Source organism: Sturnira hondurensis, unplaced genomic scaffold (assembly GCF_014824575.4).
Source record: "Sturnira hondurensis isolate 20B ecotype Veracruz unplaced genomic scaffold, ASM1482457v3 Scaffold0006413, whole genome shotgun sequence".
Lineage (NCBI taxonomy): Eukaryota > Metazoa > Chordata > Mammalia > Chiroptera > Phyllostomidae > Sturnira > Sturnira hondurensis.
Window position 1 is genome coordinate 5,321,557 of NW_028079044.1, and position 256,573 is coordinate 5,578,129.

General features: G+C 44.9%; 1 protein-coding gene across 3 annotated transcripts; it reads left to right on the forward strand.

Annotated features, from left to right (window-relative positions):
* Positions 1-47,596: 47,596 nt before the first annotated feature.
* On the forward strand, positions 47,597-242,619 carry SPTBN1 (spectrin beta, non-erythrocytic 1). Of its 3 annotated transcripts, XM_037047913.1 has the most exons (36): positions 47,597-47,828; positions 102,960-103,157; positions 172,809-172,960; positions 189,195-189,368; positions 193,040-193,131; positions 193,918-193,998; positions 194,355-194,470; positions 197,629-197,741; positions 198,500-198,687; positions 199,692-199,809; positions 201,019-201,177; positions 201,818-202,120; positions 203,163-203,316; positions 203,988-204,858; positions 204,960-205,097; positions 205,907-206,663; positions 207,434-207,636; positions 212,281-212,371; positions 217,021-217,167; positions 217,925-218,188; positions 219,569-219,793; positions 220,261-220,350; positions 220,527-220,808; positions 221,458-221,588; positions 222,893-223,097; positions 223,485-223,859; positions 226,605-226,849; positions 227,981-228,119; positions 228,879-228,963; positions 230,860-231,056; positions 232,398-232,510; positions 233,174-233,237; positions 237,605-237,843; positions 238,841-239,014; positions 240,480-240,522; positions 241,305-242,619. In XM_037047913.1, the coding sequence occupies exons 2-36, from the start codon at positions 103,010-103,012 to the stop codon at positions 241,521-241,523; spliced, it is 7,095 nt and encodes a 2,364-aa protein (XP_036903808.1). In that variant the 5' UTR covers positions 47,597-47,828; positions 102,960-103,009; the 3' UTR covers positions 241,524-242,619. The 3 variants fall into 3 exon arrangements, with proteins under 3 accessions (XP_036903808.1, XP_036903810.1, XP_036903809.1); XM_037047914.1 differs by lacking the exons at positions 47,597-47,828; positions 102,960-103,157 and adding an exon at positions 133,532-134,102; XM_037047915.1 differs by lacking the exons at positions 47,597-47,828; positions 102,960-103,157; positions 237,605-237,843; ... (1 more) ...; positions 240,480-240,522; positions 241,305-242,619 and adding an exon at positions 133,530-134,102 and having other exon boundaries at positions 233,174-236,087.
* Positions 242,620-256,573: the final 13,954 nt, after the last annotated feature.

A 256,573-nucleotide genomic window follows, 5' to 3' on the forward strand; every position in this document is an offset into this window, starting at 1 on the left:
GATCATCTGGTTCGCAGGCCCGCGCTCAATCCACTGAGCTACACCAGCCAGGGCTCCAAATGTCCATTCTTGAAGTAATTTTGGAGTGGTCTTAATACCTTTATCATTTTTACACTTTAGCTAAATTATGCTGCACTCACTTTGCATAAGTCCAAGCACCTGGATGGCCACATGACACAATTTGGACCAATAACACATAAACAGAAGTCTCTTGAATTTGTCTGCTTTCCAGACTTTAAAAGTATAGATAGTTAGTAGTGGCCTGTGTTCGCACTCCTCTCTTCCTGCCTTGGATTGGAAATGTTGGAGACATAGCCATCTTCGGATCTGGAAGAGCCGAGGGTGGAAACTGGTACATTGAGGGTAGAACAACAGACACACAGAAAGAGAGACCAGGTTCCTGGTGGTGATGTCCATCAGCTGAGCTAATGAAGCATCTGCCTGCTCCCGGGTTTCTTGTTATTTGGGAAAACAAACACAAAATAGAAATACATTTGTAGAAGACACTTTGAAAAGGGTTTGCTGTTACATGCGGATAATTGGCATCTGAACTGAGAGCAAACCCATTTCCCCAAGCAGCTTCAGGAGGGAACTTCATAAAGCAGGAAAGGGTGAAGGAGGCTCCTCAGCCCGTCTCGGCCCCCACCCCCCAGCCAACCCAAGCATCCAGACCAACACCAGTGACCACAGGGATGACACGTGTTGTAGTCATTTCACCCTGGCCTCCCATCATTTAATAGCACGGTGGGGCACAGCCAGTTTCTTCACTCTTACCACTTACATGCTATTTAAAATCCACTCTCACTGCCTATATCAAACCAAGGATTCCTCACCTCATTGACAATGATCGCAGAGTCCATTCTCCTGGCTTTTCTGTTTAAACTAAGACTCAGCTAACTTGCTGTGTCCTTTGCCATTTAGAAAAACTAAGATAAGTGAGAACTGTGTTTCTAATAAAGCGTCCATTTATAACAAGCTGTTTTGTCACCAACTTCTCTAGCTTTTAGGCAATCAGTTCCCTTCTCAGCAAACTCAATTACTCATTATCATCTTCAAAACAAGGTCTGTGCTAAGGAAAGACGGAGAATGAGTTGAAGGGACTCCTGACACCAGATCAGTAAAGGAATCACATTCTCACCCCCCAAACAGCACAGCCTCGAACCCCAGGGAGCCCCACCGTACACAGTGTAGTAGTGTTCCACGTGGATGACAGAAACGAGAGGCTGTCAAGGGGAAGAAAACAATCGCAACATCATGTCTTAATTGGCTGCTTCCTAACACATACACACCAAAAAAGATGTCCAGATTCTTGCCTTGTTTAATCAAAAAAATATTAAATAATAATTTGTCGACCAAGGATATTAACAGATCCAGGGAAACTTACAATAAATAAGTACTTAATGTATTTTTGGTTTTTTACTCCCTTCTGTAAAAGGGTGGCATTCATTTAAACTCTTTTTTATCTATTGATTTTAGAGAGAGACGGAGAGAGAAGCATCAATTTGTTGTTCCATTTACTTACACTTTCATTGCTGTTTCTTGTATGTTTTCTGACTGGACATCAAATGGACAACCTTGGCCTATAGGGAAGATGCTTTAACCAACTGAGCTACCCAGACAGGGCTAAAGTGTAACATTCTTTTAAATTACTGTGTACATTTGTTGTGATGTTTCCTGTCACTGTTTGGTTCCTATACACTTGGATACCTCTGTGTGCCAATGAATCATATTTTTGCCTAGCTGTATCAATTAGAATGTGTATCAGTTAGCTCTGGCGGATGTGGCTCAGTGGATTGAGTGTCCGCCTGTGCACCAAAGGGTCGCCAGTTCAACCCCCAGCCAGGGCACATGCCTAGGTTGAAGGCCAGGTCCTTAGTAGGGGGCACATGAGAGGCAACCAAACATAGATGTTTCTCTTCCTCTCTTTCTTCCATCCTTCCCGTCTGTCTAAAAATAAATACATAAAATCTTTTTTTTAAAGAATGTGTATCAGTTTGAATGCATTGAGCTGCAAATAAAAGAAAACCTAAAAAATCCCTAATTCAAAACAAAAGGACATTTATTGTTTTGTTATCAAGAATTCTTGAGACTGTCCTGGCTGATGTGGCTTAGTGGATAAAGCAATGGCCTGAGAACCAAAAGGTTGCTGGTTCAATTCCCAGTCAGGGAAAATGCCTGGGTTGCAGGTCAGGTCTCCAGCTGGAGATGTGAAAGGCAACCAATTGATGTTTCTCTTGCACATTGATATTTCTCTCCCTCTCTTTCTCCCTCCTTCCTCCCGCTCTAAAAAATATAAATAAATAAATAAAATCTTAAAAAAAAAAGAATTCTTGAGACAGTCTGTCCTTGAGTTTGTTCAGTGACTCAGTGATGTTGTCTAGTAGTAAGGGTCTTTTCTATCATCCCTCCGTGCCCTACTCAGAGTGCTGGTAATATTGCCAGATGGTGGTCACGGCTTCCAGACTCAGTCCTCATAAGTACAAAGTCAGAGCAAAAAGGCAAAGGCAAAAAGGATTTTGTTCGTGGACCTCACTTCTTTATCAGGGAGGGCATGTTTTTGCAGCAGCACCCCAAAGGTTTACTCTTGGACTTCACTGTCTAGGAATGGGTCACATGGCAAGCACTGGCCACAAAGGGGGCTGGAACATCCAGTTCAGCGTTTTCAACCTTTTGTGTGGGAGACTGGCAGAGAGGGAGGGTGCTGGGAATAGTTGTTAGGCACACCATGGCCATCTATCTACCTTTGCCACAGAGAAACCACTGATTACGTATTTTTATTTCCTCTCTGTGTCCTTGTGTAATAAAACAAAGGATGTATGTCAAAACAATGAGAGCAGTAAATATATTCAAATAGTACTTTCTATTTTGGGGGGTATTGTTTTCTACTCACTTTCCATTGTCCATATTCATAAATATTTTTACCTATTTTAAAATCTGATTGTGTTTTTATTTAATATTACATTGTAATCATTTAGTATATATTGTTCATAATTTTAATTTTTAATGGAAAAGTAATTTTCATTAAGATTTGCATACCATAATTTACTTAACTATTTCTCCATTATTGAACTCAGAAATGATTTTCCATATTTTGGCTAAAATAGGCTATCTACAATAATATCTTTTTACATGTAAGTTTTTTCTGCCAGTGGGTTATTTTAAATGTAAAAAAGCTATGAATACTTTCATAGCAAAATATTGTCATAGTGTCATGCAACCAGAATACTGTTGTAGTTTAAAATGTTATTAGTGATATACAGATTAGAAAATCACAACCTCACCAACATGGTACCAGTCATTCTATACATGCTTCTCTTTTTCTTTTTGTTGATTCACCAATTATAACATGCTTCATTGTATATTATTTGTATTATTTTCCTTTATCCTGTCTGGGAGACCAAAGGACTAAACCAGACAAGGGTGCATCTCATATACCATAGTTGGGTCAAGAGAGTTTCTTACTTGGAGCTGAGTTAATCTAAAATGTTAATAGTTGTTTTGAAAGTGAAGAGCTGGAAACACATTTTCCAAGCAAATGGACAGGGAAAAAAAGCCAGGCAGCAATACTCATATCAGACAAAATAGACTTCAAAAAAAGGGCCATAAAGAGAGACCCAGAACATCACTTCATAATCCTCAAAGGAAGAATCCACCAAGAAGACATTAACATGGTAAATATATATGCACCCAACATAGAAGCACCAAATACTTAAAGAAAATCTTGGAGGACTTTAAGGAAGATATTGACAGCAACACAATTATACTAGGGGATTTTAACACCCCACTGTCAAAAATGGACAGATCTTCCAAACAAAATATCAACAAAGATATTGTGACATTGAACAATGCCCTATATGAAATGGACTTAACTGATATATATAGAGCTCTTCATCCCAAAGAAGCTAAATACACATTCTTTTCAAATGCACATGGAACATTTTCAAAGATAGACCACATGATAGGACACAAAACAAGCCTCAACAAATTCAAGAAAATTTAAGTCATATCAAGCATTTTCTCCAATCACAAGGGACTGAAACTAGAAACCATCCCCAAGGAAAAAAACCCAAAACACTCAAAATCATGGAGATTGAATAGCATGCTATTAAACAATGAATGGCTCAAGAATTAGATTAGGGCCCTGACTGCTGTAGCTCAGTGGATTGAGCATGGGCCTGTGAAGCAAGGGTCACCGGTTCGATTCCCAGTCAGGGCACATGCCTGGGTTGCAGGCCAGGTCCCCAGTAGGGGACACATGAGAGGCAACCATGCATTGATGTTTCTCTCCCACTCTTTCTCCTTCCATCCCCCTCTATCTGAAAATAAATAAATAAATAAAATATTTTTTAAAAACTTAGATTAGGAAAGAAATCAAAAAGTTCCTGGAAACAAATGAAAATGAACTTACAACAACCCAAAATTTATGGGACACAGCGAAGGTGGTCCTGAGAGGGAAGTTCATAGTGATACAGGCCTACCTAAAAAAGATAGAAACATTTCAAACAAAAAACCTAACCCGAAGCCTGCAAGAACTGGAGGAACAACAACAAAGACAGCCCAGAGCAAGTAGAAGGAAGGAAATAACCAAGATCAGAGCAGAATTAAATGACATAGAGACTAAAAGCACAATTCTAAGGATCAATGAATCCAGGTGCTGATTCTTTGAAAAGATAAACAAAATCTACAAGCCTTTAAGCAGACTCATCAAGAAAAAAAAGAGACAGGACCCAAATAAATACAATGAGAAATGAAAGAGGGAGATTACAACTGATGCCACAGAAATATAAAAGATTGTAAGAAATTACTATGAAGAACTGTATGCCAAGAAATTTGAAAACCTAGATAAAATGGATGAATTTCTAGAAAAATATAATCTTCCAAAACTGAAAGAAGAAGAAGCAGAAAACCTGAACAGACCAACAACAGCAGACAAAACTGGAGCAGTAATCAAAAAACTCCTAACACACAAAAGCCCTAGACCAGATGGTTTCACAGGAGAATTCTACCAAGCATTTAAGGAAGAGCTAACCCCTATCCTTCACAGACTATTTCAAAAAATACAAAAAGATGGAAGACCCCCAAATTCTTTTTATGAAGCCAGCGTCATCCTAATCCCAAAACCAGATAAAGACACAACAAAGAAAGAAAGCTGCAGGCCAATATCGCTGATGAACATAGACACTAAAATCCTCAACAAAATATTGGCAAACCGCATCCGACAATACATTAAAAAAGATCACTCACCATGACCAAGTGGGATTCATCCCAGGGGTGCAGGGATGGTACAATATTCACAAATCAGTAAATGTAATACATCACGTAAACAAAAGCAAAGACGAAAATCACATGATTGTACCAATAGATGCAAAAAATGTTAATAGTCATTTGGAAGGTCTCTCCGAAGAGTGAGAGAGATTTTTATATTCTCCCTATGTGTTTTCTAACTATAAATGTAAAATGTATGGCTTTAATAATGAGCGTAAAGCAATCTGTTACTTTACTTTTGATGTGCTGATCTTTGATAGTACTGGCACAGGGGTGTGAGTGAAGAAAAGGGCCCCAACAGGGCAACAGAATGTGGAGGGCCTGAGACAGGACTGCAGAGGTGCGTGTGCAGCCACGGCGTGGGGAGTGCAGAGAGACCAGAGTGCGAGGCAGCACGCTGACTGAGCAGACAGGACGCAGAAAACAAGAGCCTGCTGGCCGGTTCCCAGCAGCCCCTGCAGCAAGGCAGAAGGAAGAACAGATTGTTCCTTTGATTGTTATTCCAAGGTGTTTTCTTACTGTTACTGTTTCTTCCTGAGTGGATTATCTATTCGTGTCCTAAAATGTACATTTGTCACTATTGATTTATTCATTCATTGCACAGTTATTGAGCACCTCCTGTGTACCAAGCATTGTTGTAAGCAATGGGTACAGTGTTAAACACAACAGACCAAGTCCTAAACCAGAAAGGAAGGTCACCTGTCATGAAAAAATGAGAGCATGTGTGGAAGAAAGAGCCTCTCTCTCAAATAGCAGGTCAGAGAAGATTTCTCTGGTGAGGTGACATTTGGATGGAACCTGGATGAATTGGGGAAATGAGACATGCAGATATCTGGGGGAATGGTTTTCTGGACTGAGTGAGGAGAAGGTGAAGAGGTGTTAAGGCATGAGCGTGCTGGATGTGCTGAAAAAAGGACAAGTCTGGTGGCTGGAGTGAGGGAGATGAACCTGGAAGCAGGATCCCACAGGCTCTCACAGGCCAAGGTAAGAACTTGGGATTGTGTCCCCAGTAAGAGGGAAGGTAGTTGGGTTCGCAATGACTTACATTTTAAAAGATTCACAAGTTGCTGTTTGGAGATTAGATTGGCTGCGGATGTTGGAGGCAAGCGTGAAAGCTGAGACCAGTTGCAGGTTATTGCCATAGTCTAGGTGAGAGTTGCCAGGGGTTTGGGCTAAGGTAGAGGTGATGGAGCTGGTGAACAGCTGTCAGATTCTGGGTACCTTTTCAGGCTAGAGCTGACAGAATTTGCTGATGGCACGTAAAAAGTGGCATGTGAGGGGGTGGGAAGGAATCTAGTATGACTCCTTGGTTCTTGGGCAAGTGGATCTGAGTGCCTTTTACTGCATTTTGGAACACTGGGGGAGGGGCAGGCTTGGAGATGAAAACCAGAAGTTCAGATTTCTTAAGTCTGAGATTAGTTGTTCAAGTGAAGATGTTGAGTTGGCAGTTGAATATATTAGTCTGGAATTTAGAGCAGAGAGCCGGATTGGAGGTTTAATTTTGGAATCACCAGCATATAGATAGCAGTTGGAGCCACGAGCCTGAATGAGATCACCAAGGGGGCGCAGGTGGAGATGGGGGGACGAGGAGGATCCAGCAAAGGTCATAAGAAGGAGTGGCCAGAGAAGGGGGGTGGAAACCTAGTGGGTCCAGGGTCCTTTGGAAGCCAGATGAGGACACTGCAAAAGCACTGTTTCAGTTAACCAACTCAAACGCTCCCAAAATGTCTAGCAAGATGAACACTAAGAACTGATCTGCAGTTGTGTGCTTAGGAAACTCCCAAATGCCTAAGGTGCATAAAAAGCCACTGAAAACAATCCCAGCAACCATCTCTCCCTGGACTATTTCAAAGTGTGACATCAACAACATTTAGATCTGTCTTTATGCAAGGAAGGACCAGTCGGCTGGTGGCAGGAGCTTTCACAGTTGCTGTAATTCCTTGTCATTACAACACATGGTGTTATTTTTTCTCTCTTTCTCCCCACCCCTCTCTAAAAGTAAATAAATAAATAAACAAACAAAATCTTTAGAAGTAGTTACAACAAAGCTCATGCTTAGAGAACAGGGCCTCCCACATCAGTGGACTCCTTTTAGGTAACTGAAGCTCGTTCCTTTTAAGCAGCAAAACTTAATGACAATCATTATATCATGATCACTCTTTTTTTTTAAGAAAAAAAATGGTTTATTTTAGAGCATATGAAAAAGAGTAAAAGGCAAATGTTCATTATATAACCAAGAATGTTAAATATTTGAAAACTAAATCTTCTAAAATGTGGTAGGCACTTCCAGAGAGCTAAATATGGCAAATTATCTTACCATATGTCTTCTCTAATATGAACAATATTTGGTATGATGAAAAACACCATGAAGACCCAACTAATTTCAGTCAAAGTCACCCAATCAAGGTTCAACTTAAGTGCAAAAGTGAGAGTTTTGTCCAAGATCTGACACAGGAAGCTTCCAGCAGAATTTCAGAAATGTTAACAAAAGTATCTTCCTTTTTTACCAGTGAATGTTTGGGTATTGCTGTATTGTTGGCTTATATCCATTACAGCTACTGATTTTAGGCTAGCCCAAGGGTCTTCAAGCATGAAGGCTTGAATAACTTTCTACCTCATCAGACATTCTTTTTTTTCTCTGCCACGCCCTGATGCAAAAGGTGTAGGTGTCCTTGGAGAACCCAGAGGTTGGTCTGCTGCTGCCCTGGGTAGTAGCCGAACTGCTGCCTGGACCCCACATGGGACCTGGTGTAGGACCTAGAGAAGCAGAGAGCTGGACCAGCCCCCTGAGAAGCTGCCACGTGTCACAGAGAGTGGCTGCTCCCATAGGGTCTGCACTGGCCCATACAGCTCTGTGCGATGTAGGCTCCCTTGCCATTCTAAGAGGAGGACAACTGTGATCCACCTCTGCCCAGGATACCCCAGAAGCTTCTCCAGCTACTACAACCTCCTATACCTGGGCCCCAGTAAGGAGGACTCAGGTAGTCAAAGCTTCTGCAGATACACATCTGGAGATGAAAACGAAGACCTCACTGCTGTGTCCCTGGAACTGTCCCATCATTACTCTTTTTTTTTTTTTTTAAGATTTTATTTGCTTACTCTTAGAGAGAGGGGAGGAGAGGAAAGAGAAAAGGAGAGGGAGAGAAACATCAATATGTAAGAGATACATGAATTGGTTGCCTCTCGCACACCCCTAACCGGGGGCCTGGCCCACAACCCAGGTGTGTGCCCTGACTGGGAATCCAACCAGTGACTCTTTGGTTTGCAGGTCAGTGCTCAGTCCACTGAGCCACACCAGCCAGGGCCCATTAGCACTCTTGATTAAAATCTTCTACTGCTTATGATTAAACCACTTTTCCTGCACAGTGGAGTTATTTTAGTCTAGAGGATTTGAAATCCTTAAAGTCAGCTTTTTGTGTCCTTTTATTTTTTATCAGCTGCTTTAAGGTCTGAGCAGCCCCTTTGACTTGTAAAGCAAGTGACAATATGTCAAATTGATCACTTGTTATTTTCTGAAAAGTCAGAAATCTAAGGAGTTAAGAACAGCAATGAACACACGATTCTGCATCTAAGAGCACCCAGTGTAGCAAGAGTATATCTATTATACATTATATACACACTATATATATATATGTGTGTAGAATTGTAAATGTATAACTATGGAGATTTCAGTGTACAACGCAGATCTGAAACTCACGGAGAAGTCATCTTAAATGGGTGTTGTCTTCCCTTCAACACCTTGGAGTGTACCTGGAGCTCCTATATACTTACTTACTAAAATAATTGGTATTCCTGTAGCATTTTCCCACAGAGAAATTCTGAGCATCACTTCATTAACACCCACACATTCCTTTGAGAAATGAGGAATCAGATAGTATTACTCCTATTCTATAAGTGAGAAAACTAACATCTCAACATGTTAATACAAGGTCTGTCCAGAAGTTGTCCAGCCATATACTATGAAAATTAAGAGACATTTATTGAAGAAGATGCAAGATATAAGAAACATTTTACATAGGACAATGACACCTCAGTCCCCTTCAACGTAGGCACCTTGGGACCTCATGCAGTTCTCCCAGTCATCATTAGCTGCCCTGTCATATTTTCCTGAATCTCATCAATGGTCTGAAAGCTCTTCCCTTTCAAAGGTGATTTTAGTTTTGGGAAAAGCCAGAAGTCACTGGGCACCAAATCTGGGCAATAGGAGAGCCGAGTCACCTGGGTGATTTGATGTTTTGCCAAAAAAACTCTTCATGAGATGTGGTGCATGAGTAGGCACATTGTCATGATAAAGCTGCCAATCACCAGCTGCAGCCTTGAACACTCCTCTGTGGTTTCTGCAGAAGAATGTTCAAGCCTAACCCAAAGTTTGATACAGATTTGTTGCTCTACTCACTCAGTCATTTTGCATCTGATGACCACACAGTACACATGCTAACTCAACAGAATCTACTCCCCCCCTGACTAGTACTGTGAAGTTGTCATTGTTCACGCATGTGCATTCCAGTTCACTCTCCTTGGCTGCCAGGTTACATTCATGTCGTTCAAACCATTCTTGTTATATTAACAATGGCTGGACTTTTTCCAGACATTCCGGAAAAAGGAATATACCAAGAAAACCTATATGAACAGCAACAAGTTCCCTTTTTTTCTCTCCCCCTTTTCACCAGGCAATCTTTTAGACTCATCCAGGAGTCTGAATTTAGCCCTCAGTATTTTCAGCTGTTTCCAGGAATAGAGCCTGCCAGAAAGTAAAGCCCGGTTCCTGAAGCGCATAAATCCACCCTCAACTTTTCTCATCACTAGTGACCACAGGCTTAGACCCTGTCTGCCTTTAAGGTCATGTGGTTTTTGTTGCTACAACAACCATGAATCTGTCACATTTCATTATTGAATGTAAACTGCCAGTCACTTACATTTTACCCAATCTTGTTAGAGCGACTGCGCTGTGCATCTCTAGGGAGTGGAGTAGCAAATGATGGAGCTGCAAAGGAGTCTTTCTGTTCCTATGTAGATTTTGGTGCTGTGAGTGACAGCAGATATTATCGAATGGTGGGCTCGTGGGATGTTCTGGAGGAATAGCTGACATCTGGATAATTACAGGGTGGTTGGGAGGATTCAAATGAAAGGAAGTAACACAAGTGAAGTGCTTACCAAAAGGTCTTGCTTAAAGAAAATGTTCAATAAATGTTAGTTGTTGTCATTATTAGTAGTATTTGTAGGTTAGCCGGTAGATGTGGAAAGAGGTAATAATGGCAATTGTGGTTATTAAATAGACTTACGTCTCACAAAAGGTCACAAGGTCATTATCATTTTCCCCATTCCACTGATGATAAAATGGTATACTTAGGATCTGACAGAGGTTTCTCTGATTTTAGCAAGGTCATTCGTCCATCCATCCATCCATCCACAACTACTTACTAAGCTGCTGTGCACTAGTCACTGAACTAGACAAAGAGGTGAACAAGGAAGAGCTGGCCCTGCCCTCCCGGGACCTGGAGCCCAGGGAGGAGTACAAAGGGGCAAAACTCAAATGTCACGATGTCCCAAAGCCACCCTCATTCTTGCCTTGCCACTTTGAATGCAAACCTTTGCCCTTTCTTCATCCAAAGGTAATTCACTCTCAAAGGAAATTCACTCTCTTAGGCCAGGAAGAAAAGGGTATTTTACTGAAGGATGCCCAGGGGAGGGTTTGTACTTCACAACACACAGACTTCCTCTCCAAAAGTCCCCATTAGCATCTTTGTCCTCTTCACCACCTGTCTCCCAGTCCAGTGACAAGCTCCTGGCCCTGTGTCTGCCCCGTAGGACCCTGTATGGCTCTTCTTTCCTATCAGACAACTTCAACCTTACATCTCAGATGTCAAAGGCCCTCCTATTAATGAGAAATCTCCTCTCTGCCCTGTCTGGTGTAGCTCAGTGGATTGAGCGCGGGCCTGCGAACCACACGACCGCGGTTTGATTCCCAGTCAGGGCACATGCCTGGGTTGCAGGCCAGTTGCCAGTTCCCAGTTCCTGGTTCCCGGCAGGGGATGCATGAGAAGCAACCATACATTGATATTTCTCTCTCTCTCTCTCTCTCTCTCCTTCCCTTCCCCTCTAAGATAAATAAATAAAATCTTTAAAAAAAAAAAAAGAAATCTCCTCTCTGGAAGATGGCCAAGGGACTGTAGATATATTTTTTCCCTTTGGGTCCTATAGGTAAACAGGCAGATCTACTGGGGTGTGATCTCCTATGTTAAAGGAGCACACAAGAGGGACTTGGACCCTGGGCTTAAGGTCGCAGGGCAGATGTCCTGGAAAAAGTGGTGTCTGAGGCTTGGTAGACTGTGTGGTTGCCTCCTCAACGTCCATGGTCCAGTTCTTGGTGACTGCCCTGATGTGGTAGTGGAGGTTGGAGAGGGGGGATACCTAAACCTTCTACACGAAGCTCATGTGTTTTGGGGGAAACAGTACTAACCCCCCAACTCAAGTCTAAGCTAACTAGCACAATTCCATCCCCCACTTACAACCCCGGCCACAGCTACTGGTTCAGAGGTGAAAAGGATGTGAAAAAGAGAGAGGACCGGTAGAGGGGAAGGCCTGGAAAAGAAACACTAACATTTTTTTAAGATTTTATTTATTTACTATTTTTTAGAGAGAGGGGAAGGGAAGGAGAAAGACAGGAAGAGAAACATCAATATGTGAGAGAAAAATTGATCAGTTGCCTCTCACATGCCCCCAATTGGGGACCTGGCCTGCAACCCAGGCATGTGCCCTGACTGGGAATTGAACTGGCGACATTTTGGTTTGCAGGTGGCACTCAATCCACTGAGTAACACCAGCCAGGGCTCACTAACTTTTCTGTAATGAACAGGAGCCACTTTGGAACCATGAGGCGATAAGCATAGGGAAAGGCCAAGAAAATTTCAGAGTTTCCAGCCCCAAGATCACTAAGACACTCAAATGATGCCAGAAGCTACTATATTAATCATTAATCTGTTTTAAAATTTTCTGTACCTAAGCCCTGGCTGGTGTAGCTCAGTGGATTGAGCACAGGCCTGCAAACCAAACAACCACAGTTCAATTCCCAGGCAGGGCACATGCCTGGGTTGCAGGCCAGTTCCCAGCAGGGGACTCACGAGAAGCAACCATACATTGATATTTCCCTTCCTCTCTCCTTCCCTTCCCCTCTAAAGATAAATAAAATCTTTAAAAAATTTTTTTCTGTACCTTATGACATTTTTGATATCTTAAAAATCTTGCTGTCCAGGGAGAAACCACCCTCCCACAGCTAGCCGGCACCAAAAGATGATAAACTACTCACTTGGGAAGTGAACTTCTCACACAAAAGCCAACTACTCCCTTCACCTGTCACACACCAAGGCAATACCTCCCCTGCCCTAAGTCACATCAGGGCCGGGTACCAGACAACTAGGGACCACCCTGCAGCCCAGTGCCCACCAGAACCAGTCGAACTACCCAATCCTCAACTGTTCACTCTGCCCTGCCTTGCCTTTGCCTTTCCCTTGGAAACAGCAATCAGGATGCCGCCCCAGGTTTTCCCTAACTCGGGCTCTGACCACCACCTGACATGTCTCCTGTGGTCCCACGTGGCATGGCTGGCCCTCTTCAGTCAGGACACATAAGTACTAAATTATTTTTTCAGTGGCACTGATCTCTCCACGCTGTCACTGGCACCCTGTAAATTAAAATCCCACAGGTACACCTCAGGACAGCTACCGACCTCTGGACTTCTTGTACAGTGAGAAGAATAAACCCCTGCGTACTTAGTCACTGCGATTTGGAGTCACACAATTGTAACTCATACAAGGCACATTTGATAAGAGATAGCCATTTAAAAAACAGCTAAGTACTCCATATATTCCAAATGGATTAATGAGTTAATTTCTTATTATGAGAAAAGTTACAGAATATTGAATAACAGATTTAGCAGATTTGTGAGGAAGAACGTTTTTTCCTTGACACTTTATAAGGAATCATTAAAAAAGAGATAGGTAAATACATACATACATTTTTCTTCTGTACAATAAAAAACAGTAAAACAGAAAAACAAAACATAGAATATTAAAAATATATATCAAACATGACAGACTATAAGATTATAAATAAAATATAACAGAATTTTATTCGAATTTATTAGCTATATTTCTTTAATATATGAATGGGCCAAGAATATGAACAAACAGTGCCCCCAAGGACAAATAGAAACAGTAAATAAACACCGGAGAAAATGTTCAGCCCTGGGAGCGATCAAAGAATTGCAAATTAAAGCAGCCTTGAAATGTCATTTAACACCTACTAAATTAGCATTTTTTTAAATGATGGGCGGGCAAGGTGGCAGTGATATTGGCACATTCATTCATTTCAGAGGAAGCTACAAATTAGTGCTACCTTTGCGAGAGCACTATGACAAGCACGGGGAAACATCCCTGCCTTTTGACCCAGTAATTCCAGTTTTTGCAATTAGCGCTAAGGAGAATAATTCAACAGAAGCAAAGGGACACACTCAGCACCATCCTTCAGAGTCTTAGCAATTCAATGAAATTCAATTAGCATATATTTCACACCTTCCACCTGCCAAGCAGAGGCAACAGGGAATGAGAAATTAAAAAGACACTGTATCTGACCTCAGGGGCCTCACAGTCTGGCAAAGGAGTCAGGTAGGTAAATAAAAACATCACAAAATAGTGCGGTAAGTCCAGCAATAAAAACACAGATGAAGCCAGACGAGCCAGATTTTGACAATGGGGGTGGGTGAGCAACTAGAAGGCTGGCTGAGGGGACGGGGGCGCCTACAAAGAAAAGGCACAGAGAGTTAAAATAGGGACAGTGTGTATTTGTTTGTGTGTGTATCTTCAGACTGTGGGAATGGAGATTCTGGAAGGAAGTTCGTGGATAACGAAGATTTGTGGCAGAGTGGAAAGAGAGCTCTACAATAGCAAAAAAATGGAACATTCCTAAATCACCAACATTGGAAAGATCACCTCATGAATTGTGATACACAGAGGACCTTTATCCCACCATGAGAATGAAAATTATGGAAAAATATATAAGACACTTTCAAATATTTACGATTTTGCAGGCAGGATACCTGGGGAGGAGCAGCTGGCCTGGACAAACCTAAGCATTGCTCCAAAATTCACATTTGCTTTTTCTTTTCCTCAAAAAAGTTTTTATTGAAATATAAGTCACATGCTATAAAGGACAAAGTATATAAGTTGATGCCTTTGATATATTTACAAAATTGTGCAACAATATTGCTCTCTAATTCCAGAACATTTTCTACCTACTGGCAGTCACGCCCTGTTCCTCCCAGCCTCACTCTCCCTCCTGTGCCTGGAAGACTTGCCTGTCCTCCACCTTGCCCTTTGAGAAGCCTCCCCGACCCCTGCTGTCCTCCCAGGCCTGCATAAGTAAGGGCAACAACTATTCAATGCTCTGGCCCCAGTGCGGATACTGGTCCACCCCAGAGTGCACATAACTGAACACTCATCTGCGCCATCCTACCAAAGGCTCAGAGATAACACAGGGAATTAAACACAGACTCGTGTGAAATATCTATTAAAACAGGTAGCTTGCTCTGTGGGGCTCTCAAGGTCACCATTCTACCTTGAACCCCCTCCCTGAGGTGGGCACTGTCTTGGCTCCCACCTCCCAGCTTCCCTCCTTGACATCTAGAGCCAAGAACAAGGGACCAGTGAAAACTGGCACCACGAGCGCACAAGGGCGGGGCAGGAAGCACACCTTCCCGGACTAACGCACGCAAAGGAAATCTGGGGGTGCGTTTTCATTTTCCACTCTGGCGTTCGCAGGAGGTATGGTTAGTGTGCTGGCTTAATCTCTGGCCGCCTTCACCAAGTTCATTATCTCTCTTCCTCTCCAGCCTTATTTCCTGCAGGACACTGTGTTGTTCCTTTCCCAGGGACATTGAGTGTAAAAGCCGCACGTCTCTGGAAATGAGCACAGAGGAGTTTCCTCAACAATTTGCGTCTGGTGTGATTTCCTGACTAGCTAAGGAGGACACTGCACATTCGCTGGTGAAGTCTGACCTTTTTGTCCCTGGGCCACATCCTCTTTAGCGGTCTCGGTGGTTAGAAGAATTTACCTCACTCTTCCCAAACCACAGCAGTGATTCACCGCCCTGTTTCTCCCAGTCTCCTGATTCACTGTGAAGTGAGAAAGGGAAGAGTTATTATAACACGGTGTTGAAAGCTCAGACACAGAGGCAGCCGGGTGATGTGTTAGGGGAGCACTAAATATGTGGGTATGGGTGTATCCCTTTGTTCTCAGTTCTCTCATTAATAAAGTGAGAGATGAAATAGAAAAAGGCCCCAGAAGTTCCCAAGGGGAGGGGAGGAAAGGCCCAGGATGGGAGGGGTGGGGACAAGAGGAGGGAAGAAAGGGAACAGATGGTGGTAAGAGGCGGAGGGAAAGAAAGGAAGGAGACTGGAGAGGAGGGGGTGCATGGACAGGAAGAGAAAAACGGGGAACGGAGGGAAGGAAACAAATAGGGAGGGACAGGAGGAGAGAAGAATGGCAAATTATTAAGAAAATGGAAATAAGATGGGAAGAATGGAACTAACATTCCCAAGGTCCTACTAGGTAACAATGTTCAAAAACACCTACAAGGTAGGTACCAATATTGCTCTTTCACTAACTAGCACCTGAAATTTCAGATTCTTCAGGACCTTCTCCTGCATGTGGAATAAGCAATACCCCTCTCCCCCAAGGGATTCTGATGCAGTCACACAGGCCTGGAGACAAGCTCGGCTAAGTAACTTACTCAGAGCCTCACTGAGTTAATCCTGGTGCTGAAATTCAGGCTCAGGGCTCTGCAGTTCTGAGACCTGTGTTCTTTCCACTCGACTGGGCCGAGGAGAGCAAACACGGAGGGAGATGAGGAAAGGTACTGGTGTGGATGCCTCTTCTCCACCCACTTAGTAGAAATGGGCTAAGAGACGTCTCAATCCACTGTCAAAAAACAGGAGGAAAGAAAAAGTAAGCTGAGTTAAGTGAACTACTCAGTAAGAGATTTAAGATAAAATTCAGAGGCATTCTTGGTACAACAGACCTTTTCCATAATTCACGTGTCTCCCTCTGCACTGGGCCAGCAAAACTTTTACAGCCTTAGTCATCAGTAAGGATCTAGATTCAACAATTATGCTTTTTATTTTATAGCATACTCATGATCTTTATAGCCATCATTCATCTTTTTGACCCTTAATTATAACAGTTATAATAGGTAGGAGTTAAAACTAAGATTTAGGAATAAAACCCCACTTTGATTGCTTCACTGCCACCTATGGGCTATGTGACTTTAGGCTGGTTAATTAACCATCCTGAGCTTTAATTCTCTGTCCCCTAACATGGGGATTTACAAACCGTGTCTGCCTCATAGGGTTGTGCTGAGCATCTAAAAAGAAAATACATGTCAAGTGTTCCCCAGCACATAGTAAGTGCTCAAGAAATGCTAACCAATATTATTTTCATATATATTGTCAGAAAAATGATCTGTTGTTTGGCAGAAAATAGGCAGAAAAAATTACTGCACCTTCTTCTAGTCCTGTGCCGGCCTTGGTTTTCTACTTCCTTTACAGCTCTACGGGTGCAGAGGCTGACCTGAAAATTTTGCCTGGTGAACAAGCAAGTAATTTCTGTCTAAGAAAGAGTACATAAGTGCAAAGTTTACAATTGTATTGTCCTGCTTAGCATTAATCAGTTTTATTTACCTAACTTGGCAAGCTTATAACTCTCTTTAAATTCAGTAATACACAAACACATAGAGACACAGACACACAATCTGTAGCGCTCTTTGGACCAGTTTTAACATCGTAATGTTCTCCTCAATAAATAAAATCTTTGCTATGTATTCAAATTAAATTCACCTGAGAGATATGATTTTTACCTTTTTGAAAATTATACTTTAACCTATTAGAAGCTAACACATTTACTTGAGGATCTTTGAAATTCAAGGAGATTTTGTTTCGCTCAGAGTTTGGAGCAGAATTCGGTTTTCCCAAATTCCAATCCGATATTTTTGGTTCTGTCTTGTGCCTTTGCTCCAACGATGTACAAAGATAAAACAACAACAGAGACTATAACACAAAAGCACGTGAGTCCGTACCCTGCGGCAGGCCTCCACAGTTTCCAGGCTGTCTCCATAGCCATCACCCCGGAAAAGAGCAATGTAAAAATGTACTGCTTCTCTAAATGTACCGCTTTTCAAACCCATCGAGAAAGAAAGGACACACTTTAGAAACAGCAATGGTCTGAAACAGGGATGGGCAGAATGTTTGACAGTTCACTCATCTAGTTAATGGGAAATCATTTAATTTACTCTACACTGATTAGGTGGAGGGAGACTGGGTTGAATCTATCTTGGAATTTGAGCAGACCCAGCATCTCTTAAAACTTCATGTTCTCTTTTTTCCACCAGACTTTGAATTTCAAAATTTACTTGGGGGTAGTAAATGCCACTGGGATGGTGAGGAGGGCAGAGGATGAGGGTGGTGGGTAGTAGGAGGGAAGTTAGCAAATTCAAAAACATTAGGAAGCAGTCACTTTCCAGATTTGAGATGCCAATAATCCCTAAGTATTCAGAATTTGAGCAAAAAACAGAATCATGTTGTTTTTATTTTGTCAAGTAAAGATATTAGGCGGAAATTTATTATCTACTGTCACCATCACCATCATGTCATAAAATAAAGGACATTTGATTTCCAAAAAGTAAAAAATATATTAATTTCATGGTCTTAAAAAATCAAATTAACTTGGTTTTATGGAAACTTCCTGTGTCAACTTTATTTCTCCCATTGCATGGAGGCCCTTTGGGGACAACACCCGACATTGTGAGGAACCACTGACTTAGGTGACTGGTTCAAGGTCAACAAGCAATTACAGTCAGGTTTCCCAAGTCTGTACTTCTCTAAACATCTATAGCCAAGTAAAGCTCTCCAATAAATATTCCCCAGTAGGTTAATGTAGTTTGTAGGTGAGTAGGTGACCTCAAAAACCTGGCATTAACATGCTACTTGGAATTTTTCCCATACATTAACTAATTATAAGAGTAGGCATATAAAAAAAGGTAAGTTATCTGAAAGAAATAAGCATGTGTTTGTGTACATGGGTGTGTGTGTATACAGTACTAAGGAAGAAACTGGTGAATGAAAAAATTTTAATATGTAAATTGGTACACACTAATGATGACGACATCTAGTGTCATAGTTGTGTTACACAGAATACAAAGTGGAATTTCCCTTTATTTTACCGTGAGTTATTTTGAAAATAAATATTTTCAAGAAATAAGATAAAAGGCACAAATAACAGAGGCAATTGGGAAAAAATGTTCAGTCTACTGGAGAAATCAGAAAACAAAACCAAGGGAAGCAGGTGATACCAAGCATTACTCACTTTCACTGCTGAACCAATTTATTCAGGAATAATACCCACATGAGAAGGTGAATATAATTTGAAAATGGAAATGTGAATAATTTCCTTAGATGACTTACTGCACAGGAAGAGGAAAGTCTGGTTACAGAGAATTGGCAGGATGCAAATGACAGCGATTGGAAGCAAAGCTGTAAAGGGAGAAGGAGAGAGTGAGCCTGGGCCCAGAGGGCAGGAGCCAGCCAGTGTCTGATGAAGGAGGGGAGCGGAGGGGGGCTGGGAAGAGTGTCACAGCCCAGGAGATGCCATTTTAAGAAGTTATTAATTTCGGGCCCGGAGGGAGCATTGGGTGACTGCAGTCATACATGTAAGTGAGTAACAATAAGGACTAAGTGTTCTGCCATTTCACTGACCTGCAGGTTCCTGGAGGGCAGTAAGCGGGGCCTCAGAGTTTGGCTCACCAGATAAACAACAATAATAAGAGGACCCGTCATGGTTCCCATTTGGAACTCTAGCTCTGCAGGGTGCAGCCGCATAATCCACTCAAATCAAAAAATAAGAGAACTCAATTAGCAGTGCCCTCCCCCTACCCTCACTCCCTCTAATGAAGGAAAGGAGTAGAATTTTCTCCCCCTCACTCCCTAAGCCATGGGGTGTCTCTTGAGCTTTTGAACAGCAGTTGGGAAATGAGGCTTGTTCAGTAAGTTGATACTGTGAACCAGAGGTCCCCTGAAGAGCTGAAGTGGAAAATAACACTCGTGGCTAGATTTGACTTCCCAATAAGAGCAAAGTTATTCTTCCTACTTAGTTCTACTCGAAATTACCATGTTTTAAATAAACACTGTATAATATTTGTGATTTAGAACACAGATCCAAAAATCTTATCTTTTGATGCAATAAGCAGCCAGGTTTTTTTTGGTACTCAGGACAAACAAAAAAGTTGGTATTGAGCATCCAGAGGCCGTCCACCCAACATGCTCCTCCTGGACACGTCTTAAAAACAAAAAGGCTCCCAGACCCTCCCACTTCCCTCGGTTACGGCACGCAGAGGAAAGTAAACCCAGTGATCTTAATTTATTTGAATTTTAATAAAAAGGTTGCAAAGAATCCCACCATTTTTGCTACAAGATTCATCTCAGTAGAATACATGTTAGTCTTGGAGCAACGGAACAAGACCATCTGCTGGTGTGTGGGATGGAGTGTTTGCCGGCAGAGAATGTATGTTTCTGCTCTATCATCCTGTGAAGTGATTTCTCTTAGGACAAGGAATGGGAGGCGGAGAATGCTTTGAACTACAGAAAAGATTTAGGACTGCAGACCCACTAAGTCTGCCTCTGAGATGTGGAGAAGCGTAGAGCCGTCCTAGCAGAGAAACTGCTGATACTATGTGGAAACGGTGAATGGCAACACCGAGTTTCGGATTCAGCAGCAACAAGGAGGCTGCAGAGGCAGAACAGGGGCCAGCTTCTCCAGATGCTGGGCTGAGGCAGCAGCTGTGGACCCTGACCAGTCTCGAGAGTGGACAGCCCATTTCAGAGGCTAGAACAGAGATCCACGGGCAGGGGTCACTCGTAAGTCAGCTGAACGGAGTGGGGACCTCACAAGGGCAATGACGGTGGCAATAGCAGCAGCCAAGCAACAAAATTAGCATGCCAGAGGAGAAGAACCCAAGGGACTTTCCTGCAGCTCCAATGAGAGGCGTTCCAAGACACTCTCAGAAATAACTGACGGGACACTCTGACAGGAGCTGGTCCCCAGCAAGGAGTTCCATGCACGCTCTCTGCTGCAGGCGTTCAGGTCTACCAAGGGAGAAGCACTGTGTTGCAGTCACGGCTAGTGGGGCCAGGGTACTCCCTTAGATCACCCTTACTTCCATGTGCGTCAAACCTTCTACCCTAACACCTCAGCCTGAAAATGGGGAGTCATTCTGTGCTCCCTGACCTACCTCGTAAGATCCGTCACAAAGTCACTTAATGAGTCCTTTGATTTATTAATCCCTTGCCCTGAACTGAGCAAAAGAATGGCTTTGAGGACTTACTATTTTCTCCTATACTTTTCCTCAGCTAAATATGGGTGAAGAAAACTGAGAGATATAATCTTGTCATCCTCGGTAAAGCGCATTTTGACATCACTAAGATACTGCCTTTAGAATAGGATACAACCTTTATATGTATTCCACAATTATATGACCTCACAAAGAAAACAGTAGAAAGCAAGCACCCATCAGACTTAAATTTTTTCACTCATGCAAGTATAATAATAAAAAATAGAACATTTTAAGAATAAATAAATCTTAGCCTCTGGTTTTTCGCTCTAATTTTAGTCAAGGCTGAATCAAATATATTTGGTATTTATATTAATTTTTTACAAATAGGTACTTTACATGACCTCATTTAGTAACTCTAGAAGGAAGTTATTATTTTTATTAATTCATTAATTTATAGTTGAGGTTGTGGAAATTTAGTACAGCAAAATGTGTAATGGCTCAAGGTCACACAGCTAGTAAATGATAGGGCCCGGGTTTGAATTTACATAGTCTGACTCCGGGGCCTCTCTTAGACAAAATACTAAATTGGCACTTCCCTCTCCTTTACATTCCCATATTTAATTTATCTGCTAAATCTGCCTTTTTAAAATTTATCCAATAAGAAAACCCCTTCTATCCAACCCAACTGGCCTGAGTTTATTCAGGCTCTCAAACTCTTGCCTAGATTATTTCTTTAGCTTTCTCATCAGTCTCCTTGTTTCTAGTCCTGCAGCTAGAGTGCAAATCCTGTAACTTCCCTCTTGTATTTAAAACACTTTGAGGAGTAATATACAAATTAAAACTACAGTGCAAGTCCACTCTATTAGTCTGCTTTGGGTGTCATTACCAGATATCACAGTCTGGGGGCTGGAACAAGAGACATTTATTTTCTCATAGCCTGGAGGCTGGAAATTCACCATCAAGGTGTCAGTAGGGTTGGTTTCTGGTAAGGAACCTCTTTCTGACCTGCAGATGGCTGTCTTCTCTCTGTGTCTTCACATGGCCATTCCTCTGTCTGTGTGCGGAGTAGGGCGGGGAAGAGAGAGAGTGAGAAGGTGAGGGGAGAGAAATATAGCTCTTCCTCTTATACAGGGTGGAGCAAAAGTAGGTTTACAGTTGTCCAAATGGAAAATGACAAGTTAATAAATAATAGTATAAGAATAAATTCTGTTTCATGTACTCACAGCTGGAAAGCTATCTTTGACCCATCCTGTATGGACACCTAATTCTATCAAATTAGGGCCTCGCTTTTAGGACCTCATTTGAATTTAATTAAACTTCCGTAAAAATTCTAACTCCAAATGCACTCACACGTAGGGTTAGGGCTTCGGCATGTGAATCTGAGGTGGTGGGGCACAATTCAGTCTGCAGCAACCACACACACACCAGAATGCCTAGATCGAAAAAGACAGACAATGCCGATTGCTGGAAATTGGAACAGCTGGAATGTTCTCATGCACCACTGCCGAGACTCCGAAGTAGTCCAACGACTTTGTAAAACTGGCAGGATCCAATAAATTTGAACATATACTTAGCTTTTGGCCCAGAGACTCCACTCCTAGGTATCTTATCCAGTGGACACGCATATGTGCACTCCTCAAAAGACACGTATGCCCACGACCGCACTATTTGTAAGAGCCTCAGACTGGAAAGAGCTCCAGTGTTGATGGAAAGGATAAATAAATTGTGGCAAATTCATGCATAGATTATACAACCACGAGATTGAATAAACCATATCTCCACATGATAGCATGGACGATGCTCAGAAACATAATACTTGTTGATGTAAGCCAGACACAAAAGAGTACATACTTTGAAAATCCACTTAAATAGTGTTTAAAAAAACAACAACAACAGGCAAAACAAAGCCAGGCTGGTGGTCCCCCTTGGAGAGGGGAGTAGCAACTGGAAGGGAACAGGCCTGGGCTTTAGGGGTTCTGGTTACATTCTGGTTTAGTTTCAGGCTATGTGGCTGTGTTCAGTTCATGAAAATTCATTAAGCTGAATATTTATCATATGTGCACATTTCTGCATATATTTTACACTTCAACAAAAGTTTTTCTTAAAAATGAAATATTCTGAAAACTCCATATCACCCCAGAATAAGGTCCCCATACTTCAGCCTGGCCTAAAGTCCTTTGTGACCCGGGGGTGTCCCAGGCCAACCTTTCCAGCCCTATCCATACTACTCCTAGCCTAAACTCCACCCAAAATAAGCCATAGTCAATACCCATAATGCATCATGCTCTTTCACGCTCTCCCTGTGCTTGATCACCCTTCCCATTCCATCCATTTCGTCTACCTGGTTAACTCCTTTTCAAACTTTGAAAGTCAGCTCAGGCTTTATACTCCACCGGGAAGTTTTCCCTCCCCCACCCAACCCAGGCTGAGTCAGGATCCCCTGCTTTGTCACCCCTTAGCGGTCTGTACTGAGCGCCCTCAGCCCACTGCACTGTCGTTTTTGGTTTATGATCCATCTTTGCTGCTGGACTGCGATGTGATGAGGGGAAAGACTGTGTCCTTTATCTCAGGATACACGGCATCTAATGCCGTGCCGTGGACAGAAAATGAATGAAGGGAGGAATTAGTGAAATCGAGTTCGCGTCTTGATCTCGGTACAGAATTTTTCTCTAGTCATTCTAGCAAGAAGAAGTTTAAAGAAAATGAATCTAATCTGGCCGCACAGACCAAGCCAGGACCCAAGTTGAGTTTGCAGTGACTGCTTTGTTCCCCATGAACATAAGTGTTGGGGAAAGAAAATGCACGTTGCTTAAAATACATAATAGCAATATTTCCATTCTCTAAAGACTGTCCAACTGTACAAAACGATTGCATTCCTCTGGAATACGGGCGAAGTGTTAATGTCCTTGCTTGGCTTGAAACTCAAGAAATTCCTCTAACATCTAGATTGGCCATGTTTCTTGGTGGATCTGCCAAAAATTCCTCAGATATCCCAGTCTGGGATTTATGAACTGAGAGGTTTATGATATTTCAGGGTGTAGAATAGGCTATTGTTTTACATATTAGACAAGCCAAGTAAATGCAGTGAGAGCTGTGTTTGGGCTTGGAGCCTAAAAGTGAACTAAGTTGACAATAGTCATTTTCTATGCAAGTTCCAAATAGGCTGAAACCAGGTTTCAGAGAGCTAAGTAGTGATCACACTGGATTCTCCACCATGGTTCTTCCTACTACTGAGTTTTTGGCTGTAGGCATGGCTCCATTACAGAAAGCCAGAAAAGTTATTAATGAGGAGAGGGAGGCTGATAAGGATATTGCCATGATGATGATTTCTGGTAAACGAGGGTGAACTATTTTCAACAGAACAAGCACAGATGTGAAACCTGACCTCAAACCGTTCATCATTCAGAAAAGTTAAGGCAAAGGTAAAGAGGTGATATTCTATTTTAAGTATGAAATATGTGTACAACCTGGGTAGTGACTAGACCTACCTTCAGGGAACTTGCTCACCTCCTGTTGGATAGAACCTCTCAGACACTCCATGCTAAGGATCCAACCTGCAGGCCTTTTTGTACTGTTGCTGACTCCACCCATCCTCTTGAGCCGCAGATGATTGGGCCGGACATAGACACCTGACTTAAGCTGAGCCAATCAGATGCTCTCAGTTTGAAAGCAAACAGTTAAGCCAGGGCTCCAAATGAGAGGAACTGTAGGGCTGCCTGCCCAGACATATGGGGTGGAAGAGAATGGGGATGCAGAGAAGAGTGGATGCGGGGATGAAAAAGAGATGCAATAACTATCATGGCTGGACAGGGGGTTGCTGTTCCTGTGTCTCCTCCTCTACAGAGAGTTGATGCATTCTCTGCCCAGGCCTGGCCTGCTCTTTATAACAAAACATCACGTTTTGTTCATGCTGGTTTGAGTGGGTTTCTGAAGTCCCAGGATTGGGATGCAAGGCCTGTCTTTACTCCCCTGGTGCCTTGGAAAAGTACGGAAGGTGTGACTGAGCCCAGCGCTTACAGCCACTGTCCCTTGCAGTTTTAACTCTGAATGCCAGGTGCTTGTGAGCTGTTGGGTAGGGGGGTGTTACGTGGTTCTTTAAGAAAGGAAGCATGACACCGTGTATGATGACAATACAAAATTAAGCCTGTGGACAATTGTAATTTCGAGAGCTAACACAGGAAATTGCATTTATGTATGGAAACTAAATTTAGAAGCCTGGACAGATTGACAGGATCCCTCCTAAATCCATGTAAATAGCCCATGCCAGGTGCCAGGAAATAAAGGCAGTAGCAAGGACTGGCTAGGCAGGCAGGCCCCTGGGCTGTCCTAGAGTCTGAAGGAAGGAAAGGGCCTTTTCTCTAGGCAAGTTATTTTTCAGAAGTCTTATCTTTTAGGTTAAGAGAGAATTAACAGTTTCTGTAAGAATAATTTTCAAGGTGGTTACTCTTCTCTCCCTGCTTTGTGTCCATAAACAAGGAAAGGGTGTGGCCATCACTTGGATTCGCTCTGGGCAGGGCTCCTCTTTCCCCGGCCTGCGGCCAAGAGGCAGGACCCAGTGGAAAAGGGGAAATGTGAGCGTGGGTGAGGGGAACTCCCACAGGCTCCTTCCCCTCACCCGCTGCGGCCCCCACTCTTAGGGTACCCTCCCTCCTGTGGTGTTCCTCTACCGCCAGAAGTTCCTGTGCCTTGAAAACTGGGGTCAGAGGCAGGGGAACATTAACAGTGGCTCAGTAGGACAAGAACGTCCTGGTAGCGCAGGCATATTAGAACCCTGACTACCAGCAATGCCACTCTCAGACCCAGGCAGGAGGGCCCTCCCCGCTGGGCCGTGAGCCCTAGGGGGTCCTACTCCGGTCCTCCTCAGGCCCTGCTCCACCCCATGGAGTGAAGGGTACATCAGGTCAAAGGAACATGCCTACCTGAGGCCCCTCTTCCCCTCAAGGCCAAGTTTCAGGTACTGAGACAACAGGATTCCCTGTGGTGACCCTGAACCTGCTTCCAGGACCTGCACAGGCCTCTTCATAGATATGTGCTCCCAAGGGTGTGTATTCTGTAGGTCTCAGTGTGGTGTAGGGGCAGCTGTCTGCAGAGATTATGGACAGGAGCTGGACGATGCCCACTGGGGCACAGGTATCTGAGTTTCCGGGGTGGGAAGACAGGGCACAGGGCTGGGACTGGGACGGGACTCTCTCTGTACCACCTCTTTCTAGCTTAGCACAAGGAGTCTGAAAATTCTAAATTCAAATTGACCTTCTAGGATGCGATGAAGGTTTATTTTTTCAAAGCAGGAGCAGAGAACATACCTTACTTACCTGTTAGCATGATGTATAACTTTTGCCATGGAATATGGATCTATATTTGTACCCTTGCTCTAGGGCTCCCAAATGTGAGGGATGAGCCATGCTGCCATTTTAATACTGTGTGGCTTTTGAGAAGTTAATTTAGGTCTCTGAGCCCCAGTTCCTTATTTGAAAAATGAAGGCAATAACAGTAGCAGTTTTGTGAAAATTTTAAATGTGGTTGGTTCTATTGTTGTCATGTGCCCTTTGGCAAATTGCTTCATCTCTGTGCCTCAGTTTTCTCATATGCCCAATGGGACTATACTAGTAGTACCTGTCTTATGGGTTGTTATCAATTAGTATAAGGGTTTTAGAACAGTATCTGGAGCATAGTAAATGCAATGCAAGTGTTAGCTGTTGTTGCTGTTGTTACTGTTATTATCCACTGCCCACTACCACCACCTGGCCATTTGGATTGAAGACAACAGCATATGCAGCGTGTGGATCACAATGAGACACCACTCTGCAACATTTCTGTTACTCTGAGGCTTGCCTCATACTCCAGATTCATCCTGTGATTTCAAAATCCCTACAAGACTTCTTAGGAAGTATGAAGTCTGTCCCTGCCTCCAACTGCGACTGTTGCTTTGGCCAAGTGTAATCTGATGAATACAAACTAAGAGGCCTGTCCTGGGATAACCCTCATTCTTGTCTGTAAAGGGCTTTGAGATCCACTCAGAAAGGTGCAAAGCAAATCTTAAATCTCTGGGCAGAGACGTGGTGGTGGCAGCAAGTGAGGAAGGGGGAGGGATGTTGGCTATTCTCCTGAGATTTACCGATCATCGCCATTCCTCGCTATGGAAGAGTTTCTGCAGCCCTGTGCCTTGGCAGACTCCTAGGGCTGGGCTGGCTTTGGGAATTAGCTTGAAATAGCTCATTTTGTAACTATCTAGTGAGGGCTGACCCTTCATAAGAGGAGACTTGCCCACATGGGAACCTATAAGCACAGAGAGCTATAAAAGGGTTTCCCAACAGCAAGCCCTATTGCTGTCTGCTACACACCAGCACCCCTGTGGATCCACAGCTCTTGCTTCTGCTCAGCACCCAGGCCACTCACTCCCTGTCTGCTTCAGCCTTGTGAAGGATCAGCAGCTTAGATACCAGAGCTCTCCATGGGAGTGCAACTTAAGAAGGGTACCAGGGCCGCCATTAGCAAAGCATCAAGCTCCCAGCTCTTCACCTCGGGAGCATCCTCTCCTCCAGGACCCACTGCAGGCAGGTTCTTCCTACATCCCTGTACTCTGTAGACACATTTATCTTAGGAATGTTTTATTTCTTGTTCATGGTAAGGTATGAATAACTAAGAACAGCATACGCTCTCTCAAATATTTTCATTTTAAGAAGGCTTAAGGATGCTCTATGCCAAAGAAATGGGCAATTTCAGAAAGCAGACAGCAGTGGAGAGGGTTTCTGTCAGGGTGGTGCCCCCAGGCAATGGCAGGCCTATTCCAAAGTCCTTTCCACCTCTGAATCCATTTATTCAGCCTAAATGCTTTTCTACTTGTGCTATTATATTGGGAACTGACTCCGTAAGTGCATTGGCATCACTGTGATTTGGGGTGGGTCATACAGTCATTCCCCAGAGCCGATGAGCAGTGACCACTAAATCCTTGTGGCAACGGTTTCCACCAGGGCCTTTGCTTTGGAGTCCCCTTCTCCTGAGGCCAACGGCTTGGAGCTCAATGGGCCATCAGGGTGTGGTGCCCTGACCACCTTTTTACTTGTGTTTGTGGTTCTGACCATGTACATGCATCGAGACGTCTAGCCATGGGACCATTTTAACATATAGAAAAATGCTGGAGTGAGGAAAAGCAGTACTGTGGTGTTGCTAAGTGAGGGGACCTGCTTTGATGGGCATGAACAGTGCCTCTGTTTTTAGGATCACATTTGAGGCGAGGGGAAAATATGTAAGCTGGTTTGCATGCTATGTTGAACGAGCCCAGCAATAAATTAGAAATATCCTTGTGACATTTTTTAAAGGAAATAGTTCTTATGTGTGACTACTAACCACTGTTTCAGGAGTTAAACATCTGAGCTATTTAAATGCCTCTGCAAAGTATGAAAAGCATATTAAGTAATCACGCCCAATCACTCAAATCAGAAGAAGAATGAGGAATGCAGTAGTGGTTTCTCTTTTCCTCTCTCTCTCTCTTTTTAACTGGTAGGGTGGTAGGGAACTGTGTAATCCGATTGTCAAAATTCAGTCAAAATCTCAAGCCATTAAAACTTTTTAGGAGATCTTTTTGCCTTGCTGAGCCTCATTGTTCTCTTCCCTTAAATGAAGAAACTCGAGTTTGAAGTAGCTTCCAGCGGTACCTCTGACCTGCCTGTCTTCGGGAGATTGCCAACAGGGCCCCTCATTTTAAGTAGCAGATGAGTTTCTGAAAAGGCACTCGTGTGGAAACTGTATTTTAAGCCTGCCACAAAGGTTGCTGAAGGAGATTTTTGGTGACTTGCTTTGAAAAGTTTTCTTTAGCCTCACCGAATTTGATGTATTTTGACAGCCCCACTTAAACACCTATCTGTGGTTTTGTCTATAAAATACAGAGTGAGGCAAAAGTAGGCTTACGGTTCATTGTGTGGAAGGTAATGCAATAATTAATAAATAACCATGCAAGAATAAGCCCTTTTTCATGTACTCATAACTGTAAACCTGCTTTTGGCCCAACCTGTATATACTTGTTTTGCCATGTGCTGGTTAAATGATAAAAACATCAATAAAACCCTTTATCTTAAAAAAAAGTTTTTAGGAGATACATAATACCCCTTACAGATGATTAGCTAGGATGAATATTCTTGTGGTACAATCAAATCAACACGCATTTGATTACCGACTGTTTATGGTGCACTGCACAATGAGTAAGTCCAGGGTGTGGGGAGACCATTGTGTATTATGGGCGTATCCATGAAGCTGCAGAAATATTTTTCTCAGTGTTCTGTTTATGAAGCCTAGTTTGTTGGACAGCTGCTGGGAAGTCAAACCAAAGACTATGACAGCCACTATTTTCATCCGTAAGAGCAATATAAATAAATTTACCAGGGGTACAATAATCCATATTCTATGCCAGCTCCTCTTTGCCTAAAAGAAAACAGAGATATCTCTGTTTATTTCCCATGAAGAAAAGGTTTTGATTTGCCCTGAATATACCTTTGTTTATTTACAGAGCTGTTTCCTGCTTTTTCTTATCAAAATATTTCAGCTGTAGCTTAACAAATTAAGTAGATATAGGAGCTTCTATCCCAACCAAGTCAGATGAGTGTGTTTAATCACGGTCCTGAAGCAGATCCACAATGTTAGCAAATGAGACACTTAAAAAAATAAAAGTGAACATGGTCCACAACTGAGAAGGGTGGAAATGGGAGGAAGGGGGGAAGCATGGGGGGTGGGGTGGGATGGGATGGGAGTAAGAGACAGAAAACTGTACTTGAAAAATAATTAAATAAATTTAAAAAATAAAAAATAAAAAAATAAATTAAAAAAAAGTGAAAACTATTTTCATTCCAGTATCTCCTTTCAGAAAAATGCAAATGGAAAGAATAGCAATGATGAGAAAAATTATATAGCATAACAACCCAAAAGGTGCCACATCACATTTCTGCTTCCCTTCAAATAAAGTGTATGTTGTTTTTTTTCTCTTTAAACATTTGTTAATGCTTGAGCTGGTAGCCTTGAACGCATAGGATATACCATTGATTTCTGTCCCTTTAAGGGGACTACATATCTCTTCACAGTGCCATTGTGTGTTGATTTCATAGTTTAACACTCAGAAAATATGTCTGTTTCCCTATTTCCTATTCCTTGGCTGTGCTGGGGGCTGCGGGTGGATATCCTACATTTACCCTTACAGACCACTCACATGTGCGAAATCAAATTCCAAGGACATGTATCCTAACTTGCTTCAGCAACATATGAAAATGTTTTTTTACTAGAGACTAATGTATCCCAGTTTGCTGACAAATCCACCTTTGTGGTGTCAAAAGTTGCAGACTTCCCCCATTTCTTTCTATAGGGGAGTCAACAGTATTGAACAAGAAAGGGTCATGTTACTTTTTTTTTTCTTAGAGAGAGGGGATAGGAAGGAGAAAGAGTGTGAGAGAAACATCAGTGTGTGGTTGCCTCTCATGTGCCCCCCACTGGGGACCTGGCCTGCAACCCAGGCATGTGCCCTGACTGGGAATTGAACCGGCGACCCTTGTTTCACAGGCCTGCGCTCAGTCCATTGAGCTACACCAGCCAGGTCAGGGTCATGTTACTTTCAGGCCACAGGAGCCGAGGCAGTGCTTGGGGGAGGTAAGAGAGTTAATCATGCATCCTAAATTGAGCTGGTGGTAATGTACCTAGTGCATCAGTTAACTAATCTTTAATTTTTGTACCAGGCACAGAGCCAGCAGATCCAGTTAACTGGGAGAGATGATTAAAGAAAATGTTTTAAAAATGTTGAACATTATTTACTATCATCAAATTAGGCATCTCAGAAACTGACAATTTTGCTCATATGAAATGCAATGACATGACCCAAATTGTGAGAAAAGGGATCCAACTTGGTTGGGATAGGAAAGACAAAACAAAAACAGAGAAACTTTGACCTGTGAGTCATTGTTGTTTGCAAAGATTTCTCAAGATTGAATTTAGGTCCATGGTGCACTTAACAGCACAACGTGCAGGCTGCCAACGAGCAGCCATGGACCTAAACCCAGCAGTTCAAGGTGGAAGAAAAGGAAGTGCACAGTCTGCCTTCCGAAGATACCCTTCTTATCAGAGCTTCCCGAGACCTTCCGGAGTGAGGGGTTCCAAACTATGTGCAGTCATATGGGAGGGAAAAAAAAGATTTGGCTAGCTGTGGACATGAGAGTTAGTCATCTATAGGCTATTTCCAACTTCAAAACAATTGCCCAGAAATTTAAGAATTTTACCTTAAAGTCTGTTAACTGAGTTTACTTTTTGAAACTTTACCTTAAAGTATCTTAACACAGTCTATTTTTTGAAAGAAAATTACAACAGAGAAAACATGTTTTAAAACCACTTTCCAGTTGTACATACAATACACACACATAAGTGGATGAGTACATAGCACATACTTTATTTACACACACATTTAAATCATGTAGGTGCCCTGGCTCTATTCGCTATATGGAAAGTTCAAAAAGAAATCTAAACATATATATTTTTTCTAAGTTAGGTATATTCTTTGGAACATGTTTCGTAGGATGTTACTTAGGTGCTCTAATTAACTGGACAAAATACACATACAGAAAACAAATGGCCAAGTTCTTTGATATAGAACTGAGTCTTACACATTAATAAGAAAAAGGCAATCCTACAGAAAAGTAGCCCTAGGATATATACAGATAGTTCATAAAAATGAAAAAACTGGGAAATACACATATAACAATCTATTAAATTTGCTCATAGTTTAAAAATTCAAATGATGATGAGACAGCAATTTTCACTTCTAATTTCAAAGATTAAAAAGAGCAATAACACCAGGTGAAGATATGAGGAAAAAGTCACTCTCATACACTGTTGGTGAGCATATTTATTGATATAGTGTTTTGTGGTGGTAATTTTACCATATCGAAGTGGACTCAGGGATTTTACTCCAGGTACGTAGCCCACAGGACATTCACACATGAACACAAAGACAACGTACATGGACGGTGGTTCCTAAAGGCTGAAAACTGGATGGAGGGAGACTTGACTTGGGGTGGTGAACACACGGTACAGTGTGTGGATGGTGGGTCATACAACTGTACACCTGAAACCTGTATAATTTTATTAACCAGTGTCACCCCAATAAATTCAATTTTAAAGAATAGCTAAAAACTGGAAGCAAACCACTACAAAGAATGAGGTAGATCTATATATACCCGCATTTTCTATGTGGCTTGGAAGTGACCCAAGTGATTGGGTCACTTTCTGTGTTCCAAGGTATGGCAACAAGTATTAAAAAGAGCAAGTTACAAAAATGATATGGTTTCATTTGTTGTGTGTAAAGGGAAAAAATCTAATGGCACAAATCCTGAAATGTAAATACTGCTTATTTCTCCGGGTGGCATCTTGGAGCACTTTCCCTTATGTGTTTCTGTACTATCTGATCACATATTAAAGGTAAAATGAAAGTGGTTTAAAAAAAGAATCGTATGAACCTCATTGAAGTAGTTTTCTTGCCAAATATGTTAAACCTAAATCTCAAAATGAGGAAACAGCCACATATATCCAGATTTTGTGATATTCTACAAGATAACCAGCTCGGACTCCTTAAACTATTGATATTATTTAAAAAAGAAAAAGAAGAGACTGTTCTAGATTAAAAATAACTAACGCGGTCACGCACCCTCCTTGCCTTACTGCATCCTCACAACGACCCACGTAGGAAGCAGTTAGCTCCATTTTACTGACTTGGAAATGGAGTCCAGCACGGGGTTGGGGGTCCATCTGCCTGACCCCAACCCAAGGGCACCCTGACTGCATCCAGCTGTATCACTCCCCTGCTTCCCTCCATAGGTAGACTTACATCATTGGCATGATTGCCAAAAGTTACGATTTCTTTTTAGATTTGTAGGAAGTAAAACACGCTTATACATTTTATAATCTTTTAAACATGCCTTCTCTCATAATATCCTATTGTTAAACTCATCCATCCTGTTGCACAGGCTGCGTTTGTTCATTTCCCCTGCCACATAGCACTCTGCTGGGTGAGTATTCTGGAGCTGACTCCTCCGCCTTCAGGTAGATGGGTAAACTGGCTCTGCAAGCTCACATCACTAGGCCCTGTGGCTCCCGCTGTGCAGTGCAACTGCTGGGTCAGAGGGGATGCAAACACCCACCCTTGGGAGGCCCTGCCAAGCCTGTTTCCAAAGGGGTGGCAGCGCCAATCTGCTCTCCCTCCTGCTATAGGCCAGCCATCTGATTGGGCCACATCCCTGTCAATGATTGGTCAGTGTCTAGGCACGGGATGCCTACCTGGTCAATGAGAAGGAGAGGGCTGCCCAGGGAATGCTGGGAAATTCACTTAATTCCAGAAATGTCTTACCCTAACCAGAGCCCGGCTCTCCTGTGCAGGTAGACATGATACTCCAGCCACCTTGTGACCACGGAAGGGGTGGGGAAAGCAGAGAGATAGACCTGGGTCCTAGGCGTCCATCACAGAGCCCCTAAATTACTCACCCTATGGCTGCCTTGCCTTTGGACTTGAGCTTATTACAGGAAACTGAATTTCCTTTAGTCATTCTGACTAGCTTTAGTCATTTGGAGTTGGGCTTGCTGTTCCTTTAATGCTTGCTATTACTTTCAGCTGTTGCTTTCAACGGCCTCCCAGCCTAGTTCTCCAGCAATTCCGGGGGTGACTCACTCTCCTCTTTAAAAGATCCTTTTTCTGCTTAAATCTGCCAGAACTGATTTTGGTTATTTGCTGCTTAGAACCCGATGATACAGAGGAGAGTCTGAACTCAGGCCTGTCTGCCACCGAACAGAGATGCCGAGACAGGAACAAGGTAGTCTGTTTGGAGATGGACAGGAGAGAGAGGGTAGAATAGGGGCTGGAGCTTCAAGAGTTACCTGCTCCCTCCTGGTGGGAACACGGAAAGTCACAGCGCAAGGACTGACACACAGGCATCAGATCTTGGAAGGGCTTGAATGTCAAGCAGAAGAATGTTGACTTTATTCTTACAGTCAGGGGATTTTCACCAAAAGAGTCATTGAAATTTATATTTTAGGGAGTATGATATTCACAGACCCTGGAGAGGGGGCTCTGGCATCCTGTGAGCTCCTACCCATCTCATCTAAGCCACACAGCTCCCCTCTGAGAGATTATTTTTTTCCCAGATGAGATTATTCTTTCTCCAGAAAACAGGGAAGGGAGTGCTCTCTGCCCCCGGCTGCTCAGGGGCGTAGGTTACCCATGCGTTAGAAAGGAACAGGCACCCCAGGGCTCGTCCTGCCCAAATGGTCCCCAGGAAGAGAGGAGCCTCTACACTGATCAGCATAAGGTTTCTGTGATTCTTCAAACCCGGAGACCGGGTCACGAGCTTCAAGGCTGTTCCATGTGAGGGCAGCGGAGGCTGATGTGTGACATCTTTCTATGCTACATTAATTTAAATAAAGCCTTTTCCAGATGAGGAAAAATAAATAATAGCTGAAGAGAACCAATAACTGAGTGCAATTGGTGAGCCTGGATTGAAGCCTGAATGAATTTTTAAAAAATCATTATAGAGGATATTTTTTTAGGACATGATTGCCTTGGTAAATCTAGGTGAAAGAAGAGGATTTCTAGAATTATATATTGGGAAACGCGAGTATAGGAAATACCCCCTTTAATGGAAACGTATGGTGTCCCTCCATGCTAGATGTTCCCGTGGATATATTGTCTCATTTAATTTTAGTTATTCATAGAAGAGGATAATGATGTTCTATTGAAGCTAAAACTCTAATCAGTACTATGCTTGCTGAGGGATACCAACATATTCAATTTTAGAATATCTTACCTGGCCTATCAGGCCTGGATGCCAACTAGGTTTCATCACTAAGCTGGGGAATTTCAAAACCAGAGGGCATCTTTGAGGTTGCTTGGGATCTATCCTCATTATTTTTCAGATGAGCAAAAGAGACCTACATGGGTGAGGTGGTGTACCCATGAACATTTAGAAGGAAAACTGCTTTTGGAAATCTTGCCTTCAAATTTAGTGCTCACACAATAAGAGCGTAAAGATTTGTTCAGCACTTGTTAAACATCAACCACAGAGGAGGCAGAATAATGGCCTGCCTGGAGACGTTCCCTTTGCGTGGAAATAGGCTCAGCATTTGAGGAGCAATTGCACGATAATCATCCTCCAGGGCCAAGAGCCTCCAAGTCCTAGCACTTGAATCAAGCAGGCCGTCTGCTGAGTCCAAGCCGAACCAAGACATGCCCTTTGCTTGTCTTTTTATTACATAAGAAAGCACTAGACGTTCAAGCCAACACATTTTTCTACCTAAAAAAAAATAAATAAGTAAATACAAAAAAGAACTGAGTGATTACAGAAGATGAATTACAAAAATCCTAAATCCTCTGCTTATCCTCCTGATAAACATTTCCTTTTTAACACGGCCCTGGCAGGCCTTACCTCATCTGATAGAATGATGGGAAGGAGATTAAATCATTTTTCCTTTATAAAATGTGTGCACCTCCTTCTTGACTGAGACTCCAGACTCACATCCCCTATTTTATATTTCCCTCAGAGGACAATCTCCTGACCTGCACCATGCATTTAAGGAAATCCAAAAGCCCGCTCCCTGAAACAGTTTCCTGGACTGGCTCATGCTCAGTCACCGGGGGCCAGAGGAATGTCCCAAACTGATGACTGTGAGGGTGTGACCGCTCCTTGTTGTGGGGCAAGTACGGGGGCCTAGGGCAGGCCAAGGGCTCTAGAGAGAGACACAAAGCTCCGCGTTTTAGAGGTCAGCACAAGTCTAAATAGCTGGAAGAACCTAAATAGCTAAGTCAGGCTACTGAGGTTGGGGTTGCTCAGTCAAGGGTTTGGGACTGAATGGAAATGTGCTTATAGCACAGAAAGGTCAGGATCAGGGGAGAAGTTCTCTTGGAAAATAGCCCCAGGTTCTAGCTTGCCGGTGTGGCTCATCGTTTATGGTGGGAAGGACCTGGTGTCTTGAACTGGCTGACATGGCCAGATCAGTGGCTCTGGAAGAGCCACTGGTCAGTGAACAACGGCAAAGAGCACTGGGCCTGAGTTAGGGTCTGGAATGAAAACTGGATCCTGACATTCAAGGTCAGCAGGGTGCAAAGTCAGGGACAAACTTATTGTTGGTCCAATATCAAGTCTGACCGGGGAAGAATGAGAAAGCAAGCATGAAACCAGGAAAAACAGGCAGCCATGGTGGCCAGTGTTGGAGGAGCGCCATTCTGCGCTGGGGGGTGGAGTAATGAGCGACCAAGAAGTGGGTGGTACAGCCACTATTCACTCTGTTTCTGCTGCTCTGAATGGACTATATCTTATGCCATTAAAAGTACCACCAGCAGTGTTGTTTACTCGGTTTCCTTGAATTTAACTGAGAGTATCAAGGTGAAAGAAATTTGTTTGTGAGGAAGCGTATATTTGTATCGATTGAAAGTTTGGGTTGATAGGAACACCAGAATTTCAAATATGTAGGCATTCCTGGTGGAATATGCTAGCGCCCAAGGAATGGGGGAATATGTCCCAAAAGACGGCTGGTGACCAGCCACCCTGAGCTCCCCAACTGCCTAGGTGGAGGTCCACGGGTCAGGTCAACATGAGCTCCTCAGAAAAACTCTCTGAGAATTGCACACATTTTGGGAGGTTGGGTAACATTTGCACTCGAGAGACCTGACAGCTGGGCTCAGCTCAGGTACAGTTATGCTTGTGCCCCGAGGGAATAGAATGAGGCAGCCCAGGTATCAGGGGTGGCTAGGTTCCCAGCAAGGAAGCTGAGAATACTGGGTACCAACAGGGCTTGGGCTGGGGTGGGGGAGATGCTGGCGGGGAAGGAGTCCAAGCGCTGCTTCAGAGCCTGCTCAGAGAGGTGGGGGTCCAGCTGACAGGATGCCAATCCACACACCTTTACCCCAACTTCTGCCACAGTAGATCAACTTCTGTTTATTTTCACACTGGGCTTCTATAGTTTTCTTTCATCCGACTTTAGGTCATTTGAAAACCACCACCCCATGCCAATAATCTTGGATACCCTTCATGCTCTCAGCTCTGTTTTGGATCCTCTTGATTTTTCATGTCAGAGTTTGCATTCTCTCTGAAAATCCAGGTTTGTGTTAATGGCAAAAAGGAGAGAACAATATCGGGTAGGATTTATGTTCTGAGTGATGTGGTAGGGGCTACAAGTGATTTGCAATTGCAAGGAAAAAAAGAGAGATTCCTGGGTTTTGGGGTAAGGGTGATGGCAAGATCACGTCAAAAAGTAAAGAAATTTCTACCAAAAAAAAGTGGTATTGGAGCTGAACCTTCAAGGAGGGGAGGATTTGAATAAGGGGGGTGGGTGTATTCCAAGCTGAGAGAACAACAGCATGAACTCGGGTATAGAGATAGGAACTCTCAAGGCCAGTTTGGAAAACAGCAAATAGAGAAAACATATGGATGACTGACAGTGTTTTCCATTTTTCAAATGAGTTGTTCAGATTGTGTCCTGGGCAGGAACAGTTTCCTGTGGTTTATAAATAGGTACCAGTTGTTTTAGGAGACTCTAACGCTGATGATCCTTCATGGAATGTTTCACAGAGACTCCGGTTTTCCAAGGGCCAGGGGAAACATATAAATGTGTAAGAAGTGGCCCAACATTTGAAACACCGTTAATAACAAAACTGAACATGGCCCTGGCCAGTGTGGTTCATGTAGTTGGAGCATTGTTTTGTGAGCCAAAAGGTGCAGGTTCAATCTCCTCCTGGTCAGGGCACATACCTGCCCCAGTCTGGACGCGTATGTTTCTCTCTCACATGAATGTTTCTCTCTCTCCCTTCTTCTCTCCTTTCCTGTCTGTCTAAAAAGAAGCAATGAAAAAATAAATGTCCTCAGGAGAGGATTAAAAAACTATAAAAAACCAGTACAGAGTCTCTGTAGAAGCTTGGTGTCCCCCTCCAGGTACTTGTCTGTCTGTCTCAGCCTCTCTCCCAGATTCGGTCCCGATTTGCCGTACCATTCGAAATGCCTAAGGCTTCAGATGACATGTGCCTCTGGAAATAAAAGAACAAGAATAGAAATTGGGAGGTTAGAAAAAAGCAAAAACAAGCACAAGAGATGAAGTCATTTGTCTGAGCTCACAGGGAGAGTGGTGCCAACGTTAACAATTCAGGACACCCGTCTCAGTTTTCCTTTCACCCAAGGTCTTGAATACCAAATTGTGACCCACCTCTGTGACCAAAAAGCCACCCAAATTGCACAGAAGTGCAGGTCCTGTGATTCCTAAGATGAGAGCCTTTTCACTCTTTTATTGGTTGGGGATCTCAACTGCCTATACTTGAGAAATGTCCCAGTGTTTCTCAAGCCATGGGTACATGTTAATAAGCATAGGTACATGTTATATCGTGTCTAAAAGAAAGAAGGTATTTATACCAACAGCTAATTAAATTAGAGATGGATCTGTATTTTGTTGCAATTAGCATCATCGTCAATTTTCCCCTACGGTTCTATTTTCCAACTTGTTTCACTAGCATTTGCATCACTATATATTGTTCATTTGGGCCTAAGAAAGATTTGAATGAATACATCTTTTTATTTGTATTTTTCTTTTGCGTTCCTCTTACTATGGGCTTATGGCAAAAATAGACAGATAAATATCCTACATATTCTACCTTCCAGTCATAATGTAATTGGTAAAAGAAGGACCCTGGGCTTTACATAAAAATCAAATTTTAATAACAGTAACAGCAGCATCAAACTAATTTATTACCGAAAATTTCTTAGGAAAACATCCAATAGTCAATTGTATCTTGTATCTGAAGATATCACTATCAAACAACTCCAAAACTACTAGATAACTCAGTTACTCGTGATTCTAAAAGTTTTTGCAAGAATCTGGAGCTGTGTCTACTCCAGCTCTCCGAATAAAAATGAGTATTAAGGAGCCCTCTCGTTCTTACAATTCTTCATCGTTTGAAGCAGGGACAGCTCCTGGGGCAGGTTGGGAACCAGGAAACCTGGGCTCTGGTCCCACGCCAACTGCTCTGCAACCTTGGGTAAGTCGCTTCACAGGAGCTTCGGTTTCCTCTTCCCTAAAATAGTGGGTTGGATAAGACCCGCGCTCTAAAGCACCTACCATCTCTACCTTTCTGTAGGTCTCGTGTACGTTTCCTGGGCAGCCACATACATGTGTGTGGAATTTCAAGTGAATAGAAGGAACACAGTTTGAGCCATAAAACCTCTGACCAGAACTCCTTGATTGCACTGTTTCTAAAAGCAAGAGCCTGAAATAAGCCAAATATCGAAAGGGTGGTAAACAATGGAATACTCTGCGGCTGGAACAAAGAAGAAGGAGGCAGAGGAGCAGGAAGCTCACCTTGTCTTGTAAGGAATGATCTCCAGGGTGTGTTGAGTAAAAAAAAAAAAAAAAAANTGCTCTGCAACCTTGGGTAAGTCGCTTCACAGGAGCTTCGGTTTCCTCTTCCCTAAAATAGTGGGTTGGATAAGACCCGCGCTCTAAAGCACCTACCATCTCTACCTTTCTGTAGGTCTCGTGTACGTTTCCTGGGCAGCCTCATACATGTGTGTGGAATTTCAAGTGAATAGAAGGAACACAGTTTGAGCCATAAAACCTCTGACCAGAACTCCTTGATTGCACTGTTTGTAAAAGCAAGAGCCTGAAATAAGCCAAATATAGAAAGGGTGGTAAACAATGGAATACTCTGCGGCTGGAACAAAGAAGAAGGAGGCAGAGGAGGAGGAAGCTCACCTTGTCTTGTAAGGAACGATCTCCAGGGTGTGTTGAGTGAAAAAAAAAGACAAAAACCAAGGCTCAGAACTGTTTGTAGTATGCTACCTGTTGTATAATAAAGGGAGAGGAGTAATCAGAGAATATGTATTTGATTCTGTTTGTAGGTGTCTAAAGAGACATTGGGCAGGTAGAATACATAAGAATTTTTCCTGGAAGAGTATTTCCTGTAAGAATACATAAGAAATTTTAAGAAGTGTTTACCTATAGGGAATGGGGGAGAGGTATGGGTGAATGGCACCGGGTGAGAGTGAGAATTTCAGTGCAAATCTTTTAGTACTGTTTTGACTTTTAAATCAATGTGTAAATATATTTAATGACCTACTCAAAGAAAAATGCTAAAATTAGGAGTGAAACCTCTGATTGTGACAATGAGTATTTTTAACAAGAAAAAAAAAGGTTTATCTTGTTTGTTTTCAGTTTTCAGTGGGCCTAGGAAAGAATGAAGGAATGATTTACTAATTCATTGCTGCAGCTTTGTACTGGGATATAAATTTCTGTAGCAAACTTGCCATTGGAAAGGTGAAACTTGGCAGCTAAGATACTTCAGAAGTTTTCTTCCGAGGCCAGCCACACTGGTTCTCCAGCTCATGCCATCTGACGCGGGCGGCCTGGAAATCAGAGGCCTCCACCCACCAGGGATGTAGCTGGTGACCCTGTGAAAGTTGAAAGGCCACAGTATCAGCACCCCTGTTCTTTCTGGAGAATCTGGGAGAATTTGGTTGAAGAAGAGGGGAGGGTCAGTCTAGCAAATTCTCATATCCTCTTAGAGGGAAATTAACAGAGAAATTACTAGAGAAATCTCTGATCTTCTCTTCAGGATGGTTAAAGATAGTAGTGCCTACATTACCGTAACACACAATTCAGAGAAAGCTTTCAAATGGTTTTCCTACGCTACCCACAGGATCTACTCCTCAGATCCCATAAATCTTCCCATCCAATGGGTGAAATACCAGGTTCTTCTCAAATTCAGTTAGCCCACCACCTTAAGAAACTTAGGTCTATAAATATTTTTTTGTTCCTACCACAGAGTCCCAAAGCAATTAGAAATCCAGTGCATGATTTTCTCAGCTTGCTGTGGTCCAAGGTCCTCTTTGGAGAGAGTCCCGAGAGTGTAAATCACTTGCAGCTGAGACAGGCCCACACTTAATCAGCATGTACTGCACCAAGCCCCAGCACCCCTGCTTGGCCGCTCCTGGGAAAGCCTCAGAAGGGCTTTTCAAAGCAGTCCTCCTAAAAACAAATACCCCACCTCTACCCCCATCTCCTGTCCCCTTCAGAAAACAAATAACAATACGGCTCTGTTCACCAAACACAGGGGGATTTTCTGTTTCAAGTATTTTTTTCTTATTCCATATTGGCAGCACTTATTAAGGAGCGGATGACTTTCAAGTTGGGTGAACTTTGAAACATAAGCACAAAGGAATCCAGGTGTTTAAAGCTTTTAAAAACTTAGCTACATCCTTAAAGCCTTCATCTAAAAAACATCGTTTTAAAGTTTTATTAAAACTATTCATTTTTTTTTAAGTCTGCCTTTGACCACATATCTTGAGTCATTATGCTTTAAAAGCTAGTCCTACTTTCCTTTTCCAACTTTTGGAAACAGCTTTGGTGTCCTGGGTTTAAAATCAGTTTTTAATCCCATATTAGCTGTCAGACCTCAGGCCACTGACGTAGCCTCTGGGTGCCTCAGTTTCCTCACTGGTAAATGGGATTAATGTTAGTAAGCACCACAAAGATTAGTTGTGAGGATTAAATGAGTACAGTAAATCCTCACTTAAGGACATTCTTGGAACAGTGGCAGTAATGACTTGAAATGAAACCAATTTTATCATAGGCTAATTGCTGTAAACAGTAGTTAATGAAATGACATTGAATGAAATGACATTATTCAAGGACCTGGATGGGTAAAGTGTTTAGCAGAGTGCCTAGAGATAGATATAAGTAGCGAAAATAGTGATATTAAAACAATTACAATTATTATACCTCATATCTTGTGTAGTGGAAATTCTCACTAACTGAAATTTAGCAAGTATTTCCTCATTTTTGTGATTCTATAAGGGCTCCAATCTCAGTCTTAAATAAAGGCTTCTGATTAAAATTTAAACCTTGCTGGCTCTAGCCTGTGCATAAAAGAAAGAACTCAAGAGAAGAAACCAGCCTGCCGACCTTGAGAAGCAAGAAAAGAATTTCATTGCCTCTGTGGCACATGTTCAGATAGTGTTGGTATTCTTTGTCACCCTCTGAGAATGAGATGCAACTTTTATGCTGTGACCCTGCATACGGTATCTCAGGGCACAGAAAGGGAAATGATATATTGTGCCAGCATTGGAGGTATGACTAGGGGGCAAGATCTAACCACTCCACCCAGACAGAAGACTTTCTGCTCAAACCAGCTACACGTGAAAGTGGGGAAGTGATTTTTCTTTTCTCATCGTTCCTCACCCATGAGCCTACGAATTTCTGCAATTTCTTGAATGAATTCTAGGCATGACTCTGGCCCACTTCTGGAATCCTTTACATAGATAGGCTGGTGCAGTATGTCCAACTGGGAGGTTGGGGGCGGTGGGTAGTTTATCTTGAGGCAAAGATACTCTGTCATTGCCAAGGTCATCTTTGGACTTCCAAAAGAATGACACTAGTCACGAAAACATTTGCCGTGCCTGCCTTCTGCTCACAGAAATGCACCACGACTTCCTGTCCACAGACACCAGGGCCATTGTGATGGAGGTGCTACAGGGAGCCTGGAAGTCAGAAATGACCTCACGCTGGAGTTCTTGCTCAGTGGCATGTTCCAGACTCTGGTTGCTTTCCTTCATTTTCCTGAATAGTCAGGATTCTAGTTACTGAGGCTCCAGTGGAACAGAGTTGTCCCATAGGAATATGTGAACCACATGTACAGTTTTTAAATTCTGCAACAGTAATATTAGAAAAAATAAAAATATATGGTAAAATTAATTTCAAAAATAGTTTATATTTAATCCATTATATCCAAGATAGTATCATTGCAACATATAAGTGATAGTTTTAAAATTGAGATGTTTTACATTCCTTGTTTTAAACTAAGTCTTTCAACCTGGTATGTATGTAGATTTTATAAAACTCACAGTTAAAACAAGTAGATTAAAAAACCCAAGTTGTTCTAAGCACACCTAAAAGTTTTCTAATAACTGAACTAATAATCAGCTTTTAAATCAAAATTTTAAGTAAAGTTAATCTTCTTCCCTCCCCTTTCCCCCAGCCTCTGGCAATCACCAATCTGTTTTCCATGTCTATGGATTTACCTATTGTGGATATTGTACATAAACAGAATCATATGATGTGTGACCTTTGGTGTCCGGCTTTTAGGATTTTCTCACTGTGCTAAGTGTATATATGCCAAATACACTACACTGAATGTACCATGTGCTAATGCACTGTAATACATATCAGTGCTTGGTTCCTTTTACGGCTGACCAGGATTGCATTCTATGGATATACCACACATTTTGTTGATCAATTTAACCATTGATGAACATTAGAGTTGTTTCCACCCTTTGGCTATTGTGAATAGCGCTACTATGAACATTTGTGTACAAGAGTATTTGCGTACCTGTTTTCAATTCCTTTGGACATACAGCCAGGAGTGGAATTGCTGGATCATGTGATAATTCTATGTTTAACTTTTTAAGGGGCTGCCAAGCTGTTTTCCACAGCAGCTGCACCACTTTACCCTCCCACCAGCAATGTACCACATTCTCACCACACTTGTTATTTTCCAGCCCTACTCCACCCTGTTTATTGAGACATAACTGACAGACAGCTTAAGGTGTACAGCATAATGACTATGAACATCATGAAATGATTAACACAATAAGTTTAGTTACTATCTAGCATCTCATATGGAATAAAATAATTTTTTTCCTTGTGATGAGAACTCTTAGGATTTACTCTTAACAACGTTCATATACGCCCATGGCAGTGTTAACTATTGCCATCACGTTGCACATACACCCCTACTACCACTTACTTACAACTGAGGTCTGTATCTTTTGACCATGTTTACCGAATTGCTTCTCCCCACCACCAACCTGATCTCTTCCATTAAAAAAAATAATAAAACTATCATTATGGGTATGAAGTGGTATCTCATAGTGGTTTTGATTTGCATTTCTCTAATGACTAATGATAGTGAACATATTTTTATGTGCTTGGTGGCCATTTGCATATCTGCTTTAGAGAAAATTTTATTCAACTCTCTTGCTCACTATTGAATTGTTTGTCTTTTTGCTGTTGAGTGTAGGAATTCTTGATTTATTCTGAATACTAGACCCTTATCTGATGTATGATTTGCAAACATTTCCTCTTATTCTGTAGATAGCCTTTTCACTTTCTTGATAATGTCTTTTGAGGAACAAAAGTTTTAAATTTTGATGACATCCAATTTTTCTATCTTTTGTTGTTGTTTCTCATGCTTTGGTGTCATATCTAACAATCCATTGCCTAATCCTCGAAGCACATTTCAAAAGAAAAATGACAGTTTTATACATGGAAGAGAACAGACTTTGAAATTTTACTTTACTTGAAACTTACAAATTTATATTAACCAGTTAATTGGTTGATAAACCAAGTGTTTCTTTGAACTTATTTACTTAGTGAAAGGCCACTTCTTTTTTGCATAAGCCACATCTTTCTGATACATACTTTTTTTTTTAAAGTTGATTAAGAACTTAGAGACACTTGCAAAGCAACCTGGACTCAAAATATTTCAAGGTTTTTATGATTTGCATTCCTTTCTACTTTTTAATAAAAGATTTTATTATTTTTAGAGAGAGAGGGGAAGGGAGGGAGAGCGAAACTTCAATGTGTGGTTATCTTCCGTGCACCACCCCCACCCCACTGGGGACCTGGCCAGTAACCCAGGAATGTGCCCTGACGGGGAATCCAACCGGCAACCCTGCAATTCCCACGTTGGTGCTCAACCCACTGAGCCACACCAGCTAGGGCTGATGGCAATATTTTTAGCATTTAATCAGATATTTCAAAAATATGCAACTTAGTTTTCATGGAAAGAACTCTCTTTTCACACTCATAGTTAATCGGTTTATGTAATGCTTAATTATATTAAGTATACTTATAATAAGTAAAACTGGAATAAACAAATTTGGAAACAAACATACCTGACTTGATAAATATATACCTCAACTAAAGTAAGCCAAAACATACAGGTGTAGCAGAGTCTAGCCTACTAGAGGAGTGTGTTCTGTGTGCCATGGACATCGGTCAATATGCTTATAACACAGAGGGAGTGAACAGTGTGTAACCAACAAGTGGGCTAAGTGAAGAAATATTAAGAGTGCATCTACTCCATTATTCTAGAGGTCTAAACTCCAAATTATTTTAAGAATTTTTTAAAAGTTGTGATAACATATACAAAAAACTTACTGTTTTAACCATTGTAAGTGCACAGTCAATTGCATTAAGTACATTGTTGTGCAACCATCGCCACCACCCATCACCAGAACTTCTTTCATCTTGCATTACTTTTTCATAAGTAAGATGCAATGCCCAGAGACACGGTTCTGGCACGCTAGCTTCTAAGCAAATGTCTCTGGCATTTAGTAGCTATGTAGATAAACTTGGGCAATTCATCTGACCTACCGGCGTGTTTTCTCATCTACTAAATCGGGTTAATATGTATCCCACACAACTGACAGAATAAAAAAATAGTATGATATTTGCTAAAGCACTTTAAAAACTGGGTATCATTTTATAGTTGCTACTTCTGATCATTATTAACAGAAAACTTGAAGGTCCTTTATATCTGCAAATATTCTGTAGTAAAGTACTATTTCTTCGGGAAACAAAGCCACATGTAACTGCGTGCTTTAAAAGATGGAGCAAAGTATGTTAGCAACATGATATCAATGAGTTTAGTTCCTTTAAATCAACCTTGAGTCTACTGTAAGGATAATAAACTTCAGCAAAGCTGTTTCTGAGGCATCGGAGAACAATCCTTTTGAGTCACCATCATTACTGACTAAGGCTTTTAATCTTTTCTAGATTCTTGCCTTCCTCAGAGATATATGTCTTCTCCAATAATCTCTCCAGATTTAGAATGTCTTTTCTTTGACCTGTTACTTTTCTTTCTGTTCCGTGGTACACTGGGCTCTCCTGGGTGATGATGTTATTTTCCACCAAAAGGTAAGAATTTGAAATCGTGGGCAGGTATTTATAGTGAAACTCTGAATCCTTGTCTTTCACATTTTTGGAATACTTAACTGCCACTTTACATGAGTACCTAGCTAAGGCTGTGTGGGGCCTTGCTTGCTGAAGGCAAAATTTTGAAAGTACGTGTGAGTGGAATGGGTAGGAGAGGTGACTCATCCATCGAACGAAGATTTATTCAAGTACTGTTACCTGTGAAAAAGGAAGCACTTAGAAGTCACCATTTCAGAGTACCATCAGAAAAATGTGGACAAAGGCATTGCCCAGTACTGTCATTGTTTTCTTTAGTATTTCACTAACATTGTGGGTGGGGAGGTGCTGGGGGCCATGGCCCCAAAATAAGAGAAAACAACTGTGGTTCCTAGTGGATTTCCAGTGTTACCTAATGAGGGCAGCCACTTACATGCTGGTTCTGTACAAGTCAATTCCACAAAAATTTTTTGAGCGCTTCCTAAGTGCCTGCTCTGCACAGTAAACAAAGAGCCCTGACAGACTGCCTGGCTATGTTAATCAACCTGAGAAAAATATTAAAATTATTTACCTTCCTCAATTTTTTCTCATATATATCAAATGTAAACATTGGTACAAACATTCACATTGATGATGAAGGCCTAAAAGGAAGGATCATCTTCCTGAATTGGTGGCACAATTTAATTTAGTTTTATTTTTAAATTTCCATTTAAAAATATGGAGAAATGTAAACCCAGCAAGCCTCTGTTCCATTGCTTTGAGAAGTAAGCATGATCCAAACTATTTGACTTTTATTTTTGTTTTTTATTCAGGCGTCGAGGGTCAGATCTTTAGGGGGAAAGCCTTGGGGCTTTCAACCAAGGGCCTTCTTCCCCCTGAAGCTTACAGTGCCACCCTACTGGGCATCTACCCAGCAGGCAGCAAGTCAGTTTCTCCAGACTCCGCTTCCTGAAGAGCATTTCTAGTAGTGGTTATGGCCAGACACCGTCTTTTCTCTCCAGCAGTGTTGGTTCCGTAATTTCTACATAGCCCGGAGGATTGATGGCGTGGGCCAGCTGGTTGAGAAGGGCGCTGGCCCACGAGGAAAACGTCCCGTGTCATCTCCTACTATCTGGGTAGGGGGAGAACTCAAACCCTCAAGCCTTCCCCACCTCCACTGCAGCTGGGGCGTCCCCTCCCGAGGACTGGCTCAGGAAGAGCACCAGCTTCAGGTGAAAGTGGGCGTTTGGGCCTGACACAGAAGTTGGACGGACCACTTGTAGGATCTGTTCCCAGCCATCCCGAGGGAAGTGGTGGGAAAGAGCACTCACAAAAGAGATCTTGATTTCACTGAGGAACAGCCCTCCTCCCCTCGTTTCCCAAGGTTTTCCACGGAGGGGGCACCATCGCTCTTCATCAGGTGGGACAAAACTTACCAGGCACCACCGCCTAGATCTAAATCAAATCAATCAAATGACATTCTAACACCTCCCTCAACATTCTCTCCATCGCGTTCCAAACGTAAACGTTGCTGGCGAAGAGGCTGCACGAACCACGCAGAAAATTAAGCTGCCCCTTTCCACGGTGATAATCAAATTAGCCTCAAATTAAACGTGAAATTGCCCTTCGCCGGCTGGGCTGCGGGGACAAAGCCCCCATTGTCGTTTTGCCCGGGTAGCGGAGGCGGTGGTGCCCACCCTCTACAAGCTAGCCCTAGCCCAGTCCCGGCGGCGGGGTCGAGGTCGGCGCTAAGCTGGGGAGAGCGTAGACGTGCCCGAGGTTCGGCTCGCTAGCTGAGCAGGCGGCGGGTGGGCGGCTGCGGGGATCCGGGCAGACACTGAGCGCGAGGAAGAGGGAGGAACCGAGGGAGGAGGAGGAGGAGGAGGAGAGAAGAGGCGCGGGAGAGAGCCAGTGCGCGCGCGCGCGCTCCCTCTCCCCGCCCCTCGCCCGCTCCATGACTGCTCCCTCCCTTCCTTCCTCCGCCCAGCGCTCCAGCCCAGCCCCCGGAATCAGTGCAGCTGTTGCCGTGTAGGCTGCAGATTCCTCCAGTTCCTCCCTCGGCCGCCTCTCCTCCCGGAGCGAGCGCGCAGTCCGGCGCAGCAGCGCCCACCGGTCCCGTCCTGTGAGCCCCGGCCCCAGCCGCGGACAGCCCCGCGGAGTCGCCTCCTGGCCCACCCGCCCGGCAGCCGAGGAGCGGGAGGAGGACGGGACCCCGGCGCCCCAACCCCCCTATCTGCGGGAGGTAGGTAGGGGGCCTGAGGCAGGAAGATGCCAACTCACTGGGGCTGCCTCTCTAGCTGGCTCCTGGGCGGCGGGCGGGCGGCTGGGAGGAGGGGCGCGGGCCCTGGCCGGGTGATCGCCGCTGCCCGGCCGCTGCCCTGTGCTTGGGGAGTGGCGTGGGGGCGGGGAGGCTGCAGAGCCCGGGCAGGGGTGGCGCGGGGAACCCAGGTCTCCAGTGCTTATTGGCACTCGGGTTTTGCTGGGCAGGGGCGGCAGGCCCCGCGCGAGGCAGCCGCAGACCCACGGTGCGCACCGCCGCAGCCCAGCCCCATCCCTGGCGCAGCGGCGCCAGTTCCCCCTCCCTGCCTCCGCCGCCTTGTCCATCCAGCGGGGCTCAGCGGCCCCTGGCGCGGGGGTGGGTGCCGAGTGGGGAGCGGCAAGGTTGTATTTTCGGGTGCCCTCCTTCTACTCCTGCGGGTGGGAGTGGAGGCGGCGTTGACAGGATCGGGCTCTGAACCTAACGGTACGGAGGATGCGGCCAGGCGTGGTCCGGGCTGCGCCGCGCTGCAGCTGAACCCGAGGCGGCGGCCCTGCGCCCCCCCCTCCCACGCCCCCCCCCGCCTATCCTAGAGCCCGCTTCCCCCACCGCGCCCGCCCGCCCTCCCTCGGTCCCCACTCTCCCAGGGTTGGGCGTGAGCCGCTTGCAGGCGCGGAGCCTCCGCTGCGCCCGCCCTTCAGCTCCTGCTACCCTCTCTTCAACAGGTTTGTACCAGTACGGGGACCCTTTGGCCCTGTCTTTGGGGTGGTGGGCTGGAAGCTCCGCTGGTCATCACCTCTCACACCACGCCCATGACCCTCTTTTTAGAGGGAGCCTTCCCTTTGTTTTTGTGATAGGAAAGATGCATAGAGCCTGCCATCCAGATGGAGAAGGGGAGTGTTGTGGAGATCAGTACATAAATCATGTCCGTTATTCTTCCAGGCAAAAGCCAGGCCAGATAGTGAGAGTGAGAGTGTGAGGGTGCTTTGGCAGGGGAGAAAAATGGACTCGGTGGGTTTATTTGGGTGGGGAAGTGCTTTTTTTTTTTTTTTTTTTGGCAAGATGGATGGCTCACGGTGTCCTCTTCGTGATGCAGCACAATGCAGCAGTATCGCAACCTCCCTGGGTTCTCGCTGGCGGGGCTTGGCACGGCCACTCGGCGCCTGCGGCCCCCGCCCGGCCCCACCCAGGCCCGGGGCTGCCCTTGGCCAAGGCTGGAAGCTGCTTCTACCTTGTCATGCTGCTTCATCTGTATGTGGCGTCAGGAGGACCAGGTCACCTACCTCTGAAGGGGGGACTCTTTTTTTGGCGTGCTCTCTCCCGCCCTGCGGGTTGGGCTGTGCGTGGATGAAGGGGCGCCCTGCAGCGCTAATGCGGGCAGAGGGAGCCTGCCTGCAGCTGCGGACGGGAATCTGATCTCTTACCGAGGGACCTGAGCTGTAGGGAGGGGTTGGAGGGAGGGCTCGGACCAGTGATGTGCGGAGGCAATGGTGCAATCACTATTAGGAGTCGCAGAGTCTTTCTGTGGGTCACCCGTAATTTTTAACCACAACCCAACTATCCGACGATATCTTAATGTATGAAAAGTTGATGTTTATTGGAGCTTCAAAGCTATGACGTTACAGTGCCTCTTTGTTTAATACTAAGAATATGAATTTTTCCTATAGGAAACCATCTTTTGAAATGAAACGATTAATCTATTTTAGTTCCTTGGTCCCCGAGACATTTCTAAAAATATAAATATTCAATAGGCTGTTTTAAAAGGAACTTATAATTTTGACGGATAGTTAATGATTCACCTGTATTTGCTTTGCTTTCGTCGTTTGCTTTTTTCTATAAATTCCAAATTTACACATACAATTCCATATTTGGATGTTTTATTAGGGATTATTAGGTGAATGAATGCCAAGATTGATGGTGGATTGGTGTTAAGACTTCTATAGATTTAGATAGCCAAATTAGTCATGACTAATGGGATTATGATGATAACTGACTTCATTTATGTTTGTTTATATATATCTTTTGTATACATATATTTTGCAGATGTGGCTGGGGAGGGGGGTGAGAAGGGCAAACCACCAAGGCCTCTGAGGCTGGTATCTAGTCAGAAGGAGATGGTCGCCAGTGGTCTCATCTGTCTAGTCTGGGCTAGTATACAGGGAATGTCTCTTCTAAGTGCTACTTCTACAGTTCATTTATTCAGTGTGAGATGGCAAATGAGATACGTGTCACTCTAGGCTCTTCTGAATGTATAGGTAAAAAAGGGAATTCAGTATGCTAGTATACTGGAAAGGAAGGTCACTGTTTCAGAGCCCAGGCGTGTCTATGTTAATTTTTTTTTTTAATCTCTAGCGAATCCATGTTGTTGGCATTTGATTTCACGGTGGCTCTGCTACATAGAACTGAATGCAGAGTGTGTGGTTTATGTGCATTATTTCAAGTTTTAAAAGAGGGCCATTAAAAAATAGAACTCTTTGGATTTGGGCTTCATTGTTGTGCTGGTTGTAGAAAATAGTGTTGTGTAAAGATGTTTGGGAGTATTGTTCCCATGGATTATCCAGACATTTTGGATTTACTGTGTTGTAAGAAAATATCCTGTGTCAGTGTCACAAGAGGTTTAGCTGTTCTGACTTAAACACCAGGTGCAGAATTCTGTTAGATTAAGCTCTTTGTAATTTTGTCATCTCTGGACTGACCAAAACTTTCATCTGAGAGAATGAAAAGTATTGGGACAGTGAGGAAATCACTGTCACTTGGTCGTCTCCTGTCATGCAGGCTTTCTGTGAAGAGGATTTCTTGGGTGAGAACAGTAACAACTGTCTCAAGTGCTGTAGAAGCCAAAGAGTAGACCTCACCCTCTGCTTGAGGCAGGTCCCTGCAGAGACTTGGCATTGACAGTGTTTCATTGGAAGAGTTTGTCTGAGTGTTTTGTCTTGCTGTGTGAGAGTAGGACTTGACGTGTGGAGGTGCTGCTTTCAGGCGGAAGGATTTTACTATTACTAACAAGCACAGATGTGATGAGCAGGAATTATTCGATGTGATTTTTGTTGAAATAGACTTTTCATTTTAAGAGCATAGTCTTAGAGTTTTAAAGCTATACACACATATACACACATTTTTTACATGCAGTATTGCGATGGTCCTTGAATTATATTGGGCACTGACCTTTATAACTGGGCTTTAATTAATGTTCTGCGGATTTCCGTGTGGTAGTCCTGGTTTCTTTTCTGAGAGACCATTGGAAATACAAACTATTTTTCCATAAGGAAGAAGCCAATACTTCCTCTGGAAGGGATACATCTGTAGGTTTATGGAGGTAAGTAGAACATCTCATGGATTTCTCTTACCAGTTTTCAGTCTTTGCTGTTTCTTAAAGTACCTTTTCTTTGCAAAAGACCTAGTTTAGTACTCTTGATAATTCTGATAACAATTGTCCTGTATCAAAGTTCACATAGTATAGGAGCAATATCATCAATTTCTTTACTTTGATGAGTAAAATTCAACTATCCCAACTAGATATACCCATACTTCTAAACATCTCTGGAGAAGGCGCTTTCAGAATGTCCGTTGCTATCATAGTGAGATTCATGGACCACAAATACCAGGATCTCCTTGGAGTTTGTTTTAAATCAGATTCTTAGAGGCCCCAACCCAGACCTATCCAATCCTAATTTGCATTTCAACAAGACCCCTAATGATTTGTATGCACTTGAAATTGAGAAACTGCTCTACTTCTTCATCTAAGGGACTTCTATACTGAAAAGTTCCTTCTTTTATCTTACTTTTGTCTTTTCCTTTGCTCAAGTATCAACACATTTTTCCCCTTCTGTCACTAAGTGGTGTTGAAGAAAGGGAGTTATCCACTGTAAATTATTTAATACAGAAAAACTGATAAAGTTCTTTAATATTTCAGTGGAATAGTCCTATTAGTAATAGCTTTATAGACTAATCAGTTTTGGGTGTTCCTCTCTAAAGTTGATAAAACAACAGTCCCACACCCCCTCCCCACAGGCATTGGTTTTGAGACAGCAGAGCTGGGGTCCTCTCTGCTCCTTCTGCTCTCCTCGAGGCTTAAATGAAATTATGTTTTGTTTATTTTTCTGTGACTTACACTTTTAGATTAATGTTATATTCCTGAAATTCATTCATTTGGTTGTTGTATTTCATTCATTTTCCTTGCTGTGTGGTATTCCACCATGAGTTCTTTTTTGCTGTTATGAAAGTACTACTATGAATGTTTCTTCAGTGTGTCTTAGTACATATGTGGAGGTAGACACACACACACAAATTCTCTGTCTTCTCTCTCTCTCTCTGCACCGAAATTTGCTGGATCAAATGTGTATCATCAGCCTTACTAGATAATGCCAAATGTTTCCGAAATGATTATACCAATTATATTCCCACTAGTAGGGTATTGGGTTACTGTTGTTCCGTAACCGTGGTGTCGCATCCATCGTTTACCAACCTTGAAAGTGTCCATTTGGGAAATTATCTCATTGTGTTTCTTATTTGCAATTTCCCTGATTGTTGAGGTTAAATACTTACATTATCGGCCATTTAGTTCCCTTCTTTTGTGAAATCCTGTTCAGTCTTTTGCCTGTTTGCCTTTTAGATTTTTTCCTTATTGATTTGTAGGAGTTCTTTATGTAGATTGCTTACTAATCCCATGTGGATTATATGTGTTGCAAAAATTGCCTTTCAGTTGGCGTTTCTTTTTCTTTAAAAGAAACTCTTTGTGGTTTCTTTTGATGAATAGTCATTCATAATTTTAGTAAGTCACAATCAGTTTTTATCCTTTAAAGCTTGTGAAGATGATTTTGATATTGCAGAAAATTTTTCCTTAGTTTGAAAAGAGCATGGATTTTGGAGTCAGACCAACCTGGGCTCAAATCCTGATGCTGTTATTGTGTACTAGTCATGTGGCCATAGCTAGGATCTAGGGTTGAGCTACTTTGTTACTCTCAGAATTATAATTTCCTCATCAGTAAAATCGAATTAATAGTACTCATACAGCTGTGAGACAGTCATGTGTGGGGTTAGGCATATGGTAGGTGTTTGAGCCGATAACCTTTCCATTACTTTCTCTTTAGACTCCCTAAACTATATAAGCCACTGACCCCTTTTTGAAATGCTTGTAAAAATCACCTTATTTTATTTTTTAAAAGGTTGTATTACCAATAGAATATATATATATATATAATCAATATATATATTGATTAACATAGGCTGAATAAAACCACTTATCGGAAACCCTTTGTCAGTTCAGGTTCCTATTCTTGAACGTACTGTTAATTACAGTTCTGTTTACTAAGAAGCATTTATACTAATGTTCTCCCTTTGCTGCTACTCTAAGATTACTTTGCAATATATATGTGTATCTAAATTTTTTGAACCAGTAAGTGTTGGCTACCTTCTCTTGCTAAAAGAGAAGGGCTTAAAGTTGGGCTAGGGTGATGATGGTGTAGGTTGACTTAGAGTCGAGTAAAAATTAGTTCCTGAATCCAAGGACTTTTGAATCTACTATGTAGATTGTACTCTGTGTATGTACACAGAAGATAAAAGACCTTTTACTGACCAGATGTGTGACTTCTGGTCTCTGATCTAAGTTTATAAAATGAAGATCCCAGGTGAAATTACTTTCTGGGGGTGAGACATGGCTCATGGGCCCCACCCCCTTGGCCCCTGGCGGACTTGAAGAAGAGTCCGGCCATCTTTTTCTGCAGAGCTGGGAAAGAGCCTCGGTAACATCCTCAGTACAGTGTGGTAGGCAGTTATTACCAATTGGCCAGATTTGGCACTTAGATTTTAAGATCCTGTTAACTTCTAAAGTTCCGTGATGATAAGATAGATATGTAAGTCACATAACACTTCAGCCATGTTCGAAATACAGTGAAACAGGAAGAAACTAGAAGCAAGGAGACAGAAACCGGGTGATTATGGAGGTCCAGACCTTAAGGGAGTAAGTTATGGTGGTGGCCATGGGAATGAGAAGGAGAGGGAGAGGAGAGAGGGGAGAAAGGTCATGAAGGCTCAGTCCTGGGCCACCTGTCTGTAGGGGGAATGGACGAGCCCCGGGGCATCTCAGTGGGAATGCGGACGTAAAGTGATAAAGTTATCAAATTTGGGACCACACATGACAAAGAGTATGGTTGGCCATTGTGAGAGAAATAGACAAGTTAAGGGGAACAGTGGATATTTGGTTGGGAAGAGAATCAGTTTGTGTTGAAATACGTTCTTTGAGGTTCCAACAGAGCCCTTAGTGGAGAAAGAGGAGAGGGGCCGGGGCTAGCGTGGCTGATAGGAGGCCACTGGGTAAGGGGTCCTGAGTTCTAGGCCCTGGCCCACCGGCCGTGGGCGACTGCCTTGGCTTCTCAGCATGCCTGTCTTCATCTGTAAAATGGTGATAACGGCACTGCCTATCAAAGAGGATTTTATTAAAGTTTCAGTTAATCCAGTGACCATCACAGTACATTTTAATTATTATTAAATCTGGAAATCTTGCTTTGGATCAGTTTTCTGCTTTCTTTCAAATAAGTGTTTGGGTTTGTTCAGAAAAGATAACAGTCCAGTAAACAATACCAATCCGTCAGATAAATAATGCTAAATTCAGTCTGTATTAAACTTGTCCCTATGTATCTTGTCAAAATACAGTAATACAAAAGGCAAACCTGAATAACATTTATTTTTAACAAACAAAAAAAATTAGTAAAACTCCAGTATGTGGGGAAAGGCTAGGGACAGATGGCTTATAAAAGGAGACATTAAGGGAACCGGTAAGTATATTGAATCGCTCAAACTCACCAGTAATATGAAACACAAATGAAAACAATCAGGTTAATTTTCCACTTAAACGGGCAGGTAGATAATTCTCTCTGGGGCGCTGAGATGGGAGCGCTGCAGCACCTCTTGGAAGGTTATTTGGATTAATACAAACTTAGTTTGAAAAGTTAGTGTGTGTGTATATCTGTATATCTGTATGCAGATATATATATATATATATATATATATCTGAAACCTTAAATGTTCGTCCTTTTTGGACTGAAATCTCACTTGTAGCTGTAACATAAAGGAAGAATTAAAAACAGGGACAGGGTTTTAAACAAGGGTTTTCTTACCAGTAATGACAGTGGAAAAGCAAAGGGGGCATAATCAAATGAATTATGGCGCGGGCACAGGATGGAGTTCAACGTGGTGCTTAAAATCGTGGTTTGGAAGAACACTACTGAAATGGGAGAATACTAACGATATAGTATTCAATGGGAATAATATGCATACAAAGCTGTATAAGACCTGTAACTCCTGTTTTGTTATATTAAATGAAAGACTGGAAGGAAATGTTAATGGTTTGCTTTGGATGGTGGGTTGATGGGTGATTTCCTTTCCTTGTATGAAAGGAAATTCCTATGACTTAATGTTTCTCACTTTAAGTTTTGAAATATTTCACACGTACAGAAGGGTACGTGCAGTAAATAATATCGTAGACTTCCATGAGGACTATTTTTTAATAGACAAAAGGCAATCAACATGTTATGTTAATTTTTTAAAAAAGGAAAGAAAACAAATCTGGCAAATTGTAGATTGTTGTTCATGAATAGGTAAAAACTCAAAGGATTTGTCATATGTGCCCTCTGTACTAATCTAAAAGCAGTGAGAAAATGAGTCAGTCAGTGAGAAAATAAGTCAGTAAGGGTGTGGGTCTGAGAAAGAAGTAGACCATGGAAATGTAATGGAATGCGAACTTGACTTCACACTCACCTGGGCCAGCTTAAGAACAGGGAGAGACCAGCACTTCACTGTTGCCAAACTATACACTTGTGTGGGTGAGAGGAGTGGGATTCTGTGATGAGCTTGTTCTCACTTGTGGGAGCCCAGATTTTGTAACCGTTGAGACCGTCATGTGTTATTAGAATTGGTCAGCAACTTAGGTAAAATTCCAAGTGAAAAATTTTAAGTTAAAATGACTCCAGATTTAGATAACTTCTAATTAATGGTTTTTCAGTATTTGATAATATTGTAGGCTAAGAGTGGGTGGAACAAAGTTAAAGAAATCCTTGATTTTTGTATATGAAAGGAAATTCTTATGTAATGTTATATACATTTAAACATAGATGTGTATCTGTGTGTTCTGTCTTCTCTATCACATAGATGAGAGAGAGGTGTGTGTGATTAATTTCCAGTGTGAAGGGAGGCAGAGAGTTATTTTAAGGCTTCTCTAGAGGGAATATTACAGAGATAACATTTTGAAGGTGAATCCCAGGAATGAACTCTGCCCTTAGCTGTTGGGGGAAATGTTTGGAGGAAAATAGTACTTTGTGTTTTTATGGTCTAAGTCCCCAACTGTATTGGCACTTTATAAAATGTGGCTTGTAAAAATGAACTAATTTACCTCCACGAGTTTTGAATGTTTTCTGCTGTGAGCTTTAAGCAGTTGATTGAAGAGCGTTCAGGATTAAGTGCACTTTTGAGATATGAAAGTAAAATGTTACAGTTTTAAGATTGCTTTAAGTGTATATGTTCAGTGTTTAATTTGTATAATTAAATATGCCCACGCTTAGAAAGTTCATTAGCCTAACAGGTTATATCTCCGAGTGATGGGATTCTGGAAAACTTCTCATTTTATCTCCACGTTTTCCAAACTTTTGGAATCGCTTAACAGTAAACTCTTGCTTTTTGTCAAAAATATCCAGACGTCACAACAAACCTTGTTAAGAACAAAGTAAAATGATTAAATCAGCTAAATATACCTTCTGCTGTTCAGTTTTTTTCTACCATAACTTTCTGAAAAGCAGCATTAACACCAAAGGTGTAATGTTGAAACGTTTAGAAGATTTTCCCATTTCTCAGTGAAGTGTGCATTTAGTTAGAGCCTTGCCGTTTGGTGACTTCCGCGGAGTGTGGGAAAAGATGCAGGAACTGGGCCCCCAGGGAGCTTCTCAAACACGTCCTCTCAGAGATCAGCCTCTAAGGCTCCTGCCTTTGGCTGTGGATGAAGTTCTCGGTGTTCCCTGCCCTCGTGGGTGGCTGTTTCTGGGATAATTTTTGTGTTCGCCTCAAGGCCAAACCGAAATGGCCAAGGGCTGCATATTTTTCTGGAAAGTTCTTCAGCAGCTGTTCAGCGTCTTTGGGGTAGGAAAATTCGTGTTCTTATCATGGTTTATGGCCTTGGAGAGGGGGCCTTTTATCTTGTTTATTTAAAGGAGAAGGGAAACCTAGATTCTTACCTAAAACAGAGCTTATTTATTTTGTTATGTGATGTTTAAACATTTCCTATTGTATTTTTTAACCTGGAGCATAGGAGTGCTTTTTTAGTGAGAACAATAGTTTAATCTCCTAATATAGAGAGTGAATAGTTTTACCCTGGTTTCTGAAGAATATATACTTTCATAAAGGTATACATTAATATATTATCATAACAAAACTTTAAAAAATTTAAATGTTTTTATTACAGAAATAATAAATATATATTGTAGATCATATGGGAAATAAAAATGAACACAAAGAAGAAAATTAAAATCACTAGGTGAATTCAGTGACCGTATAGTATAAACTTGCAGTTAACATCTTGGTGTTTATCCTTTCAACCTTTTTCCTGCTTCGCATATTTGTTCACCGCACAAATAAGGGGCAATTCTCAAATCTTAGGCTGAAGATGCCAAGTTTTGACAGTCTAAAGAATCACTTAACGTTTATCATTCCTCAGTTTATACAAGTGGCCTGGCAAGTCATAAAATCTTATCACTGGTCATATTTACAGCTATGGAATAAATAGCTGTTTTTAATGGTGGTGATACATATGTTTAAGATTGTATTTATCTTTAGAGGGCAGAAAGGACGGAGAAAGAGGGAGTGAAACATCAATGTGTGGTTGCCCCTGGTGCGTGCCCCCTATTGGGGACCTGGCCTGCAACCCAAGCATGTGCCCTCGACTAGGAAGCAAACCAGCGATTTTTTGGTGTGCAGGCTGACAGTCCACTGAGCCACACCAGCCAGGGCAGTGGTGGTGGTATTAAAGAAAAATGTTGAAGAATTCAAAATTGGCTTATTATAGATAATTCTCTCTTTTTTTTCCGGGGGCGGGGGGAGACCTTTTACAGTGGAAAAATACCAAAAATTAAGTTCTCATTAGGTAATGTGTACTTTCTGTTTTGTTTTGAAAGAAATTCCCATCAGAGTTGTCTTAATTCCCTTGAGAGACATCTCTGTATGCTCCTGACAACATCTGATTTTACTTTTGTCTTCAGATTTCAGAGTCTTTGAAACAGTTGGTCCTATAACATGTCACAAATGGGAGGGATGTGGATATTACAATCTTGGTTTTAAGTGTAATAAATTTCACTGGGCTGAGTTTGGTTAAAACTGTTGAAAGCATACAGCAGAGCTCAACTTTGTATTTGCTGAAGTCTTTAAAATTATATCTTTGCAGCTAGGGTCTGTTTCAAGGACAAAAAGCAATGTACATATTTGATTCTGCATGCTAATTTTTAAAAATAGTTTATTTATCTTTAGAGGGGAAGGAAAGGAGAGAGGGAGAGAAATATCAATATATGGTTGCCTCTTGTGCATCCCCTGCTGGGAGCTGGCCTGCAACCCAGGCATGTGCCCTGACTGGGAATCGAACTGCAGTTGTTTGGTTCGAAGGCCCACGCTCAATCCACTGAGCTACACCAGCCCGGGCTGCATGCTAATTCTTTACTCTCTGGGACCTCCATGGATGGCGGTGACTCACTGGCATTTCTTCGTTGCCCTAATTCTAGTATTTGGCTTCTTTTCTTGGTTGGTGTTAAGGTGGTTTGTTCATGTGCTGAGGGGAAGAGTGGAGAAATACACTTTTGTTGAAGAGGAGGAAAGCCTTTTCAGCAATTTCTCTGAGGTAGTTTGTGGTTGGTACAAGTTTTATTTGGGGTGGTGGGCCCTGAACAAAAGTGGCAAATGGCCTTCTTCCCTGCTTAAACATTGGAGACCAGTGGCAGCGCCATTTGCAGTTCAGAGGGAAAATCCGAGCCGGGCCGGGTGTTGGATGGAGCAGGGTTGGGTGATGGAGCTCAGCTAACACCAGTAGACAGGCTTCCTCTCTCCAAACAAGGGGTTCTTCAGACTCCAGCCTGATGGGAATCATCCCCTTTGAGGGTGGCTGAACCCATCAAGGGAAATGCTTGATGGTTAATATGCCTGGGCTGTTCGAAGCCTGGAAATAGGGATCTCAACTCGACCTTCAGGCAGCTGCAGGTGTTGGGCCTAGCCCTCCAGGAGGCATCCAGCTGAGACAGTACCCAGGTTAGGAGAGAGCAGGCGCTGGAATGTGGCCTTATTCGGACCTCTGACCGCAGGAGCACACCTGTCACTATTTTAGGAGGTGAGTGGTGGTCAGAGGTATCAGTCGGGTGATTTCTCTGAGAGGGGCCTGGTCCTTCTCACAGGGAGGCTGACAACTCTGTTGCTGCCAGCTGTCCTTAAATACCCAGCTTATCTTCTGGGGCGGAGTCGAGGGCGCCAGTGCCCCCAGAGCAAAGGCGTTGGTGGGCCATCCGGGCAGGAAAAGAAACCAGCGCACACCTCCTGTTTTATTCTTTGCTTTAAAGGTAGGTTGTTTTGTTTTTCTTTTTGCTTGTTTTTAAATCAACACCCACTGCCAAAGGAATTTCTGAGTTTCTCTGATAATAAGGAGGATTTGTCACTTTGAAAGGCTTATTTTGTTTTTGAAGTATGTGATGTATTGCTGACATTAATACCATCTCTTTCACCCTAGTTCTAAAAATCGTGTTTGATTCATAAATTTGATTCATAATTAAATTGAAAATTTAATTAGAAGACTTACTGTCTTGTTCCCAAGGAAGCTTATTCTTGTCCATCAGTTGAAATATATATTTTTGTGTGTATACATATACACAGATATATATATTTTTAGCTCTGCAGAATTATTTTGTTAGTGTATGTTTGCATGAATATTTTGTTCTTAATTATAGTGTGCATTTCTGTTGGACTCCACCCTTATTACAGAAAACTGAATCACATGAACTAAATTCCATCTTTAGTGGGTCATACTTGAGCACTGCTTGGTCTTCTCAACCTTTAAAGTAGGTATTTAATGTAGAGAGTACATGGATGGCTGGCCTGTCACTGGAATGTTGTGCAGCTGTGCAGAGCAGGAGGATCGAGTGTGCTAATTAAATATTTTTTTAGCAAGAATGGAATGTAGCAGCATGTGGTTAACCGTTCCAGTTTGTTTTTGAAGAGGATTTTTTTTTTGCCCCATATTAACAATTAGAGAGAACATTGGCTTTGAGGAAGATGTATTTATTGCTGTGTTAAATTGTTCTTTTCACAGAGGTAGTGGAATTCATTAAATACTAAAGCCGTGCTTTAAAATGCACCCCGATGAATAATCTGCTTCAAAGTGTATGCAGTGTGGGCATGATGAGGGTTTGGCATCTCTAGTTGAGGTGAGGTTTGATCTCGCTTTCCCCTCCACGTCAGTTGTCCCTCCGGAGTTGGTGAGCACTGCGCCTTTCTTCTGCCGCAGGCAGCGAGGCACAGGGTTTCCCTCCCAGTTGGAGCAGTGGTCTGATAGTTGTTGGGGGACCAGTGTGGATCATTCGGACTGAGCTGCACCCACACAGATGTCAGTTTGATTTTTTTTTTTAGCCAGGCATTATGCGAAGTGACCTGGTGGGAATAAATGGCAGGCTGGTTGTGTAATGTGGCAACATCTTAACTTGTCTTAGAGATAAGTGGGATGTGATTCCAGCAAGGCTGTGCAAAAGAAGTTGGAATGTGTTGGGGAACTGCCAAGAGATTGGGAGTAAGCTGCATGACAGGCTCTAATGCAGCTTTGGCCTGCCTGAAAATAGCTATAGTTTAACAAAATAGCTTGAACTTGTCATTTCACGTAGGCAGAATGGCTCCTCTAAATGCATTACCAAGACAGAGATAGCTGCTTTCCTCCTCAGGTTAGCAAGATTTATTTTAATTTGTTTATCTTTTTGATCCAGCGTTCTTAAAAAACCTTATTGACTGTATGTAGGGAGATACTTCTTTGCACCTTCTTATCTTGCATGGTTTCACGAGGACGGGTTAGGAATGCATCATCCCAAGCTTCACACTGAGGTTCCCCGGCCCCACCTGCTCCACCCACAAAATATGTAGCTTTGTGGTACAAGTTGGGTCCTGAAGGCCTTTAAAAAGCCCTATATTTTATATGTTTGATGCTCTTTGGGGTAGGAATTACTGGTGTTTGAACAGTAATACGTTGTAGAAGCAGAGGAAAAGGCGCTTTCTGACTTCATATTAAGTTCATTGGCAGTTTGTAGTGCTTTGATTCTTTGTAATCGATTTATTTTCTAACTTGTCTCATTTAAAAAAAAATAGATAGGCTGAATTTTTAAGCCAGAATGGTAAAGACAAAGCGGGGAGGGGGTGCAGTCTTACAGAGAGTTCAGGCCTGATGGTGACTGGGGGGGGGGGGTGCAGGGAGTGAGGGAGGTGGAAGTGGGGGCTGCTGGTGGGGATAATCCAAACAACCTGTTGGTCTGGGTGCAGTGAAGATGAGATTTTAAAAAATGCAGTTTTTGGATTAGTGAGTGGAAATAGGAACAGATAGGGTTTAGATTTTAAATATAATATGAAAACAGTGAGTAAACTTCATCTTGAGGGGCTTAAGTACAAACCAAGTTCCTATCCATAGTTTCTTAAAAATTGATATGACCAGATATCTTAATTATCCTATAGCAAAGTCCATTAGAAATTTAGACTTTAACTTTATAGCTTTTTAGAGTACCCTGAAAATGGGTTTGCTTCTCTTATATCTTCAGATTTGTAATTCTGAATTTTGCTTTCTCATTTTTGGTATCTTAAGTATGTTTCAGAGGGTGTCCCCTTGAATAGAAATGTTGGCTCTGGCTATGTGTAGGTGCCTTATTCAGAGATTTATAGTTTATAATCATTAGACCTTTGGTCAGTAGAGTTGAGGTTATTTTTTTAGGCATGTTTTGTAGTATATAAAAAACATTGTGTGTTTTAAAACATGAAAAAATATTTTGTGGAAAACATGGAGATACTTAGCTTTTTTAGATGTATTGATCTTTTTTTATTAGATGGTGGATAAGTTCTCTATAGTATTGTTGATATGTTGGAAAATACCTTTATTGAGCCTAAGGTTTTTAAACTTTTAAAATTATGTTTTTGCCTCTTGTAGACATTCCCTGTTTTTTAAACACACTCTTGGATAGCCAGAATGGTAAATCGAGTTCACAAGATGTGAACTATTGGCCAGAACTACTGGTTACCTTTTTTCTTTTTTTTAAAGATTTTATTCATTTATCTTTAGAGGGGAAGAGAAGGAGAGAGGGAGAGAACTATCAATGTATGGTTGCCTCTCGTGCGCCCCCTGCTGGGAACTGGCCTGCAACCCAGGCATGTGCCCTGGCTGGGCATCGAACCATGATCCCTTAGTTTGCAGACCCATGCTCAATCCACTGAGCTATATCAGCCAGGGCTACTGGTTACCTTTTGATTTCACATACTGTTACCTTATATGCTTGTATGGGGTTGCTTTTAGATAACTTTCACTTCAGACTGTTCATTAATTTAGAGTATGCATTCATTTAATTTTCCAAGAACATTCAATCATTCACTGTAAGATAGATAGGCAGACAGTAAAATATTTGAATATCCTTTTTCTTGATTATTATCAGCATTAGAAAAATCATTCATTTTAACTTTACACATGCATACTGGATGCCGTCTCTCTGTATATGCCTTGTGTTCGCACAAACTCATGAGACTAGGAACATACAAGCTTTAGCATTTAAAATATACCAGATATAAAAAGTAACAGAATTTGCTTCTGTGTGTTGGGAGATGCATGGAAGAGACCCAGGGTTATTATAATGGGCTCTTTGTGAAGTGTGAAGGCAGATGGAAACGTGACAGAAACCTGCTGCGGAGGGCAGCGGACTGGACAGGTGAGGACCACATGGAAGTCCATGCCAGGGGTAGGTGGAGTAACGGGTTGGCTGATGAAATACTGGCCGTCTCAGATGTTTGTGCAGCTGTTGTCAGCTAGCCAGAAATACATCGGACTTCTTGGGACGGTGAGAGCTGGCTATCTGCATCGGCTTATTGGGTAAAATAGTGCTTCAGATGCTTGTGACGCTGTCTAGTGTAACATTATTGTAATAGAAAGAATTGGTGATGACTCAGATGTCCATCATTGGTACGTTAGAAGGAGGCATATTATAGGGGCAGTACAAATGTAGACCCTGGGACTCACTTTGTGACCTTGGGCAAGTTCATTAACCTTTCACTGTCTCAGTCTCCTCATCTGTAAAACAGGGGCAGTCATGATACAGACCATAGAGGGATACTGGGAGGATTACGTAAGTTAACATGAGTAAAGTGATCAGTGCCTGGCGAAACTCCTAGTCATTACTATCTTGATAAAATATTATTATTATTGAAAATTTCTAATAACAGGAAAGTTTTTAATTTAAGGGGGAAAAGGAGAGTACAAGATTATACAAATGATGTGATCTCAACTACGTAGAAAGACATACAAAGAAAAATATAAGAAGGAAATATTCCAAATGGTAATTTTTCAGAGAGTGATATTTTTTGTGGTTTTTGTTTTTGTCTCAATGCATTTCTTATTCTTTAGTGAAGGGCTTCTCAGAGCCTTTATAAGCTTAGTAGGCATTCTAGGAGAGAGAGTGATATATGGTATTTCTCACACTTATCTGATCTTGGGATTCTTTTCTTTTTTTCCATAGCCTCTCCTAGACCTGGAGTTTCATAGAATGTGCTTTGGGATGTACTAGTCTAGTCTGTTCTTGTACAAAGGAAAAATATTAGCATTGCATTTTAATTATTACATGCTTTGGGAAGAAACTTTTTATTGCAGAGGAGTTGATTATTTGAAGAGTTTGAGTTCTACTATTATGAATCAAATTGTAGGCAATATATTTTTTAATTTAGTCATTACTGGTTACATGCTAGTGTTGAGTCCATAGTATTTTTCTTCATTTAGTTGCTTTTGTGTCCTAAATTTGCTGTTGAAAAGAGTAAGATAAGCAAACCTTGACCACATATCTTAGTGGTTATAAAAGATTAAATTAGTTTGAACAGGTGGCCCAAACACATACAACTTTTTGTTGACTTCAGCATTTTCTGTTGATTCTCCCAGACTTTCCTAACAAATTTTCTGGAAGTTTTGACACTACTGAAATAAGGACTCTGATAAGAATCAGGGATGCCCTGGCTGGTGTAGCTCAGTGGATGGAGTGCTGGCCTGCGAACCAAATCATCGCTGGTTCGATCCCAGTCAGGACACATGGCTGGGTTGAGGGCCAGGTCCCCAGTAGTGGGTGCACGAGAGGCAACCACACATTGATGTTTCCCTCCCCCTCCCTCCTTTCTCCTCTCTCTATAAACAAATAAATAAATAAAATCTTTAAAAAATTAAATTTAAAAAAATCAGGGTGACAACTTTCATCAAGAGGGATCACCATATTTTTTGGAGTATAAGACACACTTTCCCCAAAAAATTTGGGAGGAAAATGGGTGTGTGTCTTATAGTCCAAATATAGCGTACCTGGTTCACTGTGGCGGGGCGGGTGGAGCAGGGTCACAGGTTATTAAATACTTTACCACATTTTTGGCTTCGGATTTTTTTCTATTTTCCTCTAAAACCTAGGTGCGTCCTAAACCTTATAGTCCTAAAAATATAGAACTTATTTTTCTACCAGCAGGTTTTGGATTTAAACATGGTATTTGTTGCCAAGGATTGGATGCCTTGCATATGTATCAAATCTTGGTATGGAAGTTTTCATTTAAATGTGGCTTTAAAGTTGCTGTGGTAAAGCTTGAGGTAAGAAGGATCTCCTGTTTCATAACTGTGAATGAGTAAAACCGTATAATGGAACTCCCCAGACCTGAGTTCATGCCATTTTTTTTTCCAGTAATGAATTCACTTTCTATGTGAAATCCAAGCTCGGAATTCATTTTCATTTTCTGTTTTATTTATTTTTTCCTTTGTGAGTGAAAAAAGGTGAGAAGGGCAGTTGCTGTTTCGTGACTGTTAAATCTGTCAGTTAACTCAGCAATGCCCATTCCCCCCCTTCCCCAATGTCATTGTAACAAGGACCACAGTGGTGGTGAACTGCCTCATGAGGGCACCTGGTAAGGATTGGAGGCAAGGAGAACCTTCTGGAGACCATGGTTTCCAGTCTTGTCCTATCTGTAGATTTAATATCATCCTAGAAAAAGCATTCATGACCCACCACAACAACAAACATTTAAAAAGTATGTTTTGTTTTTTTTTCCCCACGTGGCCTAGGGCAAACAGGAGTCAGACTTAACATATTAAGGAACGCCATTGTGCAAATGTGAGAACCATCACAGTTCACCAGGGAGCGGCTCCCAAGCCTGGTCATGTGACTGTTGCCTGTAACAGGCCTCCCCAGGTGTCTGATGACCTCAGACACTTGCGTTGGGTGTGATCAGTGGTAGCCTTGGTGTAAGTCTGCTTTCAAGAGGATTGTTTATTTCCTCACCTTCAGGGTCTTGTAGTGCCGTCCCCTCATGGACCCACCTTGCTAGACCAGCGAGGAAGCCAGCCTTTAGGAAGGTTTGTGATAGAGCCCGGTTTTCACATTGTAGGCTGCAGCTCACGGTCAGAAAGGTTATAGGGGATATGTAGAATTATGTGTCTGAGCCCTTGGCCGATGTATAAGAACAGTCAGTCTCCTTGTGACTGACTGTTTTCAAAGCGCTGAAGCTCGAAAGGCATCTTAACCTCTGCTTATTTGGACCACTTGTGGTGCTTTTCAGCATTGTGTGTGAAGTGAGCCTGCAAGTTAGTGCTCTTTTTCGCTGTTTTCATGCTGTCAGACTAGCATTAACATTTATTGGGAAAATAGATCATGTTTTACCAAAGATTTGAGGAAGAAGAAAAAGAATTTTTTAAATAGGGAAAGAAGCGTGGAATTTAAAAATCAGTACATGCCGCATGTCCACCTTTGTCTTAATAAAAATCGCAAACAACTGTGCCCTGGCTGCCCCGGCCAGTCTGAAAGGAAGGTGAAGGTCATTCCAAAATAGAAAAGGATCTGGTTAAATATTACTTTGATAAGTTGAATACGTTTACCAATGTTCAGACCCAGGGATGTGGATATAGGCTGACTGAGGAATTCTCTTTGCTCCCATGTGATGTGTGCTGTGTATTATCCGTGATTTCAAAGAGGACAAAGGACAGCTCTGAAAAACATGACCCTCATTTGCCCCCATCCCCCACCCCACAGGGATTTGTTTTGTAACCATGTAGGAAATCTGGGGTGTGATGGGTACAAGTAAAAGAGTTAATCGCATCTCTCAGTGGTTGGGTTCTGTTTCTGGAGCCATACTTCCTGGATGGACCCCTGTCTGTGCCAGCTACTCGTTGTGGGTCTTTGGTAATTGACCTGTAATTTATCATCCAAACTGGGTAATTTATGGGGGGCAAAAGGGGGTACTCTAAAGAACTCCACCAAGACAGCAGGCATAAACTGCGACCCTCTGAGGCCAGGCAGGCAATGTGGTCACCTGAATCTTATCAAACTGCCTGATCTCAGTCTCAGTTTCTTCATGTTATGAGATGGATATGATCATGGCACCCACTTCTTAGGGGATTAGGGTTACATGCAATAAGACATGTGAAGGGTTTGAATGTTGTTTGGTACATAACTGTTCCATAGAATTAGCTCTTTAAAAAAACTATTATACCCTGGTTTCTCTTCAGATCATATAAATCTTTCACCTTTTGCTAAAAAGCCTATTATTTAGGGCACTTATTTCGCGTAACAGCCACTTGTATATTCCGTTTATTTTCCGTTGTATGATTTCTCCATAGCAAATTTTGCTTTTAATTTTATTGAATGAATAATGACATTTACTCATGACTTCCTCCTTTCAGGGCACTTACTCACACTTACTCACTTGCTTTGTTTGAGCCCTTTCCTCAGGTAAAGTCCCTGAAAGTAAAATTGACTTTTACTTTGTCAGCTATGCATGTATCTGGCACTTAGTTAAACATACTTAGCATCTGTGGTCCAGAGAAGGATGGGCTTTGGGGCACTTGATTATCGGGTGGTAGCTAATTAGTATCCACACTCGAGACCACAGTTTTTACAGTTGATTTTCAGCTACAGGAACGGTTAGATGGTTGAATGAGTGGGAAATGCCAAAACTAGATCTCCTCCTTGACTTTCTCAAGTTTTCCGGCATAGCGATGTGTAGGGTTGCCCGATTAGGAAAAACAAAGAAACCAGAATGCCCAGTTAAATTGACTTTCAGATAAAGCAGCATATCTTCTTTAGTGAAAATATATCTCGTGCAGTATTTGGGGCGCACGTATACCAAAAAATTGTTGTTTATCTGCAACTCAGCTTTAACTTAGCATTCTGTGTTTGCTAATAATCCATTATGGAGTCTAAAGAGACTTTTCACCCTGTTCAGTGTAACCCACGTTCAGATGTGTTATACACAAGTTCAGTCCAGTTCCCGTCGGAGGTGTTGTGTTAACTGTAAGTTAAAGTCCATGTTTTTTACCCTTAATTGGAATGGACATTTGAGAAGGTTCTGCTGAGTAGCTTCTGCTGGGTCTCCACTAAGGCCAAGGTGAAGAGGAATTAGTCTGGTTTGCCACAGCGGCAGGGATTACATGTGCTCTGTGAGAACGTCTTGGCTGTGAGTACCAGTGCATTTAAGCCACCTCTTTCTCCTTGGAGGGGAGTCCATTGGCTAAGGTAATTTTTTGAAGTCTTGAGAGTTCTCAGTGTTGAAATTGAATTACTTTAGTAATAATCTGGGGCGAGGGAGTTTAATTTTGGATCATTTGTATTTCACTTGTGAATGTAGAGGGAACGACTTTTATTGTCGTTAAGCGTGACCTTCAAATAACTCCCTCCATTAAAATTTCTTCTTCCTGTTTTTGACTTTTCGGCGGTACGGCCTGGGAAACGCCGGTGAATTTTTTTGCACGAGCCTCGGAACTCTGTCAGCATTCATTCTGAAGGGCACTGCATGCCTCTGGGAAGTGGTGACTGGAAGATTAGGGCCTGTGGAAACCCGCATGTGTATTTGCATTCTGTGCACTCTGAGTATAAGGCCTCTGTTAAGTCAAGTGTCAGAGAAAGAGCGTCACCAGGTTAATGATACACTTGGTGAAATTAGTCACGGCAAGCGAAGGTTGAGATTGTGTTTACTGGAGAGGAGTGAGCCAGACTTGGGTTTTGGACCAGTACGGGCTTTGTACCTGCTGCCATTTTAAAAGTTTGGTGTATGCAGTGAAAAGGCACAGGTTTCAGATTATCATTTGAAGAAAAACGTTCAGTGGTTAAGAGCTTGCTATCAGGTACACGTAGTGTGTGGGTGGATTAGACAAGGGGGAAACATCCAATTAGAGCTATTTGTGCCGAGTTCCACATTTGGAGTCGTCTTTTGGTCACTGGTGGCTTTCCAGAACATAAATTCATTGTATATAAAGATTCATGCTAGCCAGGCTTTGGATGCCGAAAGTTGCTTTGGTAAACTTTTCCCCTCCTTTTTTTGTGTTCATTTCTGAACTGTCTCCTCTTCTCCCCCTTGCTCCCTTCAGTGGCCCGTTCTCCCTGGACGTCGTTTTGCTCCCGAAGAGAGTTGTCATAGTGCTGTAGGATTGATGTGCCCGATGGGTGGAATATTTGGCCTAATTGTTGACATGTCTTAGTGTGTGTCTGGTTGGACGAGGATGGGCTGTTAATGGTACTTCTTTACATAAATTAGATCAGTGATTCTCCGTCTTGGCAGCATATTGGCATCCCCAAGGAGCTTTTGGAAATGCAGATGTCTGGGCCCCACCCCCAGAAAATTTGATCTAATTATCTAGGGGTGTTAAATGGGCACTGGGACTTTAAGAGCTCCCTATGGGATTCTAATGCTTAGCCCAGTTTGCAGGCTATGCTTTGTTCTGCTCTCAGAATTACGGCCCCTGCTCTCTGGTAGGGCAGCCACGCCCCGAGTCCCCGAGTCCCCGTGCAGCTCCTTCCATTTAAATGAGCTAAAGTGAACTATAAACTAAAGATTCAGTTTCTCAGTCCCACGAACCGCATTTCAAATGCTCAGCTGCTACCTAAGGTTCACGGCTGCTGTCCTGGGCGGTGCCGGTATTGATCGTTTCCAGCATGGCAGAAAGCTCTGTTGGACAGCCTAGGTTTAGGCTGTGTGTGGGATGGTAGCACAACAGGGCAGGCGCCGTGGACATTTGAGAGTATGACACAGGAAGGGCAGGTTTGGAATGGGGCTAATCCAGCAGGGCCTGCCAGTACTGAGTTACTGCATGTGTTTTTAGCAGCCTTTTTCTCAATGGTCTTTTGGCACCGGAAGCCCTGCACAGTTGGTGCAATGGATTATGTGTCGCTGTGCTGAAAGGCCCCGTTTAGAGCAGGCCGGCCTGTAGGGGTGTGGTGAGGACGGAGGGCAGGACGGCCTGAACCCTGAGGAGTCCAGGGCCAGGGAGGAGAGAAGTGAGCTTTATTCCCACAGAGCTGAGGAATGCCCTTTAAGGAACTAACTGAAGCGTGGATACTTGGGGTGAAACCAGGTGAAGGGGATTTTATCTCTTCTGTGGAAGAAACACTTGCCTTTGTTATTTTTGCCTCTCCCGGCTCATTTCTAGTGTATGGGAGCAAAGGTTGGGTGCTAGCACATATTTCCAGTGAAATAAAGTTCCACGTGGGCCTCCATGTGCTTAGGGGTTGGGCAGGGAGGAGCTGAGAGAATGGGATCCAACTAAGTCCTTTTTGTTCTTATCTCATGCGCATCCCAGTAGGGTGGGGTCATGGAAAAGAGAAAGGGGTAGATGAAGTTCGATGAAGCGCTTTGCTCCGGAGGGTCCTCAGCCCTCAGCCTGTCGTGAGGGGCAGTCCAGGCCGGACCCTCCGGGCTCCATGCTGAGCCTCCTCTCTTCCATTGCCACTGGTCACGAGCATCTGCCCAGGGACAGGTTTCTGTTGCTTTTCCCAGAGCTCAGCAAAGGCAAGGCCAGGTGTTGCTGTGCCCCTGCAGCGGATGGAAGAACTCTGACGATGCGTGAACTGAAAGGACACAAGTGGTCCAGGGGTGAGAGTCACTTGAGTTTTTCCTATTTTGTCATTGTCCCCTATTAATCCAGGTGAAGTTTGAGTGCCTGTTGGTCATTTCCTGGCTTTGTTACATTTGTCAGGTAAGTGGTTTTGATGGGATTGTATCTAAATACCTGTACTGACCTGTGATACCCACCAGCACTGCCTGCCTCCCCCCGAGGAATGAGTGATCAGGACCTCTCCCCAATTCCTTCCACTCTGCTTTTCTTTTGTTTTTGTTTTTAATTAAAAACCATTTTTTTGCTGTGATTTTTTTCATGACCATTTAGTCCACTTACCCCCCACCCCCAGTTTTGACTGTTGGAGAAGAGGCGTGCTTCCTTCCTTTCCCATTGTCAGTAATTTTTACATATTTTGTTAAATATTTTATATTTTTTCATTGTGTTTAGCACTTTCATTTTGCCTGATACGCATTCTCTTTCCTCAAGCTCAGAGAGCTGGATAGGAAATGTTACCTTCTTTCAAACAGGATAACAGAAGATTGGAAAGATCAAAAAGAAATGCTAAGAAGAATCCTAGGAAAGCAGGCATTGACTAATTAATATCTTGTGTAGGAAGTCATCCTGGTAACTCTTGAGGGTGGCCCTCTATTGCCTATGGATTTTGGAGGTCTTTTTCGAATTGAATTTTAAATGGCAAGTTGTATACTTACCTCTAAACCCTTGAAAAGTTGCATTCTCAAGTACTTTGTAACCTTTCAGTTCTTTCTATAGTACACAGAGAAATCCTCTGGAAATAAATAGATCTTGATTCTTAACAGAGATTTAAATTGCAGTTAAAACAAAAGCGTGAGGTGGTACCTTAGCACTCATCTTGTTTGGTGGTTTCCAGACATGTACATCAGACCATGCGAGGGGCTTTTAAAAAAATTACAGGTTCTGGCCATATCACATCCCTATTGAATAAAATTTCCAGGCACCAAGCCCAGGAATCTATATTGAAAATTCTTAGGTGATTTTTGGTGAGCAGCCAAGTTTAAGAACCACTGGACTTGTTGACTTGCCTCAATTTTCAGATGAGGAAACTGAGGACTAGGGAAGTGAACTGATTTCCTTGCAGTTAAAGGTAGCCTGAGGGGGGATTAGACCATGAACCCTTCTGAGGTCCCTTTCACCCCGGAGAATTTGTGACTTAGACGGTTGTGATGTCTGACTCATGCTGTAGTCTTTCTGAAATCTACTTCTTTTCATTTGATTTTTTATTTTTGGCAGTGTGTTGAATTCTCTCTTTTCATTCCCAGAGTGCTATTTCTTGCTTCATTATAAAAGGCGGCCTGTCACAGGTCCTGCATGGTTGCACAAGTGGGTGTGACCTTTGAGGGGGAGCTCTTGGACCCTTTCACTCAGATTTCAGCTTTGCAACATCATATCCTGGGGGCTCCTTTGTCATTTCCAGTTTCCTCCCTCCCCTCGCCATTAAAAAAAAAAGTTCTGTTTCTTGATGTATTTTTGTCTTCAGAATAACTCCAGATGGTATGTTTTGTATAGGGAAAAAAATAAAGAGTTTTTTATCCTTTTTGTGAATTATTTCTCTATTTTCAATTTTAATGAAGTTATTAGTTTTACAAAGGGCCATTTTGTAAAAAGGCTAATCACTGAACAAACACCCTTGTACACAATATTTAATTCCTTTGGCTAAAATTGAAGAGTATTGTGACTTCTGTGTCATTACGTCATTTGTGGCTCTCTTACATCTTTAGCATCACATGCTAAAATAATGATCCAATTTTCTAGGGATAGAAAATTAAGAAAAGGAACTTCTGATACGTGGAATGAGCATTGAGAAACAAGTGCTAAAAATGGGCTCAAAACAAAGTCATTGAAAGTGCTTTAAAAAACACATGGCAATATACAGATGTAAGTTGCTGGGTTTTTTTGAAATCACAATTCTGACGAGAACTGAAATGGTTTCAAACGATTAAGCGCTTTCACACAGAACGTGCATACAGAATGTTTTGCATAATATTACTGAGTATGTGGATTATTTATAGAAAGTGTTCTTCACTTTGAAATCGTCTTTCCGCTGTGGTTTTTCTCATTTGGATTTTTCTGGATCAGGGAGAGAGGATCTACGATCTGTTCTTTGAGTCTGCATTGTTTTGCATCCTGGCGGTGTTTGCCTGAGAGTAGGAGAGCACCTAAGATTAATCATTCATGCTCATCTCCACAGAGCCACCCCAGGAATCTGTGTAATTTGGGGGGGGAGTTGATGCTGCAGAGGATAGAAAACAACTTTTTGGGTAGTTTATAAACCAATCTTTTAATTCAGAAAGTATTTAAGGAGTCTAGTAGTGCTTTAATTCAGATAGGGTCACAAAAAAAAAGGGAAAATAGGGCATTCGAACAATCTTGCAGCCACTGAAATGGTGATGAAGAGGGTTCTCTGAAAAGGCAGTTTCTCCAGAAATTTCTGACTGGGAATAAGTACTTTAAAATAACGGGAGGCTCTGATCAGTCTACTACGTCTGAATTTTCCCTGTAGCGGGTAACGCCAACTAAGTTGGATGACTGTCTCAGCAGCGCACACGGGCGTGGAGCCGCGTCTGAAAGTGGACTGCTGCCCCTGGCTGGGCTCTGCGCTGGCACCCGGCACGGCCCTGCCCTCGCAGGGCGAGAGTTCAGAGGAGGAAACGGGGCACCAGACACAGGTCCTCGTCATGAGTAGTGGGAACTGCAGCCACAGCATTGGCGTGTTGTAGGTGCCAGGCGGGGTAGGGGCAGTTCCCTGAAGGAGGAGGAGAAGGCCTGAGGCGCGACTCTTGAAGAATGAGCCTTGTTAGCTAGCAAGATGAGGGCGTGGGAGGGTCTCAGGCTGAGGGAACAGCATATGCAACGTCATGGAGAGAGGAGAAGGTCGTGTGTTTGCGGCTGGAGCAGAGGGGCGTGTTGTGGAGTGTGAAGGGAGCGGAGGCGAGGTGGAAGGGCTCCCGGGGCCTGAGAGGAGGTTCTACCCTAAAGATGAAGTGGGGGGGTGTTAAAAGAGTTTAGACAAGTTTGTGCATTTTTCAAAGCTCACTAGAGCTCCCCTTTGGAAGAGAATGAATTTCTGGAAGGTCAAATGGCAGAGTGGGCAATAATTCAGTCAAGAAACTTACGGCGGATTTCATTTAGGTCCAGATGATAGTTGCTAATTTTTCTTTTTGGGAAATTGTTAATAAACCTGACAGGAAAAACCCAATTCCCAAGGCGTCGTAATCTGTCTCCAAATCCATATTCAATGATTTTAAAGATTGCCCGCATCATTAATAGGACTTTATAATTTTCAGATAGGTTATTTTTCAATTATTCTATAATTTTGTAGAAAAATTTTTATTATCAGCTGGATATTATGATTTAAACTGTTGTGGTAAGTACTCTTGGTGAAGAATTGATTGGCAATTGTTGGTCATATTATGTAAGAATTATTTTTGGAGTAATGTTCCTGAACAGTTGCATGCAATGTAAAATTTTGATCATATTTAAAGTGTCTTATAGCCATGCCCCATTTAAATTAATCCTCATGAAACTTCTGTGGGTTGAAGAGTCATTTTTAAGTAATTTAATCCTTATTTCTTTCTCCTCTAAACCCAGATTTTTCTATTAGGCTTTGCCTGTAGACCCTTAAAGAAACAAACATTCATCCTTACTGGTGAACTTAGTTTTTTGGATGTATCTGGAGGAATAGTGTGATACTTTAAGAGCTTAAAAAAAAAACTGTACAGTATACAGTGTTTGTTTTGAGGATCATTTTCATTTCAAAGAGTAATTTTGAATTATGAAAGTAATACGTTATTTAATTTTCCTGTGAGGTCAGAGATAACCCTTGTTAACACTTTGGTATATTTCTTCTTGGCCTTTTTTATTCACATTTGCTCACATTCTCACACCCCTCTTTTTGTATAATTGTGTTCACTTTGTCACATAATGATTTGTATCCATTTTTTTAGACTTTTTTTGAAAATGTTTTTCACAGCTGGGTAAAGTACCCATACAGTCCACTATTACTGGGCCTTTAGGTTGTCTTTAGGGGTTTTTTTGTTACTATAAAAACACAGTGTTGAGCATCATTGCATTCAAATTCTCACCTAAATTTACTTTTTCCTGTAGATTCCTAAGAGGGGAATAGCTGGAGCTAAAGAGTTAATTGTTAAACACCCGTTTCTAAGGCTGTGCATGACCATGACCTCCTTGCGGTTGTCTGACTACCCTTGTGTTGACCAACCTACTCCTGTGGCAAATGCCTTCAAACTTAAGCAAACTGGTAGCATTTGTTACAGGATTTGGTTTTTGCTACTTAAAAGATTGGCTTCCTGAATGTTTACGTAAATCACAGTACTCTTCATGCTGAGGACACATGGACATGTGTCTTATGTCTTGAGCAAATGCTCCCAGCCAACAATAGAGATGTAATTGACTGGTGGGTGGATTTCCTTTCTTTAATGTGGAGTAAGAATGAGATTAATTGGCTTGTATAAACTAGAGCAGAAAAGTTAATAGAAGTAATAAAAGCTGTCACTCTGTTTAGTTCTGTGATGGTTTCAAACTCAGATTCTTTTAAAACTGTGTTTAGAAAACTGTGCAGTTTAATGTGTCTACAGAATGTTGAAAATAGTATTACCAGAAAATCTTATTCTTTGAAGTTTAGTTAGAACCAATGAGCATGCCTCGATGTTTTTAGTTTTCTTATCATTTCTTCTTTGGTCTGAATAGCTCTTGCTTGTGTGTTCTATAAATGATATGCTTCTCTGTGCTTGGAATTAAATAGTTTAAAGTTGGGGGAGAGGATCCCAGACTAAGTTGCAAGATAGAATATTTCCACCTAGAATTGCTTTTCTGTTTTTTTTTTTTTTTTTGAAAAGCTCGGTCCACTGAGCCACACCAGCCAGGGCTGAAATCAAGCTTTTTTTAAAAAAAAATATTTTATTTATTTATCTTTAGAGGGGAAGGAGAGAAGTATCAATGTATGGTTGCCTCTTGTGAGTCCCCTGCTGGAAACTGGCCTGTAACCCAGGCATGTGCCCTGACTGGGAATCGAACCGCGATTGTGTGGTTCGCGGCCCATGCTCAATCCACTGAGCTACACCAGCCAGGGCTGCTTTTCTGTTTTTAGCTCATGTTATATTTACTGCTGTATTGCTTCTTATACAGGAAGCTCTTTAAATCATACATCTTAGTTTTGGGTGCCAATAGGATGCCTGTCAAAGACACAGAACGTTGCCCTGGCTGGTGTGGCTCAGTGGTTGAGTGCTGGCCTGAGAATCAAAGGGTCACCAGTTCAATTCCCAGTCAGGACACATACCTGGGTTATGGGCCAGGTTCCCAGCAGAGGGTGTGTGAGAGGCAACCACACATTGATGTTTCTCTCCTTTCCCCTCTGTCTAAAAATAAATAAATACAATCTTAAAAAAAAGACACAGAAAGTTAATATAACTTCTCCAAAGTCACATGAACGGATTACTGTCTTTTCTTGGAACACATACAAAGAAAAGGCCCTTCTTCAAGATTGATACAAGCACAAAGTTACGTTCTTTCTCACGATACCACTGTAGAGAATTGAAGAGAAAGAAGCAATTAGAAAGAGTGCCATCCACATTTTGAAAAGAATGAGACGTAATGTATGGCAGTTGGACAGTGGACAGAGCACAGATTTTTATATAACTGTAATTAATATAGGCATGACTCATTTGTAGTTAACTTCAGATGTGAAGATTGGGTTTTAAAAGTTACAGAGAGTGATTATTCACATTATAAAATGACTCATCCCTTATAAAAAGGACGTATTATCTTTCTTTGAAGAGGATATTCCCTTGGTGAATTTGGGTACTTGTCTGCCCATTGCGTTTTGGTTTTTGTTTGTAGTTGAGTTAGAATGCCCTATGGTGCAGTTTCTTGAAAAATTATTGTATGACCCAAGTGTTCTACTCCTAGGCATTTACCCAAGAGAAATGAAAGCACATGTCCCCAGAAAAACTTGTACACCCGTCTTCATAGCGTCTTTATTTGTAGTAGCTCAGGTGTCCATTCCAGGTGAATGGATTAATAAACTGTGTTACAGCCATACAATGGAATACTACTTAGGAAAAAAAAAGAAGAATGCTCTATTGCTATGTACAACAACATGGGTGGGTCTCTAAATAATTATGCTGAATGGAGGAACCAGACAGAAAAAGGGGTTGTACGAATGAGTTCATTTATACAGAAGATATGAACTAGTCTGTAATGACAGAAAGCACTACAAAGCAAACCGTGGTGGTTTGGGGTGGGGGATAGGGACGTGTTGGGCTCAGGGGAACAGGCTGTATAGGGGTGAGGGAACTTCGGAGCGATGAAGGGTATGCCTGTTTTCTTGATTGCAATGATGATTTCACTGCATATACATAAGTCGAAACTTATCAAATTGTGTAATTTATACATGTGCACTTCATGATTATATGTCAGCTGTTCTCCAGTAAGTCCTCTTTCTACCTGTCTACTGGCTCCGCCACTCTCTCGTGTCCCATCCAGTCAGCTCATACTCAGGAACGTGGGCAGGGATAGGCCATCGGTGGTAGTCCAGTGCACAGAATGCTGTGCTAGACAAATACAGGCACATGGTACAGTAAAGGCCTTCTTCGTGCAGGGGGTGAACGTGAGCTGTGAGTATGAGGGGCACGTCCGTGAATGAGCAGCGTCTGGGAGCTGCAAGGGGCTTGAACAACCTGGAATGAGGGTGTGCGTGGGTTTGTGGCAGGGAATGAGAAGGGCGAAGGCCGGGGCCTTGTGTGTTATCAGATAGTTTAAAGCTTCATTTTGAAAGCCCTGGAGCATTACTGCTGTCCAGTAAGCAGGGGAAAGACAATCCGCTCAGGGCCCTTGTCCATACCAGGGGAGGATGAGGAGGCAGGAACCCTGGGTTCCGAGTTCAAGGAGTCCTTATGAGATGCTCTCTCACTCCGTCCAGTGTTCCCGCTGGAGAGAACCTTGTCATCCAGGGGGACCTGTCTTGCCAGACGGCTCTGCTCTGTCCAAGAAATTGCATACCACATTGGACTCCCACCTGTGCAAATACTTAAAATTTCTCATCTCAGAAATAAAGTGCTCTATGGAGAAACAAAGGAAAATACAGTTTCTTAAGAAAAGTAAAAAATTTAAATAGCCTTTAATACCACTACCCAATGCTAACGACTTTGAACACTTTGGTATATATTTATTTCAGATAAATGTATGTTTTCAAACAAAAATAGAACCATAACATGCATATTTTGTTACCTGCTATTTCATCTGAGCATCTTACCATGTATTACATGTACACATAAAATATGAGAGTCCATATATTGTATACGCCATGATTTATTCAACCAAAGCTCCCTTTTGGGGCTTTTTTGTTACAATATTTTGCTATAATTTTTTTTTAATTCTGGGAAAGTCAGAATTTTATTAGTAAAAGGGTAAATCAGAGAATGTACAGTTTATGCAAACATTTTTGTAGACATTACAGAAAATAGAGTCTACTTGCTATTATAGCTAATGATATCTGGATAGTGCAACTAAACAAAAGGGAGGGCTCTCCACTTCTAGAATCACACGTGGGTACGTACAGTGGTTCTTTGTTGCCCAGTGATAATTACTCCGTCTGTGCTGCTCACAAAAAGTAGCCACCAGTGTGAACACTGTTGTTTCAAGGGAAGCGTTCTTTCTTATCAGAAACAAGTATTCATAGGTTAAAAATATAAACAATAGAAATCAGTTAAAAGGTACACAAATAATGTTTTTGAATATTCTGTGTATTGTTTTAAGCATTTTACACATATTAACTCATTTAATTTTCAAAACAATTCTGTGAGATACAGATTTAATCATTATTCCTGTTTTGTAGATAAATAAACTGAAGCACAGAGCAGTTAGGAACTTAAGCAATTAAGTGATCAATTTAGGTTATTCAGACATATTCAATATCATGTCTCTAGTAAGCAAAGTTGTGCAGATTAAAGTAACAGAGTTATAGCCCTGGCTAGTGTAGCTCAGTGGATTGAGTGCTGGCCTGTGAACCAAAGGGTTGCCAGTTCGATTCCCAATTAGGGCACATGCCTGGGTTGCAGGCCAGGTCCCCAAGTAGGGGATGCACGAGAGGCAACCATACATTCATGTTTCTCTCCCTGTCTTTCTCTCCCTGTCTCTTCCTCCGTTCCCTTCTGTATAAAATTAAAATAAATAAAATCTTAAAAAAAAAAAGTAACAGAGTCATTACTTTAGAGACCTTCGGTCTCTTAACCATAATGCTTGGTGTCGATCTGGGTGCAGGGAAGACAGGCTCTCCCGTACTTACAGTGCAGTAGGAGGGTCCATTTCTGCGGAGCAGTGGGTTTCTATTCTAGAAATGTATCCTAAGAAAATAATGGTCAAGGTTATAGTGGTATGACCACATTGAAGAAAATACTGAGAATAGCGAACAACCCTGTGTCGAATAGAAGGGACTTGTTTAATGAATCGTGGTATACCCATGCTGTAGAATATTGCTCAGCTACCAAAAACAAAGATCGGGACATGTGTATGGAAGTAGTCGTTCAGGAAATGGTAAAAGAGGATAAACATGTAGCGTGGAACGTGAAGATCCGACATCTGTGCACACTCTGTGCTCCTGGTTGTGGNCCAAGTAGGGGATGCACGAGAGGCAACCATACATTCATGTTTCTCTCCCTGTCTTTCTCTCCCTGTCTCTTCCTCTGTTCCCTTCTGTATAAAATTAAAATAAATAAAATCTTAAAAAAAAAAGTAACAGAGTCATTACTTTAGAGACCTTCGGTCTCTTAACCATAATGCTTGGTGTCGATCTGGGTGCAGGGAAAACAGGCTCTCCCGTACTTACAGTGCAGTAGGAGGGTCCATTTCTGCGGAGCAGTGGGTTTCTATTCTAGAAATGTATCCTAAGAAAATAATGGTCAAGGTTATAGTGGTATGACCACATTGAAGAAAATACTGAGAATAGCGAACAACCGTGTGTCGAATAGAAGGGACTTGTTTAATGAATCGTGGTATACCCATGCTGTAGAATATTGCTCAGCTACCAAAAATAAAGATCGGGACATGTGTATGGAAGTAGTCGTTCAGGAAATGGTAAAAGAGGATAAACATGTAGCGTGGAACGTGAAGATCCGACATCTGTGCACACTCTGAGCTCCTGGTTGTGGGTGCTTGGCCCCTCACTGGGGGGCCAGCCTACGCCCCGTTTGTTTACCGCAGTGCCAGACAAACTTCCCTCTCTTGTCCCAGGATGCCTGTCCATTGAAGGGATCTCTGGAGTTTCCCTGGGGAACCCTCTGGGGTCCTCCGAAAATAAGTGTCATTAAAAAACGCCTGGCTTAGAGCAGGGACAGAGGGAATGAACGTATTTTATTATAGATCTTATGTTAACTTTATTTTAAACAAACGCAGAAATGGGATTTTACAGCTGGGGGGTCCAGCCACAGCCACAGTGTTGTTTTTCCAGTCTTCCACTGAGCCCACTTGAGTCCGTTCTTCCTTCTGCCCTTGAGACTTGCTCCACTCAGTGAGGTTTCCTTTTTACCTTTTTATTATCCTGCCCCTCGGGCTAGGACTTGACTGTTTTCCCCTAACGAAATTTACCGTCCCAATGAACATCTGGTTTCCCCTCAAGTCTGTTTGAATTCAGATGCCTTGAACAACAACTTGGTGTGTTACCCTTCTTAGGTAGTTGAACTTTCACACCTGCCTTTTCTCAAAGGTGTAACTATTTTGGAAATTGCAGAAATCCTAATCTCCTCACCCCCCTCCCTGGCTGTTCTTCCTGAATTCTCCAAGACGTAGGGTTTAAAGGCTGCCTTGATATCAAAAGCTTGTTTCTTGTGTTACAGAAAGAACCTTTCTGTGGTGTGCTTTCTGCATTTTGAAAGATGTCTGCAAATATTTTGCGAGCTGAATTTTTGGGAAGGGCTACCCTCTGGCTGAACTCTGCTTGCAAAATCCATAAATACAGGGTTTGGGCCTTCACAGCAGGACAGGTGCAAGTGCGCGCCAGCGGCCTGACAGCCAGAGACCGTCCCTGCTAACATCCTGCCAGGAGAGGAGTGGAGAATAACAAAGGGAAGAGCAGAGGCTCTGGTTGGCTTTCCTGTGAAGCACATCCGTCAAGCTGCTGTTGACTGGTCTTTATATATTTTGGCTTCAAGAGTGGGTGTGAGAGAGAGAGTCTCCGCCGGAAAGACCCTTTGTGTTATGTTTTTATTCGAACGAGAGAATGGCGTGGAGATGGGACTTCAGGGTCTGGAACTAAACCCAAGTCGAGAGGCAGCAGTAAGTAGAGTGTTGCCACAGTGCAGAGCAGTGCTTGCTCCCAGTGGGGCTTTCGGGGACGACGGAAATGTTCTGCACTCACCGTGTTCTCATCGCCTCTGTGAGCCAGCCACCGGTGGCTTCTGAGTGCATATGGCTGGTGCGCTGCAGAGCTGAGTTTTCAATTTTATTTAACTTTAATTCATTTCACTTAAACAGCTACATGTGGCTCATGACAGCCGTATTGGACAGCACAGGATAGGTGCTGAAACCAGACCACTTGGATTTAGAGCCGCATTTCCCTGACTTTACCTCATTGACCTTAGGCAGGTTCCTTTACTACCCTGCACCAAAGTTTTCTCATCGGTAGAGTACAAAATGTAATAGTGTCAACCTCAGAAGGGTTGTTTTGAGGACCAAATAAGTTAATACTTGTAAAGGGCTTAGTCCTGGCACATAGAGCTGTATTTGTTTGTTAACGAATGCAATGTCTATCCATCTATCTGTCTATAGAATTAAAAAGTTAAAGCCAGATCCATGTTGTATATTTTTTTTTCAAGAAACTCCCCATACATTAATCATCAATGCATTTTTAATCCTGAAACCCTTTCAACACTGTGGTGATCAGAGAAGTCATTCAGTAAGTATTTACTGAGCCTTTACTCTGTGGCAAGTGCAGTGCTCTTGCTGGGGATAACACATCATAGGGCCTAGGAGACTTGGTTCTGATCCCTGCTCCTCATAAAGTAGGTGCCTTCTGGCAGAGTTTCCTCATCTAATGTTTATGGACCTTTAGAACAGGAAAGGACTCGAGAAGTGGGATAAATGTTCAGGGTTAGACCCAGGAACCTGGAGAAACTTTGTGTCTGCTCCTGACCAGCCAGCCAGCTGGGACTTCAGCTTTCATCTCCTGACTATTAGCTCACGTTTCCCTTTGCACCTGTGGGCCAGGTGTGTCCTGAATCGCATACTGCCCACTTTGGAAGTCTTGATGTAAGATCACCATTTGCAAAGGATCGATCTTTCAATTCTTAGGTGATGATAATAATCGTTCCCCTATATTGGGTCTTCTTTTCGAAACAGTGGCAATAGTAGGTAGTAGTTTTTTTTCCTTTAGTTTTTATTCCCTGCTTAACTAAATAAAGTTTTGGAAACCCATGTTGGTCCCTCTTTTTTGTTGTTGTTGTTGTTTTAACCTTATGGCTGCATGAGATCGAAAAGTCTGTGCTGGATGGTATCACTCCATTTGGTTGTATAAACCTTTAAAAAGTGGGATGAGCCCCAACCTCTATGAAGTACTATAATTTCAAACCATAATGGGTTTGACAAGAAATGGACCTAATGAAGGCAGGTGACTGGCTGGTTGTCTGGTGATTTGCTTTCAGCGCAAGCGGAGGGAGGGGAAGAGAATCTGCCCATTTGCTTTCCATGATGAAAAATACTAAAATGTCAGCAGGGCCCAGCCACTGACATAAGAAACATTGTTTAACGTTAAGTCTCTAAATGATGCCCTAAAAACCCATTTGTAATTATCTAATTAAATTAATAAAGGCTCCAGGTAATAGAAATAATATGGGAAGCATTTTCTGGCAGATGGAGCTCCAGGAACGTCCACATCTGCACACGATTACGAAGCCCCTGTTGTTACTTTGCTTTCTCCCTTCCTTAGCCCACATTTCTCACTGAGAACTAATAGTACATAATAATAAAACCCTGGATGTCAGCCAGCACAGAGTTGTGGCGAGCTTTCCGAGTGTTTGTGGAAGTTGGAAAGGCAATGCAGCTGTTAAACTGGGTACTTTCCAATGGAAGATGTGTTTTCCAGATGAAAGCTCCACTGGTAATTGAAATGTAATCAGTATTTTTGGCATTTTGGTATAATAATTTTTTTCACTTTTTGTTCCATTAATTGTTCATTCCTTAAGATTTGTGTAGTGCTTTTTAAAAAAAGTTATGGCCTATAATCAAATAAAAGTTAGGGAATGAATGAATGTTTCAGATAGTTTTTCGTTCTTTATTAAAAAAGAAAAAAGACAAGTCTCATTTGTTAGCCAAAGACATGGTAAATAACCACACAGTTTTTAAGATATTTTATTGCAAGACTCATATTCCAGGTGGTAGAGGGAAGACAATCTGAATCCCAAATACAGTGTTCAAACGTCAGAGCTGACTGGAAGCTTCTGGATCATTCAGGTGGGGTACAGCCGAAGTCCAAGCGTCCTCAGGGTCAGGCTGGCCGGAGATGCCCTTAATTTTGAAAGGCTGCCCTACTCAGTGAGGAGCTCGCCTTTTCCGTTCCCATCCACCACCCTAATGTGGGTGGGAGGGTGTGTGCAGATGATTTCATTGGTATTTGGGGTTTAGGAAGTTTACTTGTTTTCGACTTAGAAGGGGTTGTAGTTAATCAGTTGTTCTCTACCCTTTTAAAGACCCTGAGGCCCGACTATCCTTGAGCCTGATAAAATCACAGAATCACCAGAAGTGATTACGAGGTGTGGCCAGGGCTGGGAACAGCCGCCCTAGTCCAGTGCTCTGTGTTTGCTGATGAGGAAACTTGTTCCCAGTTCCCCGCTGGCATCTCCATGTGGGATAACAGGGAGGGAGGTCAGTCTCTTTCCAGCTCCCTGGTGACCTTCTCCCCGGAGGCTGTGGCCTGCCCTGTGGGGAGCTGGGTCAGGAGGCTGCAGAGAGCAGGACCTCAGTGAGGAGGATGCAGCATTATCTCCCTGACCCTTTCACCCAAGTAGAAGCTGTCCTTGGTTCCCCCCCCCCCCGCCAGAGCTGCTGCATTCCTCAGTGAGAGGAATGATCAACTGCCTCAGGTGCTTCCCACAAATGGGTTTGTGATTAGCCAACTGAGATGGCAGCTTCCAGACCTGTTTCTGTGTATCACAAAAGAGCCTTTGAATAGGTGGTCCACTTCTCCACACCTTAGAAGCCTCTCTCTCCCCTAAATGGCAACAGCAGATACCATTTTGGGACGGTGTCCGCTCTAACTCACAATTTCTAATGCTACGTGTGTCCACGGAGCATAGCTTATTCCGATGCAGTGCTAACTGGCTGGCTAGGTCTGTGGCATCCAGAATCCAGAAAGGGGCTGGACCGCCAGGACCAGCCCTCGTGTGTCAGAGGCTTTGTCTCAAGTGCCCTCCTTTCCCTCACGCAGCGCTGCAGCGGAGGGTGGCCCCTGGAGGGTGTGACGTGGCTTGCCTGCACTGGGCACCTTTGGGACACCCCACCTGGGGGATGAAGCCTCTGAGGACAGGAGAGTACACAGAAGGGGGTCTGGGGAGGTGGGACAGAGGAAGGGACCTGGATGTGAAGCAACTTGTGTGCATGGAGACTTTTCCTGAGGAGGGGCCGGTTGCATTTTTGGTAAGTTATTTACAGCTCCCTGCAGGTGATCATTAAGCATATTTTGGGAAGCTGATAGAAAAACATTTGCCTTGTAAAGCAAGAGTGGATTAAAAAGGCTTTGGTTCCTTTCCAGACCTGCCCTTTATCTTTGTAATGTGACAGCATTTGTTTCCAAATGTAAAACTCAGAGGAATGAGGTCAGTTGGAGAGTTCACTCATCCCTTACCTAAAACACACACCAGCCTCTGCAAAGACCCCTTCGCCCCGCCTCCCCCTCCTGTGAGGGCTACCTCTGTGACTGTAGGGACGCCGGCGATTTTCTGCTCTCTGGCCCAGAAGGCCTCACCCCTGCTAGCATCTGGACTCCTCTCGTCAGGAGCCAGTTACAGGGGCCTGTGGAGTGCAGACCAAACTGGGCAGCCGGCCTCAGTTTAGCACTTAGGGCTGATCAGGCCGATACACTGGTTTGACTTGACCTGCCCACCTGCTCCCCTGTGAGGAGCTGATTTCCATCAGAGAGCGCTGCTCCTGACGTCACTGTCTATTTCTGCAACAGAGGCAGCAGAGATGGAAGACGCCTCCTGCCATGTAGAGGAAGTGAAATAAATATCCACTTCAGAGAATGCATTTCAAGGCTGGGCTGCGTGTGCCTGAGTGACAGCTCCCCGCCTGCTTTTCCTGCAAGGTTCTGTACATGGAGGAAGATGAACGGGCTCGGCCTGGAGTCGGACAGAGTTGTGTTAGTGAAAAATCTCTCTCAGTGCAAATCCAAGGGCAAACTCTGGCTTTGCAGGTTTTGCATTTTTCCCAGTTCTAGAATGTACACTGAAAGTGGGGGGCAGGGGCTCCCCACCCGTCATTTGTAAAGTCTGTTGAGCTGGTTGGCAGGAACGTTGTGGACCGTCTCAAGGAGTTGTCTGGAGAGTGTGGGTCGTGAGCGGTCTGGTGGAAGAGGGCCGGCGCTGGTTAGCTTTGTCCTCATTAGGAGTCAAGAGGGAGCTCTGTACAGACTCCTGAGCCTCGGGGGGAGTGCACTTGACACCGCTGCTGCCTTGCTCCCTCTGTGGTCACGAGGAGAGAGAGCTGGCAGTCCCTGCCTGCGTGGCTGGCACCCCTCTGGCACGGCAGCCACTCTGGATTTTGCGCTAGGAGGGGTTTTAACAGCGAAGTGCATTCCTAGTCTTCTCTTCTGGTCAGTGACCTCTAATTGTAAAAAAATAAAAATAAAAATCCAGTGCTGTGTGGAGCTTACTCTAGTAGCTTATTAATAAGTTTTTTTTTAAAAAGACACTTTTGGACCCTCGTCATCAGTCTCACCTGCCCCCTAGGCTGGAGTCTCCATTCTCACGTAGTATATACTCAGTTTCTTTGCATACACCATTTGGAGAGATGAGACTGATTTCAGGGGAGCCCTGGAGAAGTCAGCGGCTGCCTTCCTGTTCTCGGAAGACTAGTGTGAGGGGTCTCTTTGCTCTCCTGGTTCCTTCCGTTGCAGTCAGAGTGAACTAAGCCCCCTCCCTGTCGTCTCCCTGCAGGGCCAGTGTGGGGCAAAATGGTTTCAGAGAAATTTGTTTGAAATGGGCCTTCTCTTCTTTCCCCTAGAGGATCTGAGGGAATGAGCAGAATTTAAAAGCATCCAAGGCTGTGAGGCAAGAGATTGTCACAAGCATACAATGACCATCCTTGTAGGTCACCATTTTGATCCATGCTGTCATCACTGGCTGTACCAACAGGTCTTTTTTTTTTCTAGTCTTTGAACACACCACCTTTTTTAGAGCAACATGCAATATCAAAAACCTATGCCCACCACCAGAAAGCAAAACCCATCAGCTAATGGCTGGGAAACTGCTAAGTGCTTAACTCTTCATCGTCCTGTTGCTGACTGTGGGCTCAGTGCATGGCTTTCTCATCCTTTCCTGATGCTTAACGGTGCCACTTTACTGTTTTCAGAATGTTGGGTGCTGCCCTGACCTGCCTCTAGCAAATGGTGAGGTGAGGGCCCTGCGGAGAACTGCGTCTAAACCAGCCATTTAGCACGACAGATGGCCACAGCTGGGGTGGTGCCTTGGTTATTGGATTTGGTTTGTTGCCGACTTTTCTTCTGAGTGTCCCCATCATTATGTTAGGGATAGCTGCAAAATGACTAATGCTAGTAGGTGTGCATTGACTTCCAAGTGCACCAGGTGGGACAGATGAGTCTGGACCCTCCATTAGAGCGACAGTCTGGTCAGGAGGACTGCAGAGAAATTTCTTAGGGAAAGGACTCAGGATACAACCCTCCAAAGTGAAGAAACAAAGCAAGGTTTTCATTTAAGCAGTGTAAGCAAAGGATGTGTGAAGTAGAGGCTGTTTTCACACCTATTTAAGTAACAAGAACGGATCCACATCTTGCAAAGGACAAAATCCCGGACTTAGGCTTGGACTCGGTTAATACGCCCCAGGTGACAGTGTCAACAGCAGTATTTTCTTTTTTTTTTAAATTTTATTTATTTATTTATCTTTAGAGGGGAAAGAGAGAGGGAGAGAAACATCAATGTATGGTTGCCCTTCGTGCGTCCCCTGCTGGGAGTGGACCTGCAGGGAACCCACCTGCAACCCAGGCATGTGCCCTGACTGGGGATCGAACCGTGATCCTCTGGTTCGCAGGCCCACGCTCAATCCACTGAGCTACACCAGCCAGGGCCAACAGCAGTATTTTCTAATTAAAAGTTTTTTTACATGAATAGATGTTTTACCTGGTACCTTATATTTTTAAAAGTGTACAGTTGCCTAATCATTGTTTTGATACATGTTTCCATCAAACTATAAAAGCTGCTTTCAAAACTTTTTGCCCATTTTTTTAGTGGGGCTGTGAAACCCAATGAAAATGTTTATACGTATTTACAGAAGAGTACTTGTGTTTTGAAGAGAATGCAAATATTTTAATATGAAAACACCCCGACAAAGTTATGATCAAAGTAATAGAGATTTGGTTACAAATAGGAATGGAAAAGCCATTCTTTTGAAACATCCTCTGAACCCCATCGAAGAGAGAGTATCACCCATGCCTTGGGGGCCAGGTTTTGAGTCCTGTAGTAAGTTGTAGTACACTGTGCTGATTTATTTCAACAGTGGTAAACTTTGTGGTTAACTGAATCATAGAGGCCTGTTGGAAGGGATCTTAGAATTCCTGCAGCCCAGCTTTCTCCACAGTCCTTGGTTTCCTTTGAGGCCGCCCTGTCAAATGGTACTTCCCACCCTGCAGGAATCTCTGGCAGTATGGTGAACTCTCCGGTCTGGTCAGCCCTCCACATTTTTGGAAAGCTCTGGTTGTTAGAAAGCTCCCATCTAATCTCGAGTCTCTCTGAATTTGTTGATCCCCGCCTGCCAAGGAGCCCGTGCCAGAGCCCACATGAGAATGCCTGAGGCTACTTGAAGATTGTTGCTGAGTGTCCTTTTAAGATTTTTCCTTGTGTGGGGTCCTGGCTGCTGAGCTGGAAATCTCAGGGGTCTTATGGACTGGCTGCCCCCTTCTGGACACTCTTGGCTTGGCCATCACCCTGGCATTTTTGACGTGGAAGCCGTCTGGGACTACACTACCTTCTGCTGGTGCTTCCTCTCGAGTTTACCACGTTTTCTGTGGATTGCTGTCAGTTTTCACCTTCTTCAACCTTGGGTGATTTTAAAATCTACACGTAGGGCCATATGGGTTCTTGAACAGTTTGACTCTCTTCTTGGTCCAGGGCCCTCCGCTGCGTGAAGTTTACTTTCTGAGGAAGTGAGGGTGGTCCTGGGGATGCCTGGGGCCTGCTCTACCACCCTTTCCTCTCCCATTTAGCACCGTTTGAGTGCAGCTGTTTGGCCAGCGGAGAGCATTTGACTTGGGAAATGAGCCTCCGTGATGTAGAAATTTGAGGTTGCCATCTGAAGTTTTTCCTTTGCTCAGTGAAGGAAATTAAACATTCTAGTGTGGTAAATATAGTTTAAAAATAAAATATAGGTAATTCTCGATCATTTAGGGTTTATTTCAGTTTTTGTTTATTTTTAACTATTTTCAGCTTTCGTTGAGCAAATTTACTACTGAATAAACTGGAAATTTCATTCTTGATATAGCAGATTTAGTAGGGAAAGTGTTTACAATATCCTTGAAAGATGAGACATTTTAAAAACATAAGCTCTATTAATTAAATGTTTATTTCTTGTCTACTGTATGCTGGGCGTTGTGTCTCAGGATACAATGATTAAAGAGAGAGAGAAATGCCTAATAATTCATGAAGAATGTTGTATATAAGGTGAGATAGCCATTTAACAGATAATCACACAGGTGATTACTTAAAACTGTTGGTACATGCCCTGAAGGGAAGAATACCAACAAGAGCACATAACAGACAGCCCTGGGCTGAGCTGGTGACTTCAGAAAAATGAACTAGAGAAAGGCTGACCTGGTTCTCATTTATCTGTTTTTCCAATCTTTCTTAAAATAATTGATCTATTTATTTTTAGAGAAAGGGGAAAGGAGGGAGAAGGAAAGGGAGAGAAACATGGATGTGTGAGAGAATCATCAATGGGTTGCCTCTTGCACACCACGTGACCTGGCCCACAACCCAGTTGTGTGCCCTGACTGGGACTNGAATGTTGTATATAAGGTGAGATAGCCATTTAACAGATAATCACACAGGTGATTACTTAAAACTGTTGGTACATGCCCTGAAGGGAAGAATACCAACAAGAGCACATAACAGACAGCCCTGGGCTGAGCTGGTGACTTCAGAAAAATGAACTAGAGAAAGGCTGACCTGGTTCTCATTTATCTGTTTTTCCAATCTTTCTTAAAATAATTGATTTATTTATTTTTAGAGAAAGGGGAAGGGAGGGAGAAGGAAAGGGAGAGAAACATGGATGTGTGAGAGAATCATCAATGGGTTGCCTCTCGCACACCACGTGACCTGGCCCACAACCCAGTTGTGTGCCCTGACTGGGAATCAAACTGGTGACCTTTCAATTTGCAGAACAACATGCGACCCACTGGGCCACACCAGTCAGGGCTGTTGTTCCAATTTGTAAAATCACAGGTTATTGAGAGATAGCAGGTCCACCACTAATGAGATTTAGAAAGTCTTCCTTGATTACAGGATCCTTTTTGGCGGGGTTGGATTTGGCATTAAATGTCACAAAAGACAGCATTGGAGTCCACACTGGCACCCCTAAAATATCCAGCCACCACTGTGGTGCCCACCCCCTGATTGTCTCTCTACACAGAATCGGGGAAGGCTAACAGGATTTGTTTCTCTCCAGTTGTCTAAATTGCTCTCCCATCCTGTTCATTCTTTACCGTGTTGCAGAGTTGGAGCAAGGAGAAGAAGAAAGAAAGTAACTTTTCTGAAAGCACTTCAAGGCAGGAAAACAAAATGCTTAGATATTTTGGGAAGCAGAAAATGGGTTTATTAATAACATATTTCAAGGAGATGAAAGTACAGCCTTCATTCTGGTCAGGCAAGAAGTTCAAAGATACATTTTCCAAAGTCACATCACCAGGGAGCTTTTAAAGAATTCAGAGTGGCGTGGATGTTCTAGTTCTTATTTTTTGTAGCCTCTTTCTCCCTGTTTGGAGAACAAGAAAAGTTGCTGGTTTCCTTTGCCCTTGAACCTGACTGAGGACTTCACCAGCTAAGCCCCGTTTTCATTTCGAAGTAATTAGAGCAGTGGAGTGGGAGCCAAGCCAGTCTGAGGCCCATGCCCCATCCCTGCGGATAGGCCGTGCCTTCTCCTGTGCCTGTGTGAGAGCATTGGCAGAGTGTGGGTTGGGGCCTGTGGTAGATGTGCTTGGGTCACCTGTGATGCGTGCATGCTCTTAGCTATGTATCAGCTAGATCCTCGGGCAATATTTTAAACACTGGCTTATTTTGCTTCTATATCAGTGTTTAAACACAGGTTGGAGTAAAAGTAGGTTTGCAATCTTTTCTATGGAAAATAATATAATAATTAGTAACACGAGAATAAACTCTGCGTTTCATGTAATCAAAACGGTAAACCTGCTTTGACCCCACCTTGTATTTGGGAAAGCCAAAGTGAGTCCCCACGTTTATTTACTTTAGCTGAGCTTTGTTTACCAAGCTTGATATTGGACACCGATGGAATCAGGCTTTTAAACAGTAATGTGCAGCATTCAAATGGATTCCAGTTGATACCATGTGAAATTGTGTTTAAAGCTTTTTTTCCAAATTAATTGGGTTTAAGCAAATTTTAGTAATAGAGGTTTGACTGTGTTAAAATGGTAACTGAATAGTTTTTCTGGGATTGACTTCATTTCTGTTCAAGTACTGTAGGCTAACCTTTACTCATTTTTGTTTATTTGAAAGGTTACAGATTTCCAAGTAAGTTTGGGAAACATTTATTGGGCATACAAAGGAGCGAGGCTTGCTGCTGAACTGTTAACCCAAGCAATTGGAGTTGTTTAAACTGCCCCGTGAGAAAACGTAATAGTATTTAAAATCTTCGGAAATTTGAGTACTATTAAAGGTGCCTAGGATATAGGTCATTTTGCAAAGGGGAGTAATTCTTAAAATATTACATATTAAGATAAGTATGTTTATTTGTCTCCAGTGATATTACGAAATTAGTAATTGCTCTATTGCTTCAAATATGACCTGGCTTATTTGCGACAACTGAAAATAAATACAAAAGTTCGTCCTTTGCTAGATGGAACCGAGTGACGAGAAGGTTGCTCCTTATATAACACTGAGAATTTTACGGGGGTCCAGCGTACATATTATTTAGGCAGGAAGAAGCATCGTGTTTTAGAGTTAGACGGCTCTGGAGTGGCGATGCTCCTCCCGCTGCCGTTTTATTTCACAATTGATTTTGAGAAGCTGTTTTGCCCGAAGCATGGGGCTGACCATACGAAGATGAACAGAATAGAGAGGATCCTGGTTCTCATGGAGCTTAACTTAATGGGTGTGTGAGCCTCATTCATCAGTTCATAAGCATTCATTTTCATTATGTTTTTTTCCTTTTTTAAATTATATTTTATTGATTATGCTGTTAAAGTTGTCCTGATTTTACTCCTCTCTGCCCCCTCCACCGAGCACCCTCCGTTCCCTCAGCCAACACCCCCACTGTTATCCAAGTTCATGGGTCATTCGTATAAGTTCTTTGGCTGCTCCATTTCCTATACTGTACTTTACATACCGACAGCTATTCTGTGACTACCTATTTGTACTTCTTAGTCCCCTCATCTCTTCACCCACTCTCCTATACCCCCTCCCATCTGTCAGCCATTAAAATGCTCGCTGTATCCATGATTCTGTCTCTGCTGTTCTTGTTTGCTTAGTTTGGTTTTAGATTCAATTGTCGATATGTATTTTATTGCCATTTTATTGTTTATAGTTTCGATCTTCTTTTTCTGAAATTAGTCCCTTTAATATTTCATATAATAATGGTTTGGTGATGGTGAATTCCTTAATTTTTTTCTTGTCTGGGAAGCTGATTATGTGCACTTCGATTCTAAGTGATAGCTTTGCTGGGCAGAGCAGTCTTGGCTGTAGGTCCCTCCTTTTCATGACTTTGAATGTTTCTGGCCAGTGCCTTCTAGCCTGCCAAGTTTCTTTTGAGAAATCAGCTGACATTCTTATGGGAACTCCCCCGTAGGTAACTTAACTGCTTTTCTCTTGGTGCTTTTAAGATTCTTTCTTTATGTTTAACCTTTGGCATTTCGATTATGATATGTCTTGGCGTGGGCCTCTTTGCATCCATCTCGTTTGGGACTCTGTGCTTCCTGGACTTGCATGTCTATTTCCTTCACCAAGTTAGCACAGTTTTCTTTCATTATTTTTTCAAATAGATTTCTAATTTCTTGCTCTTTCTCTTCTCGTCTGGCATCCCTGTGGTGAGGAATGTTGGAATTCTTGAAGTTGTCCCACAGGCTGCTTATACTAACCTCATATTTTGGGATTCTTTTGTCTTCTTGTTGTTCTGATTGGTTGTTTTTGCTTCCTTAGGTTCCAAGTCATTGGTTTGATTCTGGGCTTCATCCACTCTACTGCTGTTTCCCTGTAAATTGTTCTTACTTCAGTTAGTGTATCCTTCGTTTCTGACTGGATCTTTTTTATGCTGTTCAGGTCCTAAGTTCCTTGAGCATCCTTATAACCAGTGTTTTGAACTCTGCACCTGATAGATTGCTTGTCTCCATTTTGTTTAGTTCTTTTTCTGCAGTTTGATCTGTTCTTTCATTTGGGCCATGTTTCTTTGTGTCCTCATTTTGGCAACCTCTCTGTGTTTGTTTCTGTGTAGCAGGTGAGTTGCTTTGACTCTGTGTGTTGATAGTGCGGCCTAATGTAGTAGGTGATCTATAGGGTCCAGGGGCTCAGCCTCCTCTATCATCCAAGCTGGGCACTTGAGGTGCGCTCTTTGTGTGGGCTGAGTACACCCTCTTGTAGTTGAGCCTTGGTTGCTGTTGGCAGATCAATGGGAGAGATTCACCCAGGCCAGTCAGCTGCAAGGATTGGCTATTCCACTGAATGCCAACCTCTGCCCTCTGTGGAGGATCAGGGCAGGGTATGGGGGCAGGGTGGTGGTGTTCCTATGTGGTCTGTAGCTGTCCAGTGGGTGTGCTGGCCCTTGGATTTCCTGGGTGGTGCAGGCCAAGGTCAGCTCCTACCTGTGTTTTACCTGGGGCCACCCTTCCTGAGTTATAAAGCAATCTGAGATGGCTGCTACTTGTGCTGGGCTAGGAGATTCCCAGGTAAAGCCAAGCTGTGAATATAGTCTGGCTGCTGCTAATGCTGAGTCTAGGGCTCACCGAGGCCAGCTGTTGCTTTGAGAGGTTTCAGGAAGCTGTGGAGCATGAGCCAAGGCCAGCCATTCGTATGGAAAAGCAGCTTGGGTGGGTCTGTAAGTTGGCTGGGGTAGAGTCCCTGGGGGTCTCCAAGGCCTGTCAGTGGTAGCTAGGTTGATGGAGTCTCAGATATGACTGTAGCTTGCTGACTCTGTGGGGGAGGGTTTAGAAAAGGGACAGTGGCCTCTCCTTGCCTTGATGCTAGACACTTCAGTTCCTCCCTTTATGCCACTTGTGCCTTTCAAGCTGCTACCCCATTCCTGGAGCTCAGAGGGAATGAGTGTGAGTAGGTTAGTCCATGTGTGGGCTCTTTAAGAGGAACTGCTTGGGTCTCCAGAAGTTTCTCCCACTTACTCAGGTCCTGCTTGTTTTTAGAGCCAGAAGTTGTGGGGACTCATCTTCCTGGCACTAGAACCCTGGGCTGGGGTTGGGGGAGGCGGTCCTGGTGTGAGGCTGGGACTCCTCCCTCTTGAGATACCCATCCTGAATTTTTATCCTCCACATGTGGGTGAGGAACCAGCCCATCCCAAATCTACGCCCCTCCCACCAGTCTGGATGGATATGTTTCTTTAATTCCGTAGTTGTCAGACTTCCACCATTCAACTTGATTTTTGGTGGTTCTGAGTGTTGGTTGTTCTATGTTTTAGTTGTAATTTTGATGTGGTTATATGAAGAGGCGAGCCATGTTAGCCTACACCGCCATCTTGACTGGAAGTCACAATTAATTTTTTTCATTTGATCATTATTCCAGGTAGCCGAGATACATGTTTTTACTTGATTGGTATGCAGAAAATTTAGGCACTGGGCTGCTCTCGAAGTAAAAGTTAGCTTCCAAACAGAAAATACATCACTGCTCCGCTGTTGTTCAGGCACACACGATACTGATTATGCAATTTTACAAAAAATAAGGCAGTGAGATGCCGAACTCATTGAAAATTTGGGATCGGCATTTTGGTAGTAGTACCAATAGACCTATATTGCAAAATAATTTTAAACTATCAGGAAGTAAGGCTAATACCAAAATGGTTATATATAGTGGCTCAGAAACCCCACATTGGCCATCGGATCATGGTGTTAGGTCTGAATTGAGTTAATAATTTGAAGTTTAATTTCTTCTCCCTCTAAGGAGAACAAAACCAAGGATGGCCTTTAACCACCAGGTAATCAGTGAAGATAGTCATATACTTAGAAATATTTTTAAAATGTTTTTGTTTGATTCAAGGTAAGTGATTTTGATACTTATAGGTAGACATTGGAAGAGCTTATCCTTCTTTCAAAATTAGTTCTCAAATAAACCAAGTTTTACAATATTTTAGGGCTTGCAGATTTATATTTAGAATCTAGATTTATCATGCTGCCCGGGAAAAGAAAAAAAGATACTGGATTAAAATTTGAATGTACAGACCTGGCTGGTATGGCTCAGTGGATTGAGTGCTGGCCTGTGAACCAAAGAGTTGCTGGTTCGATTCCCAGTCAGGGCACATACCTGAGTTGCAAGCCAGGTCCCCAGTAAGGGGTGCATGAGAGGCAACCACACTTTGATATTTACTTCCCTCTCTTTCTCCTCTTCCCCTCTAAAAATAAATAAAATCTTAAAAAATTTTAATGTACAAATAGTAAATGAGGGTAAATATGTATGCAGAATATTAAAAAATTTTATTTAAGGCACTAAAATAATAAATCTGCTTATAATTTTACTGTTGTTGGTACAGTTTACTGTGTAAAATAGAGAAGGTTCAGGGAAATGCCATGTTGCTCCCCCTGCATTATTCTCTTTCTTATTTTAGAAATGTACTCTTGGTTATACTGCGTAATAAAAGTTCCTAAGCCATAGAGATGGGTTCTTTTTAAGAGGTTGTTTTAAAATAAAATTATTTAGGACCAGTATATTTTTCTCTAGTGAAACCTTTAAAAGTATAAATAATTTTCTTTATAGTAAGGGTTAATTTTGCTTCTCCAGACAGTAGAGCCTGGTGTAGCCCACCCATGTTAAAAAATAAAATTTGTCCCTAGAGGGGCTTTGTTCGTGAAACCAGAACCAGCCTTCCAATGGCATCCTTCTTCTGTGTAGGAAGATTATTTCTGAATACTAGGAATGAAAGTATCTTTGTTTGGGATGCTATAAGAAAAAAATAAATGTCGGCTAAGCTGTTCATTTAAAGCATGGGCTTTGCAGTTCTACCCATTGGTTAAAATCCTCTTGGCTTCCTCATTCTCTTGCTCTGTCACCACAGAAAGCCTCTGTTTATTCATGTGTGAAATAAGGCCGAATACTGTGTCTGCATCAGAGGTTGCTGGGGAGGACCGAAGGACAAAGCAAGCAAAGCACCTTGCCCATGTAGAGTAAGCCAGCAGGAAAAGTGAGTTTTTTATGACAGCAGTAGAGTTTGCTTCGTCTGTTAGACTCACCAGCTCTCTGAGTTTTAAAGATCAGATTGCGTTCTTAGGGTTCTGGGTGACGAAGATATTACAGATGTTGGGCTCAGTCGTATGACTGGATTCAGTGGTTTAATTCTTAGGTAGGCCTCAGTTTCCACGTTTTATTAATTAAGATAGAAGACAAAATAAGCTGGTTGAAACCTCAGTCGTGGCAGTAAATCCTAATAAATGTAAATGGGCTATATTTGCCAACTAAATGACAGAGACTCTTGTATTAAGAGACATACCTAAAACAAAATGACTCGAAGATGAAATAACAGAATGGAAAAATATATACTAGGCATATATTACTATCAATAAAAGTAGAATTAATGTGTGAATAAGGAGAAAATAGAATATTTTAAAATGTTAGCAACCTACCAAGAAGATAAAGTAATTATGATTTTGTATATATCCAGGAAATTATAAGAAAAATCTGATAAATTTATGATCATGGTGGGAGATTTTAACACATTCTCTCCTGCTAAATAAAATATACAGAAGTTAGTATAGAGTATTTGAAGACCATCTCTGTTAATGAGGTTTAATTTTTTTATATATTTTATTTACTTTTAGAGAGGGGGGTGGGAAGGAGAAAGAGTGGGAGAGAAACATCAATGTGTGGTTGCCTCTCATGTGTCCCCTACTGGGGACCTGGCCTGCAACCCAGGCATGTGCCCTGACTGGGAATCGAACCAGCAACCCTTTGCTTCACAGGCCCGTGCTCAATCCACTTAGCTACACCAGCCAGGGCTAATTACTAAACAAATATCTGCATGCCCTTCCCTCTCAAAATGGTCTGAGCCTATGAATTTTGGTTAGTGTGTTCAGCTGGGTCATCCTGGTTGTACAGTCGAGTGTTCCTGTCAAACCACGAGTACCATGGATAATTTTCAAAGTGAGTAATACTGTTAAACAATAACCCTTGAGGCCAAAAGTTCTTTCTGAAGGAGAGGGTTTATTGAGCCATATGCTAGCCAGAGAAAGGACTGGGTCCTGGGGCGTGCAGCCCAGATCACCAGCAGCAGGGCTGGGTGGAGAAGACCTGCATGTCTGCCGTCCTGGGGTTGATGGGCCCTTGGTATGAGTTGGGGGAAGAAACCTGGAAGTTGTTTGGAAAGAATTTACCTTGGCTGTAGGTGAGGGGGTGGGAGAAGGTGAAGCAAGGCTGGCTCTGGCGTCAGAGTATAGTTTGTAAGGAAGACAGGTTTGCTGCTCTTGGATTGTTTTTGGGAAATAGGAGAGTTCATGTGGAGGCATCTGGTGGTCAGCTGTTCTTTAGATAAGAGCTGAAATAGTCATGCCATGGTGTTTGTGAGCAGAGAACCTGGTGTGTTTAGGTTGGTATCTTGGGCCTTCATGGGGAGCTAGCTCCATGAACCTGAGTAACAGTAGGTGGGCCGAGTTTAGGCATCACTGGGGTTCCAGGGGGGGTTTCTCACAGAGAGTCCTCTTTGTGGACTGTGTTATACATGCTGCAGGTGGTGGGGAGCACGCTGCAGCAGGGTGGGCCTCTCCTGCTCTCTGGGGCTGTATGGTTGTGGCAGAAGTCTAACGGGAATCCTTCTGGAAGTTCTCAGACACGGTTTGGTCCCTAAAAGTCCCCGAATGGACTTCTTTTGTCTTGCATCGCACACCAGCCGTCCAGTGTATGCTTTTCCAAGCTTTTTATGAGTAAAGTGGGAAGGTTTTGAGTGTTTACAGGACATTGGGGTCTGTGATTTCTGCCAAAGTAATTGTTAGCATATGGTTTTCCTTCTTAAGAAAGAACTGGCAAATGTTAGTCACCTTTGTTATTTTTATTTAATTTATTTGAGCCTTTAATTAAGATTGGGTATTAACAAAGTGTGTGTTTGTACTTGGGTATTTGTGTTCTCTATCTGTTGCTTTAATCTCAGAAATCTGATTAGCTCAGACAAAAAATAAATTTGTGCATAAAAACTAAAGAGGGAAATTTAAATTTTGATAAGTACATGGAGAAGCACCTTATTAAATGTGCGTTCACGCTGGTTAGCAGCCTCATCTAATAATGCCACTTTCTTGAAAGCACAGTGCTCACCAGGGCTGCGGAGCACAGAGGGCTGTGTGTTTTGGGCTTTGGGACGGATGGAGATGGTACCACAGTGGCAGCTTGAGTTGACATCTCTTCTTTGGTTTCACCTTCCAGCCCTCTGTCAGTCTTTCACCTGCCCAGCCAGCCTACAAATAAATAATTAGTAAGCACTTAGTGTTTCTAGGCACCCCACTTGGAGTTGAAAGATATAAAGACAGTATGATGACCCCAAGGGTCTGTGGCCTATTGACAGTAAGTAGATAGAAGTTTTATAATTATAGAAGAATCTTATAATGATAAAGGAGAGGTCAGAAGTATAGAAAGTGTACTCCCTCTTGCAGGGAGTATCTCTGCAGGCTAAGATTGTCTAATTTACACCAGGTGGTGGTGAGTGGTCAGGGGTGGCTTCCTGGAGGAGGCGGTACCTGCCATAGGATTTGTGGGAAGAGTAGAGAACTGTTCCCGGTAGGAGGGTTAGAGGTAAAACCAGGACATGACCTTTCTCCCTCAGGAGTTAGAGTAGCAGGGGACAGGAGTAGTGAGCGTAGGATAGGCGGAGAGCTGGACAGGGCTCCTCATGATCTCATTTCTCTTCAAAGGGCTCTGACCTGATTCTGAAGGCTTAGGGACTTAACTGTTCTGCAGGCACGGGCATTGGGGGGTCTTGGTCACAGGAATGAAATGATCAGAGTTACATTTGAGAAAGGTCCCTCTGGTGGCAACATAGGGGAACGGAATAGAGTTTAAACCTAACCCTCAGGCACAGAGTAAGAAACTATTGCTTGAGCTAACTCCGTGGATTTTCAGGAGGTACAAGCAAGGATGAGGCCTAACTAGGGGAGAAATGAGGGTGCCCTTCAGTGAGGGAGTGGCGGGGGGAAAACAGGGCTTGCAGCGAGGAATCAGGAGTGTAGTGTCAGACACCGACTGGACGATCCACAGGCGACAGCTGCACTTAGCTGTCCGGAGCAGTAGTCAGCCCAGGGTAGGCGCCAAAGACGGGGTGGGCAGTGTCATCCAGGGAGTTCGTAGAGTAACAGAACGGGGCGGGGGAGGGAAGCTTAGACATAAACTACAAAGAACAAAAACCTGGGCATTGGTCTAATAATACCTGTGTGACATGGAAGATAGATTTGGGATCTCAGAAAATACCAGAACAGATAAAGTGTTTTCTGTCCGGGCTTTGCCAGGAATTGATTTTCAGAATTTTAATCAATAAAGAAAAGAACTAATAGAATGCTCCAGTTTCTTTCTTGATAGCTATGACCTCGTGGTAGGTAGCACCTGCCAGGGCTGTAGAAACTTCTTTGCCTGATAGGTCTAGGATAATTGTTTCCTCCTCCATTTCTGTCTTGGTTTGCCAGTTTGAAGAAATACAATTATTGTGTTGTTGGGTTTTTAAAAGATTTTATTTATTTATTTATTTATTTATTTTTGGAGCGAGGGAACAAGAGAGAGAAAGAAGAGTGGGAAAGAAACATCAATATGTGGTTGCCTCTTGGTACCCCCACTGGGGCCCTGGCCCACAACCTAGGGATTTGCCCTGACTGGGGATTGAACCAGCGACCCTTTGGTTCATAGGCTGGAGCTCAGTCCACTGAGCCACACCAGCCAGGGCTACTGTGTTCTTATTGAAGCAGAAAATAATAAAGCTTTTAGAATTTCTTTGTATTTTTTGGAAAATTCTAGTTCATTATGACATAGGATTAAATAAATCTGGTGGAAGAGGCTTGGCTTTTTCTCTTTTTCTTTCGATCCTCATATGAGGACATGCTTACTGATGTTAGAGAGGAAGGGAGGGAGAGAGAGAGGGAGAGAAACATTGATCTGTTGCCTCTTATATGTACCCTGACCAGGGACTGAACCCATGACCTAGGTATGTGTCCTGACTGGGAATCGAACCCAACCAACTGAACACTCCAACCAACTGAATCACACTGGCCAGGGCAAGGCTTGGATTTTTTAAAAAACATATTTCTTACTTTTAGCCCTGGCAGGTGAGGTTTAATGGATTGAGCGCAGCCTGGGAACCAAAGGGTTGCTGGTTCAATTCCCAGTCAGGGCACATGGCTGAGTTGCGGGCCAGGTCCCCAGTAGGGGGCACACGAGAGGCAACTGCACATTGATGTTTCTCTTCCTCTCTTTCTCCCTTCCCCTCTGTCTAAAAATAAATAAAATCTTTTTTAAAAAAAGAAACGTATTTCTTATTTTTTTACACACACACACATACACACGCAAGATGAAGAGCAGCGGAGGTAGGTGTGTACTTTTAACCATCTTAAAACCAGTCCTCAAAAAACGTGGGTAATACCCATATCACACCCAGGAGGTTACTCAGTGTTATTCTTTCAGGGATTAGTTAATGAATTCCTGCCATGGGGACCAGGTTCCTGGCAGACAGAATCTGGGCTGTGCCCGAGCCAGTAGAGGCAGCAGGAACCCTTCTCTAGGAGAGGAGATTGGGTTGTCCCATGCCCATCTTACACAGTCCTTAAGGTTTCCTAGTGGTGGGCCCCCCAAGCAGAATTCCAAGATGGCCAGCCCTCCTCGGCTCTCTCCCCCTAATCTTCTTTGTACAGCCGTTTAAGAAGTATGGATTACTTCCCTGGGCCTTGGGACAGACGCGTGGCTGATAACACCTTAGGAAAACCTAGCCCTTTATAGATGACCTCCTGGCAACACTTCCATGTGGGCTGTAAACTGCCATTGCGGCTGGCAAGCCCCTTGTTGAAATGGGTTAGAAGACAATGCTGTTTGTGGCGTACTGGCTTTTCTGGGCTCCCCACACCACGAGCACGCTCTCCCACCCGTGCCTGTCCTTGACCCCGACTGTTCCTTCGCCCTCAGGTCACTCTGCTGTTGCTGCTGACTACCTGGCAGCTCCCTTTCACCACTGCCCAGGTGGGGATGTGAGATGTTTTGTTTTGCCAGAGCCCTGAAAATGAAAAAATGTCTACGATATCCAAATTCTTAAACACTCAAGTGAAGCAATCAAGTTTAAAAAAAATACCTACAGCATCAATTCTTTTGTACACAGACTAATAAGAACTTTTTGCTTCCTACTCTCCTCTTTGTTTTAAAGCACAGTGGTGTTCAGAACACCATTAAGAATTCTTAGGACAAAAAAATGTGCCTACTTTCTCTCAAGGTCTTGTTTTTAGCTTATGGAAAGGATTCACATCTGCTTGTTGAGAAATTTGCAGAAAATGGTTGGTGATTTGGGGGCTACATCAGTGGCAGGAAGAAATTCAGATGGGGGTGGGGGAGTGGGAGGGGCAGGGTTGTAGCTGGACTTACAGGTGGTGAAGTCCCCGCCTGGGTTGGTGGTTGCTGCACCGGAGACCAGAGTGTGGCTTGTCCTCAGTGGTCAGCAGGTGGCACCAAATAGCTGAAACGAACCTGGAGTGAAGTGGTTGCATTTCACCTTGGATTGGGTGAAATCTTACTTTCTGTGCTTTGAGGAATTTGGTATTAATAACACTCTTTCCCCTCCTGGAGATGACATTTTCCAAGGCTGAATTTTACGAAAGTCTTTGGTATTGATATAGTCAAGAAAATTAAGTATCTCCAAATGACACTATCAATTTTGGGGGCCGGGGAGAGTGTTAAAATTGAATGTTAAAAGCAATTATAGCTCACTCCATAGAATATACTTAACTGGTTTAGGCTTCTGAATTTTTTTGTTTCTATGAAATCTTATAAATACATTGCTTATGTAGTTGTTAAAATTATTCTACTGATCGATTTATGTTGTTGGGACTGATTATGTCTGCCTGGTGAGAATCCAGGAACTTACTCCCATCCAAGATGTTTCAGTATGAGCAAAGATGGGTGACGGGTTAGATGCAGGGCTCACATGTGAGGTGGACACGGTGGGAATATGTAGGGTGGTGTATGACCGTGCTCTTGGACAGCAGCGAAAACACAGCTGATGACAAACGAGGAGGCAGTTCTATGTTTGTGCCACCAACCATTACACTATTTAAGGTGCAGTTCATTTGTTTCAGCTTCATTTATTTACTCTGGGGGCCTGGTTGCATGGTAGAACTCGAGAAAAGCTGCATTTTAAGCACAGTAAGAGAAATATTTCTTTTCGATATATGTGGCTTCATTTTCTTTGCATGGTAGCCTGTGTGAAGGGAAAAAATCAGCTCACGTGATCATTTTATGGTTGGTGGGTGGCGGCCTGGTTTTATCGGTGCACTGACTCTAGTGAGTAGGCCTGCTAGCTATTCTTGGAGCACAATGGATGAATGAAGCTTTCACTAAGTGAGCGTCCAGATACAAAATCTGGTAATGAATCATTGAATCTTGAGATGGAGGACTGGGACCGGGCTGGATGGGACGTCTTCCCAAGACGAAAAGGGTGGAGCATCGTTCTTCCTCCTCCTCTTCTTAACTTACCTAGATAGCATTGTGTATAAAACATGCAGGAACTTAACTGCACCAGTAGGGATTAAATAGAGCTCATCTTTGCCTTCTAGTATGTTTTCTTTTTTGTCCACTCCTGAGAACAATTTTTCATTGTCTTTGGGTTGAGGGGAAGAGAGAGAGAGAGAGAGAAATCAGCATGAGAGAGAGACATTGATTGGCTGCCTTCTCACACACGCCTTCGCTGGGAATCGAACCCATGACCTTTTGGTCTGCAGAACGGACCCTCCAACCAACTGAGCCACACCAGTTCGGGCTCCTAGAATGTATTTTCCATGTAGCACCAGGATTGATCTTTTAAAAACATGCACCCAGTGGTATCAATTATTAACTTAAAATCCTGTAGTGCCTTCCAACACACTTAGGTTTCCAGAGCCTTTTGTGGTCTGGCCCCCAACCTTCCAACCTCATCTCTTTGTCTCTCTCCCTGCCCCCTAGACTGTCTCCAGAGACACTGGCCTTTTCACTTCTCCAACAAGCTATGCTGTTTCTCACCACAGGGCCTTTACATAAGCTGTTTCTTTTGCCTGGAATGCTATTCCTTTTGACCTGTTTCTTTTTGAGATATCAGTTTAAATAAACACCTACTCAGAGGCCTTCCCTAACCATCAGATCTAAAATATGTTCTTACTCACTGTATCATATCACTCCTCTTTTCTTTTCTTTTCTTTTCTTTTCTTTTCTTTTCTTTTCTTTTCTTTTCTTTCCATTATCTTGCCTTGTCTGGTACCTTTTGTCTAGCCTCTCTTACTAAGACATACGCTATGCTGGAGCCTGGTCCTTATCTTGTTTACTAGTTATCTCTAGCATCGGGCACAGGCTGAGCACAAAGTCCTCAGTACATTCTGGTGCAGTGACTGCAAAATAGCTGTATTGAAGGGAGAAGCTATATTTAAAGCTAAATGTACTTCTCTTAATTCTCTGAGGGCACTGTAATACAGTGAAGACTGCAGTGGGCCAGAAGTTGAGGCTTTTGTTCTTGTTTACCATTTATCCCTATAAAGCACTATGACTGGATTCCTGGGGCATGGGCATTGGTATTGGTAGTAAGACTTTTAGAACAACACAGCAGTGCAAAGTAATTGCCGTCATTTTTTTTTTTTTATTGAGTATCCACTGGGCACTGGTACTGTCGTTGGTGGTGTACATTTACTATCTCATTTAATCTCAGACACCAGTTTTCTAATGTATAGATGAGATGTTTAGATGAAAGGATCTGTTCTCTTATGTAACATTTTGTGAAATTGTAGGAGAAGCTGAAAGGTTTTAGTTTATGGTGATATCCAATAGAAATAAATGAGTTCATTCAGAAGCTCCAAGTAGCTGTTCATCCAGCTCTGATAAAACTTTAAAATTGCAACATTTAAGCTGTAGAAAGAAGGAAGAAACTCATTCTTTACTGGGCATCCATCATCTGTTCAGTCCTCTCAACAACCTGTAGAATATTGTTCCTCTTTGATGGCTGGGGAAACTGAGGCTTGGAGGTGTTAAGTACCTTGGCCAAGGTCACCTACATGTTATGAGGCAGTGGTCCAGACACCTGTTCTTGACACATGTGAATTATTTTATCTTCTACTCACCTTTATCCCGGTGAGGACTCAACACACTCTAAATGATTGATTAGGTTTTTCCTTTTCTTTCACGCAGAACTCTAAGAAGGAGCTGATGTGGAGGAGGAGCAGCTGAGACAGTTCAAGATGACGACCACAGTGGCCACAGACTATGACAACATTGAGATCCAGCAGCAGTACAGCGACGTCAACAACCGCTGGGATGTGGACGACTGGGACAACGAGAACAGCTCCGCCAGGCTCTTCGAACGGTCCCGCATCAAGGCCCTGGCAGGTGGGTCTCCTTCGCGGCCTGCCCCTGAGGCCTGGGATGTGTGGCAGTGGCCTGTAAAATCATGCCCCCCTGCCTCCCTTCTGAGATCAGCTCACTTCTGCCTAAACACGTCCCACAGCAGCAAGTTGGCCATGCTGTGGGGTGATCTGTTCCATATTTGGGGAACCGTCAGTCCCCTCAGGCTAAAATGATGCCGAGTAGAGCGATTTCATACAGCCGTTTAAAGAGAGCTGCCCTAGGATTTTAAAAATTTGTGTGTTTTTAATGCATCTTACATTTGAAAATAACGAAGCATAAATAATACGCCAGTGTACTCATTTGACCTGGCCTATCACAGTAGAGTACTTACTTTGAGTGACCCAGGTTAGTTGAGTGTCACATGGGAGGGTTTTAAATATAAAAAACAATAGCTTAATCTTGTGAGGGCGCATTTAATGCTGTAACAGGTAAGGTTGCCATTGATTCACTAAAATTAGCAGGAGCACATCCTGCCTTTGTGATTCCTCACTCCCTCGTTGATGTTGAATACCTAAAACATACTTAGACCATGGCCCTCATTGGGGGGGGTGGAGTGTTTTGCTCTGAAAACCCGGAAGGGTTTCTGTCATGGTGAAAACTCAGCAGTACTGAGTACATGTAGACCAAGGGTCAGGGTGGAGTTTATATAAGGCTTTGCATCTGTACTTACTCATTCAAATTAAATGGTGTCCAAATGAGAAAAGTAGGTTTATGATTCTTTCCCTGATAGCTTTAATTATGACAAATAAATTGTAGTCATGACTTAAACAGGTAAGTTTATAGTTCACTGTGAATATAGCTCACTTTTTTGTTACCTTTACAGTATAATCTAATTACAAGACGTGTATAATTTAGACTTCTCTTGATTGTAAGCAAAAGGAAACCTTAACCCAAAGTGGTTTAAATGACAAAGAGAATTTCTTGATCAAGTAGTAGACAAATTTTAAGCAAGACTTAGTTCTGGACGTACATGGTGTGATCAGGACCCAGTTTCTTTCTCCCAGTTTTCAGCTTTGCTTATCTAGTGTGGATTTATTCCCAGGCAGGCTCTGGGGACCCTGTGGTCCCACAACAGCTGCCCCAGGTCCCAGATCTGTCTGTAAGGACATCTGGCAGGAACACAGCACCTGTGCTTCACCTGCCTGATTGACCACGGCCTGGGTCGTGTGCCCCTGTCAGAACCTCTCTCCCCCTGGAGTCAGAGAAGAGGATGGACTGACTGACATCAGCTGTCAGGGTGTGCTCCTGGATGCTGGAGGTTTCGGGGGCTTGGAGAGCGGGCAGTCCCACAGTAACAGCTTGGCTAGAAAATTCAGAATAGAACATGAAGGAGGAAGAAGGAAAAAGACCTTGGAGAGGCAGCCAACTAAATGCTATAGAGAAATCATTCCGCTGCTTTAGGATAATTTGTTTCTTTTTTTTCTTAAGATTTTATTTATTTATCTTTAGAAGGCAAGGGAAGGAGAGAGGGAGAGAAATATCAGTGTATGGTTGCTTCTCATGTGTTCCCTGCTGGGAACTGGCCTGCAACCTAGGCATGTGCCCTGACTGGGAATTGAACTGCGATCCTTTCGTTCGCAGGCCTGTGCTCAATCCACTGAGCTACACCAGGGAGGGCAGGATAAATTCGTTTCTTGAGTGGAATGATTTAAAGGTCTTTTCTGAACTTGCCTGATTTGAGGGCATAAATGAATGATTAACCAGATAGTCCCTCTAGAGTTGGAGCTCTGTTTTCTAGCTTATTCATTAACATGTAAGCTTATGGAAACCCTCGTCCTGGCTTGTTCTAATGGATTATGGATTTGTACTTTAATCTCTAACCACTTTTTCTTGAATCTTCATCTGAACATTTAGTCCAGTATGATATTGGTGACCAGTTATCTTTGACCATGAGACATTTACTTTCTGGTTCCAGGCTACTATGTATTATCTCTGTTTCAAGGAGACTTTTACTTGCAAACTGCAGAGTAGTGTCTTGCTCTTTGTATCTGTTCTGTTCTACAGTCCCAGAGGAGATGTGCAGCTGTCTTTAGCATTGATCAGGTATCTCTATACGTACTAGGAGACCTTCCCTTCTATGTTAGCTAGGTCTCCGAACTATTATAGGTAAGATGATAAATTGTAAGCACTTAATATGGTATTTACTGTGTGCCAGGCACTGTTCTAAATGCATTGCATATGGTAGCAGTTAATCCCATGCCAACCATATGAAGGAGATTATTATTTTTGTCTACAACATGTAGATGAGGAAACTGAGAGATTCAATAGCTTGTGCAAGGTCGCACGGCTGGTAAATGGCTGAAGGCAGAGTGACTCTAAAGTCTATACTCATTTTCTATATTCAGTAAAACACAAATGAATCAAAGCTCATTGGTGCGGAATATTGGTAATGGGTTAGATAAACATGTTAAAAATTTTTCATTTGAAGGCCCAGGAATGCATCCTGTGATCTAGGAGAAGTCATGTAACCATGACACGTTACTGAAAAGGAAATCTCCCTCTGGGTTAATGATGTTCAATAAATACTGCTTTCAGGGAATTGAGATTATCAGGCAAACCATCTGTTTATCATCTTACCATCTGACTTCCCAGTTCTGTGGAATAGAAAGATCTCTGAGCTGTCTAGGAATTTTGTCTGCCAATAACAGGAGGAACTTAGTCCAGCGGGGTCTAGAACAGTGGTTCTAGAATGTGGGTGGACATCAGAGTCACTTGGAGGTCTTCTTACAGCACAGACACTGGGCTCACTCCCAGAGTCTGATTCAGTAAGTTGAGGGTACAGCTTGATAATTTGGATTTTTGAAAAGACTTTATGTATGTATGTATGTATGTATGTATGTATTTTAGAGTTGTGGGGGCAAGGGAGAGAGAAAGAGAGAGAAATATCAATGCAAGAGAGAGAACACATCGATCGGTTGCCTCTTGAATGTGCCCTGACCGGGGACCAAACCCCCAACCTAGGCATATGGTCTGACCAGGAATTGAACCAGTGATCTTCTGCTTCGCAAAACAACACCCAAGCAACTGAGCCACACTGGTCAGGGCAATAATTTGCATTTCTAACAGATTCCCAGGTGATGCTGTGGTGGCTGGTCTGGGGAGTCACACTTGAGACTGGTGTAGAGTATTGATTGTTGCCTGGTCTACTTCCCTGGGTGTCTGAGACCGTTTTTTCTGGACCCGGCTGAAGTCTAGGGAGAATTAAGTCTCAAACACAGCAGATTATATTGCAGATACACTTTGAGGTAGGATGGTGTGGAAGGCCGGTACTGGATTTTGAGAAGAGGGAAAAACACCTTCCTGTCCCCTACAGGGAAGCAGCATTGACAGGTTCGGCGTGAGGGAGTGCCGCTGTCCGGTTCCTGTCACGGATACATGTCCTGAGTGGGAGTCCTCAGTTAGAGCAGCAGGAATGTCCACAGCAAGTTTCCTGCCCCTCTCAGGTGCTCTACACGTTTAGTCTTGTCTAGACTTCAGTCTGAATTCTGAGGAGATGTATGAAAGACATTAGCAAGAATTTATCTTTCAACAATGTGGAGCATCTTGTATTGATACATAGCTACCACCTTGTCTTGTGTCCTTTACTCAGGGGCTTTAAATGCCCGTATCTCCAAGGGGGTAAGGTGAAGTAAAGTACTTGCTACTTCATCTTCAGAAATTGCTTTTAACTCTGGTGCATTGAGAAATAAATTCTTGTTCCTGGCACAGAGCTCCTAAAACCCTTGGAATTTTGCTGAGTGTCTTTTGTTATTTATAAAGAGCCTCTTTTATCACATTTGGATTTGTGTTAATGAGGTGACTTAGGGTGAGACTCCCCACCTCACCCCCCCCCCCCCCCACTCCAGGCAGAGCTTTAAGTGGACAGGACTGGTCACTGGAAACACCAAGTGATTAGAAGGTGGGAGTTTTCAGCTCTGCCAACCAATCGGCAGAGGAGGCGGGGCTGGAGATCGAGTTTAAGCACCAATGGCCAATGATTTCATCAGTCATGCCTACATAATGAAACCTCCATAAAAACCCTTAAGGTTTGGAGAGCTTCTGGGTTGGGGGACGTATCTGTGCGCTGGGAGGGTGGCGTGTGCTGGGGGGGACGGAAGTTCTGCCCCCTGCCATACCTCACCCTATGCACCTCTTCTAGTTGGCTATTCCTCAGTTGGCTATACACTTGATAATAAACTGGCAGACATAAATAAAATGCAAGTTTCTGAGTTTTGTGTGTTGTTTTAGCACATCATTAAGCCAGATGAAGGGTTTTCACGGGAACCTCTGAATTTATAGCCACTTAGTTAGAAGTAAAGCAGTCTTGGACAGGTGGTGGCCTGGGACTGGTGACCGGCATCTGAAATGGCTGCAGTCCAGTGGGACAGGGCCCTTAACCTGTGGGGTTAGCCCTGGGTAGTTAGCATCAGAATTGAATTCCAGGACACCCCTGTGGTGTCAGAGCGTCAGACCCCGTAAGATGTTTCACGGGGAAGATGGCTTCTTTGGTATAGTGTGTAACATTCATTTTTTTTTTTTTAATGTGGAAATCAGGCCTGTAGTCACTGGTCAAGTGCCAGTTTATTGTCACAAAGATGAGTCTGCAGTTGGTTCACGTCCGTTGCCCAGTGAGCTTTGAATCTCTGCATTCTCGGTAAACTTTTTTTTGAAAGTCTGACTCATATCTCAGTCACTCATCACCCCTCCTGCTCCTTAGCAGTTAGAAACATCAGAGAGAAATTCCAAGTGGAACCACAGCAAACTGAATGCTCCCGTCTTCAGAATCTACCTAGAGGCTCTCCTGGTGAAATTTGAAGACACCAACTTTTTTTCAAAGGAGAGACAAGCTTGATCTGAAAGCATTCCCCTCACACAAGCTGGGGGAAGAGGGCGTCTCAAGACTTCAGCCTGTAAACATTCAAGAAATAGAATTAATGTCGACGATTGCCACATGTTCACATATTTTACATGTACGAGGCTGGGGAGATGCATTCTTAAGTCTAAACTTGAATGTTGACCATTTGCAGCTCAGAAGGAAGAGCGTTGGTCCATCGTGTGGAGTGGCAAAGAGACCACTGCATGCTAACTCAGCCCGGGGCAGAGAGCTGGGAAGTGATGTCTGTGCATTCTTTAAATGATTTCCCACATCCCGTGGTGGCAGACCCACATTCCTGACCTCTGACCCAATGGCCTCAGTAGCGTAGGGCGCACGTGGTGATGATAAAAGTGTATCAAGATAAGCTAGACTTTTGGGAAACCAGCATTTTATTTGAAATGAAACTAAAACATAAAACTATTCTTTTTAAGAGATGTGGGAGGTAAATGTTTTCTTTTTGCAAGTGATAGGTGTTTAGGCTTGTAGGTTTTATTTTTGTGGAATCAACACAAATTAGGGGAAGTAGGAAAGGTAGACTTTTGAAAAGTGCAACATTTAGCTTAAATATTGTTAAAACACTAACTAGAATTAATATTTTTTCCATCAACACTCATAAACAATGAATTTAAAAAATGAGGACGATATAACCAAAATATTTAGTGTTTATTTCTGATAATAAAACTTTTTACTTCCCCAAAAAATGGCATATAGGGGTGGTAGGAGAAAGCTTGTGTATGAAAGAACATTTAAAAGAAGATAAATTAAAAACGAGATTACTTTCAGAGCTGTCACTCATCAACATTTATGAGTTGAAATTTTATGTAAGAGCCTTTTTTCTACTGTAGATGTGGCCAAAAAATTGACCTTGAGTTTACATGACTATGGGTACATCAAGGACAACTGATAGCCATAGGAAAATTAGATAAAAGCACTTAATTGTATCTTTTACATAACATGTATAGAGTAAATAACCATGATTTGTGGCTGTATTTATAGTCCAGACTCCTTTTAAACATGGGTATTTGAGTGACCAAGAATTTTGGTGGAGCATTTAATCAGCTAAAGCAGTGATTTACTTTAAATATTCAGATCTGTGCTGTCCAAAAGAGACGTAATAGTAGACCCTTGTGATTTCAAGTTTTCTAAATTAGATTATTTCATTTAATCAGATTACCTCAAATATTATCCTGTCACCCCATATAATCAGTATAAACAGTTACTTAATGAGATTCTCTACATCTTTTATACTGACTTTGGAATCCAGCCTATATTGTACTTCCCACATTTCGTGTGGTCAGTGGTCACATGTGGCCAATGCTACCAATTCGGGCAGTACAACTCCATTGCCTTCCCCTAGACACTTTCATTGACTAAAACTTATTTAAAATACTCATCAAGTGTTTGGTCTTGGGTATATTTGTGAAGCAGTAAAGTAGTTGGCCATTTGGCTAAATGTGAATTTAAATTTGGATGAATAATTCATCAATTGAATAGTTATTTTAAAAAACAGACCCTTTTCCTTTCTGTGCTTTCCAATAGTAAACTTTTATGAAACGGATGCCAGGATGCAACAAAGACAGAGCCTCCGCAACATCTGTACTTTGCTCTTTCAGGTGAAGACTTCCCACTTGTCTCCATCACTGTTTTTGGATGCAGAAGACAATATTACACTTGTTTAAAAATGCATGTCCCACAGTCCCCCCAGCCTTATCAGTTGAGATTCTCTACTGCGGGAGGGAGCACAGGAATCTGCGCTGTTAGAATACTTTCCAGGGAGGAGGCCTAAGTACTCTCACTTATTACTCAAATCCTGTTACCTTTGAGTATTTCCACCAAAGTGAAAATCAGCTCTTATCTCTCCTTTACAATATTAGCCTTGCCCTGGCTGGTGTGGTGTCGTTGGTTGGACGTCCTCCCCCAGCAAAGCGCAAGGTCTCAGATTCTAGTCCTGGTCAGGGCACATGCCTGGATTGCAGGTTCAGTCCCTGGTTGGCAGTCAGTGTTTCTCTCTCTCTCTCTCCCTCCCTTTCTCCCTCTCTCTGAAATCAAGAAGCATGTCTTTGGGGGAAGATATAAAAAATATAGATATTTTAGTCTTTTCTTTCCCTCAGTCAGTCAGTCACAATTTATGTTTCAATATCTTGACACCCCAGAAGAAGGGTTAATGTACTGCCCAGACTGAGTACAGAGCTGCCTGCTTGCTTGGGGAATGCATCCTTCCGGTAAGCCCAGGCCTCACCACAGCTCCTGACTGGTGGGTCCTCCCTTTTCAGCCCCTATCACTGTGCACACCTTTTAATTTGTAGTGTCCGGGAAAGTGGAAAATTTCTTTGGGCCTAGATTAGCTCTCTCCTGCTAAGTAAAATCGGCGGAGACACTTGGAAACTGTATCCTAAAAAAATTCTGTGGTTATAGATAAAAATATTCAGGCACAGGGTTTTCTCCGTAGGATGAGAACTGGATTCCACACACTGAGAATGAGAGCAGAACTTGCCAGCCCTTTCTCCCAGTTGACTGCAAATTTCAAGCTGTTGTTAAAGTTATGTGCTGAAATTATTTACTTAATCCCCAGAGAGATCGACTTGCACAGAGATGGAGGAACACTTATTTGAAAACCATAAAAGACTTTTAAATTTACCCTTTTTTGAGAGATGTCACTACTTTTTTTTAAATCTATAATCAGGAGTTTTTAATTAAATAGTTTACACACCGGCTTTATCTGTTTTAATGGTCTCTTATAACATGGTAGTTTTACTTAGAAACTTTTCCAGAGTAAGACTGTTAATTCACGTCAACCACCCCCGGTGAAAGTAAATATGTATGAATATTATATTTGACTTTTTTCTTTTCTTTTCCCAATATTTGACGTTTTTCTAGTAAAAGTACAGAGCCAGCTTGCTATTGAATATGTAAAGAGAGCTATAAAAGATGGTTTGGAATTGTCTAAAATAGGAAGTTAAAAACTATTTACAGGAAACATTAATATGTATTAATGTGTAATACATTCATGTATTCAAGTGCCAAGAGAACAGCATAGGCAATTAGTGCTCTGGTTATTGAGAGAAAAGGAGTTACCCCAAGAGGAAAAACTTTTTACAGGCTGGGCCAAGTAATGTAAAGACCGAGGGAGCTTGGAGAGAGATGGCGCTGCCTTGGACCTTGGAAGGGCTGATGCCGTCTCCTCTGAAGCAAAACAGAGGAGGTTCAGGTTCCTGAGGACCCTCTCTTTAAAACAAAGTCTGCTTTTGACCTCTGAAGCTGATATACCAGCTCACACTTGAATTCATTGCTCAAAAATCAAGCTAGAGATTTCTTATGTACACACCCACAGCTCAGTGCCGAGGGAACACTTTTGTGCCACGAGGGAAAGGCTTCTTCATAGTCCGGATTAATGGATTTCATAGCTCTCCACTGTTTCCCTCATTCAGTCTTGAGGCTTTGCCCTAAGTGATGCATTATTTGGGATTATTTATAAGGGAGGTGTGGGCCCTAGTGCATGTTCAGTACAGCACCCATTATTTGGGAAATCTGAATCCGAAAGAGCATTTCATATCAAAGAGGCTCATGAAAGCTGTTGAGTAGAAAGTCTGTTTAGGGCATTAAGTGCAGTCCCAGATGATACCCTCAATTTATTTTCTATACACATGATTTCAGTAGTTCTCTGATCACACATAGGAGCGCAGGGATTTTTTTCTTTCTTTTTGGAGTATGGTTTCCTGCCCCCCCCCTTTCTCCTCACTGCAGTCACTGACCCCTTCCCCACTTTTGAAATCAGCTTGGATTCCTGCTGCTGTTCCTTACATTCCACGAATTCTGTTCACACCTCAGCAATGGCTGAAATCCCAGGTGAGGCACATGACCCTGGCTGGGAGAACCAGTCTGTGTTAAATCTCTTAAGCACACACAAACTCTCTTCACCACCCAGCCCTCATTCCTGCCCTTAGTCTTCCAGAAGCCTGTGTTCCATTCCTCCGTCACCTTGGAAAACTCTTTAAAATTTTTTTTTTAAATTTATTTTTTAGAGAGAGGGAAAGAAGCATTGATCCATTGCCTCTCACATGCCCCCAGCTGGGGACCTGGCTCGCAACTCAGGCATGTTCCCAGACCAGGAATCGAACCAGCAACGTTTTGGTTTGCAGACTGGCACTCACCCCACTTGAACACTTAGGAAACTCTTGATTCACCATTGGCCTTTGCCTTAACTCCTCTTCCCACCCAGTCAAAATATTTTTCTTAGGCCAGTTTCTTTTGAGGAACTCCCATCCCCATTTCTATGAGAAAATCCCATAAATGTTACTGTTGATTTATGTTTCAACTTAGGGAATATAGCCTGTCTTTTGTTGGGGACTGCAAGGGTAAGCAAAAGAAGAAGAGCTTAAGGCTTTTCTCCTGTTACGCTTTTCCTGGCGCTCTGTGCACACGTGCCTGTGTCCATCCCCGTTTGTCTGTCTCTTACATGATTTACGTGCCATAAAATTTACCCCATAAAGGATACAATTCAGTGGTTTTTAATATACTCAGAGTGGTGCAGTCAGTCACTACTAATTCCAAAACATTTTTATCACCTCCCCAAAAGTCTCAAACCCGTGAGTCATCACTTCCCGTTTTCGCCTCCTGCCAGCCCCAGGCAACCACTCGTCAACTTCCCGAGTGTGGATTGGCCTGTTCTGGGCACTTCGCGTAAACGGAATCGTGCAGTATGTTGTCTTTTGTGACTGGTTCCTTCCAGTTAGTGAAATGTTTTTAAGGTTCATCCATGTTGTAGCATATATCAGTACCTCATTTCTTCCTCTGCTCTTATATAAATAACAGTGGTAGATTAGTGAAAAAGAACAGGGATTCTGTGAAAGCTACCAACATCGTAATACTGTGATTTTTGTTTGGCAGTTTCCCAGGGACAGATGGCAGGTCCATTGTAGGTGGGTGTAGACTTAGGAATTTTTTCATTTATCTGGACATGGGCATCAAAAAGCTATCTGGTAGGTGTTTTGTATCTCATATGGTCATATTTGTTGCCTTTATTAAATTTACTACGAAGGACTTTTTTAAAATTAATTAATTAATTTATCTTTAGAGGGGAAGGAGAGAGGGAGAGAGACATCAATGTACGGTTGCCTTTCGCGCATCCCCTGCTGGGAACTGGCCCCTGCTGGGAACTGGCCTGCAACCCAGGCATGTGCCCTGACTGGGAATTGAACCGCGATCGTCTGGTTTGCAGGCCTGTGCTCAATCCACTGAGCTACGCCAGCTAGGGCCAAAGGACTTTAACTCTGTGAGTTTTCTACCAAAGTGGACCTGTGAGCAGGTACCAACATAGGGAAGATAAAAATAAAAAGTATAATTTATATACAGGGCATTTATAAAATCCTACACACTTAAAAAATAAAATATGTCATGATAAGCATAAACTGAAAATATCACCAAGGAGGTTTTATGAGGTCCGTCTGGAGAAACTCTGACCATTGTTAATATAACGAGAACAGTTTGATAGATGTTCATGTAACCTGGCAGCCAAGGAGAGTGGACTGGAATGTGCATGTGTGAACAATGACAACCTCACTGTACTAGTCAGTGAGGGTGGTAGATGCTGTTGAGTGAGCATGTGTATTGTGTGGCCATAACATTCAAAATGACTGAGCAAGTAGAGAATGAATCTGCATCAAATTTTGCATTGAGCTTGAACATTCCTCCATGGAAACTATTCGGATGATCAGAAGGTCGCCGCAGCTGTGGACAACTGGTAATCGGCAGCTTCAACATGACAATGTGCCCACTCACGCATCACGTCTCATGCAGAGATTTTTTGTGAAACGTCAAATTATCCGGGTGGCTCAGCCCTCCTACAGCCCAGACTTAGCACCTTTGACTTACAGCTTTTCCCAAAATTAAATCACTTTTGAAAAAGAAGAGATTTCAGACTGTTGATGAGATTCAGAAAAGTACAACTAGGTAGGGCAGGTCATGGCAATTGGGAGAACTGTGTGAGGTCCCTAAGGTGCCTACTTTAGAGGGGACTGAGGCGTCATTGTCCAGTGTCCAATGTTTCTTTTATCTTCTTTAACAAATGCCTCAATTTTTCATAGTCCATGAACTTTCTGGACAGATCTTATATATTAACATTGCAATTCAGATATCAGAGGTTTTTTTTTTAAATCACCATCTTCAGTACTATCATCATTCAATTTACATTTCCCATTTTTTAGAGAAAAATGATGCTGGGTAGATGTTAAATAGTTTCTTAAAATACATGTTGATTTTTGACACCAGCTTGATTAAAGAAGTTTCAGATGCACGAGACCCAGNTTAAATCACTTTTGAAAAAGAAGAGATTTCAAACTGTTGATGAGATTCAGAAAAGTACGACTAGGTAGGGCAGGTCATGGCAATTGGGAGAACTGTGTGAGGTCCCTAAGGTGCCTACTTTAGAGGGGACTGAGGCGTCATTGTCCAGTGTCCAATGTTTCTTTTATCTTCTTTAACAAATGCCTCAATTTTTCATAGTACATGAATGGATACTTCCTGGACAGATCTTATATATTAACATTGCAATTCAGATATCAGTGGGTTTTTTTTAAATCACCATCTTCAGTACTATCATTCACTTTACATTTCCCATTTTTTAGAGAAAAATGATGCTGGGTAGACGTTAAATAGTTTCTTAAAATACATGTTGATTTTTGACACCAGCTTGATTAAAGAAGATGGTTTTGAGATTCCTCAGCAGGTTGACACGATCATGTTGAATAGTATTCCCATGGGAGGGGCCTGAGTAACAAGCATTTGTTCTGTGTGTGCTTATTGGCTTCTCTGAAAAGAATCCTGCATTCAAAATTATATTTGGTTAATTGTTTCTGGTTATCGGGAGCAGAGGTTCACTTGAGTCATCTGAATCAAGTAAGTGTGAGGTGGGTAGAGAAGGAGAAGTGGAGGGTACCGTGAAGTTTCCAATGCACGAGACCCAGAAATCCATTAGTGACTGAGGCTGCTGCATTCACTGTCTTTCAGATGGGCCACCTGCCTCATGCATTGCTACTCTGCCAGGGGTTCCCTCATAACTCGGCTCACACATGGCTTTAGGCTACTCTAGTTCAAACTCTGTGTCCTGCCAGTTTTTTTCTCTTTTGATCTTATAGCTAAATAACTCAGTGTCCTGGTTTTCTGTAGTTCACATTTCTGTGAGGTCGAGCATGGGAATAGTGAGCATGGAGATTGGGCTCCGATTTGCCCAGATACTCTTTTTATACCAGGTTGTGGACAGTTGGATACTTACAAATGACTATCTTTAGAGGAGATAATCACAGCATTGGTGAAGAGCTGATATGTAAAACATATCAGCCCCATCCATCCACAGCTCAGAGGACATGTGGCCGGCAGTCAGAGGCTGTGATTGGCATTTCTAGCACAGAGTTCTGGTGTGGTAGAAGAAGGTACTTTATATTATTAGGGATATGGGGGAAAGATACTGGGGGATCTTGCATGATCAAGGAAAGATAAACACAATGCGAGGAAAAGGCAACGTGCAGACAGGCCCTGTAGGAACAGAATTAAGGTTTTCCGTATCTCGGTTTCTTGCTTCTGTCTTTGCACCTACAGGGTGATCTTCCAGATGACAGAAAATACGTTGCCCTCTGCCCCCTGGAGTTTCTTATTCATCAGTTCCCCTATTTTTCTAGTTGCATTTGGAAACATTGGAAGGAGAGAGGCTGTCATTTACTTGGCTTTGGTTGGGGGCTGTTCCTGAACCAGCGAACTGTGGTGTGGGGTGTGGAGGGATGTCAGAACCTGGCAGCTCTTCCTGGAACGACATGGAGCTATACTCGAAAATGGGCAGATGACAATAAATAATAAATGTTCACAACACGTTTTCAGATAGATCGATGTTCTTGATTCAGACATAAAGCTATTTTCTAAAATGGCAAGGTGATGTTCAGCATTGACTTAAGTGCTTTATTTCAAAAAAGCAACCAAGAGCCTTGGCTGGTGTGGCTCAGTGGGTTGAGTGCGGGCTGCAAACCAAAGGGTCGCTAGTTTGATTCCCAGTCAGGGCACATGCCTGGGTTACAGGTCAGGTGATCGGCCACATGAGAGGCAGCCACACATTGATGTTTCTCTCTTTCTCTTTCTCTTTCTCCCTCCCTTACCCTCTTTCTAAAAATCAATACATCTTTTTTAAAAAAGCAACTGATAATGTACAGTTTCCTTTAAGATCTTTGAAAACAGAAAGTTGACAAGGAGAAACAAACATTAACTTTTCAGTCTTTAGAGTATGCCTCTGATATGATACTTAGTTTTCACCTAAGTCATTAACTCTTGAATTTACTTGGAGATTTTGTGACTCAAGCAAATTGGGGCCTCAAGGACCAGCACTGTTCTTAGAGTATGATAGGTACCCAGTAATAGAGTAGCATTCCAAATTTCTTAGCCATGTGGTGATCTAACTACCATATTAGCATGCTCCTTACCCACATGTAATCTGTTTTGGGGAATTAGACTGTATAAACCAAGCAGTGAATGTAACAGTGTTAAGCAAAGTGTGGTGACACTTCTCAAAAGCCCGAAAAGCCTTTTCATTCTCTGGCTGATAAACATGTCCATCTTTTGCAATTAGTAATCTTTAAGGGAATTTCCTGAGCTCTGAGTTTTGGCCTCTTTTCTGCATACCTGTGAGTTTTCAGAGCCCTAATATAGTGACGTAATTGGATGATGGGCATATGTTGTTGGGTGAGGTTGATAAAAGTTTGCCACACCGGTTTAAAGTTCTGCAGATTCCTTTGATTTGTTGAACATGCTAGTCAAATTGCTTTATTGATTTTGTCTGTAGCCATGTGACTTTGTCTGTAGGCATCTTAAGAAATAGATGAACCGGAGGCAGGAAGATGCTATGCCTTCTGCCAGGTTCCCAGGCCCTCCCTGCATTACAGGGCACCTGTGGGACCTCCCTGTGAGTCTTCAGGAAACCCAGGCCCTCCCCACCGTCTCCAGCCTGAGCCCCCAGCTGCTGCCTGGAGCCATCTTGCCTGTGTGGTCCACACTGACGTTTTCAGGAAACTTATTTGGACTTTGTTATTCTGTACCCTGCTCCCTTGAGTCTTACTAGTTTCCTCTGTGTGCTCAAGGTGGATGTATCCATATTTTTTCTCTAGTTGATGACCAAACTCCTCGAAGACGGTGACAGTGCGTAGTATTTCTTTCAGCATTCCCTGCAGCACCTCACCTAGGCCTGATTGCAGTTTGGTGCTTTTGCATTGTACATCTCAACTCAGTGCATCGTAAAAAAAAACAACCCAAACACTGCAGAAGTGGACAGTGAGTGTTTCCCCTTCTCCAGACCCATCCCCATCCTTAAAGATAATTCCTTTTAAAAGTGTTATACATGTCTTTTGAGGTGTTTTCTGTGTACATTGTCAAAAACACTTTTTTCCTCCAGTAATGAACAGAAGGAGGACCAGCTGATTATTAGAACGTGGAGTTCAGTCTTCCACCAAAGAGTGTATATGTGTCTCAGGTTTTCATTCTTGCATCATCTGATCTCCCTACTACAGTGTTAACCTACAGAGATGCTTTTCTGAGGTTGGGACATCGTAAGCCAGTACGCACCATTACACAGCACATGGGACATTCTTCACACAGTCCTCTCAGTTTGGCCTCTGCCTCCTTTTGTGCCGCACGTGTCTGCCCCTAGGAGTTTACTCTTTTGGGCCAAAGGAGCTAAAGATTTCTTTAATTGTTCACTCTTTCCTCAGGTCACTGCAGTGTTTCTCGACTCTGCCCCCTTCCCCTTGCGTGTTTCCTGGCCCCTGTAGATGCTTTCTGGGGAAGGGAGCATCTTTAAAGAGGCACCCACTCCTAGGTCAGCCTGCAGTTTTCCTCTGTGTCATCTTTAGCCTTGAGTGGATGGCAGCAGTTGGCATTTGCTAATTTCATGAGTCATTGGAAATGTATAAATGCTGGCCACAGTTATCCTCCTGGAATCCTGTTTTGTGACTTTAAGGACACAGGGAATTTTGCGAATGCAGCAGCCGACCATGACAGGGAATGGAATGCTGCGGTTGTAGCTGATGATAGCCAAAGGCCATTTATCTGTCTCTCAGGCCGGGCTACACACAGACTAGAGTGTTGTTGTCCTCGTTGTTGTTTTAACTGATGTGTAATTTAAGCTGTTTCTTCTGTGGTTCACAGCAACAAAAACAATCTAGTAACTTCTTCAATCTACGGGGCCATTGCCATGCTGTTCAGCCAGCTTGCCCCGGTGGTCGGCGTTCACCTTTTTTCTAGCCAGGGATATGGCTTTGCCAGTTCCCTGGATTGACAGTCCCAGAGCTGGTCTGTGTACCGATTTTGGAGAAGCAGGTTTGCAAACCAGCGTCCCTGCTGCGAAAACACAAAATTGTGTGCCCGGAACTATCACTCTACGGAGGGTTCGTGTGCGCCTCCAGCCTCTGCCCTGCACGCACCATCTGTGGAGCTGCCTGCACGCATTTAAAGGAAGGCCAGTGGTGGTAGGGATGCTTGTAAATAATGTAGAGGTATTCAAGACTGCCTTGAGAAAGACAGGATGGAGGGGAGGCAAGGTTGGAGGACACACTTGATACTAATTCGAAACCCAAAACCCCGGCACTGAATTAATAGGTGCGCTTGTACAGCTTCCTTTGGGCCTTTGCTGAGCCGTAATCTTCAGGCGTATCCACATGTAGGTCTTTTCTTTTTCTTTTTTTCAACTACCTCACATTTAGGGAGCCATTTTAATGGGCACGACCAGCACCATTATGGCCTAAATGGAATTTTATCACGGAGAACAAAGTTTCTAATGTTTTAAGAACTCGAGGACTTCAGAGGAGTTGTGTTGATCTAATTTATAATATTTTGAAAGGAAAACTTTGACCACAGTATCAGCCAGAAATACAGTTTACAGAGCAACCTGGCATGTGCATACGGTTATGTATGTGGGGTAGTTGCGTGTATATCCACTTGCATTTAAGTTTCACAAAGTAGTGTTTACCTGTAGTTGGAATGGGTGAGATGTCCTGATATTTTCCATTCTGTTCCATCTATTGAAATACTAGTGTCGATCCATGAATTAGCTTTGATAACTAGCAGTGTTGGAAGACCCTGTGGTAGCAGGTACATGTTAAACTACATCTACGTAGTCTCTCTTTTTAAGCTTTGTGAATAATGACTTTTTAGAGTGAAGTGGTATTTGATTTTTCTTGCTTCATTAATTTTATTAGTGAATGAGAGCCTGGCATGTTTCCTGAGCACCTACTATGCTCCAGGCACTGGGATTAGTAGCATCAGAAACCCAGAGTTAGGGGATTAGGTGAAAACAAGGCTGTGGCCAAGAAGAAGAGCTTTATAGCCCTCACAGAGGAGAGGCAGTGTCAGTAGATGGAATGGGATTTTAGGCCAAGTTGGTGGTGTCGTGAATGGCGTGGCGGTGCCTGGCTTTCTCAGGGAGCCGTGTGCAGGGGTGCAGAGAGCTCAAGGTGGAACTGTTAGGACTGGGCAAGGGGGGCCTTGAATGCCATGCCAGTGAGTTTAGTTTTTATCTTTTTGGCCAATGACTTTCAACATTTAGCACAGAATCATTTTTATTTTCAAAGAGAAGTTTATTTGTTACCTCAGTATGTAAAATGGGAAACTTGAGACCACCGTGGTTGAAACAGAGTGGCCTCCCCTAGGTTTCTGTGCCCAGGAGTCCCAAGGTCCCCTAGTGACTTCACCTGAGAACCACTGATGTGTGTTCAGAGAATGGTAGGATCCGATTTGTGTCCCATCAGGTACCGGCTGGGCACACCAGGGAGGATGCTTTAGGGAGGAGAATGGCTAGAGGGAGGGAAGCCATTGTAGGAGACTCATGCTTGCCCTAAAGAGACGAGGAGGCCCTGAAACCGAGGTGGTGGCCAAGGGCTTCAGAGAGCAAGGGCTTAACCTGACTTAATCAGAAGCCAGGACCTGCTCTTCAGCCGGCTGTGGTCCGTATGGGAAAGGCAGGAGGGAGGAGCGGGAGTTTGGTTCTGGTCGTGTGAACCCTCATGCCAAGTCTGTCTCCTGGGTGCCATGTACGTGGGGTCGGTGAGAGCTGTGTTGGATATTTTATTGGTCACAAATCTGTAAGGCTCCGTCACGTGGCCTCCAGTTTTCAGGACGGTATCACCTTTTCCTTCCTTCAGATTAGTCTCTATTCCCGCCAGCCTTTGGAAACTGTAAGAGCCCCGAGGCTCCGTCAGTCTGCCTTTTTGCACGCACGTTGGGAGGTATTCCTAGGCCTGAGCACCCGGTTTTTCTGGGTTTGAGTTCAGGCACTGAGGATGGTCCGTCCCAGGGCTGGTGCTGAGATAGGGAGAATGGCTTCAGAGGCCTGGGGTCCTAGAGCAAATCCCTGCTCTGCTGCTTAACTGTAAGTGGGCAGGCTTCTTCTATAGGCTGAGAACGAAAGTATCCACCTGTCAGATTGCTGTGCGAGCTACAAATAATGTGGAAGGTGCCTGGCTTAGTGTGTACACACAGTCGGCCTGTGAGGTGTTGCAACGTTTATTATGAAAATAAATCTTCTGGCCCTGGCTGGCGTAGCTCAGTGGATTGAGCATGGGCCCGCGAACCACACGATCGCGATTCAATTCCCAGCCAGGGCACATGCCTGGGTTGCAGGCCAGTTCCCAGCGGGGGACTCATGAGAGGCAACCATACATTGATATTTCTCTCCTTCTCTCCTTCCCTTCCCCTCTAAAGACAAATAAATAAAATCTTAAAAAAAAAAAGAAAAGAAATCTTCTGAAGAGAGGGCCCCTCTCCCTTTCTTCAAAGAGCCCTTCCATACTGAGAAATACCACCTGAATGCAAGGAGGGAGGATCAGAGCCACAGTAGAAAAGCAGGACCCTTCTTCAAAGGGCACATGTTCTGATGGCTCTGATGGCCTAGAGACAGGGTCACTGTGGCTCTGTGTGCTGTTCCGAGGACATTTGTGACCCCATGCCCTTTCCTGGGAGGCAGGAAAAGCTCTGGAAAGAGACTTTTATTTTTTTAATTAAAAAAAAAGATTTTATTTATTTTTAGAGAGGGGGAAGGGAGGGAGAGAAAGAGGTAGAGGAGCATCAGAGGAAAGTACAATAAAATACTTAAAAACTTTCTTGGAATAGAGATTGAGAAATTGATTCACCTCGTCCCCCACCTCAAATGGCCAAAAATGGAGGGAGAGAGAGGTGGAGGTGGGCGGGGTAAGGCCTGGAGGAGGAGGACGTGCTCACTGTGGTGTAGGAAATCCGAGTCCCTCGGGCTGGCTGTGCTGGAAGGGGCGGGTCCTTCCTGGGGGTCCGGCAGCTTCAGTGCCCTGTCCCTCTTTGTTGGGACAGCTGTGGTTTGGTATCGGGGATAACGAAGAAGAAATACTACTAGCTTTTCAGGGGGATTATTTATAATACTCAAAATTTGTATAGCACTTTCATCTTGGAAAAGATTATAAAAATATTACTTTCGTATTAAGAGCAGTCCTTGGTAGGGGGCATTAGCTACCTTTTGCAGATTTCAATCTGAGGTTTTCTGAATCGGGTTATTTGCCCCAGCCTGCCTGCTTTAGTGGTGCTATGAATCAGAGGCCCCTGCCTTCCCCGGTGATAATTGAAAGCCTCTGATGCCTGTCCGGGGCCTGCCTTTTCCAACTCGCTTGGAAATTGCTGCCCTTCACAGAAGTATTTGTAGGTCTCTGAATGCCCTTTAATTCATCGAAGAAAAAAAAATCTTGCACCTCTCACTACAGTTACACCATATTAGAGAATCACGAGGAAGACCTTGAGATACCTTGAATAAACTTACAGGATTAGAACTGCTGGTGGAAGAAAACTGAGAGCAAAGTTTTTTGTTTGTTTTAAGAAATGAATACTCATTTGATAACATCAGTGGTGACTGAGCTTATTAAAGCCTTTCCCAGTAAAGCCATGCATACTTCTATTTAATAGGAAAGCTGAGTAAAAATCATATTTTACGGTATTCTTTCTATTTCTGACTCTAAAGAATGAGAAGTGTGACCGGTTTTCATAGGGAGGCCTATTGATTTATATATATATTTTAAAAAGTCATCATGGCTGATGTGGCTCAGTGGATTGAGCACTGACTTGCAAACTGCAAGGTCGTGGGTTCGAGTCCTACTCAGGGCACATGCCTGGCTTGCCAGCCAGGTCCCTGGTTGGGGGTGTGTGAGAGGCAACTGACTGATGTTTCTCTTGCACATGGATGTTTCTCTCCCTCTCTTCCCCTCTCTCTAAAAATAAATAAATAAAATCTTTATTTAAAAAGGCTCAAACATTTATTTGTGTTAAATAGTATACTAAAAAGATAATGGCAGTATGAGTTATAATATATGGAGATACAAAATATATCCTAGATGTGAGTATGGTAGGTTGTACAAACAACTTCACAAAAATTTTTTAAAAGTCTATGCTGTTATTTAAGGGAGGATGAAATTAAATAATTGAAGGTATCCTAAGACCTTTTTTTTAGATCACAAACCTTTTTTGTGGCCTTTACAAAAGTGGTGTCAGACAGGTGGCCATTGTCAGTGCTGTACTGTGGTCAGAGATCTGGGTGTCGCTGGGCTTAGCCAGCTGACTTCAGAGGAATCACCTCATCTCTCTCTCAGCCTGTCTCCTCACTTGAAAAATGAGGGAGGGGGCTGGTGAGATAGGAAGGTCCCTTAGGCCACTATTTGTGTGTGGGCTCCTGGGGAGGGAGCAGGCTGACTTCCTGTGGCCCCCAGGGTGAGATTGGCCTCTCTCCCCGTGGTTCCTGGGTACACTGGGAGGCATGATCAGTGTGTAGTAGGTATAGGGAAGATAGCAACCTTTGTCCTTCCCCAGGAAATAATAAACACTGAGCCACTGACTCAAGTCCTAGTCTTCTGTTGATTTTTTCTTGTTAACTTTCTATGTTTGATGAGTCTGAATTGCAGGCTCTTGGGGAGAATTAACAAGACTTTGATTATAATCACTTCCAATTACAGTCCCCTTTCCTGTGTAATGATTTTTGCCATTTGCTCTTCCATAATCTTGAAATAGGCAGAAGGACAGTGTTTTTAATCAGTAAGAACTTTAGTGCCTTAAAATTATCCTTAACAGAAAGCTTGGTCTGTGTCCACACTGACAGGACGTCAGTGTTCTCTGGGCAGAGGGGCAGGCCTGAATCTTTCAGGATGTGGGTGACGGGGTGTCACAAAACCTCAGCAGTACAGAAAACTTGTCTATTTAGTATTAGCCAAGGCGATTCTGTGTGCACGTGGGCCTGTACATGCATGTGCATGCACACAAACACACACATACATATACCCAGATTGTGAAAATATGGACCTGCCTGCCCAAACATGGGTTATTCCTACTGACTATTCCCAAACTACCAGCTGATTACTTTAGTGCTTCACGTGCTGAATCCCAAAGGTAGTGACTAAAAAATAAAGTTTTTGGACAGTGTCTTGAAGGTCAGCCTTGCCGAGCGCATCAGGCCTGACACTAGTGATGACTCTGGTGGCAGCTGGTGGTTTTGCTGTGGCACAGTACACAGATGTGAGCCTTGGAGGCCGCTTGGAGTCCACAACTAACGTATCGGGCCTTTGTTGTAAAAATGAGAGTTGGCGTGGTTCCCGTGGAGTTTTTTTCCTTAAGGGTCATGGAGAGCACTTGGAAGGATAGCAGGTGAAGGCATTGTGTCTGAGCGTCAGGGTCACCGGCTCGGAGGACGTGGCTTCGGGGCTGCTGTTTCTTCCCAGGCCCACAGCACACCCCACTGGAGTCTTCCCTGGAGCTCTCACTTTGTTTAATTGTGGTAGAAATACCCAGCCCCGGCCCCTGGCAGCCACACTCCACTGCTCGTTTCTGGGAATTTGACTGCTCTGGACACCTCATACAGGTGGAAACACACCATACCCATCTTTCCGGGACTAACTTACTTTATAATGTCCTTGTAGTGGCTTAACATGATGTCCCCAAGGTTCGTCCATATTGTATGCTTGACAGCATGTCTTTTTTTTTTTTTAAGAAATGGAATGAATAACATTCCATGATAGTACATACCACATTTTCTTCATCCATTTATTCATAGTGGACATCGGGTTACTTCTACCTCTTGGCTCTTACGAGGAATGCTTCAGTGCACATGGGTGTGCAAACACCTCTTTGAGATCCTGCTGTTGGTTCCTGTGGACATAGACCCAGAGTGGGTGGCTGGGTCATATGTAATTCTATTTTTAATTTGTTTGAGATGCTATCATACTGTTTTTCACAGCAGTTGTACCATCTTACTTTCCCACATCAATGCCTAAGGGTTCCAGTTTTCCCCCATCCTGTACAACAGCTCTTATTATGTTATTAAAATAAGGTACAGTGGAGAGAAGTCACCAAGATGGGCACAGTTCATGTTTGTCCTGACAGACGGTGATTAAAGAGGTCATGGGGATGGTAATAAAATATAGGTGAGTAGCTCAGGCCTTAGTAAAAAGCGTATTCGTCTCTCTCTGATCTCATTTCATTCTGTACCTGTTGTTAAAATTTCAGTTATAATGAATAAATTCATTTGTCAGATGTTTTTTAAAAAATGCCTCATGAGTAAACTCTTCTCTAAACATTATGAGAATAATAAAAAAAAAAAGTCCAATGCAGAGAACCGAGAGTGGGGGTCTTTGAACAACAGTTTGTTGGGTCTCTCTGTTTTATTCAGTGCCGGGTGGTTGAGACCAGAGCTGCCCACACGACACAGTCTGGGTCCTCGTTCTCTCTGCGCTGGTACAGGTCGGACATCAGAGAACATGGAGAGATACAGGTCACCTGCCCCTTGGTATGAGCCTGTCGGTTCCCATGTGGCGTTGGGTGCTAGAAGGTGAGGTAGGAGAGGGGATGAGGAGGACCTTTCTCCGATTTGAGGGCCTGGGCCCACTTCCCTGACAGAAGCAGGAGAAATGCATTCCACGCCCTTCGTGTTCCCCTTCCTCTACCTTCAGGTTTTGCCCTAGAGACAAGAGTGACAGCAGAAAATCAGAAGGCCTACTGTCTAGTTTCCAGTGTGCAGGAAATTATTCTGTGTCACTGGGCATGCCACTCTGGGCCTCGTTTTCCTTGTCTTATAAATGAAATTGTAGGGGACTTTTGAAAAGGGCCTTCCTGACACCTGGTAGGGGTTCTCGCTTTCATCTTCTCATTGTGAAGGAGTGAGGTGTGGACTCGGGTGGGATGCACAGGGAGGCAGGGGTGCCCAGGGAGAGCAGGCTCAGCAGCCTACCGCAGGGTGCCGACCCCCTCACAGAGCCTTTGCTGTGCTTTGACACTTCCATTCAGTGTTCGGGCTTCTGAAATGGCTAAATCACTTTGGAACAACTGTCTCAAAGAAGACACTGGGGTACAGGGTGTGAAGAGAGGGTTGTATAAGACTTGCATCTGTCCTAAAACAGATAATGATATACAGGGTTCGGCACAAATAATGCCCCCTTTTTATTACAAAATCATAAACATGTAGTCCTGTAACATGATATCACACACTCCAGCATTTCATATGACATTTCAGGTGGAATGTTCAAATTAAAACTATCGGTTATTACACCTGTATTATCACACTACCAACCTCACTCAAGCAGGCCTTCCTTCTGCCGGACCCTGTATTTCCAAGTGCCTTACATCCAGAGGACCATCGAGACCCTCCATTTCAGATCCCTTGGTTTTTAGGGGGAGCACTGGAGAAGCCAGGGGGCTGGCTCAGGGTCACAAGGCCAATGAGTGTCAAAAGCTGAGACTGGAGTCCACTTTTCACTTGTCCTGAGCATGTAACTGGTGCACTTTCCATTATTTGAAGTAGGTTGGTAAGACTGGCGCACTAGAAGAGATAAGCAATACTCCGAGGCAGGGTGTGCTGGGTGCCAGATGAGGGGGCTGACAGCGTACTGGTGTCAGGTTTCCGAGAAGAGAAGGAACAATCATCCCTGCTGGGATAATCTGGAAGGCCTGCCCGGAAGAGGGCGGTTGGAGCAGGGCTGGAAAGATGAGTAGACTTCAGGCCAAGAACAGAGGAGAGCACCAAGAGCAGAGGCACGGAGATGGGAAGGCCCAAGACAGGTGGTGGGCACTGGCCGGTCTGGCTTGAGCAGAGGGACTGGGAGGAGGAGGAGGAAATGAGGACCGACAGTGACTGAACATCCCTCTTGTGTCGGGCTCAGTGTCATTCGCATCCCGACTAGGGGAATGACTTCCCAACCATGCACTTGTATGAGGATGTCACATACTTCTCCCCACCCTGTGTGTGTACTGAGACCTGTCCTCCAGAGAGTAAAAATCAGTCACACTTTGACCTAGTGGGAAAGTTCCTGGTTTGAAATGGGAGAAAAAGAGGGAAGGCTCTTTGGTTTCTGTAAAGAAGGTGTCAGAGGTGGTGGATAGTATTTAATTCTTTTACAGTGAGCCTGGAGCCTGCCTCCCACTTAATGGCAGCTGGCGGGCCTTGGCGCTCCTGAGTGACCGGGCTGACCATGAATTATTCAGGGCCTGTGCCCAGTGAGTGGCTGCCTAGGAAAGTCCTGTGGGAAGAAGGCTGTGCTATCTCTTTGAGCGATCGGCAGAGGCTCAGGAGCTAAGGAGAAAGAAATGACTGCACTCTTAAAATATTTCAAATTAACATGCCAGGGCCACATGTGCTCTTGCTCAGCCCTGGAACGAGGTAATTGGGACCTAGTTTTTAAAAAGCATGAAATAGCACCTCCTACCCCCCAGTTAATAAGTAGAACACCTTATACTCTCATGTTAGTGTGGCACATGTTGGCAGGGATTTAGTTAGAAGCTACGTTAAAATTGCAGGTGAGATGACACAGCCATGGAGAACATTTGTGTGGAAGAAATCACACTCTGTTCTGTTCTTGTCTCAGCCAAGAAGTGAAATGCTGTTGTTGTTTCCTTCAGAATGGCACTTACGGAAACTACCACTAACCTCATTTGTTACACGCTACCTCATGTTTGTATTTGCGTGTTCATGCGTGTATATTCTGTTTCCTCACCTAGGTTGAAAGTGCTTGTGAGAAGAACTCGCTCCCTCAAACCTCATGGGCCCCTCCGATGGCTTGTGTTCCCTGGGTGGGGCTGGGAACATGTTGGATGGGTTGACTTTTGCTCCCAGGAGGTATGGGGCCTGTGGCTGGATGATGAGGTTTGCATCCCCCACCCCCTTCCTTTCCCTCCTTCCCTCTCCAGGTCCCTGTGCAACCTGTTTTGCCTTTTCTCTTTATAGCCAGTTCTGTGATAAGCCCCTGGAAAATGTAACCTGGGTGGTAATACCTGAGGGCAGAGTTCAAAGGCCTATTTACATGTAGAGTTGCGTTTCCTCTTTTCCCATTTCTTTCCCATGAGCTGTGCTACCAGGAAGCAGTGTCTTCACTGACGCATATGACCCTTGTATAACTGGCCCTATGGCTCTGCACACCTATGTGTGTCAGCCTTTTCCCTCTGTGTTGGAGGTGGGAAGCAGAACCAGAAATCCTGGGCAAGAGCAGGCCTGGCCCCAAGTGCATTCCTGAGACGTTCTCCTTTGAACCACTTTACCTGGCGTGGAGGAGCCCAGCCTTCGTTCTGGCTGGTGTTACGTTCACAGGCACAGCAACACCTGTTTGCTGAAGGTGGGGCCTCCGGACTGGGGCATACTTCTGCCTACACAGGGAAGCTTTGTGTGTGTGGGTAACAGACGAATAAGAATGCAGGATGAAAGTGTGCCTGCGGTGGAACACTCAGTAAGCTGCATTCCTTCCCCAGGACCCTGAGTGTCTGTTCCTGAGTGGGACTCGTCGTTTTTCTCCTTCTCTGCAGAGATGGCAGGTGCTTTGTATTTGGCTCTGCTGTGACCGGTTGAACAAGAAGCAGGAAAAGAATATGAATGGAAACTAGATTTGCCCCAGTGTTCCTGAGTGAGCACATAAGTAGATGACTTTGTGGGAGGTGCGAGTGTAGAGTGACAGAGAGAAGAGAGAAAGGAGAGGGAGAGGGAGAGGGTTGGGGAACGAGAGAAAACCATCATATCCTCCAAGCGACACAGATAGTAATTGCTGCAGGAGGAGCAATACCTTTAGCCTTCCTTTTAATTTTTGTTCTTGTTATTCTAAGTCCTAGAGCATCAAATTTAATAGCCTCACTTCAAATATTGGCCTTTCAAAAACATAGGCTCTTTATAACTTGTTTCTAGTGAGTATTGTGTCTTTGCTTTCTCTGAGATGTTACTGCTTTTATGTCTATAAAATATAATTTTGAATATCCCTTTCCAAGGGCGTAATGGGATTGGGGTTTGTGAGTAAGCACTTCCCTGGTGGAGGCCTGGTCCTGCCATTCCAAGCTGTCCTAAACCAAAAATGCAAAGGGGTGACCTCTGGTTCCCAGCCCGAGGTCAGTGATTTCATGGGAAACCGACAGCATCCTCCAGCAGGTAGTCTCCCAGGTGAAGACAGGGCAGAATTCGTGTCTGAGATCTCCTTTATGAGGAATTTAAAGACTACAGATCATAACTGCTAGTTTAGTGCTAAGATCTCGAAAGAGCAGTGGCGAGCGGCTGAGAATTTGACAGAACATTTTATATGTGGACCTTACTGTTTTTGAGGTCCACATATAACAAAGCTTCTGTTATCCACACACACAAACCTTTCTGTTCCCAGCACGTCTTTCCCAGCTCTCGGGTTGGTTTTTCACGCCCTTGAATGTGTACAGATCCCATCCCGTGTTAGCAGTTTGGCCATCCTCTGCCAGACATTTTCAGTCCTGCTAATGTTTAGATGTTCAGGAAATGAACACCCCATAGTTTACCCTGTCGAGCTTGCTGTAATGTAGGAAAAGCATTCATCTCTCCTTTTTTTACGTCCAAGATTACATAAAGCTTCTTGGAACAAACAGAGGCTTAATCCCACCCCCTTAGTGTTCCCATTCACGTGTTACGTGGTAAATTGTGCAGAATCTTCGAGTGCAGGCCCACCAAGTGTGAGAAAAGGAATTGATCTAACCCAAACAAGACCAAACAAAACCCATTCACAGTAAGAGAACCCCCGAAGCAGCAACTTCTAGGTGAACCAGCAAGAAGTGCTTCTAGGTGCCTGATCCTGACTCAAAGTAAGCATTGTAGAGGTTGGTGTGGAGCCTTGCTTGGGTTTTGGCTTATCTCGACACCACATATCAAGTTGTGTGGTTTTTCTGAAGAGCTTAGAGAGCATCAAATAAGCTGATCCTTCACTCCGAGTACATGGGAGAAATAGCACTGTGTTTCACCGGTCTGGGGCCCAGGTGTGTGTCTGCCACTCACTAACTGTGGGACACTGGGCCAGGCACTGTATCGCTGAACCTTGGTTGCCATGTGCCTTGTCTGCAGTGTGGACACAATACCTGCCTTACAGGGTGAGTCACTTAAGAAAATGTATGTGAGAGCATTGTGTAAGCTACAAAGTGCTGAAATAATGTAATGTTGTTGTTAGGACCATTCCGTTTATGTGGGATGGGTCATAATTGGGACTACAACAACCATCTCCAAGAGTGGGGACACAAATCACTAACAAATACATTCAGAACCAGAAGGAATTTTTCATGACCACAGACTCCAATTTGTTTGCTTTGTAGGTGAGGATTGCTGGGTCTAGAATGGTCAGACGGGCGTGCAGTTACTTAGCTTTTCAGTGGCACTTGAGTTGGGGTAATCCTGAGTACCTGGCTTTGGACTTGGGCCTTCTTTCCACCGCATCGCATTGCACCACATCACACACCACAGCACTTCTACACACATCACACGTGGATGGCAGATGCACGTTGTTCAGTCTTCAGTTGCTGTGATCCCACCGCTGACTTTGACAGTCAGTTGTGGCTTTTATTACACCTTGGGATCTTGATGCAACTTGAAGGTGGGCACAACCACTCATCAGAGTTGGCCATATGTTGATACCCCTGGCGTGCGTGAGGGGCAGTAGCTTTTTAGCTTAGAGAAGATTGAGGGGATAGGCTGGAATTGCAGGGTCTGATTCTATAGACAACTTGGTTGACTATTGAATATCTGACAACTGTCTCACTCTCCTTAATGATCCCATTCATATCCTACATGTTTCTGCCAAAGGTGTGTCTTCAGGATTCTTCTTAGGTCACTATAAATAAAACTGTAGGTAGGACCCCTGACATCTCTTGCTTTATTAAGTTAAAGCTGGGCAAGCCCCTTTAAATCCTTTCTTTCCTCCTTGGGGTCTCTGTCCTTTTCCTGCTGCCTCTGCTGGAGGAAGCGGACTGCTAACGATGCCTGCTCCACCCATACATACCGTCGAACCACTTTCCCACTGGCCTTTTCCCACTTACGCCAGTTCAGGGCTGAAACCTGTGCACAGAGGACGTGCTCAGCTGGACCCTTCCCCGGAACCCCTTTCCCTGGTCCTGCAGCTCCTATTCACTAGTCTTCTCTTCACTGCCCCTACCTTCCTGTTCTCCTTCTCTAACTGCCTGTAACCTCACCTCAGCTTTTATTTCCTTATTGACCTCTTGATTTACATGCAGGATCACTTTGACATCCAGTTCCTTGTTCTTTTTGCATCGTGTGATGCCCTCTCCTGCTTGAGTACCTCTCTGTTCTCTTGGATTGTTTGTGTAACTTCTTTGGTGTCTCCACTGATGTTTCCTCTTCCTTCCAGACTCTGGCTTTCCCCGGGGCTCTCTGCTCAGCCTCAAGCTTCCTTTCTTGCATCTAAGCTCACTACAATCACAACCTTCACTGGGGCATGGAACTGTATTTCCAGCCTTGAGCTCTAGTTCCTCATCTTTGACTGCTTCAAGACATGTCCTCCCATGGTGTTGCAGGTAACTGGGGTTCGGCCTATGTAGAGGGAAATGTTCAGTACTCTATACCCCACAGCAAGCTCTGAAAGCCAGCCCAAGTCCTCTTCAGCCCTTGCCTTTGAACCTCCCCTGTAGAGTCTGACACCAGAGTCCTGTGGACTCTTGCATCAGTCCATTTCTTTCTGTTCCTGTTGCCACACCCTGACTAGCTAGCCCTTTGGCCTAGACAATTTAGAGGCAGTTGCAGGCACTACCTACGTGACCTTGCTGCCTTCAGGCTTCTTCCTTTCTGTCCATTCTAACCTACCACTGACAGCCTAATCATCTCTAGAGCCCAGACATGCCTGCCATGGCTGACAGTCCCTTATGCTCCAGAGAAATGGTTGCACTCACCAGAGCTGTTCTGGGACAGCGCAGTCGGTGCCTTTACCTGTACTGCTTTCCCCCATGAGGAGGGGAGGCTTCTCCCACATCTGAGCTGGTTGATAGTCTACCTGCATAGCAGGGTCTGGTCAAATGCTGGCCCTCCTCATCCTCTGAACTCTCCCCCACCCCAGCGCTTGTTCTGTTCTTTTGCTATTGGACTGTTTGCATATTTGTCCCATCTCCTTTGGCCAGCAGCTTCCCCAGTCATCCCTAAATCACTCCCAAGCACTGGGCAATTGTGCCTTGCACACAGCTGGTGTCCAGTAAATACTACACAGATAAAGAATGATATAGATATAGTGATGCCTCTGGCCTTACTCTACTGCCTCCCCACTGCTGAGTAGGATGGAGGCGGTCAGGCGAACCATCCGGATTGAGTCCTCCTCTTCCCTAGTACCATCACACCAAGTGGATTCCCATTTTTCATCTTGGGCTCTGACAGGGTTATAAACCCTTCCCAGCCTCAAAACCTGTCTTTCCAAAACTCTGCCTAACAGTTTGCTCTAAGTCTTCTCTTTAGGATTGAGTGTGGCTGTGTTATTGTACTCGTCCCAGCCTCTAGCCCCATCACGGTGTAACCTGGCTAATGAGAAAGCTTATTTATTTCACCCACTTCCCCATACCAGAGGGAGCTACAAGGGCGTCCCTCTCAGAGTGGTGACTCATACTCTCTTCACTTAAGTGGCTTAAAGATTAAAAATAAAGGGTTGTAAATTGGCAAACACTTTGCAGTCTCAGTTTCTGTGCCTATACCTGGACACTGAGATTTATCATTTTGCCAGTATATTTAATAGTGAAGAGGGCCCTGTTAAGATCTTAACTGAGAAAAATTCTCCATTCTATAGTTTCCAGCTTTGATGTGATATGTGTGTGGGGGGGGCGGGCAGGGGTTGCAAAGAGAGGTGCATTCTGAAAACTGTACTCTCAGTTTTGAATAGTCTGTTCGTTTTTGAGGCATTTTCACATCATCCCTTCAGTGACCTTATAGAGGTAGACATTAATTATCCCTGTCTAACAGGGAAGGTTTAGAAAGAATCCAGGGTTTCTTCTCAGGTCATAGGTGATTAAGAGGCTTGGCCAGGACCAGAAACTCTGGTCTTGGGAATCCTAGCCAGGTGCTTCTTCCCATACCCATTTTGCTGTCTTCCTGAGTTGCACTGGTGGAACTAAAGGATTCTAAAGGGCTTTAGAATGCAAAGGGCTTTAGAATGCATGCAACTGTTTGAATTACGAGTGCCCTGGGGACTAAAGTAAACCTGGGGTGGAGGCCCACCACCTCTTCAGGGCCGACTGGAATCCCTCAGGAATGATATCACCTTCTTCAGTGACTGCAGAGAGCTGCAGGGCTCCATGCGGAAAACACCAAATTAGTGATTAGTTAGCTGCCTGTCCGGAGTTAGTGAGGAGGAGAGTGGGGGATAAACTCAAGAATATATTTTGATCACTGTCATTTTCTGTGTAGAGGATTTTATTTTTGGTTGAGTTTGGTGGGAGGAACAGTTAGGGAGGAGAGTTTTAAAAATGTGAAGAACCCAAAAGTTCAGAAACCTCATTCAACAAATCAAAGTAGGATTTGAGGTTAAGTTCTGTTCTCTTACCTCCTCATTGGTTCAGACTCCTCCAGGTCAGGGATCCTTGAGGTGTTTACCTGTTTATCTTTCTCCCACAATGCATTGTAAAGCCGGTGCTCCCATAAATCTTGCACCGAATTACTATAATAAGTGCCCATGTTATCCTAGAAAACCTCTGGCTGTAACGTTTCGTGAAGGCAGAAGTTTGTTGAGTTCCGTGATCCTGAACTTACAAGCCTTGCAGTCCCCAGAGGGACTTTTTTGTACTTTTGCACGGCAGCCTCTGTTTGCCGCCGCCGCCGCCGCGTGGTTGGCGCCCGCGCAGTGGGGACCCGTGCGCACCCAGGTGCACTGCCCACATTACCTTCGCAGACGCTTACTAGTGGGGGACCCACCCGGGCCTGCGACCTGCGGGGCTCCTTACCCTCCCCGCCGCCTCCTTTTCGAGTGATAGTAATCGGAGACTTTTCCGTTACGTGAAGCTCTCAACAAAAGATTGTAATTTCAGCAGCTTTGTTTTAGGAAGGTACCACCGCTGGGCGCGGTCCTGGGCCACCGACCCTTGGGCGGAGGGGCGGCTGGTGGGTGGGAGCTGGCCGGCCAGTGGCCTTCCCCCAGGCCCCTCCTCGTGGTACGCCTGCGTTTCCTCCACAATGCTGTTATGCTAATCAGGTGACATCACCACCCAGCGCTCAGCGAGTGGCTCCTGATTAAATTACAAACCGGCGGCCGCCACGGGCAGCCAGGAGGAGGTGTGTGCGCTGCTCCCGCGAGCTCCCGGGCTCAGCGACTCTGCCAAGCTTAAGATTGGCCATATTTAAAAAAAAATCAAGTAGGAATTGCGCCTTCCTCTCAGGATCTTCTTGCCTCTCCTGGCAAATTTTTTGAAGCTTCTAGCCTAGGACCACAAAAGGAAGGAAAGCAACAAGAAATTAGTTGCCCGAGTGATAATTCCTGGCCGGGCTAAGGTGGACTCTCCTGCAGCCAGCTTCCTATCAGATCACTCTGCTGGACTTTCAGACCGGAATGGGGCTTGCCTAAGGTCCAGCCCTTTTCTCAGGGAGCCGGGAGCCAAGCGGTGCGGAAGCTGCTGCGTGTTGGATGGGGGTAGGAGGGGGCTGGAGCGGGATTTCTACTGTGCGGCCCGCCAGGGCGTCACGCCGGGCATAATGGAATTGCAGAGGACGTCTAGCATCTCTGGGCCGCTGTCGCCGGCGTATACAGGGCAGGTGCCTTACAACTACAACCAGCTGGAAGGGAGATTTAAGCAGCTCCAAGGTAAGCCCTCCTTACCCAAAACCAAACCTGCCAGGGTTCTGAGGCTTTATTTGTACCATATGGTACGCGACCCTAATCAAGACGGGCGGCTGGCCGCACAGCCTGGCCCCAAAGCTTCTGGTTGGCTACGAGCCCCTAATTCACCGCTTAAAAGAGGCAGTTTCTTACTCCAGAAAAGCCACCATTTGGACTCTCCCTGGCTCGCCTGTATCCCTTTGGCTCTTTGGATTTGTCAGGTATCTGCCCACTACACACACGTTTTCTGCCCTTTTAGCTATCTTTGCATCTCGGTAGATCAATGCTAATACACCAGTATTTGATTCCCAGTTGCCTCTGTCTCCCAGCCCCCAGAATCTTATCTCTGGAAAGCCTAAAGGTGTAAAGTGCATTGCTCTACACCCAGTCCTGTGGAACAATAGCAGAGGGGAGGAGGGAGTGGTCTTTTTGTTCCTAAGCCTGAGTAAATTACAGTTTTGATTCCGAAGCTTAATTTTAACACTTTTGATGTATTGTGTTGGGGGAGAGCTTTCCTATCAATTTAGTGGGCTCTGTAATTTATAATGAAAACCAGTTATTGTCATTTCAGTGCTGAGGGTTGGCTTAGTTGGATTAATTACAGGTTTCCTGGAGTCTGTATTAGTCTCAAATAATTGAATGAATCCAATATTTTACCGCACATATTTTTATGAAGAGCACTGTGTAGGTGATGGGCCTAAATCCTGTGGCAGGGTTGGCCCCTGTGGCCTTTGGCTGTCCCTGCCCAGCCAGCAGGCCTGGCCAGCAGTGTCTTAGACCTCATGTATGAAAAAGAATTCATAACTGAAAACAGAACTCTTTCCCATTCAAAACCCCTGGAATCAAGTCATAGGCCAGGAATGGCTCTAGTGCTGTGAAAAAAGTAACCTTTGCAGACTGTGCATGTTTCTTATTTTAACTCTTTTTTCGGTGCCACAAATGTGGTCCCTGTGAAGAGGAGGAAGGAAGGAAGCGGCTCAATCCTAGAATGTTTTCATTGGAAAGGAGGGGGAGGAGATATTTCATTCATAGGTTTATTTGTCTTTGAAATAGTTGACAGTAATGACACTTTTCTGGACAACAAGAGACAGAACAGGACGTGATTTTAAACATTTGCTAGGCTGTGCTGCATTCCTTGAGCAGTTAGCCGAGAGGACTCTCCATCCCCTCCAGGGGATAGTGGTGTGTCCTTGGTTCATTCCTCTTGCGGTCACAGAAGGTAGAATTTGCTTTTTGCGAAACTTAGCCCGTCAGGGGCTGGTGGGGGAAGCTCGCAAGTAGTGAATGGAGGAACGGGGTGTGCTCCTTATGTTCTGGGTCTGTGTGAGAGGCCCCTCCACACAGTTTCAGGGTCAGAGAATTCAGAAGGCCACTTCCAGTGTGGCCCGGGCTCCTCTCACTTCACTGTGTCACACGTCAAGAAGAAAGCAGCCATGGGGGCTTCTCCTTTAGAAAACCTACCACTGCAGTCTCAGAAGAAGTGGAAAGCCAAGGAGAGAAGACGAGAGTGTGGGAGGGGTGTACCCCTCGGCTCATCCATAACAAATGGCTGTTATTCTGAAAGGTTTGAGGATGGTTGTAAAACTGCTCACTGAAAAGGGTGGAGCTTACACACAGGAAATGTCTTAAACCGTAGCTCTCAGGACAAAGTAAAGTTTAAATTAAAAATCACCACGTGCTCCTGAGATGGTTTCCCTCACAACACTTTTTTTCAAGGAAATCCCTTCAAAAGGCGTGTGCTTCACCTTTCTCTGTGGTGACTGTGTGTGTGACCTTTGTGCGCCCTCCCCCCCCAGTTTAGTTCCAGATAACTTTCTTATTTCTAAATAGTATTGTGGTTCAGGAGTTGCTCAAGTGCAGTGTTGATATTTCTATAACAGAAAACCACCCGTGTTGAGGAACTGAGAAAGGCTGAATTAACTTTCAAGTGTGGTGGATCCCAGGAGAATTACAATTAGGATCATTCTTAACTAACAAATGGAACTGACTGCATTTTAGGCGTTTTAGGAGAATTTTTGATGAAACCTTTCCCCATCTCTGCTCCCCACCCCTAGTTTGGTGTTTTGTTTCGCATTCATAGGTCTTCCAATCATCAACATCTTTGTGGCATAGAGAATCTATCTGCTGACTTACTTTTGCACAGCTTACAAAGCTGCCTTTTTTTTTTAATTCTTCTAGGAATAATCTGCCCTATTATTTAAAACCCAACATTGGCCACCTGTTCCTCTGAGTCTGTATTAAATTTTTTAAATGCTTCTTATATGAAAACTTCATTTAGCATCTATGTCTGAGAGTGCTGTGATTTCGTTGGAGATAATTTCTGCAAATATTTTCACACTGGTTCTTAAAGATTTCAGGAGGGGCCACAGAATGAGATTTGTTCTGGCTGAGGGAAGTATGACAGTAAAAGGAATCTGGTCTGTTTAGATAAAATAATTTCTGGAAAATGTATTGGTAAGTAAATACATGTGCTTAGGAACAAAGCCTCAGTGATTTGAAGGACTGAGATGTGGAGTGGTGTCTTTCACACTTGTACTGCTTCTGGCATAAGAGGAGAGAGGACCTTCTGCTTCTGACGGCTTCAAACGGTAACCACAAACGCGCACCTCACAGACACACCCAGTGCAGTTGCCTCACCTCATCTCTCTCTTTCAGTCAAAATTTTCACCTGCAAAATTATCGCCTTCTTCAGTCTGTTCTTGTGTCTGATAACATTGGATTGGTTGTAGGACTACCGAGACACCACAAAACTCAGCCGTGTGTTTAGAAAAATGTGTGTCGTAACAGAGGTTCGTAATATCCCTTCTTCATTTTCACATCAGCCAGTTTAACTCCTTGTAGGAAAATATTCCTGCTGCTCTTCTCAGAAACTGTAGCTTGTGCCTGTTGTGTAACGTAAATTCCAGACCAAGACCTTCTCCCAAACAGAACCACCCCTCAATCTTTCTGTTCTCACTCTTACATTCCTGATGAAATAAATCTTCCAGGTAGGCAGATTGGCAGGATAGGTTTGCTGATTTTTAAAGAGACAGAGAAACATCGATGTGAGAGTGAAACATTGATCATTTGCCTTTGTTACACTCCTGCCGCCCAGGTGTGTGCCCTGATTGTGAATCAAATCTGCAACCTTTTGGTGTACAGGACAATGCTCCAGGCGACTGAGCCATTTGCCCAGGGCTGTACATGGTATTTTAACCTAGTGTTCATAGCATACCTATGAGGTTTTTAAGATAAGAAGATAGAAAAATTCTTCAAATAACATGTCTACGTCATAAGCTTTCATGGGCCCAGGCTGCACATTATTTTCTGTGACTTTCTTTTCCTGGACTTCTTTCTTTTTAGATTTTATTTATTTTTAGAGAGAGGGAAAGGGAGGGAGAGAAACATCCATTGGTTGCTTCTCGTATTTGCCCAGACCCCCTTAACTGGGGGACTGAACCTGCAACCGAGGCATATGCCCTGACCAGGAATCGAACCTAAGTTCTTTTGCTTTGAGGAGTGATGCCCAACCAACTGAGCCATACTGGTCAGGTCCCACACTTAAAAATACTAATTTTTTTAAAGATTTTAATTTTTTTATTTTTAGAGAGAGGAAGAGAAGCATCAATTGGTTGCCTCTTGCACACACCCAACTGGGGACCTTGGCCACCGCCCAGGAATGTACCAGGACCAGGAATCAAACTGGCGACCTTTGGGTCTGCAGACCAGCTCTCAATCCGCTGAGCCACACCAGCCAGGGCTAAATACTAATACTAATATTTAATTTCTGCAAAAAATTTTAAAAAGGTGGTGTTGTGAAATGTGCACTCTTGCCTGCCTGTGCCCCAGGGCACTGATTCTCTTGGCTCTGGCAGTGGAGTTGTAATGCGGACAGGATCTAGTAGAAACGGCTAAGAGTGACGTTCTTGTGCCTTCTTCACAGCCTGACGGTGACATTTAGCACCTGGTATTTCTGGAGAAGGTGCTGTTTTCCCCTTAGCTGTCCTGACTCAGTGAGTTTACCCCACTGTCCAGAAAGAGTTGTCCGTCTTCACCGGACACAGAGGGAAACTAGAGTTTCAGGTCATGGGGACACATTAGTGCTCTCTAGTTTATTACACACCATCTCAGAGTTGCCTTGGTGGATTTCATTATTTTTTTTTGGTCTGTTTTAATTTCTCAACTGTCAGGAAAGATTTGCTGGTTTTATTGGTTTTATGCCTGTAGATCATGAAGAAAATGTATTCAGTTTTTAAGAACATTCCAGTTACGGTACCTAGATGTTTGTCTTGCTTAGTGTCTTAAACATGGGCTTCTACCCGCTTGTCGTGAAGATTTTAACTTCTCAAATGTAAAGTAATAGCCTTCAAATATTCCTCATTGGGACAGTGAACAGAGTTGGTGACAAATGATATTTCTATTGTTGTTTGGCGGGGCAAGATTTGTAAGGTCATTTTTGGGTTTAATGAAAGCATAAAAGATTGGCTTTTTGGTTTGTTTCCTTCCTGGGCCCTGGTACTATAGTCTTCTAAGCCCAGATAAGCTTGTGGGATGAGGATAAAGTCACCAATTAAAAACAAACAAACAAAAAATGACTTTCACCAGTTTACCAGAATTCAGCTAAAAATTTAGAAGTTCCTAATAGATTTGTGAATTAGAATCCTTTTTGAATAATGTTATAATAATTATTATTATTGTGTGTAACCCTGAACTTGGATGTGTATCATCTTGCTAAATTAACTGAGATTACTTAAAGTATCTGCCATGGGATCTAGTACTTAGTAGGTTCTAAATGAATGTGCATTTCCATAGTACTTATAATAATCCTGTTGGGTAGGTATTCCCCTTTTTATAAGGAAACAGATCATTGGGTTATGATCAACCCGTCTGAAGCCATCTCTCCAGAATCCAGATTTTCTGATTCCATATTTGATGTTCCTCCTATAGGACAAGAGTGTGAAGTCAGGTGGGAACCAAGATACCTGTTACTCAGCTGTCATGAATTTATTCTGGGGGCCTGGGAAATTAATGAACTCAGAACTGTGCAGACATGTGGTACACTTGGTTTTGGTGGGTTAGGAACACTGAAGGCAAGGGAACACCGATTCTATTACTCTCTGTTCAGCGGTTGACTGGGATGGTCATTAAAAGGCTCTTGGGGCCTGGCTGGTGTGGTTCCATTGGTAGGACGGAGCATCACCTGTAACCAAAAGGTTGCAGGTTTGATCCCCTGTCTGGGAGCATACGAGAGGCAACCAATGGATGTTTCTCTCTCATAATGATTTTTTTCCTCTCCCTTCCTCTCTCTCTGAAAGCAATGAAAAAAATGTCCTCAGGTGAGCATTTAAAAAAGGGCGGGGGCCTCTTGGAGGCCAGCTAAGAAGATGAAGGTGATAAATAACTAAGGAAAATCGACCGCTTTAAAAAAAAATTACAGTTGACATAACATATTATATATCATATTGTAATATCATCATGATCCCGTAATTAGATGTTTATACTGACTTAACTGATGACTGCAATAAATCTATTATTCATCTGCCACCGTACATAGTTACATACAGATTATTGACTATAGCACCTGTGCTGTGCTTTACATCCCCGTGACTATTCCCTAACAACCGATCTGTACTTTGAAACCTCCCTCACCCAGTCTCCCAACCCCCACCCCTCCATCCCCCCAACCCCCGGCCACCACCGCCAGCCTGTTCTCTGTGTCTGTGAGTTTGTTTCTCTTCTGCTTGTTCATTTGTTTCTTAAGTGAAAGTATCTGGCATTTGTCTTATTTCACTTAGCGTAGTGCCGTGTAGGCCCACCCATGTTGTTGCAGGTGGCAGATTTCACTCTTTTTACGGCTGAGTCATATTCCACTGCACCGCTTCTTCATTATCCAGCCATCTGTTGATGGACACTTGGGTTGTGTTTCCATATCTAGGCTGCTCTAAATAATAAATATTTAAACATAAATATTTTATATTTATGCTTATAAAGAAACACACTGAGTGTGGGCCTGCACACTAAAATGTCACTGGTTCGATTCCCAGTCAGGGCATGTCCCTGGGGGCCAGGTCCTCAGTTGGGGGTGTGACCAATCAACATCAGTGTTACTTCGACGTTTCTCCCCTCTCTTTCCCCCTCCCTTTCCCCTCTCTAAAAATAAATGCATAAAATATTAAAAACAAAACATGGATGTATATGTCTTTTCCACTTAGTGCAAGCTACACTTTTCTTGGGATAGTGAAATAATGGGACTCTGAATGTTCCGACTGCTGAGGAAGCTTTCGGGATGACTGTTCCCGATAATCTCTTCCCACACCCTGGGCCTGGGAAGGGGTCTGTCCACAGCCCCACTACCTCTTCCTCTGCTTGTAGTCGTTCCGTGGCTTTGGAAGAGGGGCCCCTTGGGCAGCTGCACAACCTCCCTAAAGCCAGAGCCTGTTAAAAGAGAGCTCCCCTCCCTCCGAAAACAACTGGGATTTGACTCCAGCCAACTTTCCCATCTCCATCTCCTGTTACTCTGCCTGACAATACTCACGATTTCCCAAGCCTGCCCTGCCTTTCCCACCCTTGAGACTGTGCTCTCCTGGTTTCTTTCCTAGGAAGTGTCAGGATCATTCTTTTGCGCGTTGCTTTGTTCACATGCCACATCATTCTAAATACAGTCATATCTCGGTACTTGTCAGCTTTAAAACTCATCAAGCCCTGTATTCATCGCATTTTGATGAGGAAAAAATGCTTCCTCACTCGGCATTTGCTTTGGACTCCTCACACTTGCTAGGACTTGCATGAGTCACGATGCTGCCCCGAGAGAGAAAATGCTTCATCCCCCGTCGCGTTCGGTGCTGAGTTCCAGAACAAATTAATGACGAGTACCGAGGTACCACTGTATTTCCAGAGTGGGGCGATGAGGTCAGAATCTCCGCTTGGATTCCCTTCCCTCGAGGTTTAAGCACTTGTTCATTCTGTGACATTCACAAATGGATTTTGGTGATAGTTTGAGTGTTTGTCCATTTTCCCTACATTTCACAAACTGGGAGTGCAGAGAGACAAAAGTCCAACATAACTGACACACAGCAGTCACAAACCCTTAAAGAGTAAATAAGTGAAGTTAGTATCATGGGCTGCTTTATTGCAGCGGTTCTCCAAATGAGGTCCTTATACCAGCAGCGTCAGCATGACCTGGGAACTCACTAGAAACAGGAGTCAGCAGGTCCTACTTCTGACCTGCTGGGTCTGAAACTGGGGCGGGGCCCAGCAGTGGGTGTTTTAACTAGTCTGCCTAGTGAATCTGGTGCACACTAAAGTTTCAGAATCACTCCCTGATTGGACCGTTCGTGCAGTCTTTGTAATTGGTGGGGTGGGTGGGCGGAGGAAGATGTGGAAGAACAGACTGCATGTCGTTGCTTCCAAATCGGAGCATCTGTCTGAGTCCTTGTTGAACAATGAAGTCTCGTGAAAAAGTGTGTTTTAGAACACAGTTGCGTAATAGTGGAAAAGGCATTGAAGTCGTCGGGAATGGGCTCTCTTTCATTAAATCAGGGAAGCCCTTTAACATCCGAAGGCCTCAGCCAGCTCATCTGCCAAACGGGGTCAGTTGTCTGTCACAGCTCCCTCACTAAGTTGGCGTGAAGACCAATCTAGAAAGAGATGTAAGTTTAGAAAAAAAAAAGGTAATAGTATATGTGGACTTTGAAGACAGTTTAGTAAGGCATCTGGTTTAGTTCCATTTAGGTTCTTAACTTTTAAAAGTCTGTTGGATTTGACCTTAAAAACAGAAACCTCAGCCGTGGGGCCTCTGGAAGGGTGGCAAGGTAGCACCTGGCCGTGGCCCTGTCTCAGGTGTCTGAGGATTTGGGCTGCTTTCCTGTTCTTAATATCTGTCAGGTTTACCTTCCAGGGTGTGTTGAACAGCGAATGCCAGAAAGTCTATGAAGTTTCCTTGAAAACATCATTTTCTTTTAAAGAAAACTTGCACATACGGGTGAGCTTGAAGCGCCCCTGCAGTGTTGTACAGCAGTTCATGGGCTTCAGGGTTTGTTTTCCCCCTTTTGGAAAATGACGGGCTTGGTGACAGCTTCAGGTTGACAAAGAACCACGGCTTCACAGCTGGATGTCCATGCGCACCGGCGTGTCACTGGTGTGGCACTGATGCTCGGCATCAAAGTCAGCCAGGTGGAGCTTGGCCATTTTTAGATTTCGGTGCCTTTTCTCCTCCTTTCCCAACACGTTTCTGTCGGCTCTTAAGCTCTGGCCAGCGATGGAACACTGGTGATGGAGGAGTAAATGATGGGGACGTTGTAAGCATTTTTCTAATTTCGGTATTCTTTGCTAGAGTGGCTTAATTATAAATCTGGCAGTTGTTAAACCGTTTCATAGGTGCAGAGGGCTTACCATTTAAATGCTCAGTGGTTGGTCACTAATACAAGAATCCTAAGAAATAAAACTGACTTTACAAAGAGAGGGCTTGCATTTTTGTTTATTCTATTTGTTTATTAACAAATATGTGTTGATCACCTGTTTTTCAATGAGCCAGTGACTGTCCTCCGATTAGGAAGTGTGTTTCAGTTCTGCTGGAGATGCTGGCTGAGCTGATCAATCAGTACAAGCAAGTGGAGAAATAAACTTGTTCCAGGTGAGGACCCAAGGTAGCGAACCAAGAGGTAAGGGACCCAGGTAGGGGAATTTGAGCAGGCGAAGGACGGCCAGAGTTTAGAATGCAGAGCAACCAAGAGCTGGTGGGGGGGGGGGGGGCTCTTCTAGAAGGATAATTAACAAAGGCCAGAGGATACCTAGTCCTCAAAATCAGGTCAAGGACTTTGGAAGTAAAACCGACAATGGGAAGCTCCTGAAGGATTTTAAAGAAAAGATGGTCTGGCTCCTAAATATGATTGTTTTAGAGGTAGTGATCAAGCAAGGCAGGAAGAAGAGTTAAGAGACTGTTTGATATCTTGGCGGGGTAAGGAACTTAGAAGAAACACGGACTCTTCAAATTTTGAACTGTATAGTACTTAACCTTGTTGCTCAGAGTGGTCTGTAGGTGATGCGGCAGTTTGTTAGAAATGCAGAACCCCAGACCTGCTGAGTCAGAACCTTCTTTCAACAGGCTCCCCAAGTGTATTGGATCCACATTCAGGTTTAAGGAAAAATAATTTCTACTTGCCTCCTTTCTGCTTCTGTGTGCAGAGAAGGAAATAGTCCCAGAAAGATTATGACCTTTCTGAGGTTTAAGTTTGTATGTTTTATACAGAGCCTACATTACAAGTAGGAGTTTTGTGGATTTTTCTCTCTTCAATAAGTGGAATCATTTTAACTATAAAAACAATCTTTTATCCAAATGCATAGTTGGTTAATTAAAGAAAGTTTAGTATTGCCCTAGGAGATTACAGGGCTTTAAAGCATGGCTGGTTAATTCCTAGCTTTGTAAGTCTTTGTAGAATTTGGCTGGTATTTTTCTCCTTGCTAATCCTGCAGTTCTAGAAATTCGTGAGGTTAAAAAAAATAGTTTCTTTTCATTTACCCATTTGGTATTAATGGAGAATTACAAAAATACTCTGGGCCAGCTCCCTCTGCATTCTTTCAGAATTTCACCATGATGTCCTGGGAAGTGGAGGATTATTAAGTTCATACCTGTTTTATGAGTTCAGTTTTTTGTATATTTTCAAACTTTAAAATTTTTTTTACTTATTTTTAGATAGAGGGGAAGGGTGGGAGAAAGAGAGGAAGAGAAACAGCAATGTGTGGTTGCCTCCCAAGTGGCCCCCACTGGGGACCTGGCCTCATAACCCAGGCATGTGCCCTGACTGGGAATCGAACTGGGAACCCTTTGGTTTGCAGCCTACCCTCAGTCCACTGAGCTACACCAGCCAGGGCTCAAACTTTTTTTTAAAGCAAAAATATACCCCTCTTTCCCTGTGCTCCATCTTAGTAAGATGATGCTGTGTTAAACTAATGTTGCTGGTTTTACAGGTAGTTATAGTCCAGCTTCACATATATCAGATTTACCTAGTAGTGCCTTCAAATTTTGGTGTTAAAGATGGATCTGAAATACATTAAATATCTGTTATTTCATGTAAGTGCTCATTTCCGGTGAGTCTGCAGGTAAAGCTTCTAAAATGACTGGGTATTGATTAGGTAGGGGAGAAAAAGCACCTGCTGAAACTTGCTGGCTGGAAGTTTTTGCCCCTTAGAAAAAGAAAGAAAAGAAGTGGGGGGAGGGGGAGATAAATGACTTCTGCTCTTGACTGGCACCACTCCAGAACCTTCCTGACACAGGTAATGAAAGCAGCAGCAGTCAGGAAGTGACTCAGATGCTGTTCTTTCAAAAGAAGGTTTGAAGGTCATCAATGGACAAAGTTAAATTTTTAGCTGTCCTTTGTATTATTCAAATTCTTTTAAAAATTTTTTTTAGTTTAATTGTTGTTCAAGTACAGTTTTCTGCCTTTCATATTCTTTTTATATATATGCATTATTTCACAACCATACTGACACCTTCAGAAGAAATAAAAATGTAATAGTTTATGTAAGATCCTGCAATGCCGGCCAATTTTAACTTCGATAGTTATTTCCTATGTGCATATACAATTTGACATTATTATAATCATTATATGGATTCAGTTTTGTCTGGTCATCCTGTTTCTGTTTTTTACTTATCGTTACAAACTTTTCATACGTGATTATTTCTATGCCTTGTGCCAAATTGTTTTCCAAATTAGGGCAATTTATTTACTAATCTGAGTCTTTTTACTCATTTATGGACAAGGGTAATACAAATGCTAGGTAATAAGATTGTTTTAAGAATAAGTGAACTTTTCCACGGAAACTGTTTGACACAGTACCTGGTACTTAGTGGGCCCTCAGGAATCAGTGACAACCATTACTATTACAGGCCTTCGTTAAATGGCAAAGTGAGGCCCAGAAGGGGCAAGTCTTTTGAACTTGAGTTGAGTGTCTCAACCCTGCCCTAACCCCTGAAACCTGTTCTGGGTGTGGTTTCCTTTAGCATGTTAAAAGAGTGTTTGATTTCCCTGAAAATGCACCCAACTGAAACACCGATTTTTATGTTCCCCTTCATGAAGTACACAAGGTTGATGGCAGTCACTTGGGTCTGTGGCTTTGCATGTAGGTTGAAGGTCACAGTAGTATGCCTCTTCCAAGTTCATACAAAGCGTCTGGAGCAGTTGCTGCTGAAGCCAAAGCATCCAGCACTTTGTCAGAGAGAACTACAGCCAAACTAGGTTAGCTGCCGTCCGTAGATCCTTGAAGGCCTCTACTGTGTTTGCTGTGGAAAGACCTGTCTGAGCCCTTCTCTCTCTCCCAACCTTGTTTTCCAGAGGCACAGGACCTTTAGGTAGCAAATCCAGTAACCAAAGTAGCATGGAGACACAGGCCAGTCTATAATATCTGTTTTCACAAAGGCCTTGTGAAAGACCTGGCCTTCAGGTCCCTTTTCAGTGCTGAAATGATGTAAGTGGAAAGTTAATTTGAGGATCAGTGGGGCACACTTTGTGCGTGAAGAATGAGAGCAGAACGTAAGTCTGGAGGCTCTGTTCTTCTCTGGTGGCAAGGAGATCCCATGGTCTCTGTCATTATTGGGGCAAATTTGTCACCCTCCATCACAGTACACTTGTGATGGCAGTTTGGAGTGACAGCTGTCGGTTTAAGTGCTGACTGGTTGCAGAAGTGAGAGTGTGTGTTTTGCTTAAAATCCTGATGCAAATTATAGACATTGTTTTGGGGGCAGGACATGCAAATGGTGGTTATCTCTTGGAATGTAGCCTTGGCATTTTGAGTTGGGGGGCGGTTTGATTGTTTGTTTGTTTTGTCTTTTAAGAAAGGTTTGAAAGTCTACTTAAAAGTGTCAAGTTTAAGGTGTCTGAAAGTCAGCTTCATCTGTTTGAACTGTTAAATGCCAGTGAGTTTCGGTGGATTGCCAGCTTGAACATTCAGTACCTGAGTAGTAGGTGCAAGTTCAGTGCAGAGTGGGTTTCTGGTACTTGAAAACAGTGCCTGATTTTCTGTTGAAGGAGATCTTTATTCCTACAGAGATTTAAACTTGCTCTTTAAAAAAAAAACCAGCCTTGCAGTGGTAGAGGGAGATTGCACATTATCTGCGAACAACTGTCAAGCAGATGCAATCCCAGCTGCGCAGTCTGTGGTGGAGAGTGGGTGGGGTGGCGAGTGGAGCCAAGGAGGAAAGTGCTCAGCAGCCTGTGGCCAAGGCGTGGTGAGCAGGGCTGTGGAGGCTGTGTTCAGTGTTAGGACCTTTTATCTCTCATTTCAGAAAGCACACAGGCTGTGCAGTTCACATAGGCCAGCATCCAAATTCTGGCTCCTAGTCCTGTGAGGTGGGGGGGCGGGGTGGGGGTTGTGAAGCTTACATTAGAATATTGTTTTAATTGGGGACCAGCTATTCCTGGATTGTCAGACACTTTCCCTGTGCTGACCCTGGACGTTCCACGTCCGGGGAATCTCTCCCAAGTCCCAGACCAGTACCTCTTACTTTGTACAGAGGATAATGTCTGTGTTCGTCCATCCTTGCATTCCTTTCTAGTACTCAGCACATGAATAAATGCCTCAAATAAAGGAATGAATGAATGAGTAAAAAATGAAGGCACTAAAACATATAGAGTGGTTTTAGAGTGAGTCCGTTGCTCCTCCTCCCTTTGCCTCTGCTGCCCTAAGAGGCAGCCTCATCATAATGCGTTGATGAAAGAATGAATTGCGTTGGAATGGTTTTGCTTCTATGATGTAGCTAAGCTGTAACTTCTGGAGGGGCTTTTCTGGGTGTCTACTTTTTTTTTAAGATTTTATTTATTTATCTTTAGAGGGGAAGGGAAGGAGAGGAGGAGAGAAATATCAATGTATGGGTGCCTCTTGTGCATCCCTTGCTGGGAACTGGCCTGCAACCCAGGCATGTGCCCTGACTGGGAATCAAACCGCGATCCTTTGGTTCGCAGGCCTGTGCTCAAGCCACTGAGGCATACCAGTCAGGGCGGTGTCTATTTTTTTGATAAAATGAAATTTTGATAGGACCCTAGGGACCTCCCTCATATAGTTCCTGTACCCCGCCGAGTGCTGGGGAGTTACCTTTGGTGGGGAGGAGAGGAGAGGACTAAAGTACTTGGGGAGAGAGAAACTGCCCCCTGGAAATTAATTAGGCCTCCTGTTGTCTCTTCTGTTTTTTTTTTTTTCTTTGTCCTTTGAATGGGAAGGGGCAAGAGTATTGGACCAGGAGAGAGTTTAAGGATTATGCTGATGTAATACAGTCACACAGCAAAAGACATAGAGGTGTAACCCATGAAACTGGAATCCATCCTGCTAGGCGTGGTAGCCACTCAGACTTTTATATTGTGTGACTGTAAAATGAGTGTGGCTTTTCTAACTGCAAACATGCCTTCGCTCACTGTGAGGCATGAGTAATGCTTTCCTAGGAGCCAAGCAGTTAATAATACTCTGAGCAAATAGAGGCAGGGCCTCAGAGATGTAGATACCAGATTAACGTGCGAGCTTGGCCTTTCAAACAGAAGGAGTATCCACGATAAAAGTAATCTTGGCCTAAGAACTGCTCCGCAGCCCTCAGTGCCTCCCAATCGCCGCCACCCCCTTTAAAAAAAAATCTTTGGTGTTCTCAGCAAATATATTTGATTTCCATTTTGAGATGGGAGGTTATTTTTTACTTGAAACACAAGGAAGCAATTTTTTAAAAGTCATACTCATTCAGCAGTGGGCTTGACAACGGCCAAACTTGGCAAGGAATTCTGGGCCTCAGAACCACACGCTGCAGCCTTCATCAGGGCACACATTCAGACGGCGGGCGGGGAGGTAGAGGGCTGGAGCCTCTGGGAGTGTCCGCCGGCAGTGGGCTGTGCGGGCCCAGATCCTCAGCTTGGTCATCGTTGTCATTCAGGGATTCTGGAATGATCTTCCTTACCTCACCCTCACTTTCCTGTGAGCTCATAGCTGTCTGTGGACATAAATTGTGTCCTGGATCCGTGCTAGCTCTTTGTTTGATAAGGAGCAGCTGTGCTCCGTGCTTTTTTGGAAGAGGAAAGTGAGGCCCAGGTCACTGATTCAGCGGCTGATTTGGGAATCCTCTCTGTGGTTCCCTCTCCCGCCTGGGAATGGACAGTGTAACTGATTTGCCGAGGTTCCAGCTGCATTGGGAACCAGCAAGCCAAACTGTTGGTGTAGGAGGCTCCATTGTTAGGATGGTTATTGCTGTTACTCCCCTCCCCACTGGTTCAGTATTTTGCCTTAAAGAGCGCCTCTTTTCCAGACTTTGGGGTGGAATTTCTCTCCCTACTCTCAAAAAGCTCACAAACAAGAGACAGTAAAACAGAGTTTTTGAATGGCTGAATGTAAGGAAGGGAGATGGTTCTTTGTATACCTGTAAAATGGAGACCACCTGCCCTCCCTAGCTCCGCAAAGGTTGCTATGAGAATCAGTTACAATAATGTGTGTGGATTCCCTATGAAAACTACAGATTCATAATCAAAAAAGAAATTTTTGTGGGAGGAAACAAATGGTGAGGCCATATTGTTCTCAGGTCTGCTCGATTGGTCTGGTGTCCAGTTATGAAGGAAACAGACCTTTTCGACAATATTGGCCAACCTTTATTGAATGCCTCTGTACCTGGCTCTGTGCTATTTATTCCGTGCATTACCTCATTGCAAGCTCAGAAGAATGCTAGTGGTGGGCACAGACCTTATCTCTGTTTACCGATGAGGAAACCAGGCTTGGAGAGATGAAGTAACTTGCTCAGTGTCTTACAGCTAGTCGGTGGGGCCCTACTCCGCACTGACTCGCCAGAGATAGTTATCTCCCTGGGAGCATCTATCTGCTGTGGCTGGGTGTGGCGGGAGCTGTTGGACCACTTTGGGTCGCAGCCCACGCAGTTTCTTGCATCTGCTTTGAAGCAGCTTCCTCAGCCCTACCTCCTCGGAAAGCATTGTCCCTCTGGGTTTGGAATGTATGATGTGGTTTCCTCCCTCCTGTCTCTGGAGGGTAGCTTTTCTCCCCCAGGGTCAGAAAGCTTCTTAGTTAGTGGCCAGTAATCTGTGCTGGGGTCACGTGCTGCCTGCCCTGTGTTCAGGAGGGGGCACGCTGGTGTCACCACGTGGTAGCCAGTGGTGCTGCGAGGCCCTGCTCAGTGTGCAGTCTGGTTCAGGATGCAGGTCATGCCCTTGCTACCACATCCCTCACGGGTCCCCTGACTCCTGCGTTGTCGAAGTTCAACAGGCTTTTTTCTCCTGCACTGACTGCAACTTTCCAAAGAGGTTTTTGTGTGCTTTCCAGCACGAGGTGGGCATGAACCATGTGCCTTCACATACACACTATTTATCCTTCCAGTAGCCCTGTGAGGTTGGCGGTGTCATGCCTGCTCTGTGGCTTGAGGAATTTAAGGATCAGAAAGATAGAATGAGTGGCTTAACCAGCCTGTGAGAAAGTGGGTGACTTTGTGAAACTGCAGTGAGAAGGGGCTGTTTTCAACTTTTCTTCGACCTTAAAGTCTGTGCGTTTTCTACGCAGGTAGTGACAGATAGAAGGTGTCTGTCAGCACACGGGTAGGCTGTACTGATTTAAGTTTCATTTTAAATTTTGCCTGACACATGTATTTAATCATTCTTATTAGGGATCCCGCCAAATTCATGATTGTGTAAACAATGCCACACTCCACCTAGCAACAGGTTGAATACACAGGTCAAAAATGGAATGCTCACCTATCAGTTTTCTCATGCATCACTTGCTGACAATACTGGTGGCGCTGATGAGTAAATCCTCCCATTAAAAACAATGCAGTGGACTCATTTGCTTATCGTTGGTAATGTAAGGGGCAAAACACTGCCGGGAGGGATGATGTGTGTGCATATCCTAAAGAACAGCACTGACATCCACCCACGTGTGGATGCAGCGTTGATTGGTGAGTGCAGTTAGGATATGTCAGTGGGCTGTGGAGCCAGGGAGTATAAGTTCAGGTGCTACTGAGCCTTGATATATAAGGATCCCTTTGAACATAGCTATAGGCAAGCACATGGGTAGACCCACTGCCAAGATTGTGAAGGCTCTGGAGTTTTGTTAGAGATGAAATACCTGTAGTCAAAGATCTCCTGTGATGGAAAGATGGTGGTGGCCAGCCGGTGTGACGGCTCAGCGTCGGGGTATTCAAGGACTCATCCAAATCCACAAGCCTCCCAACCAAGAGGAGAGGACAAGTGTGTTTATGCTTTCGGAAAGCTGGGTCCTAACATGCCTCTGCTTGGGCAGTCATGAAAACCTTGTCTTTCTTCCTTTCCCCTGGGTGAGACAGGAATTAACCTGCAGCACAAAAGAAACATGTTGGGGTGGGTGCGTGGAGCAGCTTCCAGAGCCTGGTTCAGCTTAGGTGAGGGCGATGGTGACGGCCGCTTTCTGCTGCTGCCTTAGTTAACGACTGAAGGCTAGAACATTGGTGGCAGGTGTGCTTGTGCCTGACAAAGTAGCTGTTGGCTCTAGTTGTTGCTTCAGTTTCTTTACTTTACTAATGAAGTGTGTTATCCCGAGCTTGTCCTCAGAAGTCAGCTTGCAAAAATCCTGGAAGTCAGTTGCTTATCATGTGTTCTGGTTGATGCACCGTTGCAGACTGGCTGTTGGAATAGAGTAGCCAGTGTGTGCGCCTCCTGCATAACGAAGAATAAGTGCCGTTGATGACGTTGGGACAGGTTTTTAGAACATGTTTATAGCTCTAAGGTCGCGGGAGGAGCCATCGAATCCACCCAAGGAGCAAGTGAGGGCTGTGGTGAGCATGGTGCAGTCCCAGGCACAATAGAAACCCAGGTGTGAAAGAGACAGCCAGGCCTGAATTTACACTCTACAAGAGAATACTAGGTAGAAAGTGGCAGGTGTTTTAAGACATGCAAAAATAACACCTCTTGGTTGTGGGATGAGACTGGGAGAGAGGCCTTTTGGGATGGACGCTGGAGCTGCCGCTGAGCCTGGGGTTAGGTAACGAGATGGTGGATGCTTGTGGGTGGGGATGCGAAATGACCAGAGGGAATGACTAGACGTCTGCGCGAGATATGATGCATGTTTTTTCCTTCCATTTCAGTTTCTAATGCTTGTTATTATTAGTGGGGATTTTTGCCTCCTTTTTGTTGGCACAGGTACAGGGAATTAGACACTCAGCAGCTGATGTTGGTGGAGTGACCTTGTACAAGTGATTTGCATGTCATTTCTCTCACTGGTTAGAAAAGGTCGTAGGTCATCATCTGATAGAGATTTGAAGGACCCTGCAAATAAAGGGTGCGTGGAGGCCGTACCAGTAACCAGCGGTCACTTTCATTTTACCTAATGCTTCTCCAGGGTTCTGTTGGGTGAGGTGCCCACTGCTTGAGAAGAAAACAAAGCAGCTGTGCCTTTGTGTACTCAGGGCTCCCGGAATCAGTCCTGTCAGGAAACAGGCCTCTGAGGAGAGAGAGGGAAAGCAAAAGCAAAGCTCATGCAGAGAGAAGGAAAAGTGGGTCTCAGGAGTGGAGTGGTGGGTAGGTAGTGGTAAACTTCTTCAAAACTGCAGGCATGGTTGTGAGTATTGATACTTTGCATGTCTTCATACCTGTGCTCCTTGCAGCATCCCTATAAGAATTATCTCCATTTGGGAGGTCAAGAGACTGGGGTACAAAGGAGGACACTTGGCTAACTAAGCGGTAGAGTCTGGACGCCAAACCAGCAGTCTGCTTCCGGATTCTGAATCCTTAACCGCTTTGCTGTGCTGCTTCTCAGGAGCATTTCCCCACGTGATAATTGAGGCCCGTGCTTTTGTGGATCTGAGATTAGCATTTCCGGGACCTGGAAACCTGGATTTGGTGAGAGCAGTTGCTGAGAAGTGGAAATTCCTGATCCTATTCCAACTGTAAAGGATTTGCTGAGACTCTCACTCTTAGTTGGCGGTGGTAGCCAAGGGTGGCTTGGGAAGGGCGGTGTAAAAACCAGGCCTTGCCTACTCTTGCAGGACTCGGTTTCCTTTTTATGTGAGATTGTTTTGGCGATTCTGACCAAGTAAGAGGGGACTGGGCTGACAGGGCAGACCCTTTTTTAAGTGGGACACCATTTCTGTTGTAGCAGAAAGGAGTTTTTGTGGTTTAGACGTCTAGGTTTTGATAGTGTTGTTTTTTTCATTTTGCCTGGTGTTTTACCAGTAAACAGAACCATTTCAAAGGGACTTTGAGAACCCAGAATGAAGGGCAGTAATAGTATGAAAGCATCATTTTGTAGTTAAAGTGTGATGTTCAGTCTTGAGGCTGTAGCCCACACAGAAGGTAGCCTTGGAGCAGCATCAGTGGTGATACCTAGGAACACAGAGTTGGGCCAAAACCCATGCTTTTCAGCCCGGATTCTTGGACTTTGCTGGTTTCTCTTGCCTTTAAGCATTTTCAGCTGCTGGAGCATCTGGGGCGCTCAGGCCACATTGCCATTTCTTCTGTGATGTCCGTGTGTGAATCACGTAGGTAACCTCCCCTTCTGGTCCCATTGCCGGGCACATGTGAGGACCTCCAGCTGCTCGCTGCATCCTTTTCAGGCCCCCTTTTGAGTTTCCCCATAGCAGATATGAGGGGTGCCTTGCTTGTTAAACCCCAAGACAGCAGGCTTGGTTTCGTCTGTCATCCAGTGTGTTATAAATTCAGCATAACAGAAGCAAGTACTCTGTGTGCATTGTTGATACCCACCTCATTCCAGAAATGGTTTGATTTGGCCTTGATACATGTCTCCTGACGATATTTTTTTTTAATGTGTGTGTGATGATAATTCTGCTCCTGGGGAGTCCAGAATCATAAGACCCATCATAGGATCGCCGGGTTGCTGAACGCTGGCTTTGTTCTCTTCTTTGGCCTCCCTCTCTAGAAGAATGTGAGTATCTTTTTTTAGGAAGGCCGGACATTGCTAGACTGACGGGGGCCACATCTCTGCTATACATCTGTTTTTCCCAAAACCATTTTCTTAAGGGTTCTTTAGGAAAAACCCTCTTATATGACTGTATATGCAGTAAGCTCCCATTTTGGTCTCTTCTGAGACTAAGGCCTATGTCATGCATTTATATAGTTCAAGTGATCTTTTACCTTTTCTTTGAAGTGCAGTATGTGTAAACCATAGACGGAGCTGAGAGTCAGAACAAAACGTCACAGTTTGCACCTCTGCAGGTGCAGGGGTGCCACCCAGGAGAGATGCGGCAGGACCAGATCTCGAGCTGCCGTGTTCCTCTGTGGAGCTGATAGCCAGCGTGTGGCCATTATACGGGTAACCGTGTAATGTCACAAGCCAAACATTTCTAAAAAAACTAACTCCCCATCTTTCCCATTTACACGTAGGTACCACAGCAGCCAGGGAGGGTTGCACCTCCTCCGATGATAGGAACAGTGCAGCTACCTTAATGCCACAGCTGTGGGCAGAGCAGGTCCTGGCTGAGCTGGAGCGCCTGGCTGAAGACTGGGCTCCTCGAGGGAGTCGGGGGTTGCTGTTCGGTCCTGCTCTTGAATTGGGAGCGTGCGTCTGCTCCTGAAAAGGACCTTTGTGTCCCAGTAACTCCTGTGGACCTTTGGGTTTAGGTATAATGTAAGTCTGAGAGAACGGATGAGAGCGGAGGAACTGGCCCTAGTCTGTGCACTAGGAGGACTAAGACGGCTGTGTTGTTTGTCAGGTCTTGCAGGAAGGTACAAAATGACAGGATGGATCCTAAAAACTGTAAAAGCAAATGCCCTACAGCAGTTAACTGTATTTACTTTGGACCCAAGTTGTGAACCAAAATCTCTACGCTGAACTTGAATGAGTGTTTCTTCTTTTCGGGGTAAAAGCTGTGGGTGAGAACTGCCCTCGGGTTGGTAGGAATGACCTGTGTGACCTTCATATGTAAATCATGAGCAGGGAAATATTTTCATTTACTTTAAAGCCACCTGTAAAAGAGGTCCCCAGGCCAGTTCTGACAGCTTCTGGCCCCTGTGGGGAAAGAAGCTAACGCTGGGGAAAATTCAAGCTTCCAAATGGTCAGGTGGAACCCCGGAATACCCTCCTCATGACAGTGATGGCTGCGGGACTGGTTACCTTAGAAGTTACACTCTGGTGAAGGTTCTTCCAGAATGACTGTTGTTACAGAAGGACTAGATTTTGATACTCGCTGCCCTGGTAGGCAGTGGGATTAGAGGCAGGACTGTAAGGACAGACCTTGGAGATACTGCAGGTTCCATTCCAGACCACTCTGCAATAAAACGGGTATTACAATTGGAATCTTTTTGCTGGTGGAGGGGTCTTGCCTTGAGTTTGTAAAAAATGCAACACCTGTGAAGTGCAATAAAGCAAGGCACAATAAAACAAGCATCTGAAACTTTTGGAAAACCAGCAACATTTAAAGGCTTCTGGCTCACTTTTGGCAGGGCTTTTTTTTTTTTTGTATGTTCTATGTATTTTTAAAAATTATTTTATTGTTCAGTTATAGTTGTCTGCATTTTTCACTTTAAATGCCCACATTGGCTCTTCACAGCCTGTTTTCTGAATACATGAAAGGCAGATTTACCCATGTTACCGGAAGGCAGTTTGAAGCACAGGCCTTGTGAATTGGGAGGATCAGTAGTGGTGTTGCCATCATTTGTTTATTTAGGGGGGTTATAGTCGTATAATAGTATTGTCAGATTGCCACTCTGTTAATTTAAAAAACAAACAAACAAACTTCCCTCCTTCATGGTTTCTTGCCAGTAACTAGTTAATTCTGAAAGGATTTGGGTTCCTATTACGCACTTCCAAAAGTATTAATACCAGGCCTAGGAGGTGGTCAAAGATGAGATAAACCCATAACAAGTTTAATAACATTTATTAATTTTTAAGTATATTTCTTGATTGCGCTATTACAGTTGTCCCATTTTCTTTCTCCTTTACCCCTCTCCACTCTACACCCAGCCTCCCACCAGCATCCCGCCCCACCCCCCTTAGTTCATGTCCACGGGTCGTACATATAAGCTCTTTGGCTTCTCCATTTCCTATACTATTCTTAACCTTCCCCTGTCTATTTTCTACCTATTATTTATGCTTCTTATTCCCTGTACCTTTTCCCTTTTCTCCACCATCTGCCCCCCTCCATAACCTCCTCGTGAGATTCTGTTCCTATTCTAGTTTGCTTAGTTTGTGTTTGTTTTTTAAGTTTAGTTGTTGCTAGTTGTGAGTTTGTTGTCATTTTACTGTTCATAGTTTTGATCTTCTTTTTCTTATGTAAGTCCCTTTAACATTTCAAATAGTAAGACCTTGGTGGTCATGAACTCCTTTAACTTGACCTTATCTGGGAAGCACTTTATCTGCCCTTCCATTCTAAGTGATAGCTTTGCTGGTTTAACTCCTTGGTTGTCGGACCTCCATACAGTTTGATTTTCTGGTAGTTCTCATTTTTTTGTTTCTAAATTTGGTGTTGTCCTTTTTTGGTTGTGCGAGGAAACAACACATATCTACCTACACCTCCAACTTGGCCGGAAGTCTAGTAACAAATTTCACGATAATACAAGTATAGGGTGGAGAGCAGGAGTTAACCACAGTCGAAAGTGCCTCTCCTTCGGGAGTACTAAACGTTTTCATGTCTTAGTGCTGGGGAGGAAGGGATGTTGTGGATTGAGAGTTCTCAAATGAGGGCTTCAGTGAGACACAGGATGACTGTCCAGTTTGCCCAGGACACGGGTGTCCTTGGTGTTGCTGGAATCTGGTGGTTCTTTGGGATCCCAGGCCGTATAGAGCTGCCATTGCCTCCGGGCTCTCAGAGTACTTTGCCTTTTTGTTTTTTTAATCCTCTCCTGGGGGTATTTTTATTGAATTGAGAGAGGGAGAGAGAGAGATGTGAGAAAAGAGTATTGATCAATTGCTTCCCGCATGCTCCTCCACCAGGAATCAATCCACAGCCTTTTGGTGCATAGGACGATGCTCCAACCAACTGAACCACCCTGTCAAGGCTGCCTTTTTTTTTTTTAAACCCTGTATTTGCTCTGAGACCACTTTGAGGCTCTTCAGGGATTTTGAGGGGGGTACTTCCCCCACAACCCTTTTTCCCTTGTCATTACTGCTTCTTTCTACTAATTAGCAGCTGCTGCAGGTCTCATTAAACTTCATTAATCCTGAGCATCTGTCTATAGGAACCGCCTCAAGATAAAAAGAGGAAACTCAGCTAAACATTTCAGTTGCTGCTGCTAATTACCCCCAAGCTATACTTTTGATTAATTAATTGCTCTGCTTCCTTCCAAATCCGAATGAGGACCTTTCCTCCTGCCAGACCCAGATGGCGGGCCTTTCCCTCTCCCTGGGCTGCAGAAGCAGTCTGTGTGGCTTGGTTCCTGGGATACCTGTAATTATCAGCACCAAGAATAGGATGGCTCTGAAACGCCAGGTAAAAGGAAAACACACCTGGAAGTCTGGTTGTGTGTACCCTCGGCTTGTTCAAAGCCTCCAGTTGCTATCAATACTTTTTTAAAAACAGATGTAATCTTAAATTATCTCATCTGTTTGTTAAAATACATGATGGCAAAAACAATTACAAAGCTAGTTTTCTTGCCTCACTGGTTTCAGACTCTTGAGGAGGGAGTTGGGATGGGAGACTGGGTGTCTCGGTGCTGTGGGTGAAGGTGACCTTTGAAGGGGAAAGGGTCCTCTGGATTCGGGCTGAAGTGGTGGTAGTGGTGGTGGCGGCGGAGAGCACTTTGGCGCTGCCGGGAGAACTATGCTGCTCCCTGGGCTCAGGCAGCGGGGAGGAGCGCACTTCCTCGGTGGGACTCGAGCCATCCTGATGGAATTGAAAGAACAGTCAACAATGAGAAGGATTCTTTCCGATGTGGGCTTCTGCACGGAGTTCTAAGTAAAACCTCGAGTGTTAGAATTGTCAGGAATTAAGGTTACCTTAAGAGGTTTAGTCCCATGTGCTCCCTTTAGGTGGGGAAAATAACCTCCTCCTCGGTCAGGTCGGATCTCCGTTTGGTCTCGGTGGCAGCGAAAGGAGCTGTTTAGAGTAGTGGGACCACCCAGCCTGCAGGGGCTCCGCTTGCTTTCCGACTTCGGGCAAGTCACAGAGCCTCTCTGAGCCTTCGTTTGCTCTCATACAAAATGTATTTGATGATGAGAGTATCTGCTTCACATGGTGCTTTGAGAATTCAGTAGTTTTAGCGAAGTGCTTAGAAGAATGCCTAGCCCTTGGAGTGAGTGGCAAACCTAAGTAGGGGGTGGGGTGGGGTGGGTATGGAAGATGACAGTTGAATTCCCTCATTATTTAGGGTTCTGTTCCTGGAGACTCTGTAGCTGAAGCACTAGATCAACCCCACTGGGCTTAATCCCTGCTGTTGATGGGTGATGTCACCTCAACCCCTACTCTGGTCAGTCATTCCCACAGTGCTTTGCTTCTTCCTCTCGTCACCAGTTACCTTGCAGTATAAATCACCTGTTAGGAGGCTGGTGTATCATGAAACTGGAAACTCCATTAGAATCTGTTCTTCTTTCCCATTGCCTAGTCAGGCAATTTACACATATTTTAAAACACTGGGATTTGTTTATCCTGCAGATGAAATCTGAGGAGGAGCCCCAGTAAATAAAGGCTATGAAAGGGGAGCTCTTCTGACCAAAGTGCCGAGTGAGAAGGCACGCGGAGCCTGACCTCTGGGCTTTGCTCTGTGAGTTTGGCACCCCTTGCTGGGTCACTCCCCTGGCATCCTGTGGACCTCAGTGTTCCCTCAGTGGGCGTCGCTTGTTTTTACATTAATATCCTCATTGTCCCATCTTTTTAAAGGAAGTATTAATATTTTTCCTTATTTTGCTTATAAATGCCATGTAAGGTTAAATACTGAGTTGCTGCTCCCCAGAAGCAAGATAAGACGATTCAGAATGTCATTTAATTTAGAGTGCTCACTGCAGACAGCATATCACACACACGGCCTTTTGCCAGGCCTTGGGAGAATTCGTTTTCCTCTAGCGAGTGCCCTTTTCGTTTCTCCTCTGCAATCTCAGACCCACTGGTGACCATCAGTTCTCTTACCGGGTAAAAATGAATTGTGGGATTTTCCCCGCAAGTGGAAATGCCTTTTAAATCTTTCAGAAACGGTATGTGCTCATTTTATTTTTAAATAATCCAACAAATGATACAAAAATATAGAAGTGAAAATGTCTGCCACCTTTGGCTTGAGATAATTACAGTTACTGGGTTTGCCAGAAAGTCTGTTTAGTTTTTTCTATTTTTTATTTTCACCAATAACTTTATTGATTTGGATATTTTGAGTGTGTCGGCTGTCTCCCACTATTGGCTTCCAGTGGGTAGAGGTCAGGAGTGCTGCTAAAAATCATCCGTGTATAAGATGGCCCCACAGCAGAGAATTATTTGGCCAAAATGTCAGTAGTACCAAGAAACTTCACAAGCCACTTTTGACATGTTCCATCAGCTACAGCACCTTCTCCATACACTGCACGGATCTTTTTTGTGTGTTTCAGTTATGTTTTTACTTTTTTTGAAATAATAAAGCACAATACACCAAAAATGTTACGTATTTTCTTCCATATTCAATATTCAAATAGTTGCACAAAAAGTCACCAATTTTGATGTTTTCTTTTTAAAGGCACACTGGTATAACAGCTGTCACAACACAATCTAACAAAATTGTTTCTAATGAAGTTAAAGACAACTAAGTGCTACTAGAGCCATCATATGGGAAAAACTATACAAACTTTTTGGCCAACCGAATAGTTTTGAAAGTATTCTTCCATACCTTTTTCTGTAATGACATTTAAATATTTGTCAAATAAATATATTCATCAGATTAAACTAAATATATACACTGTTCTGTGATGGTTCATTCATGTCCTCTTCCTAAATCTGTATACTGCAGATTTCCCTTACTCTTTTTATTTTTATTTATCTTTTTAAAGATTTTATTTATTTATTTTTAGAGGGGAAGAGAAGGAGAGAGGGAGAGAGATATCAATGTATCTCTCATGTGTCCTCTGCTGGGGACTGGCCTGCAAACCCAGGCATGTGCCCTGACTGGGAATCGAACTGCGATCGTCTGGTTCTCAGGCTTGTGCTCAATCCACTGAGCTACACCAGCCAGGGCTCCCTTACTCTTTTTTATGTGTACACAGTATTCTTTTGTATGGATGCATCATGTTTTAATCCATCAACCTGTTTAGTTGTTTGGGGCCTCTTGTTTTGTTGTTGTTATCTCTGTTTTAAAATTACTTTAAAAATCTGCAGTCTGTATCTTGCACATCTGTGAGCTTGCACCAGGTAATCCTAGAAAGTAAATATCTGCAGGTGTGATCGGTAGGTGGCAGAGTGCGTATTTCAAATTTTAGTGTTGCCCACTTGCCCTCCCAGCAGACCCCTACCCATTTCCTCCGTGTTTGCAGTAAGTGAAAGAATTTGTTTTTCAAGTCCAAGGAATGGAGTTCGTTTATTTTTACTTATTTCACCTAGTCCTGAGGAAGGAACTTCTGCCACCCCGGTGGAGCCTCTGTGGGCTGCTAGCTCTTCCCATCCAGTTTCCAGATTATCATTTTTATAGAGGCTTATCGAGGAGAAACAGCCAAATCTGTGTTAAGCAATAAAGCGCCTCTGAGTAAATCAGCTGTAGCAGTAGGCTTTCTCTTGTGACAGGGTTGCTTTACTCTCTCCCTCCTCCCCCATAAGTGCTACTAAGTGCTACTTAGTTGACAAAACTAGGAAGAGCCAGGCCCCCACACCTGTTGTCAAGTGCTCAGCCTTGTGGAGTGAGAGACAAAGCCTTGTTTGGTAGGGATGGGAGGGACATGGGGTGGGGGGGGGCTGCCTATGGTGTGTACTCTGGGACATTGTAAAGATCTGTGTTCTATTTTGTGGGAAGAGATTTGCATTTAGTAAACAACACTGAGCAACGGGTTTTAGTTTCCACAACAAAAAGAATGACAGAAAAACTGTTTTCCCTCTATCTGTCCCCCTTCTGTTGCTTTCTTTTTTCATTTGAAAAAATTACAGTAGATAACTTGTCGTAAGCTAAGAAGATTCTCTGTGATCTAGGTCATATCCTGTGCCTTGTCTTTTTATAAAACTGCACTCAGAGCTTTAGTTAGTGTTCCTATTCATGAAAAAAATGGGTGTGTGTTTTTTTTTAAACTAAAAAGTAACAGTTAAACTAACAGTATAAACTGTTAACGCGCCTGCCCACCTTTGATTACCGTGAAGGAGCCATTGGTGCCGCCCCTCTTGGTGACTGGGGCATCATGGGGGCTGAACCTGAGGTCATTTCCTCCTCCAGCTTTTCTGTCCTTTATTACAGCCAGGCAACGTACACTGTGTACTCATAGGGTCTGCCCGCCTAGCGCCGTCCTAGTTTGCAATGAAAGAAATCTTGTGTAACCATTTATCATTTGGGTGAGGTTGAGAAAAGCCACAAAGGAACTTAGCAGAATTGTTTTTCAGGGTTCCACCTCATGAGTGATAACTTTCTCTTTTTAATCTTAATATATCTTAAAATAACTACATGGTAATTGAATTTGGGTATCATTTATGTGGTGCTGTGAATTCTCAACAAATTGAGACTTGGCTTGCTAACTTTTTAAGTAGAGAACTCAATGCGTTTAGGTGCCCTTCACATTTAGTTATTCAAGAAATGGCTGCTTGGCCCAAGATGGGTAAAGAAAAGATGGTGGTAGGCTTGTATGGCTGAATGGTGTGTACTACTGTGTACATCATTTGCTGTTCTATGTGGAATAATTTTTAAGATGGCGAAATAGTTGGCTAAGGTACACATGTAATTGAGGATTGGGTCGGAGCTTTCATTCAGTAAATTACTCCCTGAATGAAGAGTACTCAGTGAAAAGTGAACTTTTGGTTTGACACTCTGGGATATCACTTAGAAAACAGTGCTAAGTGCTAAAATTCCTTAGTTCAGGTCAAGGAGCAATTTGTCTTCATAACATTAGGCATTTTGTTTTTGAATCTTGTTGCAACTGTTAGCTAGTTCTGAAACCCAAATGTGGTTTGGATACCTTCCCCCAAACATACATAAAGGCCAAGAGCTTATTTGCATATACAAGTGTAATTTGGGAGTTTTGCTGTGGAAGTTGAGGCAGTCTTACTTAATTTACCAATCCGGTTATTTCAGCACTGATGGTTTTTACAGAGGGTCGCGGTCGCTGGCCAGAAGGGGTTTAGGTGACTAACTGTTGATGTTCTTTAGGACAGAAGCTAGTTTTTAAATTATTTTATTTCCTTTGTTTTTTAAATATGATTTTTCTTCTCATTAAGTGGAACCTTGTCATAATTCTGTAGTTCCAAGTGCTAACTCGCTGTCACTGTGGTTTTCTTTGTCCCCAAACACTAGGCCTGTGCATATTAAATGCACACGTGTAACCCTCTGTGGAGGACTTCCATGATGCCTCCCGCGTAGCACAGGCACCTCCGTAAGTCACTCAGGAACTGATGACGTCAGTCAGGGCTGTGCTGTCCCTGAGACTCGGGCAGCTTTATGGTGATCTTTAGGCCTTTGACCCCTCCTTATCCGTGTGTCTCTGGTTTTAAAAAAAAACCTTCAGTCTTAGCTTTTTGGACTCCATAAAACACCACAGTCAGCTTTGGGCACCCTCACGTCACAGGAGAGCTGTCAGAAACTGTCTCGAGTTGTGGGGCTGCCCGATGTCTTGTTGGCAGCATCAGCCTCTGAAAACACTGAGTATCCTCTTGGGCCTCGAGTGTCTGACCATCGTGTGACTCTGGTGTGTGACAGAGAGTTCTGCTTACTTCCCTGCGCTGTTGACCCTACGAATTCTGGAAAACTGGAGAAGACAGAAAAATCATGAGCAAGGGCCAGGGCGCACACTATTTGGGTTTCAGTATGCCAGCTTAGGCCAGCTACGTGGTCCCCAGAACAGGACAGTGGCCTTTTCTGTGCATTGCCTGACAGAAGGGAGTTGAGTCTGTCTCCCCACTTCCACTTCATCCCTAGGCTTCTCTAGCAGAAACCCACCTTGAGCCCTTGAAAATGAAGTGCAGGAGTTCATCTTTACGAGGGAACTTGTATGCCACCTGACAGACTGGCTTAAATCCATGTACTGCTTTAGTTGTTGCCTGGAGAAGTGATGTACAGACACTAACCCTCCCCGTCCTCCTCAATGTACTGCAGTTAAATTACCTTCATAAAATCTTATCTGTAGTGTACCCATTATGGTTATTGCCCTTTAAAAGGTGTTCTCCTAGTTATTAGTCTGTATTAATGTTAGCATTCTCCCATCTAAGTTTAATACGTTTAAATGAGAATATGATATCTGTTTAGTTCCAAGCTTTTTCCATCTTTTGGGGATATTACAAGTTCCCCTCAGTCCACCCTGGACTTAATGTTTTTCAGTCTCCTTTCAGGGAGGACAGGAGTGGGGGTGGTCAGGGGAGTAGGAAGAGCATTGATGGCAAGGTGTCCAACAGAGTAAAAACTGAGGACCTGGGGCTTCTGCGAAGGGGCAGTGGGGGAACTGGGGGAACCTGGCCTTGAGCCATGGGGGTCTTCCTCATCCTTTGAACATGGAGGTATGGCCTCGAGTTCCAGCCCTGCTTTGTCCCCCCTGACCTTGGGGACATGCTGAATCCAATGTGTCCGGTAACCAGGTTAGTGCCCCTCCACTGGGGAGAGGAGAGGCCCTGGGTTCACCTCCTGATTGACCTTATAGTAACATAATTAAAAAAAATACACGTGGCTACTGCATGTTTAACAACGAAATTAAAAAAGGCCCCAGTGGGGTGCCTTGTTCACAGCAAGCACTCTGTGCCTATTGCTAAGCTGATTTTGGCTTGAAAATGGAAACAAATGGGATATGGCACCAAAGTAACATTATGAAAGTGTTTTAAACCAGGAATTGACAGACTTTTCCTGCAGAGGGCCAAGTAGTAATTACAATAGGCTTTGCCAGGCACGTCGTAGGGTAACTGGCTATGTCCTCGTCATCCTCCAGTGCCCCTCCCCCACCCAACAAAATGAAAACTGTTCCAGCTCCCAGCCTGTACCACAACCAGCTGCAGGTTGAAGATTGCAGTTGCCTATTTTAATTGGATCCTTTCCGTTAAGAAGGAGTGGACCTGGGGTGTTAGCTGTGGTTTTTTTTTTTTCCTCTGTTGTTTTGAGGAGGCAACATCTTGTTTTCCTTAGGCAGTGTGGGATGGTGGTGTGGGTGGGTGGGGAGTTTGGGATTCATCAGAGTTCAGATGGACGAGGGTTCTAATCCTGGATAGGATGTGCCTTTGCCAGCCATACGCCCTCCAGCAGATAACCAAAACTTTTCAGTGCCTCTGCTAGTTATAACTGATGGCTTGTAATAAAGAAGGTCAAGTTAGCAAAGATCCTACCACTGTATCCACCAGCGCATAGGAGCAGAGTGAGATGTACTTCATCCCTTGTTCTGATTGTCCCCAGCTATAGATTTGGGCCCTTTCCTGCCGGACTGCGTGTCCCACGGAGGTGGAGAATGGCACATTAGCAAGCTCGTGGCATGGCTTCCTGAATATGAAGGCAGTTGGAGTGTGCCACCCATTTTCAGGCAAATTTCATGAATGGTTTCTTAATATTTCTTCCTAATGATCTATGGCTATTTTTAAAGGCACTTCCTCATCCCCTGTGGCGTTAGCATTTTTTTACTATTAATTCACCCTATTTCTCGACCTAGCTCTCATCCCGGAGGAGATGGTGTTACTCTGCCCATCTGCTTTCAGAATTGGTCCCTACCATAACCTCNAGATAACCAAAACTTTTCTGTGCCTCTGCTAGTTATAACTGATGGCTTGTAATAAAGAAGGTCAAGTTAGCAAAGATCCTACCACTGTATCCACCAGCGCATAGGAGCAGAGTGAGATGTACTTCATCCCTTGTTCTGATTGTCCCCAGCTATAGATTTGGGCCCTTTCCTGCCGGACTGCGTGTCCCACGGAGGTGGAGAATGGCACATTAGCAAGCTCGTGGCATGGCTTCCTGTATATGAAGGCAGTTGGAGTGTGCCACCCATTTTCAGGCAAATTTCATGAATGGTTTCTTAATATTTCTTCCTAATGATCTATGACTATTTTTAAGGCACTTCCTCATCCCCTGTGGCGTTAGCATTTTTTTACTATTAATTCACCCTATTTCTCGACCTAGCTCTCATCCTGGAGGAGATGGTGTTACTCTGCCCATCTGCTTTCAGAATTGGTCCCTACCATAACCTCGGCCTCCTCCACACTCTTGGCTGTTTGTGGATCATGATTTTAAGGGGCTCACCTTGAAGTGACAACCGTGACAGGCAGGCAGGACCCCTGGAGACAGGCCTGCTGTCCCAGTTCATTATTACAGGCATCCTCTCAAGTTCCCCTGCGGTGCCTTGGTTTCCATGTTGGCAGGATCGGGACTAGGTTGCTCAGAAGAAAGACCCTCAGTAAGCTGCATGCTGGGCTTGCTTTGCTGATGTGAACCATAGGTTCAAGGTTATAGAGAGTTTATTGTTGTTTTATAGTCTGCGTATCAGACTGTTAAGTATTAGCAGAAAATTGCATATTTGCTACACATGCATTTAGAACAGATGCTTACATGTGTTTTGTCCATAAAGTGGGTTAAACTGTTAGGAAAAGCGTTTTAACTCAGGTTCTATTTATATACAGATCAGCAAACATAAAGGCCTCCAGACAAATCCAGCACAGGGAAGCCTTCAGTCTAGAGATTAGTTTCCTTCCTTTTGCTGCCTCAAGATAACAGTTTGATTCTCTATTATCAATACAGCCAGTTGCCTGTTTCCGGTTTCCTGTTCTGTGTATTTTGCATGTTGCCCATGGGAAATGATTTATTTATTTTTTCAAGTTAAGGCACATATGGGAACTCCACCCTACTATGATCTTTTGTTTCAAATTAGAATTTTTTTTAAACAACTCAAGAATTGAGCTTTAACGGATGCATTTTTGCATTTTTTAAATTAATATAAATTAAGTCTTGTGACTATTGGCCTGTTTGGGTCATTAAAATAATGCTGTAATTATTACACCTTTGTGTGTTTTGCAGCTTTACTCTGCTCTCTACAAATGTGTGGTGGCCATTACCCAGAAGCAAACCAAAACAAACAAAATTTTGTCATATGTTAGCTTTGAGCCCCTTTTAATCTGAAAGACAGGACCACAAAATTGCAATTTTATCATTTATCAGAGTAGTTGCAAGAAAGAGCTCAGTTGAGAAAGATTTTTAGTGTTGTACATTGATAACAGTTAGCTACTTAGGGCCTATGTGATTTGGAATTTCTCTCCTTAACAAGTTCAGTGGAACAGCCAGTAGCAGTGGGATTTATTGAGAGCCTGCGTGTTGGGCACTGGAGGTTTGCTGATTGCTCAACAAATGTTTATTGTATACCCACTCTGCCAGGCATATGCTGAGGCTCCAAACAAGTACAGAGTTAGGTTCTTGGAGGCAGGTGTAGGCTAGTTGAAGAGGTAGGATGCGGGATACATAATAAAAGGATAAGAGACCACATCCTATCAAGTGAAGGCTTATCGGAGAGCTGATCTTGACCTGGGTCTCAAAGGAAGGATAAGAGAAGAGGAATACCTTCCAGGTAAGGAGACTGGTGTAAGCAAAGGTGGAAAAGAAAAGGGAATGCAGGGGTGGCCGAGCTTTTGGCACCTCTGGGCCACACTGGAAGAAGAACAGTTAGTTGTCTTAGGCCACACATTAAATACATTATGACACATAATTACACAAAAAATCTCATCATGTTTTAAGTAAATATACTGTTTTGTGCTGGGTTTCATTCACAGCCACATGTGGCCCTCTGGCCTCAGGCTGGACACCCCTGGTATAAAGTGAGAGTTCAGAACATAATGAATAAGAAGACCTGTTGGGTTGGACCGCAAAGATGGTATGTTAGGGGACATCCCAGAGGAAGCAGGTGCCCAAGGAAAGGCTGCTCAGGACCCCAAATGCCAGGCTGTCTTGTGGCTGGCTGGGGGCCATCGAAAGTTTTGGTACAGTGGCATAACTTTGAAAACCCATTGTTTGAGGGAGATGAGTATGCCACTGATGTTTCAGGTGGGTAAGAATGGGCAAGGAGGCACCAGGCAGGGGACACCGGTAATTGTTGGAGGGTGGGGCCTGGAACGGTGCTAGTTGTAGTGAGCTTTTTCTTCCAAACACCCCAAAATAAACTGTTGACATCATTCTCTTGGCAACAGATCCTGTACTGCTTTGTAATCTTTCATAACTTCCCATTTGGTTTCCCCAGCTAGGCTTCTAGTTCATCAAGGGCTAGAGACCTTGTCTTAGACATAGTTCTGCAATAAGTATGTACTTTGTAAATATTAGATCTTATAAATGCTCTCAATTTAAGATTAGGATTAGTCCTTATCATCTGGCCCTACAGAATTTTCTGTTTGCATAGCCAACTGTGATGTGTTCCTGAGATGGCTGCTGCTTTGTCTCCTTTTGATTTCTTCTCAGCCTCCATCCTTGTCCTTCTTTCCTACCGTGAACCCAAGTCCAGGCCTGACTTAGCCATGTGTCTACACACCAACTGCACAGGATTGCTTAAGATGGACCATTGCCTTCACAACTAAAGATGATCTGATAGAAAATATTCTTATTCTTGGGTTACACCAACAGGGTCAGGCTGTTTGAAAAGCTGAGAAAGATTTGCTCTTTTAAGCCAGGTATAAATTCAGTCGTTGAGGGAATAATGAATGTTTCTGTATTTCCCTTATTTTTCCATCCAGAAATGTTCCATGATTTTAGACCTTCCCTCATCCCTGGCTTCCACCCCTTTTCGTAGCCAGAGCTGTGGCATATGGTGAATATGGTTGTATTTAGTACTCTGTGTAGAGGGCATTGGAGAAAGATGCTGTACAATCATTTCCATCACACAGTGCCCTCCCGTCCATCAGAACGATTTCTGTATCCTGTAACTTAACTCATGCTAACACAGTGTTCATTTTTCCAGTTATAGCAAGTTCTTCAGAGTAATTAATAAATATCAAAGCACCATAGTCTTCCAGTGTTGATAACGTAGTCATTCCCTAAAAAGAGAGGAAGTTGACTGTGTACTTCTAGGAAGGGGTGATGTGGAGAAGAGATTCACAGCACTTTGGTTAAGATTAAGCTGATTCTCTGTTCTAAATGTCTCATCCTCTTTCTCTAAGAAATCCTGTGAAAATTTCGAGGTATTTTATCAGAAACATAAGACAGTGAATCTAGAGACTTAGATGACAAGGTGTAGCCAAGCATTCTAATCCCCCTTAACCTGACAGAGCTGTGGGGAAGGCAGAGCGACCCCCAGGGACAGCCAGCAGGTGCAGACCTGACACGCACTGCTGGCTGGGATACAGAGCGGCCCTTCTCCTTGCCAACTCTTGTGTCCCCCTCCACCTCCTCGCGAGAGTTGCCGTGTAGATCTGGGGAGCTCTAAGGAAGTGTAACTTTTGTTCAGCTGCATGATGGTGCGATTGCACGCGTGCCATCTTATAAAATGCTGTGTTTAGGAAAGAACGCCGTAATAGAATTTTACTTACAATTCACTCCTTCCATGGATTGGAAGCCGACATAGATGCTGAGGTAGGTGTTTCCACTCACTCGAAGTTGGGTTTTACTCACCTACTTCTCCGGAATTCTCACTTTCCAGGCAGTTGACTAGAAATTCATCTCGGGGCCTGTGGAGCTAAAGACTCAGCTGGCTGGATCTTCGAACCACTTAGAACCACTCTGGTTCTCGGGATTCCAGGGGTATTTGAGTAGAGTTCAAGGTTGTGGGAAACTTGTTTTGAGAGAAGCCAAGCCTGGCAAGCCAGGTCCTTCCCGACTCCCACCCCTGCACTGACACGGAGACCGCCTCACCAAGCCCCCTCCCACAGAGGGCTGCTGGTGCTTCGGGCCCTGTCTTCTCTTGGTCGCCCTCTTTCCCACCCCTGGACTTGCTGGCACTGCAGCCTCCTCAAGCCCTGGCTTGGATCGGAAGGTGTGCGGTGCTCTCCAGGCTGCCGAGAGGTGGCGGCCTCCTCAGGGACTGCTTGTGTTCCCCACCGCCCACCACCTCTGACGGTCATTGCAAAGAGAGGTCACTGAGCAGGGTTTAAACCTGAACCTTTTCACATGGAGGAGTGAGGAGACCTGGTTTCTGTGGCTTCAAAGATGGAGTGGGCCGCTGTGGGCCGCAGAGGCGGGTCTCAATGGAGAGACCATCCCAACTTTTGGAGTCACCCAAGGACTGGAGCGGACCCTTTGACAGAGTAGGATTTGGATTAGGGTGGTGAGATTATGGGTGATTCTGTATCTTGTGTCATTGAAGCATGGGCTTTTTTCTTTCCTTTTTAATGTTGTGCTAGAAGCATTAAGGCATAGTGATTGAGAACCAGGCTTTGGAGCCAGCCAGCCCGAGTAACTAGAGGTGCCAGTTCCTGCCTCATGGAATAGTGATGAGGATTGTGAAGCCCATATATTGGTACCTGGGGCATAGTAAGTGCTCAGTGAATCCTATCATTAATTTAATAAAAAAGAATGAGCAAGTCATTTTCTTTTTATACAACTATTAACCTCCTGCCACACACATAGTTTTCCCTTCTCTGGGATTTTTAAATAGCTGGCTCAGGGGCTGTGGAGGGATTTTTTTTTTTTTTCCTTTTGAAAGAAAGGTGAGTCAGATGACTTCTTAAGTCTTGTTACACCCTGAGATTATATGAGACCATGATGCCTGATAAATTTCTCAAGTGCTTTGAACTGATGAGAGTGCTACCTTGCTGGGGGAAACGGAGAAGGAACTAATTTAATGAGCAGGTACAGCAAGCCAGGCACTTTGATGTGCACTTCACCCCCTCTCGTTTAATGCCAGGGCAACCTTTTGTGGGGGTGGGGACAAGCACAGCTGAGAGATACTCACAAGGAGCAGGCCTGTGGGATGCCCACCCCTTGGCACACCACCTACCTCGAGTGTTGGGCAGGGCCAGGCGAGAAACTGCCCCAGCGTCAGGCTCAGCCACAGTCATCTTCTTGGGAGGAGATGCATGTGTGATTTGGTTCGATTAACAGTACTATGAGGCCCTGAAAAGAAAGGTAAAGGGAGAATGGAAATGGTGTGGGGGACAGAAAAGCCCACTGCCACAGCAGCCCAGGTGGAACTCGCCTGAGGTTCCTGCTGCTCCTGCCACGCTCCTCTGCCTTGCCGCTCCTCTGCCTTGCCGGGAAACAGCAGGTCCTCGGTGCAGCGTGTGGGCCTGAAGGCAGGGCATTTCTGCTGCATCCAGCCAGCACTGCAAACCAGCAGGATCGAAAGCCCTTGATGTGGGTAAATAGAATAATGAATAACACCCCAATTCGACTGTCTCCCTCTGGGTGTCCTTCTCTGCCAAGTGCAGTCTGAGACACTGTGAATGCCAGCTGCAATTGGTGTGTAAGCCCAAAATGTCTATACCAGGGTTTCTCAACCCAGCCTGGCACTCCTGACCTTTGGGGCTGGATGATTCTTTGCCGGGTCTGTCCTGGGCACTATGGGATGTTCAGCAGCATCCCTGGCTACTACCCACTAGACTGCCCCCCAGTCCTGACATTCAGAAGTGTCTCCGGGCATTGCCAAATGTTGCCTGGGGAGCAGAATTGTCTCCAGTGAGAACCACTGATCTAAACAACCAAATGGGCACGAAGCTTCTCGGGGCTCCTCTCCCTTTTCAGTCACCAGATTTGCTGGTACTTGTAGAACTAGGAGTGGTTTCCCTTCCTTCTGCTCCTCCCACCTGCTCCTCCCACGGCTCAGGCACAGTGACAGCAGCTTGAGCCTGGAAACAGCCTCTGGGCTGCCTTCCTTTGTCTGTGCCAAGGCTTCTGCTCCTCCTCAGGCCCGCGGCTGGCCTAATCTGCCCCAGCCTGGCTGGGTTGGGATTGCAGGCGTGATGTCATTGTGCCTTCCCAGGAAGGGAGGAACAAAGGACGGAGTCCCCAAGGACAAGCAGCCTTGTCCTCAACTGGGTTGCTGGGTAGATTTTTTTCCCCTTTTCCTTTCCCTCCTTCCGGCCTCGAAGTGTTTGTTGTTCACCAACGGATCCATTGTAAGAGGACACAACCAAGCTGGCTGAGCTCCGTGTCTCCGGCTGAGCTCGTTTCCTGCCCCTCGTGTGTCACAGGAGTGTTGGTTTTGGTCCAGTCCCTGGATGGAATCTTCCATGCCTTTTCTGGTGTGGCGGTGTGAGTCCAAGGAACTTGGACCCTCTGATTTCTCTAGCATGCTCACGCTACCTGGAGCCGGCTCCTTAAACTCTGCGGAGAGGAGACAAGTGGGGAACAGGAGAGAGGGCTAAAAAGCAAGCCTTCTTTTATTTTGTTTAATTTTTCAACTTCTCTTTCTCCTCCTCCCACCTTCCTGGAGTTTCTGAGGGCCACAGCGGCCCTGGGCAGAGCCCTCTTTGTACAGATCCGCGGCCTGTTTGACTTCCACTCAGTTCTCTCTGCTCCCCCGTGACCTCTGGGTGCCTCCCCGTGGGGTGGGGGTGGGGAGGACTCTTCAGGATGGGCCCTGTGGGAGCGCTCTGCTCTGTCTTTTGAAGCAAATCCTCAGAATCTCCTCATAAAGGAACCTGTTAATTCAGAACCTGAAAGAAGCCCAGGTATTTCTGTAATGTGAGATTCACCCAAGGGGTGACAACATCGTGTGCTTGTTTATTTAGAAGCACCTTAATCCAAGCAGGTTTTCGTTTTGATCGCGTTCCCTTGATAGGCTGGGTGTGGTAGTGACTTCGAGCCCCAGAAACTTTAATAACAGCCTAGGATACCCATCAAGGGCTTAATGAAAGACATTTATGACTCTAGTGTAGCACATAAAAGATATTTTAAAGAATTAGTTGACCCTAAATACACGTGAACTATACCTAGGAGAAACCTAATGTATCTGTGTATTCCGATCTGGACGTGCTCTTTCATAATAGCCAACCTTAGGCAGAAAAAGAAAGAAAGAAATACATCTCCCCGTGTCACTGTTGTAAAGGTACCATCCATCAGGATGATTGTGTGATTAATAATGCATGCGATCTTTTCTGTGTGACCTATCATGATGTGACCGGTGCAGCTCCTTTTTCAGTCTGCAGCGTGCCCCTCACTGCCTTTTTCTTTTCCCTCCCAATTCTGTCCTTTCTGATCCTTTGTCTGTTTTTGGTCGGCCTTTGTTCCTGGGGAAAGGCCCTTTTCCCCCCCCGCTGGACGGGCTGTTCCTTCAGGGGGAAAGGTTGGACCGGGAGGAGCTGCCGGCTGCAGCAGGTGGCCAGCTGTCTTGGCAGAGGCCCCTGGCTGCCTCACCTGCCAGGTTGGCAGCAGTAAAGGCTCATCCCACGTCGTCTCCGCCTCCCCCCACCCACTCCCTGCAGTGGGATGGATGGAGGCCTCAGCAAAACCGTTAGGGCAGACCTTCCCATGATGCTCTGGCTGGCCTGGCACCCGGTACACCCAGGCCACCCGGTGCACCCAGGCCACCCGGTGCCTGCCCCTTCCGAAAGGGTGGCTTTTTAGTTGATGAAATACATAAAAAGTTGTTAAGGTTTACCCATTTTTTATAGATTAACTCATGAATATATTGGTGGGTTTGGGCTTGCACTGGAAGGAGTAGGACTTGGGTCCTTTCGGTGTCAGTTCATGCTCATGGAACTAGAAATGGGGCGAGTAACTGACAGAAGGGTAACTGGAGAAAACCAGAAGTACGGGTTGGGTGGGTCTAGGCTGCATTCCCGGGATTCCCATCGAAAGTCTTCAGCAGCCTGCATTTAGAACATTCTTCAGAGGCAAGAGGATTGGAAGGAAGCCTATTTGTGTGGGATACAAAGGGCCAGTCAGTTCTAAGCAGATGTGTCTGCTTAGAAGACATGCCTTCGGTCAGAGGCATAACACTCTAAGTAGAGTGTTATGCTTTGAATTGAACAGAACTTCGCCGCTGAGGCTTGAAGAACTTACTACTGTTCGCTAGACGCTAGATGACTTGGATGGGCAACTACTGCCCTTTAGAGCATAAACTAAGTTGCCTCTTGAGTGAGTGGTTGCAGTTTGGGGATGATAGTTGTCTACTCATCTTGTAGAAGGGGACACTGAATCCAGTATCTCAGTACATTTTTGGTGACACCTGGGGCTGAGGCCCTACTCTTCCAATGCCTGACCCAAATCTCTTTGAACTCTACCATGTTGCGTGTTGTTTTCTGCATTGTTAATGAGGCTCGAGACTTAGTGGGTGAAAGGGACATTGCAGATCAAAGTCACCAGTGAATTTATCTTACCAGGTGATACCTCTCAGTTTGTACAGGGAAGCAATTTCTGAGTGTCTTTTGAGCCTTTCTACCCCACATCTTTCTGTATTCTGTGTGCTTCCCCCACACTCGCTTTTTGATGAACAGTAGCTGTAAGACACATTAGAGACTTTATCAGTCAGATGTGGTATTGGCCTATTGGGCAGGATCGCAAAGGACCTCGCTGTAATCTACTGTGCCCTGCTGCCTCTTCAGTGGAAATGCGAGAAATGAAATGAATGAGAGCAAAGGCTATTCTGGTGGTGTGCTTATGGGCTTTAATGTTCAAGGAGTGCACAATTCCTGTATTCCCAGAGAGGTGATGGTGCTTGAGAGGAGGTGAGTAGAGGTTTCATTTGAGTTCAGTTTTGCTGTTCTTCCTTTGGCTGGGGCCCCATGACCCTCCTGGTGCAGAGCCCATTCTGCTGCCTGTTCTGTGGTTGGTGGTAAAGCAAGCTCTCCTCTGCTTACAGATGAGCGTGAAGCTGTGCAGAAGAAAACCTTCACCAAGTGGGTCAATTCCCACCTCGCCCGAGTGTCCTGCCGGATCACAGACCTGTACACTGACCTTCGAGATGGACGGATGCTCATCAAGCTGCTGGAAGTTCTCTCTGGAGAGAGGCTGGTCAGTGTTGGGATGTCGTTAAGTGTTTTGCACCATTGATGGGGGAATATTTTTAGAAAAATGTAGTGTGGACTTTTCCTCCTGCTAAATTATACAATTAATGGTTGATATTTTTGAGAAGAACCACCTTGATGAGTGAGGTGAGCACAATGGGGGAAGCTCCTCTATAAACGCTCTAAGTCTGGGTGATGTTCTTGGACCAGTAATGAAGGGGCCTCATTCTGGCAATTTGCGCGGTTGCTGCCTTCGGTCAGAGGCACGGAGGCTGGCGTGCCCCATCAAACAGCGCCTGGTGCTGGTGATCGAAGGGCCAGCCTGCGGCGCTGGCTCCAGGAGGAATCTGTAGCCTGCGAGATCATGGAATAATTTTAAATGTGTGTTTTATTGATTCTCTGGAAAATCTGAGCTGCTGTGTTAAAGAGGCAAGAATTGAATTCAGTAGTCTAAGATGGTTTTTTTTTCTTTCCTGCACACTTTTTATTTTGGGGGGTGGAGGGAGAGGGAGAGAGGCTGGTGTTTTGTTGTATCCTTGGAAACTCACTGCTTCTGACGAATTCACAGTGCCTTTTTGGACAATGGCGTTTTCAGCCCACAGTGAAAATTTTTACCCTCATTTTGTTTCCCAGAGCTACTGCTGCTCTCTCTGATGTGACTTTTTTTTAATGAATCTTAAACCCGAGGGAACTTAAACTAGTCTCTGTAACTGACCCAACAGGTTTTGTCTCATCTTGGTTTGACGTGGATGCTGTATTCTACCAGAGCACATGCAGTTCCATAGGTGGTGGGTGGGGCCGAGCCAAAAGCTGCCGCCCAGGGGCAGAGCCCCACATCTGTAGTGACATCACCAGGAAAATATGCTGGTGGTTGGCAGGGCTGCCAGAAAACCTTATTTTTAACTTGATCTCCACCCTGTAACTTGACAGCCACATGGTTTTGTGCGCAGATCGACCCACACACCTCTGACCACAGGCAAGGGCCTGAGGTTGTTCATTGCCCTATTATTAGCCCACAGACAGAATTGCACGATGGAGCCTGGTAAGACAGAGTCAAAGTTTTCTCTCTCCCTGCCCCTTCATTCAGGAACAGGGTCCTGTAAAGGAGAGTAGAGCCCTATGTCACCTGTAGTGGCTTTTGTCCATGGTCTTCACTCCTTGTGCACGCAGGTGTTGTTGCCTCATTTTCTTTGGAATTGTGGGACACACTAGGCAAACTAGGTATATGAAGGAGGCTTCTGCCTGGGGCTGTGATTCTGCCTGGAGGGCTGTGAAGGGTGATGGTGGGGGCAGTGGGCCCATAGGTAGGGCAAAGGCCGGTCATTGATGGCATTTTAATTTGTTTTTCCAAGTGAGTTGTCTTTGAGAGCCCAAGCTAGAATTATTGTACTATCTACCTTTAAATACAATGTGTGTGACCAGACTTGCCCCCCTACCTCTTAAACTTTTTTTCTTTGTTAATGTTTAACCTAGTATGATTGTTTATTGATTTTGGGGGGAATGATGTTTTGGAGGTAGCTTTTAAAAAAATCAAAGGTCACATGGCTAGAAATTAGTTGGAACATTTATTTTTGTTCCAATACGGTCCAGTCTTGCAGGCTGTAGGGAGTAAGTGTTCACCTCCAAAGGTCCATAATTCCTTTACACCAGGAAGATGGTGTCCTTGATAATGTCCATATAACAAATGGGGTCAGGCCCATTGCCCTTTTTTTCCTGAATGTGGCAACAAAAATATTCATAGGGAGAGAAATGCAACCAACAAAGCATAATTCTTAGTTGTGTGTGGGTACTGCCGACTCCTCTCATTATTTGTGCTGGATATATTTTTTTTTCTTTGCAGTAACCCATTGACCTAGGAGAGTAGATGGGGAAGAGCAGGAGACCGCACCTCCTCCAGCCTCTCAGGCAGGCACTGCCAGAAATCGTGTTTAGCAGTGACAGCACTTTGCAAAAACCCCGGGTGTCTTCTCCTGTTTTCCGTTCCTCACAGCCAACCCTGATTATAGGCTGGGCAGCCCGATTAATCTTTTTATTCCAAAAATAAGGATATCATAGAGAGTGAGCTTAAAGCTCACTCTCATAAAGCTCTTGTTCATTTGAACTGGGGATTTTCAGCCTTTTTGGCCCTGTGGCTTCTTTGGAACTTTCTGGAGGGGACACAAACCACTCTCCACTGTTGGCTGCAGTGACTGCCAGGAACTCGAGTCAGAGACCCTCCCTGCAGGCCAGGACCGCCGTGCGGGCTTGCTTGCCCCAGAGGATCCTTGCGTAATCAGATTCCAGAACTAACAAGGTGGTTAGAGCCTCCGGGCCTGGGTGAATTAATGTCCACAGCTAAGCGTGTGTCATCAGATAACGTTCGGTCAGCACCAAGCTTTCTGCACCAGTGATCCAAACCCTGGGTAACATACACGTCTGCTCCTCATTGGAGCCTGTGTCAGCTGGCACTTTAGCCTCAGCACCTAACCACCAGCTTGTCAGTAGGTCGTAGATAAATGTTTGAGGTCCCAGAGTATCTAAGTTTATTAATAGGTAGGTTCTTGGAGGCGGTTCATCCCTTTACAGAGGAGGAATTTGTCTGCTATCTACTGAGTGAAATTCAAAGGAACATTAATGATCCAAACAGTTCCAGCATAACCCCAGCCTGCCTTTTGGCTCAGTAAATTTCAGTTAAATATGAACAGGTTTTACGTAGGCATTAGGGTTATGAGGGCACTTGATTCTGATGTGCTGGGAAACCTCAGAGGGCAGAGGTCCCCACTGTGGTCCTGGCTTGGGCAGGATCCATGTCTGGAGCGATGAGGAAACTGAGGCTGAGCCAGGAAGCCACTGCTGAGTGGGATTGGGTTGATGGCAAAGAAAATAATTGCGTTTGTTTTTCACTCTGAAGTTACTGTAACTCTTCATTAAGGCCTCTCTTTAAAATTCGCTGATAAATATGGACCTACCCTTGACGTCAGCATCAACTGAGCGGGTCAAAAGTGAGCACAGAACCTGTGTGAAGCACTTTGTCATTGAAACCAGGGCCAGATGAGAGTGGGACTTCAGCGGTGAAGCTTTGTTCCATGGCAACACTGACATTTGGAGAGAGCAGGGCCTCTGGAATAAAGTTGTGAGGCTGTGGCTTCGGTGACGAAGTGGAGCCTACGGGTCATAAGCCAGGTTCGAAGCTCATCTGTGCTTGTGCCTTTCCCTCCATGGGCCTCAGCAGTGAAGAATCGTTTAAAGGTTCTTAGTAAAGGACTAAGGGTTCTTAGTAAGAAGGCCCGTTTCCTCCCTTGCTCCTGCCATACTGAGCCCCCACCTCTGGCTGAAGAGGGCCAGGACACCTCAGCCCCCGCCATTTCCAAATGCAGACACCACTGGTTTTTGCTTGACTGTTGTTTTCCTGGTATTCTGTCTTACCCCATTAATCCATCCCAAAGAAGAGGAAGCAGGGAACAGTTTTTTCTTTTGGGTTTCGTTTTTTTTTTTTCTGCCACCGATAATTCCCAAACAGGCTGACCTAGTTGGAAAAGATAGATTTACTATGAGATTTGATAAGCCTTAAGTCCGACTTTGAACTGCTCTGAGTGAGTTTTACATAAAGCCTTTGTTAGCAGAACCATACCTGGTCTGTATTGTTGTTGAAATGGATTTTGTGGACTGGCCACCGAACCTACCTTTGTTTGTGTGGGAGGGTCTGCTTTTGTTCTCAGTAACCAGCCACTGAAGAATGTCCCCATTAAATTGCAGTCTAATTGCATAAATGTGAGAAGTGAATTAACAGCAGTGGGTATCATATGGTAGAGTACCAAGTGAAGGGCCCTAAAGCCCTGGAGTTCACAAGGGGAAACATACCTCTGGATGGGGTGTCAAGAGACACTAATAAGTAAGTGGGGTCCCAGCTGGACCCAGGAGGAGAGGTTCAGGTATGGTTACAGGGGCCGTGCGTCAGCAGCGATGCAGAGTGGAGTGAGCATTTGGGACAGGTATCCGGGAGGAACTGGTGTAGGGAAAGCAGCCTGGCTAAAGGGGAGTTTGTTTTTGGAAGGAGCAATGATGATGACTTTAGTAGGTATTGCTTTTGGTGTTTATTGTCACACATTATCTCATTTTGTTCTCATAGTTTAATGAAGTAGACAATTCATGTTTTAGAGAAAAATACAGGCAGAGTAACCAGGGTCTTGCCCAAGGCTAGTATTCCTAGTGAAGTAGTAGAACTTGGACTCCAGCCCACTCTCCTGTTAGTCCCCTCCTTTCCCAGTGCACCCTGCTAAGGGAGAAGATGCTCCTTGGCAGTGGGTCCCAATCAGTGAGGAGCTGGGCAGGAATTAATGGAACACAGGGTATTGTTCCCTCATTAATGTTAATTGAGTAAGGATCATGTGTGCTCTTCTAAAGCTTAGAGTTTGATGAGTGGAGAAGTATTTGGGGACTTAATGAGGAATGAGTTTGGCTATATGTCATATTACAGGAGATTTTGGAAATTAGTGCTTCTCATCCTGCCCTGTATTAAGTAGAGGGGTGTGTGTAGTACAGACCTCTTAGGAAGTTACTTTGCAGTAAATGTTTGCCACAAATACAGGTGAGGGAGTTTTTTAGCAAAAGCAAGACTCCAAGCGGCCTAGGCATAATGCAGGCCTGATTCCCACGGGAGAACCTATTCGTGGGTGTGGGTCCTGTGCATCTCCAAGTGGGAGCTGGGCCCACGCCACGTAGAACGGTCTCCCACATCTCCCCCCGTTTTTTGTTGGGACCACTATAGATCCCACAAAGTTTGCTCCTTGCTGGTCTCCCACAGGACCCTGGGGAAATAATTTGCAAATACATCAAAGTACATAGAGCATTATTATAATCAGTAAGCAACCAGCGGTTCGAAAGACCCACATTCTCAGATTAAGCCCATCAATCATTGTCAGGCAGTAATGATCAAATAGATAACATTCAGAGAACTCTGAGACCCTATTTTGAGTCAGAGTCAAATAACTAAAGTGCCACAAAACTTTTGGGAAACAAACTCATTTCAGGCTTGGACCCTTATTATTTAAATTGAGGGTATTAGCAAAGGAAATTTCATGGGATATGATGCTTTCTCTTAGGTCTGATTGCCCTGGGGAACCTACCCTTTCCAGCACAGGGCCGCACCCACCTCTGGCATTGTTTCAGGCTTAAATCAAGCAGGGAATAAGGTAGCCAAGAGATTAGGAGACTTTTTGCAGACAAAATGAGGACTCAGGCTACTTCAGAGCCAAGGGGCTGGGGTCCATTATCCTCTTTTTCTATAGTCCCCCAAGTCCTTCCCTGAAGGCCTCCATGTGATCGTGCCTGTCTTAGGTCGCCCCCCTGTTGAAGGATCTTACCCGTCATTGGCTAACTGACCAAACATTGGGGGCCAGGCAGGGTGAAGTAAAATGGGCAGGGGTGGTGCTCCTGCCAAGAAGATCAGCTTTGTCTCCTTAGTGGCTCAGGTCCTCATGGCAGAACCGACCTGAATGAAGCAGGTCTCTTAGGCTCTAGTCAGCCTTAGCCATGGGGGGGAGTGGGTGGGTTACAACTTCTGAAACAAGGCAGGGCGGTTCCCAACATCAAATATCCCCCCCTTTTAACTGTAAATGCAATTGTAGTTGTTAGGCCTGTGACACCTACTATTTGCTATTCCCCAACGCAATCTTAAGAAAACAACCTCTATATATACATCGTAAAGCACAAATAAGGATTAAAACAAGGGGGCATCCAAGGGCTGCTAGGACCGAAACTTGTAAATTCAAAACAGTTTTTAGGGTTCAACCATTGAACACTATGGGGCACTGAGGGGTTGTTGCTCTCTGTAGGAGGCGCTTGAGCCTCAGCCCCTGTCATTGGGGCAGGCCCCGTCCTCCTCCATTGGAGGACCCAGGCCCATGAGTGATGGTGTGAGTGTCCGTTTTCCTTCTGGTTGTTCAGGGTCAGCTGGGCCATCTGGTCTGTCAGTCGATTGGTTCTCGGCTCCAGGTAGCAGAGCTTGGTGTCTGTCCCGCTCATGATACAGCTTGACTCTTTCGGCTGGTAGCCAGACAGAACCTGTAGTGATGGAAACACAAGCATACCCTCTTCCCCAAGTTAAGAGATCTACAGGGCCCTGCCAAGAGCCATCTCCCAGCAAATCTCTGTATAAAATCTGAGGATAAGATGACTTTGGCTCTTTCTTCTGAAAGTGTTTCTTAATTGGAATACAAAGTGATTCATCACAATTTAGAAAATTATAGGTAAACAGCACTAACATAATCAAATTTTGGGGGGAAGGACTCATGACTCCCCCCTTTTTCTGTTTCTTAAGAAGATTTCTAAAAGTATGATGAGCCTGTTCTACAGTTGCCTGACCAGTTGGATTTTAAGGTATTCCCGCTTTATGTTGGATATTCCAATGCTAAAGAAAAACCTGAGTAGAATGGGCCAAGGTATCCAGGGCCATTATCAGTTTTAATTTGCTGAGGCCATCCTAAATGACTAGAGGCCTCAAGCCATTGGGCTTGTATATTTTTAGCAGATTCTCCTGTTAAAGCAGGTGCATGTCGGGCACCAGAGTACGTATCAAGAGAAAAATGAGTGTATTTGAATTTTCCAAAGGGAGCGTAATGAGTGACATCTGTTTGTCAAATTATTTGAGAACTTAGTCCTTGAGGATTAACTCTTATAAATGCAGGTACCTTGCTAAGGGCTTGGAAAGATGGGTCCCCTGTTTCTGCAAGCTGCAGTGAGTTTAAGCAGCAATTGTCCTATTCTCAGGACCTGGTAGCTCTTAGGTTCACAGTTTTCAAGGAAAGTGGGAACGGTTGCAGGGGGAGGTGCTCTGAAAAGGTATGTTTTAGACAAAAATGGTTACGCACCAAGAGCCTTTTGTGACTCGATTGACTAACCATTCCCTTCGGGAGAATAGCCAGTTCTTCCCCAAGGAAACAATCAGTGTTTATAGTACTGAGTTAAAAAATGGTACCTTGTCTTCCATGGAGAAGGGCTAGTTCTCCCCCAGGAGACAGTATACCTATATTTCATTTTTACAATAAAGGTCACGGCTCTGGCAAAAACAAGGAGGATTCTTAATATTTCTTTAACTCATCACACCCCGCATCCCACCTATAGCATGCTTTAGATTGACAAATTTATGAACACATTCACAACTTTCAGAAACAGTTTTTTCTCTACTGGCAAATACATTTACTTTTTTTAAATTGGAGTTTTGACCTGCTACGCTTCCAACCTGGGTCGGTTCACCCTTCCTTAGGCAACCTGGTGGCCTCCCGCTCCCGGAAAGTCACCATATCGATGCTGAACTTACTGCAGACACCCAATTGGCATAGTGCACTACAGCCCAGAACTCTTGGGCTCAAGCGGATCATCCTGCCTCAGCCTCCCGAGTAGCTGGGACTACACGGCTGGTTGCAACTGTGCCAGCATGTCTGGGACTGCACCTGGTACTGGGCGCGGGGGAGGGTCTCCCCAGGCAGACACCATGGAGAAAAGGAAGTGAGGGAAACCGATCGGTCCTCAGCACCACTGCTGGTCCATGTTCCCCCCACCACCACCCATCCTGGCAGAGAGATTCAGCCCCGCGTGGCTGCCAAGCCCACCAGGCAGGCCGTGAGACTCCCAGCAGCTGGCATGAACCGTGAGAAGGGCCTAGCTAGTGTGCATCGGTCCCATCTCTTCCAAACTTCTGAAATTAAAGAGCCCTAATCTAGGAAACATTCAGCAGCCCCAAAATGCTGCTGAACCTAAAACATTGCCCTTATTCTTTAGAGAGCTCGTTCCCCACGGTTGAGGGTTCGCAGAAATCTTCAAAGAAATTTTCTAACAAATAAAAGAGTCTTTTCTGAAATTCCTCCCACTGCAAGCGCAGCAATTACAAAACCAGTCTCAATTTTGCCTTTTCTCCACATGCACCTTTAAATCCTTATGCCAGTGGATGGAGGGAAAAAGGCAAAATTGAAGGGGCTGCAAGAGGCGGCTTAAAAGAAGGAATTTGCTGAGATGCTTGTACCTTGTTTTTAACTAGTTGATGTTTTTAAAGCTGAGGAAAGGTAAAGTCTTTGCTCTTTCTCCCAAGCCTAGACTTAGTTTGGGGTTGCCTCCCAGCAAAAGCTTGGGAGAGGGAGCAAGGCTCCTGCTTCCTAAAGAAGGTACAGTTTGTAAAGCCGTTGCAAGAGAGAGCGACCTGAGAAGAAAGCCCTTTTCCTCTGTAATCCAACACACCCTGGGACATTCCCGAAAAGCACTTGGGGTCGTTGGCCCTTACCTGGGCTGATGCGCGGGTACTCCCACCAAGTTGGTGTGTTGTCCACAATGATGATGGCTCGTGGCCTCTGGGTCCCTTTGGTGTGTGGGCACCAGCTGATGTGGACCCCGGCCCGCAGTGTTTGCATCATTACGGATGAAACGAGACATTCGCATGGACTACTGACCCCAATGGGTGGAGGAGAAAGGGACAGCTCTAAGCCTTACCTTTGCCATGACCAGCCTTTATTGGGTTTCTATGCACATTACATGATGGTCCTCATTTACTGTGCACAGGTCACTTTAGGTGGTTACTTTTTACAGGAAACAAAGGAGCCAATGCCACTAATCACATCACAGGAAGAGGGATATTTGCAAATGAAAAGGGCAAAAGTGAAGGTTTAGCATCGATTTTAGGAAGTTACTTTGCAGTAAATGTTTGCCACTAATCCGGGTGAGGGAGTGCCCAGCAAAAAGCAAGACTCAAAACGGCCTAGGCACACTGCAGGCCTGATCGACCACCCACGGGAGAACCTATCCGTGGGCGTGGGTCCTGTGCATCTTCGAGTGGGAGCTGGGCCCACGCCACGCAGAACAGTCTCCCACAAAAGCATAAGCAAGTGTTTGTCACACTGGTGTACTGAGGCCTGTGAGTATCTTTTCTCTATTTCTTGTTTATCTGAACAATAAAACCGGCAGGCACTTCAGAATTTACCTTGCATGCTGATGAGTCTTACATCCTAGATTGTGGTTTATAGCTGGAAGTGACTTTGAAAGGACACCTGGTCATGTTACCTAACAAGGATCCGAGGAGGGGGGCAATACTTGGCCCACGGAGGGATGCCAAAAACTGCTTCAGAAAACAGAGGGCCCTGCCAAGGACGGTATACTAATGTCTATTGGGCTCTTCTGTCCTCCGCCAATTGGAAAGACATCTCTCAATGCCAGAGATTTGTGAAAAGGACACAAAATGTTTATTTAATGCCATTCAGGCCTAATGCCTTCCTTAAAATATTAAAGTCTTTAAGGGTATACACCTACACACACACACACACACACACACACACACAGCACTCCCTTCTCCTACTGTCCCAACTCCGGGTACCGTAAATCAGGAAAAGAGCACATGTACTTTTTCAGGTTGCTGGCACTGTGAGCTGTGTCGCCTGTCCTGGCAGGATCTCAGGATCTCAGATCCAAAGTCATGAGGCACCTTCCACTAGCAAGAGTTCTTTGTACCAAGTTCCAGTCAAAGTCTCTCCTGCTTTCCAAGGCCACTCGGCCAAAAGGAGCACCCCCAAACCTCGTGGGCCTCTTCTACCAAAGCCACACTCCACCAAAAGCCTGTCTTCCTTGTTCACCTTGCCGCAGGGATCTCCATTCTGGCAAAGCTGCGTGGTCTTCCCTTTCACCTGGCCAAGAGGGGGTCTGCACTCTACTGAAACCGCGTGGCTCTCTCTCCTAATGGCTACAGGGGTCTACATCTTTCCAAAACAGCGTGGGTCTCCCCCTCACCTGGCCAAGAGGGGGTCCTCACTCTGCTAAAGCCATATGGCTCTCACGCAGGCAGGCACTGCCTCCGAGAAGCAGCCCCCAGTTACATCCTGGGTAGAAACCACTCACTTCTCCCTGGCCCAAAACTTGGCCACAGCTATTTAACATATCTATGAAACCAGTTAAAGGTTATAGATATGTTAAATGACCATTCCAGAGGTTAGCTGCAAAACTGTTGGCTATACAAAACCACTGTCAATGGCCCTGCTCCATTTGTCCCTTCCCCCAACTGACACCTGGGGGGGAGCGGGCGAGGACATCTTAATATTTCCTCCAATATTCCTATACACTGAGTTCTGGACACCATTCCAAATCTATTTTGGGGGGGCCCCCTTGGCTGCACCCTGTATCAGTCAGACCCTTCCTTGCATAGGGACTGTAGCTCCATGGAGTAAGCAGCCTGCAGAGCCTTGCAGCTGGCGTGGGGTGGACCTAGGCCTAGAGCCAGCTGCTCCCAGTGCCCAGGACCAGTGTTCTGCCCACCCTGCAACCCCTGGAGAGCTGTCGCTCCGTGGCATCAAGATGGCTTCAGACAGTCACAGAGAAAGTCCTGAGTTACCCGAGTGGAATAGCGTGGCCCAGTTACCCAGTAGCCTCCCAAAACTCTCTGCCAGGAATCCTCCCTAATGTCTTCACCTACTCAAGGAGGGCCGAGTCAGCTCCGAGAAACTTGTATTTTCTCCTTCCCATCTGGTAAAAACACTGGTGATTATACCATAGTTCTGCAAGTCCTGAGGCCCACATGATATAGCTGACCCAAACTCAAGGCTGGGCAGGCAGCTGGGGCAAAGCCATAGACCCGGAAGGGCCACCCGGCTCCCAGCCAGCTCCCTCCTTTTCTTCTAAGGGCATTTGCTGGAGGTGGTTTATTTAGCCCCACAATTCCCACTCCTTTGGAGTCAGAAAGAAGCTGGGTCTGGAGCAAGGCCTGGGGTGGAGCTCTGGTTGGTAAAGATTTGGGGCCAGAAGGGACCTTGGGGAGGGGAGGCAGGAAAAGTGCCTGTAAAACACAGGAACACTGGCCTGGGGTGAGAAGCTAGTTAACATTATTTAAAGGAGAATCAGTAAAAATAGGCGTTTGCTCAGAGGAACTGCCTTCCTGCCTGCAGAGCCCCCCCCTGTTTCAGAGTCACAAGAGTCTGGTATTGGTATTGATCATGGCCACCACACTGATGACACTTCAGACTGCCCCATCAGAAATGACACACAGGACAGAAAGGCACAAGTTGCCGTGGGGACGAACCTGTGTCACACTGGGAATGTGACAATAATTAATGGAGGCAAGACAGGGAATGCCCCTCTTCTTGGCAGAATTAACCACTGTCCGGGCGAGGCTTAGGCAAGTGTTTATTCCCAGGAGATGCACCCCCCCCACCCAGATCCTAGTTCCATTATGTTGAGGTTTCTCCATTGTTATCTCTCCTTCCTTTTGAGAAGATGGAAGTTTAGTGATATAAAAATAGCTCTTTAGAAAAGAATTTGAACAATCTGCCAGATGGAAACTGGTTCTGTTTCCCTTCATGTGGAAACCGGCACCCTCTTGGTTCCTGGTGCGGCATGGAGAGAGCAAGCTTGGGAGTCTTGGCCCACCACGTGCTAACTAGCTACACGTATTAGGTCATCTCTTAACCAGTGTGTTTTCATCTGTAAAACGACAACAACAATAATTATTATTTTACAGTGTTATTATGAGGATTAAACATGATAACAGATATAAACCACCTAACAGGTTGACACAGATGCTCAATAAATGGCAGCTAAGAGTTTTTAGCTTTTATGGGTTGTGCAGCTTATATGACCATTGTGTTTCAACGTATAGCTCTGTGAGATCGTTACTACTTCCTAGAATTAATTTTCTGCAGTTACTGTTCCCTAAGCTTACCAAGTGTTGTGCCTTGAATCATCTGAAGCGAATAGAACACAAGACTCGGTGGGTGGCATACTTGAGTTTCAGTGGTTTGTACTCCTTCATGGTGCGCCACCATCCAACCTCACCATGTCCATGTCATGTCCATGTCCATGTCTTCACCAAGAGGTGGATAGGCCACTGCAGAGGAGTGAGCTTCAATTGTGATGAAATGTGGGGGCGTGCCTTTGTAAAGGTGGGGTAGTAAGGTGGTGGAGCAAATCTCCTAATTACTTCTACTGTACGATAGTTAACATCATCTGAGTTACCAGCTACAGAGCAGTAGTAAGTAATACTTAAAATATCTCTGAAAAACCATGATTTTCAGGCCTGTTTCCTAATCAGCTTTGGATTGCAGAGTTCTTACTATGTCTGTAAGCTCCGAGTCTCAAGGTGTGTTTTCATGGCCTCTCCCCCCCCTCATCTCTTCTCTCCCTTCCTGGGACATCAGCCAGCCACATTTTCCTCTGCCACCTTTTCTCGTCATTCTGGTCCAGAATTTAATCTGAGGTATGAGGCTTAGAAGAGGAAGAACAGCATCACTGGGGGCACAATCCGCTTGTTTTAGCCTTTCAGCAGGTATATGTCAACTTCTCTAGCTCTTAGTGTGAGAGTTCTGTCTAGACCCTAAACAGTTCCCACTGTCTGCAAAAAGTGTGTTATTTATAAACAATTTGAAGCCCAGGGGGCATAGGTTGAGGGAGCACCCCCTTCTTTAAGTAGAATTAATTGTTGAAAGGAAAACGTTGGTGTCGTTTGCTGATAGAGACACTTTGTGAGTTTGAGAACACCATGGTGATTAGTTGACTAATTCATTTATGTGACCACCCTTTGAGATAATCAGTGATATTATCACTATTGTATGAGTAAGCAGTTGAAAAGTAAGGCACTAATTTGCTGAAAAGTGGGGAGATTGGAACATGAACATACACATTTTAATATCAGAATTAGTGTCTCTTGAATTGCCCATCAAAACTACGGTATTTGCTGTGTGTAATGCATTCCTATGTATAATGCACACCCGTGGTTTTCGCCCAGACTTTTTGAGGAAAAAATCTATCCTTTTATTAATGTTTTGATCCATTTATTTATTTATTTATTTATTTATTTATCTATATTTAGAAACGAAATGGATTATCCTATTCCAGGGTGTTATTTTGTATACAGATATCAATATTGCTTTCTAGAGTTACACTTTTAATGCATAAGCATAAATAAAAGAATTAAAAACATAAATACAGAATTAGTGCTATGCATGTATAATGCTCATCCTTATTTTTCCCTCAAAAGTTTGTGGAAAAAAGTGTGCATTATACACAGCAAAGTATAGTATATTGTGTATACCTGGGGCAGTCCTCCTACTGGCTTCCAATTCCTTTGGCTTTTGCCAGTTAGATTTGCTTGTTTTAACCATTTAAAGGAGTCTCATCATTTACCCGAAGAGGTTTGTCTGCCATTTTTATGTCATCTCTTTCCTTTGTCTCATGTCTAACATCTCAGATGGCTGGTGCTTGCTGGGGACTTGAGTTGCATCTAGGTCAGTAGTAAAGCCACGGCATCAGCATAGTGTTCCTATGGTGTGGCACCAGATTTCCCCGACCTGCAGGAAGGTGTTTGGATCCCCTCACCCCCTCCCTCACCCACACCTCCGCACCCTGTATTCATGTGGGAATGTGCACACTTTCCACTGAGACTTCGTAGAGAGAGAGTCGAGGCTTGAATGTTTTGTGTATATTTGGGGTCAAGTTTTTCAGGAAAAAGTCTGAAGGAACAGTGCTTATGCCTCATGGAGCTGGGAAGATACTGACAGCTGCCTTCTATTCTTTGTTCTCCCAGGCGCCTTCTATAATTCCATCCCCCCTTTCCTCTCACCCCCAGTTGGGAAATAACCTTGTCTGCCCTCGTAGAGACAGACTCGGGAGCACATCTGCTGCAGGGAGCGGAGTGCTCAGTCCTCGTTGCTCTGCAGTGCTCGTCATGAGGACACTTGCTTTGTGATGGAATCAGCACCTGGAGGTGGACCTCCGTCCCACCGGGGTCAGGCAGTTGAGTGCCCTGTTGTTGGAGGGAGATGAGAGGAACAGGCCGCAGAGCGGCAGGGCAACGTCATGGTCTCAGTGTCAGAACCCACACACCTTCCCCTTAGTTAATCCCCATTTCTCAGCGCGGAGCAGAGTTTTAACTAGGGGCCACGTTCGTCCCAGAGCCACCTGGGTATGAGAAGAACTGTGAATAGTCACGTGGTCAGCTGTGAGAAGTGACCACTCGCTGATCAGAGAAGATCAGAGGAACTGAAAGTGCACGTGGAACCAGCTGCAGGGCTGCCGCCTAATCAGGGCTGTCACTAACCCCAGTCACTGACCCCACTCCTTCCTGTCTCTCCCTCCGAGGAGAGGAGCATGACAGTGCCCGTCCCTTTGGAAGAGGGCGCACCAGTGTCGGCGGCAAACAACATCACAGGCACTTACCTCCTTTCTGTTTGATGTAATGTTATCACTTGCCTTAAGTAAGTAACAATCCTAGCATTCCCCACATACCTGAGATAAATTAGTTGTGAAGTTTCTGAGAAAAGATGCCTTTTTGGTGGGGCGGCGGAGGGTTTGTAAGGAAAGTTATCATAATAGTGTGAAAAGCTTGACTTATAGAAACATTTCTTTTTTCCATTGCTCTATTTTAAAATAGAATCTGCCACTGTGGTTAGGCCTCTTATTTTCTCTGGGTCAAGGCATGTTTGTTTGTTTGTTTGTTTTGGTAGGAGACGAGAAGGGAGGGGTGACAGTCTGAGACTGGGCACTTAAAATGGCCACTTGTTACCCTAAGTCATCTGCCCTTCAGGTATTTTCAGATGTAGCCGAGGATCTCAGCTACAGAGGGTGAGTGGGGAGCAGGCAAGGCGTTACCGTAGGAGTGGCTGCAGCCCTTCCCTGGGTGTGCCAGGTTTTGCACACCTGGCTGCCTTTCCCCGTGAGGCCACCTCATCTAGCACACAGCGTCTGCATTCGGTTCACTGGGTGGGCCTTGTGCTCTGAACTGAACCAGAAGCCACTGAGAATATAGCAGAATATAAAGCATTATTCCTACCATCAGGAAGCCAGTCTAGTTGGAAGTAGTAAGAGCAATATGTGAAGCAACAGCAAAAACATAAGGTAGATTATGGTTACTTCTGAACTGTTCAGGTGTCAAACTCACCTTCACGGGGGGAGGGGGGTACATTTGCCTTGTGGTTGCCTTCAAAGAGTCTAATGTAATTTCAACTCCTTAACTGTTAAGGAGTACTTACATTTATACTGTTTTAAAATTATTTCAGCCCTTTGAAGGCAATCTCGAGGCAGATGTGCCCCCCCCCCGAAAGTGAGTTTGACACCCCTGGTTCAGACCATAAATGCACAGAACTGTGAGAAAAGGGGTGAGAACCGGAATGGTTGGAAATGTCTTCAAGAGAAAGGCTGTTCATTGCTTTGAGCGCTGAAAGGTGGGTGGGGTGTGTCGAGATGGCTGAGGAGACATTAGGAAGATAGGACGGCAGAGGTCATTCTTCTCTTGGCTAGTGAGGTGTACACAACCTGTGGGCGTCTTTGCGAAACGGTGAGATCAGCCGGCAGAGCAGCCTCGGGTGGAGGGGGAGTGATGGAGACGAGGCATGGGGAGGGCATAGCTTGCGCTCAACAGTCTCTCAGGGGTGTCCAATCTTTTGGTGTCTCTCGGCCACACTGGAAGAAAAAGAATTTCCATGGGTCACATAGTAAATACACAGACACCAACCAAAACTGATGAGGAAAAAAAAGGTTTTAAGTGAATTGATGGTTTTGTGTTGGGCTGCATTCATAGCCATCTTGGGCCACGGGTTGGACACCCCTGGAAAAGGATGTAGGCGTCTCGAACATTTCCTGTGTGTGTGTGTGTGTGTGTGTGTGTATCTTTTGCTCCAAAATGTTTACCTTCAAAGGACCTCTTTTGCGTTTTGATATAACTGGGTCAAAGCAAGAGATACTTGGAGTATTCAAGTTAGACTATTCATTTTCTCCCCGATATCCTTTCTTTTCAGTGAGAAACAGTCTTCCGATCCCTGTCCCTCACCACATCACCTGATTCCCCTGATTTGCTATGTGTCTTCTTTTTTCATTTTGAGCCACCCTTAGGAAATGATTCAAACGAGCAGATGACAAAGCTGTGTTTAGTTTAAAGCAGCCAGAAACTAACTGCTCAGAGGTGTTTTTCAGACCGCACGGGCGGTGGCAGTGGCTTTGAAAGTCTGAAAATTGGGTCTGGTTTTCTCTAAACTTCCAGTCCCTACACACATTTGTACATCGCGTAGCTTCCATGATCAAACCTTAAAGAGTGATCAGTTAGTTACCATCCCTTGAATAAACTTTTGTCTTTTAAGGCTTTTAGATAAATACTGCCCTTGAACTGAAGGTGCACATGTGGGTTCAGTGTTGTGGTTGCGGTGGGAGAGGGTGCCATTGAAGGGGCAGCAGGACCTCCGGCTGTAGCTCTGGCCTGTCTCTGCCCCGTTGGGTGATGTTTCCACCTGCTCGCCCACTTCTAGCCTAAACCCACCAAAGGACGAATGCGCATCCACTGTCTGGAGAATGTGGACAAGGCCCTGCAGTTCCTGAAGGAGCAGAGAGTCCATCTTGAGAACATGGGGTCCCACGACATCGTGGATGGGAACCACCGACTGACTCTTGGCCTTATCTGGACCATCATCCTGCGTTTCCAGGTAAGGGACTTGGGCACGGGATTCAGCCTTCCTCTGGGTTCGAGCATCTTGTGAAGCTGGCCTTGCCGGACCAGGTTGAGATCGTATCTCAGAGTCAGGTGTGCAGGCTATGTGTCAACATCTAGCTGTCCTGGAGGCGCAGTGACTGCGTCCTTCTTTAGTGTTGCCAGCCTCCGAAAGTCCTGGCTCCCCGGTTGGATGAAAGGGTTCTGGACTGCATCCCAGCCCACTGCTCCATTGATACCTACTCTAAACGTCTGGTGTCTGCTGCTTGGCTCTCAGGAGCCAGGGTAAAAGATGTGCTTAATGTTCAATTATTGGCACTGGCTGTCTGTGAGTGTCACCAGATTGTGGCAAGTATCAGTATTTTTAGGAGAAGCTGTTTAAGATCATGACACGTGTGTGGGCTCTGTTCTTACCTTCTCATTGGCCTTTGGATGTGAGGTAACAGTGTTCAAGGGGAAATGTGCAAAAAGCCTCAGACCTGTGTGAATTGGTAATGGGGCTGTGGGTTTGTTGCAGTGAGAGGCAGGAAGGCTTGAAGTAGACAAGTGCTCTGAGCCAGCAGGCACTCTGAAGGTCGTCTCGTCCGTTTCCTTCACTTGGTGAGGAAAGGGAGGAGCCGGGCTGAGGATCACAGGGCCCAGACAGGCAGGGCTGCGGCCTGCACTTCTCACCCCTTGGGAAAGAGCTCGGTGGTGTCTTGGGACTGGCTCTTCCTCCAGGAGAATGTTTCATGCTCCTGCTTTTCAATTAAACATTGAAATGCAGGAAACACTTCTTACCCTAGTGTCAGGTTACTCTGCAAACAAATGTCCTAACAGGCCTGTCTCTGGGTGGCTGTGTTCTCTGCGCCCTTCCTTCCTGTTCTGCCCCTTTGATAAAATTGTCTGATTGATTTTTCTGGGCAAATGAAAATCTCACCAAAAAAGGGCAAAACCAAATCAGATTGTAGCTGTCTTTGTATTCTTACTAAAAGTGAGATCGCCTTTTCCTTCTCATTTCCCCTGGGATTGGGTTTGCGGTAAGTGTGCTGGGTGTGTCAGTGGGAGGAGGGTGGGGGCTGAGCCATAGGAGAAGCTCCCTGCGTGGGTGGTTCCCCAGCCTGGCTGACCATCTGACTCCCGAGGAAAGCTTTTTACTAATTCAGAGTCCCTGCCCCTGCCCTGGTGATTCTAATTAAGTACCTCTAAGGAGGGAACCCTTGTTGAAGATGACATCAGTAATGGAATTAATTACAACAGTCAACAACTTCATTTTCAAACAGAGCTCTTATGTGGGTTTCTGTCATTTAGTTTCTGAATGAATTAAAAATGGGTGAATGTCATTAAACTCATAACCCTGGCTCTTGGATTTAGGCCAACAGAGGTGAAATTAGCAGGACGCTCCTTGAGCCTCCCCTCGGCTTCGTGGAGTGAAATAGTTCCGGTTTGATTGCTTTCGGCCTGCAGTCGTCAGAGAGCGGGGCAGGGCATGCTGATGGTGGCCTCGCTCCACACCAGGCCAGTGCCCACGCTTGTGAGCTGGCAGACATGGCCCTTTCCAGGATTCTCAGCATGAATTGGGTTGAGTCATTGCCTAATTAGCTTCCTGACAGCTTGCCTTTTTCTGTACTTGAACTTGTAAATGCTGATAGGTACTTTCTCTCTTTTCCTTTGAGGCAAGAAATATAGGCTGTTGATGTCACTGCATGGCCTGCATTGTTGGTGTCTGACATGACCCAGCCTGATTAAGTCATCACCCATTCCACAAACAGATTGCGCATCGGCCTGACCTAGCTTGCATTCTAACTCCTTCAGAAGCTTCCCCACGCATTTACAAAGATCTCTTTCCCAGCTCTTGAATATACATCCTTGTCTTATGTTCCGTGTATATGTGTGTGTGTGCATGTCCCTCCCTTTCTCTGTCCCCAGAGCTCCCAGGATGTGGCCTGGCCTGTCTGTCCATGAAATACTCATGGTGACATACAGCTGTTATGCTGCTGCCCCCTTAGAAGAGACTGAAAGATGCTGTGGGGAGCTGGAACAAAAGTCTTTGAGTTTGCCTGGTCTAAATAGACAACTCTTCATTTCAGAAGGATAGACTGTGTTTCCAAACTAACAAGTCTGGAAACAGATTCCCTTCACATAGAAACATAAGGAAGTTTACAGGTTAATGTACAACGTTCCCTCTGCCTTTCCTGTTAAGTGTGTATGTCCGACCCCGTAGGTGTGGGTTCGTACTCTTTCATTCACACTTACTTTCTGCACGTGAACTAAGGATCCTGATAATAGAGCTGGGAGTTCATGCAGACTCAGACTCCTCATACTCATCACAGTTAACAATGGAGAATTTTTTTAGAAGTATAGTTATTTCAGTATCTAGGTGTTTTTCTTGTTGAAGGTTTTTAGCTTTTTAATCTTGTATTTACATGTTTTATTCTCCTTGGAATGGTTAAAGCCAAAAGATGATGGATGGACTCCTAGGCCAACTCCATTCTCCCCCCACCTCCAGCTCCCATCCCACACTTTATTATTATGGGCAAGACACTAAAGACAAAAAGGTGTTTTGAGCATTTGTTGAAGAATTACATAACTGCTGGGCAGCCCTAATCCAAAGAGCTGGCGTTTATAGGCTTCCTACTGTGAGCTCAGGACGTGTTTCTTATGTAAGCACACAGTGGGACAGAGCTGCAACCGCTGTTAGAGTGGCCTTTTCTCAGGTGGCGGGCCGAGGGCCTCGCCCCAGGACACACAGTAGCTGCTGGAGACTGGATTCAGACCCAGGCAGCCTGACTCTGGTGCCAGTCAGTCAGGTTCTGTGTACAAGGTTGAAAACACGCAGCCTGTGAGTGGCTAGTGAATCCAGACTGTCTTGACCGTTGGGGCTGCTATGACAAGACACCGTGGACTGGATAGCTTAGAAACAACTGAAATTTATTTCTCACAGTGAAGTCTGAGATCAGGATGCCAACATGGTCGGGCAAGGGCCCTATTCCAGACCCGGAACTCCATGTCCTCTTGTGGTGGAAGGCTCTAAGGGTCACTGGTCTTTTTTATGAGGCAGTAATCCATTCACAAGGGTTCCACTTGCATGACTTAAATACCTCCCAAAGGCGACCCATCTTCTAATACCTTTGAGGGTTATGATTTCAACATAAGAATGTGGAGGGGACACGGACGTTCAGACTGCAGCACGGACCATGGAAGCAGAGCATTAAAGCGCAGGCTTCCTCTGACGGTGTAGGTCAGTCAGTGTGCAGGGACCGGTGCACACAATCCTCACCTTTGAAGGACACACCCTGGTGTGAAAAATGTTTGGTTGTGAAAAGCTGAACAATAGTTTTCTGGAGTCTGATGACATGCAAGGTGCACCATATGAATCACTGTGCTAGCTTGTAGTTGGAAAGACGGGCTAGCTTGAGGGTAGAAATGACCCCTAATAGGTTCTGGGAAGTCAAGGAGGTAACTTGTCTTTACTTCCATCTTATCTCTGTCTTAGTTCCGGTTGGTGTTTCTCTGAGGTGAACCCTGGCTTCAGAAAGCAGTTTTTGTTGCCACTCAGAGGAGAGGGTCTGCAGGGCTGGGCCTTGATCTAAAGTTTACTCTTTGTGTATATAAGACCAGTTCTTCTGTGGCTGTCATTTGGCAGCGGACCCATCTGTTGGTCTACTATGTCTTTGTAAATCTTAGATCCAGGATATCAGTGTGGAGACTGAAGACAACAAAGAGAAGAAGTCTGCCAAGGATGCATTGCTGCTGTGGTGCCAGATGAAGACGGCTGGGTGAGTGTGAACTCAGCGGACCCGGGCCGCACCTCCCAGGACTGAGACCACTGTAGTCATCACTTCCACGGTGTTGACAAGTAACTCTGCCACCACTTCCATTGCGGAGCCTCGTTAACCCGCAAGCAGTGGATAGGCTGACCTTTCGGTCGGCTCTCAGAGTGGAAGGAGTTCTGACTTACGTGCTGGACCTCTCAGTGCCTCAGTCGCTTTCCCTCTCTTTATTAAGGAAGCTCCAGAGAGCCGAATATCTTGAATTTTAAAGCCCTGAAACCATATTTAGGAGTCACATCCATGATATTAAAATAACAATAACCATTGGTGGGTTTTCTGCTCCTTTCATTTCTGCTGCTCGGGAGCTCTGGGCAGTAACTATAAGGGTGCTTTTTGTACGTTACCTGCCTCAGTTTTCCTCCCTTTTATTCTTTCATCGAAATTTCAGTGAAGATATTTTTAGGGAACTGCATCTTTTTTGCTGCTCACTGAACTTGCTGGGGCTCACAGGTCCTTGCTGAGAACCGATTGTGCACCAGGGTAATTGGAGGGTTACTGCGGGGACTGCTTGGAAGACGAGTGTGATGGTAATGGCCACGATCGGTCAATGATAAGTGTAGAAACCATAAAAGGGCTCAAGCTAGATGTGAACCTCTACTCAACCACAGATACAAAGTTCTTAGTGATCAGTGCAGTGTGAAATGGCTGATTGATTGGGGCTAGGTTTCAAACACGGGGATGTTTTTCAGGGCGGTAATCCTGTCGTTTTCCCTTGTGCTTCCCCTTTGCCAGGTACCCCAACGTCAACATTCACAATTTCACCACCAGCTGGAGGGACGGCATGGCCTTCAACGCACTGATACACAAACACCGGTAAACTGTTCTGGGGGAGCAGGTTTGCGTTCTTCTAGAGCAGATCTGGGTGACCTTCGATCCTCGTATCCATTGCCTTAGATGTCGCGCCACAGCGGGAATTTCCGCATTCCACGTGAGAGAATGTGTAAAGTCTCCACAACAAAGTAAACTTCTCCCGTTATCCTCAGTTCTCTTAATAAACTATGGAGTGTTTATTCAAAAATCAGGCTTCATTCATTGATGATTAGATAGCATAAGAGCTTTACGCTGCTAAATGGTGACTTTAACACTTTGGGGAGTAATACTTGTGTCCAGTTGGCCACAGGACGTGTTTTCAAGCCACTGTTCTTGTTGTGTTCCATTGTTCCACATAGGCCCGACCTGATAGATTTTGACAAACTCAAGAAATCCAATGCACACTACAATCTGCAGAATGCATTTAACCTGGCAGAGCAGCACCTTGGCCTCACAAAACTGTTGGACCCTGAAGGTAAGGCCTCGGGATAGCAGGTGGGGCCTTCAGTGCCTGCAGTGCTGGCAGGTTAACAAAGATCTGCCTTGTATTTGTTTTATTTGTACAACATGCTTTGGGAATTACCCAAGGAAGAGGAGCTTAATTTTGGTGTGAGAATGACATGAGGATTTGTGCAAAGCATTACATTTGAAAAGGCCTCAAGAGATGAGTATGATTTAAACACATTCTGAAGGAAATAGCATGCCAAGCAGAGGGACACGTGTGAGCAAGGGGCGAGGAGGGCTATTTTGGAGGCTGACAGTTCACTGGGAATGGTGTTTAGAGTGATCATAGGAATTACCAGTGGAAAGGTGGGTAGGAGCCCAACAGGTTAAATTTGGGGGGAGTTGTTCAGTAGGCATCGTGGAGTCATTGAAAGTTCCTAAGCACGGCACTCAGGGAAGAGCACCTGCCATAGGCTGTCATTGAATAGTGGTTGTCTGGCTTTCACCACAAGACAGCAAGCAGCACGCCATGGAGCAGGTGGAGGTTGAGAGCAGGGGCCTCGCCAGAAGGCTGCACAGTGTTTGCTTGTGAGCAAGAGCATAAATGACGAAGCTGCACCAGGAGAAAGGGGGAAGCATGTGGGTGGAAGAGGGTGTAACACTTATGGCTTGCTGCGGTGAGGCACGGGATCACGTTCTCTGCGTGGACTTGATCTCTTTCTGCTCTCTGAGGCCCTGCACCGGGGCACCAAAGACTAACCGCAGGTGGTAGGGAGTTCCTCTGTGTGGGGGCAGTTCCCCGCTCGGAGCTCCCTTACCTAACAAGGTGCGAATTCAAGGCTTCTTGTGAGATGAGTTCTTAGAGGCACCTTGTCCAGTTTTGAGGAACATAAAAGGATTTTGGGGGTAATGTTGCAGCTTTTTAGAACCTCTTCACTGTGAGCAAATGTTAAAGAGAGAAAACTGTATGCGAGTGAAAGTTTAAAGTTCTTATAAATACAGAACAGGAAGTTTAACTCCCCAAGGGCAGATTGAGGTCATGAGTCTGACAGGCTGGCTTCTTGCTTTTTTCCAATGCATCAGATTCGCTGATATGTTCACTGCAGGAAGCTGAGATAAAATTATCTTTGTGTTAACCCAGTAAATGATTTCTCAGTATAAACAGAAAACTAAAATTCCTTGGGCTATGATACATCTTCATACTTAACCCCTACCTTCCTATGGGAAGGCATTCTTCCTTAGTGCTAGCTCTTTTATAAAGAACCTTTGATTTTTTTTCAATCACTGTGACAAATCTTTTTAATAACTTGCTCAGTAGTTAATCTTTCTAATCACTACCCTGTATAAAAAGTGGGGGGTGTTCCCTGGATCGTGAGACAAGGAATTAAAAATGGCAGTTGATGCGATGTCACTTATCCCGTGGGTTTCATCTTGATTATTAGTTGCCCTAGAGAGCCATAGTTAGTTAATAGACAAGTTGAAAGAAGGTTCTGCTGCTCACTCCTTCTTAGTTATGTCAGCATTTTGCGTTTATTGGATTGCACACAAGACTGACATTCTTCTCTGGTCTTCCTCCAACTTGCTCTCTCCTTGGGGCACACGTGGAAGGGGCTGAGCAGATGCAGGAGCGGGCCACAGGCAGCCCTGGGTGGGAACAGTAGCTGTGTTTCTGGCCCCCACCGTCAGTGGCTGCCTGGGCAGGGGGCTTTCCAGCCCTGCGTCCCTGCGTTTACATCCTTAAAATAAGAGAAACAGCCCTGCCTCGAACAGGGTTCACTGCCAGGAGGACAGAAGTGAGGGTGCACATGTGAATGCATGTCAGAAAGGGCCTGATCAGTCGAGAGTTACCCTGTGTGTTCTCTTCTTGATGTGTTCTGGGTCCAGTGGGTCACCCAGCAGTGCCAAACTGAGAAGGCTTACTCATTGCAGTCTTCACTCATTTGCTCCCTCCCTCAGTACTTACTGACCACCCGGTTTGTGCAAAACAGCACACTAGACATTTGGGAGGTGGAGGAGCACAGGGCTTACGGTGGCAGGGTTCCCAGCCTCAGAAACTTCGTCTTGCAAGACAAATGAAATGTTCATAAATAATTACAGTACCTGGCAGAAAGTAGACCGTGTGTCCATATAAACAAAGTCCTTTGGGGAAAAGGAGAAAGACAGTAGGGACCAGAAATGGTGTGTTGGAGGGATGACTTTTCAGTTGGACCTTGACAGATAGGAAGAAGGTGATGGAGTGAGGAAGGCTGTCTTAGGCAGAGGAGGGTTGTGAGTAAAGGGAAGGGAATTGCAGGGTCTGTATGGGGAATGGTGAAGGGTCCAGTTTGGTGTTGATATATAGTGCCTGAGAAGATTTAATAAGCTATAGAATTAGAAACGTCTAGAATAGTGCTTGGCACTTACTGGAAGCCTGATAAATATTCAATGGATGGAAGGAAGGTTATGGCAAATTCTGGAAGACTAAGGGGCTTATACTTTATTTTTCAGACTGAGGGCACTTGCAGGTAATTTTGAGCTATGAGGAAGGATGCTCCCAACTGTGCTTCTGGAAGATCAACTAGGTATTAGGGAAACCCAGTGAGGAAAATGTGGCTTCAGGTCTGGTTATGTGACACAAAGAGTCTGAACCACAAGGGACAGAAAGGATTCTATAAATGGAATCACCCAGACCTCAGTCTCAGCGACTAATTGGATATGGATAACGAGGAGATATCCAAAGACTGAGTGACTGGGAGAAATTTTGGTGCTGTTGGCAGAAATGAGGACTCAATAAGCAGGAACCCATTTGGTGGGGGTGCGCAGGGAGGCAAGCATGGTGTGTCTGGGTAGTAGCTATATTGCTAAGAATTCTGGCTGAATTCTTAACTATGTTCTGCATCTCTCTGTAGTGGTTTTGCATGTATTTTTTGTCTTGGTGGCCTGGGATCCTTGAGAGAAGGGGTCATGTTAAGATTTTATGTCCTAATCACAGTAATAGGAGGCCTTTATGAATATTAATACAACGAACAGACAGTGAGATGGTTTCATCCTCATCTGCCTTATAATTGGTGTAGTGATGGTGTGACTCTCAGGTACAGAAAGTGAAGACGCTGACCTGTTCAGTGTTTGCCCGTTGGTCCAGAGGGTTCCTGCTGCCCGGGTGGCAGCCCCGTGAGCGCACCACTGACCGAAGTCTTCTCTGCATTACAGATATCAGTGTGGACCACCCTGACGAGAAGTCCATTATCACTTACGTGGTGACGTATTACCACTACTTCTCTAAGATGAAGGCCTTGGCCGTTGAAGGAAAGAGAATTGGAAAGGTGAGTTCACACCAACTTCCTAAGTTGCGAGATGTAATTAAGGTTCACTTCTTAACAGATGGCCTCCGAGCCCTTGCTCTCCCCTGAACTCAGAAATTTAGCCAGTAGTGCTTTGGGGTGGACTCCAAATGGATGGCAGGGAAGTAGGCAGAACCCTCTTCGTCCCAAAGGGTCACAGAGGCAGGAGTGGCGGCTGAAATACTCAGGAAGGGATGTGAGGTGGGTCTCAGACCAGAAACACACCTCCCCTCAACCCCACCAGGAAGTTGGGTGTTGGAAATCTGAGCCGGCTAATGCCGAGGGCATGAACTACTCCCCACAGTTAAAAGGGCCTCAGCATTCATTATCTTTCTCTTTCTCGCCTTCCCGCCATGTATTTCACAACACCTCAGACCAGATGACTTTGTCTTCTCGGTGTAATAGGGATGGAAAATGCATGGGCATTCCTGGGACAGGACCAAGCAAAATAGAGCCTTTTTCTTTCTCTAGGGGTTTTGGGGCTTCGGCAGCAGGAGTCATTCAGACTCTTAAACCCTTTGCCGGGGGTTAGGAGGCTCCAAACCCAATTCCAGTTGAGTTAAGCTGTCACCCCTGCTCACAAATAACGGCCCAGTCTGAGTGCCTGTTAACACGGTTCCTCAAGCTGAAAATGCTCGTGCCCTAGCGGGAGAACCGTCCTGCAGTGTGCCTGTGCTCGTGGAGGGTTGCCAGGGTCCCTGTGACACGGTCCTTTCCCTTTCTCTAACCCCTGTTCACAGGTGCTTGACAATGCTATTGAGACAGAAAAAATGATTGAGAAGTATGAATCACTGGCCTCTGACCTTCTGGAGTGGATTGAACAAACCATCATTATTTTGAATAATCGCAAATTTGCCAATTCGCTGGTTGGGGTTCAACAGCAGCTTCAGGCATTCAACACTTACCGCACTGTGGAGAAACCACCCAAGTAAGATGGACTGCCTTCCCGTTAATATGGGGAGGGAGACCATTACGGCCTCAGACCCCTGCTTTCTGGCTTGCATGACCTCATCGCATAAGGAACACCTCTCCCTGGCAGCTTGTCTTGCCCCTTTTCATCTGATTTGTGTTGCTGAGCTTTCTTACACATCGTGCCTTCTGTGAGCCCCTTCCCATAATAGGTGTGTCCCTGATCGATGAGAATCTGAAGAAATTGCGCAGGTCCCTAATCCCTTCCCCAAAACTCTTGTGCCTAATAGATTTCAAAATTTCATTTTTTAAAAAATTATAGCAAAATAGCAGTTGTGTGAATGCCGTGGGCTAGGACTCCAGCTGGTCTAAGGCAGCAGCCCAGAATCGGGCCCACTGATAACACCTGTAGCAAAACACGTAAATATCCATGTTGTGTTGTAGAGAGACAGACAATAAATAGTTTGGGTGTTCCCAAAGATTTGATTTTCACACCTTTAAAAATTTCATAATTGTGGAATGAGTATTGTGGATCCTATCTCATTGTAGTTTAAACGTTGTTGTTCCTTTTTGTGCAACTCCACTCAGGTGTGAGTGCCTTGTTGTGAATGCCTCTCTGAAACTCACTGAAAGTTACATTCGGTGCTCACTGGACATTATTCTTGTCGATAACACCTCCAGCCGTGCTCTCTGAGTAAAGTCCATCGCTCAGGACTTACGATGAATGAGGTGATAATAAAAGAATGCTATTGTGTGCCCTCAAATATTAATCTTAGGAACAACCACCAACCAACCACAAAAAAATTCCATAGTCGGGCACATTCGAGTTTGCAATGCCCCAAAACTAACACAGTGCAGCTTCTCTAACATGCGTTTCACGTAAATCAGACCAAAGATAAATGGCTTTTAAATGGCGTGGCTGTGTGAAATGTGTCATTTTGCCAGAAGCAAATTAATGCTTCTTCTTGAAGGAACAAAATACAATAAACAGTGTTTTTACGGTGGTTCTTTTTCTGTGCTTAGGTTTACCGAGAAGGGGAACTTGGAAGTGCTGCTTTTTACCATTCAGAGCAAGATGAGGGCCAACAACCAGAAGGTCTACATGCCCCGAGAAGGGAAGCTCATCTCTGATATTAACAAGGTAAAACTGATCCGTCTGGTCCTTCTGGGCCCCATCCTCCCAGAGGCCTCTTACCCTGTCACTGGGTCTCGACTGCCTAGAGGACAGACTAAGATGGTCCATCCCTGCCTGCTGGATTTTAAGGGGCAGCTGTGGCTTGGGTACTGCAGAGGGCCATGGTAGTACTTGCTGCAGGCTGGTCTATTGAAGTTTTGGGGACAGTGTTAGAGTTTATTAAACCAGCTTGGGTACTGCCTGTTTACCTTGTTACTCTCATCTGTCAGAGGCAATTGACTCAAGCATCTTCAAATAGCAGAAGGGAGAACGCAAAACCTTAATACCATGTATCTGAAATCTAAGGGTGCCCAGCCTCTTGGCGTCTCTGGACCACACTGCAAGAAGAGTTATCTTGGCCCACATATTAAATACGTTGCAACACATAATCACAAAAAAAATCTCACAATGTTTTAAGTAAACTTTTGTATTTGTGTTGGGCTGCATTCCCAGCCATCCGGGGCTGCATGTGGCCTAGGGGCTGCAGGTTGGACACCCCTGCTGTTTGGGGCTTGGGATTTTGTCTCCTATCTGAGAAAGCTTTGAACAATTTCCATTTTTATGCCTGTTATACCTGCAATTAAGGGATTTCATAGTGGGCAGTATTTCCAAGTACAAATTTGAAAAATCTAGAACTTTGGTCGGTTGTACCCATTTATATTCTTTTACATGGAATTTTTTAAAATGTCGTATAGTGTCAGATATAGTTCCTAGAAATGAATCTGATGTGTACAGTCAATCAGTAAGGATTTTAAGAAAAAACAAAACACTCAGATATATGAATTAAAAACAAGTGGTTCAGCATGGAGTGAAAGAGAGAGACATTAGCTTTTTCTGAGAAAAAATCATTTATCTTTTTTACATGATCAGAGCTGTTGAAAATAATTACTTTGTTTTCTTTCCCTTGAAGAGATTTATAATTTAGTTATATCGCTCCATCTCTACGCTGGTTTGTTTTCCAAGCACAACACAGGATCTTTAGATTTCAACAGGGGAGAGTGTTCCCATGAGGCTAAACCGAGAAAACTTTTTTTCTCAAGACCTAAGAGTTCATGAGGGTGGGAACGGGACTTCCCTTCTAAGTTCTTGATTCTTTTTGAGAAATACTAGCTGTCGACTATAGTGAACAAAAGTTCCTTGAACATTACAGGAAACTGTTCTTTCGCTCTCCTATAGGCCTGGGAAAGACTGGAAAAAGCGGAACACGAGAGAGAACTGGCCCTGCGGAACGAGCTCATAAGACAGGAGAAACTGGAACAGCTCGCCCGCAGATTCGACCGCAAGGCAGCTATGAGAGAGACTTGGCTGAGCGAGAACCAGCGCCTGGTGTCTCAGGTTCTGCTCTAGACATTATTCGAGAAACCACTCCTGGGGTCCTCTAGTAATGCAGGCTGTACCCAGGGGCCACATTCTGTATTCGGAAGTAACTGTCAGATCATCTGCCCACTTCCAGAAAGAGGATGTTTATAGTTCCTAATACACTGCCCCTTCTATTTATATAACTTTTTATAGATTTGGAAGCAGCTCAAGCGGAGTTTGTTTAGAGCTAGTGAGTGTGTGTGAACTGTTCACATTTATGTAATTTAAAATTTTTTTCTCTTTTCCTCAGTCTTTTACCAACCAGTTCTTCAAGGCAGTTAGACTGGTCGTGAAATAAGTAAAAATGGTGTTCTTTCTTGCTTGGCCTAATGTAAGCTATCACCTGGCTCTAGTCTCAGTAAGTCAGGTGCTAGATACGAGGTCGAGCCGTTTGGAAAGTGAGAAGCTGCTGATTTGCTTTGGGGAGGAGGGGTGTCTGAGCTCAAGCACAAGGTTTTGAGGGTCCTGTGGAAGGCAGAGACCAGCCCCAAGGGGGTAGGGGGTGAACCTCAGGGGGCAGTGTTTGGCTTTAAGACCACCAAAGACCAAGGTGTGTGCAGGATTCCACATCCGTTCCATTTCTTTGTTCCCAGTGGGTGGCTTTTTGTTTCTGTAGGACAACTTTGGGTTTGACCTTCCTGCCGTCGAGGCTGCCACGAAAAAGCACGAGGCCATTGAGACAGACATTGCCGCGTACGAGGAGCGTGTGCAGGCCGTGGTTGCCGTGGCCAGGGAGCTCGAGGCGGAGAACTACCATGACATCAAGCGCATCACGGCAAGGAAAGACAACGTCATCCGGCTCTGGGAATACCTGCTGGAACTGCTCCGGGCCCGAAGGCAGCGTCTCGAGATGAACCTGGGGCTGCAGAAGATTTTCCAGGAGATGCTGTACATCATGGACTGGATGGACGAAATGAAGGTCGGCTTGGCTCAAAGGGGCCCGGTGCTGCTCCAAAGAGGCCTCTCGTTTCTGGGGCCCCCCCGTAACCTCCCAGTGTACGCTGTGCCCCTAGTCTAACTGCCCATTCTGCAAAGCCAGAAAAGGACCATGTCACCCACAGGGAGGTTGTTAGCTCACAAGTTAAATGCGATGCGAAGTGTGGAGAAGTTGTCAGGAAGACCAGTTTTGTAGCCAGAGATCTGCTGCTGTGATTCAGTTCTAATTTGTATATATTCCATGGTAGGAATCAGTCCAATTGGGGTGTTCCGCATTTTTAATTTCTTTAGAGTTGACCTAACTTTCTGTCTCATGGATGTGCATGTGAGTGGCCCTGGTGTGGGGCAGGGCCCGTGAAGGTGGTGTGGGCAGGTGGGAGAGTGGCAGGCAGTGTGATGGGGTGCAGGTTGGAACCAGGCAGCCAGAGCAGTCTGGTCTCCTGGGGCCTCCTTCCTTCATATTTAAGTGGGATTGCACTTAGCAGGCACCTCGCCCGGGGACAGTGAGGGGGAGTGTGGGACGTGTGTGCTAATCAGTGGAGGCAGCTGGCTTGTGCCTCCCCTCCCACTGACAGTGCTGAGCATAGACTTCAAGCTTCCCCCCACCCAGGAGGAGACCTGCTGTTCTGCTGAAGGCATGTGCCCACTTGTGGCCCATGCAGGCCATGGAGAGCTCGCCCATGCAGTTCCCCAGCTGAAGGCAATCAGTGGGGACAGAACAAGGCAGTTTTGTTCCATACTGGTTCCTCCTCTCCCCTCGTTTTTCCTTTTCTGTACTTTTTAGTGTGAAATGGACTTACGTATTATAAGGTAGATGATCCTTAGTGCCTCTCCCATTGCAGGCTTTCAGGTTCGGTTTGCTGCCTTCTGGTTTGCTTGTCGTCTTCTTCCCCTGAAGATAGGGGCTGGACAGCTGGCTCCGGGGAGGGTGCAGCTTGGTTGCTGACTCTCAGCTTGTCTGGTTATAAGATGCTGAAGTCAGGCCTGTGTTCACAGATGTCCTTTCTGCTGCCTCTCGTGCACAGGTGCTGTTACTGTCTCAAGACTATGGCAAACACTTGCTGGGTGTGGAAGACCTGTTGCAGAAGCATGCCTTGGTGGAAGCTGACATTGGCATCCAGGCAGAGCGGGTGAGAGGTGTCAACGCCTCTGCCCAGAAGTTTGCAACTGATGGGGAAGGTAAGGTGGACCATTCCAGACATTCCCTCCCAGTCAGCAGAGCTCTGTCTTGGTAGAAGTAGAGAAGTTAAGTTGTGTGTGCTTTGAAGTTCCTGTGCCAATGAAGGTTCCCAGTGGGTTTTTCTGCCTTCCCGTTGTGGGTACATGAGATTCCGTGGGGAGGCCTCCTGAGCTCTCTGACTCTATCAGGCTTTTCCCAAGTGCGCATGTCTTTTCCTTAAATACTCAAGTGCCGCTTGGTTCTGAATGGCTTGGTGTTCGGCAGTCTGGCTGTCCACTGGCAGCCTGGTGTGTGGGCTCAGGTAGCTCCTGGCTTTTCCACCTGTCAGTGCATGTCTTTCTGTAAAGGGTGTTGAGAAGGCTGGGCTTCCTTTCTTATATTGTATACAGTTAGATGTAGCTGCCTTTTTCTTACAGCTTACATGCTGTTTTGTTTTGTTTATAAGTGATCCCAAAACAATAACACTTAGGGCAAAAAAATAATAATACTTATCATTGCCCCTCTCTCCTCTTCCAGTTGAGATCCCAGAAGGTCCTCTGTGGCCTCGTAACATGGCCCTGCACTTAGAATAGAACTGGTCATCTGGTAGTAAGGACACGGGGTGTAGCAAATGGGCAGGAACCTGTGCTAAATTCTGTCACACACTCATCCTCTCTTTGGTGTTCAACAGGCTACAAGCCCTGCGACCCCCAGGTGATCCGAGACCGCGTGGCCCACATGGAGTTCTGTTACCAAGAGCTTTGCCAGCTGGCGGCTGAGCGCCGGGCCCGCCTGGAAGAGTCTCGTCGCCTCTGGAAGTTCTTCTGGGAGATGGCAGAAGAGGAGGGCTGGATACGGGAGAAGGAGAAGATCCTGTCCTCCGACGACTACGGGAAAGACCTGACCAGCGTCATGCGCCTGCTCAGCAAGCACCGGGCCTTCGAGGACGAGATGAGCGGCCGCAGTGGCCACTTTGAGCAGGCCATCAAAGAAGGTGAGGACATGATCGCGGAGGAGCACTTCGGGTCAGAGAAGATCCGAGAGCGGATTGTCTATATCCGGGAGCAGTGGGCCAACCTGGAGCAGCTCTCGGCCATTCGCAAGAAGCGCCTGGAGGAGGCCTTGCTGCTGCACCAGTTCCAGGCGGATGCCGACGACATCGACGCGTGGATGCTGGACATCCTCAAGATCGTCTCCAGCAACGACGTGGGCCACGACGAGTACTCCACCCAGTCTCTGGTCAAGAAACACAAAGACGTGGCGGAGGAGATCGCCAGCTACAGGCCCACCCTCGACACGCTGCACGAGCAGGCCGGCGCCCTCCCACGGGAGCACGCGGAGTCCCCGGAGGTCAGGGGCAGGCTGTCGGGCATGGAGGAGCGGTACAAGGAGGTCGCCGAACTGACACGGCTGAGGAAGCAGGCGCTGCAGGACACCCTGGCCCTGTACAAGATGTTCAGTGAGGCCGACGCCTGTGAGCTCTGGATTGATGAGAAGGAGCAGTGGCTCAACAACATGCAGATCCCAGAAAAGCTGGAGGACCTGGAGGTCATCCAGCACAGGTGAGGTGTGGGGCCGGGTGCCAGCGGGCAGGGGCGCCAGCCGGCCTCTCGTTACCAGTCGTGACCAAGGTGGTGATTGCCCCGTTGAATTGCCCTTTCAGATTTGAGAGCCTAGAACCGGAAATGAACAACCAGGCTTCCCGGGTCGCAGTGGTGAACCAGATTGCACGGCAGCTGATGCACAGTGGCCACCCAAGTGAGAAGGAAATCAAAGCCCAGCAGGACAAACTCAACACGAGGTAAGCGTGAGGCCAGCGTTGTGTGGCTTCTCTGTGTGGTGCCCAGGAGGGTGAGGTCCTTTGCTGTGCCCTGCTCTCAGGAATCCCCTGCATAGGAGTCACTGGCATTCTGGTTCTGAGGTCATGGCACTGTGGTGCTGAAGGTGTGGCTTTCGACATACCCACATTTTGCAAGAACTGTCTTTTGGGATGATGTCATTCCTAGCAGCCTGGCACCTGCCCCTGGCCACATCAGAAGTTAGGGCCTTAGTGACACATCAGAGTGGCTCCTATACTGTCCCTGTTAATAAAATGATTTCTGAAACGGGATTTAGGCATGTGTGAGACATAATTGGCCAAGGAAAGTCCTGGTTGTCAAGGTAGACCCTTGGCTTGCTTTAATCTTTCTGTTGAGTAAACACATTTGAATAGGTTGCGGTGGCAGGATGGCCTCGGTTCTGAAGGTTACTGTCAGGTACTAGGTTTGGGAAATGTTAATTAGGTGCAGCTCAGAGTTGAGTAGATGTGCATGGCAGACGTGAATTAATTGACTCTTTGGGGGACAGATATGTTGTCACGGTTTGTGTTGGAGCTCTTTAACTAGTCCCTCTTCCTGTCAGACTTTTTCCAGATTATATTACATCCCTGAGTTATTTCAGTAACACTTGATGTCCATATACTGAATGAGATGATTTTCCCAAAAGGATGTAGTCAGAGCAGAGGTGGAGGGGAAAAGTGCACCTTTGACCACGACCGTTAATTTCATTGCTCAGCCGTGAGCTGCCAGCTTCCTCCTCACACTGCGCTCTCTGCCGCCCCTGCCCCCACAGGTGGAGTCAGTTCAGAGAACTGGTCGACAGGAAGAAGGACGCCCTTCTCTCTGCCCTGAGCATACAGAACTACCACCTCGAGTGCAATGAGACCAAATCCTGGATTCGGGAAAAGACCAAGGTTATCGAATCCACCCAGGACCTGGGCAATGACCTGGCCGGCGTCATGGCCCTGCAGCGCAAGCTGACCGGCATGGAGCGGGACTTGGTGGCCATCGAGGCGAAGCTGAGTGACCTGCAGAAGGAGGCGGAGAAGCTGGAGTCCGAGCACCCCGACCAGGCCCAGGCCATCCTGTCTCGGCTGGCCGAGATCAGCGACGTGTGGGAGGAGATGAAAACCACCCTGAAGAACCGCGAGGCCTCCCTGGGCGAGGCCAGCAAGCTGCAGCAGTTCCTTCGGGACCTGGACGACTTCCAGTCCTGGCTCTCCAGGACCCAGACGGCCATCGCGTCCGAAGACATGCCCAACACCCTGACTGAGGCAGAGAAGCTTCTCACACAGCACGAGAACATCAAAAACGAGATTGACAACTACGAGGAGGACTACCAGAAGATGAGGGACATGGGTGAGATGGTCACCCAGGGGCAGACCGATGCCCAGTACATGTTTCTGCGGCAGCGGCTGCAGGCCTTGGACACCGGATGGAACGAGCTCCACAAAATGTGGGAAAACAGGCAAAATCTCCTCTCCCAGTCCCACGCCTACCAGCAGTTCCTTCGGGACACCAAGCAAGCCGAAGCCTTCCTTAACAACCAGGTAATGCTTGTTGTTAGACCTGGTTGCCCTTCACAACATTTTGGTCCAAGCTGCTGGTTTAAACCCACCTGTATGAAATTAGAAGGATGGTTTACAGACATTTTTTCCCCGGACTCCTCTAAGGCATGGAGTCCCATCACAGCGTAGAGGACGGGAATGGACAATTTCCACAGGAGCTGTCCTGCCTTGAAAAGTGTGGTTCTGTTTTAACTACTACTGAGGACTTCTTATGTTCCTAGTATGTCCTCATAGGACCTCACTAAATTGGCGTTTTAAAATTATTTTTGAATGAACAGTTGTCTTCCTTGTGCTGAAAGAGTCGAGGATTTCACACAATGCAAAGGTTAGAGAAGGAACACTGGCTGAGGATAGTCAGCAGCAGCAGGGTGTTACCTGCTGGGCGAGACATGCGGAGGGTGGGTGTTGCCCTTGTCCTTGGGGCCACATGAGAGGGAGGCCCCTTGCGGCTGGTACACAAAGCTTTGCTTCCTTTTCCTCACTCACTCTGGGACAGAACGTAGAGCATTTAAACCACTTAGGAAAACTCAGTCACTTACGGTGTCCCACGGGGTCTTTTCCCCCTCCCAACTTTTTCTTTTACCAGATTCAGTAGATTACTTGCCAGAGTAATGAGTAATGAAGCAAGTCTGGTGGAGTATGTTGCATGGAAATGTGGGACGTAGGAAAGAGGGTTTTCGTTATGCTGAAAGTGAGGCACTTCACGAGGTCTCGTTCTTCTGTGACTTTCTTCTTCTCTCTTTTAAAATAAGGAATATGTTTTGGCCCATACCGAAATGCCTACCACCTTGGAAGGAGCTGAAGCAGCTATTAAAAAACAAGAGGACTTCATGACCACTATGGATGCCAACGAGGAGAAGATCAATGCTGTCGTGGAGACGGGCCGGAGGCTGGTGAGCGACGGGAACATCAACTCCGATCGCATCCAGGAGAAGGTGGACTCCATTGATGACAGGTACAGTGATCTGAGGTTCTTAAGGGAGGCTTGCACCCTGGGACTCTTGAGCATCTTTGTCACAGGCCAGAAGTCCAATGGACAGGTTGTGGCCACCTAGCAGAATTTAATCTACCTATCCCAGAAAATCCGTGTGCAACAAATGGCTGCCTGAAATTGTGGTTGTTGTTGTGAGACACGCACTAGTATCCACCAAAGAAATCAAGCCTGAGACCCCAAACTCATCTTTGCCCAAAGACATGGAGACAGTAATGCTGAGTAGCAATCGGGTGTAAGCCATGCCATCCCGAAGTTGGCACAAGCACACCGCCTGCTGGGACCCCGGGAGCCGGACACTTCCCCGGCCAAGCCCACATTCTGCGTCTGCACAGACTCCTCTGGAGCCTGTCAAGAGGGGGTAGGGAGGGTGGGTGAGGTTTGCTTGTCCCAAGTACCTGGCAGAGCCACAAAGGAACCTTATCAGACCTTTCTTAGAAAATTGGCTTGCGTAATGCTGTAATAGGATCTTTTTCATGATGAGAGAAAAGACCTGTCCCTCGTTGGCCAAGGCATCTCTGACATTGGACGCTGTTTTGCTTTGTTTGTCCATCCGTCTGTCTCCAGTTCTGAAATATTTTTTTTCCTGATCAAAGGACAGTGTGCTCTGTTGGGCTTTCACCCCCAGTTCTCACGCCACCTTCGTTATTACTGAAGGGGGTTGGGGTCAGAGCCGGTCCAGGTTTGGATGCCCCAGCGTGGGCTGGTTCTGGGCTGGCCACTTCCAGCGTCATCTGGCTCATCCATCAGGTCACTAGCCTCTGTTCCAGTTGCTCTTCTCTGGTCCCAGATTGAGCTGCATTTAAGGACTTATTGTGAGACTGATGTCATCGAGAAACAAACTTTCCCTCCAGACCTCTCCTCTGGCCTCCAAGTGCAGTGAGCAGGAGAACTTGCTGAGGACACTTTCTCGCTTCCCATAAACGGGTCTCTTGGGACCCTGGAACCTTGGGCCAGATTAATGTGTGACGATTTGGGGTGGAAAGGGGAATTACTTTTTTCTGTAAAGTTCCTGGCAGTCTGTCTTTTGCACAGCTTCAGAGCCTAGATCGCGTGTTTGTTCTAAAGGTGCAGCTATGGAATAGGGTGTAACATAGATTAATTATAGCTTTGTGGCTGCTGCTTTTAAAACAGCAACAAAAAAGCAAAAAAAAATCCTTCCACCAAATCTGTCTTAAATGAATGTGAGAAGCAAGGCTTGGCCAAGGCGTTTTTTACCTAGAGAAAAGGAATTTCCCTTTTTCCTAATGTTAAATCACTGATTGTTTTGTGAATACCCCATACTCTTCCGTGTTAGGTGCACATAGTTCGTTCCTGAAGGTGGGCTTGGCTCTTAGGGGCACATGCGTGCAGGCTGGCTGACAGCTGCCTCACAGCTTCCACGGTGTGTTTGTTTGTCCTCTGGTGCTGCAGCTGTGGCTACAGGGGGTTGTTGGAAACAGGTGATATTGTCAAAACCAGAGATCCCCGAAGGTGAGAGCATTTCAGCAGCCTTCAGATGTGGCTTAATCTTCCTTTTGACCTTGACTGAGAGGCTGGCCTTGTGGAGTTCCAGAGCATCCTTAAGATTTCAGGTTTTAAAGGGAAATGGAAAGAGGATCCTCTGCTATGTATAAGAAGCGTAAAAGAGATGGGGGAGGGGGATTGCCATCGATTTGCGCACCAGAGGACTCTTGTTTTCGTATTTTCTTCAGCTGGTGTTAACTGAATTCTGGTTTCACTTCACTGTCCCCAGGGGCCTCAGATCTGAAACTGGCCCCAGAGGATACTTGTCTGTTATAAAAATAGACAGATCTGAGTTCCAGGTGCTATACGGGTACATGCCAAGGAAATACCTAAACTTTCGGATCTAATCCCCTGTCCAGAAACATTCTGAGTGCAAAATCATTATGATGTATTTACATTTTGGAAATCTTGTTGGTTACCACTGAGTTTGTGAAAGCTTCAGAACAAAACCCTGAGTCTTAACAGCTGTGGGTGGGGCACAAGTGGCCTTTCAAGTGCTCGTGACTGGGTGAGAAGGGGCCTGCTGTCCGCCTGCCCTGGCTGCGCTTCCTGGCCCCAAATTACCACCACAGGGAAATCCTGGGAGAGCAAGGAATAGTATCCAGCTTCGTAAGCCAGACCCTGTCTCACAGGGGACAAAACACTTAAGAATTCCCAGCCCCATTTACTCAGGCACCTGTGGTTCTTTCTCAAGAACCAGAGTTTAACCCAGCATCTGCCTCTTTTGATGAGGGGAGCTTTGGAGTCACACGATGGGGTTGGGGGGTGAGCGATGGAAATGAAGCAAGAGATTCAGCGTTGCCCCCATACAAAGAGCACTCTTAAGGACGGTGGGGAAGCTGCAGCCAAGTTTTACAGCAGGCCCTTCCCTGTAATTAAATCCACCATCCAGCTTTGAAAGACCTTCCTGAGTTTCACTTCCCGTGAACGATTTTGGTTGCCGAAGGTAAACAGTGGAGCCACACCCGCTTCTCTCGAGGGTTTTCTGACCCGACAGCAGTCTCCGCCGCTTGCCTAGCACTGTGCGGTCTGCAGAGCACATCACTCAGAGGCCATCGTCATCTTGCCCTCCCGTAGATCTGTGTCGTTCAGACTCGGGACCCTGAGTCCCTGTTTAGCTTTATTTTTCTTCATGGTTGCAGTATAAGAGAAAGATTGCCCAGCCAGGTACCTGGCAGGCACACGCGAGACTTGTTATCTAAGACATGCTTTTAGGGTTCTGCCTAGTCGTCTTGCTCCCTTAGTGAATCTTCGCAGTATTTGAAGTTGTCTTTATGTCCCTGTGCTGTTGACCTGCCAGTGTCTGTGACTTCCTGCCATCACGGCGCTTCCGTGGGATGCTGTGGAAGGGAGGGAGGTCTTTCACTCAGGGCTTTGGAGTCTTGCGCTTTGTCACTAACTCCGACTCAAATGACTTCTTCCAGACAATTTGCTTTATTATCTTAAAACCTCCTACAAATAGTAACTGGAATTTGAGGGTAGGGCACTTGAAGACCTTTGACATTCCTTCCCCTTCCACATTTTTCGATGACTAATTCCTTTAGCTGAAATTCACCAACATTAAATTTTTTTTATTTTTAATTTTTGGTTTTGAGAAAGAATAGCAATGAAGTAAAGAAGAGTGGCCTTTGTTTATTTATTGTTGTTATAAAAGCAACAGAACGTCTAAAATTTGGGGTGGAGGGAACTCTCTTTAATTTCATCCCTAGCACATGCCATTTTACTTTTCACCTTCTAATCTGTGCCTTAGAGTTTTATATCATTGAATTATGCACGTGCTCTTTTCATTTAGCACTTGATCCGAAGTACTTCTCCATTTTTGCATTTTGCCTAAGTGCTATAGGCATATTAAGATTCCTTTTTCTGAAGCTGTGGAGCCCCTTTGAACTATTAAAACAATACATCAGTCATTACACGTATCCGGCATACACCTGACAGTGTTGCTTCCATTCCTGTTTTCCTGTTGTTCTGAGTCGCTGGTGCCTGCAGAAGCCAAGGCCACTTTCCTCTAGTTCCCCAGGCGACGATAGCGGCAGTGCTGCCACCACCACGTGCTTGCTGGCACTTGTGAGGGGCCCGTGGGACACGTGGCACTGCTCTGAGGACCCTCTTGCTCCTCCCCAAGGAGGGTTCTGTACGAGGCAGTCAGCAGTTGGCGCTCGGCGTGCTGTTCTTTATTGTCCCTGTGTAGAGTCAGAGTTTGTGTTCCTTCCCATCCCGCCGTGGGAACTGGTGGGCCTCGGGAGAGCTTGCCCCGGCACAGGACCAAGAAGACATTGCTTCGAGAATCAGAATGAAAAACTCAGACCTGCCCATCTGCACTCGGTTTCTTTGCCTCTCTTAGTGCTCTACCTTGAGGCCGGCCAGCTTGGATTGCGCAGAAGATTGGGGGAGCTGTATTTTCTGGCTCTGCCGAGTGATTCTGAGTGTGGGACAGCTCCTCCCTGTTGCTGGGGAGCTGTGCCCCGTTCACCGCTCCTCATTTACACAGCTCTTCACAGTCTCTGGTGCAGACACTGAGCCACTGGGTGTGTGACGGAAGTGTGCCAGTGAATTCACTTATCTGTTAATAGAGTGGGATTGAGTGGGTAGATAATCTCACAGGTCTAAAAGCTTTCACTCCTGGCTTATTACTGGTTTCAGTGAGGGTTTCTCAAGCTGGAAATCTGTTTACCAGGAAACATTAGTTATCTATATTTTCTTAGCCACGTGCATGTCCTGTCACCCAGTTAGTTACAAGTTTACAGAAGATAAGTTTCTAGTCTTTTCTCAGTACCTGGAATAGAGATTTGTGCACACTGCAAGCTCAGGTTTCGGTGCCCCCTACCCCCAGATTAGGAAGCACTGCATTCGTATAGCTCATCTGACTGCTTCCTCGGCCTGTTGTGTGGCTTAGACAGGTGCTTTGCTCTCTGCTGCACTGTGCCTCCCTCACTCATTTGGAAAATGCCGAGTTCCCTTGTCTATTTTGTCACCTTGGCATAGTTAAGAACTATTTTCAGCATGTGTAGAAACCCAGGAAAGAGGCTGGATTGTGAAGTCTGTGTCTCAAGATTCTCTAATTCCTGTTTTTAAAAAGTGTTCTTTTTATCATTGTAATAGGCATAGGAAGAATCGTGAGTCAGCCAGTGAACTTCTGATGAGACTGAAGGACAACAGGGATCTCCAGAAATTCCTGCAAGATTGTCAGGAGGTATGTCTCCCTTCAGCCTCTCTCATGCTGGTCTCTAGCCAGAGGCGGCTAGCGTCTGGCAGTGGAACCCCTGGGGTAAAACTGAGTCCAGAAATTTACGTCCTGTGATTTTTCAGGTGAGGCGGTATGGTTCCATGCCAGCGTTCCAATCTACAAGTTACCACGTAGCGTGACCAGATTATTAGAATCTGGAAGATTGTAGTCTGGAGCCATGCTGTCCACTGTGGCAGACACTAGCCACATGTGCTGTTTCATTTTAAGTTAATTAAAATGAAATTAAATGCAGAGTGTAGTTCTTCCAGCTGTATTTTAAGTTCTCAGTAGCCACTTGTGATGGTGGCCGCCATATTCAACAGTGCAGAACATGTCCATTATCTAAGAATAGTATGTAACCTTAAAAGCATTTTAATATTTTAACTAGTCAAAGAAATGTCCATTCTTTCCAATGGAAGGAAAGAACTGAAAGAAACTGGAGCTGGTGACCCAGGTAAGAAGCAGAGATAGAAAAAATACATACTGAGTTCCTATTCACTGAAGACCTTAAAATACCTACCTTTCCACTTCCTTAAACTCATGCCTTAATATGCCAAGAGCAATAATCCTGATTTCAAACTCTGAGTTTTAACATGTGGTGTTAATCTGGTGGTTCTCATACTACTTTATGCTCCCTTGGTACGAGCATAAACAAACTTGGAAAACTAAAGTTGGCCAGAAAATCGTGGTCTCTCCACAAGCTTAGCTGGGGAAAAGTATCTGGCTGGCTTCACATGTGTGAGTTCCTGAGCACGTCGTATTTCTTAGCCAGAGAACAACGGTGTAACTTGGTCCTCTCTGGTTCTTAGACTAAATTCCCTTGGAGGCAGAAACGGAATGAAGATTATCTGGGTGAAGCTGTGGGGCCCTTGGGTGGGGGTAGAGTCAGGTCGATTGCTAAGGACTCAACTCAGATCTTCACAAATGCCTTTTATGCAAATGCATGGCTGTGTGTTAAAAGAAATACGGCTCTAATAACAGTTGTGTTCCATCGTTTGTGACAAAAGCAATTTTTCCTGTCCATTAAACTGTTACTTTACTGTGAATAAAATAAGAGCTCCAGCAGCTAAACCTTGAGAAGGAAAGCCCCTCAAGTATGCAGTGTGTAGGGTCTGTCGCTTTCCATAGCCATTGATTACTAGGTCTCGGGGGAACTTGCCTGGACCCAGACAGGCTGAAGATGGGAGTGCCTCTTCAAGTGGCTTTCGGGCATTAATAATCCATTTGAATGGGATGCTCACTTTCAAGAGGCATTCACATCCCAAGATTGCACGGAGGAGAGTAATGGGATCTAAAGGTAGCTGTGTGGCGTCGCATTTTCTGTTGCAGTGAATACCAGGTGGCCCTTTAGCATTGAAGGGAGGAAAAGGCATCAGATGTTTGCAGCCTGGTCACACAGATTGGAAGTGTCTGTGTGACCTTGACGTTTCCCTTGAAGCACCATCACTGACTTCTTTCAACCTCAGGTCATATTTGGGGTGGATTGGGAATCAGCGGGCTTCCGTGCTCTTGCCTAAAGGGCAAGTTAATGAGGTGAAATTCATCGACCTGGGCTGAATTTGAGAGGGCGAATACCGGGAAACAAGCAGGAGGTCGAGAGGGCACCCTTGGAGAAACCCATTTGAAATTTCCAGCCCCTGCTTTCCATTTACATAAGCGTGGTTTCATAAGTAGAAATGCGTAGGAAGAGTTAATAGATAAAATGATAGTCTTTCCCAGTGGAATCACAGCAAACAGTCTTAGGAAGTCTTGAGACCTTTGTTTACACTTGTTTTGAATTGGCGTCCACCCTTACACAACAGTAGCCATTAGGCTCGCCCAGCAGCCTCTATCCTGCCTGGTTTCCCCTTAAAGAATGCAAAAAGGTTTCCACCAGGCTTTTATGTCCCAGAGATGACGTGCAGGTCTCCTTGTGACTGCTTGGCATGTCTCTGGCTTTATCTTTTCTTTCCTTGAGTCTCATCAGGTGCAGACCAGCATAATATCTGCTGGGGGATATCACATGTCCCACATCAGTGGGTACATTTTTTACATAGTGATGAAATTTAGGTCAGATGTGGACCTTTCAAAACCCTTGGAATCTGAAGTACAAACAAAGGCGTAATGTGTATTATTCTATCATTCAGCCTCATTTAAATACTCCTTTCTTAAGTCAGAATTTCTGAGAATGGGGTTTGTAGAGACAGCCCTACATTGGCAAATCTACATATTATACTGATAGGTGTTTACAGAATGCCCAGAGGTCAGATTTGCTACTGTTGCTGGCTTTGGGTCTTGTTCAAGGTCTGGGCACTCCCATGTTCTCTCTTTGTCACACTCTCTTCCCCGTGGGAGTTTTGGCTTGAGGAGGCATGGATTGTTGCCCCTCCCCGTACATACTGCCTGGGTGGGGACATTTATTGCAGCAAGCGATAAGCAATATGGTGGGAATGGGCAGGGGTCCGCCTAGTCCCAGGTACAGGTGGGGAACACAAAGAGCAACCTAATTTTAGTGTTATTTTAATATGATATCCTGAAAAAGGAACGACTTAAAAGGTTCTTCTTTTCTGTTTTTTTTCCTTCACAGTGTATAATACCCCCTGCCTTGTTAGGGCGGGCAGTATAACTGGGTGGGTGTGGCACAGGGATGGCAAGGTCCGTGCTTTGCTTTTAGTTTAATCAGTTGATAGAGCATTTTCCCCATCTGCACAGTGTTCTTTTCCACAGAGACTGAGTCTATTCTCAAATGACCTTTGTAAATGCCCACAAATAATAGCTGTAGCCCCGGTTCCCAAGCGCTGATGAAGGGCTGATGCACTAGCAAGTCCCATGGACCCATTTCATTGTGCTTCGTCGCGTGAGGCTTTATCTGTAGGGCGGTGTGTTCAGCAAAGAGCAGGTTTGTTTATAAGCCTCTAATTTTAATGTAGCTAGCTCTTTCTTCTAATCTCTCTTGGGTAGGTGGTTATGAATAGCAAAAATATGTGAATGTCCTTGGTACTTCAGATAAGTGCTTTCTATTGTGTTTAATATCTTTCTTTTGTGTGTGCGTGTGTGTGTGTGTGTGTGTGTGTGTGTGTACACAAAATACAAGGAGAAATCTTACTATTTAGTTTCCTTTTAACTTCTTCCCCCTTAGATTGAATGAATGTCGGTAGTATTTGAGATCGTAGCTGCTCAGATGACTTGGACGTAGGAAATGGACTGTCTCGATTGTCGTGTAGCAGATCTGTGGTCCCTGCTTAGAGGGGGCTTTATAAGATTTACTGGGTTTTGCCCTCAATAAAGAGTGACATCAAAACTCTCTACCTTTTGCCCTCAATCCCCAGCCCCTCCTGCGTGCTGGTTGAGCAGCCTGCAAAGGTAGAGATGGTGCTGGAAGCTGCCATGGCCAAGGCCAGGCATCCTCTTATGGCCCGCATTGCCCCCCTTGACCTTGTTCCCAAAGAACGGGCTTTCTGTTGTTTAAGCAGATTTATAGGGAAGCCCAGAGTACAAGTGAATGGCCTTGGGAGTGTGGCTCCTGTGAAGGTTTCTGTCAGCTTTATGTTGCCATTTCTAAACCTCTGGCAACAGGGGCATGAAGGCGTTGGGGTGCAAATTTGTTGTGGCAGCAACTCGTGTAAAAGCGGCTTCTCATGGTCATGTAGGAGAAGGGACACAGTCCCTGAAGACATTTGCTTCTTTCCAGGCTGCTGCTATATATTCCTTGTGCATCTTCCTCCAGGGCCAACAGAGAGCTCTTCCTGGGTTTGCACTGTGAATGGGGTAGGATCTAGGACCCTAGCACAGCCAGCTACAGGCAGGAGCCGGAGGAGCCAGAGTATCAGGATGAGAGCCAGCAAGAGACGTGTGTCCAGGGCCCAGGGTTGGGCTGATTCCCAGCCTGAGCCTCAGGAGAGAACTCCCTTCTCAGACCTGTCAGCGGTTGGCAGGCCTTGTGAGGCTTTCCAGAGTCCAGATCCAAGCTGACATGTTGGGTCTCAGAATGCAGGCCTGTGAGGTATTCTTGGTCTGGTCGGAAGGCCCTGCAGAGAAACGGGGGTGAAGGGACTCAGACATGGAGGAGAGGACGTCACTGTTGCCTGACCCCTGCACTGAGGGAGCCATTCGTGCTTCTGGACGTTTCCATAGATGCACCATGAGGGGCAGATAAGAGAGTAGCCGTTTTGGTTGTTTTATAACAGAATTAAAAGGATGCAAAAGAACAAGTGGAGTGAAAGACAGTTAATCGTAGTTCACATGGCACAGCCGACGCGGGTGTGTGTGTTCAGAAGGAAAAGAAGGTTGTGGCTTGGGTTGGTCAGGGCAGAGCTTTAAACACAAGCCTTTGCGGGGAGAGCTGGCTAAAGGTACCAGACTGTTGGAAAGCCGGCTCAGAGCATGTTGTACTTCTAGATTTAATGTTAGATGTATGGATTGGAGCAGGGCTCAGGTCCAGCCTCTGTACAGTGGAGATGCCTGTTGTGACAGGTCAGAGTTGTAAAGTCAATATTTGGTTGTCTGTTGACTTGGAAACAGGAAACAGGTGCAGTATACCTCATGTGACATAATGCAGCTCTTTCCAAGTAGAAAAAGGGCTGATGTCCATGATTGCCACCTCTGAAACCTTCCTGGTTTGTTTGCTCTTTTCCTAGCTGTCCCTCTGGATCAACGAAAAGATGCTTACAGCCCAGGACATGTCTTACGACGAAGCCAGAAACCTGCACAGTAAGTGGTTAAAGCATCAGGCATTTACAGCAGAGCTCGCATCCAACAAAGAATGGCTCGACAAAATTGAGAAGGTGAGTTAAAATGTTGGATGAGGCTGATGTGGCCACGGTGAGAAGTGGCCTGGGTGGAAATGAGCCCCTCTGGAGTCACATTTGATCGCCTGCGAAAGTTATAGTCGGTAGTCATCCCATGCCCTGGGTGCGTCGTCGCTGCCATGCGTCTCACTGGCTGGCGTGATGGGCTGCAAGCCCCTGGGCAGCGTCCCCACTGTCTTGATCGTACTCCCTGTGGGGGACTGTGATGGAGACTGATTGGGTCCCTTGCACAGAATTTAGAATGTTCTGTCCTAAATTTCCCTGCTTCCCTTGTGTGACAACTGTATTCTAGTCACTGTGATCATCTAAAATGTGCTGATTCAACAAGGAGGTTTCTGTGTAGAGCAAGCCCAACTGACCGTGAGCGTGGTGAAGTTCCCTTCTCTTCCTTGACACTTTTTATATTGTTTCAGCCTCAAGCGTTGAAATACTGTTTTCTGGTCTTTTGGGGATGGCTGGGAGGGGGTGACGCCTGTCTTAGGTTATTGGCACTAAACGTTCCAGTGCCCCAGTTGAACCCATTACAGCACGCAGTAAATCACTGGTTGCTCGGCCGGCGTGAAAGCTGGTGCGTAGACTGGGCCGTTGTCAGTTGTGTCAAGCAGCAACTTCGAGTGGAAGGAGTGTGTGTGTACTGGCCGAATCAGAGGTCAGATCATCTTAGGTCTGTTTTCCACGGCGACGTTTGTTCTCCAGCAGACTGTTTATCACTGCAGTGGTTTGTGTTTTCTAGGAAGGAATGCAGCTCATTTCAGAAAAGCCTGAGACAGAAGCTGTGGTGAAGGAGAAACTCACTGGTTTACATAAAATGTGGGAAGTCCTTGAATCCACCACCCAGACCAAGGCCCAGCGGCTCTTCGACGCCAACAAGGCCGAACTCTTCACCCAGAGCTGTGCGGATCTGGACAAGTGGCTGCACGGCCTGGAGAGTCAGATCCAGTCTGACGACTACGGCAAGGATCTGACCAGCGTCAACATCCTGCTGAAAAAGCAGCAGGCAAGTGGGCGAGGCAGCCCCCTGCCTGGACCTGTTTCCGTTTTACTGCCATGGTCCAAACTCACCCACTGTGTCCTCAGTCATCCAGCTACGTGTGACGCACTTTGGACCAGCCAAGTGCTCTGATAGCATCATGGGACATTCCCAGAACCAACTGGAAAGAATCAATATTAGAAGTACTGGGTGTTGGTGCATGGGAATACTTGTTTTATCATCCTCTTAGGTGATAGATGATACCATTGTTTAATGGGTGAATAACTCATTTTCTTGGGTTCTGCAGTTTACATGGAGGAAAGGAATCGTTCACATTCTTTGTTGTATAATGTCTAGAACATGATAGTTCTCAGAGTTGTTCAGGGTACAAGAAATTTGGTTTTTTTTAATATCACAATAGAGCATTGTATGGGCAAATGAAGTTAGTTCAGATTTATGAGAAAACAGCTGCAGTGAGCTTGAGAAAGCAAGTGGGAGGCAGAATCTTCCGGTGCATCCCCTGGCTGGGTTTGCACTGTGCGGCCAGATCCCGCCAGATCCCGGGCCCAGCAGTTCTACAGAAGCAGCTCAGTCACTGCAAAAAGCATCTCAGCCGAGTATCTGGGCCTCTTTCCTCGGCAACACCTACAGCCTTCTTTTGCTAAATGATTTGGTTACACTGCTCGTTAAGTCGTTAAGCATTCAGTGGTTTTTCTCAAGGGTGGTTTGTGGCCTTAGCTATTTCCCTCCCTGTCCCACAGAGGGGTTGGTTTGTCCCCAGATTCAGGCCCCTTGGCTCCAAGCTGACTGTCAGTCGAGTGCACGGTCTTCCCAGGGTGATGTCTGCCGGGTGATGCCGGTACCTCTGCTCTCAAGTTTGCTAATTTTTTTCATTTAAATAAACAATACGTTTTCAGCCAATTATCCAAGTATGTAAAAAAATGAAAATAAAAAGTCAGCTTTCTGACTGAAGAAATCGAGGGGAGAATGATAACATTAGCTATCCTTCTTGCCCCAAAGAGCTGGAACCTCAAGACTGTATTTCCTCCTGGTGGCTGAAGTGGCTTCTAGCATCCTAAGGGCTTTTCAGCCGCCAGTGAAGACTCTCTTTTCCCCATCATTAACTCTTTGTTTTACCTGTTATTTTCTTCCCAAGTTTCTGGATAAATTTGAATGTTCTCCCAAATGTAAAAGTCCTAGAAAGCGATTTTTTTTAAAATCAGCTGACAGAGTGGAATACTAATTGTGATAGTTTGATACATGTTAGGAACTATTTCTTAGTCTCTCCACTGTATAAATTTATATTCTCCAGTCTTCGTTTTGGCCAGTGCCCAGAGCAACCGTTTTAGAGGGCCGTGCCTGCTGCCTTGTCTCTGGTGTGAAGTCGGGTCTGTTTTCTGGCCTCAGATGCTGGAGAATCAGATGGAGGTGCGGAAGAAGGAGATCGAAGAGCTGCAGAGCCAGGCCCAGGCCCTGAGTCAGGAGGGGAAGAGCACCGACGAGGTGGACAGCAAGCGCCTCACCGTGCAGACCAAGTTCATGGAGCTGCTGGAGCCCCTCAGTGAACGGAAGCATAACCTGCTGGCCTCCAAAGAGATCCATCAGTTCAACAGGGATGTGGAGGACGAGATCGTGAGTAGACCCTTTCTGCTGCGATAGCTTTTCTGTAAACCTCCTGGCCCGTCCTTCTCTGGTGCTCTCATCTTGGGCCATGTTGGTGAGCCAGGCTATCAAAGCCAGTGAATGCTATGTGCCTTCTAAGGGTTCTTTTCCCCTCTCACATGAAATGCAACTTTCTCTGTCTCTGTCTCTCTCTCTCTCTGTCTCTGTCTGTCTCTCTCTCTATATATATTCTCTAGAGCAGTAATTTTAAAGATAAATTAAAAATGAGGACTGAGAGTTAAGTCTTTCATTGAGGATGAAATAAGGTCTGAGAGACTGGTGCTCGCCCCATGTCAGAGAAGGCTGGCTTCTTGGCCACCCTTCCCAAGGGGAGCGAACACACTTTCTCTCAAGCTGGCTTCCTGGCTGTCCCCTGCTCTGCTTGCTCATTTGTTCTTTTGGAGCAGTACTGACCACTTATTTGCAATTCTCTCCAGTTGTGGGTTGGAGAGAGGATGCCGTTGGCAACCTCCACGGATCATGGCCACAACCTCCAGACCGTGCAGCTGTTGATAAAGAAAAATCAGGTAAGCGTTTCTGTTCGGGTTAGCACAGTCTGATAAATAACTGCTCCAAATTAGAAGGCAGAGAGGGTTGAGAGAGCTTTGGAGGCTTCGATTTCCCCTTGGCCCTCATGGCTTGGCATAAACAGCATGCTGTTGCTGTTTAGCAAACCTTTGGTGTGCGTTTCCCGCTCCCACAGACCCTCCAGAAAGAAATCCAGGGACACCAGCCTCGCATTGATGACATCTTTGAGAGGAGCCAGAACATCGTCAGCGACAGCAGCAGCCTGAATGCTGAGGCCATCCGGCAGAGGCTCGCCGACCTGAAGCAGCTGTGGGGCCTCCTCATCGAGGAGACGGAGAAGCGGCACAGGCGGCTCGAGGAGGCGCACAGGGCCCAGCAGTACTACTTCGACGCGGCCGAGGCCGAGGCGTGGATGAGCGAGCAGGAGCTGTACATGATGTCTGAGGAGAAGGCCAAGGTGAGAGAGGGTTCCGGCCCCTCCTGAGAGGAGGCTGGGCACATCCCAGCCCCAGAGGAGCCTCAGACTCGGCCCTGAGTGTTTTTGCTGATGGTTGTGTCTTTGTGGAACAGTTCGTTGCCACTTTTGACTGTCACAGGGCACCGTGGCACATAAAGGTGGCTGGAATTTTATTGTCTGCATCCTAGCATGTCTTAACAGTGGGCCATCTTCTTGTTTTGTTTTGTTTTTCCAAGTAGCAATTTGCCAGAGTCCTCCTTGCTCTTTCTGGTTATAGGATTACCTAAATTTTACCATGTAAACAACACTTTTCAGACAATTTGCAAGCATTTTCAGGTTCCAAACTGCCAAGAGACCCACGTGTCTGTTACACTGAGGGGAGCTTCAGCCAGCCAGTGTGTACCGGGTGTGCCCGGGCCTCGCTCCGTGCCATGGCGGGGTCTCAGTCATTCTGCATTGTCCGTAAGCTGGTCTTCCACACAGTCAAGTCCATTGACGCTCTTGAGATGCTTCTGAGTCCTGCTGCCCATGTCACACTTCGCTTTTTTTCTTTCTCAGAGGCCTTCCTCTTGTGTGGTCAGTCTGTCTCCCTTTCAGGTGGCATTGGGCCTGGGGGTGGCCGTGGTGTGACACTCCCCACTTTTTGCAGGATGAGCAGAGTGCAGTTTCCATGTTAAAGAAGCACCAGATTTTGGAACAGGCTGTGGAGGACTATGCAGAGACGGTGCACCAGCTCTCCAAGACCAGCCGGGCCCTGGTGGCCGACAGCCACCCTGAAAGGTGAGTGCCGTGTCGTACAGAGGAGACCAGGCTATCAGTTCCTCCCAGGAAGGCCCTCTCGCTTCCACCATGCACAAGGAAATGGCTGCACTCCCTTGAGTAGCTGGTGGCATAGATCTTTGTGAAGCATTTGTAAAACATACCCAGTAGGCCTATGCTGAATAGTATGATGAATTGTTATATCGGGAGTTGCTCTTGTCAGTTAAATACCTCTCTGGCCGAGGCCCCGTTGAAAGATTATTGGTGGTGTGAGTCAGGGGTGCAGATTGATTTGCACAGATAGAGGTTATCAGAGCACCTGACCCTTGTGTTGAGAAAGTCACCCAGTTCAAGAAAGTTATTTCTAGTCTTTAAGAGGAATGGGATAGTTTAATTACTAGTAGTTACTGGTAATTAGCAGTGGAAGGTGGACACATGGACCTTATCAAATAAAAGGGCTCCTAGGAAGAACAAAAGTATACCACCTCCTGCCTCTCACACATCAATCTCAGAATGCCTTAGGAGTAACAAGATAGAAGAGGTGAGTGTATGGTACTCCTGGCTATAGACCAGGCTCCTGTATTAACTTCCGTGGCAGTCATTTCAGGCTTTCTGTGTTTGTAACTGCCTTTTGTGACTCAGACAGGAAAGGAATTGGCTTTGTATGTTACCCAAGGCAAGTTGGAGATGGGGTCTTCCAGGGCTTCAGGCAAGTTGGAGATGGGGTCTTTGAGAAGTTCATGGTCAGGATTCCCAGGAAAGTGACCTTCCCAGTCTCCGGGGACAAGCATCAGGTCATCTCTTTGTTTTCCTGTTAGAAGACAGTCATTCAGGGGAGAAGTCAGAGTGAGGGATAGGGATACAGTTCACTCAGGGCCCACGAAACGGGAACAGCAGGCCCCGCCTTCCCGGCAGAGAAGAGCCTACAGCCAGAGCAGGTACAGGTGTGTGCCAGACGGGGATATCATTTGTCCCTTTGGCAGCGTGGTGCCTGAGAATGTAAGGTGGCTCCTGGATTTGGCATTAACTTTTAACGTCACAGGAAATCCTGACCTCTAGGGCCAGCGGTGCTGTTCGAGTTTCCTCTCCCCTCCCGCTGTCGTGTCCGGGCAGGCTTCCGCCTTAATTACTGTGTTTTGTTTACATCTTGGCTCTTCTTTACTTGCATCAGACTTTAGGGTTTTATTTTTTAGGCTAAACAGGTTAACTAGACATTTTCTTCAAGAAATTTTGTGTAACATGCTCTCTTGGCATTTCCACCGCATTTGTTTTCTCCCTGAAGGGAATTTAAAGGTAAAGGTCTTTCTCCCCCACCCCGCTTTCAGCGAGCGCATCAGCATGCGGCAGTCCAAGGTGGACAAGCTCTATGCAGGTCTGAAGGACCTGGCCGAGGAGAGGAGGGGCAAGCTGGATGAGAGGCACCGGCTGTTCCAGCTCAACCGGGAGGTGGATGACCTGGAGCAGTGGATCGCCGAGAGGGAGGTGGTCGCAGGGTCTCACGAATTGGGGCAGGACTACGAGCACGTCACGGCAAGTACTCCAGTCGGAGCGCGGGTGGCTGGGCAGCGAGCTCTGGGTGACGTTGGCCGGTTGTGTTCTTTGTGAGCAGATGAAATGCCCTGGACACAAAGGTCATGGGGTTTAATTGCAGCTCGTGATTGTATCACTGGGCGACTGACTTTGACTTGAGTTGTGTGACCTCTCCATGCCCCCTTCTGTGGTAGAAGGACATGGAGCCAGTGCCTTACTCAGATCCAGTGAATGAGAAGAAGCCTGATTGACAGGAGGTGTGAGAGCTAAGATCTGGTGTTGGGTCATGCACGCTACTCATTTCTTTCCAAAGGATGCTCCTATGATGAAGAAATGAAAATGTTCACACTAGTCTCTCTGATTTCTTTACGCTCATCTCTGTTTCAGATGTTGCAAGAACGATTCCGGGAATTTGCTCGAGACACAGGGAACATTGGGCAGGAGCGCGTGGACACAGTCAATCACATGGCAGATGAGCTCATCAACTCCGGACACTCGGACGCTGCCACCATCGCCGAGTGGAAGGATGGGCTCAACGAAGCCTGGGCTGACCTGCTGGAGCTCATTGACACGAGAACACAGATTCTCGCCGCCTCCTATGAGCTGCACAAGTTTTACCATGATGCCAAGGAGATCTTCGGGCGCATACAGGACAAACACAAGAAACTCCCCGAGGAGCTGGGGAGAGACCAGAACACAGTGGAGACCTTGCAGAGGATGCACACCACGTTTGAGCACGACATCCAGGCTCTGGGCACGCAGGTGCGTGGGGCCTCTCTGGGGTGGCAGGAGTTGTTCTTTCTGGACAGAGTGTCTGGGCGTCTCTGGGCATCTCTCTCCATCCTCAGAGCACATCGCAAAGAACAGCCTAAATTAAGTCATGTATGTGCGTGCAGACATGTAAACATTCTCCATTTATTTGGGAGAATCTATCAGTCCAAAAAGTTCTGTGGTTGCCACATTTTCAGACATTTTCAGAGGACCATCCTTGTCATTAAAATAAATAAACCAGATGCACACCAAACATTTGCAAGTGACAGACCTTCTCAACAAGGATGTGTGGTGTTAGTATATCTGTTTAGAGTAATTTCCAAAATAAGGCCTGAGTATTTCCGTCACCCAGGGTCTGAGTTATGTATCCAGGGAGGGAAAGCAAGATTCTAACATTTTAATACATGTGGTGTTTCCCCCCACCTCCTGTGTGAAATGGGTAACACTAGGCTTTGTTTAAAAGCTGTTTGACCAAATGATGACAATGTCATAGTAAGAATCTACAGTATGCTCACAGTCTAGGTTGCTCTTTAATCTCTGCACGGTTTCTTGTTTAGTCTTAAGTCTTTTAGATAGAAATAGACATTGTATCCTTTCCCCCACATCAACCACCAAATTGCATGGTCTTACAGAAGAAGTCAGTTTTATTATACATACTAGCCCTCAGTATATTGGGGTTTTGTTCTTGTCTATTAAGAGCACGTTGATGATCTAGTGTAGGGTTTGGCAACCTTCTTCTGTAGAATCCCAAAAGGGTAAATATTTTCAGCTTTGTGGGACATAACCATTCCTGTTGCAACTGCTCAGCTCAGCCGTAGCAGTGTGCTGCAGCCACAGGCAATATGAAAGCAAGGGGGCGTGGCTGTATGCCAGTGAATCTTTTATTTATAGAAACGGGCAGCCCAGATTCAGCAGTGGACCGACCCCTGACCTGGTACATCAGCCGTACCATTCTTTTGGGGGCTTTGGGGTTTGCTCTGTGGAGGGACCGCCTTCACTGCCATTGTCACCTCACCCTTGACTTGCCTCCTCCTAGAAGCAGAGGGGGATCACAGCTGGGGCGCCATTCAGATGAGTGCTTCAGCTTTTCCACCAAGGAGGTGGATGGTGTTGAGGGAATGTTTAAAAGAGATACACGGAGAGGTTGCGGGTCTGTTCCCATCACACGGAAAAGGGCCCACTGTGCGTCATAAGGGATTCCTAGCTGGTGGACTCCCAGCTCTATGAAAACTTCCTGTTCGAAAGCTTGTCGGCTTCGTGTTCAGAGGCTCCTGCTGCACACAGGTCCTGGAGCACGATGTGACCGATCCTAACGACGCAGTGGTCAGAGCAGGGGCCAACCCCGGTGCCAGTGGGGCCTCTGCTCTGTATCATTGCAGCTTAATTTACCTCTCAAAGTTCAACCCCCTGAGGCATTGAAGATTGGGGTGGTGCTCACACCGCGTGTGCCATAGCAAGAGCTCTGTGAGCGTCCTCTGCTATCACACAGCAGAAGCTACAGGGACTTTCGGAAAGCCTGCAGACGAGGTTGCAGCAAACGTCCCGGCAGCAGGGCCCTCCTGCACCTGTAATTTACTTTTAGAGACTCCGAGATGGCGGAGTTGCCCCTCATTTTGTCATTAACTCCTCACCTTGCGGGGCCCAGAGAGTTGAGGGGTCCAGTGCCATCCAGGGCTGGAGTCCAGTCCCAAAGCCTGATGGTCCCTGTCTCACCGTACTCATGGGAGCACACAGAGCCCTCCCTGTTTGCTTTCATGGCCACATGGGTCCCATCGTTATCTAACCAGTCTCCCACTCAGGGACAATTGCTTTATTTTCAGTTTTTGCTTTTGCAGACAATGCTGCAGTAAAATAAAAGGCATACAAGGCATTCCTTGTGTGCCTTTCATTTCCTAAATGTGCAAGAATAAGTGTAGAGCAAGTTCCTCAAGTGAGATCATAAAATCGAAAGGACGTGCATGTGTAATTCTGATAGGTACTGCCCGCGTGCCTCTGCAGGAGCGGTGGCCTCTTGTCCTGCCGGCAGTGAGTTAGCTCCGCTGGCAGGTAAACCATCCAACCTGAATTCTGCTAGCTGACCGATGACAAATTGTAGTATCTCTGGTTAGCATCTTTTCTTAAGACACATTTGCATTTTGAAGTTTGCCTCGTTAAAATTTCACCTTTGACATTGTCTTACCCCCCCAAGTATATTAGATGCTGCGTATTTATGGTTTTTAAGTTGAAGCGCCCCACTGTGAGGGTCCGTACAGGTGGTGCACACCTTGCTTTCAGCACATCACACGGCACTGGGAAAGGCGTTTTCAGATGTGTTCTTCCTGGCGGTCTCTCGTTCATGATAAAAACATCGTGTGTGCCCTAAAGGAGCAGATTAGGTGTTTACCTTTTTAATACACTGTGTGTTTTCTGAGTCATCCTTGTATCCCAGGCCACCTCCAGGGAACCACTCCAGACCAAAGTCCCCCCCTCCTGCCTTGCTGCAGCATTTCAGTTGTTTTGTTGTTTTTGTAGAACTTCGTATTGCGCTTCAGTACATTTACAGTAAACTTGGGTTTCTGTGACTTGGGTCTCCCTGATGAAGCTGTGAGCTTCCTGGGGTCAGGAGGGCCCCGCTATGGCTTGGTGCTCCCATCAGTAAGCAAACAGAACCCTGTGCAGCGTGTGTGTGAGGGGGAGGGTGGGCGATGGAGGGGAGGCCCAGCCCTCTGACCTGGCTGTCTCCCCCACGGCTCACAGGTGAGGCAGCTGCAGGAGGATGCAGCCCGCCTGCAGGCGGCCTACGCAGGCGATAAAGCCGATGACATCCAGAAGCGAGAGAACGAGGTCCTGGAAGCCTGGAAGGCCCTCCTGGATGCCTGTGAGGGCCGCAGGGTGCGGCTGGTGGACACGGGGGACAAGTTCCGCTTCTTCAGCATGGTGCGTGACCTCATGCTGTGGATGGAGGATGTCATCCGGCAGATTGAAGCTCAGGAGAAGCCAAGGTAACACGCCCAGCCTCCTGGGCAGGCAGACCCCGGGTGGTATGAGACGGGATCTTCCAGAGAGAACCAGGGGTCAGAGCAGGGGCGTGGGCAATCAGGGAGGCTGCCACTGCTTCACTGGTCCGCTGCACACACCTGCCGGGGCACGGGGGGCCCAGTGTTGGGGAGCCCTCCCATGTCTCCCCTGACCTGGGCCTCACTGGGTTTCACCCTCACTCAGGGCCTCCTGCCCTGGGGCTCTCAGCCTCATCATTGGAACGAGGTGACTTTTCTGAGTACTTTCTCTATGTGTGATAGATTAAAAGGACAATCTGTCCTTTTTCATACACATTATTACTAAAGGTGTCTCTTAACCCTAAGCATCCACTTTCCTGGTGTCTTAAGATGATGTTTTACTAGTTGTTCTGTGTCTTCCCTTTGGCTGTGTTCCGTGCAAAGCGGTAAAGAGAAGCTGATAGCGGAACGAGCAGACACTCAGGCAGCTTCCGGGTCACCCTGCCCCCACTGCCACTGACAAGTGAACCAGGTCCCAAGAGAAGATATATATTATCTATGTTATGTGTCTACTGTATTTCCAGATCAGGACTTCCCCATCCTAGGTTTTGATTCATGAAAACCTCCCTCAGCTCCCCCAGGCGTTGGTTTCTAAGCTGGTTCCCGCTCTGTGTGTCTCTTCATGTCTAAGTAAGGCGGGGGAGGCACCAAAAGCTGCCCTTTGGACACACATGTCCTGAACCTGTGGCGGCTAGCTCTGGGGTGCGATTGGGAACACATGTTGTCGCTTCTGTACCTTCTTAAAGGGAGTCTGAGTTGCACTTCAAAGTAAGTTTGAACTGAAATACAGTGGTTTTTCCGGCATCTGCCTAGCAGCTGTTTTGAATTCCTCAAGCATGCACTCACACGCACACGCACACACACACGGGAGTAACTTACTCTGAACGTTAGGTGATGTGGCTGGTCCTGAATTGTACTGTCATTGCACTTCAGCTCCTGTGACTGAGGCTGAATCAGACCTTAAAGGTAAATTGTGCCATCAAATAGCTTCCTTCAAATTAATAATGTATTTTGAAACCAGCACATTTATTTGAAAAGCTTCGTGTCCTAAAGGAGGTCTTCTTTGTCTCATTTTAGGGATGTGTCATCTGTTGAACTGCTAATGAACAATCATCAAGGTATCAAAGCTGAAATTGATGCTCGTAATGACAGTTTCACCATCTGCATTGAACTTGGGAAATCTCTCTTGGCAAGAAAGCACTACGCATCTGAGGAGGTAAGGCTGCCGCTTTGCTCTGGGGCCGCAGGGTCACTGGCTGCCGCTGGTTAAGATGTAAAATGACTTTGTGAGTGTGTGTGTGTGGCCACAGAGAAAAAGTATACTTATGTTTATATATACATATGTACATTCTTATACATGGGAACACCTTGCTGCTTTCCTGTGTGTGTAGAAAAAGATAATTACTCAGACTCTGGGCAGAGCCAGCAAGTCCAGATCTGTGGCAGCTCAGACCGTTTTGAAGGCCCCGGGCGGAGGTTCGTCCTCTCTCGCCTTTGTCAGTGCTCTTCCTAGGTAACACCCCCTCTCCACCGTGAACGCCCCACATCTGTTTGCTCTTTGGTGGATGGTTGTCGCTTCAGTTAGGTAATAATGGGTTGGTCTGTATGTGGCCCCTCCGAGGGGACTGGATGTTCTCAGATGTCAGGGCCTCGCCCCTCCTGCTGTTCCTCTTTCCCTCCCTGGGCATTTGCCAAAGGGAGCCCCAGAGTCTGCAGGGGCTCCGTGCATTCTTGGCCGCCCAGTGACTGAGCAGCTGTGAGTGGAGCCCGGCCTTGTTCTCAGCCCCTTCTGCTTTTCTCTGCTCTTCTCTGCTCTCCCAGTACGCAGGTAGGCTAAGCAGTCCTTAGTTCCTGGCGTAGTGGTGGTCTCTATACAAAGTGTGTTTTTCTTGCGTGAAGTGGCTGATCCAGGGGAAGACTAGGAGGGTGCAGTACGTTCTATTAAGATATCTCCGTGATACCTCTTTCCTCACAGATCAAGGAAAAGTTACTTCAGTTGACGGAAAAGAGAAAAGAAATGATTGACAAGTGGGAAGACCGGTGGGAGTGGTTAAGACTGAGTAAGGACATACTTGGTTTTTCTCTCTTTGCTTTTTTTGGGTGCCGCGTGAAAGTATGCAAGTTTATTTTCCTGCTTTTTGTGGATTAGATATGGTGTTGTCGCTTAATGATGTTTGTAATTGTAAATGCTTCTTTTTTTTGATGCTCTATTTCACCATTTCATGCTAAGAATTTTTGAGTGGTTTCCAGTGGCACATCTGTTACTTTTTATTTTTCATCTTATGGTTGGTTGAGACCATACGTGTTGTACGTGGTTGGGGGATCTTTAGGAACAGCGTGGGGATGGCAGAATTTGGTGTCTCTGGGAGAGGGCAGAAGCTGAATCCCCCTCCCCCCACTGTTTTTAAGAAGAATCATTAACTGCAGAGTCAGAAGGGGGAAGTTGGCCTGATTCGGTCTCATCCTTAGAAGGATGAGAACAAAAGAACATAAAGGCTAGCAATCATAAACTTTTTACAGGGAGCTGGGCATTATCCCAAGTCTTACATATTTTTCTGTATTTATTCTCCACAATGACTCTCTGAGGTGGATTCTACTTTTATTCTCTTGTTATAAAGGAATATATGAAGTAACAGGGTTTATAATACACAGTTTGGGAATAACACTTGAATACTTGGTATGAACCCTGAAAGTAGCCCAGCTGAAGCACTATTTGCGTGCTTTGCCAGTCTGTGTTTGGGGCTCTGTCCTTGTATCATACCTCACTCTCAGACATCAGGGTTGTTTACTAGAAACAGAACCCTCTTTACACACACACACACACACACAATCGCACTTTTTTCCATTCTTTGGATCAGGGTTTGGTCTATAAGTTTTGAGAATTCCCAGGGCAGGTTCAGTTTAGTTCAGCAAAATCCGTATTACACCTCGCTGTGAACTAAGCACCAGATGGTCTGCTGGGCAGGTCCCTGGTGCAGTGGTGCCATCCTTTCCTTGTGGCCGCCAGGGGACTACCAGGATGACCAACGGAGACAGCCAGCAGACCTTAGGGGCCCTGGTGCTTTCTCCCTGGAATGGCTTCAAGCATTGTGGCTGGAGGTGTGTGAAAATTAATATAAACACAGCACAGCCCGGTGCTAACCTGCCTTCGCATACCTGCCCTGCCTTCTCATAGCTGCAGTGGGCAGCATGCTGTCTCCTCGAGTGCAGGATGAGTGAAGTAAAAGCCTTATTAGCCCATGTCATCCCCATTTGGTACAGTGCCCCCATAACCTCCTCTCTCTTCCTCCCTCCCTCAAAAAACTACAGTCCCAAGAAGGGTGATGGGGGGCACACCAAGATAGTTTTAAATGTCTGCTCCATCAGCATAATCTGGTGGTTGTATGTAGATAGATTGTGAATTCCTGCAGGTGTACCCGAGGCTTATCTCGCTCAGTAGGGCCAGTGAGCAGAGTACCTGAGGCTTATCTCGCTCAGTAGGGCCAGTGAGCAGAGTACCTGAGGCTTATCTCGCTCAGTAGGGCCAGTGAGCAGAGTATGCTTTCTAGGCCTGGGCTGCGCCATGTGGTAGCCACTGCCCACGTGTACCTCTTGAGAACTTGGAATGTGACTGGCTCACATCAAGATGTGCTGGAACAATAAAATACACATCAGATTTCAAAGACGAGAAAGTGTAACATCAATAATTTTTTTACACTGATTACATGGTGGAAATGATAATAGTTTGATATATCAGCTTGTCTGAAGTATGGTTTTAAAATTTTTTCACCTGTTTTCTTTTATACGTGGCTATTGGAAAAGTTATGGTCACATATGTAGCTCACGAATTATGTTCATATTAGCGCTGCTCTAGACTGTAAAACGTGTTGTGCAGGCAGCTGCCACCAGAGGGCAGTGCCATCCCTGGCTGCCGAGTCACCCCATTCCTCAGTACTCACTCTTGGTGCCCTGTGCAGTTTTGGAGGTCCATCAGTTCTCAAGGGATGCCAGCGTGGCCGAGGCCTGGCTGCTCGGACAGGAGCCATACCTATCCAGCCGAGAAATAGGCCAGAGCGTGGACGAGGTGGAGAAGCTCATCAAACGCCACGAGGCTTTTGAGAAGTCTGCAGCGACCTGGGACGAGAGGTTCTCCGCCTTGGAAAGGCTGACGACGGTGAGTGGCCGCTGGGTACCTGGTGCTTGGCCTGTTGGTTCTGCCAGGCGGCCTCTTCTCCCTGCCCGCCTTTTACGCCAGGGGTTCATGTTATCACTCTGCTTTTAAAAGCAGTAAGGATCTTCCTGAAATTGGTGACACTCTCAGTATAGGACCTGGGGAGACTCTCCAGGGCCACCACCCCTCATTCATTTCCTGGCCTCCTAGATTTATGATCACTTACAGTAGCTTTCTGCCTGGGAGTTGAATGGTTGGCATTTGCTTTTCTCTTTTGATATTTTGTCCCACATTTCATAGCTTTGGTTTCCAGGGATCATACATAGCCTTACAATTTTGTTCAGAATTTCAGAATTAGAATTCCCACTATCATAGGCTGATCCTAGACCATTGAAAATCTCACTGTTCCTGATCATTGCTTCTGTCAACATAAAGGCCTTCGGGGCCTGTTCATTGGTGTTTCTTCTTTTTTTTTTTAAGATTTTGTTTATTTTATTTTTAAACAGAGGTGAAGGGAGAGAAAGAGAGGGAGAGAAACATCAGTGTGTGGTTACTTCTCACGTGCCCCCCCCACCCCACCATGGGGGAACTGGCCTGCAACCCAGGCATGTGCCCTGACTAGGAATCAAACCAGTGACCCTTTGGTTCACAGGCCAGTGCTTAATCCACTGAGTTACACCAGCCAGGGCGGTGTTTCTTCTCCTAAGACTTGCACTCTTGGTAAAAAGCTGATTCTTCGTGGTTTACAAAAATAGTGTCCTCTCTAGTTTCTCCAGTTCTGGGTGCTTCAAATATCCTTGTGCCCAAATGGAATACTTACAGTGCATGCATATTGCTCATGAAATGGCTTGGTTTCAGTTAGACTGTTCTGTGGCTTTTTATGTGTTGCCTGGGTTTGGGCTGAACGCAAATCCCTACCACAGCATAGCAAGCCTCCCGGAATCAGTGCAGCCCCGTCTCAGTGGTGTTTGTCAGAGCTCTGCTGGCATGTCCGGCAGGGCCCCTCATGCTCAGGTAGCTCTGCCTACTCCCAGTTGAGAGCTGCACAGTTCATTTAGAAATTAAACCCAGTGTTCAGGGGGCATGGAGACAACTTGCAGGAACCCTGCCCGCCCGGGAAATACACCCGTTTCATCATTTCAGTCTCTCTTCCTGGTCATCTTGACTGGTGGCTGCAATTCCTATGATCCTAGTGTCATTTTGCTTAGGATGTGAGAGCCTCTGGTTGGCCAGTGTGACCCAGTGTAGAAAATGCAGGCTCAAGGATTTCCAGAGTGCCTCTAGAGCCCTTCCCTTACAAGAGGCAGGGTTTGGGGCGCTGCTGAACACCATGCTCTCCCTCAGTTGGAGTTACTGGAAGTGCGCAGACAGCAAGAGGAAGAGGAGAGGAAAAGGCGGCCGCCCTCGCCCGAGCCGAGCACGAAGGTTTCTGAGGAGACCGAGTCCCAGCAGCAGTGGTGAGTCACAGCACTGCCACCAGAGGCTAAGTTCTAGTGGCAAGTGAGGTTTGGGGAGCGTCTGGGTGACCACATGTCCTTTCTATGAATTACTACTGTAGACTTTCTCGAGTCAGTACAAGCACCCCTGGGCTGCATTTGAGAACACTGCCTTGTCCCCAGTCACATTGCTCTGTAGGCAGCCGAAGTGGGATGTAGACAGTGCCCTCTACTGTGCATAAGCGGTCACCCATGCGCACAGACACATGCTCAGAGTTCCTTTGTGATTAAATGGAGGGAGTGAACCACCCCCATGTCCAGCCAGTGATTTTGTGGGGATGGTTTTTGAAAGTTGTGGGTGGCTTCACATGAAGGCCAGAAATTACTCTCTACTTCTGAGGGACTAATTAGTTTGCTGTGGTAAGAGATTCATAATAAACCCTAATGCTGCCTTTATGGGGGGTGGGAGTCTCTGCAGTCTTACCTCTTGAGTTGGTTTGAAATGCTTTGAAAGTTATTAAAAAGAAACTAAATTATATGAAAGAGGATTGTAGGGGTTTTTTTCTAAGAGAAAACCTGCATTAAAAGAGACTGACGTTCTGTCCATTTTTCTTACTGTTTTTCTCTCCCCGTCTTCTCTTTCTCTTCTTCCTCCCCTGTCCTCTCTCCCCATTCACGTAACAGGGAGACTTCGAAAGGAGAGCAAGTTTCCCAGAATGGTTTGCCAGCTGAGCAGGGATCTCCACGGGTTAGTTACCGCTCTCAAACCTACCAAAACTACAAAAACTTTAATAGCAGACGGACAGCCAGTGACCAGCCATGGTCCGGACTGTGAAGTTCACTACTGTTTGTCAAGAACCACTCTTTCCAAATCCTGATGGTTTGACCTTTTGGCTTCTACTTCACCCACAGTGTTACAATTTTACTTAATTCATAGCCTTCCTTGGTTTCATATTTGTTTGTGTTTAATTCATGTTTATTTGAGTCTTTTAACTGATGGATGCTCAGTTGCCTTAAAGCAGCATACTTATTTTTTATTTATGTGAGCTTTTTACTTTATTGAGATTTTACAGCGAAAGCCTTACATGAGTAATTGCAATTTAATGAGATTACAGCAAAATGAAGAAGAAAACTAGAATCCGACAGGTATGATGTATCCAGTTATACTAACAGGGTGCAGTATTGCACTATATGTAGTCTCATTTACAGATGTTATTAACCTGCAATAGTTTACTCATAACTAGGGAGACTGGTATATGCGGAAGGAGACTTTAAGTACTAAGATTAAAACCTACAGTCAGCTGTGTGACATTCCATGAAGGGTACACTCATTTTTGAAAATGACAAGGAAGGAAAAAAGAAAGTTGGATCTACTTGGGAAGCTGCGTGAATTTTTAGGTGCAGGATCTCAAGTGTTTTGAGATCCTAGGATCATTTGTTGATTTTTACAAACCAGTTTCTCTCATATTTTTTTTCCGCCAAGTCCTGAGTTGGGAATTCTAGGCTCCCTGGCAGGAGATAATGCAGCCGGCCTCGGGAGTAGAGTGCCCGCCCCTGGCTGCTGCACCCTTGCCTCGGTCCCTGTCGGCACCGCCAGGACGCCGCAGGTGACGGCAGTTCCCAGCATGTTTCGGAAGCCTGCCTCCCGGACTTCCAGGCCTGTCCATTCAGCCCAATGACTTCAGGGTGTCAAACTGTTTTAAGTTTTTTAAACGTGGAGCAAAAGCCATCCTGGTTCACCCTGAGTACTTGAACAATGCACGTGGTGGACCGCTCCTAGGAGCAGCGACGCGCCTCCTGGCTTCAGCAGTGAAGTTTAGCGTCTGCGTAGACAGAAACTCTGCTGTGTGCCTGGTTGCAGATCTCCTTCTGATTCGTTTTTCATTTTCTTACGAAAATGAAGTTCTTCTCTGGAGTTCTCTCACAAGAAGTCTTTTAGGATGGCATTTGTCAGACCACCAGCAGGGGTTGGAAATGCTTTAACAGGCATGCTGTTCCTTAGGAATAAAAGCTAATGAAAGAGGTGATTTCCTGGTACTGATAAAGACCAACCCCAACCCATGTTACATCAGAGCCTCACGAGACATTCGTTTGCTCATTTGCCATATGTAGGTATTAGTGGAATCGGAAACCTGTTTTGATCTGTGTTCTCCATGAGTTAAGTCTAATTTGTCTTTTCATTTCATGATGCATGTCTTTTTTTTCTTTTGTCAGGATAACATCATGTAGCATCTTGTTTGTTTTTTCTTATTTCTATGTACATATCTATCTACTTGTGATTGTAGATGGGTATATAGATAGATGCCAAGCTTCTTACGTTCGGGGGTTAGTGTGCACCACCATTGGGTCTCTGCCTTAAAACGCACCAAATTCCATGTTCAGGAAAACACCATTGCTTTATCTTTGGTCTTTAAGGAGCCCTGGTATGTGTTCTTGGCTCCAAATTACATGTCATTGATCTGTATGTATATGTGATGTTTCCATATATATGTTTAAATTTTGTATCATCAGCACTGATACCCACTTTTATGCTTTTTTTATTCAAAAGACCAAAAAAAATACTATAAGCACACAAAAAAGAAGTGCTGTAATGTTTTTGGCGTTTGTTCTCGTGCCTGTTTTTATCTAGATTTTTACATTGTAATTTGCCAGCACAAAATTTTAATTGCAATTGGGTTGTATTGGAAGAAGAGAAGTTTTTTCATTCTTTCGAGTTACGGTGCAGAGACTCAGGTTCATGAACTTGAAAACAGTGTTGCTTCATGCACTTCGAAACCAATCGGGTGTTTCTTGTGCTACTAGTTGTCACGTTGCATTTGTGTTCACCTTCCCATTTAAAATCTCAGGTGTACCCAGCCACTAAAGAAAGCACTGTGGACTAATCGCTAAAGAGAAGCAACACGGGTGGGGAGAGGGTGTGCTCACGTGAACCCACTGTTCGTTCACAGCACGATGATTTGCTTTTGATGTTTGTCTCTAGTGGTGTGTTGTCTGTTGGCATGCTTAAGCCCATGTCCATTAAAATTCATTTTGTTCCTTTTATTTTCCTTGTTTTGTTGGTTAGTGATTCATTTGCATAAACATTAATTGTCTCTGCATACTGGTTTGGGGTTTTCTCTTTCCTTCTAACTCCAAAGAAAAAAATTTTTGCTGCAGGATTTGCCCCCAGAAGAGGCTTCCCTGGCCTTCACCCACCCTTGAAGTCTGACCAAGTATGATAAATTTTAGTCTTTTCTAAGTAAACATTTCTCTGTCCAGGTTATTGCTGTCACTAGCAGTTTTCAAGTCACACCTGCAGCACTAATTTTTTTTAACCTGACTCCTGTACACACTAACCCCATGTCTCCCTGGACTCACGCTTGGCACAGGCCTTCCACACCAAACTCACACTTCCCACCAGAAATTTCCCGAAGTCTCCCACTAGAACAGATTTGTCAACTTTAAAATCCACTCACTCCTTTTGACTCCCGGTTTTTTTGTTTTTATTATTTCCCTTCCTGCATCTCTCCTTTAAAAACGAAGGAGAGAAATATTAAAATAGCCTGTTGCTCATAAGCATGGGTCTACAGGCTGTCACTTGCAAGGCCAGGGCAATCACCATGCATCCCCCCTCCCCCATGCCTTTCTGCCCTAAGAATCCATTTTCCATATTGCTCTGTGGGTAAAGGGTTTCAATAAAAAAAAATCCTTGAATTACATAGCCGCTGGTCTCACCCTAAGCCCTGATGCTAACGATGATAGTTTGCGTAGACGGGTTATAAATTTGTGACTCCTGCCCCAGCCACTTAGATAAGACCCAAACCAGAGATCCAGTTCCTGAGAGTTGACATATCTGAGTGTTCAAGCAGTGGTGGCCATTCTACCGTTTACGCTGTTGAGGTTGTTCCTGCTGATTTGGTGTCCTTTTGGTTCTGGGCAGCAGTGGTGGGGGATACAGCTAATGATCGTTGCCATTGACACCTCCATGTTCGTTCGTGTATGAGGGGAGCCAGGTTGTCTGTAATCCACTAAAGTGTCGGCCACACCCAGCTTTAGTAACTCGCTAATCCCACGCCCTGGGTGTATCAGCCGGGGGCTGCTACAGTGAATGGTACACAGTTGATGGCACACAGGCTGAAAGCGATAATGAATCCAGACCCTACTGCATTTCCCAAGCCGCAAAGCCATGAGGGTTACACTATAAATGAGCTTGGGAAGGAACAGCTCCCGAAGACGTCTCCAGCCTGAAGGGTCAGAGCCGCTGGAAGCCTGGCGGTCTCTGGGCTTTCTCGTCTCAGTGCAGCAAGGCACCGTGATCAACCAACACGTGATGGGGAAGGCCCTGGTTCTGTCTTTGTTTGGGGGTAAATAGCCGTGTGGTGTTGAGTGACTGTGATTGGCTTTTCCAGCTCCTTTAACACAAACTACAACCCACTCACGATACAACTTCGGCAGATGTGGTTAAATTGATGTTTGTTGACTTGCCTCATTTCCTTCCAGCTCTTAAGTTCCAAAGTCTAACTGGGGTGGTAGATGTGAAGTGCATGATTGTCGTCCTAATTTCTGCATGTGTTCATGACGATGTGTTGAGGGGAGGGGGAGGAGAGCCAGAGAGCATTTTCAGAAACCGAAGGTCTTTCTTGTCTTACTCTGGGGGAATGCTGTGTAGTTCTGATAGAGTTGTCTATCGATCTGTTTGTGAATGCCCTTTCGCTTCAACTTCCAGCCCTTCTGGTGGCGTCCTTGGTTGTAAGGTGGCTGCTGTATAACGTCCACTCTCTCATATTTAATATGTGTGATTGTTACCGTTGTCCTTTTGTTTTTAAAGTAACCCTAAGAGGAAATGATCTGAGTTACATTAGAGAAAATGGATTGATCAGAGGAGCAGAGTGCAGTAAAACTCATACTGGCATTTCGCTTTTCTCATTTCCCCGTGAACGGGCGGGCATTAATCCCTTCCCACCTTCTAATGTCCTTGGTGTCCAGCTGGCTTTGTGGGATGTGCAATGGTTTTACTGTACTGCCTCTATCTGTGCCAGGCATTTATACACAGCCACGTGTGCGAGTCAGTCAGAGCGTATGTGGTCCGCGCCCTGAATCACGGGGTGAGCTGAATAGCCTCTCCACTGTCCCTAGATGGCAGACACGGTGGATACGAGTGAAATGGTCAATGGCGCTGCGGAGCAGAGGACAAGTTCCAAAGAGTCCAGTCCCATACCCTCCCCCACCTCCGATCGCAAAGCCAAGACTGCTCTCCCGGCTCAGAGTGCCGCCACCTTGCCGGCCAGAACCCAGGAGATGCCTTCGGCCCAGATGGAAGGCTTTCTCAATCGGAAGCATGAGTGGGAGGCCCACAATAAGAAAGCCTCAAGCAGGTAATGGCAGCAAAGGCTGAGGTAGTCAGGGCGGGGGTGGCGTGCCTTGAGAGGAGGAAGGGTTAAACATGGGTAGAAATAGCCAAGAGAGGCCTCAGTAGTCCATCCTGAGAAGGAATGCTACTGTGCTAGACTGTGGTTGAGTCTTCCCTAGAGGGAGATGATTCGCTGTTGTTTTCTTCCCTGTGCGGTTTTTACAGACATTTGCCATTTCTCCTGCCTTAACTCTGTATCAGTCTTTATATATGTTATCTCCCAAATACCCCAAGTTTACTATCTTTTCTTTACAGATGAGGAAACTGGGGTCCTGAGAGGTTAAGAAAGCTTAAATTATGTAGGAAGTTAGTAAGTGGTATCATGGGGGTGAAGCTCACACCTGACTTTACAGCCTGTGCGCTTAGCCAGTGAACCAGACTGCCTGGAACCACCATGTACACCTGTACAGGTCGTGTGTTGTTCAAGGAAATCCCATCTCAGAGCTGCCAACGTCGATTTAATACGCATAGATGTCATTCCAGTAAAAGTGATACGTATTCTGACAGTTTGCCACATCATGGTACAAAGGCCTTTTTCTAATTCATCCAGAGGCCCCATACGTCACCAGCCACGTACAGAGTGGAGCTGCCATGGAAGCTGCCTAAGGACGGCATGTTTCCTTGAACTTGGCCCGTGCCTCCTACCACACAGGTGTTCCAACATCAAAAAATCTGTCTGTTGGAGCCAAGAGTACCTTCACTGAATAGAAGAAAGCACCCGGTTTCCCCTCAAACTCAGAGGGAAATCACCCCCCAAAACCTACTGCTACAGCAACATGTGTCCCCTCCCAGGAACCCCCAAAGGCATTTTGTTCCTTTGTTTAGTTTGAGCAGAATTCAGAAAGGGCTTTTAGCCAGAGGTCGCAGCCCGTTGTATGGGGATCATTTTCACATTAATCAGTTCTCAGTGCTCTTAAGGAAGTGTGGTGTGGAACCTTGACGTTCCTTTCTTGACTGCTCAGGTCCTGGCACAATGTTTACTGTGTCATAAATAACCAAGAAATGGGTTTCTACAAGGACGCAAAGACAGCTGCTTCCGGCATCCCTTACCACAGCGAGGTCCCGGTGAGTCTGAAAGAAGCCATCTGTGAAGTGGCCCTTGATTACAAAAAGAAGAAACACGTGTTCAAACTCAGGTAAGAGTTGCCGTGCCTTACGGTTCCTAGAAGAGTAGGTGTGTGTTTATTTCCACTCTGGGGGTTGGTTTTCTTAGACAGATGCTGGGATAAGTTGGTTTTTCTCCTCTGCCATTTAAAAAATCACCAAGAAAGTGGCAGGCAGGTTTGGCACACGTCTTGGTTAGGATGTCTGAGGACTAGCCAATCACCAGCTTCCCCGTGGTTAATGGCACACTGAACATTGAAGTAAAGGCACTTTTGTTTTTATAAGCTGGAACTCAGTTGTTCCCTGAGAGGAGGTGAGCTGTTCACATTTCACAGTTTATGGGAAACTCATAAAAACCGTTTCCCCATCTTTGGAGCTTACCTGGACTCAAGAGGTGCTGTTATTTGCCCATGGCTTATCTGGTGACGGGTCCATTGAGCTACCAGGGGGCTGGATGGAGGCAAACAGGAAGTGCGCATGTGGGGCCTGGGCTCCTGGGCTCCCAGTGGATGTTCCAGCTGCCCCTGGAACCATCTAAGAGTTCCAGGTGTCTCTCCCCAGTAGGATACCTACACATCCCCACAGAGTAGGTCCAAGATCAGAAGTTCTGCTTATTACATGGAAATGGGCAGGAAAACCACTTCATTTTTTTGACGTAAAAAACGGTCAGGATGTTACTTCATTTACTACTTCGTTGATCTGTTGCTTTGAGATCTGAAAAGCTCTGGACTTCAGTTACGCATGTCTTATGCCAGTTGGACTAGGCCACGGCCTGCAAATGAGAGTGTCAGGTGGTGTGAGTTACTGAGCTGTGTTGACAAGCACTGGAGGGCTCTTAAGACTTGGAACACTTGACGCTCTGGAAGACAAGGCGCAGGCAGCCTGGCTCCCTGGCCACCGCCTCATTGCGGTTAGGGTCCTGGTGGAGGACACTTACCCTCCTGCCCACCCGCGATGTCCCCTTCCTCTTGTTGGCAGTGGAGTGAAGGAGTGTCACAGTGGGTGACCTTGCAAGGACACTTGCTTTCATTCTGAGACATACATAAGTGAAATCTAAGAGGCTGGTTTTGTATATTTACTCAGAAACTGGTATTTGTAAATGTGGGGATACAAGCTTAGTGGCAGAATTTCAAAAGGGCTTGTAAATTTTAAAGACCTTTCTCTTGAATTCAATTTAGAGCAGTGGTCAGGCATCCAAGCGTTCTTTGCCACAACAAAGCCAGATGTTAATTCATTTGGGACTTTTTAAAAAATCCTCCCGGTGGGTTGAAACACTAGGTTGCGTATGTATATTATATTGGCCCAATTATATGGCTCCTGGATGTCCAGGGGGCCCCTACTGGGCTTGTGCGTGTCCCGGGCATGGCTGGTGGTATGTGAACAGGCGTTTCTGGTGTGACTCCCGTGGCCTCCTTCTACCCCACAAAGGATATGGGAGTTGGGGGACTTGTTTTTCTAAAGTTATATTGTAACTTCCTTTCTTCCTTCAAATTACAGACTAAATGATGGAAATGAGTACCTCTTCCAAGCCAAAGACGATGTAAGTTTCTAAGATTCTTAAGCATAAGTTTAAGATGTAAGTTTCTAAGATTCTTAAGCATAAGTTTCTCGATTACTTAAGCATTTGCAAGTGTCTGTTGCACTCAGGATAAGCTTTATTTGTAATGTTCTTCATGGAAGTAATGATCAGTGACAGCTGGCATCTGTCATTTCGTCTCCGCAGTCACTAACACTGGAAGGGGTTTGGTTCTCCTTATGCTTCTAGGAGGCTTCTAGTGAATGTCACCTGTCTCCCAGTGGGTGAGGCACAGTGAGGGGTCCCAGGACTGGACCTGGATCTTAATGTCCAATTAGGAGTCTCCCCGCTGCACCCACTGCCTTTAACCACCCATTTCGTGGTTGTGCTCCACCTTGGGGGAGGGGAGAGAATAGCATATGCAGCGCTTTGAATTTGAAAAAGCTTCCATTAAGAAGATTTACAGTCTTACATGTCAAAATATATTACAATTTTTTAAAAGCCAGAGGGGGAGCAACTTCTAGGGTGGGCACGAATCTTCAGCTCTTCCAACTTCCTAGGACCACGTGATAGATTAATGACCTTCAGGCACTTCAAACCAAATTCCTGTGGAAGTTGAACCGTGGTGTTCATTCTACTGTCCTGATAAAGCAGAGGAGGCTTGTTTGGGAACTGCCTACCCCTGAGTCAGCCTTGTTCCCAAGTCTTCGACAGGCAGAGTCTCGGGCAGCCATGCAATTGCAGCGAGAGCGTTTCGTGTCCGTCCCTCTTAGCCAAGTCTCACCCGTGCCGCCTCCTTTTTCCAGGAGGAAATGAACACGTGGATGCAGGCCATCTCCTCCGCCATCTCCTCTGATAAACACGAGGTGTCTGCCAGCACCCAGAGCACGCCAGCATCCAGTCGGGCGCAGACCTTGCCCACCAGTGTCGTCACCATCACCAGCGAGTCCAGTCCCGGCAAACGGGAGAAGGACAAAGAGAAAGACAAAGAGAAGCGGTTCAGCCTTTTTGGCAAGAAGAAGTGAACTCCTTTCTTTCACCTCCTGCCCTTCTCTTACGTTTTCAGTGAAACTCCAGCATGCAAGCTCAGAACCAACACATTATTCTCTGTGCCTAACGTTCCTCAATGTGGTTGATTTCTTTCTTTCTTTTTTTATTTATAGAGCATTTCTGGGGATGGGGTGGGGGAAAAATACACCTAAACACTTTATCTCCAAGTTACAAAGTTTGAGGTGCAGAGGGATGACCAGATTTTTTAAGTGAAATTATATAGGTTAGATCTCAATATTTAAACTGTTCCTCAATTTTGTGAGGCTGTGTTGGAAATAACTCGCCTCTAGTGCTGTTGGTATGCAGGGCAGTGGTGCTTAAAACAATATTTCCTGTGCTCACCAGAGACAAAACGTACCAATTTCCTGACACCATTCTCTGCCATTTACTTCCAGTGGTTACCTTGAGTTTTGACTATTAGAGGGGCCCGTGGGGGGACTCACCTTGATTAAACAGATGGTGTATTAGGATCTCGCTGCAGCCAGAGTGCAGCTCCATGTACAGACCAAACATTCGCATCAGCAGCACTTACTAACACATGACACGCGGCTTTTCTGCATCCGCTGGGACGACGGTCAAGAATGTCGGTATACAAGAAGGAATAGAAAACGGATACTGTTTTAAATCTGTAATTTCAATTTTTTTTTGCTGAAATACATTATATTGTATGTTTGAGATAATTCTAGTACAAAGTATAATAAAACTAGATGTATAATAAACCCTTTAAATCATTGGTAAGTGTACAAGTGGAACTGAAGCATTTACTGGACAAAGTACTGTTACTCTAATGGTTACCTGCTCGTGCGTTGCCACACTGTGTTATAATTTGCTTCATTACCTTGCTATTTGATACATAGTGTGCATTTCTCTGTCACTGTAATGATTGTAATGACAAATTTTCATCTTACTGCACAATCAAAACGGCATTGATAAGAATGAACCCAGGAGGCTGGGCCTGAGCGGGAAAGTGGTCGGTCACTCAGGCCCGGTGCTCAGTCGTATGACCTGTACCTCTCAACTCTTTCCCTATCTGTTAAATATATGCGATGTCATTAAATGCTTTTAAATCTAGCATGTTGGGTAATTGTTATTTTTCCTCTTCCGTGCGCACGCCACGTAGGGGAATAGCAAGGAAAGAGAGAGTAAACGAGACACACTAGATAGTCCGTCTGGGTTCCGGTTCTGTGTTCCTGTGCGTGACTGGTGTACCAGCTTTGAAAACTACAGTGAACAGAGTGTTACCTCCAGAATGTTTGGCAGCTACACATCCACCTTTTTTTATTTCTAAAGAAGTTATCAGAGAGCTTGCTAAACCCAAGCTCTGAGATAGGTTGTTAAATTTTTTCTGTAGAGATCCAGAGATAGTAAATATTTTAGGTTTTGTAGGCCACACTCTGTTGAAACTCCGCTGTGGTGTAATACAGAGGCAGCTATTGACAATATGCAAGTGACTGGGCGTGGCTGTGTTGCATTAAAACTCTGGACATGAATTTGAATTTCATCTGTTTTACAGAGATCACACAAAGACAGATGATGGGCTAGATTTGGCCCGTGGGCCTGTTTGTTGACACCAGCATAGAGTTATGGGTAAGATATGTGTGTTACACTTCTCCTATTTTTATCTCTCCTATTCATTCCATATCAGGGATTTTCAGTAAGTTTTTCTACAGAGGCCATGCCTAACACAACATAAAGCCTGGGCTCCACAGCTGAATGGCACTGGCAATTTCTGTGACCTGCTGATGAACTGAGACCTCACCAGCTTCTCCCCCACCTCTCACATGCACCCACGGTCATTTATCTCACCATGGCATTCCCTCGTCCTTGCCTTAGGATTAGACTCAAGTTGCTCACTTCTCAAAAAATGAAATGATGGCCTAAATGTTAAGCCTACTCATGACAAAGCCAGGCAGGTGGCAGGTGGGCCACACTCAACCAGCAATCCCAGAATCCCATAAAAAGTAACATAACATGGGACATTTTGCACATAATTGCAGAGGCTTGTTGACCTGACTCTGAGACCTGGGTTTGGTGATGGTCGCGCTCTTGCCGTACACGGGATGGACCCACTGAGGCCTGCAGGTGGAAGGTGGTGGTTGAAGGGAAGGGAAAGGGCAACAGAAGACTGGTTTCTGTGGGTTGTCAGGAGCTTACGTCAGCAGGTATCAAGGCTGGTTCACTGGCAGACGTTACAGGCCACAAAGGATTGGGGACTTCAATCCCATCAGGGCAAATAAAGGGTTTTTTTTAATTATACATGATTTAATGTTTCGAGGATTTTCACATTGATTTTTATTGCTATAATGTTTTATAGCTATACTGTTTTTCTCTGATTTCTAGTGATACAGGATGGGCAATAATATTGGCCTCTAAACTTCTGAAACATGAGCAGCAGTAAAGTAAGACTGTCAGGATAGTCACTGATGAAAGGCCACTTCTGTCACGTTGAACATCTCTGATGTTGGAACCCATCCTCAATGGACAGCACCTCAGGGTGGTGTCTTCTTCAGGGTACTTAGAGTGGTGATGCTTCTTACAGTCCAGGGCATCGTCAGCCGATGAAAGGTCCCATTAGGCAATGGACATGTGATCACACCAAGTTTTGGGCACTTTCAGGATTGGTCATGTTTGAGGATCCTCTATTTCCGTCTGGATGTGATTTTCATTTGTTAGTTGGAATACTTAACTATTTCCTTCACTTGGTGGAATTTGTGTAGAAGAGAGAAAATACCTGAGTCTTTCCCAGCACTTGAACTGAGCTTTCTAAGTATGACCCCCCACCCCTGTTAGAATAAAAGTAAAACTTCTGTCCATCAAAGCTCCAGACTTCTCTAACCATCAATGAAATTAGTCCCTTGTGAAACAAAAATGTCCTATCGTTGTCTAGGGGGAACCCTTTCAGGTTGGGTTTTGAATGTTGGGGTTTTTTTTTTTTAAGATTTTATTTATTTATTTTTAGAGAGAGGGTAAGGGAGGGAGAAAGAGGGAAAGAAATATCAATGTGTCGTTGCTTCTCACGTAGCCCCTACTGGGGACCTGGCCTGCAACCCAGACATGTGCCTTGGCTGGGAATCAAACCGGCAATACTGCTTCACAGCCCACACTCAATCCACTGAGCTACACCAGCCAGGGCAGGTTTTTAGGGTTTTTTTGATACAACTTTAGAAATCTTTAATACTTTCCTCCCTATCTGGCATGACAAGATATCCCAGGTTCATCGGGACATTTCTTGACCCCAAACATGCAATTAGGTTTCTCTAAGAAACTCTGGTTTCTTTTAGTAGAAAATGAGATTCTAAAACCATAATTTATGTGCCAGCAATGCTCATTGTTTCTTACTGGGTTGGACCTTGGTTCTAGGTATATCAGTAAGTAGGGCAAAGAAAAACTCACGAGTTCATACTCATTCAGAATTGCAGGGATTTTCCAGCCAAACATTTCCCATGTTATAATCTTTTCACTCAGAGAATTATGGTTCTCGAGGCTACAGGGGGCGTAGAATTAAAAGATCCTATACTAACTGATGTGTTCTATCCCATGTTACATAGCAACTTCAAAGAGCAATACTAATACCACCACCAGCATAATTACTGAGAACGGTTTTTTTTTTTAGGTTGCCTTTTTGTGTATCTGTGTGTAACAATGTGGATTCCCAAGTGGTTCTAAGAAATACAAGTAACTCCCCCAGTGGAGGCATCTTAAAAAACGATAGCACGGTATCACAGCCAGGTTATTGGCACTGATTCTGTCCAGATACAGAACGTTTCCATCTCCACAAGGATCCTCCTTGTTGCCCCTGTGTAGCCACACCTGCTTCCCAGGCCCACCCTCCTTCCCCTCCCGCAACCACCAGTGTGTTCGCCCTTGCTGTAAGATCATCAAGAACTTTCTGTAAATAGAATCACACATGAGTAACCGTTTTCACTTGGCATAATTCTCCATAGATTCATCCAGATTTTTGTGTGTATCAGTAGTTCCTTGTGTTGCTGAATAGTCCATACCATGGACGACTGCTAGTGGTATGGTTGAACCAGTTTAACTGTCACTTACTGAAGGCCATCTGGGTGCTTTCTAGTTTTTGTCTATTAAGAATAGAGCTGTTATAAACAGCTCTATTTATGTGCTGGTCTTTGTGTGAAGGTGCATCGTCATTTCTCTAGAACAAAAAATGCCCAGGAGTGCTGAGAAGAATTTTTTAAAACATTTTTGTATGTGCTCTCCATTCTCCCGTTCATATCATTTTACTGTATCTGCAATGTCTGAGCAAATGGTTCTCCTCTCCTTAATCCTCATTTAGTCTTAGTTCTACAAATAAGTGTATACTTCATGCTCATCAATCCTTATGTGGCGTTTCCTAGTTGTCCTGGTCTTCTGAAGCTCATTCCCTTGGGGGAGTATATTTCCATTTTTATGTTTCTAAATCACTTGTTTCTTGCTATCCCCAAAACATGCCCCCCACCTCCCCTATTATCATAGCCAGTTCTCTAGATCAAGCACTTACAGTGACGTGCTCATTTGTTGTTTCAACACTGAATAAAGATAACCTAAGAGAGAAATAAATGAACTTCAAAGTTTTTCAAGGTTTAGACTCAACTTAAGAGCACAAGCTGCCTTAGAAAAATGAGTTGCTCAACTTTAAAAAATAAAAAGGTTTGTGAAAGCGAATATTATATCCTGTTTGGAGCTTTGTCATGAAAACGCAGCCCCCTTCTGAAAGAAGAGATTCGGGTTGTGGAATTGAAGGACTTACTTACTCTCTCGCCCTTTAGTTAGGGATCAAGGCATGTGAGAAACTGACGGTGCTTTTCCGTGCTGTTCAGGCTATTTTCACTCAAGTTGAAGCAGCACCACCAGCCTCTGAGAGTCCGTTGCCCTGGGCTGATTTGGGAGAGTTAGTGGGTAGAATTCAAGAGCCCCGTTTCAGCTGTTTCCTCTTCGAGGAGCTTGAAGACACGCTTCCCCAGGAGTTTATAAGGTACCTGGTTTATAAGGCCCGGGTTTATAAGGCACCCGGTTGCCCAAGCTGCTTTGGCTGCCCTTTCACACCTCCCATCGGCCGCTGGCTCTCGTTCCTGTTAGGGTCCCACAGAAGCTGGAAGGGCCTCCCTTGGCTCTCCCGCGCGCCCTGTGCCCTCAAACCCTGTGGCTGCCCCACGGGGAGCCGGCCCTTGCCGGTCATTGCCGGTCATTGCCGGTCCCTGCGGGTCCCTGCGGGTCCCTGCCGGTCCCAGCCAGCACTGCTCCGGGAGGGCGGCGCTGTCAGGGCCGGGAGTTCCGGCCGGGTGGCGGGGGAGGCGTGGCGGTGCGGGGTTGCGCAAGCTTCCACTTGGTCTTCACTCAGCCCTCCAGATATTTATCGCACTTTGGGGACCCACTGTGCCTGGGGGGTGGGGATGGAGGAGGGAATATCAGTGGAGTTTCCTGAACTGACTCTGTAGAGGAAGAGGGAGTCTTCTCCTGCACCGGCCCAGAGGGCCTCTCTGCGCGGGGTGGGGTGCCCCGCGTTCGGAGTGCGGGCGGGACCAGAGGCTGCACGCTGAGACCGGCCTCGGCTCGCGGCGTTGGCCCTGGGGAACTGGCTCAGAGTTCAGTCACCGCTGCGTGGACAGTTCCCCTCTCACGGCGAATTATTTGCCGTGTTGCCGTTCTTCAAGCTCTGATGTTGTGAGGGAGGCAGGCGGGCCCTCAGGGTTTTAACCTCGCATTCGGCGCCTCTGGTCCCGCAGCCTCAGTTAAAATGGCCAGAAAGCGCTCGTTGGAACCCGAGTTTACTGGGGTGTAGGCCAGCCCTTTCCGACCGCCATCTGCTACGTGTCAGTCACATCTCTCTACTGCCTTCCCTGGGTGCATGCAATTACTTAATCCGACTGATTCAGCCTCTTCTGGGAAAGAGCGTGGGGCTCTGCGCCCAGACTGTTGGAATCATGGCCCCTCTCCATCCGGCCAAAGCAGTATTCCCTCAGCTTGGCAAAGCCCCTACTGGGTGCTGGCCACGCTTGAAGCGGCCCCTGTGGACCTGAGACTGCGCTAGACTCCTTAGGTCTGCTTCGTCTGCTCCTGGGTCTAATTATCTGTAGAAGGCGATTGAAGACACGAGGTGATGAACGCTGCACTTCATGAATCCATTCCCCCTCTCCCGCTGCCAGAATGAGTCTCTCTGCATTTCCCCTCCAAAGTTGATTTTATTAGAGTCTTCAGAGTTCAATAACAAAACAAAAAATCTACATCCAGCTGGTGTAAACAACAGAGTAGTGGTTCACACGACTAGAACATGCTGAGGGAGGACGAGTTTACATGTTGACTTGCTGCAGAAGTTCTCATCTCATCTCAGGGCTGGGGCTGCTGCAAAGTCTGTATTCCGGCTGGCGCTCCTCCCTGGGTCAGCTTAGGCCGTGGGCTGGCTTCCCTCCAGGGGATGGCGCTGCTTCCTGGTCTGGGAGGAGGGAGAAGGGCCCTTCCTTCCCGAAACCTACAACAAAGCCCTAAATTTCACTCTGAATGGATTAATTTAGGTTTTGCATCCCAGAACCACATCAATCCAAGAGAAACCACTTTAGGTAACCAGGGTGCCCTTGTCCAGCCAAACCACAGGCGAATACAGACGCTACAGAGTGGACGTGGGTGTGTGATGGGCCTAAGACTGAGAAAACCACATCAAAGAATAACATCAAGGCCTGGCCTGTGTGATAAAGCCCCTACCCCTGTGTGTGTGTGTATGTGTTGGGTGTCGGAAGGCTCAAATGTTGTATATTTGGCTTGAAAAGTGCTGGCCCAAATGAGGGGTAGGGTTGAGAAACAGGGGAGGGGGACTTTTCTGAAAAAGCCACTGTTTCTATGAAAAAATGAGTAATAATGGTTCGAAAGGACCCCCCCCCCCTTGGAGTCAGACTTGAAGCTCTTTACATTTTAAAGCACATTTGCTAATGTATTCAAGGTTGTCCCTGGGGTTTCCATCCCAGGTGCTGTCTGGGGAGCACCTGGCTTCAGAGAACAGCTGCAGGTTAACAGGAAGGAGGTGACCTCTGTGCCCTCTGGCTGCCTTCCACAGGACTCCCTTCTCTAGCAGTTACCAGTCAGGTGGGCTGGGGCTTCAGACACTGGCACACTCAGCAGCAAAAGGAGCTCATGTGGGGATGCTATGAATTAATGAATTATCCAAATGCTTGTCTAAGGAAGTGAGATTTTTTTGAAATAAAGCCCTCCAACAGGTGCTAATATCTGTTTTCTGGCGGAAGTCCTGAGCGCCTGAGTTAATGGCCAGAACATTATTTGATCAAGAGACAACATGTGTGATGCCCAGCGCCCCGTCCCATGAGGCAGCAGCTCCCTCGTCACTCAGCACCCTGTTTCTTGTACAAAGCCTCCGTCACTGGCAGGAGGTAAAATTACCCAGAGAAGTAGTGACTTAAAAGGCCCATGGTGTCCCATGTGACTGGGCTGGGGTGCTGAGGCAGGGTCCCAGGGAAGCCGTTTGCTTATGTAAAGAGGGTTTCATGGAAAAGGATGCCATTGGTCTTTGGAAAAGGAGCAGCACAGGCAGAATGTCTGGTATTTCTCAGCTAGGAGGGGAAAGGATTTAAATTCCATAGACCAGTTTGCAAATATGAACCTGTTATTTTTTTTTTAGCTGTGACACTTGGCATTTACGTCATTTCTCTATCACAGTTGCATCACAGGGGCACAGCCCTGCTGTGGGCACATAACCCTTTGGATGCCCTCCCGACTCAGATCCTTGGGAGCTGGGACGAGAGGAGGACCTGGGTGCCACGCCAGGGCAGTCCTCATAGCACTTGAGGCCCAACCAAGAGCAATGCCAGGTCTGCACTGGCTGCACTGAGCCGGCACCGGCTGAGTGCTTACTGTACGCATCAGGTGCCGCCCTTAGCACTTCCTACGTGACAAACATGTTGATCCTCAAGGTGACCCTGTGAAGTAGACACTTGTTACAGGGGTATTATAGCTGAGGGCAGAACCGTCGCTTCAGGGACCAGAAGACAGCCAAGCTGGCGCTGCCAGAGCTGAGATCATAGCATCTTAGAGTTCCGAAGCTCTGACAAGGTCCGCCTGTCCCTCTGCATCAGCCCCACTCAGCCGTGTTATCTTCAGCTCGTAAGAAGCGTGTTTGCCCAGGACCCCACTGGCACCTGGCCTCTGTGTAAGTGGGTGTGTGAGTGTGAACATCCCCGTGGGAAAAGGGAGAGAGAGGGCCTCTCCAGAGAAATGAGGAGCAGAGCTGGATCTGAACATGCCGGAATGGCTGGCTGGCAAGAGCCAGTGGTGATTTCGGTATGGGACTCTGCCCAACTGGTTTGACGTGTTTCCACCCTTTGTTCTTCTCCAGGTGGAATGACTTGATCTTGCCAACAACAACAGCTAACGGTGCCAGGCAGGGTGCTAAGTCCTTGAGTTGCATTATCTCATAGGATCTTCATAGCGATTTTGTGAGGTAACGTTGGTTGTCTTGGTGGCATCGAGGAGGAAACTAAAGCTGAGACAGTTAAGCACTTCGTGTCCGCTGAGATAATCACATGTTCTTTTTCTTCATTTTGTTGGAAAATGAGTTAAATCCGTAATATTGCTTAGCCAAACTTGCATTTCTAATATAAACTCAAACTGGTCATCATATATTGTTTTGTTTGTTTTGATGTTGCTAGGTTTGGTTTAGAATTTTCTCAGTCCTGTTCATGAATGAGACTAGTGTAATGTTCCTTTCTTATACTGTCCTTTTATGTTTGTGGTCTCAAGGTTATGACAGCTTCATACAATGAGTTGGGGAGCATTCTATCCATTTTGCTTTATGGTATTTCAAGCTTCATTATTAGATCTGTACAAGCTTAGAATTTTTATATCTTTCTGATGAATTAAAGTTTAAAAATATTATCTAGTCACCTTATTTCTGTCTAGTGATGATTTTGCCTCAAACTTTGTTTTGTTTGGTAAGAGTTTTATTTAATTTGGCTACTAAAGAAATTTTACTTGGCCCATGTATATGTTTTCATTCTCCAACCCTCCCCCTGCCAAGTCTTTCTACTACTTAATGTTGTAGATGTATCCCCATGTACCTAAATTCTTTACAATTTAGTCTGGTGATCTCTGTTCTTTAATTGGAGAGTTTAATCCTTTTATGTTTGTTTTAGTTCCTTATATATTGGATCTATTTCTACCATCTTACTATTTTTCTTTTAAAAAAATTCTCTATGTGGCAAAAGAAACTTAATGACTAAATGCAATATGTGATCCTGACCCACCCCCCTCCTGCAATAAGCTATGAAGGCATTATTAAGACAATGGTGAAATTTGAGTATAGATTGAGGATTACATAATAGGTTTGCATTGAGCTTGAATTTTCTGTTTTTAATATTGATGCTGTTCTTCCATCGGGAAATGTCCTGGTTTTTAGAAGAAGAAAAAAACTCTGGGATATTTCGTGGAGGATTCTTGGGCCTGAATCTAACTATATCCTGCCATCAGAATATTGTCACATTTGCATCTAGTTCCCCTTCCATGGGCAGAACAGACCTGGGACTTCACCGAGTTCCCAGAACGGGCTGTAGGCTCGCTTTGTGCTCGCTTGCCAATCGACATTTATACGGGTGGCAGCACTCAATTTAAGGCTTACTTTCATTATAACTTGGTAGGGAGGTTGGCAGCGAGGCCACAGTTACTCATGATGTGAATGGCCTAACCATTTTAGATGAGTTTGCAACAGCTGCTAAGCCTGTGATTAGCCAGGGGTACGGCTCTCTTGGGAAGAGCCGAGCAGCATCAGGATGTAGGCTGGCCCCCGTTTCTGTGGGGTGTCCTCCAGACTGCTGGCGGACAGCAGAGGCGGATTTGTCACAAACTGAGGATGCTGATGCTTTGGTTTTGTCCCAGAACTAAACCTCTCACTTAGGCCCCTTTCATGGTCCAATACTTAGTTTTTGTATTCCACATTTTATGTTCTCTTTTCCTTAAACATCTCCTTCCTGCAAACGGTATAAACGTCAGTCCTCCAAAAATCTGCTGGGTAGTTTAGGTTCTCCATGCAGAAAGAAGGCTCTGAGGTGGATCAGACCACCCTTTAAGCTCTGAGCTCACTCTACACAGAGCTGGGAATTCACTCCCCATTCTGTTTTTGACCCTGGTTTAAGTCCAGGCACATTGTCTGTCCCCAGAGGTTCTTTGATAGGAGAAAGGGATAACATTAAGACAGTCCAAAATAAAATGCATTAGGAAGAGGCCCCAGATGTGAATGTAAACCCCTCTACCACTACAAATTCTCAGGGAGAAGTGAAAGTTTAAAGATTAGACCTACTTGCATGTTCAAGTCCAAGAGAGCGAAGTCCAAAAGGAATTCAATTTCCAAATCAAATTACCTGGTCCTGTGAGTTAAAGTTCAAACAAATGAAAATCTAAAATTGACTGAATCCTTCTTCCACCCACCCCCAATTCCCTTTGGCTCTACCTCAGGTAGAGGGCCCTCCAGTCCTGTGTAGAGAAGAGGCCCTGTGGCCACTCTAGCCTGGGGCGTCTCCTCCAGGAACAGAGGTGGCTCCTTAAGGCACAGACTTGGTTCTCATCACATTGAGAAAATGAGTACATCTCTAGTCCCTGAATCAACCTTCTCAGGAAAAAAATAAGTATATGTTTTTAGTGTTGCCAGAGGTCACAACAGAGACTTAATACCTAATGAAAGGAGTGGAGCCCTGGCTGGTAAGGCTTAGTGGATTGAGCACTGGTCCACAAACAAAGAGGTCGTCGGTTTGATTCCTGGTCTGGGCACATGTTTGGGTTGCAAGGCAGATCCCTGGTTGGGGACTGATGTTTCTTTCCTGCTCTGTTTCCCTCTCTCTTCACCTTTCTCTAAAAATAAATAAAATCTTTAAGGAAAAAAAGTCTATTAAAGAAAGGAAGGTAGAAGAAAAAAGTCCCTTCTTCCTTTGTAGTGAACGCCAGGGTTTAAACTGTTCTGAAAGAGAGGAGGTTCTACGGAACAGTAGGAATAAGCAGATACAGAATGGCAGAAACACAGAATGGCCTCCATTAGATACATTTATTGTGTGTCTATCTAATGGTGCCGTGCCCTGCCACACTCTGTGGTGAACAAGGCAAGTAAAAAGGCCCCATCCCGAGTAGATGGGGCCTGTGCACCCCCAAATGCAATGAGGTCAGAGTTTGCTCACAGCTTGGAGGAAGAACAGATATACCAGGACAGGTTGGTTTGAATTCATTTCTTCCCGGGTAAGTGGGGAGAAATTTTATAGCGGAGCAAGCCATGAAGAGAGCCCCTCTAGGAGAAGAGGGTAGAGTGGGGGGAGGGGCCGCTGGTGCAGATGCTCAGAGATGCGCAGTTCGACACCTTTTTCCTCTTGCCTTCCGGACACGAAGCTGTGTCGGCCTGAGGGGGCTTCTCCTCAGAGCCATGTGCCACTGTACATACTGACACGTATGGTCAGGGCAGGGGTCCTTCGCCCTAGATCTTACCCCACTGCAGTTTTACTTTAATATTGTGAAAAAAAGACCCTTTTCTGTCATCCTCCTGCTGCTGCTTAGGGCACAAGTCGTTGTTCCTAGTTCTTTACTAGCTGCACTATATGGCTCTGAGACTCCCAGCATTTTCCTGGCATTGCTCAGTAGAAATAACCCTGCTGGCGCGTGGACCACATGAACATTCATCCTCTGCTGAACTGCTGCTCCATCCTGACGTTTCACTCATCTGTCTTGACTGAGAACTGAGAGTTTCGAATAAATACAGCTATTCACGTGTTACGATCCTTGCTCTTTTCCTTTGTTCAGAGGGTGGAGATTTTGTGTTAGGAATTCCTTTGGACACTATCAGTCCACAGCAAGGCTTTCTCAGTTTTCCTACCCTCTTCTGTCCCCTCTCAATCGTCCTCTCAGTGTTTTCCTCCCCTGCCCTCCCTGCAGGTCTTCATCAGAATAGACCGCCCTGCTACTATATCCCCCTTCAGCCTTGCCGTCAAGGGCTCGGGCAAGGTGGCTTCTCCCATCGGAGGAAGCTCTGTTGACCACATTGGCTTCTGGGATAAAACAAAGAGAACCAGAGCCTACTTCCATGTGTATTTAGAGGAGACTTGAAATGATGAGGACAAAGAAGGAGCATGTTTCTTGGCTGAGATGAAAGGAAAGCAATGTGGGTGGGTATCTGTGTTGCACACCAAGCGATAAATCTCCATGAAGCCAATTGCTGTGTCACAAGCCACCCCCCAAATGAAGTAGCTAAACAACAATGTATTATTATTATTATTCAGTGTGTTGACTAGCTGCACTGGGAGGAACTTCTGCTCCGTGTTGTATGTCTGAGGTCATTCGTGTTGTTGCATTCCATTGGTAGCTGGGTTGGAGCTGGAATGTCCAAATGGCCTCCAGGGTCTCCTTCCACTTGATCTTTCACCCTTCAGAGATCTAGCTCCAAGATCAAGCATCCCAGAGGCCACACCCCCATGTGCAAGTGCTCAATAAGCCTCTGCTTGTGCCACACTTGCTAATGTCCCATTGGTCAAAGCAAGTCACATGGCCAAGACCAGAATCAAGGGCATGAATACCAGAATTGTGTTTCATTGGCGCCAAAGTAACAGCCACGCAGTGACTTTCCTCTAACATTTTGTTTGAAAGGATGGGCTTACTTCCCTCTGATAAAGTTCCTAGTAACTAAGCGAAACACTGAAATAAATGCTGGAGATCACACAGGTGAAGTTTATCTAATTTCAAAAAACAGCTCTCAAAAATCTCGGAGCAGCTGATCACAAAGGTAGAATGTGTGAACTGCAGCATGATTTTAGAAATGATCAGCTTATCCAACTAATGGGAGACAAGCTTTACTATATTGATGGGTCCTTTTGACTCTCCTGGCCCAGGGTTTTTAGGAGGATCTCTGCGTGTGGCCCGGATTTCTCTGCAGTTCCTGCCATCTGGCTGACGCAGGGAGACATTGAATGTGGTTGGATGGTGCAGTGCCAACCCTCACTGCTACCAAAGGACTTGAGTCTCATTGGCAATAAGTAGACTGAAATGAGAAATGATCCCATCAAAAGGAAAGCGTTCAAATTCAAAAGACAACTATGTGTAGAGGATAAATAATTCATTAGCTGAGGGATGCTAGCAAGAAAATTGGGATTTTGCAGATTAATCAAACAGTTTAGAAGGAAAAACAAAACAGACCAACCAAATCAACAGACTAGCTGAATCTCAACCAGCTGGGAGCAGGCAGATTAGTTGCTAATATGGAAAATTATTCTGACAACTAAAAAATTAATGATAGTGGAAAAGATGAATGTTGAAAGAATTGCTTCAACCCTAAGATAATTAACAGTATCAGGTAGAAAAGGCAAAGGAGGATAGTAGTAAAATAAAACCAGCATCTCCTGCAAATACAAGGAGGTTGAACTTGCTCACTAAGGTTGCATAATTGGGAGAATGGTGTGCATTTTATTCTCTCTTTTTTCCTAATAATCAGGGTAAGTGCTGAAATAGAAAAATAGATTGGGGCATGCAAAAATCTATTGAAAATAAGAAATAGATGGTAAAAATGTGGCCTTCTACATAAATTTGCTTTATGCAATTATTAGTTAAAGCAAAAACTATTAAGATTCTAAATGGCAATTAAATGGAATAGAGTGATTCATCATCATATGATTGAACTGCATAAAAAAACTAAACAATTTTAGTAATGAGTCAAAGATATGCAGATTATATTATACTGTTTATCCCTAAAAGTATTTTTTCTCTTGCTTTGGATTGGCCAATACCGAGAACCATGCTTCTTCCTAAAATATGATGAAAGAAATATTTGTTGTGTCTTACTAGACAGTGTAGACAACACCATGATGGTGATGATTACAGATTTATTTTGTGCGAGTGCCAGGAACTGTGCTAAATGTTTTACATGCTTATTGTCCCTACTCTACAGTTGTGGAAACTGAGACACAAAGATAGATATTAAATCACTTGTCAAGGGTCACATACTTAGTAAATGGTAGGGATGGGATTTGAACCAAGTAATCTGACTGCAGATCCAATAGTCTACTAATTTCAGAGTTGTATTAAAACAAAGGTTTGGGGGTGAATGCTGTGGAGTTACCATAGCAACAAAAGAAAGGATCCTGAGGAGTGATTGACATACTCAGCGTAATATCTATCTGCCACCCCAATTTTCTTTTTTTTAAAGATTTTATTGATTTATCTTTAGAGGGCAAGGGAAGGAGAGAAACGTCAATGTATGGTTGCCTCTCATGCGTCCCCCACTGGGAACTGGCCTGCAACCCAGGCATGTGCCCTGACTGGGAATCGAACCACGGTTATTTGGTTCACAGGCCCATGCTCAATCCATTGAGTTACACCAGCCAGGGCCCAATTTTCTTTCTACTCAACCTCATTTTTATTTTATTGCTACTTTTACAAAGCAAACCAGCTGTCCAAATAGTCACCCTTTAAGCTAACAGGAGACTAGAAAAATTTAGTCCTGTAAATATTATTTAATTATACTTTTTTCTTACAGATTAAGTAAGGAAATAATTTCTGCATTTTCCATTTGATTTAAATAGCACACACAAGGTTTGTCTCTTGGGATGAGATCCTTGTTTTAAAGACACAGTTCTATGTCGCCATCTGGTGGAAGAGATATAAAATCTCCTTTGTCTTGGGCTGTCCATTTTTAGCACCTTCGGGATTCAACCAGACAATTTATTATGTAGTAAGAGATAAATGCAGAATTTTAAACAAAGTTTTGTACTGCACTTCGAAACATCTCAGTGTTTCAAGAGGATCTAAAAGCTAGTCTATAGTTTAGAGAAAGAACTGTACATGTGATTCTCGCATTTTAAAGGAAAATTTGGGTTCCTCATCAAGTTCTAATGCATTGAACTTTTTTTTTTTTTTTGGTAAAATATACCTGTAAGCACAGCCCCTACTTTCTAAGGGTTTATGTTCAAGAAGGAAAGGACGACCTGCCTCTTCCTCCGGTTACCTCTGCTGGCGTGGACCCTCCTCGCCTCCTTTAGACTGCCCTCAGCTCTCACTGGCA

Bases quoted from the DNA above. Each gene is read 5' to 3' on its own strand.
- SPTBN1 (XM_037047913.1), top strand. From the start codon at position 103,010: ATGACGACCACAGTGGCCACAGACTATGACAACATTGAGATCCAGCAG. The intron at 202,121-203,162 runs GTCGGCTTGGCT...TCTCGTGCACAG, and splicing joins ACTGGATGGACGAAATGAAG to GTGCTGTTACTGTCTCAAGA. The intron at 232,511-233,173 runs GTGAGTCACAGC...TTCACGTAACAG, and splicing joins ACCGAGTCCCAGCAGCAGTG to GGAGACTTCGAAAGGAGAGC.